This window comes from Anser anser (genome assembly GCF_964211835.1).
Source record: "Anser anser genome assembly, chromosome: 14".
Taxonomy (NCBI): Eukaryota; Metazoa; Chordata; class Aves; order Anseriformes; family Anatidae; genus Anser; species Anser anser.
In genome coordinates, this window is record NC_139735.1 from 9,954,561 (window position 1) to 10,205,446 (window position 250,886).

Consider the following 250,886-nt stretch of genomic DNA (forward strand, 5'->3'; position numbering starts at 1 on the left):
ACAGTGTCCTTAATGCTGGGAGGGGTATATGTCTTTTTACACATACATAAGACCTTAGTGACGCACGGTGGTTTCTCACAGTGGTATACTCAGGTCACTGGGAAAACTAATTAAACAGAATACATTTGACTTTGATCAGCTACTTACAACTATATTGCAATGATAAGATCAAACGAAGCTCTGCTACTATCATAATGCATTCTAAAACGTAGAAGGGTGTGGGTGGGTATTATAAGCAATATGACCTAATGGTTTAAATCCTGGACTAAGTCTTGCAAGGCATAGATCTAAGTCAGAGAAATCAGTCTAGATATCCAAACACAAAATGAAGGCCATGATTTGGCAAAGGATTTTAGCAGATGCATAGGTTACCCTTAGAAAAGCACATATGCGAGTGGTTGACTTGAGCCAGATGGGATGTAAACTGGTACTTAAGGGTAAGCATATGCTTACATGCTTATTAAATGAGAACAGGTTGCTGAACCAAAACCTAAGAAGGAGATGGGATGATTCACAAATCCTGGAAGATTTTTAGTAAAATAAAAAAGCAATTGCACTGCTCTTCTCTCTATCCTTGTTCTTGCAGTTCAATACTCTGCTCCCATCTTCCAGTAACTTTTGAAACAGCCGATTAATTTTTACCAAATCTACCAGAGACACAGAAATCTCAGAGAGAGTTAAATTCCTACAAGGTAGGTGTATATAGATGTCTGGGTTAAAAGAAGAAGCCAGATTGGACTCCTGTACCCCCCAAACTGCCTTTTGAATATATTAGGAGGAAGGAACAGATCACTCATGAATCTCCAAATGATTAGGAATGCAGCAGTGCTAAATACACACCAAGGCACAGGCTAAAATTGGGTCAGTATTAATGAAAGGCCAATATATGGCATACTTGGAAGGACCAATACTTAGAGGTACATTCCTAAGCTCCAGTCCATTACCACAGAGCTATAATCAAACCCAGTTTTATCCAACTCTGAGTAAATTATTAGTACTCTATTTATCCAAAAATCCACCAGAGGCCACTGTTGTTAAATATATGTGGGGATTTTAGGGTGTGCAATGCACAGATCATTCACTCTGGTTAGCAAATACAATATTGATTTCCTGAGTTTTTAGGGCTTTCTTTCTCCACCTTCCCATTTTAAAAACCCAGGTAGACTGTTTCTGAAATATGCATATATTTCTCCTTCCTTTTAAGACAGGAGATATTAATGATCATCATTTTTCAGAGAACACAACATGTACTGGAAAACTACTGTCCCTCAGTACAGGAGCTTACAGAAAATACAGGGATACATGAATATAATATGGTAAAGAACAAGAAGGAAAGGAGGTACTCGACACCTATATTTTTTACTGATTTAATCAATTCTTATTTGAACAGATGGCCTAAAATAGGAAGGTGTCATACACAGCATGATCTTACTCAAACAGCTTTCTTGTATTCCTTCTTTATGATTCTGTAATATTGGACATAAAAATCTCATAATAATTTGGTTTTGTAAAAATCCTGATGAACTCAGAATGCTTCATGATATAGAATTATGATTAAAATAAAATTACCTTCATGAAAATTTATTTGCTACCTTTGAGGAGGATGGTCTTCTAGGGATGACTGTAGGGGTGCAGTTATTCTGTCAAGATTCACATCTTCATATGAATGTCATTCACATAGACCTGCTTCACCTGTTTAAGTACAAGGGCTGGAATAAACAAGGTTTCAATGAGTTATTTAATTCCTGACTGGAAAGAATATTTTCACAAGAAAAGTAGGACTGATGTTCCAAGCACATAATAAGTCTAGAAAGGGGCATGGGGGGAGAGGAGGTTCTCTCCCTAACATGAGACAGTGCTGTGTCTAGCAGTCTTCTTCCAGTTGAAGCTTATTTTACTGGAAATCTTTGGGATCACAAGAAGAAATATCACTCCTATAGCTGGTAGCCTGTAAACAGTTTTGTTTTGCCTATTTGTATTAACTCTGAAGACAAACAATGACAATTTAGACACCAGGATTTATTTAAAGATCCTTCTTCTCTGCTCCCAGCATGCATAACAGAAGGCTGGCTTTGCTATGGGGTATTAAACAATGCAATGTAAATGCCACTGTAGGTGAAGAGAATGAGTTTGGGAGGGAAAGGTATTTAGTTTAACACAAAGTCTGATAAAGACTGTAGCCTGTGTATTTCTATAAGGTAACAAATCGCTGTTGACTGGTCCAACACATTAAAGATCTTTGAATTCTCCAGGATGCAGTATGTTCAGTGCTGCAAATAGCTGGCAGCTCCTTTACAAACTGCCTTAGACAATCTGATGGAATAATCTGCATTACAGAGTTCAATTTCCCATCAGCTGACGATGAAATCTCTCTCTTAAACTGCTTTTCTGCTATTTGACTCAGGATATTGCTTCTTGGCTAGCCTGCAGCTTCCCTCCAGTCATCAATAAGCATTTTAATTAACAAAATAAAAGCCTAAATGTGAATTGAATCTTCTCGGCAGCTCCAAATCCTGTTTGCACAGAAGATCCTGTCCAGGGTGCTGCTCAGCACTAGAGGGCAATCGAGATACACATGACAAATACTCCCTTTTCAGTAACATTTGCTCTGGGGAAAGGTGAAAATCTGAGCGGTGATGTCTGTTTCAGCCCAGTCTCTGCATGCAGAAGAGACAAGGCAGTCTCCCAGTGAGGAAGGCATCACCCAGAGCATAGCCTGGGAGACCAGGGGGGGAAAATGAGCTTTCCGAGGAAGCAACCCCAAGTTGGACAGAGGGAAATCAGGATGGTGCCACTGCTTTATCTCCTTGCTGGCTACACGGAAAAGATGTGAGAAAATCTGGGGTCTTCATGCTCTTTCTCATGTTGAAAATCAGAGAACTGGGCTTTTCTAGGTTATAAACAGTTTGGTGATATGGACAATGTCCAAAGCGATGTCTAGATGCCAATGGCAGATTTATCTCGGAGGGTGGTGCTGCAGGGAGCTGGTGCAGTGTGATGGTTTGGTGTGTGCCAGGTGGGGGTCAGGCAACAGTGTGCCCCCACCCGTCCCATCCCATCAGCCAAATCATGGCTTCAGCAAGCCTGTCTGAGGGGCTCCTCAGTGCAAATGGCCCCCAGACACTGCAATAATAAACACGGATTAGTAACAATGATAGCAATCGCTACATGGTCTTCAGGTCCTAAAATCTGTGAATCTCAGATGAGAGCTGCATTGTAGTAAATCCTCCTGTGCTATTCTCTTGGCCACCTTATTTAAATATTTGCTTAGTACAGCAGATAACCCTCATAAAATGGAGCGATCTGTCAGGATGAAATAAATGTAATTTCCCCCTCCTCCAACCACCCAGCTGTCTGCACTCCCACCCATGCTTTAAGAACAGAAAGTGCTGTGCAGCATTAAGAAATTCTGCATATCATTTGGTTGGGGGTGTTCAGGCCTAGCCCCGTGGTTGTGAATTCACAGCTTCTTTACCCAACACACATCCAGCCCTGATCTCTTGTGACCATTACATCTGCCTGTCAGGGGTTTCTCACTGATAATCACAGAGAATCCTTTTCCGTTCTGTTCTGATCAGAATAAAAATAGTGGCTCTTCACATTTCCTGCAGTGCTTGCTTTGTGCAAGTATTCCAGTCGAATTCATCACCGACAAGCACTTGGGAGGGGACAACACATTTGAATATTCCTGAATATTAATGTAAGTTAGTGGTGCAATGTGAGAAACAAGCAGATTGCCACGGCAAAGATCTGTGCTACTCAGTGAGAATTAATCACCACAGCCCCAAACGAATATCTCATGTAGCTACAACGTCATTCAAGAAAGAAAATGTTAGAAAATCATTCTCAGCTGCTTTTAAAGAGGTTTTACCCTGCTTCAGCAGGAAGCCAGTCTGGAAACCATCTGCCTAGTTTGAGATCTTTCCATCTACCCTGGGATCTAATGCATGTTAGTGTCTCTGGCTGAGTTATCCTATTCACGTGGACCGTACATCTGGCTCTGGCCCAGAGCTCCCAGAAATGACTTCAGCTGATCAGCCAAAGTCATAGTGCTTTAATGATACTGCAACTTAGTGGATGATGCTGAGCATCAGATCTGCACATGTAGCACCATCTCCAGCCAAGGCTTCCTTTCCCTCTTCAGCCCACAGTAAATCTTCAGTTCTGCAGTGAAGCACCATGGCTCAGGCCTTCCAGGGAACAAAGCAACACTGAAAGCTTCAGACAGTCAGAGGAACTCCTTGCCGCTGGCTGTAATCCAGGTGTCTTTAAGGACATCTTTCTAAAAGCATCATGTAAACTGTATGCACACATCACATTCATTAATGATGGTTCATATTCCTTAGCACAGCTGATCGTATCTCTATGCTTGCAGATTGTTTTGTGTAACAGGTTAAAAAGATTAAATACTTACACTGCATTCCTACAAATGGGTCAAACTGCACATGATGTGTTTATAAGTTGGAAGAATCTCACACTGATTGAGTATTAAGGTTATTTTCAGAGTCCTCGTGAAGGATTTGGTGACCAGCACTCTGAAAATAATCAGATTTCCCATTGCATTGGACTAGGAGCACACTTCCAGTCAATTACCATGTCCCTGCTGAGCAATGGAAATCTGTAGTAATGAACAGTACCTCTTCAAACACGCCAAATCCTTCACCTGTGATCATCTGACCATATCCTAAAGCACCTAATTTAAAAGCTATTAGGCCCTCATGTGAAACATAAAGCTCTTAACATGCTACAGCAAACAAAAGCTCCAGTATTCCTTTGCAGCTTCTGACTACACACCTTTGCTTATCAATCTTCCTAACTCCCTTGCTCTCCCCATCAAGCCAAAACCTAAGCCTCCTGTAAACAGTGTCCCAGGATGGGGTGGGAAATGTTGCAGAATGGAGCTGCCTTCGCAGGGCAGCCACAAGCTGATCATCTCTGATGAGCTCCCCGGCCACTTTCCACAGGAGAACAAGTCATTAGTCCCAGTGTCGCAGCCAAATTCCAATCTAGGTCATTACTAGCAGTTTAATTTCCCCCAGTGGCTTCATTTGGACACGGTATTCATCACTCTTCACTGAAACAGCTATGGAAGCATTGCTGTGCATTGGCGACAGGTTTTTTCCCACATTTGGCTGCTCATCAGTGATGGAAAAAGCCTCTCCAGGACAGACAGACAGATGTACTTTGCAGAAATCTTTGGTGTCCCTTCACATCCATGTGGAATAACATTTCTGTACAGTCAGCAATTCCTCCTTTTTGACAGCCCTGTCTGCACTACTAGCTCAATCCACTTTAAAAATGTCTTGCAAGTGGTGTGGACACAAGACACACCTGCACACCATGGACCGCAGGTGGTACCATTTGGAAGGATTGTTGTGTCCAGCCACCTCTTGCTGGGGGGCAGCTGGCCTCACACCTAGGGCAGAGAGCATGGTAAAAGCCCCTGCACCAACTGCGCCCCTTCCTGCAGCTTGTGCTGTCAGTGGCTTTGGTGCTGGGAGGTGTCAGGTGAGCCGTGAGGCTGGTTTTAGTCACTGTGTATATTTCTGGAAATTGAGTAGAATATTTTGCCCTGCTGAACCTTTCTTCCTATCTGCTACAAACTGTTTCTCCACCATCAGCAGCAACCTTTTAGCTCAGACTGCTTAAACAACCTGCAATTTACAGTTCTTTCTGCTGCTTCAGACAAAGAATATGGAAAAACAAAGGAAACCACCATCCCCTTTAAACTATGAGCCCCCAAAGAGATCTCACTTTACTGTGTGTCGTGGGCAAGTTCATAAATAATGAACAGCATTACGTATGCCTAGCTTGACAGAAAGATGTAGTTTTTTGGAGATGTTTATGTTGCCACCATAAAGCACAAGAGACTATACTATCTTAGCTGGAGTGTGGTGGCACAACATATAATTATAGATAAAACACAAAGGGGTGAAGAGAGCCACATTTCAGCTGTGTGTTGCTTCTTCCCTCTCACCTCTCTGACCTGCAATGTCTATACTACGCATGCAGTATGTCTTTACCGGATACTGTGCAGAGACCCAGTCTGAAAGCACTAGACCTTCATAAAGACTGAAATGTTAACTCTTAGCTTTCCCAATCCAAAATAAATTTGAATCTCTCTGTCTAAACCCACACATACTACTGGGTTCCTGGATGCCTGGGAGTCTGAAGTCAAATGGGACCAGATTATCATACTCTGGGGTGTGCAGGCAACATTTTGCTCCTGTGAGCTAATGACTGGAGTCTGTTAAGGGACCTGATAATTCCTACACAACTTAAACAGTAGTTCCTACACAACTTCCCCCTCTAAGCTCTGAGGATTCAGGATTGTCATGCTGCAACCCATTTCTGAGACTACCTAAAGCAGACACATGCTACATAGCAAATATTCTATCCTTGCTTTGTCTGAGATTGCATCCTAGACAAATGTCAGAAAAGCATAGGACATGTGTTAAATATTTCTTTGAGAAACAGCAATGCCAATACCCAAGCCTACAAACAATGGGAGAGCAGCAAGCCTCCTGCTATGTGTATACAGGCCTCTGTAACTACAGCTTCTTGTTAGCAAGCTCTTAGGGCTCCCTCCTCCAAGCAGCCAGCACTACTACAGCTAAAGGTCACCAGATATAAAAGGGAGAAACAGTATCCACAGGGAACAGCAGGTACAGCTGTCTTCCTTTTAGGAGAAGTTCCTTTAAACAACTTCTACATCTGCCCAGAAGATGCCAGAGGCGGTGTCTGTGCCAGTCAGTTCAGTGACAATGCAAAATCACCTGAGCTGTAACCAGCCAAAAGTGTGTGGTTCCCTCAACAGCATTTTCCTTGGCACACACCAGAATTCAAAGCCAGCAAAGAGCTGTGCTGATTAGCTCAGGAGCAGTGCTATGCAGATGTTTTTAAACTCTGTCAAGGATTCAAACACATCATCTGTTCCTGGTGTTGTGCTATGCCCTATAAACATCCCACCTTGTTCAGGGCTGGCTCTGCACAGTACCCTGCAGTGGAGGCAGGGCTGAGCCTCCTCCATCATCACTTGTATGCTTATTTCACCTGCGCACTGAACCATGTTGCTTCTCCCTCCCTTGAGTGGGAAGCATAAATGAGCACAAAACAGCAAGAGATTTGTCCTACAGTCCAACCTCTGAGCTGCTCCAGGCAGGCTGAGAGGCACGCAGTACTGTTGGCATCTCACTTAGCCTGGTGGTATTTTGCAGCCCAGTATTTTGCCTTTTCATAAAGAAAAGCAGTCACTGGGATGGAAAGAACAAATCACCTGACAGGAAAAAAGCTAGAGTTGCTCTATCACACTCCAGTATTTGCATTCAACTTCGGAATAGGCTGTGCTCATTGCTGCATGTAGGGTATGTCCAAGCATCTCTCATTTTTCTTTATTAGCAAAATCTAACTTTGCTAAGACCTGCCCTGCAATTCCAGAAGCAGGCAATGGCTACAAATAGATAGATGTCAAGAGCACGTAGTCACCTCGAAAACAGCCTCTGCGTTTCTGACCCCAGAGACCCCAATCTCATTAAAAACAAAGTGTGTTCCTCAGTGGTGGCTGAGATCACGAGGACAAATAGACAGTGGAGCTCCCCTGGGCCTGGCTGCTGCTCTGTCCCTGTCACCCTCACAGGGTGAAGTCAGAGCTTTTCTGGTGGTTTTGTCCTAAGCTACACCCCTTGAGAAAGTGCTTCTTGTCTCCTTTCTTTGATGGACTTCCGGATCCTGCTGCAGTACCTTCAAGAAAAAAGAAAGAGAACACTTGGGCGAAAGAATTCTTTCTGCTGAACATAAAATCCCATGAAAATAGGTTTACAACACACACACAAAAAAATGAAAATCATTGCTACCTTTTGCTCTTTTGTTGAGGCAAAGCAAGCCAGAAATACAGGTATTTTTTCTGAAATATTCACTGGAGAAATATGGGGTCATTTTCAGCATGGAAATTTCCACTGAGGATGAAATGTTGGTACAATTGTACAATTCACACTTGGAAATGCCATTTCATGGGAACACTTTTGTGCTGCTAGACCTCCTTACAGTTTGATGGTGATTTTTGTTCAAGAAGCATTTGATGCTGCTTTGCAGGAGAGTGGGGAATCAGTTTAAGTCAGATGCAAACTTGCTGATCAAGGCTGCATTGCATGACCATGTTCTCCTTGTGCATGATCTTGTCTCAGCATATAATAGTCTGCATCTACAGGGGATGTCCTGAAGGGTGGATTGTTGAATGTTTCCATCTGCTGGCACAGGAAAGACTGGTTGAGGGCAACAAGCTTGGTTGTATAATGGGGATTTATGCACTGTCATGTGCCATTATTCATGCACAAAAATATGAAGTGAAGACATTTTTGTTCCAGATGATTTCTGCAATGGAGAGGTGTTAACTTTAGGGTGGAGATTAAAATGGGCTGGGTTTGAACCATGGCCACCTCTTGCTCAAGGAAGGACAAGGCCTAAAATACTCTATTTCAAATCTCAAACACGAAAGTAAGTTTGCTGCAGTGATCCAGATTCACACCTCAGGGACATTTCAGGGGATTCAGGGATTCAGGAAAGTGTTTTCACCCCCCTTTGCCCCCCTGCCTCCCCCCCCCCCCCATCTCTGATTTGATCCTGATAAATACCCCTGTCTTTTTCTCCATTTTCCCTAGCTAAATGCTGAGAAAATACTGCTTGGCTGGATGAGAAATGACCATTTTCCAGTGGAAGAAACTGGGACAGACTAATGATGCAGGATGAAAGAGCAGCATCAGTATCAAACAAAACATTGGGCTTTCTTACTCAGCTCCTTCAGGAAGCCATTCCCTAGAGCAGGCACAGAGAGACATCATGTTATTGCACAGCCTATTTTTGGTGCCAGAAGACAAACAGCCCAGTAGTTAACGTCATCTGCACTCTTGAAGGCAAGTTTTGTTGTTCAGAACCACAGAACAAGTAAAACATTATTCTCTCTGAGTTAGCCATAATAATGAAGTAAGAGCATGTCTCAGATATATTTTATGAGCACTCATTTTTCATAGCATGCCCAGTACATTTTTTTCAAAACTATCTTGCTGTTCAGCATCCTATCTGCCTCGGATGAATGAAACAGGGAGAATTGCTGTTCCCTATGTTTGTGAATGGTCTTTGACATTCCCTGTCAGTATCATTAAATGAAGACCTGGTAAGTACTAATACTAGTGAAAGCTATCTATTATTTCCTTCCTTATAAATTATTTTTCTGAAGGATGGGATTGTCTTCACTTGCAGAATAGCAGTGTTGTGATATGGAGTCAAGGTAGTAGAAATTTTAGACTTAAAAGACTTTACATTGCCATCACAGATTTTGTTCATGCATTATTACACTTATTAATGTCTATCATTGGGACATACGGAAGAGCAGTTACACCAGTCCTGTTAGATCATCACTCAGAGATTAGAAGTGAGTAAAAACTGCAAAGCATTCTCCATAAATATTTATTGGAATGGTTTATAATGCAGTTACTCTGAAGACAGCCAGACATCATGGCTGGAGGTACTGTATTGATTTTCTCCTACACATCTCAAGATTAAACCTGCTTAGTGTACAAGTCAGGAGATTTCTTTATGAAAGAAAGTTCATGGAGAGCCAATCAGTGACGTCTCCGATGAACTGAGCTTCTCAGAAAGTGATGAATCACTAAACTAAAACTGTTCTTGGAGATCTACGGATTTTTTTTTAAATCCTTTTTAGCATCGCTCACATGTAGTTTGGAATTTCCTGTCAGACCTAGGTGACGTGCGCACATAGAAATTGCTTGAACTATGGAGATAGAATGTGTGAGATGTGTATTCACATCCTTCACAGGACAGAGATGAAATCAGATCTTCCTCTTCCTACAAGAATGATTCAGTTAGTGATTGAGACAAGCAAATGAACAGGAATCCTTCTCTCTAGTTCTGTTGTTTGGACAATGTCTTTAATAAATGAATTTGTCATTCTCTATATTTATTCATAGCTCAGACAGATCCTTAATTAATTAATTATGATTAATATTTCTTAAGGTAAGAGAAAGACTAAAAAGTCACTCTAGTGATGTAAACTGAATGTGAACATCAGTTTGGCCAGTGATCTCATTTCCCATGCAGTATCTGACCACTCAGAAGTTGTCTTCTAATGCACGATCTAATAACAATGCAATAGGGAATAGCCTGTGAACAGGGTAATGAAAGCAATGAAAATACCAAAGGACACTACAGTATTTTAAACAAGCTATAAGCATTCAATATATTTCTTTCAGCATCACCTAGAAGACAGAGATTCTGCTGGGCAAGGGGCTGTAAGTACAAACACCTAAGTTCATGTATTTAAAAGAGAATGGGTGGGATGGGGGGGCACAAGGTAACAGGGACACAAGATCAATGCAATAAGCAGCAGCAGGCTCTGCATGCCATCTGCCTGGTACTTTCTCCTACCCCCATTAGGGCTCACTTTCACATCACACAGATCAGCCGTCTGTTTTCACCCACCCCCCAAGCGACAGTCTAACTGCATTTGACAGAATATATGTTTTTTTCCCACCTCCTCCACAAGCCCTTTCCTTTGTCCTCTTTTCAGCAGTTCTGGTTTCTGCCAGCAGATTATGCTGACAATTTAGTGTGAAAAGGAAATTAGAAATGCACCAGTGTTCCTCACATGAGCAGAGCCACAGCTTGAATGAAAACATTAATTCAGATTAAAATGGAATCACTCAACAATTCATCTTTTTAGTGCACGCACATATGTGTATGCACTTGTGTGTAAAACAGGGGTGTTATTGTGCTAGGTCTCTGTATATGACCTACCTGATTAATGGAATGACACAGTCTGCTAGTGCAATTCCCACAGCTAAACCAGTGCATCATGCAGCACACACATCCCCAAAGAGAGAAAGCATGGTCTAGAAACACTAAGAAAGAAAAGATGATTTCTAGGCTCTACCTTGTAACTGTGCAAGAGGTATGCTGGAAACAGGTCAGCCTGACTTCCAGACTGCCTACTAATGGTCTCAGGCAAGCTCTGCTCCTTTAGCACCAAATACCGGTAACCTCCCAACGCCTCACCTCTGAGCTGTCCCAGCCAAAGCCAACAAATGAGGTGGAGGTTTGAAGAAGTCCTTGAGGAGGCTACCTGCCCAAAGGAGCTGGCTCTTTTGAAACTTTCCCACATCGCCTCCAACTGCTGCTATTTTCCTTCCATAAAGTGGAACTACAATGAAATTCCTGTAAGAGAATTGTGAAATTTAATTTCTACAATTTTATGTGATCCTGGTGTAGAAAATAGCATATGGAATGAACACCTGCCAACTAAAATCTAGCCCTAAATATAATACTTCCTGGTATGGGTGACAATGAAGTGTCAGAGGTTCTAATTTGTAAGGGCCAGAAGAGTCTAACCCATGAAAACCGCAGAAAAATCTTTTTCTGAGGTCCTTCAGAGAGTGTTTGTTTTTAGGGAGAGAAGTGCTTTCAGGTTCCCAAGGGCTCATGGAACAAACGAGCTATGATCAAGTGAAATGAGAAACAACTCCACAGCAATATATTACATTGTCTGTACTACTCAGCCAGCAGTAAGAGAAATGGAAAGAAACAGCAAAAAGTTGTACAAGATGGTCTTCAAACTGGTTAGTCGGAATGGTGAAATTCCAACATAAGCCTGTGACTCCCTTCAGATTTCTGATCAAGAAAAGTTGTCTTTCCTTAGCCATTGCCATGGGCATCCCACAGAGTTATACCAAAGTCAACAACAACAGCAGAATTACTCTCAGTGTGCGAGATTCATTTTAAAAAGCAGTATAATTAGAAATAAATTAAATATTATCAGTTGGTGGGGCACTTCATGTTGTCCATGCATAATAAAGGAGAGCGATCACATGGTACTGCTGGCAGCAGACAGTCAAATAAAAATGAATAATGGACACAATCAGACCAGGCAGTACTGAGAGGAAGTGCCAAAAAAAATTGTTTGCTTCCTATTGATTCCATATAGAAGTTTTGTTTCTGTAACTTGAGTCTTGGCTTTTTTCTTCTAAATAAATAAAATTTCTCCATACACAAGAGCAGAAGATTAGCTGCAGAGGACAGCACTAAGGTCTCCACTGCCCTGAGTCCTGTCAGTGACAGTTGTTCTTTCCAGATGTTCAAGGCAAAGGTTCAAGAATAGGTGAAATGAAGACTGATCCTTCCCTAGTCCATATTCCTAACTTTCATCATTCTGAATCTTACTGAGCCTGTACTCATCCATGGATTTATCAGCAATTTATCACTGAATAACAAATAGACTTTCCCTATATTAATGTCTACTAGTTTTTAACATGAATGAATATGAAATGCACAATATCCTGCAGCAATGAGTCCCACAGTTTAATGATGCTTTTTACAGGGAAAAAATCCTTTGATTTTTTTTAATATATTTTTTTGCCTTTTTTTTTTTTGAGGCATGCAGACTTTCATATAATGAGAAGGAATGAAGAATTATACCTTGTTTTTTCTCTCCATGAGGAAGCTCTTTTGCAATTTCAGTCACCATCGCGGCCTTTCTGTGTGTCTTTTCTTGTTCTTCTACATCTCAAGGGAACCAAATCTGTACATAGATTTCAAGACAACTGAACAGTGGTTAATTACATTTCCTGGTATGTACTCTATTACTTCCCTAATAATTTCTAAAATTCTCTACACCTTCTGACTCATTCCCACTGAGCCTTAAGCTAATGTTTTCATAGCACTGTTCAAAGTCAGTCCAAAATCTCTTTCCTGAATGCTAATAGCTAATCTACAGTTCATCACTGTGTAGGTTATAATTACTGTTGTTTTTCCCAGTGGTCATTATTCTGCATTTCTTAATATGCAAACTTCATCTTCTATTTTATCACTCGGTCCCTCAATACCATGAGAAGATTCTGCCGGTCCTTACACTCATTTTATCTTTCTCTGCCCTGAACAAACTTGTATCATCAGGAAATGGTATTACCATGCTATTCAGCTCTTTGTATATTGTTTGTGAACACCCTGAATAACACAGCCAGAAGCACAGTTCCCTATGGAAAGGCTTAGAGTAACTTTCCAATGTCAGGGTGGTATTCCTAGCTTTCATCCACTTACTACTTCACCAAAGGACCTTCCCTCTTATCCCATGACAGCCTAATTTGCTTAGAAAAAAATTGGGGAGGGAGCTTGCCAAAACATCTTGAAAACCCTAGTGTATTGTAGTGACTAGATCACGCTTACCTACACACATAATTACTGATTCCTCAAAAATAAATAAAAAATGCTATTGAGGCATGGCTTCTCTCTGCAAAGCCATGCTTGTTCTTTGCTATTTAGTCATCTTCATCCCTGCCTTCTAATTCAATTCTTTAGTTTAATTTTTGTTCTTTGCACCCAGAAGGACTGCTAGCTTTCCAGGCTCCCCTCCCCTGGAGCCTTAAAAAATAACACCAGCACACCAGTTGCAACCTTTACTTCCTCTGTGCTGAAGAGGATGTAAACCACAGATTTACGTCCCCCATTAACAGCTGAGCAATTTCATATCTGAGTTCCTCTAGAACTCATGAGCGAAGCCCATCTGCTCCTGGCAATTTGTTATTATCCATTTTTTTTCATTTATCCCTAGACCCCTTCTACTAGCAGTTTAGTTTGAGGCAGTTCTTCTGCCTTGTCCCCCGCAGAGAAAGGCTCTGGTGAGGTACCTTGCCTGAACTCCTGACCTGTGATGATGCACGTAATTCATCTCTGTGGGCTCCATTGCACTCACCTGCTCTCCAGACTCCTTGGGAGGCTTCTGGCTCCTGATGCACTTGGGGAAGTTGGTATTATTATTTTTATGCTTTCAGCAAGCTGATCCTCAAAAATCTGTCTGAGGTTTACTACATTGTGCTTTCACATTTTGCTTACTCAAAAGTTGTCTTTTTTTCTCTCTTTTTCTCACTGGGACACAGCTTCCAGTTTGCAACCTCCACTTAGGTAATGCAAATATGCAAAATGAATACCACCCACTTCATACCACCTGTGTTTCAGCTGGCCCTGTAACCTGTACTCAGAGCTTGGCTCATATTGTTTTAACAAAGAGCTGTGGCTGCTGAAGATGTGACTGCTGTGATCGGGCTGGGTACCTATGTCTCCAGTAGAGCCTCTTGCTTGTTGCTGCACAGGCCAGTAGTTTGGCAGCTACATGAGGTGGGAACACATCATCCATTCAGTCTGCTCTGCAACAAGAGCAGTACAATGGTACCAACTAATGCACTGAGGATGGGAGTTTTATCTCTGGCTGAGTTGATAGAGACAGTGATGGACAGAGCAAGGGGCTGAAAGAAACTACAGATGAGCAGAGAACAGATGAAAAACTACCAAGGGTGACTTTCTGCATATCCCTAGGGTGATTAAAAGAATTACTGCCTCTATTGCCCCTGTTCAAGGCAAGTCCATAGTATACCATTATGCAGAAATCCTTTAATGTACTATTAAAATGCAGCCATCTCTGAACAGAGCTGTCCTTTAACAGTATCCATCAATACTATAAAAGACAGGAGCTGAAATGAATATCGTTTATAACAGAAATCATTACAATTCTAAACAAAGAAATCTTTTAAAGTACAAAAAGAGCAAGATAGATAGAGAAAAAAAAGAGAGAAAATTCTAATTACATTCATAAAAAAAACTGCTATTAGGGAACTAGTACAGTTAGAGTTCATCTTCTGTCCTTGAATTAAAAAGGCAGGCATGGCTAATCCAAGAAACTAAAGTCTCCTTTACCTTGAGGTTATATAAAATATTCCTTCATATTTCAAGGTACCCTTTTTATTTGTGGGTGGGGGTGGGGAGAGCTTAAAAATAAATAGGGTTCAATCCTCTTCAAGGTCTAACCTTTCAGAATATGTCCAAAAGTGAACAGAATAAGGGCAGTCTGAAACAGGCATGGAAAGCAAGAAGAAAAAAGTACGTCACTTTAACATTGGAACAATACCTGTTATTTCTAACTGTTTTCTTAAATTAATGAAAGAAGGATGATACATTGTTGTTTATAAGAATTAAAGAGTTGGCATTTCTTGAATAATGAGAAACTCCCAGGCGGCAGGAAAATCTGTCCTTACATATTGGAGTCTTTTAAGCCCATTCTGTCATTCTCCTTGTAAATGCCTTGCTCCAGTCTCAGGCCTCCTTTGGGAACACACATCTTTGATCAAGGGTCCATCCTGCCTTCGGAGCTCCTGCTGGCAAACAGTTTCAAAGCAGCTTTGCTCCACTGAAGGGAACAGAGGCAGCATGTCCATCTCCCAGATATGAACATCAGAACCATTGACCTTGGTGTATGCAGGACCAGTTCTTCCACATGTTCCTGTGTCAGGCAAATGTGGAAAAGGGCTTTTTGTGGTCCAGATACAGCCCTAGCTCTAGGTGTTGTCATGATTTTGGTAAAATCCTAAATACCTAAATTTAGTTGAATTAGGGCTATCAAAAATCACCTTTTTTAGCATCTGTGTGCATTTCAGTATATATATGCATCTGAACGACACACACAGACTGATCCACAATCTTCCAACTACAAGCAAACCTACTTCTGTGCAAGCAAAGCAACTGAAACACAGTTGAGAGATAATGTAAAATGTACTTCTGTGACCTGCTGTACTTTTTGTATGTGAATGCTTCCCAGTGCTTAATGTATTTTTAATGAACCTCAGCATCAGGAAAGGAGACAGAAACTTTCAAAATCTATTGGACAGCACTTTTTTCCATGCTCATCTCAGAGGAACTATTCCTGAATGGGGTATTTTGTGATATAAGGTATGATATTAGTCTGGCCTGTTGTCTCCACTTTCATCTGAACGTAGATGTCATTTACTGAGCAGAAGATAGCCAAATTGTGCCATGGCAGAGGAATATAAAAGGTATCTGCTTAATTTTAGTGATAGGTTTTCTGAAGCTAATTTTATTCAAATAAACGTTGTGTTGTGGGTGCGTGACCACGTTATATACATCAGTGGTGCCAGGATCTAAGTGGAGGTTACTGTGTTCCAACTGAAAAACCATCATCATCCACTCAAAACTGTGATCGGATAATGAGCAGCTCTGAAGTGGATAATTTGACTTTATTCAGAGATGGCTCAGCACCAGATAATACCTGACCCAGATCTCTTTCTAATTCATCTAAAACCTACTATTGGTCTGATTTCATGCACTGTTTCTTCATGTAACCTCTAATGGGCCTGGGCAGATGAAATGAAATGAAAGAATGTTGACACTCATTAAATTCGAAGTCCTGACACAAACTTTCATTTTTTCTCTCCATGAGGCTTGTGGGAGCATTTTTCGTAAGGAAAGGGTGATTAAAAAAAAAAAAAAAAAAAGGTATGTGTAAATGGGAAATAAATGTTTTAGCAAAATTTCAGCATATGGTGTATCTTAAAAAGGAAGAAAAGGGAACTCCAGAGCCCATTGTACACAGATGAAATTTATAAACCAATAAGGCTAATTTAATCCAAAAATCAATACTGGGAAACATTACCAAAGAACCACTCCTTGCCTTTCCATTTGTTTGTAGACACGTTTCTGGAATAATAATGGCAAGTTATTACTCAGACATTGGTTGGTAGCTACAGAGGCATTGAAAGCCATGGCTGAGTTTGTTGGTCTACATTCCTCTGCAAGTAAAAAGAATGTTTTTCCACCAGAAATTGCCATCAGGATAAGATCCCCCTAATAATTGAAAACTGTAACCTTTCTGGGTGGGATCTGCAAAACTATTCATAGTGGATGTAACTTTGCTGCCAGTAAAATCAGTAGGAGATACATCAAACACATGAAGGCAGCAAAATCACGCTAACCATGAGGGCTAAGCAGAAACCTTAATTTATTTGTTATTTAAATGAAACTTTAGCAACATGGGAAAGACATAGGTTCCTTCCAGCATCTCCAATGGTATTGATCTTTCAGTGAGGCAGAAAGACTCTGCTCCCTATTTCATGACTGATTTAGTTTAGCAATTCAAAGCAGCCCGTGCCTTGCTGATGGGATCAATGTGCTGTTACTCTCCATAGCTGCTCTGGGAAGGTGGATGCTGCTGCTTCATCCTGCTTACGCAGGTCACTGCCCCCTGGTCACTGCAGGGCACGTACTGGCTCTTGCACTCATCTCCAGAAACATCTCACGAGCTTCTCAATGTCAGGAAGGCAGGGATGGACACATGACTCAGCTTTGGAAGTTTTGCATATCTCTGAAACTCAGCCTGGGATTTGCAAAAAAAAAAAAATAAATAAATAAATAAAATCATTTCCATGTGTGCTCAAGAGCTATCCAAAAGATTTGTTTTTAGGTTGATTTTAGTTTAATAGTAGTTTAGCAAAATTTTATGAAACCCAATCTGGATTGTCTTTAGTATAATTTTCTTTTTTTTTCATTTTTGCTCTTTCTGATGTCCTATTCGACTACCATTATCCTAGTTTTTTGCATTTTCCCAGACATAAAAACCACTCAGCCTACCATATTAGCAATCCTGAATGGCTCTCCTTGCATCTAGTTAAAATTTGAGCTAGGAAAGCTCTTTGTTATGGAAAACAGTATTTACTTATGACTAGCATATTATTATAAATCAAAAACCTGTTCAAGTTTTGCATATTCCTTATTGATGCAAAAAATAAACTGAGGAAAATAAAAGGCTTTGGGGTGTTACCCAAACATCATGTAAATCTCAGTAATAAATGGATCTTCCCTCTGATACCCTTTCTTTCACCAAAATTAAAGTTTTAAGTGCAGTAAGAAAATGAAAATCAATTCAGTGAAGCATTTAAGCACATGCTTATCTTTAAGCAACCAAGTAGTTCATCAACTTCAGCTGTTATTCACTGACTTCAATAAGACCAGTCAGTCAAAATTCCCTGCGCCTGGCAGCTTGCTCCATGCAACCACAGCAAGGAGAGCACAAATATTCTTGACCAGAGAAAGCACCTCGCATCCATTTTAAAGGAAGATTGCAATCACATCTGCTGCCAGGTTGAGAGGGCTCTGCGATGGGCAATGGCTTCTTTCTGAAGTACGCTTGTCACCTAACGGCTCTGTTGCGAAGACGGGTGTTGGGAGCTCTCTGCTTCCTGATGCAAGAGGGGATCATTCCTCATGAAACCCACATATCACCATATGCATCTCAGGACCAGAGAGCAACAGGGGAGAGTTATATTGCTGACAAATAATTGCAATGTGTCTGTTTAACATTTACAACAAATCATCAGCAGCATTTAGAAGGGCTGCCTGGAGGCCTGAAGCTGTCAAGCCAGATAACGGCCCAAACCACTGCTGGCTAATAATAATACTGGACTCCACTGCACCGTGTGTAAGTGTAAACTCGAGAGGGCCTTTTTTCCTGTTTCCCCCGCCCCCTGCAGCTGTTGACATTACATTTTGCAAGGGATATCTAGAGCAGATCCAGGCAGTGACCTTCAGAAGACAAAACCCAGCGTTCCCAGTAGCCACACATTGCGGCTCAGCCAGGGTGAGTCACGGCTGTCATGGGGGCACCGGGAAAACCAACACAACCAAAAGCTGACCTGGCCACGCTGGCAAGTGGCTGCCTGCTCTGTGGGTGACACCACAAATGCAAGGCAAGGCTCTCAGGCACCACAGGGACAAGAACAACCCCACTACATCAGGATGAAGTAGCTCTTCCTGTGCATGCTTGTGTGCTCTGAGTGGTGGTGAGCAAGGAGACGATGGAGAAAATATTTGGTGAAGGCACCCCATTCTACTTTATTTACAGGTTTGTTTCTTCAGCCAAATGCAGAAAAGGCATAAGGCTCAGTGCTATGAAGCAAACAGCCCTACCTCCCTTGCACACAGTGAGGAAACAATCTTATGCTGCTGTGAACAGCTGTCTTTTGGCATTAACCAAGCTGCAGTGTACTTCAGGGGTGAATGTGGCATCTGTATTTATATTTAAAGACAGCTTCAATGCCGGAGAAGAAAGGGTGTAAAAGCCATAAAGCACCGTGCCCAATTAAAACCATTTTCAAAGCCTCAGCAAAATATAAACATGCTCAGCACTGCAAATTCAGAGAAAAAAAAAATGCTTATTTTTCAAAACTACTATTTTTAGCTCCACTCACCTTGATCCAAACACAGTCAGCAAGCATGAGGATTTTATTATACCTTAACCATGTCTGAAAGCATGGAAAATTACAATTCAGACGCTACTTACATCCCATAGTTAAAAAATCAGGGAGAAGTGAGTGAAGTAGCAGAGAGAACCCAAGCGCACAGGCATAAAGGAGATAAATCAACTCAAGGACCTGTGTTCAAACTGCTGTGAAGTATAATGGGTTTCATCTCTATCTGAATGCTCAGACTATAAAGGTACAGCAAGGAGGTAATAGCAGCGCTGAGTGTAAAACATCACATCACCTGTAACTGCAAGATGGCAGCATTGTGGGAAACAACTGGCTTGGGGGAACTAAAGGTGAGCAACGCACCTCATCATTCATCTGATAAAGTGCCTGGGTTTATGCCAGTGCAGTGTGGGTATAATTTATAGCAAATTGGGACATACCTAGAGTCCGCTAGATCCAAACGTTGTTTCATTTGAGAACTGGAGGATTTAATGGAAATATAACGTCTTTTTCCCTCTGGCCAGCCTCTGAAGGGGAGGAGATGTGTGATAAATGTCCCCATACAGCAGCGTCATGGGGACACCAGAAGTGTCTCGGATCAGTTTTATTCTCCATCTATTTTTTCCTAAATAGAGAGGCCAAGGAATGATGCGTCTGAGATCTTCTGCTGTCTTCAGGCTCAGCCAAAGGGCACAGGGAACTGAGCAAAGCCTCACATACTTCTGAAGTGCCTCCAGAACTGGGGGATATGGTACCAAAACCAACTGGGCTTCTCTGTATCAATCTCCCAGAAAGCTGAAGTAGAAGATTATGCTGCAAGATGTTTTGGCATTTACAGTAAGGCTGTCCAGGAGCATGGTAACTGAAGAACGCAATAGTGGCAGATAAGCCAAGAGTTAATAGTTGGTGAATTCTGTCCCATGTGTCTGTGTTCTCTCACTGTACAGACTTTGCCATTGCAGCTGGGAAACCTACAGTGCTGGTGCCATATGCCCTGCGAAGCATACCCCTCAGTTTTCTGTTTCCATTTGTGTATTTCCGATAAAACTAACCTTTCAATTAAAGTAATAATCACTCTCCACCCAAATCCCCAAATATTTCCCATCAATACAAGTCTACTGAAATCAACTAATCTATTCCAATGACAGATGTGGTTACTTTAGTTTAAAAAATGCAATTAGGTTGAAAAATGCCTCCACCTATCTAAGCAAGCTTTCTGCAAACGCACATCCTTTACTCATCTACATTTTTTTTGTTGTATAGATCATCCTATTAGCCATCTGTGACTAAAAATGGACAGGCAAAATTAATACTGCTGTTTATATGTTCTCAGTAAATTTGTACAAAAGCTAGCATGAACAATTAGCAGTGTTAGTCCTGAACTTGTCAAACTTTGAGTATTTTATTAACACATTTCTACAGTCTGAAAAACTCTATTCCTTTATTTTCACAAGCACGGGGCTTAATTTATGCCCAAGACTTCATGTTTGATTTTGGTCAAGTCACTTAACTCCTCAGGAGGGAAATTCATCTGACCTAACTTCAGCTATCTAAAATTTGGTGTCTAGTCCAAGTTTTTTGCATAGACTCCTGCTGTTGGCAAGGAGAGACAGAGTCCCCCAGAGGGTGCTTCATCTTCTCCTGGTGGAGTGGCCTAGGTCTCTGCTTTGGTGATCATTAATCTTCGATCTGTGCTCTGCTGCTTGCCCAGCAGGACACATCTGATCCAGATCAGGAGTGATTTATGCTGGCTTTATGCACAGATAAACTCAGAGCCAGAAGATCAGGGCAGCTGTGAAATGAGGATAATTCTTTCCCTCTCTCATTCTTTTGCCTGCTTGTTTCAATCTGGCAAATATTTATCCGTGTTTAATTTTAGGCAGATTAGTGAAAATAAGCAAGGCACAGAGTTACTGCAGGGCTGGGGCCTGGGACTGTAAAGTCTTCAGATGAAGGTCTGCTTCTCAGTGTGTTTTTGTGCAGTAAGCACCATGTGATTCCAGATGGGACTGCTAGGTCCTGAAGTATTAAATCATTGTCATCACCATCGACCCCAGCTGACAATCAGACATCTTTCTGCTGGAGATAGGAAGAAATAGCTGGTATTTATGAAGCTTCCCATCAGCCTTTCAGCCATTTGCCTCCACAAAGAAAAATGAATTCAGTGCGGTCTTTCCTCAGTGATCCAAAATTGAAATAAAATCATGTTTTTTTTTTTTTTTTTATCAGGGTAATGCTTGCCAAAACACACACCAGCATGCCTCTCTGATCTATCCATGAGAATCGGCCAGATAAAGGGCATGTGACAAGTAGGAGCTTTTCAGAAGCATTACATTGGACTTGGCAAAGCATTAAAAGGCAATTAAAACCTCGCGTGAACCTAAGTTTCGCCTCTGCCTGTTTGCAAAGTTGAAATATTTCCTAAAGAGAAAACAAAAATAAGTAGGTCTCTGCAGCTTAATGAGAATTTTATTATCCTACTTCTTATTTAATGGCATGGAAATGCTCAGATTGTTCTATATAAATATCATTTTATTTCTTTTTCTATTTTTTTAACTAATCAGTCTGAAAATGCACTTGTCGTTAATCTGATAACCACTGTTTCCTTTAGCAATGATCAAACCCTGGCCTTCAGATTAACATTATTTGAAGATAAGATCTGATTCATTTAATGTATCTTTTTAATTACAAAATACAATTTAAGTATAATTATCGCATTTACTGAGCTTAAGGTGAGTTCACTCTTCACGCTGGTCAACATTCAGGCCAGCACTCCATACAAATCTCTTTCTAATTTAGATAGTAAGGTGACCATTTTGCTTTGGGCTTTTATTTTATTGTTTCTTTCAAGGAAAACCAAGAATCCTCAAGAATTATAATGACCCCGACACACACATACAGACTCGTGCTCACGGCAGATAGATGTCAACTAGAGGGATCCTGTGTTTGATTCTTCTCACCTCCAGCACAGACATCCACTTCTGTGCTACCTATTCAAGCTCTTTTTCTCCAGGGGGAAGAAATAAGTACTCCCACATTGAGGTTTATCAATGTTTAATGACTGCTGTAGGATGAGACGGCGAGTACTCTAAGTGGTCTAGCTCTTTTTGCAGTCTACAAAAGGAGCCTTGACAAAGGGTTTCTATTACTCTTCCTCTACATGAGGATGGATACATCCCATTCTGTGTGTAAAGGCTGAGAACAGCCTAAGAAGCCCAGGCTTCCCAGCAGAAGGCTGATCCTTTTGAAAATAATGTAGTATTATGACTTTTAATATACCTGTGGCCCAGCCACAGTGCAAGTATGGTATTCACATGTATTGGGCAAGAAAAGCTATGGGAAGACAGTGACCCACACACCCCAGTGGACATTATATGGAGGAAGGGTGTAAAAGTGTCAGAAGGCATTTTGTTGGCAAAACATTCAGAATTGTCTACTTGTCATTATCTGACATATCCTATCATTATCTCTGAGCATGTCATTATCTGAGAATACTTTTTAAAATTCTCACAAGGATATTTAGGTGCTTGTGCTGCTTTTGTAAGCTGAGTGGAAATATATCCACCTGTGAGCAGGGTGCAGTGCTGAGCTCTGCTTTGGTAACGCCATTTACCACAGCTGCCTGGTTTCTGGGAATGAAGGGTCTCTGGCTGAAAGTCCAGACAGCTGCTTTTTTGGTTCAACAGGAACTGGAATGTAGGAGTATTTCCAAGCCTCAAAACTGGGAAGAGAAAAGCAAGTCAAGATGCACATCATCCCACTTAAAGTAATTCCTGATGAATGGTTTCCAAGGAGCATCTCAGCCAAAAAGAATCCCAGATTGTATGCTCTACAAACTCTGGAAAAAAAGGGATTTAAGACTTTCTGGCGTTCAGGGCTGTCTTCCCCACATCAACACAACAGATATGGATGCCATAATTTTCTAGTGAATACAGCTTTTTTTTTTTTCCAGTGAACTTGGCACTCAAATTGACACTACTGGATGCCCAAAGAGAAAAAAATAAAGCAAAAATCTCGAGCGCACCCAACTGGGTTGAATTGTTGCACTACCCACTTATAGGCATTGCGTTCCTCCAAGCTTTTGTTACGTGTTCTCCTCATATCCCACTTGTGGTGACAGAATTAAAACCCAACTATAAAGCAATGTGGGAATGACAGAAAAAGTGTTGGCCTGTGTAACTGTGAATGTCTCTGCTGCTATAGCAGGCTGGTGAAATGGCAGTTAAAATACTGTACTTAAAAAAAAATCCAGTCTGCATCATATCCTACATATTTAATGGTATCTGCAGTGATGTCATTAGCCCACTCTTGAAAAAGCAAGCTTTCTTCTTCAGCTACTATGACCCTGGAAAATTCACCAGCACAGCTGGACTCTGAGAAGGCATCAAATCACATAATATATGGGGATAGTCAGCTTACTCTTACCTGCATTTAAAAGCAATTTTCTTGTCCTTAAATAATCTACACATGTTAATTAGAAGCTAGTAAAGTAGCTTAAATGGTGTGAAATTAGAATGAATTATTCATGTCATTTCTTGGCTTCATCAGTTGCAGATAGTGTTTTTGTTTTTGGGAAAAAAGGACTTAAATAATGAGAAGAAGAGAATTCTTATTAATTTGTTTTCCTAGGAACAAAAGCCTTTTCTGTTGATCAGGGCTTCAGTTTAGAAGAGTACTTCAGATGAGAAAAAACCAGCCACTCATTTAGCCAGTACATACTGACTGATCTTTAATCACTGACCAGCCCCAGTGTACATTCAGAGATATCAACAAGGCAAAAATAGCTTTTTGCAGGCTATATAGCCCATGTTCTCTGCCCATGGCGAAATGTTTCCTATACTAGGAAAAGGAATTTAGAGGTTGCTGATTCCGGGTGGAATATTACAAGTTTATCATTGTCTAAGAAACCTTTCTGCATGGAGCAGAGCAGATAGGTCCATTTCATCTTGGGAGCAGAGGCCAACTTTGGTGATGCTCTTTGAACACAAACCAGTATAAATGGCCCATGTTTCACTAATTCTATCTGAAAAGAGCTAAAGGCTTAGATCTATCTCTTCCAACCAGGGGCTGAATAAAGAATACAGATAGAGATGAAAGGCAGAATTTAGAAATACTAATTTAGCAGGTTTTGTCTTTGAGCCACTTTGCTAAAGCAAAGTAAGACTTAGATAGAAAGATAATTAGCAGAAACACAATTAAGCTATCCCAACAGGAACCATCTTCAGCGTCTCAGCTGGAACATGCTGTTCCTATCACACCAGGTAGAGCAGCTCCAGTGTCATCCAAAGTCTTCAGATAAAGAAAGCACATCCTCATTTGTCTGTTTGAAAACAAATTTAAATCCAACAGGGAAAATGCCACAGGAAAGCGAACACAGAGGAGTAAAAATTCAAGAATAAGAGCTAAGGAAAAGCAGTAATGATGCTACATTTGCATCTGTCTATATTGGTCCAATATTAATGCTTTATGGTACATTAAGATGCTGTAATTTTTTTATTTTTTTTTTTTTTACTTGATCACCAGAAAGTGTCTCTCTTTTAAAAGTCAGAGATGTCATTCACTGTTCTTGTAATTGATATATGGCTGCACTCAGGACCCCTGGTAGAGCCTGCACCCTCCCTGTCCTAATTCCTTTCCTTTGCCCCAAATCTTTATACACAGTGAGAAATTTTAAACTGGCAAAAGGGTTAGCAGTACAAATACAAGAGACAGAAAGAAACGAGATGCACAGAGATGCAAATATCTTGTCCAAAGAGCAGAGAAATGCAATAGCCACAGAAACAAGCTACATCCAGGGATGCAAAACTCCCAGCAATGACCAGCCAGGACTGTAACTCAGCTGATGGGCAACTGTGGTACCTCACAATGAACAATGAGCAGTAGTTCTTGTTTTTCATTAAAGGGCTGAATTATTTTGCTTTTCTGTAGGATAGAAGTTTATTTGGGGGCCATTACTCTAGAGTAGATGGCATATGGGTAGTCCACAGCAAAGTGTACCCCATAATAATGTGTTCATGTTCCTACTCCCAAAGTCAATGGCAGATATAGGAACAGACCCAGTTTCAACTCCCAGTTCAGTGCCCTGCTCACTAGACTACAAAATTGTTTTTTTATATAGACAGACATATAAAGATGTGGATGGATGGCTCAAAGACTGATTTTATTGCCATATGGACACCTAAAAATTAGCATTTTAAAATGCGAAGGATTTTAGCTCCTGCATATTAATGAGTCCCGTCTTTTACAATGAGGCAATAATGAAATGACCTATAAAAGCAGTTAGAATCAGTACATGTGAGATCTAAGATAGCTTCAGTTATAAAAAAACCTTCCTATGACTACAGAGGCAAGCACTCTTTCTCATCATAATTTGCCTGCCCTATACAGCACAGCCATGTCAAATACTACAGAACTACTGCTTGGTCAAATATCACACACATTGCTGTCCATTAACCTAAAATCCTGACCTGCTTTACATTATCTCCTCTTGCAAAATTCCTGCACCTTAAGGGGAAACCTCACAGCTCTGTCAGAAACAGTTTCAGATCTGGTACTTCTGTGTGCAGACTGACACCCCCAGTGATGCATTTAAAATATCTGTAGACGACATTTTTTCCTCACCCTGCTAAGATTTGTGATTTCCCATTGGGTTTTGGTGTTCTCGCACACATGCTTACACTGTAACAAAGTGCACTTTCTAAGCTATTGTAGATATTCCTTGTGACAGCAAGCAAAAGAGGGAAATGATGCAAAGCCACACCACACCATCGAGCTCACACCAGAAGAAGTGAAACATATGTCTCCAACAACATGAAACGCACTGGGTCAAATTCGCAGCAGTGGGACTCCCACAGATTTCCAGGAACCGCAAACACGATCTTTGTATCTTGCCAAGCTCCCCAGATATGTGATCCATCTGGGGGAATGTAACTCTAGAATTGCCAGCCATGAAGGCCCTAATTCTGTCTTCTCTCCATTAATTTTATCTGCTGTGGTGAGATAAAATGCAGCAGAGAATGTCCCTGACGCTACTACATTTTGAGTCTTTATGCAAAGACATGAAGACAGTTCAATAAACCTGTTGGGAAGCTGGCAGAAGTGACAGCACAGAAAACATGGTTGTCACTCGCATTTGCAGATGAAGTCCTTTGATGCCTGGAACCAATAAGGATGGAGCAACCACAAGTGGAGTAAGTTACAGTAAGTTACGAGAGCAACTTGAAACTTTGAATATCTATTTTCCTGGAAGTTTTGGTATGTCAGCATTTCCAGTGAAATTGAAAGTCCATAAAATTGTACTTAAAAAAAGAACGCAGGCTAATCCACAGACACTGACAAGTTTTTCTTTTCTCTAATTAATATACTTCTTTTCTTCTTCAAAGTGTTAGCCTATTTCATTACAAACTCAAATAGGGGACACTTTGATCTAAAAAAAAAAAGGTGTTTTAGATCTGTGCTAATTAGCAGCTGTCCTTAAATATTTTTACAATAATTTTGATGAAAAAATGTTATAATCTGTCATGCTTACTGTATGTTTAAAATGGGAAGATCATACATGAAGATAATATGATATGACATATAAACATATAATTCATGCATCATTGTATTGGACATACTGAAACAAAAAAATTAGAGACATGAAAGTGAAAATACAACAAATACAGTCTAAAACAACCGGTTAAGAAAGCCAGAAATGAGACATTGCTATGACCATGAATGATCGTTTTCAAAGCACAATACAACTTCCATTTAAAAATAAAAGGAATGGAGAATGTAATCAAATTCTATATAATTTGATTTAAATGTTTTGTTTTGGTTTTAAATCAATCACTTTTTTTTTTTTTGCCAGTAGCAAAATATTTTTGGTAGGTTCTCATTGCAAGGACCCATGTGCCGGCTGACACAAAGGTCTTCCACAGTGCAACAGGCCCTCGAAGGGAATTGCCTGCCCTCCAGCTCCACCCTGCAGCCAGTATATAAGTCAGGAAGGTGACCCAGGGCAATTGATGAAAGTCTGAGCTACTGCAGGAGGTACTTTGGATTAATAAGCTGCTGCACTACAAAGACTGCTCAGCTGTATGGAGGCAGTCATCAAGGCAAAGGTACTTCTGGGGGCATCTGGGTGAGGAGATGATGGGTGGTTGAAACACTTTGGCTTTTGGATGCTTTGAAATGTAGTATATATTTAAGAAAGGAGTTGGTGACCCACTACTGTCTTGGTGGAGGAAGGTGAGAAGTGGGTGGCTGGAGTGGTTGTGACCTGTTTGCTTTTAAAGCTTAGGCTTTGTCTGCTGAAATAATCATGCTTTGTGTTCCTGTAGTGTTTGATCTTAAAATTCTCTGGAAGTGTTGCCTGGTATTTTCTGTCTTTAGGGTGCTATGAGGTAGCATGTGGCTGCTTCTCCTATGCAGGAGCGAGACTGAGGTTTACCAAGTAGCTGGCATCAGTCAGAAAGCAGATCTGAAATACAGGATTTTTTTTTTATAGCTCTGACTAGAGAATTGTAGTCCTCTCTTTTCAGTCTGTAGAAGAAATATATCGTAGAATATTACTTTGCACATTAAAAATGTGCTTTAAATGCCTTGCACTAATTCTAGCATTTTTCTGCAGTACTTTTGTTTTAAGATGCTTAAAGTATGAATAATCAGGACAGAAGGAGTAGGCCAAGGGATCAGGCATTACATATCCAGAAAAAACAGGAGGGAATAACATTTGGAAAACAAAATTATTTCCTTGAATGAACTCTTGACATGGATGAGAATTAACTTTGCCAAACCCAGATGGTGCTGCAAGAAACAGGGAAGTTAATTCTTCCCATTGCTGAAGTGCAGTGTAACCTATTTGTCCTTTATCTGTCCTCGTTACGTGGTGATGAGATCAAAGCTGACATCTGGCTGCAGTTTTGCTGAAACTGGGCAAGTGATACTCTCTGCTGAATTCATAAAGAGAAAATACATTTGGAAAGCAAAGCTAATGGGGTTGCCTCACAAAAGTTTTAGCTTTTGGAAAGTATTTTATTTTACATACCATAGTAACTGCTTCTGCTTATGATACTGAGTTATCCTAAAAGCTAATGGATTAAACATGATTAATGGTCTAAAACATATTCATCATATCAGCCTCATTGGTATATTAAACTATGGTCAATTTTCATGACAGTCTGGTATTTACATCTGTGAAAAGAGATTACAAAGTGTAATTGTACTTCAGTGTTGTGCAGCCCATGTTATGCTCCAATTGCAGAGGAGAGAGGCTCCTCTAATTCCAGCTCATTCTCATTCTACAGTGCAAGCTGTCATGATGCACACACTTAATTCTTGAGGGCTGCAGTTCAATGTCAGTGTGTTGCTCTTGATAGATGAATTGAACTCAGCCTGGTATAGCTGTGCTAAACACTTTAGATATAAGTAATAGAAAAGGTAGAGAATCAGGTCCATAGTGTACCAGAACAACTTTTAAAATGTGCTTTTCTTGTTAAAGATGATTCTTGGCTGCATCCTCCAGGTGAAGCTGAAGGGTCTTGCGCCAGAGCAGAGCCAAGTACTGCAAGAACTGGGAGTGCTGGCAAAGGCTGACTTCTTGCTTCTCCACGGGCTGTGTACAGAGCGAGGCCCTTATCTGGCCTTTAGGTTGCATTTAATCTTTGTAGCTGCACTTCTAAATCTTGAATGTCTGAATACAAGGTGACAGTGCCTCCCAGAAAGTGTAGTAAACAGCTTAGTTCTGAATTTTAAGTAATACTGTTTTCTGTAACCACTTCTAGGATGTGGCATGTCCTTAGTAGGCATGCATTTATAGCTGTGGAATTTGTTTTTCAGGTTTCAAACAGTGTCTTTTGTATTTTCTCATCACTGTAATGGCTGTGGTTACTTGTAGTAAGGGTTTTGGCACCTACAAATGCCAGTATGTCTCTAGCTGATAAGTAAGCACCTGAACCACCATAGGTATTTGAGTATTTCATGGCCATGGATTTAAGTAGGGCTGAGTGTGGGCATGTCTGAGCATCCAGCTGGTGAGCATGGTGCAAGGCAGCACGTGGTGGCCAACAGATGGGCTTCCTCTGTCAACCACCTGTTGAGCTTATCAGCCGTTTTGTTTTGAGGTTCTTGGACCTCTGAAAAATGACAGGAAAAGCCTTCACCTTTTTTCTTGTCCTGTTAAGGCTGAAGTGTGCTTTTTAAATCAGTTACATGCTACAAGCAGGTGTGTAAAAGCTGCCTTTGGAAAAGACCCCTGTGACTGGTGTGGGGTGAAAAATAAAATGTGAATGTCAGGTTTTTGTGGGAGCGTGGCCATGGGGGTCGACAAGCCCCATATTTGGTGATAACATTGGACTCTTAACGATGATGCCATGAGGAATGTAAAGAGTTTAGAAGGAACAAAAAAGAGTGATTCAGGCGACGCCTTGTTGTCTCGGGCTGCTTGTTCTCCAGCCGTTGAGACATGGAAGTTGCTGGGTGTTTGCTGTTGCCGGGCAAAGTTGTTGACCAATGAATAGTTAGTGGAAAAGTACTGCTGTGGGGCAAATGGTATAAGAAGGGAGCCTGTCCTCAATAAGAGAGTTAAGTTATTGTCATCAATAAAGTAGTAGCAGTTACTGAGCCTAAAAGATCCCTGGTGTCCGTGTGGTCTTTATGCCACAGGTTTTCTCTAGGCACATGACTTTTCTTCAGGCTCTTCTAACATTGCCTGGGGCTGTAATTTGGAAAGGGTGATGTTTTGGCCCTCCTATGTCACTTAAGATGGCTGTGAAATAATATATAGTTGCAAAAGACAGGGTTAGTATTCTCAACTTCTATGCAAATATCATTTTTTAAGGAAAAAGTGATACTGCATAGCTAGCTTCAGATGTGCAGATATTGTATGTCCTGAGTATGTAAATAGGGTCTTAAATGATCATTTTAGAACTGATTAAATGGTTCTCTCCCATCACAGTGAAGTCGTTCATAGGTCTGAAGGTGGTATTAATGTACTAAAATGAATTGTGGAGAGCACTTAGTTCTCATAATACAGGACTATGTTGCTTGATCTCACAGAAGGTAATTCCTGGAAAGCAGATGGACTACTAAAAATGCCTACCACTTTTTTTCTGCTTTGTGAAAGCGGGATGCAATGGTGGTGGCTATACAATTGCAAAGCTTGTGACTGTCCTTTATCTTTAGGGACAAATTAAGTTAGTGGGTGTGTAGAGGGCATATTCCTCTACTAATATGGGCCAAATTCCTTCTTGGTATATCCCAATGAAGCACATTCTTTGTTACGCTCCCCTAGCAACAAGAAATAGCAGTAAGAGAAACAATCTATCCCAGGCATGCTTCATGGGGAGATCTAATATACCTTATTAGATCAACACAGTAATGTGTGTACTATTATTTACATGATATGTTTGTGTGGAACTTATGCCACTTCCCAAGATAAAGTTTTCCAAGTTTGGGAAATTGGAGACCATAAGGTTATTTCTCTGTTGCCTTTCCCTCTTTAGACCTGAATTCAGAGCTTTAATCTGTACGCAAAAGATTGCTGTTCTCTGAAGGATTTCAAATATTTTGTGAAATAAATCTTAGCTCACTGAAGTTTGTCAGCTTCCTCAGAGTATCTGCAGATGATACCAGACAAATGTCTACTGTTAGCCTGTAGCTGAATTTAACTTTTAATCTATGTCTGCAGTTTGTGAAATGTCCATCTTTCAAATGAGACTGGATCTCAAAAACCAGGTTCTAAATATTTCTGAGGTTTGGATGAACTTAAAGCTGGAGCCATACTCAGGCTTTAAGCTCTCCCTCTAATACTGACATGAAATTATCTTGGGAGGAACACAGAGTGGTCTAAGGAATTTAGAAAGGTCTTTGTTCCTTAGCACTCAGACACATTGAAAGCCTTTCTGGCTCTCTTCCTTCTCTTTGCTTGGCTTTCATAAGATCTTATGATCCATTTCAAAGAAAAAGCACTTCTTCAGTCCTTAAAAAACATTCGAAGAAATAAAAGCAAAGAGCTTAAAAGTTCTGTTTACTCAGTTTTCCATGTTAGGAAAAAAAATCAATCATGTTTGGCTCAGTTGTCAAGTGGAAGATGTCAGAGATTTGCCTCGTGTGGTTTGAGACCTTTGTAGTAGAGGATGGAGATCTGCTGTGGGTCAGAGGCTGGTGTCAGAGTAAAGCTGACAGTCCATATATTGGATGCTATATGTGGGGACACTTCCATTCTAGTGTTAATAGGCTTCTGGAAGCAGCATAAGAGGGGTATTCAGGGCTGGAGCTTTCTCAGACAAATGTAAATAAAATATGAAATGTTTTTGTGCAAAACTGTTTTGTGAGAACTCGTGAAGGTCAACTGTTCTTCTACACTGCTGCTGGGCTTAGGTGTGTTTACCCTAAGCAGTCTCTGCAAGTATTTTGTTTACTGTCTATTCATTGCCAATTAATCTGGAACCACAATACTGCCTTATTAATTATGAATAGACACCCTACCTCCCCAAACCATGTCTGGGTCTGGTTCAAGTCCTGCTTTTCCTTCCAGCATTGAGGTAACCCCACTGACTCAGGTGCTTCTCTTGTCTCTCATTTGGTTAAGTGAGATCAGAAACAAGCCCTCAAAACCCAGTGTCTGAGTATCACTTGAAAAACAGTTTGCTGTTTTTTACTTATATTCAGGTTCGGCCAAAACAACTCAGTAGCTTTTAGAGGCTGTAGGATGTGGGATCAACATTTAAATTACACAGGTATTTCAAATAGCTGCTTTGCATTGTTCAGTGGTAAGAGAATATTGGAGAAGAAATTCTCACTACATTTCTTACAGCTATTTTATTGCAGAGAGCAAAACTTTCCATCAGGCACATAGGATACACATGATCATTTAAGAACAAAGGGTAAATAAAAAATAATAACCAAAAATAACTATAAGAACATGCCATGTTGTTAATTGTCCTTTAATGTTTTCAAAGCATTTGCACTTCAAAACACACTAATCTGTCCACTTTGATTTATTTTTATTGAAATACAAATCAAACTCAAAGCCCACGGGAAGGGGGATTTTTTTTTAGCCTGTGGCAGAGAAATAATTTTAATTTCTTTTAAATCTGTTCTCTGCTTCTTTGTTCTTGTTCAGTCAAAACATATATGGATTTCAATGGGTTTTGTTCTACCATGGAATAACAGGACCGCAAAAGTTCTTTGACTGTAGCTCAGTAAATCCCTTCAAGTGTTGAGACAAAGTCAAGAAACTGCCCTACTTCCATGATTATATGGAAGACTACATGTTTGTGGAAAATGAGGAAGCCTAAGGGGAGAAGTGCTTTGATAATTACATGACAAGTTGAGGATGCTAGTGACTGACTGGGCCACTTGCTCCAGGGAAATGCAGAAGTTCAAGCAGTTTACTTCAGGGTATTTTCAGCATCTGCATTGAGTACAAAGGCAGCCTGTGTCAAGTGCCCAGGTTCGTTATAGGTGAAGTGTCTGCAGTTAGACGCTTAACATCAAACCATAAATTCCCCCACAGTTCTCGTGAAAGGAGTTGTCAAAAATAAGGGGGGGGGGGGGGGGGGCTGGGAAATGACGAGACAGACACTTGAATTCCTTATCAGTTCAGTTGACCTAGCTGGATGTTAGACAAGACCCTAGGAGCCCAAGGGCTGGCAACCAAACTGGAACCCTTCATCCCTCTCTTCCTCTCCCCAGTGAAAAGAAAGCACTGGGAGGCTGCTGTAGGAGGTGGGAAAATCATTTGCATGCACTTTGCCTGCTGTGGTTAGTAGTTCAGAAGGAAACTGTCCCAATTTGTTACATATCCCTGGGATTTGATATTGTTCAATGCCTTCCAAAAGGCACCTCTCCAGTATAAAAAAAAAGAAAGTTTTACAATGGAAGACTCCTGAAAACCTTCAAGTAAATATTACTTGAGTGTTGCCAGGTCCTAGCTCTAGGCAGGATTGCACTGTGATAAAAGGGGTGACATGAAAAATGGCAGAAGACTCCATGTATGAGGCAAAAAAACTGCAATGTCTTTTACATATCTTTTCCCCTCAGTGCTTTTTTTTTTCCTGTGAGCTAAAAGCTTACCTTAAATCACATTTGACTTAATAGACAGATATCATCATGGTGTTCATGGTCACTGCCTGTATTTCTTATTCCTGTAGATCACTTCCACCAACAGGTCAGAATCATAAGACTGAGTATATCAGAAACAATTTATGCACCTCTGCCAGGAGAGGCATTTTCCTAAATTGCTAATTCCCACCCCCATTTTCTCTCTACCTCTCTCCACCTGCCTTGCCTGGATACATATGTGAGTTGACAAACATCTCCCCACTACCACCACATTCTCTGCATGTGGAGAACATTGAACACTTTTCAGATCAATTAGTATTTTCAGCACAAAGGCAAATGATAGTTCTGTCCTCTTTAGCTATGGATGGAATGGGAATTAGTTAATTGCTTAATTAGGAATTAGGGCATGGGAATTTAGGGAATTAGCTTAAAGACTCTATTTTTCTGTTGGAAGTCTGGTGTTTTTTGTTGCCATCCTTAATTCTTTTCTAATGTGTTGTCCCATGACAAAACACCTGTTAACTGAAAAAATTTCCAGAGCAGGAGAGTATTGTCTTCAGTAATGTCTACGGTTGAGTGTAGAGGTGTTAATTCTTACATGCACAAATCGGTGATTACTGTCTCTCCCTTCCCTTTGCTCCCAAAGGGAATATGCAAGTGCAACAGGCTTTGTGGTGGTGTGAAACTCTTTACTTGCATGTGCACTGGTATGTTGCAGTATGTTGTAAATGCAAAAGGGCTTGTGCTTTTTTACATGTGCCTCTGGAAGCAGGTGTTGTGCCTGTGTACTGTGGGCAGTACATAAGGGGGAATGTGCAGGGAAGATTAGCAGCCAGAGCATGTAATTTTGAGAAAGAGGAATGGCAGAAAACCGGAGTGGAAATTTACAGCTGCAGCTGGAGACACTTGAACTATATCAGAGTAACTTCAATAATTCTGCTCTCTGGAAGATACAGCAAAGGACTAGCCCATTTTTTTCTTTCTAATGAATAATGGAAAAGGCACTCCAACATTACTAATTAGGGAAGATTTTATTCTGGAAGACTTTAATAGGGAGTATTAATAAGCATCAACTTGAACAAAATTACAGGAGCATAGAGATGTGCAGAGAAGCTTAAAGTGCAAGGCTCTGGCAAAAGCTGACAATGAAGGAAGTTGAAAAGCTGTCCAAAGACAGCACAGAAAAGAAGATTCTTGCCCAATTCTCAGCCTCATGAGAGGTACTGAGATCATTTTCAGAACAACTAATCAAATACATGCAGAAGGGACTTTTGCACCTGATTTCCTGGGAAGGAATGGATTTCCCAGCACTGAATGTTTATGGAACTTCAGTTGCATAGCACATTCTGGGACTGGTGCATGGGCAGACAGTTTAGTAAGATCTGTGTCCCAGGTACAATAAAAGGACGAGACCACACTCTTCATACAGGGTGTAATGGATATTAAAGAACCAGTAGTAAGATGTGGGACCTGTTTAATCAATGGACTTATACATGGAGAGCCATGTGCAGTGCTGGTAGCTTTTGCCACTTACATTAAGATCAGAACTTTGTTCTTTACTGTTGTACATGTACTCTTCCTTTACCACTGCTACTTCATGTAAAGGAAGTGTAATATAATCCAATTCATATTAGGTATTATCTTGTAGACTGTGGTAGCTATGCTGATCTCTTGCAGTTTATCCAGGGAACATTCCTATTATTAAAACAGGTTCAAACTAAGGTTTTATGGTAAAACATGGCCTATTGAAATGGTCCTGCAGACAGCACAGCTATCCTAATGACTTTGCCCCTGAGTGACTCACTTGGGAAGTGTGGTATGAACAGGAGTTCAGCCTTTTTTTTGAAATACTAACTACTTTTGATTGTCTTCTAGTGGGCCTGGGTCTAGCCCAGGTTTTATCCCTGGGAGATATTTGTGCATCTGCATAGGTGTTTGGGTGTCATGCAACTCCAGAGATGTGAGGAGTTGGATGTGTCAAAGCATGGCAGATAGGTCAGCACTGAAATTTATGGACCTCCTAGTTATTGGCTGGGTTATTACAACAGGCTTTTCTGTTTTGCAAGAGTCATTCTAGAACCTGTATGTGAGGCCTGGACAGAAGTAATCTGGGTATGACTTACACTCTGCATTTTGAGCTAGTCACTTTTAATTGTACCCATAAGCAACAGTGGACAGACCACTTGTCTCAAGAGTCTCAAGCATTAAGTTTTCTGGTTGCTTTCATTGTTATTGGTGAGCTAAGAAAGTGGTGTTTTGACTAAACGTCACAACATAAGTAACAGTGAACGCTTACAGCTAGCACACTGCTGTTGGTTGAAGGACAGAATATACTCAGAAACCGGTATGTCTTTGAAAAATTTTATCTGCCACTAAATATTGCAAATAAGACATGTTTCAAAGCTAGAATAAGCCAGATTTGTCATATTCACCACTGGCTATACCTCCCTGTTTTTGGTTGTCTCAAGCACATGCACAACCATATCATTTGGAATAGATCAAATGCAATGTATCACAGCAGATTGGAGTCCTAACGCAAACACTGAAGATGAATTTTCCCTCTTCTAGATGCTTATATGCTGTATTTCTCACAGGCCTTGTGTCTGCACTTGCACATTAGATGACCAAGGTACAGGAAGAAGACTGGATTCTCCTCTGTTTAAAGATGAACTTTGACAAAATGGACAGTTCTGACTTCTGACTCAGAGTTAATCAGTTGCTGACAACTGTGCCCTGCTGCTTTGTCAGTGTCCATCATCAGTCTTCAGCTAATGAATTCCTCTGGGGTGGAGTGTTCTACCTTCTGCTGTATTTTCAGTGGCAGCAGTATACCCAGCACAGGAAAATTCCACTAGAACTTAATATTGAGAACTTAATATTGAAGTGAAAATCATGCTAAAATTTGAGGACAGACAAATTCTAGATCTACAGAGCAAGCAACTCTCTTTACTAATTATGCTGACTGAGGTTTCAGATAATAAAGCTCTTTAGAAGAGGTAGTGTGATTCCAGAGAGGTCCAGTTGTGCTGACTGATGCTCCAACACAATTTGGAGGCAATGTCTTTGGACAAGGTGACAATGGGATGAATTGGTCCTGTACTAAACAGCTAAATTCAATGCAGTTGGGACTCTAGGTGAGAACCCTGATGAATTTGTCCTTTCTTCTAGGATATTTGCAACAACATTGTCCATATCATGTGCACCTTCATGCCCTAAGGAATTTGCAATGAAGTTGTTCAGGCACCTTCTTTTATTTAGCTTTGTGGTGCCACTGCAGTTGATTGCTTCAGCTGCTATGACTGAAGCAGAAAGACTTAATAAAAAGTGAGATGAAGTACTCAGTGAAACTTCCCTGGAGTGGGTGGGGAGGTGAACTGTGACTGTACTGCAAGGGGTTTGTCCTCCCTTTAGGAAATTGTATTTTCACAAAGAAAGTCTAACAGGAATGTACCTGCTGCTGCACATCTTTAAGGTCTGTATTGGAAGATCTTTTTTGGACAGAGCTTTTCATTTAAAGAGGTAGATTCATCCCTGGTATGAAAGTTCTCTAGACCTGATACTGAGCCTCCTTACAGCTATCATTGGAGAAGACTCCCATGGAATAGTTCACCTTAATCAAATACAGACCTCTAAAGCAGACCAGATGTGTATGCCCTCCCCAGACAACTTGGTAGATTAATAAAATTAGGCAAATTAGTCCCTACACTATGTACATCTATGCTGCCTCACAGTTGCTACATCAATAACTTGCCAGCAAGGTGCCCTTGATCCTAGTTATTCTGCATTTATAAATATTTGGTGCATCAGTGACTCAAACCCACTAATTGAGGCAGTTATCTGAAGTTTGAATTGATTTCTTATCCCTGACCAGTGAATGTTTTTCTAAGACTTGTCAACTGAGTACTGCTTAGGAAGCTCATCAAAATGTCAGGCTTACTTTGAGTCGCAGCCAGAATGTGAGCAGTTATGTCCAGTCCCATATTCTGAATAAGACCTAGGGAGATGCTGTCATGAAAATCTCTGGAAATTCATTTAGGTTTCAAAGATATCCCACTTGATAAAGTAAACTACTGTGAATGCCTGCTTTTTGTTTACAGGTCCTCATGGCAGGAATCTTCCCTGAACCTGAACAACTTGAGATAATAGATAATAATTTACAATTAAATACTGTAAATGGGCTAGAGATTTTTTTTTGCCATTGGAGATCACATTTCCATGCATTGCTGCTGTTCACTTGCTGTAAACTGAACCAAAATATGTTTATATAACGAAAGGGAGGAGGAAGGTACTGTGGTCATTGTCGGTTTTCTTTCTGCTGCAAGCCTTAATCTTATTGAATAGCTGCCTATCACTGAGCTATCAAGTTTAATGATGAAGAAAGGAACAGAAATGTGCTTTTGGCTGGGCTCCTTATCTAAAGGCTGTGATCTTTGTCAGGAAGATTGACAAAGCTTGTATTCATGGGATTTACTTATGCATGCTCATATGTGCATTCTGGGGACAGGTTTCTTCTAATGCTGCTTTCTTGAAGATAATGTCAATGCTGTTCATAGAAAGGTGCTGTTGTGGACTGCAGTGCTCTGACATGCTGTCCATCTTGTCATCTTGAATATTCCTCTCCTGAATTAGCTTTGTACAAGGTACAGACAGGGAGCTACACAATAGTATGTCTGCATATGGGCTGCATTGTGGTCACTCAAAGTGAAGAGGTGACCACTTCCAAGCAGAAGCTGGTGATGAAGCCACTGACCTAACAGTGTTTTAAAACCTGATGTCATTTCAAGCTGGCCATCAGAACCCAGGAGTCAAAGGCTAGAAGGAGTTGACATTAACATCATCCTGACAACTTGCTTCAGGATCACTGGATACAAAAAATAAGGAGAGGACCAGGAAACTAGAGGGAGCATATATCAAACAAGTGCAGCCCTGGAAAACTCACTCCCACTGAACAAAGAGCAGTACATTTGAAATGATTGAATTTCAAACTATCTCTAATCAGTTATTTCCTGTCTTACTGCCTACTGAGGAGCATCACTGAATGACAGCTTGGTCTGCCTCTAAAAATCCTTGGGAATGGCAGCTGTCCATGGTTACTTCCAAAATAGTTTAGTCCTATCCAGAACTTAAGCAGTGTCCCTCTCTTTATAGGACAGGATTGGCTGGTGCTGGCTAGCTGACAAACAGATGGCAGTCTGCAGGCTATGGGGCAGACTGACTAAAGAAAAGTCATATTCTTTGAGAAGGGATGCTTTGGGACTAAAGCAAAAGGAATTTTCTGGTTAACTTAGTCAAGTGACTTCCACATTAAGAGTTTGACGTTTGCTCAATGTCACCGAAGTCTGTAACAATTTGTATCCACCCTAATATGCAAGAATAAGCGCATATTGTAGGAAGGTATCTCCATATAGTGTAACAAGAGCTTAGTGTCTTCATTTTATTATTAATGTAAATACGAGACTAATCTCACGTCTTTCCTATGATTTCCTTTTCCCTCAAGGTATCTATTAGCAATGGTTGTAGATAAGGTAATGGAAGCCACTAGCAGAAGCTCCAAACCAAGTCACCCACAATAAACTACCCTGTGATATTTCAAAGCTCTTTAATACTCCCCTGCTCAATATGTATGGAGGCTTCTTGCAAGAGCTGCCATCAGGAGTAAGTTATAGCTGAGATGGAATTCATTAGTTCAAGCCCATAATGATTTGACTGCAGACCAATGCCACAGCCATGCATAATGCTATCAGCTTTCAGTCTGGCCATAAGGAGTGACTTGGCTCCATGTTGGTAAGGTACTGTGGTTTCTGGAACAGCCACCATGACATACCACAAAATATAAATTCATTGACCTAAATTAGTTAGATACTCAAATTGAGTAGTTCAAAACAGGAGCATGAAGGCAGATAAGAGTTTTATTATGGCCCTATAGAAGCAAACTGAATTCCATCTCAGCAGGTACCACTGGATGCAATGGTCTGGTTTGTTTTGCTGGAGGGAAGTGCTTTAGCCTCACTGGTCATTAATCAGGTTTAAAGAGACCATTTTATTAGTTGCTCTGCGCAGATTTTCCCTTTGCAAGATATTTTATATAATATGAATCAGCATTCTACTTGAAAACATTAAAGACTTGGCAGGGAAATTTCAAATAAGTGCATGAAAGGATATAAAAAGTGGGATCAATTTAACTGGAAAATGCATTACCCGTGTAAGTCCTAAATAACTGCTGAGTGTGGAAAGGCCGATAAAAACAAACAAATCAATAGAATTAATTAACTGGGAGGCAGTGTGGTCTGGCAGAAAGACCACAAGTATGGGAACAAATCCCCTTGTGATTTCAGCTTGTACTCCAGTACTGAATAATTGGGTATTTAGGCTTTGGATTCTTTTTAAAGCTGTCTGAAGGATTTAGGTGTTCACATCAGTAGGACTTAGAGCCTTAGATGCATTCCCTTTGTCTGGACCAGAGATAAGAGTATCATTTAATCATTGTGCTTCTAAAGTATGCTCAAGGCAGGTAGTGAAAAATCAAAGACTTCAGGGGCTGAAGATTTGGACTATGCTCTGGTGAAAGTGATGTCAACTCTTAACCCCATTAAACAGGCTCAGGATGAAGTTCTGTCTTCAGCTCTGCAAAATTAACGATCTTCAAAGATACTACCTTGCCTCACCATTTTCACCAAGGAATGCAGGTAGTTGCAGGGAAATGCTGGCATGCTTTAGGGCTTACTGTATATATCTCTTGTAAAAAAAAAAAAAAAAAAAAAAAACAAACAAACAAACAAAAAAAAAATCTTTCTAGACAAAGCCTGCTCTTCATTTCATCTCCCTGAAAGTGTCTTGTTTCTAGGTTGGCATGATAGTGAATTCATCAAAATCCCTCCCTGACGAAGCCTGTGCAGCTAACAACAGAACTTGTTGCATCCTAGCCACGAGACTGTGCTTTTGTAGTGTGCACAGATATTCAGCAGAAATGGCATCACAGCTGAACTAAAAGCTACCAGAGACTGCCTATTATATTGACTTCTTGCTGCTTTTTCATGAGTTTGACAGAATTTTCATCTGGATTTTAAAGCCTTTGCAGCTTTAGGCATAAGCTTCCAGGGAGTATAGAAGCATGACCTGCAGTAGTGGCACACTTGAGAACCAGGCTAGTGAAAGATCTCATCTACTGAGCACTGTCCTATATATCTATCCTTCTTCCAATCCAATCTTTTAAAGCAGTCCTGTTTCCTTGCCACCAGTAAGTCCCTTTACAAACTGTTATATGGTGCTGTGTTTATTCAGCTTGACATGAAATGCAATTTCTCCAGGGCTGGGATCGCAGCTTAATGTCTAACTGCTGGGCAAATCTACAGTGCTATAATAACCTTCCAATGCATCTGCAAGTGTGTATATGGAGCCAAGGTCTGGCAGGGGCTGTAAGTGATTGAACCTATAAAGGAGCAGACAATTTGAAAGCCTGGCAGCAGATTACTCCTTCATTAATCACCAGCTACCTCATCTACAATACAAGTTCTGTGAATGTGACAGTTGTTTGATATCCTGGGTGGTTTTTAGTTGCCAGCCCTTTGCACTTCAATAAAATAATCCATAATCATATCTGTAGCTCCTCTAGCTTGACCCCAGTGGGCTGACTTCTGCAAAGAAGCTTTACAATTCAACTTTCTTGTCCAGCCTTCTTGCCTGAAAATAAGCACAGACATTTTTCCTCCACAAGACAGCAGGGCAGACCTAGAGCTGGAAGGGCTGAGAAGACAAAACCTTTCCCCTCTGCATAGTTATCATTAGTACAATTCCTTCTCCTGCTTCTTCCAGCACTCCTGCAAATCCAAACTGCACTTCAGGATGAACGAAGTTGATACCAATGCTTTTAAATGACAGTTCTTTCCTAAGCCAACCCAGGCCTAAATGGGCAGCCATATACCTGCCTAGTCACAGTGTTATTATCTTGGGTCATGCATTGTGTGATCTGATGTGGTGGATTTTTTTTCCCCTCTATTGATGATTTTTATACTAAACTTCAAATGTCAGAAGCCTTCATTGACTGTTCAAAACATATTTCCACAAAAAAAAAAGGAAAAAAACCACTTAGGAGCAGTGAATGATATTGCTCACCCTCACGTGATATGTTTGTGGCTGTACCATATAGCAAGTCACAAAGAACTTACTACGTTTCGGAAGTTGACTTTATGGTCAAGATCTTGCCAAGATAAACTTTAAGTTAAGTCAGCTGGTGCATTACAGTTTCTTGGCACTGCTAAAGTGTAAGAAGCTGGCTGTAAATGCCATAGAAGCAGACTTATGACTGCTGAAGGTGACAAGAAAAAGGGATTATATTGTACATTGAGCCAATTCTTGGACCTGTCTAAAATGCTAGCAAATGCTTATGACTTCTGTTTGTAGCACTTAAATTGCTGATTTTCTACATGGGATTAGAGCTTGCCTTGCAGGTGATAATTTAGAAATTCATTGGTATTTTGAGACCTTAGACTGTAAAATTCACTATCTCAAAACCCAGAGATGTCACAGAAGGTTCTGCTTTCTGACAGTGTAGACTCATCTTTGTATAATGATTTATCTCACAAGCAGTTAACACTGGTTTTATTCCCTGCCTTTAAGTTTATGCATATCAAATTATCTATAGTCTCATTGGCCTCAGGGTTCACCAAAACATCCAAAATTCCAGCAATGGAGGCTCACCACTATATCTGGTGTCTGTACAGTATCTGGTTGCCAGATACAGTACAACAGACCCATTATTCTGTTCCACTATCATAAACTGTGCATAATTTCTGTGCTAGCTAGTAATTCACATACCAATATGATTTTTTTGCATACATAAATGAGTGCTGATTAGTGTGATTAAGACTGCAAGAAGCTAGATGAAATAAATGGATGGCTTTCTACAAAGCTCTATACAGTATTCCTTACTCTGGCAGTCATTAAACCTAAACAGGGATAGTACTGGTGTTCAGAAAGCCTAATCACAATTGAACACTATTGATGTGTTAAGGCCTGTTCTGACAACTATAACTGTGTTACTTCCTTCAAAACAGGCACTAGTTTTTCAAGTCTTGTGCTGTGCAAAAGTAAAGGAAAAACACTGTCCTTTCATGCTGAGCTGGTCTTATAGCTGACACTGAAAGATATCAGCTGGGTCTTGAAATGAGTTTCTGAAAAGGAGTATCTGGTGTAAAAGAAAGGGGTTCAAGCACATTTCCAAGTCTAAACACAACAGTGGCTGCAGAGATATTTATAGGATGTTGTGACATCCTTTGGGAGCACCCTTAGTACTGGTCACGCATATGGTGTTTGTCCTAGTGCTACTGGATGCAGACACCGGTGCTCTACAGCATACCTGGGGACACCACATACCTGGCAGCTTAGTGATACTAGCTTGTTAAGCAGTATATTGGTGGGCTGCCAGGTAGGCTGGGACATGTCCTCAGCCACCCTCAAAGTACCTGGCTCTGGGTTGTGCACAGATCGGGGAGTGCACCAAGCTCAGGGCAGTACAGGCTTGCACATCTTCATTTGAAGATTGCAGGCATTGTACAAAGCTCTGGTTTAGTTACGAATAGCTATTGTGAGTCACTGTGAAGAAAAGAAGCTGAGAGTAGTTAGGGCAGCTGGCACCTTATCAAAAGGATTTGTTGTTCTGTATAGTTTACGTGACCTAAAGTTTAACCTGTTTTTATTAGTGTTTCTGTGAAGAGTTAGACTAGTGTTGGACACAAAGATGGGAAAATGTTTGTGTTCTTGGCTTTTCCTAAGCATTTGCTAATAGTCACAGTCCCCCCAGCCTGCATCTTTTTACTGTCTGCTCCCCTCTTCCTGATGAGCCTTGTGCTCTTCAGCCAGGCTGCCCAGCATGACAAAGCTGTTCCTCGATTTCCAGGGGAAAGTGACACCTGCCAGCTTGTGACCAAAGGCCTTAGTGAATTTGAGGATGTCACCAGACTATTTCTGGGTTCATTGTCGTTTTTTTTTGTAGAACTGATGAGCAAGGGCTGCTCAAGGTTTGCATTGGCTAAAGGTGAACAGAAACCCGCAGAGATTCAAGCTGATGCTCTGTCATTTATTTTTATGGTAGCTGGTGGAACAAGCTGACCTGTTAATTGGGAGTTTTTGTATCTTGCTCACGGGGTTAATCCTATTTGGAGGGGATAAGTGAAAGAGGAAGAATCTTTTAATCAGAAGTAGTAGAGCAAGGTGAGCATGGCAATGGGAGAAGCCTTCAGGGGCTGACAAAATTGCAAGCTGCACGTTGTTTAGTGGACTCTCTTCCTTTCTGGTCTCTGTGCAGCTATTTTGGAGCAGGGCAAGAGCCACAAAAGCCACAATGGGCTCAGCTCCCTCCGCTGATGGCCAGACCCTCCAGTTCCCTTTTTCCAGTGCAATGGTGACAAACCACATGTCCACTTGCCCTGCCCCAGTCCACACGTGAGCTGAGGGCAGTCAAATGCATTTGACAAACTTTAGTCATCTTCTCCGAGCTAAAGATCAAAGGTAAATTTTCTTGGAGCACTAAATTGCAAGTCTTGACAAAGAACTATATTAGCATCAACAATGGGATTAATTAGTCTCCCCTTGAAGCCTTTCAAACACATACAGCCAGTTCACTGTAATGTCAGCTTTCTTTTTCTTCCCAATGCCTTACCAGTCCTGCACCCCCTTCTGAAAAAAAGTATGCTCTTTTCATATCAATTTGAGCTATTGAAAGAGGGGAGGAAAAGGTAAGCAGGCTGAGCAACCAGACTGTGTAAAGCACAGATAACAAAACAAGCTTTCAACAGTCTCTTTCAAGCTTTTGTGGAAATGAGAGATAACAGCTGAGCAAACTCTTTGTAGGAAATTTGTAGCATGTAGGGATGGAGTGTGCTGGTTCTCTGTGGTGGGATGTCAGGAGAGGTGCTCCCTGGGTGAGTGTGTCCATAACAGACAGGGCTGTTCTGCCAGCTTTGCCTGTTTATATTCTTTCCCCATAGATGTTTCCTAAACCAAATTTCTCCAAAAACCTCATTTACGCATCTCCATCATCAGGCTGTAGCAGTCCTTTAAAAATAGCTATTGAACTATAAATTAACTGTTTTGAAGACAAAATGTCAATCTGTGTGTAAAGCCACCTAATTTTCCACATTTTTCTAGGTTCTGTGATGAAAACTTGCATTTTTTTAGTTGAACATTCACTCCTGTGAGGTTTCTCCAATACGGTATGCTCACAGGCATGAAAGAGTAGTTTGACACCCAGGTTTTACGCATTGCCACGTAGAAGAATGGTGTGAACTGCAAAATGCACACAACTGTGTGAAGAATTGGCCCAGCTTTGCCAACAGTGAAATACAGAAGTCGGGTTAAGGTCTGAATCTGTGGTGTGACAAGTAACATTTCCAGTTAACTTTATCCAGGCAATGAAAGGGGGAGGGGGCTCAAGGTTCTTGGCAGAAGTGGTGGGGAGAGGGAAGTGATATAGAAGATGACTGTCCTATCTATTAAAAAAAAAAAAGATTGACTTCCCACTCAAAATGAATCTTCCAGGGAGACCAATGTAATATGCAAAGGAATAGCACAATGGATGCTCATCTCCAGAGACATCTGTTCAAATCCTAACTTCAAATCGCAAATTAAAAAAAAATCTTGTTCGTGTTATCCTAGTACCCATGTGTGCTTCATAAAAACAGCAGACGACTTGCAGTCTGTTCAAGCCACCCTTGTGCCTGCAACGAGGTAGGGCAGAATTAGGGCAGATATGATAAGATTTGCTAGTATGCTGGCAGAACTAGTGCTATTTACTTGCTGATAGACCCTTGACATGAATAAATAGTTTTCTATTGCTTGCTTTTGTAGGCTAACACTGAAGCTCTTCCTTTAGCCTTTTTTTTTCATGCAATCTGAAAGACCTTGATATCTTTAAGACCTCTTTTCCTTTGTTTTGGGGGGACTTTATCTGAGTATAGTGGCATAAGTCTTGTTTTCAGAGAAATCAGGTAAGAAAAAAGGAAATAAACTTAGCAGTTAAATATAGATAAATAAAGACATCCAAAATCTTGGAGCCTCAGAGAGACAGCAGGGGATGGAAATGCATTTTTAGGGGTTATACTAGGTGTATTAAAGGGAATGCAAGTTGACTACTTCCAAATATTACTTTTCCACTTGACATCAAACATTCTATATTGGAAATTCAATAAGTAACATCAGTGTCCATATTCAGCATAATTGTCATGACTGAGGCTTTTACTCATTGTACTTGGAAGCTTCAGCATTTGCAAGTAGCTTTCATATAAAATAACTACATTCATTGTCTCTCCCTACTTCCATTTAAGCTCCAAAACACTCACTGATGGTGAGTACGCAGCTGAAATTTCTGTCAACTGAGGATTTACATTCTGGGCTTAGGCCAGCTTTGACTTGGAGGGGAGGTTCGTCTTATTCATGAGAATAAAGAAAATACTGAAGAATACCATGCAGTGGCGAGGCTGTCAAATGTGAACTGCTTTCTTTGTCTTGCTCTGTTCAAAGGTTCCTTCCACATCACTGACCTTTGCCATGTCTCAGAGGGTAGCACTGACGCTCAATTTGGTGTTGCAACCCTTTAATATTAATGTTTTTATACTTAAGGGTGAAGGGAGAGAAATCTGGCACTTCTGGCAAGGTAACTGTAAGCACAAACACGTTTATCCCTATTAGAATAAATCTCTTAAGTTCATTCTCAAGTGTTTTGTTTAATGAGCCCTAATCACTTTGCAAAAGCTTTCTGTGTATATTTGGGTGAGCCAAAAATAAATCTGTCTTCACTCTTAACTGTCCCCCAACAGATACTGCCTTTTCTTTAGTTTGCATTGAAGCTGTTGCTTTGAGAGCACTGTATTTCTCAATACTGACTCTCTGCTAGTTTTAGTATGTTTGTTTAATAACAGACCATAGAATTAGATGTCATCAGTTCAGCAAATTGTTCTGCATCTCATAAAATATCAGCCTCCTGTTTAAAGTATTTTATGCAAAACACTTTGTATGGCAGTAGTACTATTGTAACCCTGAATGCTGAAGAAATCAAAGGAAATGGAGGCAGTAAAATATATGCAACAAAACATCCCTATAAGTATATGCCCTTTGCTCAGATGCACACAAGCTGGTTGAGAACAGGCATTGTTCGTGTCAGAATTTGGCCTTGGTTTAAAGGTATGTCCCAGAGATGTCATATGCATGGTATAAAGATTTATAAGGATTTTCTTATATTGCATTTTAAATACTGAATGTGCAGAGGTCATATGTAAGCATGACAGAGATTAAACTTGAGAAAAATGTCTTGTACTTACCAGCTGAGTTACTGATGCAAGCCGTGTAGAGAAGATACTGTATCTGAGCTCTGGAACCTGAGGAACATCTTGGTTCCTCTGCAAAAAGGAGTATGCCTGTTAACTTCTGCTCTGAACTTGCCTGGTACCAGGGAAGCCTTTTTTTTTTTTTTTTTACCATGCCAGTATTTCAAAGTCACTTAATGTGAAAGGCAGGCAGATCTAAGAGGAGGAAGAAGCAAATGAAGTGATATAAAAAAATACAGGTGATGTGATTCAAAGGGCAGTTTAAGAGCACTTGCAGTAGGGTTTGAGATGGATATGAACTGAGCAGGACTGCTTGTATTAGTGCAACAGTCTTTTATCCTGACCTGACTTGATGAGATTTTCACCTGTGAGCATGGAGAAGAAAGAATATCATAAATACCATACAGATTTAAATTAAATTTGGTGGGAAGGGTCAAGTGATCCCTGCTGAGAAGGTGACCACGCTTGGGTCCTGAATGATGGGCAGAATGGGGGTATCTCAGCAATGACTAAGGAAAGTGGGCTTCTGGTCAGTCTCTGCTAATGATGCATCACTGGCATCAGCTTCTGCATCCTGATGGCTGCCTGGAAGAGCTATGCCAAGTCAAATCTGTGAGGAAGACTCCTACTGATTTCAGGGACCTCAAAGGTGTTTCTAAAATCTGTTTAGAAGCCTGTTGGTGCCATGGAAACACTTGTGTACTTGTAGCTACTGCAAAGGGGGATGAAGGACATCCAATTTTTCTTTCATTATTGCAATGCTGATTCAATCTGCAGACTGTGCTGTAAGATATTTAGTCCAGGCAACAGCTCCTGAAGCCCATGGTGGTTGCGTGCTAAGAGCTGGCCAAAACACACTTGGCACCTGGTCCTGTGTAGACATGGCTGCCCCATCTAACTGGTTTAGAAAGCACTTGTATTTGCATATCAAAAAATAATCATGGTTAATAGGAGTGACAGATACTTATTACTTCTCATTTCAAACACAGGACTAATTGTCTTCTGTCCCTAGTAAGCAATTTGAAGAAATGCTGGTGCAGGAAGAATTAGATAATGAAGCTCTTTTCATCTGACACTTACGTGTAATTTACTTCTAAATCAACTCCCCTGGGAGGTGGCACAAGCTGTGACAGTGCAAAGAATATTTTAATGGTTTTGGCAAGAAGTCAAAGCAGAAAAATTTCCATGTTTTGATTCTGGACCCCTAGTGGCTAATATTTCAAAACAGAGGTTCTTGGGGTGGTGTGTTAAATGCAACATGGGTAACTGTTATAAGAAAACCCATGGAGGAGATATAGGAAGAACTATATCAGTTGACTTATGCTCTTAACTCCAGAAGAAAACAACTTCAGCATATCAATGCATAATTTATTGCTTTGCTATACTCTTTATATGAACATGTGTTCTTATAGAATGCCATTATAGAGTCAGCAGTCTTTTGCATGGCTGCTTAGCCTAGGTCAGGATTTAAGGAGAGTGGAGCTAAACAGTATGGGATGAGTCAGTTTAGCTCTCTACAACTGGATTAAATATTTTCACCATATTAAGACATTTGAGTGTTGTCCAGATGAACTAGAGTAACAATTGTTACTTCCCAAGGTGAAACAATGCTTAGAAGAATAGTCTTGTCTTCAGACCTTCTTAAAAAATGCCCTTCAATTGAAGGGGCACACCCCCCTTGAAGGAGTGTGGAAGAGATGGGCCTGGTCCTAGTGAAGGCTTTGAAGAGAGAATGCATTCTCTGCATATGAAAGGCACTTGGGTGTTTTCTGTGCCCAAGGATATTTCGCCAAGGAATGGTTGGTCAGTTCTAGCCATTTAATTCCTGGTAGTAAAGCACAAGGAAGGGGAATTAATCTCTAAAATTGTACTATGCCGTCTCCCTTTGTTACAGAGCTCCATGTGGGCTCTTAAATCAGCCTAATTTCATTCAAGTCTTACTCTGCAGCTGCTGTTAAATTGAATCCCCGAAGAGAATATAAGTTTGGAGGCATAAGAGGGCAGAACAGAGAATGTTTCTTTAATTGTTATTATCCACCACTCGGAGTCACTAGTGTAGAGGAGTAATTAGGGAATTGTGGTATATTTCAGTAAAAGCACCATTTCCCTCCCTTCCCTCTCCTTTTCCGTGGAAACCATATTTCAGGGTTTGTCACATTTATAAGCCTGAGCAAGAATCTCATATGCAATAATCCCAACCTAATCATATCTTAACTAAGCCCTTTCTGCTGAGATTTATGGTGACTGAAAGAAGGCAATTGTAAATAACCATAATAGCAGGCACAGCGAGACATTGGGCCTGTACTTCGTGACTTTTTTAGTTTGCACCCCTTTTGCATCTGGCCGGGGAACAATTGATTCCTTCTTTGTTGCCACCCAGGAGGTGAAGTTCCCAGTGCACTGCAGTAAACAGAATTGCTTTGGGATCCCCAAAACATATGTGCTGCTTTTAACACGGCAGGGAACAGTGCCAGCATCACCCAGAAAGAACAGCCAGTACAAAAAAGCTGAAGGCTACAGATTAACAGGCCGTTCCCCAAAGGCAGAAACTGCAGAGGGAACCAAAGGGACTAAGATTCAGGCAGCCTGACAAATACAGTATATAATCATTTGGGCTCAAAGCATGGAGCTGATATAACCACTTTTTGATGTGGTATGATCACACGTGATGCAGAAGAAAAATACCTACATGAGTCTGTAGTTTCCAGCCAGTTTGACCTGGGTAATTATGTGAGAATTATACTGCACTGACCTCAGCCTAAACTATTTTAACTTGACCCTCTATTCTCTGTCCAATTACCTCTGAGATTCTGGCTGCAGGTTTACCAGCAGAGAAGAGGGAATGTCTTTGGGACAGAAAACCAAGGGGGAATGCAGCACATAAGGCAGTTTCAGTGACCAAGAGTTTCCCAGGGTGAGAAGAAGGAATATAGCTATAAATAGATTTTAATACGAATTCTGGCATTATGTAGTTCTACCTGTAAACTTCAGCATGTGGTTGTTGAGATGTCTATGGTGCACATTAGAAGGGAATATAGAACATCTGAGATCAGCATGTAAGCTGCAATCTTACATGGGATGATGACAGTTGCTCACCTGCCAGCAAGTATGTCAAACAATATGAAGGGAATGGTCAAGAGGACTGGGCTATGTCCACTTACAGGTATTGCCTAGCCATATTCCTGAACTTTGGCTATTTTTTGCTATTTCACAGAGCAAGGAAAGGAAAATAAACTACTTCTTTTTTTCTATCAAGTCTGAGAAATATCAGTTATGTTAATAAATAGAGCCCTTGCATAACCACTTAATTTGTAGAAAACGGCACATTTCAGAAGCAAACTGTAAAGATTTTATTGGCAAAACTTAATCAGCCTCAGTTTCCCTTACTGTTGTTTCCAGCAACAAGCAGATTAGGCAGAGCTACTCATACAAATGCCTTTTATCTTGCTAAGCATTGCTCTTTGCATTTGCCTCCTGGACCCATGCTGTTGAAAACTGAACTTTTTATCTTCTGGTTGGTAAGAATTACTGGTTTTCTGCTCTCAGGCTGCACAAGAACTATTTCCTTCAAGCTACCTTAGAAAGACTGAACTTCCATAGGATCAGTGTGTAGCACTGATAAAGCCACTATCTCTGGCTTCCCATCTGTTAACTGCTCCTCAGTCTGGATATCCAGCTCACTGTTTGAAATTCATTGGATAGACTTCTGTAGTGAGCAGACTTCAAATCGCTGCTGCTTTGCTTCTTGAATTTGCTACAAGAAATAAGGACAGCTCAAGAAATACAGATAGCCTTATGTTAAAGCATTTTTACAACTGAAGACCAATAAACATGTCCCACAGCATGAGGCTTGATTCTTCTTTGATTATATCAGTCTAATGTTAATGTAAAGCTGTTCATCTAAGTAAGGGTATATCAGATACAGCAAGTACTTTAAATAAAGTATATGTTAGTCTGGTACTTCCCTGAGGAGTCCTTTTCAGGTCTCTCTTGCAGGGAAGGATGGCAACAGCATCAGAAGTGAGAGCAGAACAAGAAGAAAAGTAAACATCCTTCAGTGAAACCCACTGTCCTTCCAGGATCAGTGACATCCCAGGGACTGTCAGACTTGCACATTCATAAGCCTAGAGCTGGACTGTGGGATATGGATGTTCATTAAAGCTTCTTGGTGTGTTTACTCACCCTGGGAGTCCAAACCAGCTTGAGGTTGCTCCAGTTTTATCTGTTGGAGGAGAGCTGGGAGTTCTGAGTCTGCAGGAAAGACTTCAGCTGCTGGACATGGACAGTCCCTGAGTGCTTCTTGGGGATGAGTTCAAAGCAGCTTGGATTCATCAGGACCTTAAATAGTGGGGAAAAGATCCTGTCAAAGCAGCGTTGAACCCCAGCATTGTTGGAGAGACGTTGCTTTGGGAAGTGTTTAGCTGCTGTGGTATTAGCGAAGTGTTGTCTGAAGTGCTGAAGTGGGAGAACCTTGTAAAGGTTATACCTTTTTTTTTTCCCAGCAGAGATGAAACAGCTTGTATGTATCAGGTGGGGTAATGCTCCAGGGGCCAAATGAGAAAGTGGCTTGAACAGAAAGAATAGCTGTTTTCAAAACCTGCAGGATTTCACTCTGAAACCCTGCTATGTTTTAGAGATGGTTCTGTTGCTGTTCATCCTTCCTTTGTAGCTTTTCAAAGATCTGGTAGGAAGTCAGTGGCAATTTTCCTGTTGATTCCAGTGGGGCTTTATCTCAACATTTTACTATCTCTTTTTCTGAAGCAGCTACACATAGATATTATCAAATACAACTGTTATTTAATGACATCCTCAGATCACCACATCTAGATTGCTCAAGATCTGAAGGACACCATGCATGAAGTACAAGGTTTCACCTGTTGCAGTCTCCACCAGCCTGGAAGATGCCATTTCCTTGCCACAATAATTGAATATTGACTGCGTGGTTTTGCCAGTTTTGGCCTGCTTTTATCTGCTGAAGGCAGCAACTTTAGTTATATCAATCATGAAACATGTAGATTAACAAAATGAGAGGATAAAACATGCACTGGCTTTAATGTTTGTCTGTCCAGACAGCATAGTTGGCTTCATGAAGATTCGTTTCCTGTGACATCTTTATAATTTCATGTATTTATCACAAAAGCAAAACTCTGCAATATTTTCATTGTATATCAGTGTCTCCTTTCACTTCTGCTCCTAAAAACATTAAATCAGCACCAGTTTTCTATAACTCTTACTTGTTTACTCTCTCTTCTCCCTAAATCAATAAGCTTTTGCAGCAAAGTCTTATTTCAGATAAGCAGGCAGTAGCTGCAAAGCTCTTGTATTCAGTGATGCTTAGGAGTTCTGATAAGGTGGTACATTTTTTTTTTGAGGGAGAGATGGTGAAATCCGGAAAACCCTGCGGTGATTTCTTTCTGTCAAGCAATATTTCAGATTCAAGATCTTATAGCAGAACCAAGAGGTTTTGCTGAATATTTGAAACACTAGGTACTTTTACGCAGAAAAGGATCTGTGCAAGTCCTCACTGATTAATTGCAAAAGACCTCATAATATTAGGCTGCATCCTTAATGGGATAAGAGAATACAACATTTCTGTATTTTAAACCTTTTTAATGGTGGTTGAATTCTTCAGTCTTTGATTCAATGAGTGTCTGTTATCTTAAAATAAATAAATAAATAAATAAAAAACCCTCATGGAAAAGGAGAGGAGAAGAGAAAAAAGGGTCAGGGGAAAAGGAGAAATGTCAGGATAGTGTAAGAAATGCCCTGGGGAGGTGGCAAACACTTCTGCAATTAGCAGTGTGAAAATGGCAGATTTGTTAGTGATCTCCATGCATTATTAAAAGCAGCAGAAAGAAGAGCTGCCCACTGTTCTCTCTCCTGATAGAGAAAGTTTCCTTATTTTTCCCTGTTTTTCTTCCCAGCTGGTCACTTTACTGCCACTCTGGCTTTGTTTCAAGCCTGGCTGGGAAAATTGTCCTGGGCACTGGCTCTGAGCATCAACATTTTTTTTCCTCCCCAGTCAACTGCTTGGCAGCCACATCCAAGATGTGATCACCTCTGTCCCAGCCCAGATAAGCTAATCCTTGCTTGCCTGGCAGGGCTAGAGCTTGGTGATGGAGCAGCTTCAGGCCCTGTGGGAGATGGTCATCCCACACCTTTTCTCTTTTCAGTGTATTACCTTAATCCTTAACAAGCTTGCCCTCAGCAAACTCATGCAGAGACAGGAGATGTGGGTGAGCAATAATCTTCCCTCCTGCTCTTGTTGCTGGCTTGGTCTGACCACATTATCTCCCTGCTACAGACAGGGCTATTAATATATACCTTCATCCTCCTTAGAAACAGAGCTGTCTCCATCGCTTCTTTCCCTGTGCCAGAGCTGTACCTGCTCTGAATACATTCTCAGCTCCCCTCTTCCCCTGGTGCCAGCCAAACCCCAGCCTCTCTGCACTTGCAAACTCCCAGCACTTTCTGCTACAAATCACTGCGCTCAGTTTTCAGTCCTCTGCACAAGGGATCCAGCATCATACCTGCTGCGCTCTACATTGCAGCTTCCCTTCAGTCTGGAGTGCTTTGAAGCACAGCTAATGAGAACTTAATAATGACACCATCTGGACACTAAACTACATCTTTTCACACAATTTGTACCACTGACGGTGCTGGTAAAAGGAAGTGATACACGCACAAATGTCATGAAACAAAATTGTTGTATTGCTGGAACTTGTTAGGCTGGTACAAAGAACATCCTACTTCACAGCTAACTGCTCTCACACCAGGTTTTGTACTGTTATGCTGGTAAATAAGCTACACAAAGCACAGACATTTTAAGCAGTAGGGAGTAACTGGCTAGGAAAGGCGTCGCTGAATTTCCAGAAGGCAATAGCAAGGAGCTGTCTCCAGGCTGTTTCAGTAATGAAGACTCTCAACAGCAGTCATCTGTAGAGAAAACTGCTTAAGCACAGTCCTTCCTCTGGAAAATACCACTTGGTGCAGCGTGAGGATCCTCTCCAGCCTCGCACTTCAGCTCCCCTGTGTAGTTTTGCAGGGCAGGTCCCAGATGTCCCTGGATGAATTGAAAGATGGTGTGAAATTCAGGTTTACCAAAAGATGGGGCTAGAGACCTCCTTCCCCTGGACAAACTGTCCAGCTGGCGCCCTTGGTGCCCTGGCCCCAGAGCAGCTCCAGAGTCCTGTTTACCAATGCATAGCGCTCGGAAGTGTTATAATTTTAAGCTGCCAGGCTTCAAGGAGCAATTCTGTTAACAGGCAACTGTAGAACCATCATATTTGTACTTTAGGGATTTAAGCCTTTTGAGGTTGGTGAGACAGGACAAGACACATTGGGCCCCCTGGATATATATGTTAAATTCTGATTCTTTCTTGCAAGGGTGGAAAGCATCCTTTGTGCATGCTTATTCAGTAGCAGCACAAACCAGAAACTAATTAGGTCAGTTCAGCTCAAAGAGGAGCTGTAATTTGTTAGCAGCTCAGCTGTTAAAGTGAAAAGTTGTTTATTATGATAGACAAAAACATGTTACTATGGAATCACCCTATACAATTAGACTTATATGGCTGCCAAACAATGTTTTTTTCATTAGTCCCACAAATGCCCAAATGCAGGTGTTTTCTCAGAGGTCCTTTGCAGCTCTTCTAAGTTGGGTTCAGAGATGTATGCGAGAACAGACTAGTGGCTCCTTGTCTTCCTGTATTCACAAGAACTCTTGCATACCATTGATTTTTTTGAGAGGAAAAAGTGTTGCTTGTCACAATCCAGCTCCTCCATCTTCAAAGCACTTTGGCAATCTTGAAAACCTAGCTGGATTTTTTTCTGAAGTTGGCTGGATTTGCCTTTTCTCTGCAGAGTATGATTTATCTGCCCAGAGTAGAGATGGATTGACAAAACCGCTGTGTGGAAGAGGGAAGCTTTCTTTATCATTGCTTTTGCAATATAGATTTTACAAATTGACAACAGGGCTTAATCTCTGAATAAGTGAAGTTAAGTTCCAAACAATTGCAGCTCCTCTTAGTTGACAGGCTTGTACTCAGATGTTGTAGAGGGAGGCTGCATTATAACAAACTACTTCTGTTGCTTGGATTTTCAGCGCTGTCTGGATGTGATAGTTCAAAATACTCTAATACATTGGTAAGTTGTTGCTCTGTATGTATCTGCTTGCCTTTAAGGGCTGCATAAGCCCTTGCAAGATCAGAGTTTAAGAATTAGGCCTCCAAGCTCCAGTTGTGATGGGAATTGTGTGCCTACTGTGTAAGCTGCTTTCAAAATCCTATCATCTTCACTATTCTCTATTAACCTGCTGGGACAAAACTGATCGTGAGATATATTTGCACTGAACTTCTTTCATGATGTATACATTTGTTGCATTCAAAGCAGTCAAGTCATCCTTAATACAGGCACTGTGTTCTTATTCAGCTAGGTGCAAATATCATCACTGTACTGTCACAGGCAAAGATGGAAAGAAAAGTTGGTGTCAGCCTTAATTCTGTATTTCCTGGAGGCTTAAATTGGTTTAAGATAGACCTTTCACACCAATGGGATGACTTTTGGATTTCTGCCTTTGGGGAGAAGAGGTCAACATGAGTTTTACAACAAGTAATTTATTTGAAAAAATGTTGTCAGGGTTCATAGACCAAGAACTGGAAATATTCTGCTGTTTGCAAAGTTCACATTCTTTCTGTGCTGTTTCTAAGCAAATCTATCAGAGCTCATCTTCCTAAAAATAAACCAGCAGATGCAGCCCAATATGTCTGAGCCCCTCTAAAATATACACTGAGTACACAGTATCTGAGACATGTTACTATGAAGAGCTGGGAAATCATACCCTATAAATGTTTGTAGGTATCTAAACATATAAAATCTGGCAGTCAGTGAACCTTCACATTGAGGGCTTGATTCAAGATGAGCCTCTATTGATGCTGATGGAGATTGAATCATAATTGTCTATATAAACAATGGGTGGATTGTTTGCAGAAGTGCTCACTGACTATGAAAAGATCTCACACAGTTTGGAAGGGTATTCACTCTTCCTTTTAATTCTTAGCTGGTAGGCTTTGTCATGTTCATTTGCAGATAACCGAGGAAAAGAACTTACATGCTATTAAGTTTCAGCAAAGACAACGTGAACAGTCTGTGACTGATCCCAGACAGCATTAAATGAGGGCTGGCCACTGCTCAGATAAACAGGTTAACAAACCACATGGCAAATGTGATCTGAACTACCCCAGAAAGGGGAATGGCAAAGAATTACATTCAGAGTATAGACAGTAAAAGTAGGAGCAATTTAAGGATGGAATGTGAGGCAGCCTGAGCAACCTCACTGCCTAAGGCAACCAGGAAAAAAGGTACTCCACAAAAGGAAGTTGTGCAGTCATGGGAAGAAGGGTGTTTCCACCTGGGCAGGGATGTGATGAGTTTCTACATGGACTCTGCAAGAGATGAACAAAAATAATAAAGGAGGATGAACATTTCTTAAAGGGGGAAAAATATGTTAAATACTTTAAGAGCATCTGTTGATAGCAACAGCACCACTTCTAGTCAAGATGTAACAAACTACAAGAATAAATGTGCATGTTTGCACCATGAAACAGGCTGAGATTTCCTAGGTACAGTGGAGAGATTTGCACAGCCACATGAATAAAAGCAATCCTGTTTAGGTTTCAAGCTCAATCTCTGATATTCAGATATATAAAATTATCTAAACACTATCTTGCAATTGACAGGTACCAGGCCAAGGTCAGTTAATCACAACAAAATGGAGGAGGAAGGGTAGGGTTATTCTGATATACATGGTTCAGAAATGAGCATGTTTGCCAGGGTTTCTGCTGGTTATTGCTTCTCCTATCTTGCAGTGTTAAAAGCAGCTCTGTGGGTGTCATGGTGTGGGAGGCAAGCATGAAGAGATGGAGCTTTTGCTTGGCTAGGCTGCCAGGCAGAGGGCCATCAGGAGGTTGAGTAAGAATTTGCTTTGCTTGTAGGGAGTGGAAGAATTACTGTGACCAACTGCATGGCCCTGGACTGCAATATAGACTTGAGCAGTATTAAAGAAGCTAAATTATCCTAAGAGGAGGACAGTGATCAACCAGTTTGGGCAGAGAATTTTAAAAAGGAAGAAAGGTCAGAGAAAGATGAAGAGCTCTGGAAGGATGCAAAAGCCCCAGGGAAAGAAAAAATCAGATACTGGAAATATGTATTTACCTAAAATTTGCATTTTTTAAATCTGACAATCATACAGTTAAGGTATAAAGACTCTGAAGTGATCACATAATCCATCTTCCTGTCTCAGAGGAGGATCGATTACTCCTCTGTTGCTTCTGGAAGATTTCTGTTAGCCTGTTGTTGAAGGCTGTTCAGCAATGAATCCCTCACAGCCTGCAGGAAGTCTTCTCCATGACTTAACTACTTATTGAAAGCTTTTCCTGATGCCTAACCTATAACATCCTATAAAGTAATCTGAGCCAGTTCTTGTCTTAGCTCGCACAAATGCAAGTAGACTTCCTGCCACTGCAGCTCTCTTCAATATTCAGTGTGCAACATTCTCTCAAACTTTTTTATGCATATTAGTTTTGTTAGAGATGAGATTTTCTATGCTTTAGGCTGCAATTCTTTGTCTCTGCACTTGATCCATTTCTTTTATCTTAAGTGTAACATCCATGCACAGATGACTCCAGCCATAAGTTTTCCAGGACTGAACAGTAATAGTTTGAGGTTCTCTCAGTCTTGTGGTTTGACTTGCTTGATGCTTGTCTTTCCTGCCATGGTGCAATGTTATCGTTTTCTTGTGGTGTGCTATTGCTCCCCTTTTTTTCTCTCAGCAGACAAGTTCTCTGATCTACTGTGCATATCAAACAATATGCTGTAGGAAGAAAAAAAATTTGTCACCCTGTGGTAAAGTTGAAGCATCTCATCTGGGTCTGCAGACACATTTTTTCCTGTAAAGTATAGAGGTGGTAAAAACTTAGCCCTCCTAGGAAGCATCCTGTGTAAGAGTGACAGAGTTAACACAGGCTGTCTGATCGAGTGGCAAACTCTGGATGTGCTGCCTGTGGCAGATAGTGTTCTCCTGCAAGCCTGTGTGCAGGGAAGGTGTATGAGGGTTCCATAAGATAAAGCCCCTCCAATTTCAAATGCCTCGTCAGCCTTTCCCCCGCCACAAGCAATCCCTCCTTAGGATGAAGCAGACCTTTCCCTCTTCTCTCCTGATTTCCAGTCCTTCTCCATGCTGTGTGTCCCAGAGCAGTCTCTCACCTTGAGCTGGGCACAGACCTGCTGCTGAATTGCAGCTGGAAAAATTGATCATTTCTGGGGACAGAAATCACTTCTGCCTTTACAAAAACATTTTGATTGTGACAATATCTTGTATAGAGTATCCCAGTAGGATTATCCCAGGGCATCTAACACTGTAAATATGGGTCTTGAGTGTATCAGTAATGGTGTTTGGGGAACAGGCCATCCATCCTCTTGTGCTGGTGACACAGTGCTAGTCATAAGCGTGGAATCAGCTTAGTCCCCTTCCCTCAAACTTTTACAGCATCACTTATAATATCTCTAGTGGCTAATTTAAATAAGTTCTGCAAGAAATACATAACTTTAAAGCTTAGAAATAGGCCTTCCACTGATTAGCTGAGTTTTGTGATGGAAGCTGTTATCCCAGCCGGATGCAATTAAAGCTGTCCCCATGAGTATGTGCTGCAGTGGGATGGGATGAGTATTCATGATTCATCTCACGCAGCTGCGGTCATTGGGAACTGGAGGCTGGGTGCAGAAGACCCCAGCTTCCTCTTTAGCCAATAGGGAGAAAAATCCTTCTATGGAGGCTTATCCATCCTGACTAATTTTAGGAAAGGTGGAGACAATTAGGCCAGACAACTTAGACAAACTGAGCTGGCTAAGGGGATAAGCAGCATTCCCCATTACTGCTGATGTAGAAGCCTTGTTTAATGATTAGTCTCCACATTGAATCATTTTCAAATTACCCAACTCACTATAAAATTCCTGAAGCGTCTGGAAGATATACACAGGAGCATGTGGCTACGCATGCTGCTTGCAGGGTACAAAGGATCAGAGGCCTGTACAGTCCCTCCCATATCCGCGTCTGCCTCATGGCAGAAGCTTCTGGGGACAAAGCCCCACACAGTGCATTATTTGGTGTCTGCTAGACAAAAGAAATAACATTTTGGTCTTGTACAGCGTTATTCTTCCTTCTCCCCTGCAGGTGCTTGCCTGTCTCTGGCCCAAAGCATGAAGGTCAAGAACTGCTGCTTTTTTTATCCTTGTCTGTGACTTGCTGCAGGTGCTAATCCAAGTCATATAAATGCCTAATCCTATTTTGAGTCTGACTTGTTAGCCCTGTAAAATGTAACAGTTCACAGGTGTTCGGAGGAATAGTTTAGCACATTAGCACACTTTTTTGGTGATTATTTTCATGGAGCTCTTTAAATAACCATTAAGTTTTGACAGCACCAAGCAGAGGCAGCAGCTATTTAAAAACAGAATGAGGAGAGGGAAAAAAGCAGTTAAGTTGTAAAAGTAAGCAGCAGGGCCCTGGACAATCCACCTCTCCTTTGTGATCAGGCTGTCTTTGGGGAAACCAGTGCTTGCTTGGCTGCTGCAGATCTAGGGCAGGTTTACTGTTGATTTCCATGTCATTTCTCTGCCCTGGTGATACTGCTGTTCTCCCTTCTGTGCAAATGTATGATAGGACTTCCTGACCCAAAACTGTGAGTTCAGGATAAATCTAAACCCACTCTTAATCTTAGCTTCTTTCCACAGCTTTCACATGTTAATGTACAGCTGGGCTGGATTTGGGCTGGACACTAGAGCTTGCTGGAGGCTGTGGCTGTGTCCAGCTGTGGCTGCCTCTGCAGCACCCACCAGGCTCTGGGACTGGTGAAGGATCAGGTGTAGCTACCATCCCATGTCACAGCCTCATTATGTGGCTAACACTTAGCACTGCCAGCTGCAGCATCATCCTGTTTTCCTTTCAACTTTTTCCATGTTTACAGCAAAGCTGGCCAAGGGATTTCTATCATGGCAAAGAAACATCTTTAATTTAAGGCCTGGCTGCTATATAGACATGCTTGTGTAACTGAGGAACCATGATGCACAAAAAAAAATCCCTTGCTTTTTATTTAAGGGCCTTGTCTGACCTAAATCCTCAGAGATCCACAAGGAGGGCATGTTCTGTTTATCTTGTCCTCCTGCCCTTCCCTTCTGCAGTAGTGCCCTGCATTTCAGGTGATGGCATCACTCTTTTCAGCCCTCTCCACCTGCAACACAAACATGAAATATGTAGTCTTGAGGCTGATTTGGTTAAGATTGCCTTCAAAAAGTAACGGGCTAAGTGTTGTTATGAATAACTGACAGTGCAAGCAGGTGCACATTGTAGGAGTTGCAAACATATAAGTGGACTTTGACCTATTAGCTGCCTCAAACATTTTTCACTTAAATGCTGGCAATTTATCCTGTGCTTTCTCCTGTCTTCTCTGAAATCAAGGTAAATGATGGCTGTGCCACTGACTCACGATGCATCTATGGAGGTAGGCAGAGCTGCCAGGCATCCCAGGTGCCCTGCTCCAGCTGCAGGGAGTTTCTGAGCAGTGCTGTGTGGGCTGATGGCACATATCTTTCACCATCTGAAAGGAACACAACAGTAATTGGATGGGACAGAAGTTAAGTGGTTGGGATATTTGCAAAAGACTCTTAATACTGCAATTCCGAGAAACAAAGATGCTTGCAAAGGTAAAAGGGCAAAACCAGCTCGTGCTGCAAAGCAAACAGTTAGGGTTAAATACCTGCCACCTGGACAGATGAGTGGAATGAGTGAGTAACAGGAAGGAAGTACTAAGGGTTAAGAAAGGAAAGGGGAAAGGGGGGGGGGGGGCCTTTATCTTGGTATTAAAGGTTTAACCCAGTAAATCTCCCTCTTTCTCTTATTTCTGGGATAAAAATAAGAGCACTTGGAAAGCTTAAGGGCTATATGTGAGAGGCCAGACATGAGTGTAAAGAAGCTCAGACACAACTGGGGACTTTAGAAATCCCTAAGCTGCTTTTTCTGTGGGTGGGGATGAGGAGAATCATCATTTGAAGAGAGAAAAAAAACACCTCATGATGTGACTGCATTTTTAGATGACTGCAGTTCTTAAAAGCAGCCTTACAGTGGGGTTCATTTGCTTAACTACAGCCAGATATGTCATTGGCAGGAACCAAACTTGAGGCAACACGTCTGCATTCATCATGCAGCTGCTTCCTGGGGTCACCAGAAGTATGTGGAGAAAATGCTCCTTTCTAGGCTAAAGTAGGTGTCCATAGGAACCTTCTGGAAGCGCCTACCTCTCTTCATAAACATTGTGTAGGATTTATCCCACTAGATATGAAGAAATACTACGTTTCAGATAGGGTACTCACATAACAGTATTCATTTTTACCTAAATTTATTTGTATGTCAGCTCTGCTGAAGTTTTGTTCTGCAAAACCCCTCTTGGAAAGGACAGCTTCCAGGTTTGAAGCGGATGGGGGCTTAAAAAAGATTATCAAACGTGAATCCCTTCAAACTGCAAGAAAATCCAGACAGCATGTCCCAGACTCCTAAATGGAATCATTGATAGCTTTATAATGGCTTAGCCCTGAATTTAAAATTCTTAAAAACTTGATGAGGGGTCACAAATAGTGTTCTTTGTTGCTATCCCAAGCAGATTCTGTAAAGAATCTGCTTTTCTATGAAACTTGCTCATTTTTTGTGAAGGTCAAATATGAGTAGAACAAGCAGTGTGGGGTCTACAAAACCTTGACAAGCCTTGTTTTCCTGTGCTGGTCACAGAGGGCTCCCATCCTCTGTGATGTGAGGTAGCAGCTAAAATGCAAAGACAACTGAAGATAAAGTGCAAAGCACCCTTGGCTTTGTAAAAATATTTTCCCTTCTCCTGAAGAATGGTCTTGGATTGGGATCTCTGCCTTCCTTCAGCAACTTTCCCACCAGACTTACCCAGCTGATGAGAGCAAGCAAAGGTGCTCGTGTGGCTGGTGCTGCATTCCCCACCTTGGAGCTGGGAAGTCATGCTCTGCTCTCTGCTTCTCGTACATAATTTTCAACAGAAATGATCCTGGAACCAGACCCTGCTCAGCAGGGCTCACTGATTTTGCATGAGGCAGGCTGGAATATTGCTTTGCAGCTGTATTAGATGCCCTTAACACTTTCCCTTTAAAGTGAGGAAATGGAGCTGCTGAAGGAACATGAGCAAGAGTGTATACCAGGGAGCTGTTCTCAGAGACAATTTTATGGCCAGAATCACATTTGAAGCAGGTTCCTGTTAAGACAGGAAATACTGTGCTTACAGCAAAAAAACAGGCCTGTTCCAAATGTACTTGGGGTTATTTGCATTTTATGCCAGCAATAAAACACAGCAGATTTACAGGAAATCTGCCAACCTGTTTATTGGGCTTAAAATCTGACTTCCCCCTGCTGCTTTGTAATAAGCAATAAATGAACAAACATTGTTCCCCAAGCTGCGCTCATTCCAGCTGATAATACCCAGGATGCTTCTCTGTAGGGAGAGGCTGAGTAAGAGGCTGCTTTTTGGTGCTTAGATCAGGCACATTTGCTGTTCCTGCAGTGTGGATTGGGCACGTCAAAGAAATATAGTAAGAGATGGGGATGGGGACAGTTGTTTCTTATCCAGATGGAAGGAGAAAATGGTTTGGGGTATTTGTGTAGACCAATCTGGCAGTTCGTTTCTTGGCAGTGTCATATCACGAAATGTGGGTCCGACAAGGTGGGTGAGTGTCCTATGGGGTTGGGCTGAGGCCACCAGGTATTCAGACAAGTTATTCAACAGGTAAACTTTTGGTCACTGTTGATGCAGTTGTGGGGGTACCTTTGCTCTGGGTGATTTCCAGAGCAGTGTGTTGGTGCCTGGGTTGGTTGGTTGTTTGGAAATGTGTGTAGTCACAGGTGCTTTGGCTGGAAACAGTGGATTGCAGAAGAAGTGGAGAACAATGAGTACTAAGGTAATTGAAACTAGGAAAGTTTGAGAAGATAGGGCTGCACATTGACCTTGAGCTCAGGCAGATTGTGGCTATTGCTCCCAGGTGTTATTTTCCTGATGAACACATGGCATACTGGTTAATCACATTGGGCAGAGTATTAGTTGGTACTAAGGACAGCTTCAGTGTCCTCCACCTGAGGAGGTTCTGTTGTGCTCAGAATGGCTGAGTTGATACCATGAGAGAGACAGGTCAGTCACAGCATCTGATGGGTTGGTTTGGTTCATAGCCTAGTAAAATGCTGGGGATCTGCAAAATGCTCTGAATCTGTGTGCTTAGGAAAGAAAACCTTCTCTTTTGGAACGTGTTTTATTTTTTTTAGATACAATGTAATGTTATGAGCAGTCCAAATCTAAATGTTTCTGAACTATTTTTGTTACTGCAATTAAGAGCAGCACTATGGGTCATTAGCATTAATAATTTTGTTACTCAACATTTAGTGTTGTAAACACAAAAAGAGCCTTCTTTTCAGCAAGAGGACTGATCTTGATCTTGAAAACAATTTTGAAAAGAGTGGGGAGACTAAGGGAGGACACAAAGTAGGATTTACTATCGAAATCTGTGCAGTACCATTTCCATATACAATGCTATTGTAAGGGTCTGTTAAATAGAAATTGGATCATAAAGTAATCATAAGAGGCCACATTGCAAAAGCATAACCTTGATCAAAAAAGACTCCTCGCACCAATATTTTTGTAAACAGAATCTGCTTAAAATTTAAATCTTAGTATACTCTATGCATATAAGTCTGCACCTGTGAGTAAATCCAGACAGACAGAACGACTACATTTAACAATATCTGCACATACCTGTATCTTACACTGCTTTGGGTCTTGATCATCTTTCTTCCAGCTTAGCTCTGTTCCTTATTGCTGTGCAACCATCGCACTGCCTGCCATCTAACGACTTGTGAACTGTAATCCAGTCCTCCATTTTCTCTCTGGTTAGTGAAACCAAATGGGGAATGACACCCTGGAGGCACTCGGTTTGGACACCTACCCTAATGAGATAAGTCATGCTCAACTTTATATTTCTGAAAGTGGGGAGAGGATATATGTGCTGTGATAGGGAGACCTTCCTTTTAATTATAGGCATTTTGGTGGTGCTTGAATGGTCACCACACAGACACATGAAATGGTGATTCCTCCTTCAAAGCAGAGAAGAAGGGAACCAAGAATCTGCTTCCAGCAGGTCAATGGCAGGACAGCCTCTGCCTCGCAGGTCCTGCTCCTTCTATCCATACCTGATGCAGCCCTATTTCTCTTCCCATCCTTTCACCTCTCCCTCACTTCCAGATAGGCTTTTATCTCTGCTAGTTTCAGGCCATCAGATCACCTCTGTTTCCGCTCTGAAAACAGGTGGACAAAAATGATTTTATCTCTGTGGAGCTAAATATCTTTGTGGTTCAGTGAGCTCCTTAAGAGAAACACAAGGAGAAGTGAAGTTCTAGCATCAGTGAGATTACTACGGCTTAGTGGCTTAAACCAGCAGCTGGTAACGGCAGCTGTGGAGCATAGCCTGGTTCAAAAGAAATTCTGTAGTCTGGTGTCCCCTCAAAGGAGAAGGATAGGACGTGACCTACGTTAACTAGATCTTAGTTTCAACCATTGACAAAGTTGGAGAAGAAATGAGAAATTGGATAAAGGGCTAAATATATAGGAAGGGACAGCACTGAAGTGGCAAGACCACCATTCAATCCATTAAGCAAGGAACAGAGAACACAAGGGTATTAGCAATACGAAGATACCAGGAAAAGAGCATATAACTAGGGGAAAAAAAAAAAAGGAATTTTGAGATAAGGAACCTAACAAATAACAGGAAAAAAAAAAGTTAAAACATTTAATACACTTTTATAGATATTACTAAACTGTCACTAAAAATCTAACTGGTAAATAGTGTGTTTCAGTGTTTGGTACAAAGGTAGAAATGCAAAGTAAAGGCAGTGTGCATAGCATGTGCTCCTTATAACACTTCAGTGGGATCTGAAGTAAGAAAAGTAGTAGTTCTACAGTGCATCATGCTGCACAGTTAGTGTTTCACCAGCCTGTGATACATCCTGGTGGATTTTTGAGGTAAAGTCCCTGTTTATCCTCAACACTATCCAATAAAGTGGTTCCTTACCGGCACAGGTAGTCTAATTATGCTGCCTTTGAAGCGGCAATGCAAAGCAAAAGTAGGGGATGACGTTCTCAGCAGCACTTATAAAACCACTGTGCATAATTTTAATGATTTGCCTGCACAGGTGAAATGTTCACTTCTTCTATTAGCATTCATGGGGAGTGGATGCTTTGGGTTTCTAGACACCAGTCAGAAACAAAACAGTTATTGTTTAGGCCAGATACTGGGGATCTCAGGGAAAGCAGAGCATATAAGTTTTTTCCTAGTAGTAGCTGAGTATGGGAAATAGTCTTTCATGGAAGCTGTTTGTGGGGGCTAGGAATTAATGTTAAATTAACTTTTATCACTAATGTACTCTAGACTTTCTTCTCATCCTGATGAAGTTTGAAATAAACCAGGAGGGCAATTTTTGAGGTTAGAGAGCACATATTTATTCCAAAAATCTGCAGAGAAGGCTACTTTTATGTCAAGTCTGGATGCTAGATATTCTGAGATGTCAGCTTAAATGCCTTTATCATGAAATGAGAACACAGTAAACAATTTCAACTTAAACAACATATGCACAGGTGTGTCCTGTCTCTTCAGTATGGCCATCCAGCAACAAGGAGCAAATCTTATTGCAGCTTTGCTCCCAAACCATCCCTTAGCCTCACTAGGAGTTACTCCTGCAGGGTCTGAGAAAAGGCAAAAAGTTTGCTCACTTCAGTCTCTAAAGATGATAAACAGGGCTCCTGCTGTCCTTCCCTTTTCCTTTTTAGAGATTTACTTTGATAGCATATTGGGCAATCATCGTTAGAGGCCTGTGCTTCCCCTGCAATGAGCCATTCCTCAAGCCAGTAAATCAACCTGCAGGTAGCTTCTGTCACCAAAGGTAGGTGACAAAGATATGCACATGATAAAACTTCAGGTTATGAAAGCAAGATGGGAACTAAATTAGCCTGAAAATCTGTCAGGCACAAGGCACAAATATATAAGTTTATATCCCAGTAACTAAAATTTCCTGATAAAAGCTGCATGCTGTTTAGGTCAGAATGAGTGCAAGCAATGAGGTTCATTTGCGCATACTGAATAAAAGGGAGCTCAGACTTTCCCTGCAGTCTGAGTCAGGGGAACAAGTAATTGAACTAAAAATAGTTCAATAAGTCTGCAAAAGGTAGTCTGCAGTTGCTATGCAGCTGAATGGCAAGTATAAGTGAATGGGACATTTTAATAGCAGCTGCTCTTATGTCCTGCAAGAACTACTGAAAATGAATGCAATATTAGTGTAAGTATCACAGCTTGGTGTCCCATCTTTCTACATCCTAGTGCTGAGCATCACATAAAAGCACAGATAAATCAGTGTAAATACCAGCAAAACGATTGCTTTCATGAAATTTCTAATGTGTTGTTAGGACAGGATGTTCTGTGCTTATTCTAGCAAGAAGGGACATCAATGTGGTATGGCCTCAGGAACATGAAACAGTACACAAAGAGGGAGAAAATGAATTGGAGTAGATGCTGTACTTGCATCAGACGGAGAAAGAATTAAGAAATGTGTAGAGATGAGCCTGAGAGATAGGTGAGTCCAGATAGATTGGAGTCAGATACTAAATGAGCAACAAAATTAATTCTCCAGCAATAAAGAGGATAAATAAAGATGGATTGAAGAAGGGTGAGTGACAAATGAAAGTGGGAAATGAACCCTGAAAACAAAACAAAGATTGAGTCAGAATGTGGGTGTATATGCAGGTATCTGTTTGCAAGTACAAATATAGAACAGGAAGATGTTGATCAAATAAAAAGGAAAGATTTAAAATCTGCAAAACATTCTGAAGCTGGAAGGATAAAAAAATGATTGGAATAAGAATGTAAGTGGAGAAAACTAAATTAAAGGATAACTGAGGGGGGGATAGCAAATGAAAGATTAAAGCAATTTTATCATTTATGAACTCCAATGATAAGAAAAAGCTCTAAAATCTGAATACCTGGAGGAATGGGGCAACACGTGGAAGATGTTTTATCTTAAGGAGGCGCAGATGGGCTGTAAAACCTTTGTTTCTCCTGATGTAACAGCACCTATGTGATTCGTGTGGGATACGTCTCTCAGGGCTCTTCCAAGCAGCTCTGGGGTGTCCTCTTTGTCCTTTCTTCCCCTTGTTACCTGTTGACAAGCTTAGCCACTGGCCTGCTAAGCTACTGCAACAGTGTGACTAGAGAGCTAACCCTCACTTGGCAAACAGATCAGACTCCTGTGTGCCCTTCAGATCGCTTGCAAGGCTATAGCAAGCCATAAAGATCATATACATCCATGGCCCAGTGAGTGGTTGGGGTAAATTGAGGAAGACAGCCCAGTCCTTCAGGGATGGTCTTCTAACTGCTGCCTCTGTGGTCAGGTGGCACAGCGCATCACAGTGAGCTGCTCAGCCTCTCTGGTCCCTCTGTAGACTAGTTGTGTGTAATGCAGCCTGAAAAGGGGCTGTGCCGCACTGGGATCTGTGCAAGAAATAGAGTAAGCAACTGTATGGATGTCTCTGCTTTCCTGAGCATGTTATCTTCAGGTTGGATGACCCGTCAGGAACTGCTCAGTACCAGCTTGGCCTAATTCATCTGTTTAGGCTGTTGATATGAGTTAGAGATTGGATCTGGTACATGACTCAACTCTTCAGGAACTGACAGGCACAGCAGTTCCCTAACTCCCTGAATTATTTTCAGATGCCTTAGCAGTGTTTAAGCACAATACAAATTGTGACACAGGAGATCTCTTTGCAAAACATTGAACTCAACCTCCTCCTAGTCTGTTATACATCATGTCTCCACAGAATACCCTTTGAGACAGCATAAATCATCCCAGGAAGCTTAGTCATGTGCCCATCTCTGGTTCAGGAGAGCAGCCTGAACACCTAAATGAACACAACCTTATTGTCGTCATCTCAGTGCTTTTCACTGTGCCAGGTCTCTCTAAGCAGAACTGGAGGTGATCCGTGTCTAAGAGAAGGGTATGTACATCTGAGCAGAAAAGGAGGATGCTGTTCAGCAAAATGCTCACCTGTTCCCCCTTCTGTGCTGCATCTCACCACCACCTTGCTTTTGGCAGCACAGCCTTATGTTGGGCTAAGCTGTAAGGCAGGTCACTGAACTGATCTAGGAAAAACATAACCCGCCAAGAAAAAGAAGAAATTGCACTTCCTTGGATCATTTTCAGCAATGTGGTCCCCTAAGAAGCAACTTCTTGATAGGGTCAGGCATGCAGGAGAGAAGCTCTGAGGCCTGCTTGTTCCCAAATTGAGCCTCCCGCATGACTGCACTTGGAGCAACCACTGCTTAGTGTGCAGTAATCCCATCTGCAGGACCTTTCTGTCACTGTGTTGTTAATTAAATGACCTTCTGAAGCTCCACAGGATGTGAAAGGATGACTCATCCCTAGTCTCACTAATTTCAGTTCAGACCGATCCAGATAATAACTGCCCCAGTTCCCATAGCACTGGAAAATCAGTGTCACCTCACATTCTTTCACCTTTTTCCCTGGGTTTGCTCATGAAGCTAAGGTCCTGTCAAAGCAGGGTCATTAAGTCTCCCATGGCATGGCTCACAATGATGGAGATGTCCCAGTCAGCCTGCATTCTGCATTGTTACAGTCTACCTGTAATTTCAATGGTTTATGGAATTCGTCTTTATTTCTATTCACAAAATGCCCTGAAAGAAAATCTATATCCTGCCTTCCATCCAGCAGATACTGAATTTCAATGGAGAATGAAGTGATTCATGTCATCTCTACTGAGTATAAAACACTGGGGATCTGTCTGACACAATATAATCAAACTGTGGACCATCAGTAAGATGTCCAGAGGGATTTCTTAAACATTAGACATCCTTTGGCACTTCTATTCCTCAGGTATCTCTGATCATCCTAGCAAGCAGTCTTGCAGCATTAAGCACATAAACAACTTAGAAATTGGATGTCTGTTTTTCTGTGGATACAAATCACTAGTTTTGTTCGTTTCTAGCATTTTCTGATACTTATTGCTGTTGTGGGGTTTGCTGAAGGAGCATCCAGAGAAAAAAGGAGAGCCCAGCCCTATGCACTAAGCAATACTGTAGTTTAAATACATGCTTACCTAACAGTGCAAAATGTAGAAAAGCTAGGTAATGAAGTACTTGCTGCAGTTGGATAATTGTACTCATCTCAAAAACAAAGCAAAAAAATAAGCATACATGATGGATGGCTCAGTGCAATGAATGCAAATACCAGGCTATTATGTATTGAAGTTAATAGCAACCAAATGTTAGTAAGATGGCTCGAAAGGAACAAGAGTAGGAATGTCTGATAAAGTTTAGATATTCATCAAACAAATGTGAGTCGTTAGGGGAAAGTGTCATGGAAGAAGAATGGGTGGTATAATGCAAGGTGTAAGGTAGAAGTCATCATCAGCCTCTGATTTAGTACACATGCAAAGCACACCCCCCCTCCCCTGGCAGTTATAAAACAATATATGTTGTCATCTTTCAAAGCTGCATCCTACAGCCTGTTTTGGGTGCAACTTGCACATTTAACAGGCCAGGCTGAATACCATCCCCACACAAACGTAAGGTGATGTTTTTATACTGTGCCAGAATGGCAGAAACCTCAGGAAAGTGGTATTTAGGGAGTCCCCTTCACAGTCCTTGCCTTGTCCCTTCTCCAGCATTGCCTGTCCCTCTCTTCATGCTGCCACACTCACCCATCTGCTTGTTATTTGCAGTGAGGAGCTTTTGTGATTTGTCCCACTGTACCCACTGTATGACCTGGGTTCACGCACCCGCCCCTCTGTAGGGGTGGGTATCTTGACAGTTCCTATTTTAGGGACCTCTGGAGATCCCTATAGGACTAGGGGAGAAAACTAAAACCCATCAATTCTCAATGGAGTGGAGGCTTTAGGGTGTTAACAGTCGCCTGCAGTTGCTTTCTGCTGAGCAGTAGCTCAGATATCTGGAAAATATGTGGGTCTAGACAAGTTTACAGGTCTAGTTGGGATGCAGCAGAGCTAACAGCAGAGAACGGCTGCTGCTCTCCATGGCGTTTTTGAAGGGTGTTCTCCCTTTCCCAGAACAAGCTGCCTTAGTTTTCTTACCAACACAGCTTGTCCTGTTTGCCTTTTCAACACCAGACCAGTCCTGGGAACTCTGTTGTAAACCTGACACTGCCTGTGGACATGAAGAAGCTTTGCTGGGCATTTTCCTGGTGGCTTACAAAGCCAGAGGAAAATCTTTGCTTTTTCATTGTGAATTGATGAGCACACTTTTGAGATGGTCCTAAGGGCTAGAGTTTAGATACAGATAGAGAACTTCAGACATTTATCTGAACTGACTTTAACTTGACTATTATTCATTTTCCTTCCTGCAAGCAATGAAGAGATACATGGGAGGGGGGTGGGGGTGGTAAGGGTGGAGAAATCATGTGGCCTGGTAAAAGTTTTCCTAAGGTCAGAAATTATTAAATTTGACTAGTTCTCATTCTTTACCTCCCACTTGAAACTCTTTGAGGGAGGGCAGCTGGTGTCAGCCAGCTCCTTTCAGACTTCACATCGTGCTGTAACTAAGCAGCCATCCACTTCAATGGTAAGGGATGATAATTGCAGGTCCTAAGCTGCAGGCTGACGTCAGCTCTTCAGAGGAGGATGCTGACTGCTTAATGAATATCAGTAGACACTGTTTAGCTTCTGCTTGGAAAGGAAAACTCAAAAAATGGCTTTTAGGGAGCAGTCAGCATCCATTATCTTCTTTCTGATGATAATTTATAGATGTTTCTCTTTTCATTTGAGAAAAAAGAGGCCTTGGTAAGAGTTCACTTCCAGAGCAGCAACTTCAAGCATGATTATATGGCAAACAGAACAAGGTGACATAAAGGTCTAATTACAGGGTCCTTTTCCAGGGGAAAATTAATTTCTATTACATGCTCAGCATGGTACAGATAGTTTCATACTAATTTCATGCAGAGCCTCTTTATTTCCTTTAAGCTGCCCCTCCTTCATATTGGAAGGAGGGGAGAGATCCTCCTTTCCCTTCGTTTAAGGGTTTTGGAGTGTTGGGCTGCTCAGGCAGGCTGGGGGTAGGAGGCTTTTTCCTTTTAATAACATGAGGAGGTGAAATTGCTGTGAGACCCATCTCTGTGTGTGTTTTTAAGATCCTGCTGTGGCACCTTGTTACTGGAGGGTGTCCGCCTGTTCAATGTATTGTACATGCAAATCTGGAATTAACCCAATTTTTGATAAAATCCCTGAAGCAGAGGAATCAGGTCTTGTAGGGTCATTGGGTATCTTCTGAAGGCCAAGGCAATGAACTGTGCTTCACTTAAGCTCTTTGCTTGTCCTGGCATTGCACCACTCCTGTATTCTTGACCTTTCCACTACTGAGTCACCTCAGAGAGGTCATAAAGAAGCCAGCTGAAGTAAATCTTTTAGTGGGGGTTGTCTTCATCTCAGGGGGCTGGCTCCTGTCTCTTTTAAGTCCACTTGTGATGTCAATGAAGTATGGAGCACAGAAAATTAAGAAGTGTGCATCTCCCAAATTTGGGCATCATCATGCAGCTCTGCAGAACTCAGGTATTACACCTGGGGATGAATTTGGCCCATTAACTTTTTCTGAATGGCCAGCTTCTAGCAAGGATGTACTTGCTTTGAGGTCTTGGTGGAGGAATTAATTTAAATTGCATCCCTGACAGAGGGGAAGGGAATTTGGATACCAGAAAAGACTAGAAAAAATAAAGGGCTGAAATAAGAGAGCTAATAAGCGTTATGGAATTTAGCTTTGTTTTCATTATTGTGGTATGCAGCAAAATTCATTTCCCAGAGTTCTTCAAAGCATTCCAGTAATTCATCTTAATTAGCATGATTTAGGTGGTTGTTTCTAGCCTTTGGAATTTAGCACAAGGTTAATGTACATAAATGTATGATGACATATAAAGAAACTATAATTGTCTTTAAGATGAAGTGTTCTAGCAGCATGGAATAAGTAAGAAATTGGCTGAGTAGGTGGAGTTATTTCTATCGCCAAGACAAAATATAATATACTGTATTTCAGGACTGCAGATATGCTATTCACAGGAGGTTCAGAAGCAGGAAAGGAGGGGTCAGAAGTCCTTCTGAAAATGCTTTTGCTGCTGCATTTGAATGAAGGCTGGCTTATTTTTATGATTGTGGTTCTTAAAAACCTAATGTTTGATATCCAGTAGGGTTACCTGTGTCTTAGTGCATGTGATTGTATGGAGCTGGGTGTTCAGTTTAAACCTGCCTTTGAGAACAAAACTCTTGTCTGTAATGGAAAGGTGGTAGAGAGTTGTAAAAATGTGCAGACTTACCTATTGGAGGTTTGTAAGGTATTTGGCTCTTAGGAGGCAGAGAGTTGTTGCTCTTTCTGCCTGTCAGGTACATGTGCATGCAAATGCCCCTTCCCTTTCACTCTGGCACAGCTCTAGTAGCCCTTTGAACTGAAATCCAATCTTTGTCCTTGAAGTATTCTAGTCTCCATCCTTAGGGGTCTCAGCTTTCATTGCCAGCCCCAAGCAGAGGGGTGTGAGATCCCTCCTTGCCCTCTCTCCTCCAGCAGCATCTGGAGGAGCATGGAGATTTATGAGCTGCTGCACACTATTTTGCTTTGTAATGCACGGGGGTGGGACTGACTCTAGCCATTCAAAAGGAAGTCTTAGGGCAAACAGCCCTGTTCTCTGGATGGTTTTGTCCTTCTTTCATTCTTTCCCTTTTTTAATGGTGGTACATGTTTATACACAGCACACATGCACAACAAACACAGTGCTCAGGGTTATTTCACCCAAAAAGCTAGAGGGAGTAAGAAGCCAATTATCTTCTGTGCCCAACACAAGGTGACCACACTGATGGAGGAATATCTCCAGCAAACACGTTAGGATTGTAGCAGTCATGCTAAAATTTCTGAACTGCTTACCTTTGGTAGCTATATAGTAGTGTTTCAAGCAACTTAACAGCTTTAAATCCACACACAGCCACAGACACATCAGACTGTAATTTCACTCCTGCTAAAGCAAGATCATGGCATGCTCAAAAGGAGGTGGGGGCGCCTGTAAAACTTGGCTTGGCTTTTTGTGTGTGTGTGTGTGATGTAAGTGAAGTCAGTCTTCTCTCTGTGGCACCCCCAAAATCCTCTGACTAGCTTCTGGTTTGCATTGACATGGATGGTTTTCCAGTTTTCCTTCAAGGGGTGACAGTGTTGGTTGTGTGTTGTTGTTTCCATGAGAAGCACTACTGTTACCATAGCTGCTCCAGCTCTGAGATAACGTGAGAGGTGTCAGCCCCCACAAACTCCACACACAATTTGCTTGGTAGTGGGAAAGAAACAGCACTGCTGTCTTCCATTGCAAATGGCTGGAAAGTCTCCATGAAATATTTGTTGTTCCACAGCATCATTTCTTTGGGCTATCTTCCTTTTGTTCTGATCCTCTGGCAGGTGATTTGTGGATTCTCTGTGATTTCCTGATGCCTGGAGCTGAATGGATGGGTTACATGGCAAAGCAGTCCAAAGCAACGTATCTAGTGTTTCAGTAGTCCCTTCAAGGGGCAAAGCACCAGTGGGCATCTTTTCCCCTTAAGTTCTGTTGCAGCCATCTAAGCTGTGGCCAAGTGTTGCAGCAGCATCTCATATTCATGAGATGTTGGGGGAGGAAGAGAAAAATAAAAACACAAATCCTGTATTTGTTGGCGTCTACTCAGATTAATTTTTTCTCAAGGTCTTTCCTTTCCCTAGGTCTTTCAAGGTCTCCATTGTCTTAGATGGAGACTTGAAAGTACATTCTGTGAAGGGTGAAAGAAAGCTTGTTTCCTCCTAAATCCCCACACCTGCCCTGTTGAAAGAGCTGCAGCATTGAGCAAAGAGAGATCTAGGAGGTGAACACACTGGGCTCGCTTCATGCAAATCACTGCCATCACTATTAACGAGCACAGGCGGAGGGAGGGGATGGGCAGAGCAGTACAGAGAGAGGAATCCTCAAAGTGCGGGTGTGGGCTGCGCACCCTCTGCATTGTCTGTTTGCTGGGGGAGGCAGGCAGGGCTGGGATGGAAATGTCAGCCTGCAAGCGTGCGTTAACCTACTTCCACCAGAGAGGCTGGGAATAACCCGGGTGTGCGCTCCTTGATCTCTCCTTGCATTTGTAAGCCATAGCTGAAAAGATTTATTTTCTGTGGGTTTGAAAGTGCAACTGAATGCTCATAGGGAAGGTTGTTTTGTGTTTTGAGGCTGCAGCTCCCCTGCTGTATTTCATGTTTACAGTTTATGATACACTGAATCCTTTGGTGCCTTGTTCTCAACCCTGCAATAGAAATGTCACGAAATCCATTACAGTGTGTGCCGTCTTTTGATTTTTTCCAACCACTTGCTAATGCTTTCAATAAGGTCTAAATCACAGCTCTCCTGAAGAATGCTTACTGTTGAGCTCTGTCATATGTGGCCATGGGTTTTCTTCCCTCATGCTAAGCTGCCCAAATATCAGCCTTTGCCTTGGGTTTGGGTTCCACCAAAGCTTGCACACCCAGCAGCAAGCACTGGCAAGGCAAGGGCATGGGTTTTGGTTAAGGTATGTTCCCCTGTTCACCTCCCCCAGATTCCTCATGAGCATATTGTGTTTTTGTATGAGCTATTGTCTTTTCCAGGCTAGCACGTCCTAGTCCTTTCAGTTGTTCTTAACCCCTTGGTCTTAAAGACAAATAAGGAGCATGTGGTAGTTTTGTATATCTAATAGGTACTTATCTATTCCTTAGGCTATACAAATACCTTTATAAATTGAGCCTTCTGATAATGCAGTGAAAGACTTAGCTAAGCAATGGATTTATTCCATCACATGAACATGTAATGCTGACCTTCCTTTTCTACATAGCAAGGGAGACTCCATCAAAATTAGAGAGATCTGTGTCTAATGAACAGCAAGAGAACTGAAAGGCTCCAAATCTCTCCAGAAAATAGCCTAATCAAGGAACTAATAATCCTGATGCAGACTTTCCCTGCAGCAGTCTAGCCATGTTCTGGTTTCTTAATTGTCTGCTATTCCAGGGGTCATTTTCTTGTGTTTCTCCACAGAACAGACTTGTTCAGGATCCAGGGAAAATAAATTTTAATTTGAAAGATATGGAAATCTACCTGGGAAAGAGTGGAGGAAAACTGTGAGCCGTCTCCTGTATCTTTACTGGTTTATGGCACTGCCTGGGAGTTTCTTCTGCAGCAGTATGTCATTGGAATAATGAGGCAGCATGTCGCTTAACTGTGCAGTGGCCAGATCAGTGGGGATTTCAAGAGATAAGTAATTCTATTTGATTTTGTATCCAGGAATGATAATTTACATTCTCTTCCACCTTAGAGAGAGAAAGGGAGCCTGGTCTATAATTAGTTTTTTTTTTTCTCCTGTCTACTTTAGTCCTCTGTTCCTCTTATTGTTGGGAAACGGTGGCAGCAGCAGCCTTAAAAGCAGGGAGTCATGACAACTGACTCTTCCTGGAGCAATTTGGGTTGTTAGAAGGAAAAAAGAAATATCCCTAAAACACAAGTGCCTGAAAAAGCAATTAGATCACAAAACTGTATGAAGCAGAAAAATGACAGCAAATGGCTGGGAACCACCCACGAGTTGGGAGTTTATCTTTATGCTCGGCTTCTGGGCTTGGTCTTCCAGTGGTAAAAAAGCAAGTCGGATTCATTTATGTCATCCGAGGATCTGGTTTCATGTCTGTAGATAAAATAAATGCCCACACAAATAGCTAATTAATTGCAGGAGGAGTGTCTTACATAACAGCACACTAATGAAATTGGAGCAAATGCCCCAGTGAAATTCACAGGGCAAGATCTCCATCAATTAACAGTTTAGAAGAGTCCATCCTGAAGCAATATGTCTACATAACACCATACAGGAGTGTTCAGTGCCTGCTCTTATTGCAGGCTTGATTGGATGAATTCAAGCTTCCAATTTGTAAAGTTACCTCTGGCAGTGAAACATTAGACCCAAGTGTTAGCTTGCAAACGAAGAAAGAGTCAGTTTTATTGAGGCAGGGAGTCTTCTGAATTGCTGTGATTGGATTTCTGCTTAGCATGGCAGGGGATATTTTATTAATCTCCATCTTTGCTCTTGTTATCTCCCACACCAATAACAAAACTTTGTAGTTCTCCCTAGCTCTTTACAGGGGGGCTTCTTGTTGTTTTCACATGTTGATTAGGTGAATCTTTCAAGTCCCACAAGAGATGACAGCTGCGTGGTTTTGACAACTCACTGGCACACATTCTGGTGTTGAGAAAAAGCCTGGATCTGTCTGTGGTTTTTGGGCCACTACCTTCCAGCTAGGTTCCAAATCTTCAATTTCAGCAGAGTATAAGCACCTTTGTGACTTGCATGTCAACACCACAAATGTGGGAAGCTCCACACTCCTGTTCACCTCCTAACCAGTGGGTGATCCAGCATCGCTGTGCAAATCAGTTGTTGTACCTGTCATTTATATCTTTGATTTAAAGTTTAAGTTAAGGTTTCTGTTTTGCCCCTGTGGTCCTTACTCTTTTGGAATACTACTATTTGGCTGTCAGTGTAAAGGGTGTTATGTGGGAGATCCCATATTAGAAAAAAAAAAACTGTTTTCCATAAACATGCAATTTATATTCTACTAAAAGCAACCAGGAAAAATGTTTCGAGAGTGCCTTTATTTTCAAATAGCTCCAGATGCTAAATGGCTGTATGTCAGGATTGTAGAAAATGAATAGAGCACAGTGAATTAATTTTGCTAATGAGCTTTGCAACCACATGATGCACTTAGGCATCTTCATACAGTTAAACCACAGTACTAGGCAAGCAGATCCCAAGTGCCACCCTTTGTCAGAGCACTTCAGGACCCTTCAAAGTGTTTTGTCTCCCTTTCCTTTAATTTCTTTCCGTCACAAAGAGGAGAAATATATAGATTGGTCATTTCACCAATTGAAAAATGGTGTGCAGTGTTAGTTGCAATAGCACTTTTGTGGTTCTTATTTATCCTGCTACCCAGACAAAGGCAAAGCAGTAGCATTTTATAGAGCAGAGAACATTTTTACTCAGTTCTCTTAAATCTTTTTAGCAGCCTTTGAACAAAATGTTCACAATGTAAACAGAATTTATAAACAATTCACGAGACTTATCATGACAACCTGTCTATCCCTCCTGAACCATTGCCTTTCTGTCCCATTCATTCCTCACATCTACTGTTGATGATCCTTTAGCCCATATTTACCCAGATATAGTACACTATCTGCAGCCTTAAAATACCTTCTGTTGATTTACATCCACTTCTATTGTCTGATTTTGGTTGCTGGATTTTTTTTCTTTTTTGTAAAGAGAAAAAAAAAAAGATGGTAACTGATTTTTGTTTCTCATGACTAAGAACCAGGTAACAATGTGAATAAGCCCTGTACAAATGGCTGTGATCAGATAAAGCTATAAGTAAGGGATGTGCAATGTGCATGCCTCTGCAAAACTCTTCAGCCACCAGCTAACAACCATGCTGAGCTGGTGGGGTGTGACTCCTGTGCATTTGTCCAGCTTCTCCTGACCTTCAGTGCACCAGCTCCTGCTTCCCCATACTGTGCATCACAGCTGTAGCCAGATCTCACTGCATGATGAACATGGTCCTTGAGTTTGCAGGTCTGACAAAGTCCAAGGCAGGTATTCAAGGAGAAGAGCAAGGGTAAAACCGAAGAGCACCCCACTGGGTTGCAAAAGTCAGGCTCCAGCACCAGTTCTCTCAATGTGAAAGGTTTTATATGAACCTTCTATACAGCCAAGCTACTTAAATAACAAAAGAAAATCCACTTTTTTCTTTTTGATAGCACATAGGTAAAAGTAAATCCAAGCTCTGTGGAATTAAACCTCCACCAGAAACAACCTTTGACACTAATCTTCTAGCAGGAACTTACATCTCTTCTTATTTTCATTGTGGTTTTCTTCAATTGAGGTCAGCCATATAGAAGTGAGGTTTTGTAGGCAGAAAAGAGAGCAATTACCAACAGAGTAAAATAGCAACTCAATTTTTTGCAAGCCAAGGAAGTGTTGACAATTGTAAACGACTTCCCCCTTCATCAGCAGCTCTTAAACACCAGACTGGCACTTGGGGAAACCTAGATTCTCAGCTCAGTTCAGATCTCCTTGGTGAATCTGGGCAAGCCAGAAATGAGGAGCCACAGGCCCATGCCTCAGTTTCTAGCTCCAAGTAGTGGAGCAAGGCAGATTCCTAGTCCCAGAGTTCCTACATAACAGGATATCTGCTTTGGAGGCAAGCCAGGAAAACTCTGTAACAATACCCTTAGTGCTTAGAGTCCCAGAGCACTATCTGCTGGACAGATTTATATCCTCCCAAGGTTTGCCTCCTATAAAAACAAGCCTGCCACTCTGTTTAGTCCTTCTCCTGTCTTTACCAGCTGGTTAAGTGGTCAGCTAATTTATTTCATGTTGCTTTCCATTAAGAGGGGAGGACTGATGCCTGGAAACATTTTAATGGCACTGTTGACCTTGATAATAAAGCTGTCCATTCTAGTTTGTAGTGGTAATGACATCCAATACCCCCTGACGCTAGTGGAGAGGTCCATTTTCAGTTCTGTCTCCCTTATATCAGGCCCGTCAGCACTGTATGCCACTCGCCTGTCCATTAGCAGATACTTGTGACTGCAGTGATGCCCAGAACCATTTCTGCATTCTCTCCTGCATCTTGCTGGGTGCTCAGCGCCGTATGACTCTGACAGCTGCAACTGCTACTAGCTGCTATCTCAGGGCTGTGTGTAATTTGGAGAACAATTTGCATAATTCTGAAACCTAAAAATACTGCTACACAAATGAAATGCATTAATACGCGCTATTCTAACAGACATGAAAATGGTTGCTGCTTTCCCAGTGCATTCTGAAACAGGGATTCTCAATGCCTCTGCTTCATCTGACAGGGCTGACATTTTGTGAGGGACATTTAAGGACAACAGAACAAGTGATAATTATCCTCAACGTGCATCACAGGCATTTTGTCAAATACTTGGAGAGGTGCCTTCCAGAATAATTAGCTTTCTGAAATGGCTAAGCCCCTGCCCGTTACATGCTGACTAAAATGGACATGAAGTCTAAAGATTAAGCAAGAAAATGGCAGGTTCCCACCCCAGGGCTCACCTGTCCACCCACTTCCATCCTCAGCCTGCTGATAACATTCTCAAGCATGCAGTGCTGCCCACCCCACTTTGCTCCGTTAAATGGCACTTGCTTTTCATGTCTCCTTGGTGAAGCAAGGGGAATAATCATGACCTTTTTAGTGCTTCCATGTAACAAGCACCCTTACAGGTGATGGCAGAAGAGCCTGTAACAAAACAAGCTTCCCTGTGCTACCAAGTCAGCAGCATGAGCAGCAAATGCTGCTTGGACTGCTGCTAAAACATGTAAGTTAATTACATTCAGCCACCCTATGAGCACATATCCCAGAGGGATTTGCTGGAGGTCATGGCTATGAAAGATATGGCCAAAGAGTCACAGCAAATCACATGAACTTCTGCTCTTTAAAGAAGCATCAAGATACACGTACTGGCTGCGGATATGGGCTGTATGCCTCAGATGTTGAAGCTGCCTTTTACATATGTAGCAATTCCCTAGGATGACAAGGTACGTGAGAAACCTCTGCACCATTTTGGTAGGATTGTTGTACCAAGCTGTAAATGGTGGCTGAAATAATGAAGAAGAAAAAGGGACCGTCCAAAACACAGGGTGAAGATGGCTCAGGCATTGCACTACTTGCTGTGATGTCCTACCTGTAGAAATGCAAGTGGATTACTCTGACAAAAAGCATGGCAAATCCCCAGCCACTAACCTCACTGTAAATAGAGATACTCAAATGAAAATCTGCTCCAAGCAGCCATGAATTTGAATGCATTTCAAAGCTGTCTCTAACCTTCACTTAGCTGAGGCTTTCTCAAGGGGTGGTTGTGATAGGACAGTAGTGAAGTGGTTTTGTCAACTAGAAAATGCCTAGACCGCAGCTGCTGAACATTGCGGGGCTGTCCAATTACAGTACATGGGCTTAATTATCACTCTTTCCCCCATACGTTCACAAAGAAAGTCCTCAGATAGTATTTGCTTGGCTAGGCTGCAAAATTTCCCAAGTAGGCTCATCAAGAATGTACTTCTGGCTCCAAAACTGCCACAGGCATGCAGCCATGCAGTTTCGTCAACTTAAGAGAGCTGCAGTCATGTCAAAACAGAAAGTGATGTTTCTGCCATGCTGGTGAAACTTTCAGGAATACCCTAATCATAAAATTGATTTCAGTGGAAGTCAGCAGCTCAGAATATTCATAAAACTTTCTGAGCCAAAATCAGTCCAAATGTCAGTAGGTACCAACTCTATTTATTGATTGATTTGGGCTAGAGATGTCTCTCCTGCTTCAATTAGGCAGAGTCCAACAAAACAGGCACTCAGCTCAGTGTGCTCCCACAAATGGGAAAAAATATTTTCTTTTCGCTGTGTCCCAGTGACTATGGCAATTTTACCCAGGATAAATTGTTTACCTTCTTCTCAGAGTTGGCAGATATATTTTATTCAGAATAGCAAATATTTGACTTAGGACAAAATCATATTCATCATCTTCACTCTGTTTAACACTCCCTACTTTTCTTTGTTCCCAGTTTCCTTATCCTTTCCTAAGTCATTCATTTGGCTAGATCAGAAATTCATTCACCCCAGTGACAGGACATGATATTATGGAGTCTGTTGGTGTATAAGAGAAATGCAAGTGAAACTGGTGTCATATTGAGCTGACCTAGGAAAAACAGGGAGTTTAAGTTCTGTTGGATTCATCTGTTTTGCTCTTTATACTAATAACTTTCATTTCCTGGTTCTCAGGTCATAACATTTTTTTCTTCCATTCTTAGTTGCCTTAGGTAACTCTGTTGAAGTCAGTGGGTTTACACAGATGTCAAAAAAAAAAGAAAAAAACAATCATGCATTTCAATGATTGCCCTTCACGCCCCTGTTTTGTTTACTACACACTTCTGCCTGTGGTGTGTAAGTTACATTCATTTTGTACTGTTACTGGAAGCCACAACAGTCAAAGTTGCACTTTATTACAAACATTTGTTTTCTTTCTTGCTAGCACAGTCAGGCTGATTCTCTTCCCGCTTACACTGGTTTTACAGCACGTAATGACAGTGATAACAATAATTGTTCCTCGTTTACTGGTTTGACATTAGACTCAGACCAGTACAATATCATTGACTTGACTACACTGGTGGCCTGAAAAGTGTTTGACTTTGTGTATTTAAGATAAAGTTTGATGTGTTCTCCTATTTTTTTCCCTTTATAAAGACAGAGATGCCTGGGATGAAATAGTCCAAGCTGGCTATTTTTTTTTTCAGTTTCCAATTATTCATGGACAAACCAAATTGGCATGCCCTAAAAGAGCATAAGACCAATAGGTTTCACACAGACTTGCTGTGCAGGCACAATTGGTCTAAGCATTTGCAGCACATCTGTGGTACTGAGGATGGATTGAACTCCATGTGTATGCGCAGATTGTTTCTAAAAGCAATACTGGACCATATAAAGCCATAGGGTTGGGATGTCTGCATGCACCCTCTACAAGAAATATGTATTTTTACTGCCCTTCAGTTTTGGATCAGGACTGTTGGATGCCAGTTCCCCAGCTCTAGCAGCAATGACAAGAGAAGTATTTGCACAAAGACTTGCTGGGGACAGACAATGGTGAGGCTAATTGCAAGCCTCTTGGCTACCCTTCGTTCTCAAACATAAAATAAAAATCTACCACTTCTGAAGGGTTATGAAAGGAAACCTACAGTGTTATTTTAAAATCCAGAGAAAATAACTGTAGAAATATGGACACATGTCTGGTCTGTGTGCTTTCAACCCCATTTAGAAAAGAACTGGTCCTAGGTGGTTGCTTTGCTGTGCTTGTTACAAGTCAGTGCTCTCCCTAGGCACGTGGTATTCACTGAAAGGGTAAACAGCTGTCAGTCCAGGGTTGCCAAAATTTCCATTGTGGAGTAAGACTTCTACAGTTATTCCAAGGTATTTTTCCCAGGAGTAAACATTACATCTCAAATAAGGAGTAAATACACCAAAGGAAAAGGGGAATGTCAGAATCTGATTTTACCTGGGCAGGTAATGATTTCACATCGTTCTCATATATTGTCTAAAGGAATATACATTTTTTCTCTGTTTTCCCATCTAGAAAAGACTGAGAAGGCTAGAAAGGATACATTCAAATGAAAAAGTTTTTCTATAAGCACAGACACTATTATAAACAGCCTTGGGCTTTGCCAGTTAATGGGTGAGGACCACAGTATACTGAAGACCATTCAAGACGATTAATATATGCTCAGAATGCCTTCTGGAAAACTGTATTTCTCCTTATTAGATTGTTTTTTCTGTCTCAAAAACCCTCTATGAATCAAGCAAACAAGGCAACATTTGGCTCAATCCTGCAGACTCTTCCTGCCACATACCCAGCTGTCACATTACTGAGCAACCAGCTCAGTTGATGCAAACAGGAGAAGGGCATTACCCAACTGTCAGGTGGTTATTCCAGATAACGTGGGCTTTAGGCTAAATATGCCAAACACTTGAACACACACTTAACTCGCAGCTTGTCCTTAAGTGCAACTTCAGCACCAAGGAACATGGCTGAGTAAGAGCGGACATGTGTTGCAAGTTAAGAACGTGACCAAGTGAAGAATTTCTGCTCAGTCCCATGATGCTGAGATTAATGAGAGTACAGCCAGTGGCTCCCCTGGGAGGTGGACTGGGTTCTTTGGGCCAAAGTCAGAAAGTATAATAGGCTCATTGGGTGGACAATTCTGTTTTGCAAAGAGATGTAGAGATGGTAGGATTTGATAGAGGACCTCAGACAAAGAACTTATAAAGAATGAGGACAAATGAACATTTATAATGAGTTCTAACAAAAGTCTATTGAATAGTTTGTTCAATTTAGTTGTGTTTTGATTAATTCCATTGTCCCTTGTTTCCTGTATGTGGTTGTGATGCATCCAGGAAAAAATCACGAACATTTGCATTGAGAGTCATCCAGAATTTCCATTTAAAATGATCTACTTTGTTACAGTAATTAGCCTTGTAAGTGGAACAAAGCACACAACATTGACAATAGTTGCTAGTGATCACTTCACTTCCTAATCAAGCTGCTCCTTCAAGCATTCTAATTTATTTTACTAATGATTATAGGGCAGATGCTGCACTGATTTACACCTCTAGGAAATCCAGAGAAATAGGGAAGTGCAAGATCTTGCCCAGTATGCCTAGCTGTGAAGTATCCTGAGCCCTGTGAGGGCCCCATGCTAAAGGCTTACACCTGGTATTCAAGTGTTTGTAAATAAAACCTACTTTTCATAGGTTTATTGACTTCAGATTTGAATTCATGGACTTACACTAATTGCTGTGAAGTAGATATAGCTCTTTGCTACTGAAGTACTTCTGGAAGAGCTCCCAGAGTGGCCAGCACAAGTAGCAAAGCCAATGGGGATGGCAGGTGCTAAGCCCTTCTCAGGATGGCAGTGACATCCTCTGAAGATGTTGACTGCTCACACCCACTTGCCTTGTGTTCTCTGAGTTTTTCATAAGAACAAATAGCTTCCAGGTTCATTGTGCAAATTTTAATCAAAGCATCCACTAATCTCAGGGAGAAAAAAAAAAAACACACAACACCTATCTTTTTGGAGAAGAATGAAACTAAAGAGAGACTGGTGGGGGGCTTGAATTGTTAATTCTGTGGCAGAAATTCACATGTTTGTGGGGTTGGAACTAGATCTTTATAAGGTCCCTTCCAACCCAACTCATTCTATGTTTTTTTATTAAAAAAAACATGGGTCTAGTTATAGCAGTGTAACCCTCCACAGTTAAAATCCCAACTGAGTGTAAATATCTTCTACCCTTCGTAAATCAAAGCCAGTTCAGTTAGTCCCTTTACTGTGGTCTTTTTCCCTACCTGTGCTAGGGATCCATTAGACAGACTTCAGCAGTTTGTCTGTGAAAAGGCAGAATAATTTCTGTAGGTACAACGAAGTAGTGTATGTGTAAGCAAGCACAAGCATATACAAGCATATTTGGGTGCTGTAGTGAACACTGGGGGGTGCCTCTTATCCGTGTCGTTGGCATGACCCTTACCACTTTCAGATTCTTCTGCAACTCACTGAATTGTTGAGATATCTGCAGTAAACTAGCACCTGGCTGGACTTGAGATAGGAGCAGGGTCTTTGGCTGCTTTTTATTGTATCTGAGAACCATGAGCTGAGTCAGTTTACCAGATAAACTGCTCCATTGCCCTGCTTTGCTCCTTTCTTCATCCATGTGTTGTTTAGCTGGCTGATGTGTTGTTTTGGAATCTACACCATGCGAAAAATAAAATTTCCTCATTCATTAAGTAGAAAATGAATTTGAGCTCATCATGCTTGAACCAGAACACTTCAAAAGATTGATTTCTTTGATGCAGTCCATGAGATGCTATCAGTAGAGAAGCCAAAGGTTCAACTGCTGAGTGATTTGGCCAAGCAAGTCTCTGCATTGCCTCATGGTGGTGCGGAACTTCTGACATGCAGTTGAGCAACTCTGCTTACAGATTTATGTTGATTGGTTCATTCGTGTCTGGGGGGCAGAAAAAACATGGCTTGAGACTTTGTGCCCAAGAACCGTAAGCAGCCTAAGCTGTAACAGCAGATGTCACGACAAAAAGATTTCTCCCTTCTAACCCCTTAGGAGTTGTCCACTACTGACCATTTCCCCTTTTGCAGCTATAATCCTATTTGTGGTGTCACATCTTCATTTGGAAGAGCTGTGTGAAAATAAGCATGTGATATTCGAGGGGAAAAGGAATAGAGAGAGAATTTTCATGTCTTGTGATCAGAGCTGATTCCCACAACAAAAGTAAAGCCCAAGGGGGACAAATACAGACAGGAGTAACACGCATGGGACTCAGTCATAGAGAGATCTTAAATACCAACCCCAGTTCTGCTCTGCTGGGATGGACTTGGAGTTGATGTTTGTATGGCACATTCATCTGTCCTCCCCCCCATCAGTTTCCCTGTCATCAGGCAGGTAAGGGGATATATGTTTATTTACCCAACAGGGCAAGATTGCATCCATCAGTAATTGCAAAATGTACATTAATGAGAACACAAAATATATTGTGTGTTACCAGAGGGTTAAGACCCTTCGTAAGCTAAGATACCTCTGAGTAGAAGAATCATTTCCCTGCCAAGCTCATCAGAGAGGCTTTAAAAAGAAAAAGAGGACTGATTTCCTGCAATTGCTGTTCAGGCCTGTGTCTGCTGTGACTAGCAATGAGAGCATCCCTGCAGCAGCCAGCAGCAAGGGGATTCAGCCCTCCCTGAGCATAAAGCGGAGCTGCCCATGGTGCAGTGCCCAAGGATGACCGAGGAATTTAGCCCAGCAATGCAGAGTTTGGTGTTTCCTTCTGCTCAATGGTTCTGCAAAAAGCTGCAAGATCTCGATGAGACCAAAATATTAATTCTGTGTTATTGCATCAAGTTTAACTAACAAGCTGTGTGAATAAATCTGCAGTCTTAGTTTCTGCCAGCACCAAGTTTCTATGGCAACAACAGCCCATCTCATCTTTAGGAATTTCATTAGCAGGGGAGGGGAACGGAATAAAAAACAAACAAACAAAAAAAACCCAGCCCAAATCAAAAAAGACTTGTCAAATTAAGAACAGCATCTCCCTCCCCCACCTCTTTCTTTAGGAAATGTCCACTTTTTTTATTGTTTGTAAAGATGTTTTATTAAATTCTACTCATTGTCTTAGACAATACAAACAAAAAAGCCCTGAACAAACAGCAATGCTTTTGTCCATCCAAATCAGAGAGGGAGAGAGATCATAAACACGCAGACCGGAGATGCATTGGAGGAGTGAACATGGCTGTTGCAGTGCATCCAGCATCCAGATGAGCCCTTTGTGTATGCACACACACAGCTCAGCACTGACACCTCTCCTGACATTTGGCAATGGGAAAGAGAGCTGGGAATGAGGCACCTCTTGCTTTGATCGTACTGGAGGGGCCAGGTGGATATAAACGCTATGGGAGGGAGAGATGATGTTTGGGAAGTTATAAAGGAGCATTATCTGTTTGTCTATGTGTATGTTTCTGCTTACAGAGCCTTAGTGTTCAATATTCCTGACGTGAGAATCGAGTTTGGATTTATAAAGCATGGCTGTGCCTTCCCCTCCTCTCACCTTGGGTTGCCCTATACTCTTGTGACAAATAAAATAAACACAATTAAAAAAGACAATTGAATCAAATTGTTTTAGAAAAAAATGCCATGTGAACACAAACAAAAGAAAAAAAGGAAGGAAAAAAGGAAGGAAGCAATGCATAGCCTCTGCAGGGGAAACCTCTGCTGTGCAAACTAGATTGGTGTTTACATTGTCCCACCAACCTCTCCTTTATTGCCACCTGTAAGCAACAGGAGGGAGGACTGCAGAGCTCTTGCAATGCTCATGTTGGCTCACTTAAGAGGCTAAAAAGCCCTGCCCTTAATACAGAGAACATCAGGGGCTCAGCTTATCCCTGGTCCCTCTGGAGCCACACTGCAATGAGATGTGGTGAGCCCCAGCCCCACATGCAGCACAGGAAAGATGCTGATTGCTGGCACATCTGGTTGCTTGTACCTCATCTGCAGAGGCTGGAGGGGACACGAATGGGAAATGATGGACTGGAGGGAAGAGTTAGCTAACGGCAGAGTGGGGAGGGTGCAGAAAAAGGGGATTATGCTGAGAGCTTGAGGAAAGATTTCAGGGCAGGGAGGACATGGTCTAGGCCAATGTTTGTTCTTATTGCTCACCTGGAGTAGGCATCGCCACAGGAGCAAAATGTGCTGCTACAGCCTGTACTGCTACAAAGCAAGCAGCAGCTAGAGAAGCCTTTATGAACCCTTTCTCTTGACTCACATGTACACCAAATTCAATGGGAAAAATCCCATACAAATGAAATGAAAAAAAGGATTTAAAGTGTTCTGCTTCTCCTGTCATTTTCACCTGTGACCAGATGCCAGTCAGGAAACCCCCGAAGACTCCATTATCTCAGAAATACTGACTGTAATGCCTTTTTTACCTCAGTTTTACAACCAGCATTTCTGCTGACATCAGTGAAGCAATCTCTCAATTATGTCAGTGTAAGTGGATGGAGAAACATGCCTGCCATTAACAAGCATCCACACTTACATTATTTTTCCCACTTTGCCTAGAAATGGCCAATCAAGACTTTTACAATCACAATTCACTCCACACTCCCTGGTGAGCTATATAATTCATCCAGTCAGAGACGGTATCACAAAACATTGCTAACATATCAAATCACAACATGAATTTTGTATAGTGAATTACAACTATTCACAAAAGGCTGTTAGTGAACAATCTCCAGCCCAATTTCATTATTCATGGAAGAATTTTATAAGCAACTCTGAATAACAAATAAATCTGAGAGTTTTGTGAACCATCCAGAACCAATTCAGGAGCTAGGAAGGGAAGCAATATTTGTGGAATAAATTATTTGCTGTGAAATTGGTTGGATGGTTCTTTCCAGCTTACCCTTGGGGGCTACTAGCTTGATACTTAAAAATCAACTAATGCATATTCCAAAAAAAGGGAACAACTGTATTTATTCAACTGTATCAGTTAAGAATGCAGAGTGATAGAAGTAAGCCAGCTCTTTACTCAGAACTTGCCCACCAGTAAAGAGATGAGTTCTGGGGAAAGGCATTTTCTTTTTGATTTGTTTGCTAGCTGTCCTTCTGGATGATTTATGTTTTCTCATGTCCACAGCAAAATCCAGGTAGTTTTGAACAGAATGTCTGCCTTCCAGCTTTTATCATAACCATCAATTCCTGCACCCTTTTTCCCCCTCTGTACTCTTTCCTGAGAGTCTGCAGAAAGGCACTCTACAGTGGAAGAACCAGCAGGGAATAAGTATTGAAAGTGCCTTACTTTTCCAGCCGTACTCTAACATACTAAACTGAAAACATCCTCTCCTTTACCAAGGAGGATACTCATTGTGTTACTTGCCTTGGACAGAAGTTGCTGGTGCAAAGAAGGTGTCACACCATTTGGATGAGAGAGTGTTATTTGATGAGCCTTTCTAAAAGAACTTATGCATGGCTCTATTATTAAAAATAAGAAAGACTTCCATGGCCATAGCTACAGCGTTAGGCTAAAGAACAGAAAAATACTTTATTGAAGCGCATTCCGGTCAAACCATTCTTGCTCTGAAAGGGATGTAGTGGGTGGTTTTAGTTTTAGATTTCTGTTGAGCAGCCAGATCCCCTTTGTACCCTTGATTCATCCTTGTTACGTGATTCATCCTAATTGCATTCGTTAGTATTGTTGCAGATACTGTACAAAATGTTCAAAGAGAGCTGGCTGGGGAGCTGGAGTGGCTGGCATCCTTAATGCAGGAAGACTAGTGCCTCTTTTCTCTTGGTGCTGTAAGACAGAATCCTAGTGCTATTTTAATGTTGTTTTTCATTACACAAGTTTCCTGTGCCCACCAACGAGAAAAACATTAGCAGCAATTAGATAACTTGGATCAGCTGCACTCAGGGTTTTGGATCCACCCTACATTTCAACACCCGAAGAACCACATAGCGCAAGGATATGTTATGAATGATGAGGATGTTTCCCATTAGGGAAAGTGCTTTCCATTGTTATTGCAGACACTCCCCTATTGTCTACATGTCCACCAGGCATTTTGCAGAATTCTTTTCTGAAGACCAGTCCCGCATTCAAGCAATTTTCATAAAACCACCCACTCTTGCACTAGCTTTCTGGGAGAAAGCTCATGCTGCAGGACTTCCATGTGCTTTTGAAGGATTTGGTACTCAGGTTGCTGACCCTGTTTGAACACCTTTCTTTGGAGACAGACTGAGAATTCAGGTACACAGAAACAAACAACAACAGCAAACAACAACAAATCAGGGAACTTCACATGCTTTGGTACTTTCTTTGGAACACTTAAAGCTGCACTAGTACTTCAACCTTGTTCAAAAAGGAGGATGAAGCTAAGTCACTCCTCTGATTCTTGTATGAACTCACAACATAGGTCAAAGTCGCGTATGCTGACCTCCATCTTCTCCGTGGTCTCTGCCATCTGCTGTGCTCATCCTCAGGGGAAAAAATCCATAGAACAAGATAGGGATGAAACCTGAAAAGGTGGTACAAATATGGCTCATACGTAAACATATGTATATGTTTGGTATGTGAACTGGTAGTGACATAGCCCACAGCCTTAACAGGAAGCAAGGTTGTAAAAAAAAAAAAAAAAAAGAATTTCATCTGTTTTACAAAGCAGTTTTTAAAAAAATTAGAAGACAAACCATTGTATAGGCTTTTTCTGTTAAGGCCTAGTTACAACATGGCAACTTCTCCCATATTGCCACCATTTCACCATGTAGCTCTCAACCAAGATGTCTTCTCTTCTTCTTTGTCCATGGACACATGCCTGCATGTTTTCTCTATTCCTTGTATGCCCTTTGCCTGGCTGTATGTATGTGTTTACAGGGTTCAGCATCTCTAATAAACATCTCTGAAGCCTGCTTTTACTGAGAGAAAAAATGACGTGATCAGGCAACAGATTTAGCTGAGCTCAGAACAGTACTAAACTAAAAAACTAAACACCATTTTATAGCTCTCTTTGAAACATTATAAGGCAAGTAGGAAAAAAAAAGAAAAAGAAAAAGAAATGACAATGCATAGATGCTGCTGGATAAATCTTGCCCATTTGCTGTGTTTTCTCCCTTCCCCCATGGATTTCACACATCACTCCATTGCGAGCTGTTATTATTACGTAAAACTGTCTCTGATACTTTGGAAGGCAGTTTCCCTCCTGTCTGTAAGAAAAGAGAGAATACGGTAGGAATCTAATTATGAACACTCAAAAAAAAAAAAAAAAGACTAGTTGATTTGCACTTAGCCCTTTTGACAGAAAACAACTGAAAAGTATTCTTGAGATGTAATTATTATTATCAGTCACTCTTCATGGTGACAACAAATGATTATTTTAAAAAAGCGTAGAAACAGAATTAACTCTTTCCTTAGACATTGTCTCTTTGGAGTGGCAGTCAGCTATTGTCGCAGATCAGAATATCAGTTGTGGAGCTCCTGACTTTTGATTATTCTATTTTTTTTCTTTTTTCTCTGCCATTAGAGTATCCTGCACCGAACTGAGCGTGTGGTTTTCAACAGTGACTAGTGATTTGGAATCCCTTCACTTCTGCAGGTTAGCTTGGTGGCTTCCAGATTCCAGAATGAGGTTGCTCAGGTGTTCTTTTTTGTTTGTTTGTTTTAAGCAATCAGGCCTTTTATAGATACTTCAGAAACAGGTGCCAACTTCTGGCAAGACCCTTGGCTTCAAAGTAAAATACTTCACTGAAATTTTGACACAGATGTGTGTTTCTGGCATTAAACATGCCATGTCCTGGAGTCAGCCAGTCTCACCTTAGGTAAGTGCTGTGGCAGTCACGTCAGGACCTTGGCCACTTCAGGCTTTTAGTAGGGCCAGAGATTCAGCACTGCTCCACTACCAGTCAGGGACTACTGTTACCTCCTCTGTACCCCATGAGCCCAAGTCCCATCCTGACCTGCAATGTCTACCCTGGTATTTGTGGTGTCCCTCAGCCCTAGAAGGTCCCAGATTCCCTGGGGCTGAGACCTGATTCAATATCCATGCCTGGAAGGAAACGTTGCATTCAGGAAATGGTGAAACAACACAGAGAGGAAATATTTCATGAGAGAAAACAAACAAACAAACAAACAAACAAAACCACCACCAAACCAAGTAGGCCAAACCAACAGGAGTCTGATCATTACCTTCCAGGCCCTCAATGGATGAAGCCTTGGCTGGTGCTTGTTGCTCTCCTGGGATGCTGATCCAGCTGTAGGACAGTGAAAGCAAGTGAGGGTGGAAGGAGAGGCCAGAGGTGGAAGACCACTCACCCCCTGGTATTTAACACTCATTCCTGTAGGCAGCGAGAAAGACTGAAGTGTGAATGTTAAAACGTGGCCTAGGGCACTGGTATAATATATGGCTTTCCTTGCATGTCTGTGTTTTAAGACAGGCACAGATTTAGCTGGATGGTAGGGGGGGCTGTAGCCCCTCTTTTGGGACTTCTCGCTGCAGCATTCAGCTAGCTCATCCCCTTCAGTGCTGTGGCTCTGAGCAGCCCTGTAACCATGTGATGGGTGAGGTGTACTTCAGCACTGTTAACCCAGAGTTGCCCACGTAAGTATTTCTTTAAGCACCAAGGCAAACGTGTGCAATTGAGCACACATATTTGTTCCATATTTAAGAGCTCACAACTTTTGATAATAGGGAAAAAATCTTCCAAGGACATTTGAATGGAGAAGGAAACGGAGCATGGAGGAACCAAGTGCTTCATCTTCATCCCTACCCCAGCCAGGCCAGTAGCAAGCTGGGAACAAAACCCCAGTCCCCTCATCTTCCCCACAGCCCCTGGACCAACCCTTTTGGGATGGCAGTGCAGCCTGGGCAGGTATTCCCCATGGCCACATGCTGGCACAAGGCATCACCCTCAGCAGTGCACAGGGATGTGGTGGCCACTGGGAGGAAATGCAGCAGCGTGGGGAAAGAATGTGGCAATCAATAAGCACATGATTCTTAATCAGTTCAATACGTGGCCAGTGTCTGTAGGAAATCTGTTTGCAATCATTCCGTATTAAAGACGAATGACAGGCTGTTTTCCAGGCATAAACCTCTGTCCTTCTTCTCTAGAATGCCAAGACAATTATGTGTGGCATTATTATTTTTTCCCTCACTTTTTCCTTTTCTCAAAGGATTCTCCCACACACATGGAAACTCCTCATTTCTAACTCATTTACAGTGGCAGGAGTTAATAAATAGAGTGTTGCACTACTAAATAACAAAAAACTCAAATGCAGGGAGGAGAGGAGCGCCTCCCCACTGCTCAGCAATGCTTTGATTGAGGCCAAAAAGAAAAGGCAGGGAAAATTGCAGTTTCAAAGCAGACTTGTCTGTCATTATCTTGCCCCTTTTTCCTTAGTGTTATGGCAAAGCGCATTATGCATCTATAGAGCTTCCCAGGCCCTGCACATGGTGTGAGGTGGGGAGCAGAGAGCACTAAAGGTGACATATTTAGCACCAAAAGATGAGCAAGAAAGGAAGAAATGCCATAGGTATTTCATTTGTTTAAGGGGTTGCTCTGAGGCTGGCTTGAAATACTTCTGAGAAGTCAGGAGTACACTGGCTTGTCCCGTTGGCAAGTACATGTTAGATCCTTGTCAATAGATCCCTGTCACCTATTGGAGTCACTATCAGTCATGGAGACTTTGAACACTCAGATCTGTGAATTTAGCTTCCATTTGCAGCCCCTGGAGGGTCCTCAGACTGCTCAGAAATTCCTGTTTTTCACTGTCCTCTCTTCAAGGCAAAGCAGTGTAAAAATCTGTGAATCCAGAAAGTTAACATGCCGAAAAAGGACCAGATGCTTCCCCCAAGGCCCAAAAGGATACCACAACCAAAGGCAGCCATCTCCTGCTAAAGGAAAAGGATGTTAAGAGATGGGTCTTGATACCTGCTGGGTCTCAGCTGTACTAAGGGTTTGGCACACTAGCTTAGAAAGTGGACAGAAGGACCCTCACACCTCTGATTTTCTTACGCTTTCTGTCTTCGCCAATCTCCACAGCAGCTCTGTCCCTCCTAAGGAGGATGTTTTCAAAGTTCTTGATTCCTAGGGAGATAATCTAGACAAGCGGCACAGGGCACCAAAGATGGCATTAAGAGGATTGCCACATAAACAGCACTTCTTGTGTCCCTGAGATACGCTATCACAACTCTCAGGCAAAGGCCAGATTCTGGTCTTTCCACTTGGAAGAGAAAAAGACTTCACCAAAGCTCCTGTTATAGGCACTGAAACAGTTAAAAACAAATGTCTAACACCCTATCCCAAATGCCGATTATGCTTGTTGGCACTAAGCTGAGCTGCATTGGCCATTATGTAATTGGTCAGAACAAGAGCTTTGCCCAGGAATAAACACTTGTTTGCTTAATTCCCATTCTTAGACTCAGGGGACCCTCCTGGTGGGTGCTTAAGAGGCTATTTATTGTTGGGGCTGAATAGAGCCATCAGGACTTGGCCCTAGACAAAACAATCTATGGTAATCACACCTGGCTTTGCAGAGTAAATTTGAGACTGAAATGAACCATGATTGTATGAGTAATTGAGAAATGGGCAGATAGACTTTTGATAGGAGGTATTATTTTTCTCTTGTTTTAAGAGTGGGAAGGACACATCATCTCAACCAGATTATATTTATGTCCTGAGAAATGTACATATATAATTGCACTACAGCCACAACAGATTCTTTCTACCTCCAGCAATTTCATTGCAGACCTTTTTTTTTCTTTTTTTTTTTTTTTCCTCCTGGTTTTGGTAATTGTTCCTCTTGTTTTACTTTCCTTATGCCAAATGGTGCTCTGGAAACCATTTCATAACCACTACAGATTTCTAGTGGGGGTGAGCACACCTACAGGGACGCACACCCACGGCAACCAGCAAGCACTGATCTACAAATTAGCACATAAGGGAAGATCAGCCTGAGTGTAGCAGTCTCTACTTTAGTTTCTAACGACAGTGTCCAGGAGAAATGAGCTTTTCTGGGGAGGAGTACTATCAGCATTATCCTAATTCCACTGAGGGACAACCTCTGCTATGGAAGTAAATGGTTTTGGTGTATTTTTAAGAGCTGAAACCTGCACAGGGGCCTCTGAGAGACAAAAAGTTTGGGGAGAGCAAGAGGGGCAGGACCACTGTAAACCCACCTCCCAAATACCCTTGAGTGATATGCATCAAAGACCTGGCCAAAAGAGAAATAGAGCACACTTCCTAGGGCTTCCTGAAGAATGGGTGCTCTTGTAGCCATTTCAGACTGTGCTGAGAGCAGGCAGCAGCCATTTCTTGCCTGCTCCCTCTCTTTGCTACCCCTGATACATCTGTACCCACCTGTGCAGGACAGGGAGTGTAAATCAAGTGCTGAAGCAGTGCAACAGCTCTGTATCTTCAGGGTTAGTGTTTTTTCTTTGAACAGTGCTATACACAAGGGCTGAGATTAAAGACGGGGTAACTGCATCACTCACTTCTAGCCTCCTTTTTTCCTTTAGATGTTCATTTAAATAGAGACAGAGAGCATGCGCACACAGGAAGACAAAAGCTTTTAACTTGTAATATCCTGATAGTGACAGTTATCAACATTGCTCAGGAAAAAAAAAATAATAATATGGAAATGCTACACCTGACAATACTATCATGAGCTATGAAAACAACGCTCAAATGATGGGACATGAATAATAAAGTAAAATAAAGCAGATGGATGGAGGAATAGACACACAGATAAACAGATAAATGAGGGTCTGTATCTCCAGATACAGTTAGGTAAGTAGCTCACAAAGAAACCAAAAGAAGTAAATCAAATTAATACCTTGCAGGATCCAAGTTTATATTACAAAGACCTAAAGTGAGATTTGGCACGAATTCTTCACCCTACAAAAGGTAATAAGGTCCACGTCACTCCAAGAGACATGGTTTCATTCTTCCTTCCAAGATGCATATCTTGGTACTTTCTGGGCATTATAGGCTTTTCCAGAATTGATTGGCATTGACCATCTGGGCCAGATTTTCAAAGGAATTTTGTCTCCTTTGAGACAGGGAGCAGATTGCATGTCACAGCGCTCCTGGAGGGTATTGAGATAGTTTGAAAATCTGGCCACAAGTGACTCAAGAGAAGCAGCTGGTTGCTGAGCACTTACAAATGTGATTCTAAGCCCTTGCAAAAACCTGGATCAGGCATTTGGGGGTGCATGCAATCCAGCATCATCTTTTGATTTTGTTTCCTTAGCAAACAGTCTTTTGTTGCTGCAACTGAGAAATATCTTCATTGTGTTAAGTTTTTGACATCAGTGTCTGCATGCCTACCTCTCTGTGTGTCTGTCTGGCCAGCAGCCTACTCACTGATTGCAGTCTAAGGGTCTTTTCATGCAAGATCACCCTCTACTCTCATTTCTCACCTTCATTCCAGTACAAATAATAGTGCTAATTGCAAGAAAAGCCTTTGAACTAAGTGATTTCATTCATTTATGATTCAGGGAACCTGTGCGTAGCTTAGAGTAAGGTCTAACCCCAAATAAGTTAGACTGTGTCTTTCCCCAAATCACTGGTTTACTGAAGAAGAGGGAAAATTTATATCCAGAGGGAAAATAGGAGAAGGTTATTGGAGGAGGGAGGGAGAAAGGAAGGCAAGCTAGGCACAGAACGGGCCAGCTATTTTTCCTCTTTTATTTCAAGAATCCCTGCCAATATACTAGCTGTGCCATCTGGCATCTGTGATAAATTTGACTATGTGTAATTGCAAGCTGCAGAGAATTTTAGAGAGACTGGAAATTTCTCTGTCTAGGTTCTTATGTGACCATTATCACTGTAATCGTTGAATACAGGAAAGCAAAATTTTCTTTTTTTAATACTCTCCTGGAATGAAAAGCTCTTTAGTCACTTGCTGTCTTTTTCACTTCAGTTTGTTTCATTTGAACAGCAAAGCAAAGGTGATGTTAGTTCTCTCCCCATCCTCCATGAATATTTCATGTAATTTTAAAACTATAATTTTAGAGAGAGAGAGAACATAAAATTAATCTATTTCTAAACAAATTCCCAGCATAGATTTGTAAATGAGGGGAGAATTTTAAACTTCTAATTTACATTTTAGCTTTTCTCCATTTCTTCTGCTTCATGTTTTCTTTTCACATTTCATTTTGAGAGATGAACCTCCATCAGTCATTTTCAATTCCATTTCTAGCTATTTAAGCTACTTTCTGATTTTCCTGTATTATTTTTACATTTTTTGGAGTACAAAACTTCACTCTGTCAGTGAAGTAAGGCTGAAGCAGAGAACAAGTATTCAAAAGAGGCCTCGCCAAGTCCTTTTCTATATGTACCCATCTCATTGGCTGACATTTTTTCCTTCCTAGAATTTGTGTTTAACCAGACAAAAGGGAAAGACTTCATTTATCATTAGGTCAGGAGGCAGATGGGGTACCATCTAGGGATTCCTGTGCCTTAGAGAAGACCTGGTCCTCAGACAGCTCTTGCACTCTTTCCAGCTACTGGCGGATGCTAAAATTTATGTTGTTTGGCCATGACACCTATGGGATCATGCACCAGCTCTGTGCACTTAGAGCACACTCTGCTCAGGTCATGCCTCTCCCCATCCCAACACACCTCTCTGCACTGGAGTTAAGCGGATAGCAGTGAGCATATTAGTTCTGCACCACCGGCCAGTCTCTGCCGTGCCAGAAAATTTATCATCAAATCAGCTCTGGATGCCTTCCAGGTCTTGCGGGCAAAGGGGCAGGACACCAGGGAGGCTGTGGCATCCCAGGACACAACACACAGACAAGTGGGGTGTGCTGCTTGATGAGCAAAGAGAAAGCATTTGTACTGTTCTGCCGACCCCTTTCCCTTTACAATTCCCTCCCCGAATTACAGAAACTCAGGGAGGTGGGGGCGTTGCTGTGTCACACAGTCCATTTGCTTCTTCTGAGCAAAACTAACTGTGGTCTCTAGCCTGCAAGTGCATTTGCTCATGTTTAGCTGTACAGCCCTCGGGGTTCCCACCGACCTCAGCACAGAGCAGGATTCTGAGGCTACAGCGTAGGCATGGACCAGAGACATTAGAAAATAGAAAATTTAGTCTGAACATCCAGAGGGATACCCATGAGTGAAACTAAGAGTGAGAGACGCAGAAGCTGAGTGTAGACTGAAGTAACAGCGGGGAAAGAACAAGTAAACATACGTACTGCAAATAATAAGATATCCAGGGAGGAGGAGTGGGGTAGCAACAGGTCCCTAACCTTCTGGCTGTAGCTGTGCCAGAATTATTATTGTGCCAGCAGATCACAGCCGAGCACTCACCTCTGCCTGCTAAGCATTCATCTGGTTGCTCTTTGGCTTTTTTTCAGTGAAGGGAGCTGAGGTGCTTTAAATAGTAGATTGCTGCTAGCTTAATTTGTTTTGATTGAGGGTCATTAAGGAGTGACCACACCAGAAGCTCAGCCATAGCCAAAGGCCAGCGAGGACCAGGTGGCAGATGGTGGGGACACTTTCCTTTCCAGCCTTCACAGTTGGTGCAGGCAGACCTGCATCCACGTCAGTCTCAACCGCTCAGTGAGGTGGTTCAGGTCCAGGGCCCCAGATACTCAAACCCTTCACTTAATATCTTAATAGATCATCCCTTCTCTGTTTCCTCAGTGTTAACATGCAGAGAAATAAAAAACAAACATCTTACTATAAAAATAATTTGTGTGATAGAGAGAGAAAACCCTGCGCAGGAGGGAGGGATACATTTTCCAGGGATGCGAAGGCTGTGTTGTGAGCAGTGAAGAAGGTGAACGAGGAAGGAAACTCGATGGGGTGTGCCAGGCAGGGTGGAGTAAGCAAAGCAGCAGCTTTGCACGTGCACATACCAGGTTTGACTTTGATTCCGGTGCTGCAACTGACTGTGGATGCCAGCACGGCTGGGTAATGCGAAAGCAGCTGCCACCTTCAGCTGTGCACACCAGCCTTTTCCAGTGAGCCAAAGAAAATGGGCAGTAATTGTGCAGAGCTCACCACAAACTGGTGGGTGAGGTCTGCAGCTGTACCTGCTGCTCCCTCAAAGGCCAGTGGACACAGGCAACACAGGAATCACCCAGGTCTGGGGCTGCATTTGTGAAGGCCTGTGCTAAATGTGAGCATAGCCCCTTCCTGAAGTCTCACAGCAAACCCTTAGCCTTGGGAAACACACTCAGAAATCATCGCATAACTTCAGTGAGGGAAAAGTCAGTATCTAGTTCAAACAATGTCACTGTCTCCCCACTGATAAAGGAGGCAGAAGTCAGGACTGGTTTAACAACCTCCTCTCTCAGAAGTTCCCAACCATCACATTTCAAGGGTTGCTCCTTTGATCTTGGTAGAACTAGAAAATATGTTTTTCCTTTTTCTTTCCCTTTTCTTCTTTTATTTTAATTCTACTGGCATGCCCTGGCACAATACCTAACCCTGCCTAGCTCAAAAGGCTTCTGCTACTCTGAATTGTTTTTGTTTCTAGCTAGTCTCTAATAATTCAGGTCTTACAGGAGGAGGAAGGGAAGGAGAGGAAGTGAAAGTCATCGGTTTGGGCATCTCAGTAAGTGAAAATGAGAAACCTGAGAGGGAAAAAGAAATTGGTGCAGTTTGTAATTGTTTCTGTTCTTCAGTCACTCAGGAAATAAATTGCTGTAGGAAAAGAAAATGGGTCTTTGAACATCCAAAGCAGAAGAGAGCCAATAAATGCACTGCATCTCCTTGAAACCCAGCCCCTTTTTCGCAACCCATTTCCACTCCTCATTAGTTCAGATAACTCTTGTAACGCTAATTCATTAGGCTCTTCCAGGATTATTTCCCTTCAAACAGCTGCTGAGAAAATAGAAATAATCTTCTTGTCGCTGATTGAGCCTGTGATTGCGAGTGCCAACAACGCGTCTGCTGCAGGCGCCGTGGGGAGGTGCCAGGTCTCAGCCCAGGGTGGCTGCTTGATATTCAGGAGAACAGAGGGAATGAGGGCAGGAGACCTGATCTGAGCGGAGTTTTATGGATTGTATTTATTCCATCTGTAATTGGCAGCTGTGATCGAAGGGGGAATCCATCTTTGACTGAAAGCAGAGTCTCTCCTGACAGTAATGGGAATTTGGTTCTCTTGGAGTGAGGTTCGAATGGGTCCTAGGCAGTGGGGATTTTTTCTTCCCCCTCCCCTCCTTCGCCATTGTCTCACACCTGAAATAACTGTGGGTATCATTTTGCTGCCTGGATGATGGCTATTTCCCAATGGCAATTTCAGTCCCTCTGTGTCCCAAGGGAGGTTTTGGTCCGAGGCAGGCATCTCATCTGCAGTCAGGGTGAGCTTGGTGTTCTCCATCCATCCACCTTCAAACTGGTGACCTTGGTTAATGCAAATGGGGAGGGGAGAAAGGATTGAAGATGACGCTTTTAAAGCCTTTTTCTTTCTTCTTTTTCCAAAGACTTGAAAGCAGAATCAAAAGCCTTTCCTGTAATCATAGAATCATAGGATGGTTTGGGTCAGAAGGGACATTAAAGATCATCTAATTCCGACCCCCCTGCCATGGGGGTAATCCAGCATCTAGCAGTGATAGTGGTCTGAGCTGCACTAGGTTCCTTACCCAGAAAAGGGGGTAGAGAAAAACCTAACTACTTTTTGCTGCAGTCTATCCCTGGCCCATACAGAAAGCCCCCAGTCCTAGAAGCAACACAGAAGAAATGAAGTGACATTTATACATATAAAGGTCCTTTTGAATTCGATGTAGCACGGACCATGATGGGATCCAGCCCTCAGTGGACAGTTGATGGCTAGTCTCCCCATCTGTGAAAAGTAATAATAATAATAACAATAATAATAAAGCAAAGAAGAATACAAAATCCTGTACATTAGTAGCAGTATAAATAGGTTCTTTGTACCTACAAGGTAGTGCATAAGATCCTGCCTGCTCACAAATTTCCTATTATATCTGCTGTAGAGCGCAGCCCCCAAAGGCTGCTCCATGCAGCAGCCCAGGAACTACCCTGCCTCGCTCAGGGCTGGGTCTCACAGGTGTCTAAGGACAAGGGACTTCAGCCCTTTTTCTGGGGGAAAATCATTTATCTGCAACCATTTTTCACTTTCCTACCCATCTTCTTGCCTTCTTTTTGATGAGATCATCTGAATCCAAGCAACATGTAAGATCTTGTGTCTGTGTAAATGCCAGGAGCTTTTTATTCCACACTTGCCAGCCCTTCACCGTTTTTCCGATGCATCAGTGCATTTTGTGAGAGCTGTTTCCAGCCCCTTTCTGGATTTTGCAGGACACAAGACAAATTATCAAGGATTCAAAATAGCACAAAAGGTGTCATTGGGTATTCATTAGTCAGCCAGATATTTCATTATGGTCCAGCATATCTTCTACCCATTTAAGGAATCAGAAACACACGCTCATGTTTACAACCTTTTTTCAGACACACACCAAACAACCCAATGACCGGAGGATCTTAGCCCTTGAATAAGAACCGTCCGTCCCCCATGTCCCCAGAAAGGCTAAAAATAGCCCAACGTGTGAGCTGCAATTTGATGCGAGGTTACCAGCAGCTGTGGGGATTTGCAGGAGGCAGCCGGGTAGCCTAGCAACAGGGTGCAGCTTTTTGAGGCTGGTCCAGGCAAAACGCAGAGCGGGACTCACTTTCCTTGTGCAGGGGCAGTAGCAGGATGCCCGCAAGTTCTGCCTCAATGCCCAAAGAGCAGGCTGTATCCAGGGTCATTTATACCTCCATCCTGCTGCCGGTTGTTCTCCAGGACAGAAGGACGTGCAGCTCATTCACGTGAATATGGGGGTGCTAGCAGCCCACTTCCATCTGTGGGATGGAAAGCAAGACCTGAAAGGTGTTAGGACATGGGGAGAGGGGGTTACACCTGAAGAAAAATGCCTCTGTTGTCAGAGGATCTTATAATGGTCCCTATATACTCTGTGTTAACAGGAGAGTTTGTCTCTAAGCACATCCTTCATGCACACAGAGACAAGATTCACATGATAACTAGAGGGAATCTTCTGCAATTTATGGTCTCAGCCTGCATCCTCACAGCCCGCAGGGCTTTTGCTGGAAGCTTCAGCGGTGCTTCATCAAGCCCTCGTGTCACATCCTGACAGGGCTGCCCTTTCAAACTGACTGCATGGCAACGATTCAGTGCCCCTTAAATAACATCTGGCCCTTCTTTTAAATGATCAGCTCTTCAAGCCTGCAGCAGAGGTAGCATCGCGTACCGCCTCGGCCATAAAACTGGGCAACAACAGGTGAGGTCTGCAGCCTTTTCTCTGCCACGGGCTCATGGGTGACCTTGAGTCAGCTCTTTGATCTCTCTGGCTTCCAGTTTTGCCATTTGTGAAGGAGGAACAATGATATTTACCTCCCTTCATGAGGTATTCTGCGAGTGAGGCATGAAAAACACCTATAAAAATGCAGAGCATGACTATGATTTATTTAATAGCTTTTCCACCCCTGTCCTCAGCCTCTTCATTATGAGGATTGACAACTGTGCTGAATGCAGGAGCAGACAACCCGTGGGTTTCCTGAAACGAGCCTGAGCTCCTCCTCACAGGGTGGCTTGGAGGATGCAGGGAAGAGGTCTCGGCTGGAGGGGAGTTTTCGCACGTTGGCAAAGGGATGGTTTTGATGAGGGACCTTCGTTCCCGGGTGTAATTCTGCATGCAGGAAGGCGCTGGTGGGAATGAAAAGATGTGCTGGAGCAGCTCTTGGGACTGCAAGGCACAACGCAGCACAAACCACAGCACAACTGTGCTGCAGAAGCAGGGTGGGGACATGGCCAGAGCAGCAGCGTGAGAGCGGGATGAGCCGTGACACAGCACGGGATTTCAAACCGCAGAGAGGGGTCCCTTTTCTAGGAAGATTAGACAATTTATCATTTTCACTGCCAATTAAAATAGCCTGCTGAGGAGAAGGCTTTGCTGTCAGGATCAATAAGCGGCCATCTTCCATTTCCATCCTTACTGTGATCAGTTTTAACTTCATCTAAATGCAAATCTTTTACCAGCCCAAAGTTTCAAATGAAATGCACAAGAGAAGTCCATGGACAATGTACAGGGGACTGATTCCCTGATGCCGACACTTTTAATAACACCCTACATCAGCCAATGCACTTTGGAGCTGAGTCCTAGTGAACAGGATAAGAGGTCTTTTAAACAATCTATACGCTCCTCACCAGGGACTCCCCTGCATTGATCTGTAAAGATGGGCATTTCATTTCCATAATTTGTCTCTGATAGGTTTCTCTCTGAGTTCTCCAGATGTCTTTGCAGTCAGCTGTCATCTGTATTTAATTTCTTCAACCCAGGCAGGAGAATTTGTAAAAGGCTTATATGTATGTGTGTTGTGAGGGGCTTCAGCAAGAATCTTTCAATGCAGGCTGATATTTTACTGTAAGCATTGGGTTACTTCTGGATGGACTCCTTTTCTTCACTTTGCTGATAATACACAAAACCAGGCTCTCTTGGACACATGAAATCCCCCAAGAGAAGAGCAGTGGATGCCTCCAAGTGACATGTTGTTCTTCCATTCCCACTGAGACCTCAGCTCATCTTCTCTTCTCTTGTCTCTCCTTCCTCCCCAGTTCCTCTCTTCTACTGCCATGGGATAAAACCAATACAGTTCTCCATGCAAATGGCCCATCCTGTGCCCTTCTCTTGAGAGCAGCTGTGACTTTCTGAAAAAGCAAGCTCACCTCTTCTGACCTGTGGAATGACCGCATATATTTCATGAAAAGAGCCCAAAAAGCACTGAAGCAGACAGTTCTGCAGTGTGCTTCACCCTGATTTAACATCAGATTTTAGGTCTGAAATGTCATCAAGTTAAGCATATAATGACAAAGCTAGGTCCCTACGGCAGCATAGCATTTAATCGTGCACTTTAAGCATATGAATAATCTCACTGAGTGTGTATGGAAACATCATTTTGGTGGAAAAAGTTCTTTGTCAGACTGCAGAGTTAGCAGCCTAAAATGTTAATGTGTAAACAGGAAAGTGTATACAAAATTCATCATCTTTAAGCTCTAATTGGGGAAATTACTCAAGTATAGATGCAATTGTGGCAACTCTATGGGCACTTTGGTCCTGTGAATGGGTCTGACAGGTGCTCAAAATCCAGGTGAACCTTTCACTTCTTACACCTTAAGAGATGTCTTCTGCACATCCCTCGTACTTGCTGGCCATTTGATTCTGCTGCAGGAAATCCTGAAGTCTTAAGTAAAAGTGCTGTTTCTTTCCCAGGGGATAAAGACTGAAATGCATTTCAGTAGTTTGCCTTTTCCATATTTATTACTTCAGTGATCTGTCTGGCAAGGCTCTGCATGCTTGGAGCTGCAGTTTGGTTCAGTTAAGTGAGGTCTGGAAGCTCTCTGCCTCATCCCCTTCCCGAAAGGAGGACCAGAGTTGCCTGATGGATCTCATCTAGCACACTGGATGGCACAGGGGGGATTTTCCTGATCCTTTCCACATCAGCAGCGTCATCTGGATCAGCCCTTTTGCTGACCCTCTGAGAGCTGCCCTATATTTCAATGCTGCTCCAACCTGCATCAACCCCAAGCCCCACCAAGGACCCTGCTCTTGTCCTGAGCTCATCCTCAGCCAGTGCCAGTGTGCACGGAGTTAACCTGCAGGGTTTTACCATCCCCGTTCCCAACCTCCATCATGCCAGCTTTGCTCTCTAGCTTTGTTTTCTAAGCCCTTGTTTAGCAGCATTGCTTCTGCCTCCTTCAGTTACAGCCCTTCAGTTCCTGGCCTGATAAAGCTGCCCCAAGCCCCGTCGTCCGCTCAGTTCCCTGACACACAGATTAGCCAACAGCTACAAATAAAGGCACCAGCTTTGCTTTTCTGGAAGGGATTAGTGTGCTTCCAGAAGAATATCAAATCCACAAGCCAGTCCTTTTATTCTGCTCCACTTCATACACGTGTTTTTGTTGAGGTTTATAAAAAAAGAAATGAAAAAAATAAATAAATGGGGTGGGGGGATGGGGGGAAGAGACAGATTGCTTTGCTGTTGCCTGGCATTCTCTCTCCTCGACTTTATCGGGGTGGAGAGGAGGCAGCGGTGTCAAAGCAACAGTGGATTCTCTGGATGGTGCAGCAGCTCACCGTGCTGCAAGTCAGATGTTAATAATTATTTTGCAGTTGAGTGTGCAGAGAGGGGTGGGTGGGAATTGAATTTACATGCATCACTACAGTGGCCTTTAAGAGTCTTAGCATGAAAAATGCATGACTGCCCATGCATTATTTATTCAGCAATGAATAGATTTTCCCGAAGATCAGACTTGCAGGTCAAAACTGACAAATTTAGCAGAATTAAGCATCATGTCTATCAGCACAATAACAGATATGAAGGGGAGTGGTGCTTCAACATGTAAGGGTTGCTGCTCGGTTGCATAAATCTGGCTTTAGAAGGACGTGCAGGGTTTACCCCAACCAGCACTCCCTTGCTAGCTTGTTTTTAGCATAAGAGAGTCTTGTTTTTCCATTCATCATGGATTCAGATTGGTCCCACTCCCTCTTTTCACAATGAAAACCTTTTTAATGCTAAGTATCTGTGGCAGAATCTCGTCTTTTTGATCCTTGAAGCACCATTTGTTTCAGGTTTTCCTGTGTTTATTCTGTCATCAACAAGGCAGCTTGAATGCAACCTTGAGGCTCTCAGCTGACAAATGCCCCCAAAATTCTCTCTGTCTCTCTCTTTTTGCCTTTCCAATTGTAATTCTTGTTTGAAAATAATTTCGTGCAGTCTCTAGCCCAGCTGCCTTCAGAATACCAATGAAGTACATCTGAGACAGCAACTCTATTTTCACTAGCTGGTCTGATCCAGTATTAGGCAGTATGCAGACCCCGCCGGTTCTGTGTTTCCCTCACTGTACACACAGGGAATCACTGCTCCCTGCACACCAATCCCCCTGCAGCCCAGACTGCCAAGCAAAACCAGGGCTGCCTGGTGCATCCCTGCCGTGGGGAAGAGATGGACCACGCAACGTGCCCAGCTCCAAGTTCCAGCCCAGCATTACCAAAGATCGCTAGCTAATGAACATCTGGTCACTCTGTGAGCTCTTATTCTGGAGAGATAAATCAGAAATACTTGGAATTCTCTCCCGGTCATGACCAGAAACCTGTGTAGACAGGCACACATCAGGGGTTTTTGCACAGCTTCGCAGCTTAATAAAAAGGAGCCTGTTTAACTTGTGTGAGGGTCTCCTCACCCAGACATTTGTTAACAGAGCCTTTGAGCTCTGCTGGGGAGATCCTTGATGTAGGATGTGAGCTAAAGTATAATAGATACCTACCCATTGCTTAGTGGTGGGAGCAGGACTGTAATCCCTGTATTTTCCTTGCCTGTATTGCAGCAGGTTTGACTGAGAGGTGTCCCTCCAGTGTGGCTGTTCAGGGAGCAAACAGGACAGACAGACACTGGCCACCCCTGCAGGACCCATGGAGGCAAATGGCCTGGGAGCGTGAGGGAGGGAGGATGTGTAGAAAGGAATAAGTTTGATGGAAATCATGATTTCCATGGCAAGAGCCATGTGAGGAGATGAGAAAAAAGCCATGTGGGGAGTGAAAATGAAGCAAAGCAATTTGGGGGAAGGAGAGCCAAATGGTGCTGAGCATTGCTGAGCGCAGACTGGAATTGTCCAACCCGGTCCTTCCTTGTTTTGGCTCGCTCCCATCATGGGAGACTTCTCCTGACTGCCCACACTTCTGTCTGTAGGGGGTTGGGAAATGCTGCTTGGGGTGAATCAATGCTGCTGCCCTCCAGGCTGGGCCTGTCCCACAGGGACAGGGACCTCTGTGAGTAGATATGTCACAGGAAGGGACAGACATGCAAGCAGCAAACATCTTCTGTCCCTGCACCGTGCTCCCTTCTTTGTGTAGAGGGGTCTGTATCAGCAGCCCTATCTCTAGTTCTGCACTCAGAAAGGAAATGAAGAATAAGGTTGTGTGAAACGGGCACAAACCTGCAGACACTGAGGAAACTATAGGGTTTATCAGCTTGGTGCACTGTTGTTCCTGTATAAGGTCAGTAAGAGCTTCCCCATTGCTGTCCTCCTCACAAATGCCATAAATGCATAATGCACATCCTACAAATACAGAACATCTCAGGAGCAATCTACTCTGGAGCTTGCTTGAAAATTGCTGTTTGCGGTAATGGTACCCAAGGGAGCACTGCTCTCTAATATTTGTTTAAAGCAGACTGGTAAAAGTGATGTAATGCCCTTGCTCACTCGCTGACTGCAGATTGTTCCCCACAAGATTGGGTAAAATTGGATCTGAACAGAACAGCAACAAATTGCAACAAAGCTCTGGAGTGAGGGGTCCTAACCCAATCTGAACATACAGGTAGAGGGGTGAAGCCGATGTAAAAGACAGTCTCTACTGTTGGCATCTTGTATGATGCCCACAGCAGTTTTGCCCCCCTACATATGAGCTGGTTTGGGGCTTGTTTGTCTGCCCAGTTAGATTTTTTTTATTATTATTTTATTTTTATTTTTAAACAGATACATGATCTTATCATAAACCTGGAAGAAGGAGAAGGCACCCGCAGTGACAGGGTGTGACTTTGCCTCTTGCCAAAGCCAAGATGAGCAGAAGCACTAGTGAAGACTAAATTTCTTTAGGAAAGAGCCCGTAGGGAAAATGCTGTCAGGGTGATACCACCTGACGTGCACGGACTTCTGTAATGAAGCCATGGGAGAAGGAGGAATACAGAGCTGCCTGAGAACAGCTAGAGGCACTGAGTATCTGCCTGCCTCAAGGCACGGAGTTGTGTTCCTGTATGGTGCTGGTTTAGTAAGCAGATGGGGAGCTGGGAGGGCTGTGCACACCCATTCACACCCACCAGGGAAGTGTTAGGGCAGCCTTTGCTGTCCCCCTTCCACTCACAGCTGTGTCCAGGAAATAGCCATCACCCATGCCCAGAATATCTCCGGCCATGCTGAGGCTGCTGCTTCTCACTGCCCTTGCTGTGCTTCCTATTCGTTAGTCTGATGGAGGCATAGCTCACAGGTAGAAGTGTGGTTTGTTTGGTTTTTTTCCCCCTTCCTGTTGAAATTGCCCAGTGTCAGTTTCTCCTTTTACACAGCCACACGCTTTGTCAGTCTCACTTCGGGCTGATCGTGCCTACCCTTGCTGACACGCAGTGGTCACACAAGGCGCCTATTTCACTGGCACCCAGCCCTGCTCTGCCTTAATAACAGCAGCAAAACTCAGTCCTGGAAATTACCTATGCAAGTTAATAACCGTGTGTGAATCGTAGCATTAATGTTTGTGAAGTGCTCTGAGACCCCAGCAGGGAAATTGCTTTACAGTGAAATATTAAAGTACACAGTTCCCTACAACCTTGCAGGCAGTCGCCAAGTGACCTGTGAGGCTTTTTGTTCTTCCCCAGCCTCTTCGTTTCTCTGAACAAACTATGGTTCGCTAGGAACAAGATCATCTGCTGTTCAGTTGTAAGGAATATCTTCATGCTGTTTCCAGGCAGGAAGGGGGGCAGATAATAGAGTGTAATGCAGAGCCCTTTGTTGCTTGAGTCATATTTATCATTAATTCAGCTACCATTTACAGCCACAAAGAGAGAGCTAAAGTGATGGTCCTTAAAAAATATATTGGTAGAAATAATTCTAGGTATTGTTATTCCTATTGCATGCTGTCGTGTTCATTGTTATCAGAATGGCTCTGTGAAATTGCCATGGATGTACAAGGCTATTTTCATAATTCACTTTTGACACACATTCTGAGCTTCTGCTTTTATAGTGGACTTCTGCTTCTTGCCTTTAATCATTTGGGTTGTATATTGCTTTTTCTGTATTCTCATCGCAACAAGCAATCATCCCAGAACAGGTATATATCTCTACTAAATGCAGTACTTGTGTATTTTTCAGGCAGGTGTGGGCTCGTGAATTCTCATCAAGCCTCGATTTATCCTCATGGACTGGAGCCGTTTGAGAAACAATCAGTGTCACACCCAGACCTTGCCAGTTTTTTTGTTTGGTTGGTTTGTTTTTAGCTGTGTTTCATTAGGTTATTTTTGATCACAAAATCCTGAAAAGCAACCTCTTTTGAAAGATTCCTTACAGCACTTTGTAATTACTGTAATAACTTCCATATGATGATCTCCAAAGGTACATTACCAAATGAGGTTTGTGGCAGTCCTTGGAAATATATCAATATTATTATTCCCACTTTACAGGTAGGGAATTTGAGTAACAAGGAGGCAAGGTGACATACCTAAGGTCATGATGGAACTGTGTTGGGGAGAATAGGATAGCATAAAATCAAATATAGCTCTGTCCTTGTAAATCTCACTTCGTTAATTTAAAATGTAAGTGGTGCATCCTTCTTATTCAGAGGACTGTATACTGATGTGCTACCACTGGAGATTTTTTTCTGTGACATATGAGGATCAAAATGACTATGAACCCTCATGAAGAGCTTGGTTGGATTTCTGTGTCTTGACTACAAGCTCCATGGATGGAAATGCAGAAAGGAGTTTTCTTTATTTGAAAGCGTACTTACTAACATAAAGAAAACTTAGTCATACTAAAAGGGATTCTTTCATCCATTTAGTGAGATGGGCACGCTGTGTCTCTGCTGCCATGAAGATCTCTGGCAGTGGAAAACTGGGGCTACCTGTGTAGATGCCTTTTTGAACTCTGCAGAGGTGAAGGCTTGTTTATGTCCCTGTAACCAGAGTGAATTAGTGGAGTTTAATTTCAGAGCTACTCCTTTTGTGTCCACCTCTTACTAACCTTTAATTATGCCTTCATGCTCACTCTTGCAGGCTCTGTAATTGACCACAAATTTAGTTCTATGGCCCAAATCAAAGGCAAAGGCACATAACTGTATTAAGGTCAATTATCTTGTGCTACAGTTCTCCTGCAAAGTGAGCTGCTTCTGGTAAACCCTATTATTAAAAAGGCGGTTATTCAATGCGAAAGTTGCTTTAGTTGCGCTTTTTCTTCAAAGCAGCACTAACAGGTCATCGGCATCACAGAGGACTGCAGCATTGGAGACAAACAATAAGGCAACCAAATCTCTTTGCATGTCTGTGATCAGGGTCTGAAGTTCATTAAAAAGGAACCATTGATGGTGGACTATGGTTTTATCTGCCTTATTGCCAGCTCTTCTGCAGGGTCTAACATCTGAACCTATCAAGCTTTACCATATTAATTAAGCCATCCAATACCCTGTTGAATTAGTAGGCATTAAAAAAAATTAAATGGAACCTTCAGAGTTCAGTTTGTCTAAAGCCAGTCTGAACATCAGTGGCAAAAGATCATAACACTCCGAGAGGGGAAAACCTATGAGAACATTGGGTCACTTCCCTCTTAATGCAGGATTATTCTTAAAGAATAACAGGCTGAATTGAATGCAGCAGAGGTTTTAAAATCTCATTTTAAAAGAAATTAAGACTGTTAGGGTGATTTTAGCATGGTGCTAACTGGGAAATCAATCTGTACCCTTGTTTTATATCTAGAAAACGCCAGAGAAATAAAACATCTATATAAACGTGGGGAACCGTGTCGGGTAGAGTAATTAGGGAACTTCTTGATCTGTGAAAGACAAATTCTACCTTCTGTATAACAGTACAGATTTCAACAGCTAGCAGGGGACTTCTGAGTTGCACGATGTTTTCACAGCTGAATTTCACAAGGAATAGCCAAGCTGAAATAGATCCCTGTATTGAAAAAAAAAGATCAAAACCCTCAGAGCTGATGTTTTCATCCCCAATAACAAAAGCCACAATCAGCAGGAAGTTTTGTACACACCTGACTTTGGGTGAACGCATGGTCAGGTACGCACTCGAGTCAGGCACGAGCTGGTGTTCCCAGCTGAATTGGGATCAATTACCATTTCACACCTGTTACAGATATTCTTCATCTCTGCTGTCTTTTCAAACAGGTAACTGGTACTGGAGTTACAGATGCTTCCGCTGTTTGTTAAAAGTCATTGCTGTGTGTGGCCAAGCAGCGCTGATTATATATCAGCTAGAAGCACCTGCAAGGTACAACTGCATTTCCCATCGCACAACGTATTGCTAGGCTATGAAATATCACTTTGATTTTTTTAATAAAGATCACACATATGGAAAAACATACACATGGAAAATGTCGCTGTTTTCATTTACACGGTATAATGCAGTGACTTTTAAGAGAGAGATAAGGAAATTGTTCCACTGTGTCAAAACTGAACTTAGTAATGGAATCAGAAAATAATCGCAGTTTAAGAGAGAAATGCTTCAAATTCCAGGAATAAAGGGCACCTTATTCTGAGCGGAAGGTCTATGAATAATCCATTATCTGGAATCTGCAGAGGATTCAATAGGAAAGCCATTGTTATATTTCTGTTATACTAGCTGGAATTCAATTTCATTTTGTATTCTTCTTTGACGTTAAAATATTGATGTTTACATCACGACTACACCTAGATGCCAAAACTGGTAATGGGAAGACAGTGGAATGCAGCTAACACGAAAATTAGGAGAAAAATAAGCTCTCTTCTGGGAGTTTTATGGCTCTCAGTTGTTTTGTGGTGTGAGGTGGCTTGTACTGCTTTGAAGAGGAATCTTATATTTTTACAGCTCATGTTGGAAAGTATTTTAGGATTTCAGACCCTGACTAAAAAGGCTTGGCACATTCTTTTTAATTTCCTTACAGTCAGTGTTTTTGGCCAGGACAGTCTTTTAATCTACAGTGCTAGAAAGTGTTATCTTTCTGCCAAACCTGGAATAATCCAATTTCTGTATGATGTGCATCAAACCTCCCAGCCTGCCAGCTGTGGCTGGGAGGCTGAGGCGCACCACAGGCAGGATGCAGCCCCTCGTTACCAGCATTGTCCCCAGGCACATCACCCAGCAAAGAGGAAAAAGCCCCAGAGGACCTACTGCACTTCATGGGCACACAGCACCCGGGTGGACACTTCATAACCCCAGACCTAAGCAGTGGTGGGAATATTGAATATCAATTTGTCTCATCTTGATTTAAAGCCAGATTTTCTTGACTCTTTTGATCACTTGTTCCAATGATGAAGTGCCCTTGCCATTGAAAAAAATATATACATCATTTTATTTCTGATTTAATCTTTGTTGAATTCAACTTCCAGCAATTTAATGTCTTTGTCTGTTAGAATAAAGAACCCTCTTGTATCAAATATTCTCCCTGCGTAGGTACTCACAAACTGTGGTTAAATTGTCTCTTAATCTTCTTTTCAATAAGTCTAATTGAACACCATAGCATCAGTTGAATCTCCCCAAAAGGACCACCTCTTGGTAACTGATTTTCCAAAGCCACAGGAACCACTGAAGTGCCCCAGTTCCTTGCTCCCCTTTTTCTTCTATGTCTATTTAAAAAAAAAAAAAAATGTGGCAAAGAATCAGTCTTCTGCCTTCTTAGATAAAGCTCATTTCCAAAGCGGGCTGATGACATGACAAATCAAAATATTAAAAGTCTTCCATGGTGACAAGGTGCTTTTGGCACTGAATTCAAAATGAATCTGAGCAATAAAAGAAATGGAATAAATTCTGAGATACATGGAGAGAGGAGATATCCTCCATGATATCTTAGAAGAGCTATTAAATGGTACCTGGTTATCTATTATAACCTTCACAAATTACAATTGCTTTTCCCTCTTTATGGCCATTTTAAGGGCTGCTGTTTCCCTCAGCCAGCAGCAGGTAAGTTCCCTGCCAGGTGCTCCCTGTCCCCACCACCAACCGATGCTCCAAAACCAGGCAGGGGATCCCACGGGGGATGTTCCCACGCCTGCCCTGGCTGTTCACCCTGTCCCCACTGTCCCCACCGCCACTGGGATCCCTTCATGTGTCTGTGTTGCAAGAAGGATTTGTGTTCTCCAGCAAATGTAAGGGGCCAGGATCTGGAAAGCTGAAAAGCTTTTTTAACAAATTAAATCAACAACTATGCTCATGAGGAAAAATTAAGAGCCCTGTTAGGGAACATGTGGCAGGGAGGGCTAGGGTGTGATGTCAGCCACCACAGCTGCAAGGAGCGAGGGGCAGCAGAGCACCCAAGAGCATGGGACCTGCTTTCTCCTGCCTGCACCCACTTGCCGCCCTGTGACTTCATTACCCGAAGGCAGGCAAAGCACCTGGGCACCAACAGGTGAGGAACATGGCAGAAAGGAGCGATACCCCACAGGACACCCCCTCCCGGGGTGCTGCTGGTGTACATTGCAGCCGGAGCCCACACCCAGTGCTGTAGCTCCGAGCTTTGTGATGTGACAGGAGCTAAGAGCTGGGGATTTGTGTTCCCTTTCCTTGTACAGAGTCAAGGACAAGGAGATGCTTTCTTCTTTTCCCCTGTGAGATCTTCACAAAACTCTTTCCTTTTCTGTTCTCACCGTAAGCAGTGCCAGACCATCAAACACCAGATATTTCTGCCTCTGTGTAATCCCAGGTTAAGTGCACAATACGATCTAAGGGTACATACACAGCTATTCCTCACAATGCAGCGAGAGCTCTTATTCCCAAGACAGCTAACAAAGCCCAGCATACTACAGTTTCCAAAATAATCTAAACCTGTCAGACATTTTGTTGGCACCTTAAAAACAGGGGAGTCTGACCAGCAGCCTGCTGACCTGTTCCACTGATAATCAACCCCACATCCTGCTGCTAATAAAGCTTGCAGGAATCAATCAATGCCACGGGAAAGTCCCCAGCACAGCTCAAGGGCCACAAGCTCACCATGCATGAATTTGGCTGGTGCAGATGCCCTCCTCTTGGATATTAAGAAGAACTTCTTTACTGAAAAGGTTGTTAGGCGTTGGAATGGGCTGCCCAGGGAAATGGTTGAGTCACCGTCCCTGGAGGTCTTTAAAAGATGTTTAGATTTAGAGCTTAGTGATATGGTTTAGTGGAGGACTTGTTAGTGTTAGGTCAGAGGTTGGACTCATTGATCTTAGAGGTCTCTTCCAACCTAGATGATTCTGTGATTCTGTGATTCTGTAAGTTTTAATTTTAAGAACTCTTACCCGAGCCCAGTGCCATACAAGAGATCCTTTAACAAGGAAACTGGGGGTGTCCCTCCGATGTTGCCTTGTGCCATGATCAGCAATGCTGTGAAACACCACCAGCGACAAACACATGAGAAACAGAAAATGAGCAATGGTGAGCTAAAGCCTGGATGTCAGTTTTGCCATTTCTTACACTCCCTTTGTCTGTCATCTTGGCAAGGCGTCAAAAGCTGCAAGTTAATGTATATGCAGAATTGCACCCTCTCTTACGTGCCGTTCGCATATATGTTTGATCCGAACATGTTCAGCTGGAAATCTGCTTCTCTGCAAGTCTGTGCTCATATATCCTCCTGCTTTAACCATGGGCAGGATCTGAAATAGGATCTGTGTGACAGTTCCGAACAGATGGAAAATGTGAATGTCAATGTCTCAATTATTAAGCTTCTGTGTTTTCCCAGTGATTGCTGCTATGCTCTAAAGAGCTAAGTACACACAGTAAGCCTCTTGCTTAGACTTTCAGGTGTTGCTGGGTTTTTAGCTCTGCAGAGCATTTCTGAGAGCAGCCAAGCCATTATAGTTAGTGGTGGCGTCTCTTTGACATCTTAACTCCTTCCTAAATCTCTGACATAAACACATCCCCAAACAAATGTCTCTTGCTCTTCCACTACCGTTTTTATGTACTGCCAGAGGGCATGCTATGGGTCACTGCCAAAACAAAACATTAATTGTGAGTAGATGTTTTCAGTGCAAAAGCTTCAATGGAAAAAGAATGTACACTTGGTTAGCAGTGGGAGTCCGTGGAACTGCAAGTCTCTGGGTCTTGAGTCCATGCTGCCCTAGGTGGCTCCAGGGGGAAAATTCACAGCTGTGCACATACAGAGCAGGGAAGGTAATCTTATAAGCTGGTTATATCTGGGGCTTAGGTGGTAAGGAAGTGCTTGCATTACTGCAGTTGCCATGTCAATGAAACTCTGGAATCCTTGGTGCATATGTACAGCAAACCCAGACAACGGCAGTGAAACTCCTCTTTAAAGTTAGGCATGTGTTTAACTGGGGTTACACTGGAAGAACATCCATAAACATTCAAAAAATCAAATGTGCATTGTTCTGAATAGCTTAGGAATGTTAAGAATAAATTTCAGGACCATATGGTCACTGCAGAGTGGTTTCTTTTTTTTCTTCTTTTTTTTTTCTTCTTTTTTTTTTTTCTGGCTAATATGTTTCTGTTTTCCCATTCGTCTTATAATTAACAAACCTAGTGGAATCAATCACTGTTTCCAGCAGCTTACTGTATAGTTCCTTGGACAATGGACTAGAAACAGTACACTACCATATATCAGCTATTTCCCATATTCCGGCAGCCTAAAAAAGACCTTGCAAAGTGTTGCTGTTGATGGCCAGTAAAATTGTTAGCAGCTTCTTGGTGTGTTATAACCTCTGAACTGGCCATGCTGTGCCTCACTGGGCTGTTGGACCTGGCAAGAGGCTGTTATGGCCCCACCACTCAGCCTCAGCTATGGGGATATTGATTATTTATTCCCTAGCTGCCTAACAGAGAGAAGAGCAGCATTCCCAGGAACACGGCTGAAGCAGGTCCAGCTCACGGTTGTTTCACACAGTGATTCTCCTTCAGGAAATGAGTATTTGAATCTGTTGTTCTTAGGGGAAGTACTTAATCACAAGCTTAGCTCTAAACAAGCTTACATGGTTTGGTGGATTTTTGGACTGAGGAATAAAGAATGTGGGAGGAAAGAAAACAAAGTAGTCCAATAGAATAGAAGAGAAAGGAAAGAGAAAATTAAAGTGAGATATATACAAGAAATACAGAGCTGCAAAACATACTGGGAGAAATAGAGGAATTAAAATTAGATATTAAATTGGGAGACAGAAAGGGAGAAATCATAAGTAGCTGAAAGAAAATCAGAGCGGCACAGACCAAAAACAAACCATCCCTCAAAAAATTTGGAAGTAAAAATCAAAGCCCCTATACCTGTCTTAAAAATGAGTTAATATTCCAGTGAGTCAGAATAAATTATTTGTATTCTACAGACTAATTTATGTTTTCCTGATATGCAATTGGAATTGTTCATTGTTATTAATATTATTTGGAGTAGCTGGCTTGGGGAGGAGTACTAACAAACCAGATCTGACATGGAGCCCCAGCCCCAGCTGTCACACCATCGCAGTGTGGTGTGGGGAGGTGCTCAGCCAGCCTGGGCGTTTGCAGCAGCAGCAGGTGAGGTGCTGATGCTCGGTGCTTCTCGATGCTGCATTCAGAGAGAGCCGAGCAGCCTCTCTGCTGCTCCTGCTTGTGCAGCCCTTGCTTGGCGAACTGAAGATGGGTGTCAGAAATCCGGCCCGAGAGCAGGAAAGCATGCGCTGTAACATGCTGCTGTGTTCTGAGCTAGAGCTTATGCTGTGCTGCAAAGCAATAGTATACATCCTATGTGCAAACCCAGAGTGAACTGTAAATATAGTAACAGTGTTCTTATGCAATATGTTAAAATACATTTCCAGGGTGGTGTGTGCTGTGGGGTAGTGGAAGTCTCACAGATGGGATATTCAGGGCTGTATCAAAGGAGGAGCAGAGGCAGACACCTATCACCTGCGAGAGACAGCAGCTCCGTGCACGTAGTGGGACCCCAAATTGCCTTAGCAGCAGCATCTCACCTCATCAAGATACCCTTCTGGTGGCAAACTCAAGAGCAGGGAGAGAAGAGCTGCCTTTGCCCCTGCTGACTGCAGATAGTGCAGGAGGGAAGAAGGCAGTTATCCTAGGACAACAAAGTGCCTTATTATGGTCTTAAATGTATTCTGCTCTATCACACACCTTGCTGCTCAGCGATGCTTCACTGCAGGGAACTGCTGAGCTTTAGGACTCAAATCCTCACCCGCAGCAAGTGCACCTGCTATTGATGCTTATTTGTAAGTCATGATGCCAGAAAGAGTTACTGAAGTTAGGAGGAAAGTAAACTCTCAAATCCTTTGCCATTCCCTGCCCTGCTGGGTCTCCTAAATACATTTGGGCCTCCAAGGCTGGCTTCATGCTGGGTTTGTCTCCTCAGGCGAACAAGAAAACAGAGAAGGCAGCAGCTTTGGTTGCAAGGGACTGAGCCCAGGCTGATTGGCACATCCCCCATTACCCAGAGCAGAAGGCAGTTCTGCAGGAAACTGCAGGTAAAACCAAAACGTGCTGCGTAGCGTGAGCCACCTGCTGAGGAGGAGCTGAACGTGGCGAGGGGATGTGCAAACCCCCAGGAGCAGAAAGAGGATCCTGCTTTGGGAGCAAACCTCCAGCTAGCAGCAGCAGGAGCGTGAGCAAGGACAGCTCCCTGCAGACAGGGGGTTATGGATGATCCCCCAGGTGCCAGGCTGAAGGCTGGAGAATGCAGGTGGGGGAACAGCAGGGGAGCTGAATATCTCCAGTTATCAGGCAGGGAGCCTTGGCAGGCTGCGATGCCGTGGAGAGCGAGCTGCCCACAACAGTGGAGGGAGAAGGGGAGCAGGGACCTAGCGAGGAGCCCAAGAGCATGGTGCAGAGCCAGATACCTTTGTTTCTGTATGCCCCCTAATCTTCCAGTGCCGTGCATGGTCTAAGCACTAAAACACAGCCAGGAAAGCAGCAAATCCAAGGAATGAGGAGTTGTCTCCCAAAAGATCTTTCTGGAACAGACCCCACTCTCCCACTCTCAGCACCAGCCAAGGCAGACAAACTCCTATGCAGGCTGTTTGCCCCAGGGAAGGAGCACAGAAGGACAAACCTGCCTCTAAACCTTGCCAGCCCATGGCCAAGAATTTAATTTTGTGCCATCTTTTTTTCGTCTAGCCCATACCTTTCTCCCTCAGGAGACTGCTGATTTCTTTCCTCGTTGAGAATAATCCCAATCAACTTGTCTGGATGGTTCAACCCCTTGGCTGGCCCAGATGCCTTATTGCTTCTGCCAAAATACTGTTGTAGTCTAAAATTCACAGTTTCATGACAGAAGACTCCCGATGATACAGAAGATTTTGCTCAGTGAGCAAGAGCAATAAGGAAATAAGGAAAGGCCTGCCCACAGGAAAGTGTCAGGTGGCTTTCAAGCCAAAGGATCACCTGTCATTGGATGTCTCTTTTTTTTTTTTTTTTTTTTTTAAATCCCAGAGAACCTGTACTGTGAAGATTATGTTCTCCAGGTAAAATGGAAAGTCATGTCCAGGGTCATCTCCTTTCCAGTCCTGGGGCTTTGGAGTCATCCTTCCACAGCTGCTGAGAAACAGAATCATGGAATCATAGAACAGCTCTGTTTGGAAGGGACCTTAAAGATCACCCAGTTCCAACCTCTCTGCCATGGGCAGGGATGCCATGCACTAGATCAGGTTGCCCAGGGTCTCATCCAGCCTGGTCTTGAACACCTCCAGAGATGGGGCATCCACAACCTCTCTGGTCAACCTGTTCCTGTGCCTCAGCACCCTTTACGTTACCATTAACATTACCATTCTGACTCGGGCTTCAGGTTTTGCTGGAATTTGGGAAAGCAAAGGGATACACCAAAACTTGATATCTGTGGGCCAGGGAACATGTGTGACCTTTGCATTTGTCACAGCAGCTTAGAGAAGAGGGTTCTCGCTTTGCTTCATAACCGCTGCAATACCCTTCAGAAGTGGTTAATGCATTCCACCAGCACATGAAAGAATAATTGGATAGCTACTTTTTTAAGCTGTATGTAACCAACCATATCAAGTTTATCACTAAATGTCACAGTTTATCATAATCTAATCACCAGTGAGCAAGAAAAATGAGCATACTTGTCTCCATCAATAAACAAGTGATTATTCAGACAATAACTGGGTTTATTTTCTTTATTTCTGTAAATGTTTGAAGTCTTATGAAGATGCTCTGGAGAAAGGATTATTTATGTTGGCATCTGGACAGTACAGTGGTAGGAGGTTTAGAAAAGCTATAGAGAGATGTTCAGTTAGGAATGATCCTAAAAGACTTAATGATTTTCATTCTGCAGAAGGAAATTGGGACAGCAGATTATTTGTCAGATTAAAAATGCATGGCCTGTTCCACCTTGTAGCATGCAGGCTCGTTGCACAACAGCATCACTGGAAAGCCAATAACAAAGAAAGAGCCAACATTTCTGCTTTGGTTTTTATTTTTAAGGTAACACTGTTGTTCTCCTGCCAATTGGCCCTTCTTCCACATCCCATTTTTGGAAGTTATGCAGCTTCAGATGCTGACATGTTACCAAAGAAAACCAGTCCACTGACAGCAGTAAAAGCTGTTTTGATCAGCATCAGCAAAATAAAAAATAGAAATGCAAAATCTAGCCCTAAGTCTCTAGTATGTTCTAACATGAAGGAAGTTACAACTTGTCCCCAGGGGGATGACAAAGTGCATCTCTGATGGCTGAGCAAATCTAACACCACATGACACCTGCGCACCCACGCCTGCCAGGAGACAGGTGTGTGCTGTAGTATTTCATACAAACAGATGTCCTCAGTGAATGCACCGAGTTGCCTGAGCCTCGTATGAGAAAATAGAGATGTCAGGAAGGGAAAACAATTTCCTCCATGATCCATTTGCCCTTGGGCCTATTCCTCATGCCTCCAGACTTGAGAGCAAACATCTGACCACCTCTCCGGCAGAAGCAGTGGCTATGGGGCTGCAAGGAGGATGTGCATGAAGAAGAGCTGGAAAATATTTTTGTGACAAAAAATGCAATACATCAGCTTGAGTGGATGGTAAGAGAGAAGGGCTTTTTTCTCCTCGCTCAAGTGGGAATATCAGTGGCAGCAGTCTAGGGAAGCTTCACCCAATTTGGCTACCAGAGCCCGATGGGTGCCTGCAGCAGTCCTGGTTAATGACCTCCCTGCAGACAGCTGCAAGTTTGAGTGAATCCCTCCTTGGTCTCCTTAAAACATGAGGGAGATCCCATGAGACAGGAATTTCTGTGTGAGCACCTCACCTACCTCAGGAGCGCATTCAGGCAGAAATCCCCGAGCAGGGACCCAGGAGACCTTCACAAATTCTTCTCACTCTTGCCCTGACCTTTAAAGCTGCCGCATCTCTTCAGACGTGAGTTGCCCAGGCTTAATGATGGGAAAGAGCCAAAACGCCTTTTCTCTGTCCCTGCTCCGTTTTATCACGTTGCACAAGACTGAAGTACCTAGCAGCAATAAATCTGGATCTTTTCAATGCTGCTGTAACATGAACAGCAAGAAGTTAGCCTGATGTATTTCCTCCTAAGGTCTCCAGTGACTTTCTATGACTCTGGGGCCAGCCTGGCTCTACTGGAGGCACTGAGCAAGAGCTTGTGCTGGAAAAAAAAGCAGGAACAGTGCTCCTTGTAAAACGGTTAAATGAGAACTAAGGAAAATTGAAATCTGGGCCTTGATCAAGATTGGCACATCATGACTTGGGTCTATAGCTGCTAGAGTTTTCCTTTGAAAATGTCCTTTAACCCCTTTAAAACATTCATTTTAAGGCTTCTTTTGACCTGACACTTCTGTAATACATCACTGCAAAATATTGTATTAACAGATGCTGGCAGTTCTTGGCATCCTGGTGACCCAAATGCTGCTTTGTGTGACTGTGGATGTGGATGTGTGACTTTGTGGATGTCAAATGGCAAGAGCTCTGGGTGACTTCGCCCTGCTGTTGGGAAGGGGGAAATAGGGACAGCAGGAGGCACTGAAGCAGGGGACTGGAGGCAGAGGACGAGCATCTGGAGGTGCCATTTTGAGGAAGTGAGAGTTGAATTCCAGTCAGTGGAATTCAATTTGGGTGACAAATGGACATCAGAAACACTGTTAGGTGAGTGCCCTTGCTGCCTATTGCTGCAGCTGCATGGGGCCCCTCAGCATCCCTCAAACACCTCCAGCAGAACCACACTTTCCAACCCATGGTCGTTCTTCCACAAGCTGAGCTCTCAGCCAGCTACTTTTCCACTTATTTAACTGAAATGGTGGTGACTAGCCCAAGAATGCCAAGTAGAGCTCCACTCTGCTCAGCCCTCTACGTGCTTGTAACAAGCAGCAGAGGCAGCATCATGGGGCGTCTGACCTGGACAGGCAGCCCACAGACCGAGAGGATCTCCCCAACTTCCTAAGTCCTTCATGCAAAATTATCTGAATATACATTTGAGCTGCCTAGTGAGCAATGCTTTTTAAAAAAGCCAGGCGGTGCTTTCTTCTTACCTTTTTCAATTACTGTTTACAACTATTTTCCTCCACATTTACAAACTACTTCAAAAGCTTTCTTGGAAGTTATACACCCCAGGGTCTCTTGGATGTGATACAAACCGAGCAATCAAAAAGGGAGGGTGGGAGGGGATGTAAAAAAATAGAAAAATCACTCATAGGTTAATAAGGTTTCAGATGGCAGAAAAAACAATAGCTCAGAGCTGCTATGTGAGAAACTCTAAACCTACTCATTTCTAGTCTCTCACTTCATATTTTAAAGAATCACAGTTGAATTAGCCTTGGCAGAATTTACGGCCCTTTGGTCTGCTGGGTTCTCTGAGTCTTTAATGTCCCAAGTGGTCCTATGATCTGTTAATTACCTTATTGCATGCAGAGCTCTGTAGGGCTATTTCTCTACAAGAATTTGTTGTAAGGATTAAATTAGTTCTGGGGACCCTTCCCTGTGTGATGTTGAGTGTCCTCAGTGCCGCACAGGGACTGTAAGGTCCTCTGCTCCTAGCAGGAGTTGTTCAGCCCTGTGCAGGATGAGACGGTGTGTGAAGTAAATAATCAAAGTGGCCCAGCAATAAATCCATGCTCTCATCGTTAACTGTCCTGAAAGTTGCAGGGGAATGGTTTACATTTTTCATTTTGTATTCCAAGCACTGTGACGAATTTTGACGTTCCCTCTCTTTATAAGGACCATTCTGGTGCTTGGCTCGGAAGGGGTGAAAAGCAGGCACCAACTGAATTGAGGTGGTAAAAGATCATCCGTCTTCTTCCTCATCCAGAGGAGTCATCGTGAGCAAGAGGAGGTTTTGAATGAATGATATTTCAGTAATGGATGACACAATTCAAAGACAATGGGTGAAAAGGCATTGCAACAAATATTTTACTGAGGTCTGAGTTTTCCTCTTTCATCCCTGCCTCACAGAAATACCAGTTGATTGGAGGCACTCACTTTCCCATCCCCTGAACCCAATGCCACAGTTTTCTTCAGCCCAAGCTATTTCCCATTACCTTCTAAAATAGCAAGTTTCTGCTTCTGCAAGAAGCCAAGACCCCCAGGCTGAAATCAGCAGCCTCAGGCTGCAAGTCCAGCAACCATCAGTGCACAGCTGACAGGCAAACTGAAACAGATCTTGCACGAAAACCACACTTACAGGCAGTTGAGTACAGCCATGCATTAGGAGACACTGTTATTTCATGACCAGGACATTGTCCTATAGGGACGAGGTAGGGAGACCTTCCACCAGCTCTCATTTCTGCTTGATGCCAAGCCTGCCTCCTCTCGTAGCCTTACATCTCTTCCCCTCCTTTGAACATGGCTGGAGCTGTCTCTTGCTGTGGGGTGCCTTGCTGCACGAAACACTTGATGGGATGCTCCCACAGTCCCCACTGCATCCTCCACCCAGAGCATCTTCCTCCCCAGTCCCTTCCAAAGCAAAGAAACCAGGACTCCTTCTGGCATCTGTCAGAGGCAGAGGACAGTAATGGGCTCCCCTCCAGCCCTGAGGGCGATGATGTGGTGCCTCGCAGCTTGTCCCACTCTGCTTTCCAGACTGCAGAGCAGGACCCCAGGTTCTCTGCCGGGGGATGCTCCACCCCGCACAGCACAGGGCAGCAACTTGGCACTTCACTCTGCTGCAGACATCATGCCCTGTCCTTGGCTTCCCCAGCTAGCCAGCAGCTGCAGCAGCCCCAGCTCCTCTTCTGGGTTAGGAATCTGCTTCAGCGCTGGATTAAGTGTGTGTTCAGTTCAGGCACAGGGATGAGTATGCACTGTGAGGTTTTGCTGAGCCTGAAAGAGGAGGTCTTTAAAAAGCTGCAGTATTTAGGCCACAGGAAAAAAAACAAACAAACTAACAAACAAACAAACAAACAAAACCAACAACCTATAAATCAGAGGGAAAAAGGGACTATAAATAGGAATCAAACTAAGCTATCATTTCTTCACATGTTTTACTCCTTCAACAAGCCATCCCTGAAACCTCCCTGGCTAACTGTGCTGGACAGCTCAGTTTGACTGTTTTCACACTATTATTTTAGGGGGGTCTGGCACAACATCTGGGTGCGGTGAGATAGGGACATTACAAAGCAGTGGGGCTGGTTTTCTGCACCACTGAGCAAACACCACTGTCACCAGTAGGGCAGTGCCTGGGTGTACCCTTGATAAGCAGAACTCGTTCATCCTGTCCCCAGCAAGCAGCAGTCATTACCAATCACAATTATTAAGCTAATTCAGTTTCCAGAGAGACGTCCATCTAAAGAGAGCAGCTTCTTAAAGCTGTGCAAATTGTCCCTCAGTGCCCGCAGATGGGGAAATGCGGTGCCCACATTGCTGCTCACCACCTTTCCCAAGGCAGCTGGGTCAGAGCAAGCTGCTCCGGTGGGGCCATGCCTTTTCCCCTCCATGTTGTCTCCTTGCCATAGCACATCACTCCCGGTGCCATTACCATAGTGATGGGCTCTCACTGAAAGGGAGGTAAATTATACCAAGAATAGAAATGGGTAGGATTTTTTCTTGACTTTCCTTGTGGGAAATAACAACCACAGCAGCATTCATAATAGCAATATTTGTGCAAAGTTAAATACGAGATTCAGTGCTGCTACATGCAAAGGAAGAGTATTTAATTCTAAAAGGGCCTATTTTGCATTTCTTTTAATAGTGAATCGGGAATTACAGGGCTGATGTGAGTTTTATGGCTAAAATGGCAGACACTTTCTTTTTATTTTCTAAAATATAGAGAAAGAGTATTGAGATGAAGCAAGTGGGGGTATTCTGAGGTATTAAGAAGACCTTCACCAATGTGATGGAGGATAGGACCAATTAACAAGGTATTAAGAGACAGTGAGAGAATTGATTTATGTAATAATTTAGAAGCTCTTCAAAAGGAAAACAACTGTGAAGTAAAATAAAATGTAGTATTAAAGAAGAAAAATGTTGGGGTTAAAACATTAGTTAAACTCAGTTCAGCTTCACATACACATTTACAAGGGAAGAAGCATATATATGATATTCAAATGCAATAGTAAACTGGACAGGGTAAACAGAGGGATTAGGAAGAAATTAGCAATGTTTAAAATCACAGCTGTGAAGTTATACAAAGATATGTTTTATGCTGATGGGAAGGTCAGGGGAAAGCGTCTGCAGGTGTTGCAGAATAGGACCATATAATGTGACGGTAAGCTATGCAAGAGACTGGCATGAGACTGACTGGTTCTCTAATATCACAACTAAATGAAGACTACATTGTAATTGAGGCAGTCATTAGACAGATAATGGCAAGAAATACATAATTAAAGAATGGGGGGAAAAAACGGTGGTGATAGTTGTCTTTGAAAAGATCATGTTAGAAAAGAATGTGGCAAATGAGAGTCTTGTCAAAGCTGGATTAAAAGGAGATACTACAAGTATAGTCATGTCGGCACCAACATGCAAAAGAAAAGATAAAAGGTAGAGAGATGTAATCCTGAATGTGCAGCCATGCTGCAGGGCATATCAGTTGTATTACAGGAGGATGTACAAGGGAAGCCAGAGGTAGGGATGAAGCACAATGTGACAATAGCAGCACTGAACAGTGGACACTCTGCCACTATGAGATACATATTCCACTGCGAGCCTGACAAAATGATAGAGGAATAAGAAGATAAGAATAATGGAATTTCTTGTTCATTGCTTTTCTTAAAGTATTTCCTAAAGGTCTGGCAAGTTTAGCTTAAGCATAAGTATGATCATGCTTCACTGTGGTCTTTGCCACTCAGTGTGCGTATTTCACTGGAAACAGAATATATATATATAAATCTGCAGCTATGAGTGTAACCTGGTAAGGACTGTAAAAAAGATGAGAAGTCTAAAAATTGTCCTGCTTATTCACAGAGGCCTGGGATCTCCAGGAGGAGGTATCACACAACTGAGAAACTGGATCTACCAAGCCCTTCTGTGAACTATATTGATGGCAGTGTCTGAAATTTGGAGGAAAAACATTTGAAGGGATCTTGTGGCTTGCCCTATCCTTGTGCATCCCGTAAAAATCAATGACTGATGATGACCATGTCCTCATGGTTATGTCATGGTAATGTCACAAACTGGAAAGGGAATGTCAGGACCAGCATCACTGGAGGATCTCGCATCCAAAGCATGTTGCCACGGTATATATTTGCAGTCATTCCTTTTGCCCCTAGCCAAGCTGTTAGACTCGTGCTTCAATACCATGAGAATCCATGCTCAGCAATTTGTATTTTGCTGGCTGGTACAATTTACTGCAGCCTTATCCTCAAAGACACATTTAGCATCCTATGTGAGGTGCACTAACGTCTGATTTGTAAACAAAAGGGCAGTGATGGTGCATCCTTTGTTTGGATTATAAATATCAGCCAAGTGCTTTGGGGGTCAGGGCTTCCCATTGCACACTCTATTTTGAAAGGGACTCTGTTAAATTATAGATGTGCTTGTACAAAAATGGCAGGCTTTTGCTGCAAGCTGGGTTAATAAAGAGGTATATCGTGCACTCCAGAAAGAGCACGTCACCTTGTCTTGCAGAGTCACCAAAAGCCAAAGGCAGGACTGCATGGGTCAGGATTCTTCCTGGGGATGGGAACACTTCTTGTGCTCCCACAGCCACACATGACAGAGGCACTTGGTTCCCTATAGCAAACCTCTGCATTTGACTCACTACATTTGAAGGATGAAAAGCAGGATCTGGCATATTTTCCCTTCCATCCTCCCTAATCAAGCGCAATATCACTGTAGCCCAGTGTGCCTTTTGGGGGAGGATCCCACCAGATGCCAACATGCTGGGGCACAACCTCCCCAGACAAGGTCAGCTCCCCCAAAGGGACAGGCAGAGCAGGGCAGGAAGCTTCATGCTGTCCTAGGCAAGCCATCGAGGTGACCTCTGCCAGCTCTGTCTCGCACCCTGGTCAGAGCAGCGTGTCCCTGTGCCCCCACCAGCTGCTGGGAGCTGCTGCGGAGCATAACTGGGAGATACAGCGGTCCGAAGGTGTGGGGAGCCTCCCACAGTGACAAGCAGCACAAATGCTTTTTAATATCCTGTGTATCGCCCTGATTAACAGCTGGGGGACATTAACACTGATAAGGTCTGCATGGCAGAGTTGGCTGGAACAAAGGCATCAACAAAATCTTTCTCTCATTCGTAAGGCCCCTACCCAGGGGTGGAAGTGCCAAACTTACCTGTACCAGGAAAGAGGGGAATTATTATATGAAAAGGAGTGTTACCAAAACATCCTCCATTTCCAGCTCCTCCTCTGACTTTGTCCTTCCCAGCACCGCCTCCTCCCCACACACACTCCCCACCATAATCTTCAGAAGGAAAAAAACAGATGTTCTTACAAAAGCAGTGACTCTTGGGCTAATACTGCACAACCTGACTTGCCATGGTACCAAAGCTTGGGAAGAGAAGACTCTGTATGCTGGGAAATCTTCTCTGGGGAGCAGAGATGACGGTTGGTTTGACACTCCCATGGTTGTAGCAAGCAGACCAAGGTCAAAGGAAACATGTCATGAATCAGGTCTCATCAGCAGTCTTTTAACCACGCCTCCCTTCCACAGTGCCAGAGATTCAATCTTGAACATTAGTACAATTAAGGTGGGATAAAAGTGTTTACTCTGGTACCTTGTACGTTTTGACAAAATGTAGGTGCTGAGAGTGAAGAATAAAATACTTTAATGAACAGCTGAAATAGTTGTTCTTTATTCTGTGCCTCCCTAAATTAAATCATTTCTTTCAGTTTGCTTAGCTCCTGAGTAGGAAAATTGCTGAAAATGGACAAGACTATTAAAGAGAGTTATAGCTGGCATAAACAGACCATTGAGGAGAGAAATGATAGAACTGTATTGGAAAAATAGATCTTGGTGCAGCCCAGCAAAGCAACTGCCTGGGTTTACGTCGTAATTTCCAAAACCTGCAGGTGACTGCAGGAATACAGACGGGGTAAAAAGTCAGGGGTGTGAATTATTAAAAAACAGAGGGACAGACCTTCCATTAATAACTGGTGTGGTTCTTAGCTTCTCTGGAGTATATAGAGAACTGTAAGTGCGTTTAGCTAGACAATTTCGAAGGTAGTAAAACGATGAAACAAAAAGCTCTCTCATTCTAATTTGGGATGAGTATAGTATTCAGTAGTGGTAAAGCTGGGATTAAATCATTCTGACTGATAAAAGAACAAGCTGAAAATTCCCTTAAGCCACTCTGCTCTACCATATATATTGTTTGTTGTACCAAAGGCAGTTTGAGAACTATTTTAGAAGGCTAAAAATATATTGTTGGTGCTGTTTACTGCTAAACCCTAAAGCAAGGTTTCTTGGCATTATACAGGACTCAGAGAAAAGCATTTGAAACACCTGAATTACTTTAAAATAGCTGTTCTATATCTGCAAGTTACCTAAGTAAACATCTGGGTCTTTCCAGTCAATGGGAGATGTGTTGCCAGCCTCAGCACAGCCAGGAAAATGCTCAGAGGCAGCAGCCCTGGCAGGGTGGACGTGGCAGGGCAGGAGGTGGCTGACAGCTCCTCAGGGAGCTGAGACCTTCCCCCAGTGATGGAGCCACAGGGAGGCTTTCTCCAAAGAGTCCAGTTACCATGTGGCATCAGGTCTAAACGTGGTGGTTCAAGTTTTCAAAAAATGTGGACACCCACTTTGAAACTGAGAATAGATGTGAGATAATTGCCTGTAAATGTAGTGTCATGTCTTGAAGAAAACACCATTTCACTGGTTATCAGTTCATGGTTATCACCCCAGTGATACTACCCAGAAGAGTCCTGGCCACAGCAGAGGGGATGCACACCTTCCCCAGCCAGCCCAGGGACTCAGGGTTGCCATCGATGATCCCACAGGCACAAGGCAGCAAGCTGCTGCCAACGGGGCTTGCCTTTTACACATCGGAAAGGAAACCCTGGGAACTGCCAGCCTGAATTCAAATTAGGAGCTGACTGATGGACACTGTAAGGGCTTACACCAAAAATCCCCGGGCATCAGCACTTCTCTCTTTCCTACATGCCTTGGCAGTCTGCACCCACCCGTTTTCCATTATGACAATTTGGAGGCAGGGTTAGTTTAGGATACATTTGCTAGCTTGGGCACGCTCTGTGTTCCGGGGGATCAGACAGTTACATCCTCTTATTTCTCCGTAGAGCCATTTGTCAGCAGGTGCTTGCACTCATCCTGGGTTATATAGTATCAGGTCTTTTTTTATAGTGCAGACCCATTACAATGATAATTAATCCGATAATGCCTATATGTCTGCTGTTATCTCAGAGGAACATGCAGCCAGAGCAGCAAGCCATTAGCATACCTCACCATTCATTGTCTTACAGCAGTGATGAAACTCCCCTAAACTTTACTAACTCCTTCCAGCCAGACTTCACAGGTGGCATAAGATTATAGCCAGAATTTTATTTTTTTTAATGTGGTTTTTCAATTGTGGAATCTAACCTAATTCTTATGGCTGGTGGTAGCATTCCTAGTGCAAGCGGACTGGGCCGTGGGCTGGAAGATAAGTGAGAGAGAGTTCGGCTTTTTACTGAAAGCAGAGAGTGCAGGTGCAGAGAGTGGGGTCTCCAGCCCTTACCAAGTGCCTGAACCGAAGCAAAGCATCAGGCAGCCTGCCTGGGCAGGGGGACGCGGGGAAACACATCACAATTTATGTGGTCTCAACCTACAGCCTCACAGACTAATTTCACATCTCACAGAAGTAAAAATGTGAAGTTGGACCTTAAAGGCAGCCTTAGGTGAGATCCTTCACCAGATCATGCCTTGTCTTCAGCAGGGAAGAGCAGTGTGCCTGTGCCTGGCAGCACAAAAGCCCCAGGGCAGCTCAGCCTGCAGGAACCAGCCGTGGGGTGTGAGCTTGTGTTTTCTCATTCCCCTGTGTCTGAAGGAGTTGGTGACTGGGAGGCCTTCTGTTTGGGTTTGAAACATACTGTTCAACTTGCTTTCTTTGTGCCATTACAAAACCCTTAATAGAGGGAAAGAAAATAAAGAACAGACTTTAGAACAGAAGCTAGGGGATGGCAATGCCAAAGTGGTTTCTGCTGAAGCCCATGAAGCTAGGCTGTACAGGGAGGGGAAAAAAAAATCAGAGCAGCAGTTCATCTCAATGACAATGCTCTTCTTTCCAGCGGAAGCTGAATCTAATGACTTTCAGACAGTCCAGAGAAATAAAATAGAGATTTTGTATCTCCTGCTCACAGCACACTACCAGCGCAGTGTGGGGATGCTCTGCAGCCCACTGGCTCCTGCACCTTACAAAGGGGTCCCAGGAGTGAGGAGCAGCAGCCTCTCATGGCCCCACAAGCTTCTCACCTTGAGGCATCATTTCTCCATCAACCAACAAGGAACGTGGCATCAGGCGCCGTCCCCAAAATGACGGTGACCGTTTCCATTTCTTGCAGCAGGCAGCTCCCAGCACAAAGTGCGTTACAGGCAGAGATAATCAGGGATCCCAGACCCACAGCCAAACCACTCTGACTTTCTCTCATCTTTCTGCCCAGCTATGTGATGCAAAATGCTCTCTCTAAAAGTAATTAGGTTGTCTTGTTTAGTCCCTGCACGAGTGATTACAGAGAGGATCTTGCTGCTGCGAGTGCTGGAATTACTCACAGCAGACACAGCCCAGATAAAAGCTACCTTGCTGGGGCCTCAAGATCTTGTTTGTCCTCTTCAGTTTTGGGCACGCACCAAAGCCTGGGACTAGCAGCCCTCGGGTGCGCTGCACTGCCCACTCTGCAGGGCACCGCTCTGCCTCGGCAGCTCCGAACGAGCAGAAGACAACTGCCATTTGGTAACAAAAAGGGGAAAAAACACCCAAGGGGCTATCACTTAAATGCCTATATTCTCATGGGGGCAAGTGATTCTGATTTAAAGAGCCACATGGACAAAGGTGGTCAGATCACCAGCACTGCTGGCATGGCTCAGGTGCTGCTTCCTCGCTCTGGGTCACATTTTGGGTCTGTGCCTTTTTGTCTCTGCTGTGGTTCCACCTCCGATGCCTGGCTCTGGACTCAGGTGTTTGTACCCAGTCCATGCAGAAGGTGAGCCCTTCCTACAGGCAGAAGTGAGCAAGGGAGGGCTGGGAGAAGACCTATAGGTAAATTTAAGCCCAGACAGTCCTGATGGGCAGGGGGAACCAAGCCATGCCCCCAGCCCAAGGATCCATCCCCGCTGGCAGCCAGCAGGGCCCTTAGACTGCATCTCTTGCACAAGGCTGTGCACGCTCTGCTCTATAGCATTGCTGGCACCTCACTTACTGACATCTATAACGCTGAAATGTAAAGCTCCATAATGCCAGGTCTGCTCTCCAGCCATTCTCCTATTCTCTCCCTATTCCCAAAATTTCATTCACTCTCCTTCATTTCTACATCCTCTGCCAATTTTAAAGAGTTCCCAAAGGAACAGTTTTATTACCATGGCAGCATAGATGCAGATTTAAATGCTCTCAGCTGAGGTTGTCATTCAGATTCCCAGAACAGGCCCTTTTCCACCATGGGGCTGTGCGTTTTGCTCGCGTGGCTCTCCCAGAGGGCCTGATTGCAGGGAGCCAGCGCAGGGTTTTGGGACTGAATTTGGTGCCTTTCCTTCATAGACACACAGACTTTAAAGGGAAGGAGGGGAAAATCTATTTAATGAGCTGGATGATACATGGCAGGCTGTGATGCTTGGTGGTGACGCAGGAATGTGTGCTCAGCCCCACGTATTTCCATAGGGGTCGGGGATGCCATGGGACTTTCAGCATTTCTCAACTCCTGCACCACTGAAACCGGCAGCAAAGCTCAGCAAATGTTGCGTGCACGGTGCCCTAGCTGCTGGCGACACATCTCTAATAAAGACTTCTCTCACGGAGACTGGGACAGAAAGGATTTAATAACCCAAGGAACAAATGGGAAGTCAATAGATACTGGAAGTACAGAGGAGCTGCCGAGTGCTCCTGACTTCCAGCTGGGAGATGAAAAGCTCCAGGAGCCTCTGATGTTCTTTGAAGGACTTTTCTCTGTGTGCAGTTTGGGCATGGCTCCCAGCTGCTGCTGCTTTTTGGGGTAACACGTGTGGCCTGGCCATGCATGAGATCTGGGGATGTCCCCACCAGTAGTGCTGGAGCCCCGGCATGACCCACGGGGGCTGGCCCCATGTCTTGCCTCTGCCCGGCCCGTGTGCTGCTGGCAGGAGCCCTCACTGGTGCGGGGATACAGCAGCTCGGGTGTAGAGGAACCTGCAGAAATAAAGTGAAAACTTCCTGATGGACACATTCAGTATTCAGAAGAAACCAGTCTGGGGGAAATAAGCTATCTATTCTACCCTGTGTTTGTGCAAAAGCCTAGAAAAAAGGTGTTTGATCTTAGCTTATGGAGGACTTTGCTGTCTCTTTGTAGGCTACACGGTGCTTCCTAAAAACCTGCAGCTCCTTAATTCCTTGTTACTTCCCACAGGCACACACTGACATTACACAAAGCCCACAGCAATGTCTTCCAGAGTTTCAGTCCTCTACATATGGCTCACCACCATGAACAAATCCTCCTTCCAAAGCCCAGCGCAGTTCATCCATTTCCGTCACGCCACAGTGAAACTGTCCCCATCACAGCCAGCACTGTGTGGTGGGCATGCAGCCTGCCCCCATTTCAGAAACAACCCAGCATTTCCCCCTCCCCCCCCCCAAAAAAAAAGGAAGAAGAAGGATAAATAAATTCATTGCTCCATTTAGCATCTCGCTCTCTTTGACCTGGTGAGAGGAGGAGGAAATATTTCCAATTTATTTATCTTTTGTTTTTAAAACCCATTTGTTTTTTAGCTTGCTTTGCACCAGAATCAATGTGGTCTGTGGCTGAATTATTTCTAGTCTTGGTGTTTAAAATGTGTCATCAGGCTGCTTACTGTTCCCTGCAACCCCAACCAGTTACCAGGCGGCTCTGTCTCATCCAGTGCCGTTCATTTATTTATTTTAATAAACAAGAGCAAATTGTTACAGATAACTGTGGTCTGTGATTTTAATTGGGTGGAAGATGAGCCAGTGCTGGTGGGGTGATAAGCAAGGAGAACAGTCCTGGATACTCTTTACTTCCTAAGCTGACATTTCAGTTCACTGCTTGGCCACAGACACGTCTGAAGTCAGGTATTCAGGGCTTTTTGTGCCTGCACAGTTTATTTTTTCTTTGTAGTACTTGACCACGAGAATGACCCCTGTGCAGAATAGGACTCACACAGATGAACCCTTGCTGAGGCTCCCTGGATAAGGCAGGAATTGAAGGCGCTGGGTGCAGCTTGCAGCGCACCTCTGCTGGCTGGTGGTGGGGTCCCTCGGACAGCTGCAAGACCCCAAGCTAGCCTAGGACTTCCAGGTCTCATTTTGTGAAGCAATAATGCATATGTGGGGCCCTCAGAAAGCAGCACAGGGCCCATTTCTTGAAGGGTGATGGCATTTTAATCATAGTAAATCCCCCTTGAATCAGAATTAGTTGTAGCAGGTGGATTATGGCGGTATGTATGTCCCTTAAAAGGGTAATAATAGTAATGGCAGGAGATGTTTTCCTGAATGATTTAAACTTATGGGTTATCAGAGTTTAATCTTCTTGCTCGTATGTGGATTTCTGTGGGGAGTACTTGTACATATCCAGCTAGACAGCGAGGCAGAGAGACATAGATAGGTGTACGCATGCCATTCACACACGTCGGCAGAGACGCCGGGTAGCAGCCTGGGTATGCCCTTTCATACTTCATTTCCTCCTGTCAGACTCTGACGGCATGCTTGAACCCTTCCAGTCCTGCTGCATTTTTAATGGGCCTCATAATAACTTTTCACACAAGCAACCAGTGATACCTCCTAAATGTCAGCTGTTGCAGGAACCTGAATGTTTTATTTCCTTCTACTCTCTGTACTCTCCTGCCCTTTCTTGTGCTCCCTCTGTCAGGCAGGTTATTAATATGGGTTTGTGCAAAAATCAACAGCTTTTCCATCATACACATGCCAAAATATTACTGGAAATAGAAGGGCTGAAGAGGGGGCCAGGCATCCCTTCTTTATAGACAGACAGCACTCTGCCACGCAGACTGAATGCAGCGGGGGAAAAGCAGTAAAACTGTTGTGCTGCATGAGAAAAAGAATAGATTTTTCTCCCTTTCTTTGTTTATTTAGTTTGAGAAGGTTAAAGTGACAAGCCTCACTCATTATTTAAAATAAATAAATAAATAAAAATCCTTTGGTGACAGTTTTTTTAAGCAAGATCAAGACACAGAAGTAAGCAGATAATGGGGTATGCAGCAAGCTGGGGTCACAGCCCAGACATGGCGCATGCACAGATTGATATCGTTTGTACTTTAATGTGTTAATTCCTCATCTTAAAGTCTCAGTGACTATGCCAATTGATCAAAACCACCAGCAAAATACCTTCTCAGGGGATAAGGTGGAGCGAAGAGGGATGCTGCATCCTCTAAGAGGAGGTGACCACGACACCTCCCCGTGCTGAGGCTGGGCCAGCTCCTGCTGAGCAGTGCCGGAGCCCGCAGGAGCCCACTGCTGCTGCTGCCTCTTCTTCAACAGAAATCACAAACCCACTGCTCTTGCCCCGTTATTCTCTTCTAGACCTTCAGCCTGAGGATCAGATTGAGAAAATGGCTCCTGTGAAAAAAATACTTACTTGCAGCATCAAACCAAAACTTGACTCAAATGAGCAACCTGCGACCTCTTCTTAGGCATTCTGCTTGATCTCCTGACAGCTCATGAGCTTCTGTTTGAAACACTGGTCCTGCTTAAATGCATGGAGCCGTCTCTATCTCCCCATCATGCTGTGAGTGTTTCCTTGCATCCTCCTTTTGTTATAGGATCACAGAAACAACCACGGATCCTCTACAGTAACAGCTGAGACTCTGCAAACCAAACTGGCACCTACAATACATTGTGTCTTGTGGGGGGGTGGCCACAAGCTGGTATGATGTGGGCTCAGTCACATCCCTCTATGTCGGAGGGAGCTGGAGAATATTGGTGAGCCACGGAGAAGTTCAGCTTCCCCTTCATTTATGAATTTCTGAAAAGAAATCTTAAAAAAAGGGGGGTGGGGGTCACCCTTTAGGTATTTTCATTCCTATCTCTTATCATTTCAAAATTCCCTTCACCTTTCTTTTTATTTTTTGATCCTATTCCACCACCACAAAACAATTTATTTTCTTCTTTCTGGCAGGGAGGAGTTGTCTTTCCAGTGAGGCAAAACTCCATAATTCACACAGTAATTCTGCTCGCTGCTATTAAAATAGCCACATCTTCCCAGTGGATTAAGCTGTCTTACTCACCAGACTAGCCAGTCCGGACCTCTGCCAAATGCTATATTTACATTTCCAAACTAGAATCTGTTTCTAATACATTTTTATGGGGAGTTTTGACCCCGTATATTTATTGTTAATGAGCTTTCATCTCTATAATAGCCTTTCATCCCAAAGGATCCCGAAGAGTAATTGTAATAACCTGGCATACAAAATATACACAGAAATCAATTTACCCGCCATTGAAATGTAGCCACGGCTGGAGGGGTTGAGAGCAAGCGAGTGTTCAGCAGAAACCCGCGCAGCGCTGCGGAGCTGCTTCCATCTGAGTGACAGGGTGAGCTAATTACCTGCTCTGGCTGTTGGCCAGCCGAGCAGGGTTCACCCCTAGGCTTGCAAAGCAGCTTGCTGAGAAGGTATCTGGTGACTGCGAGGTCTCAGGAGCTTGGTTTTGGGGTTATCCGAAGGCCACCTCTAGGAGTGCACTCATCCAGCAGGGAGAAGGGTACTGGTGAAGCCCCCAGCACCAGAACACGCAGAGACCCGGTGCCACCAGAGCTTTCAAGCAGTGTCCGGCAAGCCGCTGGCATTGCTGCTGGGCATCCCTCCTTTTGCCACAGCACACAGTACCTCCTGTGGCTGGGACCCTGCCGCTGCTCAAAGCACACTCCTGCACGGCTGCACGTGGTGCTGTACAAACAGAGCTTAGCACTGAGGATGTGCTGCCCCGGGGCACAACCACCAGCCCGGGAGAGCTTCCACGAAGCTGAAGGCCATCCAAAAAGCAAGCTCAGAACCTGCTGACTCTAAGGGAGACCTGGGCCTCCTGTGACTTTCCTCCCCATGCAGCATGAGCTATGCTCTTCTTAACCCTCAGGACTGTTGGACTGTCCTTTACGATTTGCAAATGTTGGTCTACAACAAGCACACTGATGGAAAAGGGCAGTGGAGAGGTAAATAAAGTCATCAATTCCCTTGGGGAAGCCTCAGCACAAGATTCATCTAAAACACCATTGCCCCTGAGGTGTAAATACTTTATTAATGGCTAGCTCAGCTTTCAGCATTTTTGTTACTACTCACACTCTGTGCTATCAGCAAGGGACACTACGGGGTGTCTCGTTTCCCACCCGTGCCCCTGCGCTCATGGGGGCTGTCGGCAGCAGCGAGGGAGGTGATGCACAGCCACAGCAGCCGGCTCCTGCCGCAGGCTCAGGCAATTCCGTCAGGTCAGAGCATAGCAGGGCACCAGCCGTGCCAGGATCAACTGTGTAACCTGCTGCTAAGAGGCTTTTCCATTTCCTCCTGCTACGCTTTTAGCATCCATAGTCTGCCTACTGCGGGACAAAAGCCTCTTCAGCACTGATCCTGCTCAGCCTTTCCTGGTGAAGAGTGGTTCAGGCATAATGCCACTGCGTTTGTCACCTTCCGGTACTTCAGCTTGCCATAGATTATTTTCCATGATGGAGCAACCCCAAATTCATCAAATGACTTGCCAGGCACCCTCCTGAGTAAAGTAATAGTCTCAATCAAAAGGATTTTTACCTTTTTTTTTTTTTTTGCCCCAGAAGGGCACCAGCCCAGGTCAGAAGGGTACCTGAGAGATCCCTGACTTTGCTGGGCAGTCACCCAGTGCTCCCAGTGGGATTCCAGTGACATCCCAGTACAGCATTTTTTTTTAAAGAATACAAGGCAAAAGAGATGGCAGGAAAGAGCCTCCCTTCCCCCATCCTCTCCCGTAAGTCATCCTCTTGGCCTATTTTACAGGAACTGGAAATCTATTAGAGCAATAGCTTAATCCGGTTTGACTGTAATAATTAGGGTGCTTTAAAAAAACCCTGACTAATCGTATAAAATGTGATTGTAGACAGTTCAGTGCACGACCCTTACACTTATCACTTGAGGTATTATTACAAACCAGAAACAGCTGGCAAGCACAGAGGAGGAGGATAAAGTGGAAAAAAATGCACACGCGTAGGGACACGAACTGTTCCTTTTCTGATCTCAGAGCGAGGCACTGCCAGCACCTTGGGCTGGCTGTCTAACGCAGATCCACAGCATGAAGTCACCTCCAAGACCCTTGATAGATGCTTGTGTTTTTTGGAAGGGGCGCCCCCATCAGCCAGCAGGGTCCTGCGCCCGCCCCTCTCTTTGTGACACTGTTTTTCCAGGCAGTCCAAGAGGATTTGCTGTAGTGGTGGAATTATTCCCCGCAGGGCATGCTGCAGTCAGCAGATGTTCATAGCAACAATGGGCAGCTTTTCCAAAACAAGACAATCTGTATTAGTCAAGCAGGATATAGTGCTTTAGGGTCATCAGGTTACAATAGAAAAGCAATGCTGACTTCCATGTCTTGGCTGGTAGCAATCCCTTTTTCTCTTGCTCTCAACCTTTCTCAGGCTCAAACAGCCACAATTTCTTCCTTCCCCTCCTGAGCATGGGCTGAGAGCAGCTGAATTCCCATCGTGGCATCCCCACACCTTTAGTTATGCTATTTTTTCCCATATGTTGTGCCAGTAATTCTACAGGATGAGTGCCTGCTCAGGATGCCCTTGTCCCTCCAGAGGAGCTCACTCATGTGCTGACACATCTTGTTCATCTCTTCCTACCACTCTGGTTACGACAAACAGAGTCCCAGCACCCATCTCCTCTCTCAGAAGAGAAATCAACTCTCCCACTCCCACTGGCCCAAACACATATTTTGGTGAAGAATTCAAAATGTCTCCATTAAAGAAAAAAAGAAAAAAAAAAAAAAAAAAAAAAAGGAGCCTCCCGCAAGCCAGAGACAACCAGGGAACATCTATAGAGAAGACTCTATAAGATATTTTGAGGAGCTGAGTTCACTGCAGCAATCTGGTATAAGGGAGGGGATTGCCCAAAGGAATTAGGATTTGACTTGTCTTGGCCACCACATAAATGCTGGGAGAAGCACAGGAAAGTCTCTCTTTAGTCCGCTCCATTAAGAGCTGAGATGGAGCCCCAGCCCAGACAGTAGCTTGCAAAAATGTGGCTCTGTAGAGTCAGTCTGGAGCTTCAGACTTCACAGAGAGATGACAGCCATATGAGACTGCACTATCACCAACACGAAACTTTAATCAGCACTGAAAACACACGATCAACCTTGAAGGAGGCTTTTAAAGACTGAAATAAGTAAAAGATGTGCTACGATTTCAATTTAGCATCTCCCTCTCTCTGTTACTGTGATTAAAATCCACGGTTGATCTTGGAAGCTCTACAGCAGATTGTACAAAAACCATAATAACATTTGCAGTCATGGAACTTGCAGCTGGAGTTGAGTTGTTTGTTTTCTTTCGCTCTCCCATGAGTCTTCCTCAGTCTTTTTTTTTTTTTTTCACTTTGCTCCACATAGATTTTGATCTTTCCTTTATTAAATAGAAATAGCTATTCCCACTGACTCACTTATCTAATAATAGCTAGACCCTTTTAATTCAAATGATTTGAATCCTTTGAGGTTTTTTTTTATTATTTTTTTTAAAGTAAACATACGGTTAGGGTATTACTGGGAGAGTGGCAGTAGAAATACCATGGTCAAATTATCTTGTGACTCAATTCTGCAGAGCACACTGAATCCTTTTTAACACATTTCACAAGTACTCAGTAGTGACCTCTAACACCAGAGTGGTTTCTTTCCTGCAGTAGCTCAGTTTCACAACTCTGAACACACTTTTTTTTTTTTTTTTAAGGAAAACCATCCAAAGATTTTTATAAAACATTCTTTAGCCTTTGGGAATGAGCCAATTTAATGCCAGGGTATCATTCCATTTCAAAGAGCTGAAGGATTTGAGGAAACACAATCTGCTTTCTGAACAATGTGAGATGAATACAGTTGTGGTTTCATTAGAAGCCAGACTGCAGAGTTTGGATACAGAGCTCAACTTTTCCAAAGTTCAGCAGCAGCTCTTGGTTTGTCAGCTGTACTTTCCTGCAGCGCTCTTTCTGTGTCAGCCCTCCTTTCTAAGCCTGCTCCAGCAGGACAGGACACTTGCCTCAGGAGTAGATGACAAAGGAGACATTGCTGCTAGCCAAAATTTCTATCAGTCAGTCATTGGCCTTAAAACAGGGGAGGAGGGGAGGTCCCTCCATAAAGTCAGGAATCACCAATCAAAAGCATTAGCCCTTATTTTCAGCTATTTTATCACTGTGTTTGAGAGGATGCTGGAGAAAAGATTAAAGTTGCTCTTAAGACAAGATGATGCCTTGGCTACATCCTTACTCTGAGGCCATCAGAACCCATCTGGTCTTTTCTCAAGGTTACAGGACAGTCCAGAAATGTGCCCTGCTCCACAAGGACCCACGGAGAATCATTTTTGCACCCATTACATTTCTTCTCCATCACCCCTCCTGCACTGCCACATTTCCAAGCGAGTGCTGACATTCTGATAGGAATACCACAAAGTAGCACATCATGGTGCAAGCTGAAGAAAAGTATTTTTGCCTAGTTTTCATGTTAAAATTTTAGGGAAAAGCAAAATAGGCTTCTAAGAGAGTCATGGATCCAGGAGTTGTGGTTAGGCAACACGCTCTGTGCTCTGCCTGCTTTGAAGATCAGCTTGGTTTTAAGTGCAATTTTTCTGTTTTCAATTAAAAAATGGGCAGGGGTGTAGAGAATAACCCCCCAGTGATTAAAGCAGAAAACAGAAAGCTCTGAAGATGCCTCCTGAAAGCCAGAGCCATCTCATGCCCCACACAACGGCGCAGTCTCTGCTGCAGCCACGTTCTGCAGCTCCAGACACTCACCCGCCACCGCCACCACTGCCACGTCCCGGCACGTCACCAAAGAAACCTGCCCAAGCCACAGAGACACTCGGTCACATCTAGCTTTATTTTAATCCCGTCAGAAAAGTTCAAGAATTACACCAAAAAATACTTCAGTCTCTGCTACCTACTGACAAAAAATACACCACAAAATTATAAACTGTTCAGTGGTTTGCTGGAGTTCTGATTTTTGCTGGAGGGAGTGGTTTGTACATTTTGGGTAAGAAATGAATTTACAGGTGGAAGGAGAAGGAAGGATAGGAAATCAGACAATGGCATTTGGCACTACATTTTTAGCTATGCTATACAGTTATTTATCATGATGCCTGTAAGGACTGAGGAGTTCTGCCCTCATTTACACCCTCTAGTGTCTATGTATGCAAAATGAAGGACAAAACTGCCCAATGCGGGGGAAGAAGGGGTCAGTTCCTAATTTCCATCCCAGTCTAGCCACAAATCTGAAAAAGCAGCCTTAGTACAATGTGAATCTTGCCCTCCATGTGTGCTCTGATCCTGCTGCTCAGCCTCTCCCTGCCTGCACTACTGAGCAGCAGAACCACCTTGCAGAAATGGGCCAAGCAAAGGCTCTAAAAAACAGAGAATCCTTTTTTTAAATTTTTTAATCCCATCAGTCTGTTCTAGTTGTACATGCCATTTGTGAGGAGAGGATGTTTCACACTGGCCAGGATTGGACTAAGGTTGGGGTCTGGTCTGTGTATGCAAGCAGAGATTTGATGGGACGCTTGTAATCTGAGAGTACACTATGGCCACCCCTCTCTGATTATCTGGAATGAAACTCTATGCTGACATATCTGAAGCTGAAGGAGGGAAGCTGGAGCATCCCATTTCATGGGTGAGAGGAAAATTAGGGGCTGAGAAGTTAGAGGTTTAATGCTGTTTTATACTATCACCACTCTTGAAAGGCTCCACATGTTACAATGGCATTTCTTTGTCTCATGGTGACCCTCTGGAGGGAAGCCTCATGTAACTTACCAAAGGTCATGCAGGAAAGCCAAGCCAGAAGCAGAAACGAAGTCATCTCCTAACTCCTACCTCTAAGCTCAGAAGTATACCCATGATTTCTCTACAGCAGTTTTCATCCTGCTCCATATCCACACTCCAGCCAGGATTTCAGCCTCAGATCCCAGCCAAGATCACCAGCACAGTGCAGCTCTCTACAAATACCGAGATCTGCCTGGATTTGCTTAGGCCACTGTGCAGGGGTGTGTGCCTATGTCTTTGCATGTGTGTATGTGTGAGGGAGGAGGGGGGGATGCTTGCATTTATCAGCAAATGCACACTGATACTAGATTGGATTTGACAGCAAAATATCCCCCCTTTGGCAAGCTAAACAACACTGCAGTGTCTAACAGGTTCTCTCTACCCTGTCTCTCAAAAGGATTTCAGCTTATTTTTCAGCATCTTAAGTCTGTGCCACAGCTCTCCAGCAATGATGAAACTTTGCAGGATTCTCTTTGCTGCTTTTATCCTCTCTGGCTGTTTATCTAATTTGCTTTTTTTGTTTTTTAATTTCTTTTTCTAACAAATAGTTAAGCAATGATTTAAAAATATTTTTACATCGTAAGGTACAGTCAACATCAAACATGCCTTTGTACAAGAGCTCGACTCGGTTACAAATCAACGAGAACAATGCACGAAAAGAAATATCCATTAAGATGACTCCTGCACTTGGGTTCTATTTATTCCCACCGTGCCGTTAGCACAGCACCCTCTCTCAACTAGAGCAATGCAGTATAGACATGGTGTTGTCCCCCCACCCTCCCACTTTGCCCATCACCACTCGTTAACTTTAATGACCTTCTGTCTTGGCAGCCTTGGCTTCATGGTTTACCGACCCTGAAGACAGCCAAGGCGATACAGCCCGGGAGCTGGTCTGCTTGGCCATGCTGTAGTGGCTGATGACAGTGTAGAACCTGCCCCGGGAGTTGGAATCCTGTGCGGAGTAGTACGCGTCCAGCGAGGCCGGGATGCACCGCTTATGCTGGAAAAGGGGAGAAAGCAAGAGAAGTAAAGCAGAGTCCCACCAGCCTGAGGTTCTCCCTTTAAAAATCTCTGGGTTAGGTGTTTGCATGTATGATGTTTGACTCATATGCCTCAGCGAGAGCATCTGCTGCGCAGCCCCTACTGCCTTCCACTAGCCACGTGGGAATGCACAAAGTTTAGACTCGGGCAGCAGCCTTCCAAACCTGTTGCTATTGGCAACCCTGATTGCAGGCTGATTTCATTGCTGGATTGGAAACGAAGACTGTAAAATAAAGATCTGAGGGGTTTGGTATGTTACTGGCACATACAGAGATCAAGGCCCCTTGCTGGTGTCCTAGTGGAGTACATGGGGCAGCTCCTTCCCTGTGCTGGACTGAAAGCTCCATAGAGTGAAGTCCAGAATTAATCCCCAACCAGGCAGAGGACTGACAGAGGCTGCTCTGTTACTGTGTGTTATCCCTGACCTGTAGGACGACCACCTTGGATGGGGATGGTAGGAAGCACAGACCAACTGGCCAGCCCTTGTCAGAGCTTCTCATCTGTGCAGACACTGCCAATGTATCTCCTCTGCGCTACTGTGGGCACTTGTGTGCTAAGAACTGCACAGAGAAAATAATTCATTTTGCAACAGCTGTAAAAGAGCAATGAAATAGTAAAAATGCTGGACAGGTTGGTATTCACCAGATTCAAAGTAGCACCAATGACATAAAGGGCCTCAGGTATGATTATTATTAAATGATGAGGCTCCTCAACTCCCACATCAATGTGACTAGCTGAAATCTGAGTTCAAAGCCTTTTATCTTTTTAGAAGTTCAGGTTTGGATCTGTTTCTGAAATTCATGTCTGAGTCCCAACTTCGCTTTTATATAACCTAAGAGAATATTTCACAACGACTAACACACAAACATGCTTACTCTATTTTCCAGCTCGCAGAATAACCTCGGTGTGGTCAAGACTCCTACGTGTTTATGACTTTATTTGCAGCAAAGAGTCATTGAACTGTTTTGCAAAAGTTTTTTTAGTGTTTTTTTTGTTGTTGTTTTTTAAATCTCAACAGAGTAGACAAATAGTTCTCTGCAAATATTTGATATAAAACCACTGGGCAGCGGGTTTTTAGCAATTAGGTTACATGGTTTTGTTCTTGATGGACCTCAAAAGCACATCAAAAAATGAACCCCATAGGCAAATTTGGATTTCTTTGACAAAGGACACATGTGCCAGCACTCTGGGAGTTTGCTTTGCATTAAAATGTACAACAGTAAACCTCAGTCGCTTAAATGTGTGGGAAGAAAGCACAGGATTCCATCTGCAATAAATCCATTCACAAATATGAAGGATTGTTCCTGAACATCTGTCTGTAGTGTTCACCAAATGCTAATCCCAACAATTACAGTGTAACAGTAGCTGATGGAGGCAGATGCAAGTCCAAATTTCCCATAACACTTTTCCCATTTCAACACATTCTTGCCAAATGTTCTGTTTGGCCTGGTCAAAAAAGCAGACTAGACTGTAACCATGTAGTCAATTAGAGTATATCATTATCTCAGGCAATTCATCCATCTGAAGTTTCTTACCTTATAAACAAATCCATCTGGGCAACTGTGGTCGTAAGTAAAGGCTTTGTATACCACAAGAAACACTATGCAGGCAAGGAATGCAAGAGCCAGACTTATGAGAATAGTGACCTACAAAAGAGGGATAATGTTACTCTACATATGTTAAAATGGCATATGAGCAACCTCGTAATTAAATGACTTATAGTAACATCCATCCTAACAGACTGCAGTCTTCACTCCACTGTGCAGTACTTAACTAAGCATGGTAATTGAATGAATGCTAGATCTAATAGCCCCAAATTGTCACATCATTTCTATCCCCCTACAGACCTTCAGGAGTGCACGTTCCTGTGTTTAACCCACTGCAATAGATTCTCCTACGGCATTTGGTCTTCTCAGAGACTTTGTGTTCCCATGCTCTCAACTGAGATCTCTGCTGGCTCAGCAGGATTCACCAGCAGCCAGAGACTCCACATTTAGGGCCTGATCTGTGTGATAAGCTGCTTTACAGCCATGGCAAGAAATGCTTTTCTGATAGCAGATGGAGGTAGGAAGAAGGAAGCCTCTGTAGAACATGTCCCTTTGTGCTACCTGGGTGACGCTTCAAGGCTAAATTGCACCTCGAGTAGCTTACAGAAGGGAATCCTTCTCAATCTATCAAAGCTGTAAAAGGAGAACAGCCAACCACTGACAAAGGCCAGCATGTATGTCCCACCGCGTGTCCAAGAGCAGGCACGCAGGCATTGTGGCCGCTGTCTCTGTAAGCATTCCAGATCTCAGTGCTGGAGTTACCGGACACAAACAGGCCCAAGTACTCCCTCTCCTCACTCCCAAGCAGGCTGCACCATTCTGTTTCTTTGTTGCAGCTCCCTTCTTCCAGTTCTTCCAGGTCCCTCATGGATTGTTCACTTAACAGCTAGTTTGCTGTCCCCATTCGGATGTCTGGATTGAAGCCCTGACCCTTGGTTGTAGCTGAGCTAAAACTTGTGTCCTCCCTCAGGACTGAGTAAGAGTCCCAAATGCACTCTTGTTCATCTAGGAAGAGGTTCAAGTTCATAATCATCCCATCAGGGAAGTTGCACTTGGGTGTATATTTTGGTTTGAACACCTGGATGAGTACCAGCCCCATCTCCATTCTTTCCTTCCTCAAAGCTTTCTTGGTTCCAGCTGGTAATTCAGCAAATGCCATGTAAAAGGCTCTGGACTTTTACTGCTTAAATTACAGCAACCCATCCTGTTGAGACTGCTGTCTCACACTGATCCGGATTGACATGAAAAAATCATAATCCCTGGGGCTTCAGTGTTACCATGCAAACTGGGGCTCATAATCAAATGAACTCACTTACTGAGATGATGAGGGTGGGAACAGCAATAGAGGATCATTTAAGACTGCTGCACAGCCAGCAGCGTGGGCAGTGAGCAGAGGCAGCTCAGCAGCTTCCCCCGGCTCGCAGGCACTGCACACCAGCAGCCAGGATCGTACAGGAGGTTTGCCTGCACGGAGAAGGTGCCGCAATGTCCCCGTGTCTATGAGCCTGTGTGGGAGCTTTCGCTCAGGAAATTGCTACAGCAAAATACTGAGGCATGGATTTACAGGAGGGACGGGGATTAATGAGGCTTTTGCCTACCCCTAGCTTCAATCTGTGTGCCCCTGAACCCCACTTTTGCACCACAGCACCAGCAGCTGAGCCGAGGGCTGCAAATTCTCCTTCGTCACATCAAAACCGGTCCACTTGGAGAACCACAACGGTAGGACCAGGAAGGGACTGCCTGCTTACCACTGGCTAACACCCCTGCCTGCAGGCACGTTCCCACCGTACCATGCATCTGCTTATCCTCATAACCAAAACAGACCTCCAAAGTATGCCCTCTCCTCAATATCATGGCTGCCTCCACCTGTATGAAAGACAATCATTATCTCTTACTGCCCTAGCAAGGAAAAGCAATGCTTTTTTCATTTCTATCTAGTTATTCAGCTATTGTTCCACCCTACCTCTTTTTGTTGTTAAAATTATGTCACAATTATCTTTATTTTCTTGTACAGGTGTCCAAGGAAATTCAATAGTAGGTACAGGCAGAAATTGTATAGGAGATTGATTGGCCATGGTAGAAAGTGGGGAAATTCAGAGATAATTCCTGTAGTATAGTGATTAAGCTTGTCAGGAACAGCAGGTAATAAAGAATAAGCTGGACACATCTCAGAATTCATCAGTATAGTAGTACTAATATAACAACAATATTATATATCAATAAAATATATTAATTGCTTAATATTAGTTCACACTGAATTTTGCTCAAATTCTCTCCTTTGGTCATTAACATAGCTGTAATTCTGAGAACCTGTAAGATATGCAGTCCCTGCACAGACTCAAAGGGGCCACCGTAATTGCTTGCAGTGCAGGAAGGGACTTCTCTCCCTCATCCATCCTGCACTGCCTGGTGAGATGTATTCCTACGCACGTAGCACATTGGGACTATTTCTTAGAGAAGCTAAATCAACCCTAGCCAATGCTGGAAGATCCAGAACCACAATCTTGGTGTCTCTTTTAAGACCAAAAAAAAATAAAAATAAAAAGAGTGAATTTAAATCTTCACGTATGATGTCAAATCTGACCCAACACATACAGTTCAAAACTCAGGAGAGAGAGGTATGAAGATTATATCTAGCAAGAGAAATTCATAAATTCATTGTTAAGTCAGAATATCTTAGAATAAAAGTGTAAAAGGGTACGATGATTGGGTAAGACTGGGGCTAATGGGCTGTTCCAGTGGTGACCAGTTCACTGCAGCCCTGACTCTCCTTTTAGGATGACTGCCCAAATTAACCTCCTCCTTGGGGCCTAATCTGCTGCAAAATGGGTCAATTAAGCATAAGGCAGCCGTAGGAGGAGAAGCACTTACTGCTGGATCTCATCAGAAAACACGTGTAAGAGAGTCCTGGTGTGCTGAAGAGGTAGCTGGTAAAAAAGTACAGTTGTATGAATTTCAGTAGTCTGACCAAAAAAATATGGGCTCTACCTCCTCTCCAGCAAGGCACATTTGCCTGCAAGTTTGAATGGAAATATTTCAGACCAGTTTTATTGTAGCCCATGGGTTCCCAACCCAGGGAAGCCATGTCCCTTTTCATAGGAGTGAAGAGGTAGAAGCCTCAGTTGGATTCAAAGGAGGTGGAAATAGAATTTTCCATGATTTCTGCCCCCAAGAGAAGTCATACTACACCTGAAAGAAATGAAAAAATGTCACTTTGAAGAAGTATAGTCAAAAGGAGAGAATTCCTGGATTATGTATGACAACACTCAACCTTATCCAACAGCAGAGCTGCAAAAAAGATCCTTCTCCTGAAAGACCCAGCTCTGGCAGGCCAATGTGGAAGAGCATTTCCCTCTGTAAAATAAATGTCCATCAACTCTTCTCCATTTAAAAGAGGAGCATAGTAGGCCTAGTACCTCCTCTCGTAACAGTTTAAGTAGTAATGCAAAGATGACAATGACACAGGTCTCCTTTGAGGTTAGTTTGAAGGCACTAAAGCAAGACATACACCTTGGTCTACCAAATCCAGTGTTTAGAGGGCAGTCCTGGCTACAAATTCAGCAAGTAAGAAATGCTCAGCTCTCCAGTTTGGTTTGCTGTAATTACAATGTACAGTGAATGAAGAAATCTTGCTTGGGTTAACCTGGAGAAAAAAACTTGGGCTCACATCAAAGGAAGAGACAAAGTGAGCTGAAATTACACCAAATACCACCCAGGAATGCATAGGGCATAACTCAGTGAGGAAGTACCTCTCGTTTCTGAGAAATATGAAGGTGTTCATCCTCTAGCTTTCTTTAGCAAATACAGCCTTCATCACAAGGGCTAGCAAGAGATGCACACCTGCAGGTTGCACACCCTGTGCACACAATTCCTCCTGCCCTAATGTCTGCATGGCACCTTCCTCCTCCTCCTCTTCATCACAGTTTCCTCCAAATGGGGCTGACTGCACCTAAAGAGGATGTGAAAGGGGAATGTCCCGTTGGCTGTGGGATGTCTCCCTCACCCAGAACAAATCTGTCTGCCTTCCCCATGAGCTGCCACGAAAGTGGCTTTAAATGCTTCTCATTCTGAGCCAGATAAAATGGCCACGTTTTTCCTTTAGCCTTGAAAAATGGAAAGAACTGAGCTGTCTGGAGCAAGAACGAATGTCCCTTTTTTTGTTAAATCCCCTGTACACGCACAGCCTATGGAAATGACCATTAGTAATGTGATTTGACTGGTTCCTTTCATCTTGTCTGCCCACTGAGCACCTAAAAATAATAAATGCCCCTCTGCTCTGGCGCTCTGTTCCAGCAAAGTGCTGACACCCAATTCATTACCTCCTGGGAGCAGGTCCCTTCCGCTGAGCTTTCCCCTCCCTCCCGGGTGTAATTGAGCCCATTCTCACCTCCCTCCTGCCGCTTCACGCACTTGCAAAATTACAGTGTGACACAATATTACACATGATGATACATAGTGTAAAATTGCTCTAGGATGAAATGTCATGTAAGATGTTAAAACCCAGAGGAAAGGGAAGGGAAAAAAAACCACCCCCAGATATTTCGCCAAGCCAGAGCTAAGATCCACCTCTATTCCAGGGAATACTTCATTAGCATTCAAACACCAAAGAATCACAGGGCTGCAATACCTAATAAACCTCCACTTTTTTTTTTTTTTTATGAATAACATGAACCTTGGCAGTCCCTAAGCAATATAAACACTCACAGAGGGGAAATAAAATTTAGTGAGCAGATAAAACCTCGAAGTGCCGCAGGCATGAATCTGTCACGTGTGACTGCTCGAGTGGGTAGCTGGAGGGCAGGATTTGCCCACCCCTTCCCCAAAGTCATATACAGCTCCCAAAGGCTCCCTTAGGAAGGGAGTGCTGCAGAGAGAACATCACTACCACACTGAGGAACTCCCCATCCACCAGAAAACATGGAAAAAGGCTTGATCTAAGGCCCCTGACTTCGATGAAGGCTGATTTCATTTGCTCATCAAGAAGAGCGCACTTAGCTCAGTTCTTCCCCATCCTTCCATAGATGAAGCACATACTGCATTTTCACAACAGCACAGATTAAAAAATAAATAAAAAAAAACCCACTCTCATCAAGCAACAGGACATGTTTGCCACTAGGTTTTGCTCCAGTGAGATGATAAATTGTAATGGTGTTAGCAGTGTTCCTGTCAACCTGGCTTTTCGTACTGCCCGTTGAAGTATCTCTCCTGTTCTCTTTGATTTCAGCGACTGCCCATTATTATTTTTTGCCTCAAAAATTTCCTTTTTTCCACTCTAGCTGCAGTGAAAAAGCCTCATTTAAAAGCAAACCAGAGAACAATGCCACATCCAAACAGCAGGGCATTCCTTAATAGCCACTTCCCTTCTACATTTTTATTCCATATTGTCTTCCAAATTTGTATTATTCTTAGCCAAAAAAAATATCCATTCTGTGGCCTTAGTTTGCAGAGAGGATACGCACCCTTCATTCCCTATGGGAATCAACAAGATCAAAGAGCAGCAGGTCCCTCCAAAACCCAAGCCTTAAGGGCTTTGACTTGCACAGGGGGGTTTGCCAGCCCTACTGGTGACCTGCTGAGCCACCGAGCCCGCAGAGAGCCACACACTGGCATTGGGCTGGTACTGACTGCCACGCAGAGCAGTGAAGAGCCTTAAGAGTCCTGGGAAATCTACATCCTCTGGACATACCGGGGAAAAATAAAAAAAAAAAAAGGAAGCAGAGAAAGGCAGATCCTGAGCTGAGGCTGATGGGGTTACTACTGCATAGAGCAAATATTCATAAGGAACATTTTTCAGGCAGTGCAGGTGGGGGAAGGGGCTGTCAGCAGATGGCAGCTCCCTCAAATTTATGCACTGTTTGAACTGAGTTGACAAATATTTTTTTTCCCAGTGGGGACTGGATGCAGACTGCTCTCTGTTAGTATTCAGCATCCAACCTGTGCTGGTGAGTTGCGGGGGTGTGGGTTTTTTTTCCACATAAGCCACATATTACTTGCATTACCAGCTAGAGGAATATAACTTATAATCATGGCTCTGGTGTCAGGGCTTCTCATTCCACCTTTTTTTTTTTTTTTTTCCCCACAGGCTCTGCTGATGATGTCACACCCTGTGAGGACTCAGCATAAAGGTAGTAAAAAAAAATAAAATAAAAAATAAAAAAATGGTTAGGGAGAGAAAAGAACATGAGCATTCAAATGCAAGCCATCTCACAATGAGACACAGAAAACTATGTTCTACAAAACTGTCCTACTGAGGAAAGAAAGGTCTGTTTTTTCTAATTCAAAACACAGTCATAATTAATCTAAAAGATTTGCTCTGTACAATATGGTCAGCAGAGGGAGCTCAGTAAGATTCGAGAAAGATTAGGCATTTATATGGAGATCCTCCACATGGCTTAAGCTAGGGCTCAATAAAACAAAAGGAACAGCCCCACCAAGTTCCCAAATTTGATAAATTGAACCAGTCAGTCAGATCTAGACCCACAAAAGCAGCTGAATGTCTAAATCTCCTTTATTTTCCTACACTGCAGTAGTAATTCAGCACCATCTGTAGGTGTCTTCAGAGGGGTAAGAAATGGTCCATTCTGGGCTTTCCTACATTGCTCTGACATTTCTGGTTCTGGGTCACTAAACTGGGTTTCCAACTCAGAAGGGCAGCTCGTCTAGTACAGCCCTGCAATTCCAGTGCTCCAACACTAAGGCTCAGTCCTATCACAGCCCGTGCTCAGGCAGCAGCCTTGTCATCTGCTGCCTGAAATCCATTCTGAAGATCACTGTGCTGCCATTTCTCTGGGGGGAAAACAGCTGCACCGAGTCCAGCTTTGGAGGAACTCAGCAAGAACCTCCTGCTGTTTGCACAAGCCTCAGGTGTCCAGGTGTTTAAATCCATCCTCCATTTGTCACAAAAATGGAGCAGCTCTCAGAATGCAAACAGACAACATGATCTCTATCAATCTGTCTGAAGAAAGCTGCAGAAAATCTCTCCAGTGCTCATGCAATTGGTGTATGAGGTTAGAGAGCACAGCTTTTCATCCACTTGGATAGGACTTGGATATCATCAAACATGATATCTGTTTTTTTCTAAACCTGGCACATAGCTGTTTGACTCTGGATACCTTTCCCACTGCCCAGAGCACTCAAAATATATGCTTATATATGCTTAAGACAGCAGCCAGGAAGAAGCCACAGCCAGGAAAAGCACTGCTATCTACAGAACTGTCCAGACAAGCAGCACCCAGAGAAGAGTTAATGCTCTCAGAGTGCACAGAGTGGTGTGCTACTGTCAAGAAGATCTGAGCTTAATTCCTGGGTAAAGATTATTTACCATGGAAAAATCCCTGGAAATTCTCCACTGTTTTCCTAATCTTATCAGCTGTGATGGAAATAGGGGACCTTGGGAGCCAGATGCCTCCGTCCATTCCTGCACTGCAGTCTCACTGTCTTTGCAGTCAAGTTTGTCCGGAAACAATGCCACTGCAGATGCCATGTCTGGCTCTCCAGGATACACTCAGTGTTGCTGGGTATTGGGAAATTTCATGACCTTTAATAGGCAATTCAGCTGAAGAAATTCTGTTGTTTTTAGTTTTTTTCTTTGTAAAGTAATTTTGCCTCCGAATGAGGCAAAATTTGTTGTAAACAAAAATGGCAGAAATTCCATCAAGATTATTTTCATACGAGGGTGTAAGAGCTATGCTTGGAAAAGCTACAAGGCTCTTTCAGTAGTTTATGCTAATGCCATCCCACCTGGAAATCTCTCAACCCATTGACAACCTAGTTAACAACCTAGAATAAAATCGCAAAATCATCAATCAATTTGCCAGTGAGCCAGTCCCAGAGCTCCTGCTGCTCAGTAGAAATTTTTGAGCTCCAAGGGCATCTCACTACACTATCATATGCTCATGATCTCGTTATAACAATTTATGCCTGACAGTGAAAAATTTAGGAGAGCAACTTTTTTCCCTTCATTCCATAACTTCTTTTATCCGATAATTAGATGTAAGATTGACAACATTAAATCTTGACATGAAAGCTACACCTAAAGTGAAAGACTCTGGAGCACGTCCCAGCTCCAGATTCAGATGTCTATCCTGGCTGCCTCCCACCTGTAAGTCTAGATGAAATTCAAATATGAACCATCCCAAAATCTGAATCCTGTAAGAAAAAACAAACATAGGCACAGAGGGAGCCACTAGGTGACAGGTTACTCAGATGGACCCCAAGAAGAGTTTCTCCACTGTCTAGACTCAGCCAAGGCAGTGTAGGGCACTGCACCCCATTACACAGACTGATCTGCTCCGCCAGTAAAACTCATTTGGCTACACTTCTTCGAAAACGGCATTTCAGTCTTGATTTATAACAACCTTTTTGTAATAAGTTGCTGGTTTTGCTGATTTTCTGAGAACAGCTTAACCTCTGAATTTTGAAAGGCTAAGAGGAAAAAAATGTGGCACAATTGGGTCTTTATTTTCCTGGTGCTGTTCAAGAAGATGTAGGATTTGTCCTTCATTATAACAGCACAGCTTTATTCCGGATGGTGTCCAGATTCTCAAGTAGCCTTTAAGAGATGCTTTGTCAAAACTATGGGAAAATACTCCTTCATGCTACATGGCTTTTTACATGAAGCTTTGGGGTTTGGATTTTTACACCTGTATCTTAGAATCCATAACCATAAAACAACTTGGCCCCAATTCTCCTAAGACCACTGAACACCAGCCAGGAGGATGTTATAATCTTGGGGTGCAAAACCATCTCACATCTGTTCCATTATTTTATGGGTTTCCTTCAGTCCACACAGCCCAACAATCAAAATACAAAGGATTTACAGGGAAAGGACATAGAAAAGAGAGGGTCATCTCTCCAACTACCCTAAGCTCCAAAGGCATCCACTTGAAAAATCATTAGTTATCTCCAAGCCAGTTTGCTATCTCCACCATGTCCTTTTTGGCTCTACCCATTTTTCCATACACCACTCCACCACATCCCCTCCTGTGAACCTCTTCATGTTTGCAAATCTTTAAAAGAAGCATCTATCTGCTGAGATGGCTAGGTACCCACCAGCAATTCCTCTGCTCTGTGCCTTGTAAAGCTGTGAGTGCAGCACGAGTGTGGAACAAGAACACCATGTTTCTAAGCAATTTGTCAAATAATTAAATTATGTGCACAATAACTAGCTGGCTCAATTATATTAGCCAGTCTCCATCATGTAATATAATTTCTAGTGGCTGTTTAGGCACTAATAGCCTCAGATCTTTTTAACTGTGCCTGGTGCCAGCTGCGGTCTGCATGATGCCTTTCTGTGCCAAGTTAAACCCCTTGAATGGAAAATTCATGGCTCAGTTTACAAGCCCCTGTTCCTTATGGAAGCTCTGAAATGCCATTTTCAATGAGGATGCTTCAACTGTTGAATATTAGTGAATTTCCACTTAGGTAAATAAAAAGCTCCATTTGTTTTGCTTTTTCTTTTCTGCCATTTACTGCCATTAAAAATGTTTCATCTGTTACCTTAATATAAGTTTATTGGAAGACAAACCAAACAGGGTTTTTTGCCTGCTAACAACAAGAACTTTCCAACATGTCCCATGTTACACATGACACACAGATTTTTAGCATTCAAACCATGTTATGTGTGCAGAAGACTGGATGACTTCTTCATGAGCCGCAGTGGTGCAAACAAAGTCATATTTTGAGCTCTTTCTGTTAAAATGTAAAGCCCTTCTCCTTACAGCAGGAGAAGCACAGTCCTTTATGCTCGGAATAGACTGGTATATTGAGATGCTATACAATTGCTTTTGGGAACACCAAATAAATACATGGTCTTTTGGGCAGAACATAAAGGTGTTAAAATGTCTTTTTCCCCTCCTCCTACAAGATTTTTTTTCCCTTTTTCAACCACATGAGCCTTCCCTTCTCATTTGTATTACTCTGATCCCTTCAGAAGAACATAACAGAGAAGCAAACACACAAAAATAAAAAAGTGGGCTGAACCACTGCTTGTAATGGTGCTTTTCTTCCCAAGCCCATGGTCCTATTCACAAAATGGTACGCCATTTCATGGAAACACGATCTGAGCAATTCTGGAAGAGGCTTCCTTTCAGATTAATAGTTTGAGATTTTATTTTTTTTTCCCATTTTTAATCCAATTAATGGGATTGTAGTAGACAGCCACATCATCTCCACAGCTAGCCCCTCCACAGTGACGTACTGCAATTTCCCATTGCATTGTGCAAAGTCCTGGATGTGACATTTCCTCCGGTCATTGCAAGCAGAACATGACAATGGATGCCTCAGCTCATCAAGAACCCTTTTTAAATGCATTAACAGGAATACAAAATAAATCAAGTCATCAATAAAATGTCTCCTTGCCTACCCTTTGCCTGCCAAGACTCAACCTCTGAAGAGTCTCACGCATGCAAAATCTTCCCTTCTCCCTGCTTCCCTCCACTGGATTTGGCACAGGGAAAGTACTAGGAGCTCGAGTAAGAACAGGTCCAGGGATTAGCACATGGCAACAGATTTGGGAAAAGCTGGTTTTGTTCCTTGTTCCACTACCAGCTTTCTGTGAGACCTGGCACTCACTCAGGTCCAGCTCCATCGCTTGCTGGAGTACCGCTGGTACTCACAGACCCTCTACAAGATCCACCCAAAGCTGCAAGCATCTTTGTCTCCAAAACCTTGGCCTTCTCTGGGCCCCCGTCTGCAAAACCACCCAAGCACTGACACCATCCCACAGCTGAGAATTGGGCAGGCTCTAATGAAAATCTGAGGTCTGTTTCCTTTACAAAATATCCCTTTTGGGCAGGACATACAGGACAATTCTTGAAGCAAACCTTTCAGTATTGACGTATTAAGGCTAAGGCACAAAATGGTATTCCTCCAGGCACATTTTCCTGTGTATTTGCCTCTCCAATCTTTTTTCTGTATTTTGATTTTACGTGTGACACTACCATTTTCCACATTAGCCACCACAACGGGAGACTGGATTTAAAAATGCCTGGAACAGTTTAAGCTCTTTATACATCAGGGAACAAGATAACTTTCCCCTTCCACTCCCCAGTCCCACAGAAGGTCAAGCTTGCACATATTGAAACATATTCATTCAGTGCACCCTTGTGGTTAAAAAAAATCAATTGAAAGTTTGTTCCTTCAAAAAGGTCAAAATAATCACATGCACTTCAGCATCTATGTCTATCATCATGGGTCAGGAAATAAAGCTAATAATATGGCAGCATTCATGGTCCAGTACACCCATTTATCTTAAAAAACTTATTCCTATTATGTGGGTGCTTCAGACAAGGACAGAGTGAGGACTTGGAGAGCTAAGTGTTCCCTAGGTAACTTATGAATTAAAAGCCTTTCTATTTTAAATTAGAAATGTGAAGCTTTATTGCTGCAAATGACTTATAAAAGCTACTCTTTTAAAAACAAACAACAAAAATGAATAATCTTGCTGATTATGATCCCTTCAAAGGCATGAGGCCAGTTCCATTAACTGTGGATGTGGCCCAACAGGCTTAATACATCTGCAAGTACTAACAAGAGGGAGCTCAGGTCTGTTTAACATTCAATCAGCAGCCCATGCTGCTTTATAAATAGAGAGTATTAAAACATTACATGGAAAAAATATATATGAGTGAAGCATTTCACTTCCCTGATTATTTTTTTTTTAGCATTCTGTGGTTTGGCTGCAATATTCCAAATGCACTTCACAACAGTCAATAAACTTTGCCTTGGATTCAGTCAGCTGAAATCTCTTCCCTCTCCATTCCATCCTCTTTTGCTACAATAGCCAAACTAGCGTTAAGCATCTTTCATTCCATCTCAAATGCTGACAAGAAAATCACACAACAAATAGGGTTTACTGTGGGGCAGCAGAGATACCAGAAGGTACCATGGCATTGTGTTGTTGAAGACAAAGATGCAATGTAAGAAATCATTTGAATTAAATGGAAGCTGCGATTTCTTTTTGTAATTAGCAGAATTACTCCCTGCAGTCCCTTATGAAAATCTTTGTCATGCATTTTGTTCCAAAGAAAAGGGTCAGCTGAGGTTTCTCTTTCTTTTGCTCTGTAACTCCTTTTTTCCTCCAATACAACACAGTTTAGAAAATCCAGATTCAGCAGGTCTACCTCACAAGCTTTTAGTCATGTGAATACTCTCTGTGACTTCCATTTTTAGACAGTTTCTGCATAGCAATTAGCTTTTTTTTCCTCTCCAAAAAATCAATTAAAGAAAAAAAATAACCCTGAAAAATTCTCTTCAGCTGATTATTCTGTCAGTGCTCACAGGTGGCAAAAAATATATATTTCAGGTGTTTTTTCTAACTTTGCAAAAGAGTGAGTGTGTGTGTCTAACAAAGAATACAAAACAATAACATATGTTAAGGAATGATCCATTTCATACAAAAGCCATATCTTTTTCTTTTTTTTTTTTTCTTTATTTTGTAGGTAGTTCTCAGCCTGGTCTTACAGAGCATCCTAGTTAAATCAAAATATACTTGTCTTTTGTGTGTTTCAGACATGGAAACTCTTTCTAGCTTTCTTCGGATCTAACCTCTACCAGAAAGCAAGGTCTTAGCTAGAAACTTTCATAAAAATCTCAGACTTTTACCCAGACAGGAGAATGGAAAACTTGCAGGGTTTATAGTACCATACCTAGAATGTGATCAGAAATACCTGTTTTCTACCAGCAGAGCCACAAATCCACACTCAGCTCATCCTCACAGCTCTGAATTGTCACTGATGATCACAAATGGCTCCATCAATCTATCTCCATGCAAGCTGTGAGGCTAGCTAGGACAGATATGACCTAGCCTCTTCTATTCCTATTACAGCCAGAGGAGGAGAAGAATGATTGCTGAGCTGAGGCAGAAAGATGATGAGCCACATTTCTCATTTCCTTTTATACACACCACAAGTGAGGGTCTGAATCCATGCAGGTGCTGGTTTGCATCAGATATAAGTAGACACAAGGCCAGGCAGTGGATTTGTGAATAAGGAGAAACCATGAGCCTCTGCACTGCAGTGAAAAATATTCAACCTCCAAAGCCACCCCAAAGCTCAGGCTCCAGAGATAAGTCACTCCATCACTGTCTGGAGAAGACAGGTGAAGTCTTCCACAAGCCCCTCTTTGAATACAAGGCTCAACAGGAACCCACAGAGCATCCCCTGTGCTGGTGCCAGTGCAATAAGACCCCCAAATGCTATTGTCAGTGCTCACGTGCTCTTCCGTAACTGCCCCCTTTCCAATTTTCCTCCACTTTGTCCCTTGCTCTCCAGGATCACACAGCCCATCCGAGAGCTGCGCAGCCTGGAAACATCTCAGCCACATTAGCAATTACCACTAAAGTGAGAAAAATCTCTGTGTGTTAGAGCGTGTTCCCTCCCTCAAGCACCACTCGCATTAGTCAGTGTAATGGGATCTTTCAGCAGCCACTCTGCATCTTCCTGATTACTGATGTGATGTGGCAGTCACCATGGTAACATTGTTTTGTTAGTATTAAAAAGCAGTAAGGAAAATTGTCCTGCTCGCATTCAGAGAAGCCCTTTCTCCATGAGTTATTCCTGCCCTGTGGTAACTTAACAATTGAAGGAACCTTTAATTTTATTTAGCTATTGAATGGGCACGATGAAATGCCCCATGCTATTTTCCTGGGATTCATTCCTTTGCAGGTTAGAGGAAGAACCATGAGCATAAAGCAGTAGCCTACAGGTGGAAGCAGAACATCCTGTGGAGAAATTTGCAGGATCAGGCTGGAAAGTGAGTTTGGGAAATGGGGGGGGGGGGAGCAGAAAAAGAGGAATGCAACATTTTCAGAAGGAGCAGCAGAGCAAGGAAGAATTATCATCTACCCATCTGCAATGATGATATGCCCTTTAAAACTAAGGGCAGGATGGACAGGTAGATAAATATATGCATTCAGGGAAATGATGCATTTCTCAAAGCGATGCTCAAGGTGAAGTCATTTGGCAGAACATCTGCAGAGGCCACACAGCAATGCCCTGCACCACACTGTAAAAGACATGTAGTGCTCATGGCTCAGCAGATCCTACCTACAAAAATAGTGATCGAGACCTTCTCCTGCTCAGGAGTAAAACTCATCATCTTCCTCCACAGGCATACAAGCCCAGGACCTTCCTTTCCCTCTGAATTTCAGTGCTTGCCACATGAGGATCCTCCAGCTACAAGATGCAGCTGAATACCCTGGGGATTCAATGGGTCACATTCTAGTGGTGCAAGCACAGAAAGCATCTTCCATTCCAGCAGAGCTGTTACCAACAGGAAATCAAGCCCTGGCCCTGGCCCAGAAAAATCTTTCTTAATTAAGAGCCAAGTGTTTCAGATACTGGCTTGTTTTTGATAATGAACAGTTCTTGCATCATAGTCAGTTTTGTAGGGTGTGGCTGGAGACAAACAGATTTTGTTCTACATCTTTCACATTAGGTCAGAGGAAAATAATTGCTTCAGTATGAGTATTTCAGTAACAGAAACATTTGAATGAGTTCCACTATATTTTAAGAACCTGATGAAAAGTCTGTTGAATCATTACATCCACTGGATATTGGATCTGTACGTTAGAGCAGTTTCAGGGTGGAGGGAGGGGAGAGGGTTGATCTAGAGATAAGAAATATATTGTCATTGCATACTCAACAGGAACAGATTACACAGCCAGTGACTCTGAAAATGAATCTTGCCAACTTGCGGCAAAAAGAGTGAAGTTTCCAGTCTTCTTCAGTGAAGCAGGGATCAATATTTGCAGGGGATTTTTCCCATGTAAATAAGTTGCTCACAAGAAAATATCTTCTTAAATATCTCAATTTCTCCCCCATACACCCACTACCAACTTGATCTGCCGAAGAAAGTACATGATTTAATTATTCCAGCTCTGAGGGACTGATAACTTCAGTTTTCTTTAAAAAAAAAAAATCCATAAAAAGGAAAGAATTGTGGAAGACTTGATAAGTCATAAAACTATGGCAGGTAACTATCACCCAGCTAATGGTCATTAAAGCACCGTCTTCCTGGAAGGGCAGTATTGGATAACTTGGTGGCATTTAGCAATAACAGAGGTCAAACTGGTTACACATGAACTTCATAAGTGCCATTTGCACAAGCAAGCAGCTGGCAAGCAGTTACATGTGTCAGCCCAGTTCTCTGTGTTGTAAACTTTAATAACCCTGTGCTGAAAGACCCCTCGAGCCCAGACCTCGGTACTACTAGGAGACAGATACATCTGGGCAAACCCTGGGCTAGCACAGGCCTACTGACACTCTGGAGGTCTGAGTAAGTGAAGTGCAAAGACCCATTAGCAACCATTCTCCAGCTTGTTTCCTCTTAAGCAGGATGCTGATGTCCTGAACCCAAGAACCACCTAAGTGACAGTCAAGACAGTAGGTAAAAACCCCCTCCTCACATCAATGCTTCTGACTGGTTTCTGTGTTATTCTGAGTAGTTGGAAGACAAAGGGAGTGACTGGAAACCTTGTCCTCCAGAAGTAACAAGACTTTAGATTCAATGGATAATCTGCTTGAAAAGCAAAGGTGCATTTATTCTCATTTCAACACTGATAAAAAGAAATAAGGGCAGAAACTCACTGAAATAATGTTACCTGCATGTAACCTAATGTTACCTGCATGTTGTTCTCAAAACTGTAATGTAGGGTATCATTGGCAAAAAAGAAGCAGTAAGACCTACCTCAACTTGTGCAGACCTAGATGCATTGCTCCACAAAGGAACACAAGAGAGTCATCACATTTGCAGATCCTTTCTAGTCCATCTTGGTGTCGCTACTGGATGGTAAAGCATGGCAACATGCACTGCCTTGAAAACATGCAAAATGGAAGGCAAACACCAGAAACTATTCCCCTTCAGACCGAGAAACCCTGGTATGCATTATAACTGCAAAAAAAGATCTTTGCAGTTCAAACACTTCCTAGAGGGACACACTCCAAAAGTATAAACAGTCTGGAGGAGGTAACATCTACAAATCGCTGCCAGTCAGCTTAGAAAAGCTGTTGTCATTGCTTCTCTGTGGAGGAGTCAAATGATAAAAGAAATGTCTTTTATGTATGGATGGCTCAACCACAACCCTATTTTAACATCGTTTTCTTGTAACCCATCTACACACAACTATTTAAACATTTGTTATAAAGTATGTATGGGGTGACTCATCCAGCTGAAGAATAAGCCTAATTGGTCAAACTTCCAGGACACTCTGTGCTGAGCTACAGAGAATCATACTCTCATCTATTAGGAGATGTGACAAGTTGCAGAAGCTATCTAAAATTCTTGGAAGAGGTAGTGTGAAATAAGAACCGTTGCCTAGGGACAGTCTCTTCTTTACAATAATTAAAGATCTCAGATCTGTACTGTTCTGGATGGATGAAAAATATGCACGCATAAGCTTAGATTCTGGCTTTGGCTTGCTCATGCTAGAAAGTTGTCTAATAATTTATTAGCGTCTTCAATAAAAGATATCCAAAAAGCAGAATAAAGGGCATCTGTGGATTTCACTGCCATGTTCATAAGGTCCCTTACTTTCCAAAGAGATCTAGCTCTTCTTTGTCATGCAGCTACAGCTCACAAAAAAAAAACAAACTTGGGAAAAGTTCCCTGGGAATGTTCCCATACCAAGTGACCAGAAGAGTGAGAAGAAAAGTACTTCATAGATTGAAACTGGAAAGATGTTAAAAATTGCTCCAGAGGGATACTGGTGAGTGGGGAGCACAGGTCATACATATGGAGTCCTAGCAGCACTTTTCTACACACACTCTTTAATGACAGAGATTTACTTTACCACATTTTTGTTTGAATTGATGACAATTTTACTCTTTGGGTGAAAATTAAAGTACAAGACATCTCACTTTGTATTCTCCAAGATGCCAAAGCAGTGTAATGGCAGATAGAAGAGGATCTCTTGGCTATTTCTTCACACTCTCATACTGTCCTGTCTGTTTCCCCAGCATACAGGTACCAGGCTGCTGAGACACTCACTCCTCATACACAGGTCAGTAGAACTGTAGTATCAAAATGGTTCCCGATCAGAACCCTTGAATTTAAGCATTACTGCGGACTAACACTAGCTGTACATTGTGTGGAAGAACATTCATGCCCATACACGTTACTGGATACAGAACTCACATATTCGGAGTGCACTAAGCCAATAGCCTGGCTCAAGTATAGATGAATACTTTAATCAGGTCATTAGCAAGAAAGTGTGGATGATATTTCCAACACACCATATACTGGAAAGCTATACAAAGCAACAAGCCAGCAACAGGAAATACGATGATCTCATTTATATTATTTTTTAAGCTTGTAAAATTGTATCAAAACTGAGATAATAAAAGTTAAGTATTTACTGTGATTTCCTCTTACAAAAAACAAATGTATAATGATTTCATCAGTACCAGATAACAGCCCTGCTTATAACCAGAGGGCAGTATTTTTAATAATTTCACTAAAAATATGCACTGGTATAAAAATGTGGTGCAATAAAAAAAAGTACAAAAGGTAATGAAATATTACCTATTATCTCAGCTCATTTTTGTCAGGAAATAATACTACAAACTTAATATGATACATGGAAGCCTTATGAAAAGCAGGCAGGGAGAGGCTTATCGTCTTATCCAGCATTAGGCTAGAGGCTGAGTGATTAATAAGTTGACATTGAAGAGCACAGAATGGAAATCGTATGGACTTTAGGGAAAGGAAATAGCTTAAAAACGAAACTGTCATGCTGCCAGGCTGTATTAGAAGAGGCACAGCTTCCACAGCCATCCCCACCATGCAGCAAAGGGGCTGGCAGTGCTTAAACCTCCAAATTTGTGCCAGTGCAGTGCATGCTGCTGGAGCCCCCCACTCTCCTGTGCCTGCTGCTGTGTCAGTCCTCACATGGACAAAAGCAATGGCAGAACAGTACAGAAAATAGGAGGGGAAGAGGGAAAAATATATCAAAAAGAGCAGTTTGAATGCAAGAGCAAGTTGGGGGGGGGGGGTGGTTGAAGAATGGGAAAAATAAGAAACCTCACAGAAGGAGCTAATTAAAGGAAATTTATCCTTTGCAATAGATGAGCTACACCTCTAACTTCTGTGCCTCCACAGTACACAGTGTGTAAGGATGAGATTGCAGGGCTAGAACTTTTAAATACCTAATGATGCACTGTCACTTGCAATATCAACAATAATGTCATTTATTGCAGGTCACCACCCAACACATCACTTCCTGGAGACTCCACATTTTACTGTTTTTTCTCAGGCACATTGTGTCTGGTTCTGATTTGTAAGTTGTTTGTACTAGAAAATGTCTGTTGTGGTTTCCAAGACCAGGGATTTAAATGTGGCTAATTAGCTGTTTACTTTACTAGTGGTACAAGTAAAGCTTCACTATTAATGGTAAATAGGTACTATGCACGCAATAAGATCAGTGAAGAAGTTAAAACAAAATCAGCATCATGTAAGCTCCTGATAAGTGATTTAGATCAAAATACATGATATGCATTAAAAAAAGAAAAAGGCTACAAACATTTATTTACAGACATCTTAAGAATAAATCATGGCTTTAAATATCCTGGTTAAAAGCAACAGAATTGTCTTTGTGAAATATATTAACGAGTTTCCGGAAAAAAAACAGAAACAGTACTATTCTGTAGTATTTCAGAAAAGAGTAGCTGAAAATTTCTCCTTTCAATAGGTTGAACAAGACTCATCTTGAAGTTTGGGTCTTGAAGATTTGGGTCTTAAAGACTCATCTTCCAAGAAATAAAGAATGGTAACAATTTTTCCTGGATCACATTACAATTTTGAAAGTACTAGTTTTCTTCTAAGTTGTCAGAAACTAATTATAATAAACTTTTCTACGTCTTGCAAGATTAAGAACTGGGCCAAATGGAAGTTACTTGAGTCAATTATTCAGTTACTTGGGTCAATTCCTGGTAATTCTTGAGGATGATACCCTTCTGTAAAAATTTATAAACCCAATCTCAGCTTTTCAAGTAGCAGGGCTATTAATTAGGCACTGCCTAGTCTCTACCTTTTCTACTTACATCGTTGATATTTCCTCTGACTTTGGAAATGTGAAATCAGACCTTGCATTTTTTCAACTTACATGCTCTGTGGTTTAGTAAAAGTATCATCTTTTCAATGAAAAGGGAGAAAATACTAGCTGCTACATGTTTGGAGTCTAATTTTAGGAGGAACTGAGCCATTCTAATTTGCTGCAGTCAACAGGAACTGAGAGCACTCAATAATTCATGAGTTTCTTTCCATGTTTCAGTAGAGCCTGTTGAAAATTTCTCAAGGAACCACTTTTCATCAGAAAATTTCAATTCCTGTGAACCAAAACTGCTTACAGAACAGGATATGCTTGGACACGTTCTAATATAACTTCTTTTATCCATTTTGAAATGACTTTTCATCTATAATAAAATAATTACATAACAATAAAATATTTTAAATATTAAAAGGGTTGCCTGACTACACACACACACACAAAAAGAATTTTTGAAAGATGACAAACTGTTTCCATCAATTTTCACTGCTTTTTTTTTTTTTTCTGTTAAACACAAATGTTTGAGGGGAAAAAACGAGATTCAAACTTTTTTCACTTCCATTTTGGGCTGGAAAACATTTTCATAACTTTTCCTGGGAGAAGAAAATCATTTCCTACTGTATATCTTGTTATGAATGTATTTTCATATCTGTTCAAAACAAAAAACAAACAACATAAAAGAGCTTCATACTCATGCAGATAAATATCTCTTTGACCTTAGTGATGACTGGAGTGTTAAATTTGGTGTGTCTTTACCATCCCTTTGATTCAGTTATTTTAAAATGAATGGCATTTGCATCAGGAGGCACCAAAAAAAAACATTTCTTACCTTTAGTCTTTCTGTTACACCATCAGTGAAACTGACTGTGAATTCAGCAATTTTGGGCACTCTGAGTTTTCCTTTGTTCTTCTGGTCAGGCTGATACTCTGTTCTTGTTTTCACAATTACCTGGAAAACATCAACACTTTTAAGGTTCCTGCACATAGCATGCACTTTTTTTGTTATCTAAGCCCCTGCTTTTTCTATTCTAACCTTCCCCTGAACCTACAGAAGTATCTTATAACCATAAATTAACACAAACTCATCATACCTTCAGGAACTAAAAGAGACAGATAAATAGCTGTATTAGAAGATAAATAGGCAAGCAGATAATACAGACCTAGGATAAATTCTTTATCACATTGACTCTTAAAGTAGCTGACAGCAAAATGTTTAACACCCACTTTTAAGGCCAGGCACGTAATTTTTTGTATCACATTCAATGGGCAAAACATGTAGAATAACAAACAGTCCATCCATCAGAAGATCCTCACTTATTAAAAGCCCCATCCTAAAAAGTTCCACTGAAGCCAATTTAAATTTAGGCCATTTGGCCTCTCATTTATTCAGGCTCCAGTTTATTAATATTAATCTCATACTATCACCTTGGGTTTTTCTCAGGAGATCTCATCGCCATTTGCTAACTAATCCAGCTCCTACTGATCTTGTAAAAGTGAGGTGGCTTACACCAACAGAAAAGCCTGTAAGTGGCTTTTAAAGGGTTTGGACAAATTACCAAAAATGCATTTTCAATCTATATTGAATATATATGTAAACTATTTTGGGTAAAAGCCACCCACTATAAGCATGGAAAATATAACACTTAATACCAACTCCCAGATGGGACTAGCAAAAGGAATGTGTTCTGAAACTAATAGTCCTTCTGAGGTGTGAGCGTGTCCATCCCATTACACATGAGAATCCTAAAGGACTGCCCATCCATGAGCCTATACAGGTAAACAGTGTGAGAGCATGCCAGTATAGCTGCACTGTCCAAATCTAGCTCGGAAATGCCAGAGAAGGCAAAATGGCCCTGTCCTCAGCCCTGGCAAGGAACTGGAGCTCATCCCTGATGAGTTGGGGTTGTGGCTGTGATTCCCAAATCAGCCAACGTCCTCAAGACATACAACTGTTTGGTGTGACTTTCAAGGTTCAGAGAGGTTAAGCACAAAAGAACAGAAAGCACATTGAAAATCTCCATCCCAGGGCCAACACTTCCACTTTTTGGCCTCCCATTCTGAACTGCACGACTATGCAGTTGTCAGCCTTGCCAAGGTGAAAATAAAACACTCCAGGAGTTCACATGGGTGTGGCAAGACTGATCCTAAAGACCTTTGTTAGAAACAAAGTTTTGAAGGTCTGTAGGAAGATTATAAAGTGATACACAAGATTGAGTTATTGGCTAATGAAGAATTTATATACAAATGAAGACAGTAAAGTCTGGTTTGGAGCAGAGAAAACCCTAGGTATTTAATTCTCCTGCACTTAATACCATGTGAAAATCAGAGTGAGAGAAAATCAGCATGGAGTCATAAGCCAATTTTCTGGATTCAAATGCAAATCATTAAAGACTGATGAATATTTACATCCTTCAGTGAATCCCTCTCAATAACATTTATTACAGTAGTATTTGCAACATTAAGACTTGGGAAGAACAAGATAAAAAAGCACTCAAATGTATTCATGTTAGCATTTTGGAACCTGGGATTTCTGATGACACAACACAGATGTTTGTATATGACACATGACCAAGCTTTCTTCAGCAGGTTTGGGATGAACCCTAACACTACTAATACCCTACTAATGAACTGACCTCTATCATGCTCTAAAATGCAGCACACTTTGGACCAAATGAAACAAAGTTCTCTCTACAGTCAGGACAAGCTCATCCAAGTTAGTGCTGACTTGTGAACAAATAACAACGTCGCTCTCTTGCTCAAAAGAAACCAGGTGTGCTAGGACTACACACAGCTGGGCCCTAGCATTCCAGTCTCCTTGCTGGCCTCTTGTAAACCCAGTACAGTAAGTTATAGTGTAAGCCATCAACACCTGCCAACCACAGTTCAGAAACTGCACTCATTTTGGTTTTAAACTTACCAGCCACAATATCCAATTGTCACAAATCCATACTTCTTGCTTGATACACAAAGTTGTCACCAATTAAATCTTTAAATATATATAAAGAGGGTTTTCCCGTGAGCACTAGCATTAGGTCTTAATGAAGGACCATGAAACCAGAAAACAAGAGAAAAAAAAAATTAAGTCTTACTTGTTTCTATATATAGTTGACGTTTTCTTCCACTCTTTGTCATTAACCCCAGCTTTCTTACTGGTATTTTTTAACTGTCATTACATTCAGTCAATATCCTGTAAGTAGGACATTTGAAATATGTGTCTCCATACATACATGAGACTGAAAATAAACCCACCCAACCGTGCACAAGGCATCGCCTTCAAGTCCAGTAGCAATGTCTATCATGTCTGTGAATAAATAAATAAGATCAGTCCCCAGCCAGAGCAGAGGCCACTTGAAACCCAATTCGCTGACTGTGCCAGCAGTGAAATGTGTGTGTGTAGAGCCACAGCCATCCTGCCGGTCAGTGTTTTGCAGAAAAATTTGCAGGCTTTAGTAGAGGAGCTAAGACATACCTTTGCTAAATGCCTTTTGGCATCGCAAAAACTAAATAGCTGCTCTCTAAAAGTATCTTTGCCAGACACCTGCTGGAATTACTCAGCAGAAGAAAGACAGGGCAGTCAGTAAGGTCTCCTCTTTAAAGCAGAGCACGGAAATAAAATGACAAAGGACAAACAGAAAACTGAAAACCTGTAGTGTGGGGGTATCACTCAATATTGTGGCAGTAAGGATAAAAATGCAATTTTGCTGAGGGCACTGGGTGCACATTTAGAAGAAAAGACCTACCTCTTGTTCAGTCGCCTACAGTCTAAATAAATAAGCCTGAGTACAGATCCCACTTTTGCAGCAACATTCACCCCCTCCATCCAACAAGCTGCCATCAGGAAGCCCACGCAAAGGCTTTTAGAAATTGAGTTGCATTCATCAAACTGTTTGTGCCTCCTGCACTAGTGAGAACACCCCAGCCAGGGCTACCTCGGCAGCATCCGGAAAGAGGAGCGAACACTGTCAGATGATACCCACACACAGACACACACACACACACACAAAGAATAACAAATCTCATAAAGAAATCTTTGCTACATTTTTAGCATCATTGTTTGTTGCTGTTTTGGTTATTTCTGTTTTTGCTTTCCAGCTTTCTGATTGGGGTTGTTAGGGTGGGCAAGATTTGCCTTGCCCCTGTTCCCTGCCTTCGCTGCTTTTTCACCTTTTCTTTCCATTTTGTTACCAAGAAAAAAATAGGGGTAGTTCAGTCTTCCAGAAATTCTAACCAAATTACTGTTGGATGTACAGTAACAAAAACCCCACTGCCTCCACAGCCAGCACAATGATCAGAGCTCATTTATCACCAGCTGCCCAAGAGCAGTTCCTTCAGAGACCAGGATCCTACTGTTCCTGTGCAAACAGGGCACATTCATCTCGCTCCGTGGCAGGTTTCTTCAGAGAGGTACTGGCGTTTATTACAAACCATAGCAATCACAATGATCCTGATTCCCTCTTCTTATACGTTTTGCAGCTTTGCTGGCTCCAGTACGGTTGTTCTTGATTGAAACCGGTGAAAGGGAGTATGAAACTGGGGTCCTGTGTAGGTTGCAATTCAAAGCAAACTGAAGTGGGAGAAATGGCAATCTCCACATTCCCTTCTCTGCAATGCTGTTACAGTGGAAATGGACTGCAGTAAGGGGGTAAATACCAGAGTTGGCAGCATGGCTTGGCTGTGCTCTGGCCTCATGAGTACAGACCATATAAGCAAACAATCAAATCAGTGCTTAAATGGACAAGAAGTCTCTTGAACAATCTCAAAATACACAATTAGCCCCCTTGCCATCCCTAACACAGCAATATCGCTCTACCTATTCTCTCCCCTTGCCTCCTTGAGCTCTCATCTCCTTCTGCACACTCCCTAAGCCTTGCCTTAACTCACAGTGAGGAGGGTCTGGCTGTTTTGGGTCAACGTCCCTAACTCTGTGAGCTTGCTGGGGCAGTGAATTATTATTTTTATTCATGTCACGAAACAACCTGCACACCTGCAAATGAATATTAAAAAGCAAGAACAGTCCCATCAATCAGCTTTTTGGATTAACTGAGACTTTGTGATTGCTGGATGAATACCCTTTGAACTTTTTTGGACACCTGTCAGCCTTTCCATTCCTTTATCTAGGCCCTGATCCAGCACCAGCTTATGTCTATGCCTCACTTAGTGGCTTGTGATCGTCCACCAGAGAGCAGACTCCCTGCCAGCTCAGTATAGCCCAGCTGCAGACCTTTAAAGCCTGTACTGTGGATGGAGTTTAGATGAATACCATCTCAGGGGATCTCCCTGCAAATTAGGTTGCTGCTATAACCTGTTCTTAAAGTTTTCACACTGTTTCCCAGAGACACTCCACCTTTAACTGCAGAGACACCATGTTGTTTATGAGAGGGAAAATAAAGAGGACACAAATAAATGACGTGGGACTTTCTTCATTTTACACCTGAGATAAAACTGTTCTTTGAAAGTTGCTTCTCAGATGAAGTTTGCAGATTACAAGAACACAAGATGAGAGTAAAGGGCTTTCATGGAGTAGCTCCATGACTCCTAGTAGCTGCATGACTCCTAGTCTTTGCAGCTTCCTCCGAAACTAAGTTTATCTAGCAGCTGAACTTATCAAATTCCAATTCAGTGAAGTTTTTAAGCTTGGAAGTCATCTTATTAACATCAGCAGGATTAGTTGGATATTTCAAGTTAAGTGTGCATTTAAGTGCTTTGGCCAGATCAGAGCTTAAGCCTGCTTCAGTCACCTTCCCACAGCCAGTTATAATAACAAGGCTTAGGGCTGCTCTGGCATTCTTCAGCAAGACCACTCAAAGCAGCATGGGCCCAGTATCCCCATATTAGAGAAGAAAGAGCAAGGAAAAATAAATAAATAAAAGCTGAGTAATGTGCTGAGTCACACCAGCAACTGGTGGCTGCTACTTACACTGCACCCTCTTTGCTCAGGTTTTCATCAACTGAGCAGTAGTAGTAGCTCCCTATAAATAAAACATTCTTGGGATTAGGGGCTGGCAAGTGATATGGCTGGGCTGGGTAGGAAGTCCGATGCAGCTCTCTGCAGAATTGTTGTCCTCAATCACTCTAGGTTAGCAGATGCAATTACACACTCCATATCTTGAAAGGTTTTCACTTTCTATCTACTTTCTTGCATCTTCTTCATTCCAGTCCCTCAAATGCCCTTCTACAAGACCTCAGTAGCAGTCTACACAGAAGCCTGTAAAAGTTATAAAAACCCAAACATAACAGGACAACAAGACATATCTATCATGCTGGTCCACACAAGCAAAATTTTTCTAATGATGCTGTTTGCTAATACATTTATTGAGTACTAAACTTAAATGTACTACTATTCTAGGTTTAACACTAGTGACCACTGGAGCTAACAGGAAACCTTTCCTTTGTCTGTAATGAATGCAGGACCAGGCACCTTCTCTGTAGTGATGCTTTGGAAAATTATAGGTATGCTGAGCTGAGAAACAACAGCTCAGAGGCTGCATATACCAGCAGGAAATCCATCATTGACAACCCTGAGAAAGTAAACAGTAGGAGAGTGCTGGGAAATCTAGAGATTTTTGGATGCTGACAGAAAGAAAGGCAACTTCTCACCAAATGGACTATATTGAAAGCATTTGCTTTCAGGGAGAAGGAGCAGCACAGACATGAAATGTGACAAATGGAAAAATATCACATTAAGCATGGAAACTTAAAAAGGATTTTCCTGCAATGGGATGAAGTAAGTGTTTCAGAAAATGAACTGATATGAATTCTGAGTCTTGTCTCAGCCTGGCTAAATGTAACATCATTTATTGCCACTTTATATTTGCGTTTGAGCTCAATGGTTTTCCCTGAAGAAATGAGTAATAATATTTAACATAACTGGCATTGTGAAAACTTTAAATTATTCATCTGGAAAAGGACATGCAGCCCTGCTGTAATTCCCACTTCACTGCCACAGTGCATGTAATATATTGTGGTTCAGGTGCTGCAAAGTGCAGACCATAAAAATTTAAAATACTACTTCCCAGGATTATTAATAATGAACAGTCTCTCACTCAGAGTGGCTTTCAGATTGACAGAAGAGATAAACAAAATGTGCTTCTCCTACCAAGGAGAAAGGTTTCTTCCAGGTTCAAAGCTGGCCTTTGTAGTCCCACAAAATGGTTGTAACACACCCATCACTTTCCGTTTGGATTAGTCATGCTCACTTTTAAGTGAAAATGAGACTCTCAGCTTCCAAAGACAAGCCTTTCTTCATTCCTTGCAAAGAGAGAAGAGAAAATAAAGCTTCGCACTGGCGTTGACATCGTGGTTTCTTTTGCCATCATTACCCAACAGACCATCAGTATCTGAGAAAGACCTTTGACCAAGTCCCAGCTGCAGCATGCTGTCCAGGTTACTGATGATAGCAAAATGGTGACCCCCAGCCTTGGCACTAAATCTGCTGTGACTGAGGCTGTTTCTATGCTTATGCGATACATGCCAAGGAATGGCTAAAATTCACCACCTGCTCCCACACAAAAATCTCCAGTGACCTCCGAGCTCTAATCCTCACACACAGCCAGCCTCAAAGGGCAAATGAGCTGTGCGCATTGCCAAGAGCAGCTGAAGTTAAAATATTTAGCAGTAAAAGAGTGTAGGAAAAGAGATGGAAAAATCAAGTTCCAGAGCTTAGAACAATCTCTTTCTTTACAGGCTTAGGATGAAACATTCATGGACCAGAGCAGTTCCTTGTCTACTGCCTGTACCTCCTTCTGAGTCTTGCACTGGCTCTTGCTAGAAACAGGACACATCAGACTGGACAGATCAGTAATCTGAGGCTACCTAGTAATCACCATGTGGCAGATTCCCAGATTTTCAGACAATTCGGTCTTTAAAAACTTTCCCAAATAATTAAAACTACGTCACATCCCATGGAGAGGTGGCAGTGCTTCCAAATCTACAGGATGAACATATCTCAGCAGGCAGACTTCCCAGAGATTAAGAAGAAAATTGGCATTTAGGATGTATGTAGTGGTAGTCCCCAGGACACCCTACTCATTATTGGAATACATGAAATGCCTGAAATATCAATCAACAAAAGGAGAAAAAAGAAAGAAAGGAAAAAAAAAAGGAAAGAAAAAAAAAAGAAAAAAAAAAAAGGAAAAGGATGTCCTGGGATCAAATCCATAGTCTCCATAGTCAATGGAGAAAGCCCCAGTCAGTGGAAACAGTCTGCTTTTTGTATTTTTCCTGTATCAGCTCATCTAATGGGTGTTGTACTGGAAATGAGCTTCACAGAGGGTGGTAGAAAAAAGTGGTCTCTTGAATCAGTGCCAGGAGGATATTCCAGGCATAAGGAAAATCACAAAAGGACAAAGACAGCAAATATAATCAGCCCTGGCACCACCGATGAAAGGCAGCACAGAATGCAGAAGCTGCATTGGGAGCTGAAAGCAGCTGAGAAGGGAAAAGCGTAGCTCACAAACACAAAGACAGCTTGAAAATTATTCAGTTAAGTCGCACTACAAATCTCCAGGTGCCCGTAACCAGCAGGAGCCCATGGGAGGCTGTGAAGGGGTGTAAAAACTGATTTCAGTAGGTTCAGCCAGGGAAGGGTACAGCAAAGCAGACAAAAGAATCAATCACACAGCAATAGTGATGGTAAATTGGCCAGGGTAAATTAGCAGAGCTCCATTGATTTCATCCAAATGACACAGATTTACACTAGTTAAGAATCCTTCCCAGTCTTACTTCACAGACCAGTAAGCAACTGGGATGTGGGGTTCAATCCACGGTCTTGCTGAAATAACTTCCACCTGCAGCAATGGCATTTCATGTTGAAATAAAGAACGGATTTCAACAGGCTTAGCCAAACAGCCATACCCTAACACATTTCTCCTGTGTCTATTTCTGCTGTTTCTGCAGAATGTAGCTCTAAGAAACAGAGGGCAGACATAACTGGGTTTAAGAGAGGCAATGGAGCTCACATGAACAGGCATGAGCTAGCTTTAAACCACCTAATTCAGGCACCCGTAGCACTGCAGTTAAGGAGAGAAATTTCTGCACAGGCTACACGAATCCCGAGCTGTTCCATACTCTAGAGCTGCAGCGGCAGCAGCAGCGTGTTATCTGTATGCAAGCGAGGTAGCTGAATGCTACCCCGGGTGTCTGCGCAGGCTGCGAGCACACGCTCAGATTGCAGCACAGCCCTGCCAGGAGCGGACACGGGCAACCAGAGTTGTTTGGTATGTTAGGCGAGGGCAAGGCCAACAGAAGCGCATCCGAAGAAGAGAAGCACAAACTGCCAAGAACCTCCAGCAAGGCTGTCCGAGACACACAAACAAAATCAGGAAGGTTACCCCAAAAACACTGCAGCATCAGGGTGAGCGTTGCTGCAAATATTTATTGTGGCTTAATGAGCAGAGGTGGTGTTTACATCCAAACACGCATTTAGAGGACAAATGTCACCGGAGAGGAAGGCTCAGACTTGGTATTTGTGGGGATTAGGCAGCATTTCCGAGGTGAAGAAAGGAAAGGATGGGGCAGGACAGCTTGCCCATTCCTTCATAGTTGCAATAAAAGAAAGAAAATTTCTTTTATTCATGCTTTCTTTTCCTTTTGTACCCTGCTGCTCCCCCAAAACCAGCTCCGGGCTGCCCTGTCTGCGTGCATTGAGGCTGCCCAGAGCTGCAGCACACTACTAGGGCAGAGGGCAGGCTGACAGCGGTGTTTCAGGACAGAGCTGCAAGTAGTCCCCTAGGTACCAGGGCACTCATCCAGCGTACTATTAATTATGCCTACTCAGCTGGCCAGGACAAAACATTATTTTCTACTAAACCAAGAGGGACAGGCTGTGAGCTCAAGGGACACTCCTGATTTTCAGGATTTCTTGATTACACTGTATAAAAAAGCATGGTCTGAGGCACTCAGAGCAGGGTGCGGCCACAGAGTATAAGGAGGATGGGGTGGGAAAAGTATTTGAAGAGAGCACTTATATCTATTTTTTTTCTTTCTTCAGTTGACGGCAGGAATTTGTCACCAGAGAAATTATTTCTTGAGCCTCCAGATGCATTCAAAATAAAGAACAATGGGCCACATGATAAGCCCTCTGCAGCTTTCCCCACAAAAGACATGCCGGATGTTTTTTTCAGCCCTGACAATAGCTTTCATGCACTTGTGTATTATGTAAAATTAAGATTTTTACTGCCAGAACAGAGGCATTTCCTGCTGGATTTTGCTGAAGCGAGCCTATGAGACCAAGGGGTCCCCAGCTGTTGGTCTCATTTAAAATTTCAGTGAAACAGTATGGTCTGTGAAAAGTTGCGTATTTTTTAGCATTATTATTGCAGACGCACATAACAATTACAGCTAAAGCACTTTGTCTACGCCTAGGAAAACAAGTGAACAGCTAGCCTTTTCTCCCCTGCTCCTGAAAGAAAAATACTTTTTTTTTTTCTTTTTGAATACAAAAGAAATTAAATTCAGAAACATAAAAAGCCAGGTCAAGGGCCTGTCACCAGTGATTGTTATTATTCCTGCTGCATGGGTGGATTTCAGCAAAACAGCCACGCAAAAATGATTTAAGAGCATCTGTCTCTGCCTTCCCTGCCTTCTGCAAATGCTCCCCATCAAGAGAAGGGAACCGAGGCGGGGGGGGGAACAGGACCAAGGGAAAAAAGCTTGAAGCTTGAAGATAGTCAATAAATATAAATACACAGCGGGCTTAACACCCTAGGGGAGAAATTACCATCCTGGGTACATTTCTCCCCTTGCAGCCGTACAATCGCTAAGAGAACAACCAGAATGTTGATGCTGCAGGAGGAATAACATGAGCCTTTGCAGGAGACATCCTCACTTCCAGCAGTATCAAGGTGGATGTCAGAGGGAACTGCTAAGCTCACAGAACTTCGAAAAGCAAACCTATTAGTAAAGCATCCCCAAAAGGACAGCCATTAAGATTATGAATTTAAGAATTTCTCTCCCTCACCCCATAATTTCTTATAATCAAGGAACTGTCTGAAAAGAGATGGGCTTCAGGAATTACATCACATGAGCAAAAGCCTCATTTTGATAGTCTTTCTATGTATCTTTTCTCTGAAAGTGGAGCTAAACAAAAAACACTTTGAAAGAGATCAGCTATGGTGAAACACCTATAGAGGTCAATGTTGAGAGTCACTTAGAGGTATTCTCTAGTGTCCCAGTTAAAATAATAACCTTAAAACAAAGAAAAAAAAAAGGATAGTTAAAGCCATTAAAAATTATTTTCAGTCTGCAGATTCCATGGGCTTTGTGGGTGGCTTTCAAGGAGATGCAAAGGCAAGTATGCAAATGCAAACCATACAACAGGTTTGGTTTTCTTTGACATGCATGCAGGTGTCTAAGACTCAACTGGAAAAAAAACATAGGTGCCTATAAACGGACAGTGCTTGCAAACCTTTGCCATGCAAGATACATGCACCAAGTGAAGGCATTATTGCACACTGAGAACAACAGCAGTTGGGTTGCCCAGCACAGACCTAGCCTCCTCTTGGATCACGAGCCAAAGCCTGTACCACTCCAAATTACTAGACAAACTGATGCTAGAGCAAATACACATAGCCTTGCTCTCAGTTTGATGCATGTTGGATTGCCCCTGGACAATCCAGGTTAGATCTGGGTTAAGAGCTCACAGTGTCTTGAATGAAGATACCCTCTAATGGTCAAGATAAACCCAGAAAAGGGAGCATTAAGCAGGTTTTCTTTTCTTCTCCCTCCCCCATTTTTTTTTTTCTAGATTTCAATCACAGGAAAATGCCAGGGTGCACCAGCTCTTTGTTGCAGTGGCATAGGCGTTATGATTCCCTGATGGGAGTGTGGAGGCTGGGAGCATTGCCTCCTTGTGGTTAAAAGCAAGCAGCAGTGGATTTGCATTTAGGAAAAAGAGAGCAAAGCCCTTGAGCTCATACACACAGACCCCCATACCAAACCGGTTTGGGCTCTGGGGATTTATGCAACATCCCATGTAAGACGCACAGAAAGTGCCCTGGCTTTTGTTTCGACTCTTACAAGCTAAAATCTACTGCTGGCAGGGTCGGGGAATACACAGAAAAAAAGTAAAATTGATTTTAGATTATTTTTTTTTTTAACGCTGCCTCCTGACATGAAGGCAAGTCCAAACAAAAACCCACCCTGAAAGACTTGAAATCTATGTTTATTCTTCCTCAGGCTCACAGTCTTGCTGGATTCAGTTGCAGCTTTGCTTTACCAAGTACAAAGCTGATGTTTCCCCCACCACTTAACCTTTACCCAAGCTCTTCACCTGAGGCCCCTCTCCTTATTAGCAGGTCTTTACTCTGCCCCAGGGTGAACTCAGCCCAACAGAATCTGTTCTACAAAGAGCAAAAGAAACAGATTGTGAATTATTTTGCTTTTATCGTAAATAACCTCTCCTTGTAACAAACCTTCTGTCGCCGTTAACTCCAGGCCTACTGCACACAGGAGCTGAACCACAGCCTGCAGAAATCAATACCATTGACTCTAATGAGTTCTGAATCACGCTTTGCACTCCTGGAGAAACATCCCACTCTTCCAGCAAAGAGAGATATGGATGTCAGTAGATGCATTGACAGAAATGTATGTTAATGAAGGTAATGTAACCTAACAACATGTGAATTATTGATGCAGGCATGTTTAAACAGGAAAATCAGCAAGGAATCACACTAGACCAATACACTCCAATGTTTGTTCACCAACAGGCAATTGGAACGTGGTGGTCTTGAGAACACTCATTACCACCTTATTAGCTTGAAAGGATTTTTGTTAGGTTTTCCATGTCTCACCTGATACACGAGCCAGTTAAATTTCACATGATGTGTCAATGTCTGTGTGTGATATCAATAAGCCATTTGTCTAGCATCATATGAGTTATTTTCACACATCCGTACTTTCCTTTGAGCTTCTCAGACGTGTCATAAATCATATTGCTTTGCTCAAGGTATTTTGCTTAACCTTATTTATCAGTCATAGATACGGACCAGTTTATCCTCTCATTCACAACGGTTCATGGAAGTGTAACTCTCCTGAATGCAGTGAAGTTGCTCCTGATTGCCATGAGGCCCATGGGGAATGAACCTAGGTCCTTTGTCTGGCACGGCTGGTTCCCAGGATGTCAAGGCAGTTGACTCAGCTCTATCTATCATAAAATAAACTTAGTTTGTCTATCTTGACAGTTTTATCACATCCATCATCATGTTCTCCTAATGTATTTAGAGAAACTTCATTTTGTACTACAGTAAAAACAGGATGTATGTTTAATAATCATCAGTGTTAATTTTACTATTATTCCATTATCCTGTGAGATCTAATCATTCCGTCTTGTACTTTCGGGTGAGTTGGCTCCATCTCTGTGGTATCTGGGAACTACACTGCAGACAGGCTTTGTTTTTGTAAGGACTGTTGGGGCATACAGATTTTCACGATCTCATCATGTCCTCACCAGGTTATTTTGATATGCACCGTCACTGCACCGCTATAGACAAAAGATTTCCAACCGTATCCCGCATCTAAAAAACCCCAACCACCAAACCTCAGCCAATCACTGAGGCACATTTCTGGACATCTTAGTGCTGCATTCAGCGCTGAGAGTGGGCAGGGGAGAAAGCTGTCCCCTGGCAGGAGCCCATCGGGGAAACAAAACCCAGGCTTGCTCCATCACCACCCAGTGCATGGGGGAATTCAGTCGCTCTCTTCAGAGAAGCCAGCATCGTGAATGCCCAAATGAGCTTTGCATAGCCACAGAGAAGAAAATAAACCTTAAGTGAGATAATTAAAATAGCCGCTTATTTCGGAAGAGTTCTCACATTACTCTCAATGCAGGCAACTTATCTTACTGATAATAATTATGCATTGTAAACTGCTCCTTGATTTCTCCAGCATTTATAAGAGAAACACACTAAGCCTTTTCCAGTTGTATACATGAAGGAATATTTAGGTATTTTTTTGAGGAGGGAAGGAGCTGGGGGGACAGTTGTGTGCTCATTTGCTGCGTACAAGCAGATAAATACACTAAGAAAGACATCCCCTTCTTATTTATTGTATAGACACTATGCCACAGCCCATATCATCAAAGACCACTACTTGACAAGGGCAGGAAAACCAAGAGGCATGTACGTGTGCACAAGCATGCAGGGGTGCTGTTGGATTTTGTTTTACCTTTTCCGGAGCCGGGAACTGCAGGTGATTTACTTCCAAAGGCGTGATCAAAGGAACTGTCTGAAAACCATCTTCGCCGGATGGTGGCTTGCTGTTCTTGTCGTTCAAATTACTCCCCAGCTTCACCATTCTCGGACCTTGCTTTCCAGACCTAAAACCAGCAAGACGATCGTTGTCACAAGGGTAGTGGGAAGAGGACTTCTGCCCTGTCTGGCTCACTTTGCCTTGGCGTATTGGTTTCCTGGGTTTTACACCCAGGTTTCTAGCCACACAGCATGCCACGCCAAGGCTGACTTCACACATGCATTTCTCCTCGCCTTACACCGACACCCCACAAACACTCCTTAACCCCCCCCCATCTGCTGCAAGCCCCAGCACAGCACCACAACCGGCAGCAGCACCACAAACAGCATCACCCACCAGTACCAGCACCACCACCAGCATCACCTACTGGCACCAGCACCACAAACAGCATCCCCCACAGGCACCAGCACCACTACCAGCAACACAACCGGCACCAGCACCCCGACCAGCGTCACCCACCAGCACCCACCACCCCGGGGACCGGGCGCATCTCCCGGCCCCAGGTGCATTTCACACCCTCCCTCCCCCCCCCCCCCAAATTTTTTGCGGCCGCTTTGAGGGGTTCCCGCGGGGGTCTCCCCGCGGTGCGGGGGTGCTGAGGGGGGGTGGGCTGCGGGCACCCCGCGCCCCTCCGGCCGCCCCCCAGCCCTTACTTACTGCAAACCACGCGGTCACTGGCGGCGGCTCGGCCCGGGCGCTGCTGCGGGGTCCGGGGAGGGGAGGGGGGGGGGGAAACTCGGCGGGGAGGCGGGGCGGGCGGAAATTTTCGGTTAATTTATTCGATTCGCTGTAATTAAGGGCGGCCGCCGCGTGCCGGCGGTGCTGAAGGGACAGCGCTGCGCGGCGCTCGGCTCCGCAACGGCGACTGAGGGCGGGGCGGCTCCCCCCCCCCCCCCCCCACACCTCCCTCCCTTCCCTCAGCCCCTGCTTCTCCTCCCCTCAGCCCCCCCTCTCCTCCCCTCAGCCCCCCGCTTCTCCTCCCTTCCTCACTCCCACCCTCCTCCTCCCTTCTTCGCCCCCCCCTTCTCCTCCCCTCAGCCCCCCCCCGCCGGGCGCGCACCCGCTGCGCGGCCTCGGGCACCCCCTGGCGTCCCCGCCGCGCACGGCCGCGCGCCCCGGCGCCCCCTGCGGGCACCAAAAAGGGGTCGGGAAGGGTTTTTGGGGGGTCGCTGAGCCCAAGGGGGGGGTCCCCCGCTCCATCCCCCTTCCCCGGTGAGACCCAGCCCCTTGCAGGGCGAGGCTGGAGCCTGATGTGTTTGTAACTAGAGCGTTTGCCCCCCGGGCTGGCAGTTTGGCATCTTTTCGAGCCCTAAATATACCCCTAAAAGGCGTGAGCTGTTCCCGTAATAAAATGGTGAAAATGCGTTTAAAGCCAGACTTGGCAGAGCAAGGCCTAGTGCTCGAGGCGCTGGCAGGAGCTCGCTCGTGGTGCTGCAGTTCCAGGGCGAGAAGGGTCCCAGGCAGGTAGGAGGGGTGGGACAGCTGAAAATATCCGCTGCTACCATCACCTGGCACGGTCCTTTCAAGAATCTGTCTTCCGTAGCTTTGCCAGCTTTTAATGCTTGGGTTGGAATTTACTGTGCCGCTTTCCTGCATAAGGCCGAACTTCCACAGAAAATCCCATCCGAAGGAGTTAAGAAAGGTTCTGCCATGCATAAACCTTCACTTCAAGTAACTCTTACTCAGTGTGTTAAAATTTGTCGGCAGGTAGCTTTTCGATGTGCTCGGAATCATCTGCTAAATTTGACCACAGCGCAAGGTTTGGGGAGTTCATATCCATGCTGCTCTGAAAAAAATATCTTAAGCTCAGTAGCAGAATCCTCCCCAGATCCATCCGTTAGGCATGTTCAGCTCGACTCGACAAGATTTTCCCTGTAACTACAACTCCAGGTTGCTGCAGTCTGCCCAGGAACAGATACCTACAAAGAAAGCCAGCAGACTGCATCCCTAAGAGATGGGAGAATGTGCCTCTTAAGAGGAGCATAAACCCACTCACTAAAGACAATTGATTAAATTAGTACAAGTAATAACTTAATATTGCAGTGTTACCAGAAATCAACCATCAATGCCCATCTGGACTAGGATCTGTGCAAATATATAGCAAGTAATAAACCCTGCAAAACCTGCCTTCTCATGCTCTGCTCAGAGATGAATGCTATGTTGATAGTTTGGCTCAGGCTTGAGGACCTTCAAAATGCAGAGTTTGTAAGGAAATCTAAAAGCACAAAGTCCAAAAAGCAAAAAAAGTTTTGTTTTTTTTTTAAAGAAATTTCCCCTGTTTCAGCTTGTGCTCATTGCCCCTTGGCCTGCCCGCAGTGAGAAGAGGCTGGCTCAAATCTGAGCCATCTCCAGGCTGAACAATCTTGACTCTCTCAGCCTCTCCCCATATGGCAAATGCTCCAAGTGAAAAAAAAAAAAAAAAAAGCAATTGCAGCAACTCTTCCCCCAACTTTCAGTATACTACAGGTTATATCATATGATTTGACTATCCAAAGAGACTAACAGACTCCATCATTATCTTTTCCTGAACATACACTTTTGAACTACTCTAGCTCCTCTCTCAGCAAAATGGCTATTTTCAGTTGAGGAACTGGGAAATATTATTTAAAAAATCCAAAGGAAACAACTGCATTGAAACTCCATAGAAATGGCGTAATGGTCTTCTACCTTCATCTGGCAATTACAAGGGGACATGAGAGTGCTTTGTTAAAAAGCAAAGCTTGCAAATACATTGTGTGATAATTAAACCAAATCACTTTCATGCACATCAACATCAGTAATGCATATTCTGCTAGCCAAAATATGATCTTAGCAATAAGTAGATAGATCCTCTTACTTAAGAGAATGTCTTAAGCAGCACTTTCCACAAGGTCATGTTAAATCTCCAGAATCACTTGTGCAAATCCACGGTTACAGCATGAAAAATAAAGTTGCAAACATGGCACCTGCTTGTTCAGTATGTCTACTCACATAAATACACTGACATGCTTGCAGAGTTTAATATATTAACCTTCGTTGGCTATAGCTGAATGGTCTTCACAGTAACATAGCTAAGGAGCAATGAGGTGAATCCCATACCTTCTTGTGCATTACTTCTGCTGTTAAATACAAATCTGTGAATCTACCGATAACTAAACAGAACTAAATCCTGCTGGGGATATTCTGTATAACCCAGAGAGCACAGAGCAATGCTGCCAGCACTCGAGCACTGGCAGTTAGAGCCACTTTGTCACTGGAAGGCTTTTAGTTGCGAGTACTAGCAGCGAGAACCTGCGATAAGTGAGCAGATGCGGCTTTTACCTTACGACTTTTTAGAACAGAAGCACATTTTAAGCAACGTCTCAACGGCACCATCTGAGAATTCTGGCAGCATGGCAGATGGAGATGTGCAGAGAGATACTGTCTCCCTCTAAGCTGTCATTGGCATTCCATCCAGTAACTTTCCTTTATTTCCTCCATGAGACCGAACTAGCCCTGTAACTGTTTCAGGTCATATGCTCCACTTCAGTTTGAAAATACCTCTTTGCAAAATACCAGTTTCACAGACACACACAAACTAGCAGCAGTGAGTTTACAGAGCAGAATGCTTTATGGAAAAAAACGGATGCTTAAAGTTGCCAGCAAGATCCTAAAAGCAATCCTTCTCTAGAGACAGCATTAAAGCAAACCCAAGTGAATACAACAAATCAAAGAGTATCGTACAGCTTTTCTTATGGAGCGAATACAAACTCTGACATTTCCACCCACACAGAGCAGATCAGTGACTGGCAATAAGACAAAGCAGCAGTACGAGCAACATGAGACTCCAGAGGAATAAACAATGTATTTCTCCTGTCAACAAAAATATATGCCTTCCCTTCTTCATTTAATAAGACTCACATGATGTATTATTTTCTATTTCCAGTTAAACAAATCAGAGTAGAATTACTTTTTTCATTATCAGTTTACACTGAAGATTATTGGCTGTCTTTAAGAGGCTTGATATTTGTAACAAGGCTTGGGTATAACATTTCACTGTATTGTAAATTCTGCAACTCGTAAACAAAATGTCACTCAAAATAGTCCAACTTTTACCCACTCCATGCCTGAACATATAAATCAACTGCACTTCATTGTTCATGAATATTATTTTCCTCACTTGCTCCATGATCTACAAATTTCTTATGCCCATTACATCTCTTCATAAAACATATTTCCTGCACATCATGCACTTTCCCTTTAGTGTTCTTGTATATTATTGTAAGTATCATATTATTTTTATCTCTTCTCACACATTGAAAAACTGACATTGGGCTCTCAATAAAAGTATTTGAAAGCATCTGGACAGGTGGTAGAAATTACTAAGAGGAGAAACTGCAGAACTTGAAAGCACACAATGAGGACAAAGTCTCAGGAAATCAGACCAGTCAAGGCAGGGCAAGCCTAGAAAGAACATCAGCCACCTCAGACTCTTCTCATGAAAGATCAGGTTTGTCTCTCAGACATTCCCATTAATTCATTTCAAAATGAGTCCAATAGAACAGTGACAAGCAGTGAGGAGCACAGTTCAGGTGACAGTTCAAGCCAAACCCAGCCCTGATCTGAGTCCTGTAACTTAATAAATACGGTATGTCACAAATTCACATCTGTCTTTTCCTGTAAAAGACACCATGATGTGATAGAAAGTAACATTTAGATGGAGCACATCAATACAGGAAGGAATCTCACCACATCCTCAACCTAAACCGAGTACGGAACTGTTCCCACTAAAATGCCTGCCTGCACGAACCACAGACTTGCGGATGTTATAAAAGGGCAAGTCCCTGTGCCCAGCCCATGCTCCGAACTGCTCCTCACTGCACATCCCCTGTTGGTTTGCTCAGTCTGGGATGACAGAGCTGAGCGAGGAGTGCATTTCTGTTCTTTGCCTTTGGAGATCACTCCACAGATAAATTGCTATCATAGCCAAGAATCTTTATCCTACATGGAGTTAAAGAAATTTAAAATACCAAGGGGTGTAAAAACTGATCATGTATATTTTAAGTTGGGGTTAACTTGTAGCCTTTGCTATGGAGGAGATCATCCATTATGTGAAATTACATCAGCACTGCTGACGTCCTGTCACACACACATTAGGAACAATAAAATAAGCATATAGTAGAACAGGAGGAGAAAAAAGAAAAAAGAAAAAAGAAAAAAAAAGCCATGTTAATCTAGTATTCATTTCAAAATACAAGAGTTTACAAAGCTTCTGGAGGAGAAGAAGCATTTGTCAGTGCCTTAGAGAACCTTCCTGCACAGCTCTTTTAATCTGCCTCCATTCCTCATCTGTGCAGGAATGCCAGGCATGCAATAAATTTCACACATTCACAGCATGAACATGTTCTTGTCGTGATCTCTGGGAAGACTACACAAATCAGACATATACTTGTAAGCAGCCCAGCAACGTTTGCAATTCAGCAAAATCTCTCAGATGAGACACACCTGTGAGTTCACAATTTAGAACAAGAAGAAGAGATGCTCTCATTAACATGCCCTGTACATAGAGCACGGAAGATGGGATGCAGCCTGTTCTAAGAGGGGCCACAGACAACGGGAGGTGAAAGTATGCAGCATCCTCCAGTAGGTATTCGGCCTCTCTCTGTCTGCATCAAGGCATACTCTCTTCTTGCTCAGGGGCCTCCATATATTTTGCTTCTAACAAAATGAAACTGCAGCTACACACCTCGATTTTCACCAGCTACAAAGCAAGCAGAAAAACTTTCAAACATGATTTTTTTTCCCATCAGATCAGATGTCTGTGATGTCACTAACAAGAGGGTAGCTTCCTATAAATGTTTATTAAAATTCATTGTGTCCTTAATACGTTTAATATGATAGGTTCCCCTGCTACTTCCATTTACAGAAAAGCCTATACTATTAAACTCATTGAAGTATGGACGCTTTGGGTTTTATGGAAATTCCTGTTGTTGTACTTATATAAGTGCTTATGCAATGAAAATATACATATTACACAAACCTGCCCAAGTCGCCAAGATTTACAAGAGCTATAAATCAAAGTTGCATCATGTTTTGTTTCATACATAAAGACCTATTGCACACAGACATAAAATGTCACATATGCCCAAAATTTGCTTTAAGTCATTTCCCAAAAGATAAAAAAAATAGAATTGAACTGCCTGCTGAAGGCTATCCTTTAGTCAGAGGCCATGCAAAATTTTATTAGGAGCTTTGAAGTTAAAACATGAACATTGACTACTAGCAAGGGCCCTAAAGACAAAGACATTTACTGGATGTAAACATCCAGTGAAGACAAAGATCACCTTATACTTTCCTGAAATCCGATCATGGTAGAAACTCCGCATCCTGCTCCCAAGTTTTCTTAAAAGCTGAATTTTTTTTTATGGAATGAATCAACGGAGAAACATTATTAGCTTTGGTGATTGTAATGGCCAAGTTATAACCTCGCAGGCCACAGGATTAGGGCAGAGGAATCTGATTCATCTCAACACCAGAGCAGATGGGTCATGAGCTGAAGAGCTAGCTGCCTGGCAAGCCAAGCCACCAGTTTGCAGGAAATGGGGTTTTATCTGAATCCATGGCTTTGGTCCAAATCAGGCAGGAAACAACCGCTTTTGAAAATGCCTGCAAAGTGGAAATTCCCAGAAAGGTCACTTCAGAAACATCAAAATACTTCCAGAAAACAATTCCCTGAGTTACCAAGCCTCAGCTGATCAGTGGCACTGTGTCTGGCAGTAGGGCAGCATCTGCAAACGCCAGCTCAGCGCAGTAGCTGGGGGAGCTCCGAGGACCCTCTGGCTCTGGTGCAGCCTTGTTGCTGAGGTCTGCCCCGGGAAGCCTGCCCAAAGTCACAGCTCCGCGTCAGAGCGCGCAGGAGCTCCAGCAGTCCTGCCTCCAGCCAAGCCTCTTAGCTCTTCCAGACATGGAAATCAAAGTGGAGTTCAAGCCCCCAGGATTTTCATGCTTTTTACAGCTTTACAGCAGTTTGGAAGTGGTAGCCTAACACCAAGGGCTGGAGTTTCCAGCCCCCAAGCTCTGGACACTCCTTGGTGTCACTGGGCAGACAGAAGAGGCTGTGTATCCTGGGCTGACCTGCCAAGAAGTGCTCCAGGAGCCAGGGGACCTCATTTGGCAAGAATTCACCATCTGGGAAAACGTTCAATCAAAACATTTCAGACCCAGCAGATGTGTTATTTCCAGTTAAACTTTGTTTTACCAGCAAATTGCTAACTGAAGGCCTTACTCTGCATTACTTAGCTTCCTATAGAGTCATCTGTATTTATAAAAATGTGCTACAAAAGAATACTTATTCAGACCAACTCTAAGAACTTGAGGCAAGTGGCTGACACTAGCATTTACTGATCAGAGGAATTCAGCAGCAGCGCCTTCAGCTACTCTGCAAGTCCTGGCTGCTCCCTCCCACCTCTGTACCGCAACGTACCTCCTCAGATCTCCTGCAATATGTTCTCAGGGTTGAGCTTAAAAATTGTTCTTGAACTTTTAGAATTCACTAGAATTTTTGTACTGCAAAAGGTAATTTATGTACTGGGAAAAAAGGCTGCAAAGCAAAGACAAATCATGACCTCTATATTTGCACATCTGCTTCAGTTCACACTCCAAGTGAGATTTGTTATTAAAAACTTCAGGTAACTGATACGCGTTTTGAAGAATGTGAAAGAACACCATCACTACCCAGGAACCACAGCAGGACAGTATGACCCTTGGTTTTGCTTCTGCAGTGATGATTAAGGACTTCAGAGGAGGGTCAGTTGTTTTCTGAATCTCAAGTGTTTGATCTAGTGCCCTGAGGCTCCCCTATTTATTTCTGATTTCTTTTAACAAAGAGGGTTTAAATAAAGTTCTTCCTGTATAAACAATTCCCTTTTTTCGTGTTGAAGATGCTACTTACTTGGATTGTATATGCATATTTTAATGCAACACAACAATTACTTTGTCTTCTGCAGTTTATATTTAACTGGTCTTATGAAGGAAAAAGAATTGCAGCAGGGATTTGAGTGGATGATGATAGTGTACGTGTCAGCTGGGCTACTTTGTACATCCTGAGCTAGATCTTCTTCAAAAATTTTTTTTTTTTTTCCCAGTAGCTTAACTGCTCTAACTACCCTTGTTTATAACAGTACCTTTGAAATCTGGTCACTAAAGTAGAAAGCTAGACAAAGAGTTGGAAACCAAACCTAGAAAAGTAGGAAATTACTCAAGGAGTTAGAAGTTGAACTTAAATCACCATCTATCTTTTTGCCCTGATGCATTAGCTGATCTAACCCAAAGTGATTTCAAATTTAAGATCTCTTTCAGAGTACTGCCAATCAGAGGTTCTTTTCTATTAGTGGATCGCAACCATTTAATTATATAGCCACCACCACAGGGTTTCTGGGGGAAGGGGCTGCTGGCCCCTTGCTTGCACTTTCACACACCTCACAGGCTGAGAAGGACTGATGCTCACCACCTTCTGCTCTGGGCATGAGCTGCATTCTTGATTGAGGTGGAAGCGAGACGAAGGCAGAACACAGGCATGTTGGACGAGGGCTAAGACAAGCAGGTAAGAACACGGATTGCTGGGATTAATAAGGAAGGCAGTAGACATTTCTTTCTCTTGATCAGCAGCATGTTAACAAGTATAAAGTCATATGGCAAGGTTGATGCTGCATGGGCCCTCCCCTCAAATCACCATTGCACCTGGATGAAAAAGTAGCAGCACAGCAGAAGCACACAAGTTTCATTTCCAGGGCCACTTAAGTCTGTGCTAATACAGGTACCAACTGCAGCTGCAGTTTACAAGAAAAGAAACATTAGAGCAGTAGCTCTACAATTTACAATCTGAGATTATAAAATAACTACTCTTCATGCCAACAATTCATTAATACAACTGTGGGGGACCAGGAAGACTATCTCCTTTATTAAAAATAAATAAATAAATGTGTGACTCCAAACATGAATTTGAAAATACCAAAGAACTATGACATTTTTCTTCTGCCAGAAAAATGATCACATCTTGACTGAATACTTTTCTTTCTCACTTCCTTTTCCAAGCTGAAATGTCAACTATTTCAAGTAAAATCAGAATATTACTCAGCCACAAATCAGAAAAAAACCTTGATGCCCAAACTGTCATCAGAAGGGCACATTCCAGTTCCATATTTGCAGTTTTACTATTAAGTAAACAAAGATTAAACCCTTCCAAATGCTTTGCTGCTTAATGACACAATCACTGGCATACTATTAAAGCTCAACACTCTGACATTCCAGTCATTATATCTGCAAACACTAAGACATTATGCAATGAGAAAACCATCCTTTTATTGAAACCAAAGATGTCTAATTGTGACAGGTGAATGTTTTAGCTATAGAGATGAAATCTGTATACATACTATTTTTATGCAGTCTTCGTGTTCCATTTACACAATTTGCTAGTTTAAAAGGTTTTAACAGTCAATCAAGGTTCCAACTATAAAACTCCATAACAGAAGAAAATTATATTGTGTTATTGAAGTCAGCTAGATAAACAGCACTTTCTGATTATGATGATATTATTACGTGCTTCGTGATGAACAGTAAGACAGAAAATATTCACCTGGTTTCATATTCAAAATACTTGCTGAGGTTCATGTATAAATGGATGAATGAACAGAAGGGTAATTGTGTGTTATTTTACTATAATAAAATCAAAATTATTCAAATCACTAGGAACAAAAGTGTTTTGATATATATTGTGTGGAGTTCTGCTTTACTGAATTTATGTTTGTTTATGATTCTGACAAGCTACAAAAAAAAACACTCAATAAAAATACACAGTCAACACTAAATGTGTATCTCTATTCTTTTGCAAGCAAACTGTCACAATATTATGCTCATTAAAAAGCTTTCAAATCTAATAACTAAGTGAAACACTAGACTTAATGACTTCAAATAAATATTTCACAACAGAGCTGTTTAAGCCACTCTAAAAACAAACCTCTTGAACAGTAGAAACACATATGCCAAACAAACAACAGAAAAACAGCGTTCACTGAAATCACTTGTAGTTTTGCCACCAATTTCATTAAGAACTAGATCTTAACAAACAATTTCACTACTTTTATATTTCCTTTTGGATTGAATCTTCCTTTATTTTCTTGCTATACCCAACCGAAGATGGACTCTTCCTAGAGAAAAAGAGACAACAAAAGTGAAGTGGTACATTCCATTTAACAGAAAAAAAGTCATATACGAAGCGTAACAAATAGACTCTCTTTAGATTGTACTTCATCACATGAAGATTTTGTTCATTAAGGCACACATTGCACATGTAGGCAGCCTGGACATAGGCCATTTCCCTATGTGCATGCAACTTCTTTAAGTGGCTAGTCAGAGCTCATGGGAAGCTTCCATAGTATCTAAGTATAAAGGTAGCCTTAAGCTTTGCTATTTCTCCAAGCTGCTATGCTCTCACTTCCAGAACAGACCTACATGTATTTCTGGTGATAAAGTAGTGTTCTTAACGCCAACAACCAGCACTGCTCACTGGATCATAAAAGAATGTTTTACACCCATAGAGCTAAAAAATGAGAGCACGTGACCATACAGCTTACAAATTAAACCATTTCTAACTGCTGTACTTTTCTGTCCTCTACGGACTGAGTATCTCCCCTCTAATATTTACTGAGGAGAGACGTAAAACCTGTGGAAAGCAATATAAGTTGACAGCACACTTCAGTATATTTTTATGTACATTGATCCAAGTTTTTAGACATACTATGAGTAATCTTTTGGGGTTAAAGGAGGGAAAGTATGTGATGAAACATTCCCTGTTCCAGTGAGAAAGCCATTAATGAGCTACAGAGATCAGGGGACCAGCCCTAGGGTAGAATTGGGTCAGAACAGGTGAGAACAGTCATTACTACTCACGCACAAAGAATTGAAGTGCAGGAACAGGGACCGTGCCTTTCTGAGGGCAAAACCCCTTGCTGCTGAGGACAGACCCCTTCTGCTTCCTAAACATGACCAAAATCTTGAAAAATATTTGAGCCCAACATCAGTAATACTGAAGTGTAAGACTGGAACATATTAATAACATTAAACGAAATCAGTATATCTCTTTAATTTTTTTGTTTACCATTTTAAGCTTGCTTGCCAATTAATGGACTATATACATACCCTGTCCAGGGAGAATGTCTCATTCTGTGAACTTTGCTTCATGCCATTGCCTGTGGGAGAATCATCACCATTTTCAGTCACACTGAATCTAATCATGCAGCATTTCAAGGATTAAATAGGTAGCATTAGAATTCACGTACATTTTTTTTTCTCTCAATAGAACTATTTATAGAGGCAATAAAATGCAGCATTAATTTTCTAGCTCTATTAATGTACTAAAAATTAAAAAATGAAGCCAGTTTATTCAGATTTGTTGATCCATATCTAAATGTCTTCCAGAATTATTCCATTTGCTTCTTGTTTAATGAAAAATTCAGATCAATAGCAGACTTATCTCCTTGATTTGGTGTTGTGTAAAATCTGCTAATTAACGAGAAGGTATTAGAATTGATGGTTTTCAGCTAAATAGGGCTTAATAGTAGATTCTCAATTAAAGCTCCTGAAAAATGAGGTACAATTACAGTTAAAGATAGAATAGGTATTTGGCTGCTTTTTGTTGGTGGTGGTTGTATGGTTGGCTGCTTTTTGTTTGTTTGCTTTCTTTTTTGTTTCTTTTTTAAGAAATGAATCAGTGGAAATTGCATATATAGCTAATGATTTCTCTCCTGATGACAAAAAGAGGTAAGTATCTGAAAAGGGAATGGGCCTTGTCTATTCAATCCCAAGATAAATACATGCTAGACAAACCAGTACTTTGCATATCCATAACAAGCAGAAAAGCAGATTAGCAACCATTATGTTGAGATGGTAAATCCACCTAGGAGTTCTTGTATCAGCAGAAATCTTGACTTTTTTTTACAATATCTTGAAATTTCGGAGGCAATCACGCATTATATGGTTTCGTTTCTAGTTTCTTTCTAAATGATTTCTAGTCCTTTATCCTTGTCTCCCACTCTTCTTTTTCTTAAAAGCAGGCAAACAAAAATCCTAGAAGACATTTTTTTCTTCACTGACTGCTAAGTGTCACATAGACATTAATGACTACACTGAAACTTTTGCAATGATCTAAGCCATACGAGAAAATATATGGAAGCTGCTAGATCAAAACCTTTAAGTTAGGTAGTAAAGCACAGTTCTACAATGGCTTCTGCAACAGGTTTATGGAGAGAAAAAGTCCTAAGACACTTCTGATGTGAAAGACACCCACCTTGCCCAGGAACATCTCTTCTGGCTAGCAGGAATGGTTGAGTTCAGGAGGAAGGGTACCTATTCCCAACTCTGTGGAGTTCTTAGATATCACAGGTATTTACTTGTACAGGCAAAAGTCAGATACAGTGTTAGGCTTGCCAATAATTGCTGTCTCTTATCACCACAAACAAATGAGCAATATGGATGAACTACGCAGAATGTAAAGAAGCAGAGAGAAATCATTTCAACTGATGACCAAGATAAGAGAGTAAAGATTATCAGAGCTAAGAAAAAGTTTCCATATGAGGAGAGATTTAGTAGTCTTGACTTTCTCAGCTTGAGAGAGAGCTATGTAGAAATATGGCAAAGGCCAATGGAATCATGATTGGTATAAAGAATATAAATACCATATAATTAATGTTCAGCATCTTGTTATACCAAAATTAATCAGAAAATGATTTTAAATTAAACAGCAGTGCTTTTCCACATAATGCAGAATATTTACAGAACAATCACAGAATATGTTGTTGTGACATGCTGTCAAATTTCTTCTACTGTTTCAATTACATACACTGTAGGTTGCAGAGAACAGGTCACTGGGGTATATGTATTTCTATTCTGAACCAAAATTGCACTTCTTTTGTTCTCACGAAGAAAAATTTTGAAGGAGTATTTTCTTATTATGTATGTGTAAATTTAATCAGTCCACAACATAACACGTTATGAACATAAAATATTGGCAACAATGGACATACATTTTGATACATAACTTAATACGTGTGTGAGGAAAACTTCTGTCAACATGCGTGTAAACTAAGCAGAAGCACTGCACATGAATATGCTATTTTTAACTTACCTGGTAACTCTTCACAGATTAGTATATTCTCTTTCCTAAAAACTCATCAGACTGTGAGGCCAGATATTCCAATTACATTTGTAAGCATACACTGCATTATCTCAAATTGTGCAGCAACTACAATGTCTCTAATTGAAGATGTCTCAGTACAGAGCACCACTTTTAATTCTCTAGTCATTTTCCAGTAATGAAATAGCTGCATTGAGGGCACAGTGTGAGGACATGTTTGATGGTTATGTTAAACTGTATTACAGTTACCTTTGGGGAGCATCTAATTTATTTATTGTCAATATGAAACCAACCACTACTTTCCAATTTTCCAGTGTGAAGAAATAAATTATTATTCATCCAAGTACTGCCTTAGACATGTCTGTGAATAACAGTTTAATTATATACTTAACATGTTCAGGAAAACTTGCACATATTTTATGTTCATATTTTTAATGTTAAAGACTGCAGAAAACACTTCTGATGTCCTTCCTCCCAAGTAATACAGTTTTTATAAGGCCCTCAATGAAAAATAAGAGTTGTTCAAATATGGCTAGAAGTGTATAAAGTATGCAATGAATTCTGTAATTTGTGAGTTGTAAAGCATATTACCCAAAACAAACAGCTTAGTGGACCTTACACCTCGAGATCTTAAACCTTAAAGGACTTGCATTATTAACTTGTTTTCTCTAGGACAGCAAATACACTCAGTTCATTACCTACCTTCTCCATTAAGCCGACTACAAGTCAACAGTCGACTTCTGAACTTTTCATTTTCTTCAAGCATTTTTGAAATTACTTTCCAGACTTTAAGCCAGACTTTGGACTGAAAGATAAAATTGAATTTTTCTCGATGAAGCACATAAAAAGTTTTTGTCAAAACATCTCTTGTATGGCAGACTTCTCCAGCATGACTATGAAGTCAGAGGACCGGAAGTGCGGATGTCAAGGAGGAAAAGTGGAGGAAGGCTATATACATGGGATATACTGGAAGTCATCTCTTATTTAAAAGTCAAAAAACTTTGAATTACACCATAATTTTCCACATGAGATATCGCCCTACTTTCTGGCCTAGCACTCTTTATCCAGGACTTGTGGACTTCTAGATAAGAAGAACTTATGAAAACTCGCACGGAGTCATTAAATTATCTTCAAAGTCATCCAAAATGGGGGAAAAAATGAGAATAAGACAAGATTGTTCATTTTTACCAGGAGAAAAAGCTTTTCTGCTTAATCCCTCAGCAACAGCATAATTCAGACCCCATGCCACATCCCAGCATAGCAATGGCCTGGACTATTTGATATCAAGTCGGTATTTATCTGTTTTATAGATGTTGATGACCTTTATTTTAGAGGCATAAAACTCCAGCTATAGTGGGCATATTTCAAATGTGCATTAAAAATATTAAATTGGAACTGTTGACAACGGCATTCAGAAAGAGAAACAGACTAAGAAATATAAACGGCTGTTAACATGCTAACGTTATGACTTTTGCTGGACCCCATCCGTGAAACTAGTTTAAATCTAAAGATAATTCCTTTCTCATGGACGTTTATTGCTAAAACATAATACATTTTCCTCATTCTTTTTGAAGACTATTTAATGTACTAGAAGAGTGATATTATAGTATGTTATTAGCTGTTCCTCTGAAGTCAGTAGTATTTTTCTGGTTTTAAATCAAGTATCTGTGACATTACTATATTACAGTCTAGCTGATTACTTGTACCTCACACATTACAAAATCTCATAATGGGTTACTGTTTTAATAAATGTGCCTTTTTAGATTTCAAGCATTTGTGGAACTACTGAACAGGAACAGAAATACATCTGTGAAACAGAAAGTAATTTCATATTGCTACTATTATAGTATTAGTACCTATTGTTCTCGACTTCATTGTTTTTTTTGTAACCTGTGGAATTTCTTTGCTTAAAACAAAAGAGGAAGAGAAGGTGCAGAAGTTTTTTCCTGCCAGGTTTCACCAAGCAAGGTGTGCAGCACCTTGGCCCCAATCCAAGAAAGCATTTCAGTACATGCTTCAAGTCAACAGAATACTCTCATTCTTCAAGGTAAGCACATACTTAAGTGCTTTATTGAATGAGAGCCAGAATTTTAAAGCCCCCAAAGAGGGAAAATAATTCCATTTTTCTTTTCTGTGAGTAAGGCTTTCAGAAACAGACTACCACTTCAATCTTTTAATCTCCCTTATGCTCTCACATAGACATATATGGAACAAGCAGGAAGCTATTTTCTCAAATGCAAAAGCAGCTAATCAGCTCCCACATTTCATACCTTTTTCTTCTTTCGTTTAATTACTTTTTCAACATTTCTTGATGGGCAGGGAAAGTCAAAGGTGTCAGGCTTCTCCTTTTGAAGGTCATCTAAGAAGAGAGTTTAGAAAGCATATCCTGAGTGTTTACAACAAATTCTTGAGGAAGCTGCAGCATCCCATCCTTCCAGAGATGCTTATTTCTGGTCCCAGCAGGTTACAGAACATCAGTCCTCACATCATGCCATCATCTTGCCCATTTCTGCATTATAACCATGTGGCAAGTGGGTGTCTCACAAACTTCACAAAACAGATTTCAAAACAGTACAGCAACCACAAATGAAGACAACATGTTTCTGGGCAATACAACTAGCTTTTAATTCCCTTTTTATCCCCTCAGTATGGCAGCTACAAAAATTTCAGCTGAAAGAGGAAATGGTGAGTACACTGAGGCAAGAAATCACAATAATCGCCTCTGCTAGTGCTAAAAAACAGAAGCAAGGAGAGCAGGCTGAGCTTTTGGAGTTGAGACACACAGCCACAAGGAGGAAGGACTGGGACGAGTTCCCAGCAGGGTGAGGACAGGAGGCTTCCCAGGAGCTGCTGGACAGGCAGGCGAGGCGTGCAGATGAGTGAAAGGGTGAACGCACATGGGGATGTTGAACTCAGTCACAGCTGTGGGCTCATCCCCTCCTGCAGCACAGCTTTAGGCAAACCAGCGTTCTCCAGGCCACCACAGCCCCATTGCCAGTCACATCGTGGCAGCAGAACTTCCAATTACCAGTAGTTACAGGCTGTCTCTGAGCCACTGGTTGGCATCACCCAGTTATAAAAAACAGCAGAACTGGTGCTATTAATTACAGCCTAATATAGCATCTCCCTTTGTCATCTTCAGAAAAATGTCTTTTAAAAGAAGAAAAATACAAAAATAAATAAATAAATAAATCTGAAGATCAACAAGTTAGCAACACTCAGGACCACCCTCTCTCTGTCACCCAGCATTTCCAACCCCCCAGCCCTGGATTCTTCTCCAGAAGCCAGGTCACGCTCTCCATTTTCTCTCCATTTCATCTTGAGCAGCAGAGCTCTGTTTCATAACAGACTGCAAACAGTAGGAAACTGCCTAATCTTTCTTCTGTGCTTTAAATAAACAAAAGGCACCCACACCCATGCCCATCCCAACTTTCTTTGGTCCCAGCCACAAAGAAAGAAATTTAAGAAACATCTTTGGGCTGTTACAGCAAGGAAGGAGAAAGCAGCACAGTGACACGTTGGTTAGATGGGAATCTCTTGAGAAAAGGCAGAAAGGGCGCAGAACTACGATGTGTAACAGAGCAGCTCCACAGATGTTGGTTATTTTTGGCCTCATCCCAGGAAAGGACAAGGTAGGCTGTGCTGCATTGCAGCCACCTCACCTTGCAGGCTGGAGACATTGCAGCTCAACAAAGTAAGAGTTTGGGGCAAAAAGACTGAATTTTTTCACTCACGTGAGTTTAACACCACGATCCAACCCCTCCCTAATACCCAGTCTGACTGTACACAGCACATTAAAAAAACTTTTGTGCCACATTCACCTCGCAACATCCGCAGTCTGACTGGGACAAAGTGCCAGCCCAAAGCACCACACAGAAATGGTGTCCCCTGAGAAGAGGAGGGCATGGCAGGGGCCTGACCTCAGCCCCATGCTCTCCCAAGGCATGGAGGTCCCCAGTCCCAGCAACACGTACCATGGCACAGGCTGGTATCCTTCACCCCACCACAGCTCTCCACCTCCTGGGTCCTGCCAGCAGCGGCCGATGGCTTGAGGTCAGCCTTGTCCCCACGCGCCTTGGCTGCCCTCTGCCCCCTGCTCCTGTCCACGGGGCTCTGCTGGGAAAGCAGGGTCCTAGACTGGCCCACCTCAGCCCACTTGTAGCCCCTGCCACAGCGGATGAGGGAACCGCAGCGGTGGGAGCCGAAGCTGTTGACATAAATGTGTGGCACAAGCGGCCTCCCCTGGCTGCAGCCAGGCTCCATCTTTGGCGGACAGGCCGGCTGTGAGGGCGCTGAGGAGAGCCTGGGGAGGCGGGGGCTGAGGGAGTGGGCGCCCAGCTGCTGCGCTGTGGGGTACGTGGGCATGGCGTGGGGGCCCTGCAGAGCACCCCGCCTGCCCCATCCCGTCTGCTCACCACTGACCCATTTCAGTGTTCTGGCTTGGTGAGGGAAAAAAGGAAAAGTAACTATTTTCTGAGCAGGAAGGAACAATAAGCTTAGTGAAGGGTGGGCCTTGTACCACCCAGTCACGCACACAGAAAAAGGGTTTCTCACAAAATTCCAGCAGTTCAGGAAGCATCCCCCTGGTTTGATGAGCCCACTACCAGCTGGTTATAACTCACTCCTCAGATGAGATAGCAACCTATTCTGCAAGGATGCCTTTGGCCAGCATTATAGAATCACAGAGTGGTTTGGATTGATAGAAACCTGAAGGATTATCTTGTCCAACCCTCCTGCCATGGGCAGGGTCACCTTCCACTAGATCAGGTTGCCCAGGGCCCCATCCAACCTGGACCTGAACTCTTTTAGGGATGGGGCATCCACAGCTTCTCTGGGCAACCCGGTCCGCTGCCTCACCACTCTCATAGCAGAGAATTTCTTTATGTCTAATCTCAATCTACCCTCTTTCAGTAAAGGTTTAGCACAAAAGACACAGCCTGAAGTCATATATTGACGTATTTGATGCAAATTATTGATAAAGTGATAGTGATATACGGGGCTCCAGGCTGAAGGCAGTGATGTACTATCCATCTTTGCTGCGATTTCCAGAAGAGGATCAAGTGGCACCTCTTTCATGTGGGCCCTTCTACAGTTCCTGTGTTGATACAATGAGTTCACACCAGTATACCCCAAAATAACAGCCTACCTGCCAGTGCATGGGTCACAGGTGGGTGGGTTTCCAGCCACCAGCATTTATGGAATCTTAATTAACTGTTGTCATTTTGTCCTTCTAGCAACAGCTGGTAAGCGTGAGTGCCATGTGACACCACTACAGCAAGGCATTCTTTGGACAGGCCAGCACTGGGGTTAGGACATATTGTCAGTGACAAGCAGGATTTCTCAAACAACTTAAGAGCGCACCTCTCATTGATTTTTGCTTTGGCATTGAAATACTGATCTGTATTATTTCTCAGCATTTCAGCACCCTTAGCTCTCAGGAGGGAAAGCATTACAAATTAAAGTCTGTGAGAAGACTTTTTCTGACTCATCAACAGGAGCATATGAATGGTACCGGCAACTTGTCACCCTGGAATCTTCCCCAGCTTTCAGAGACCATACGAGTGAGAGCCCTCAAGGTCTCCAGAGCTGCTGTCCCCTTGTCCCCTTGGCAAGGCAGGGTGCTGTGCAGAAGGACCCCACGAGATGGCAGCCTTACCTACCAAACAAGAGCGCTCCCGTGTCCCCGCAGGAACCTGAGATGTAGGCAGGGGAGCCAAGGGGAAGGAAAAACCCACAGCACTCTTCTGCGAAGTATCCCAGGATTTTCAGTTATTTTATACACTGTCAGAAAAAGGCATCTTGTGTATGCAGTTGAAAAAGAGGGAAATAACTTCCAGAGGCTCAGCCTGACAGTTTGCCAGAGTAATTTGTTATGTCCCAATGATAAAAGGACATCTACTGCAGGATCCAAAGCACATGGAATGAAAAGGAGGTCGTAGTTATATAATATAACCACTGAGACTGTGCCCTCCCCGCCACCCCCTCCACACACACACACAAAAAGAAAAAAAAAAAAAAAAAGAGATTGAGAGAGAGAGAGAGAAAGAAGGCACCAGGGACTCACTCCGTCTTTTTCAAAGACCTGAGCGGACAGCTTGGCCTAGAGAGGTAGCCAGTGTGTTCAGCTTGAGGGAATGAAGCTCAGAGGGAGGCAAACAAATAGCTTCATTAAAAACTGATCCGGAGTACAAACTTTGTCATGTCCATTAATCACAAAGCCTTGCTTAAGAAAGTGCTTCTTTTGCTGAAATACACAGGTCTCAGTCCACAACCACCCAGAGAACATAAATGCACGCACATAAATCTAAACAGCACCCATTTTCAGTACATGACTCTTCACACGTTGCATGACCACTTGCTGCTGCATGATCCCGACCAGGAGTTCGCTTTGCCACCTGGCTGCTCCTGTCCTGTGGCCCTTTCAGGGCATCAGGGCTGCCACATCAGTGGGTTTTCTCAGCACCTGTATTTATGGCATATTCTTCCACACAATTTGTGATTTACAATACAAATACGCATCCCTTGTGTGACGCATTTTGTCTACGTTCCTCAACAGCACATTGCCAGGATTTCAAAAGCAAATTCAGCTCAGATCCCTTGTAGAATCTGTTACTGCTGACAAAAACCAATGCTCCCTGAAGTCTTTGAGAAATCTGCAGAACTGGACACTGTTCACGCTCCTTTCCACATGTGAACTGACTACCAGCTACTTCTGTGTTTGTTACTTTGAACAAACCTCTCAGCTTTTCACCACATCTTCAACTGTCTAGTTAAAAATATACCCAATTGTAGCTTTCAGTTTGCACCTTGTCACAGTTTGTTTTGTATTCAGAGGTCAGCTTCTCCAGCTCAGAATGTGCATTGTTTCCTGCATTCTGTTGTTTCAGTTTTACTTGGTAAACTATGCATCATCTTCTATTAACCTCAAATACCGTTTTAAAACGAGACAGGTTTGGTGGTAGCCTGCCCACAATTTATGCCAAGAAGGAAGGAAAGAGCCAACAGGCCACTGCTGCATGCACACTTAGTGATTTATCTCATGTTACTCCTCAGCAAAAAGGAAACCCATTCTCATTTGAGATTTGTTTCTCTGTGAGGATTATTTGCTGTGGACTGCAAAGAATTACTCAACATAATACTGGCAAGGCAGATTGCTGATTAAATACTACATTATCATGTTCAAATTGTGAATCCATCTAAAATATGAATTTTAACACTGTAAACCAAGATTTTAATGTAGAAAATATGCTAATTCTGAGAACAGCTACAGACAAACCTTGTTAATTATATCCTCACCAGTAGAACAAACAATTACTGTATCTGTCGTTCTCACAGAAGACTGAGTAAGAGTCACTGGAGTGAGGTATTTTATTAGAACGTGGTTACTTTACAGAACACACTGGAGACCATTTATTAGTATAACTAGGAATCATTATGAAAACAAAACTCACCACTTCTGGTAAATCTAAGCAATGCATTATGCCTTCAGTTTTTGCTTACTTGTAACATTTCATAATTTACAATAGATCTCAGTTAATTATGTAAGCAACAACACAGTGCAGCAGAGGCATAAAATGGCCAGCTGCCATTTTAACACACCTGCATTTCATATTAATGAACCTGCATATCTCAGATTGCCTTACAAACCATGCATGTGGGAATCACTTCATCCTCACCACTCATAAGGAGAGGCATATTTTCCCATTTATCCATGCTGCACATAAAAATATTTAGCACATTATAAACTAAGTTTGTTACACAAAAGCCTGAGTACCCCCTTGAGAGATTTTCAAGTCACTGAGAAGAACCATGGACTTTATAAATAAAAACCCAAGTCAATGAGACTGAAACACTTGGTTTGGAAGAACTTCATGTTAGGGTATTTAAATAAAGATTCCCAATCTGAAATATAAACTATAGAGTGACTCAAAAAAGGCAAAATGATTGCTGCAGTAACACCAGAATACAACAGCCTTCTTACTGGAAAAAACTCGTTGTCATGGGAATATCACAAAAGGCAGGTAAGGACTTCAGTTTTCTGATGTATCTTTTCCATGTCAATGTGCAAACTAGTTTTATTTAATGATGACACCCTTTGTTTCCAATTCAGTGATAAGAATACTTTACCTTGGCTCTTTCAAATGTTAGGCTGCAGGAATTATAATACTGAATATTACTACTGTAATTCTGGGAAATGTGTACTCAGACCTTCCATGAACAAGCAGATGGGGAAGGTCAGGCCTACCTGAGATAAAACTCCAGATTGTCTTCTCAAACTGTGGAAGAATACGTAATCACCAATGCACCTGTCTAAGAGAGACAATTCTGTGTAACTGCAGTATAAATACCACTGAACATACTCATTCCTCAGCAGCGGGTGCACTCTGTAATGGTACTGGGGCCTTAGCACAACTGTTCCAGTCCCTGAACATTCACTCCCTTCCCTAGCTCCAGAGACGTAAGGATGCTGCCAGGAGAGGAACAGAGCAGGGCTTCTGTCTCCAGGGATTGCCAGTTCTGCAGAGAAAATTGAAGCAGTCCCTGCTTTGTTCTGCCATTAAATTCCTCCAAACACATCCTCCTGTGAAAGCAACCCTTGAGCAAATTTCCTCACTACTGACTGAAGAACTGAGTTGATTTTGCCAGTGTGTACAGAGCAGCATCTGCCTGTGAACAGCTGGCCTGCTGAAGCAAAGCTGGGGGCTACTGCCTGCTGCTTACGATGAGAATGTTCTTCAAAAACCTAAAAATCACATTTAGCTCACTGAAAGAAAATTCAGAATGTACTCCATACACAAACCAATACCGGGCAAGTGCTTAAAGCAACAAGCACTGTCTTGAAAAATGGCACTTTGCTAAACTGACAACTTAATGCTTTCACATGCATAGCAAGGCAAAAACAATCACTAAGCAAACTGATCTTGGTTCATGAGTCAGCAGCAGTGTGAGATGGCGATTTAGATCAAGCAAACAATTTCTCAAACATTAGGTTGGAGAAGGTTGGCAGACTTTTTTTTTTTTTTTTTTAAATGTTTTGCTCTATGTGTGAATTGATATCCCCCACAGATTACAAAATTGTGTTAGAGTTACTAGGGCACACAGCATGTGTGAACTGCATCTACACCATCAGTCTGCCATTTAAGTAAAACCAATGTTCTTCACTCACATGAAAAGCAAACCAACTCACTCTGCTATGCAGATTTGGAATCAAAAAAATGCCACATCACCAAGAGCAACAAAACTAAGTCCATTTTAAACATCAACATTCATGCAAAATCAAAAACCTGTTCTCACAGTTCCCCAGTACCTGTGTTGTATTCAGAGGATTTACTCTCAGCTTTCATGACTCACTAAAATTAAATTTCAGGAAGAAAAAAACAAACACAAACCTTATATATTTCCATATTTTATATACACAAGGAGAACTGAGAATTTTTGACTAGCAAATTTTTGGAAAGGAACCTGAACAGAGTAGTAATACACTATGGTTTCCCAAGCTCAGTAAACAAGATGAGTGAGGGGGCTTTCCTTAATAATGGCTACATTCAAATAAATTAATATTTACAATTCAAAAGCCTCTCTCCAACAAGCCCTACAAAAAGTCAGCGAATTATAGTTTGGGTGGCATGAAAGCAGGTGATATCTGATAGCACTAACGAGAGCATCACGTTTCGGAAAGACTCTCTCTCCATCTTAAACAGGGAGTTCAGTAACGTATTTAGAGCACCGATTCAGCCCCTCTACCCCCTTCAATTTCTATGACTGGGAAGACAGCTGCAAGTATATTCTTATCCCAGAGGCTGTTTTTCATGCTGGCAGACTGAATCAGCTTATTTTACACAGAGGAAGAGATGTCAGTGTTTTTTCCTCATCTGTCCTTTCTGAGGCTATTATTTGTCTTAGATTTCCTGTAGGCAAGCAATGTGCATTTTGGACTGTGCCTGAGCAGGCTTTCATAGCACTGAATAAACAGCAGCTGGAGAATCAGGACAGACAGTAGAAACTGTCCAACAACAACTTGACAGCTAAGAGACTCTCTTTAAAATATACCTTAGCCTTTTACTCTGTACTAGATGGGTTTTATCCATCTCCACCCAAACTGAGTTTCTTCACTGATGTGGAATGTAGCAGTTCATTTAGTGAAAGCAGCACCCAAGAGAAAGCTGGTGGCTGACTGTGCTCAGCGAGCAGTTTGTGCTGAAAGAAAATAGTTGAGATTCATGTACTGTGGAAATTCTGAAATTCTACCCCGCAGGCATATCTCCACCTTCTGGAGTCTGCCCCTAGCATTTATTTATAGTTTCTGGACAAACTGAAACCCAAAAGGGATTCGATATATCAGCTTTCCTAGAAAGTTACTCCTCAGCAATTCAGAACTGGCCAAAGCCCTCACTACGAAGAGTGGTTATTTTCAGTTTTGAACACTCCAGACTTGTGGTATTTCACCTTTTCTGAGGTGAATTTTTTAGACTCTGCCTGTGTAATGAGATTTCATTTATTAAACATTCACAAAGTATTTTGCAGTCTTCAGATGGGAAAAAGTTTAGCATTAATTTACACACCCCCAGATGTAAATCAGATGCTTTATCCTGATAAACACCTCTAAGTTTATATCATTTGTGAACTGAAATCAGTCTGGGAGTGCCTTGTTTGTGGAAGACATCACTGTGCCACCATCATGGAAAAGCCCATACCGATGGGCCAAATTTCAGGCCTATCGTACTTGTTAGAAACCATTATCAGATAAAACACTGATAAGCACATGCTTTCTGAGAGACCACTATGCACTTGAAAGTAATATCAAGAACTTGTTATCACTTTGGGAGAGGCCAAACTACAACTATTTCCTAACAGTGCTGACACAGAGAATAGAGAGAGAAGACTTGCATTACCAGCCAAATAACTGGTCAATATTGTCTATATATTATCATTATTTGCTACGCAGACATCCCATATCTAGCCTCTACTTTTGATCCAAAGCTTACCAGCATTTTACGATTATTTTTAAATAACCATTTCAAGGGACTGAAAATACATGCATGGAGTCACCAGCAGTTTTTTTATTCTTGTTAAAAAGGCATTACCTTCGAAGTTTACATCATCTGAAGCCAATGGTAATTCAAGTGATTAGCATCTTGCAGAACTAATCCCATTACAGCTCAATTCTGTAAGATCTGCATTTCCTGAAACACCCATGGAAAAGAATTATACTCAACATCTATCAAACATTTACAACACCATTCCTCAGATGATGGCACAAGAAATTAGTAGCTCAGATGCCAATAACAAAGTGCTGGCCACTGCAGCAATATACCAATTTTGACTCCAGTATTGTATTTTGGGCAAGAGTTTGTCTCACAAGGTACACGTGCATGTTTCAACTCACAGTTCCACTCGGAGCAGCTACCAGACCAATCAAAATTACGCTACGCTGAAGCTTAGCTATTTGTATCAAAATATGGAAACCGAAAAAAAAGTTTGGGGAACTGGCAGCCACTGAGGATGAAAAACTCTTTTGAATAGTCCCCGAAGGGCAGATCCATAAGGTGGCAACACTTCACAAGGCCCTTCAGACATATCAAGTTGAGATACTTTAAATGAAAGGCTGACACCAGCAAGCTCATCTAAGAACATTCTTGAAAATTCCAGACTTTTTCCTTCTGGGAGTATCAGATTACAACTGTGAGACAAGTAAAAAAGAATCCTTGTCTGTCCGTGCCATGTTTGGCCTTCACGGGCCCTGGCTTAGTTATCTTTTTGTCCCAGCTGCACAATGGTTTCTGACTTACGTCAAGTCATGCATTGCATGTGCCTCAGCGGTATTCTTCTCATTAAATATGTCACCTGCCCAGGTAGCTTGATGTCTTCGCTGTGTAGTGGTTTTCATCTTTGTCCCTATGAATTAGCAGCAGACAGCACAGAGTAGAAGAAATTGATCAAACCGTAATTCTTGGCTAGGCCGGTACACTTAAGAGGCAGCAGAAAAAAACAGAAACAGCAGTGCTGAAACTGCTGGAAGGCTTTTCCAGAGCTACACAAAGATTTCTCAACAAGCACCAAATACTCAACAAGCACCAAATTCACAAAATTAAGTAGATAGTGTTCAACATTCCCTAAAGACATCTGGACCTAAGCAGTAAAAATGGTTCTTCTTACAGCCTGATTCAACAGACAGCAGTTCTACAGCCCCCTTGACATTGCCCTTTCCAGTTCTGCAGCACCGCACATTTATTTTGCAGCAATTTAATGCAGTGTACAGGGCACTCAACATCTCTCAAGTGGTTACAACCTCCCTCACACGTCCCCTACAAAACCATGCCCTAGGTTTTGACCAGAACAGGGCCACGGAACTCAGCCTTAAGCACTTTACACATCACATAGTCAGACGTGAGCCATACACTTCATCAAAATCACTTCCCAAGGCCCATGAGCTTCAGCCACAAAGGAACATGTATCTACAGGAAGCTTAAAATAAAAAAGGTTAAGAAGAAGCATTGAGTTAAAAGTTTTATTCATTCAACATCTCACATTACAAATATTTAAAAATTATATGCATACTGGTATAAATAGTCATTTGCAAACTATTTAATAACATTAATTTTTCACTAGCACTTCAACAAATGAACTCTTTAAAAAAAGTAACTTGTGTTATATAACTTAGAGTAGAACATACAAAAATATGAACTTAAACGTGAAAATGACTTTAATAAAAAATGAATTACCCTTATTTAAAATGCTATAATAAATACTACAACCTCCCCATACACAGTAAAAACTATATGGAAATTCAGCCAAGTAGTACAATTAACTGACATACTTAAATAACTTTTCCTTCTGATAATATGAGCAATACATTGGGGGAAAAACATATTAGGGATTAGTAAAAACTAGACACCCACTTGCTAAAAGTTTCACTTCCAAAAAATATAACAAAAAAATCTGATGAAAATTATAAAAACTAATTATACTTTAAAATTTAAAAATATAAAAAATAAAACAGTTGAATACAATATTGTCCCAATTCTTACAATGCTATCACAGTAGCTTTAAAATAAGATAATAAAATAAAGCAAATGACCAAAACCTTTTATTCCATTTTTTTTAAAAATAATCTCAAATTTACATTAGTAGAAAGATTGATTTCTGATTCTTTTCTTTAGAAACACCAGCAAGAAAGAGGATTTACTAGAACAGTAGAAAATGACATTTTTAAATGTCTGCAATTAAAAACAAAGAATTACACTGCAAAGATCTTCCAGAAGTCTGAAATAGGTATTGCACATAACTTGAAGTTAACTTGCCACAATTCATCACATTCAAGTTTTAAATCACCTTATAACAGAAGGTTTTAACTCTTCTAAAAACAAAAGGGGTGAATTATCAAGTCTTTCCAACAGCATCCTTATAAAACGCTAAATTCATTCACTGCAAGTTTTAAATTTGCATTCTGCAGAGGTCTGTGTATGGAGAAGTATATACTATACCAAAAAGCACGGGGCAGTGGGGTTCCTTTACATATAAAATAATCAGAAACACTTTATTTTACATTGCAAAAATAACCATGTAATTACTCTGTAACTACATTGTAAATACATGGCCAGTGCCATGCTAGTGTGATAAAACTACATGCTTATTAACCCCTTTGCAAATTGAAGTGATACCCTAAGACTGGTAAACTAATTACATGTTAATTATGTTTGGAGCTACATGGTAACCCCAACTACAAATCCCATGTAATCAGAAGGACATGTAATCACTATTTAAGTACAGAGTAATGTATATAATTGTTTATGCCCTGTAAATCGAAGTGTAACCAAATAATCTGTAAACACGCTTGTCACACAATCACAAGTGAATATTAGTAGAATAACAATTTCTTACATTAGTCATGCATACTAACATTACATGCCTGCCACCTAGCAGGCTCTCTTTTATTCTTTAAATATAATTTAAAAGAGCAGACACATTTCTGCATCAAACACCTAACATCAATTTTTTATTAATATTAAAAATGGCTAAACATTCACCAAAAACGTCTGCATTTGTGTATAATTTTTAAAAACTTAGTAAGAAGCGGTAGACAATTCTGATGTTTCTTTACTTTTAAATTCTACACTATATTTATGCATTTAAATTTCAGGGTCTAAAGACAGTGTCATTTGTCACTTTCATGCTTTTCTTCTTTAATTCTCAACTTTACATATACTATTTCTTAAATTATATGTACACCAAATACCTGGTGCTGGGCTAAGATGTTTAAGCAACATGCTTTCTTTTCTCTGCAGATTCTAAAATAGCATTGCCAGTGCACAACATCCATAATTCAAAATGTATGCAGAGCACTGAAATGTATAAAAAGCAGAATATAAGAAAATAAAATTTATTAAAATTATTTATATTAAAAAATGAAGTATATGAAGATCTCTCAGTAATAAAAGTACAAAAAGCTACTCTTTGCAATATGAAAAATTGAGGTATTGCATAAAGAGATATCCCGTCAGTGAAAAGTGTGCCTAAAAATGCTCACTGTTGGAAAAACAAGATATACAAAAGTAGTGCATAACAAATATACATTATGTGCATGACAAAATAAGTTAGCTACAAAAACACTGTACCGAAATTCAGCAGGTCATGTACAAAGGGAAAATTATTATTCAAAGCTAGTTCTCAAACAGTGTTATTTCTTGTAATGGTAACCCATCTCACCTGTTTACTGGGTAGGATCGGCACAATAGCACACCCCAAGCCACCTACAAGCATTAAAAAAATTAAAGGAACATTCCAACTATAATTATGTACTTCAGAGAAAAAAAAGTCCCTGACAATCTACACAAGAGCACTCTGCATTTGCATTACTGTTGTCAATATTTTCAGGGATTTCATTAAAAGCAGCTCCCTTTCTATACTTGACTAGTAGACAGCAAATGTCTCCATTTTGACCTTTGGAACTCGATAAGGTATAGTTCATTAAAGCCTGTATTGAAAATAAAAACTACTTCTCATAAAGATAATCTGGGCTGGGGGAACAGGATGAGGGGGCTGACAAAGGCTTTCAACGGAGCAGATGTTTTCCGAGCAGTGCTGAGGCAAGTCTTTGGTCTGAGAGAATCTAGGATGGTACCATGCCGGTCAGGCAGTTTAGAAGATTGCCACTGAATTTGTTTGCACACTGCTAAATAATCAGTTCAGAAGTTGGCCAGGGCATTAGTTCAAAAGTAACAAAAATAATTTTCAGAACTACTCCTTCATTCAACTATTTCAAACTAAACCCCTGCACCCACTCTTTATCATTCAATTAACATGTACTGTGTTAATGCTTCTCAAGGTAGAACTTATTTATAATAAAGCAGGCATTAACTTAGCAATCTTGGCACTTCAAATACCTGTGTTTCTTTATTTCTCCATATTAAGTTCTGAAGAGGAGGAACCTTAGCTGGAATTCTTTCTACAGGAAGAGTAAGAAAGGCATATGCATGCTCGCACCGTTTCATGCAAAAATTCAGAAAACAGTGCAAAACAAGACTTGGAAACTACTTAGGTTCATGCCTTCTGTTACAACTAAGTTAGAGGGTATTTAAAACTAACTTTACATCCAAGATGGGAAACCAATAAGCAGCCAATTTGCTTTGCGTGACACATCTGAATATCAAAACTTCAGTAAAAATCAGCGATATCCTTGAGGTATCTTTAGGTTTTCTACTTTTTCATGTCAAAATGGAGAGCAAAGGCTGGCCCCTGATGAATGTTAGTATATTAGGATATAGAGTTATATATAGCCATCAAAAATAAAATCTATATATTTATCCTTCAGGAGAGGAAATGCCAGTTAACTAGTTGTCATTACTCTAGCTTTGGTAGGATTTCTAGGGCTGTAACCAGACAATTGAATTTCTTAAAGGAAATAAAAAGTGCACTCCCCCCCCCCTCAGTAGTAACTTTACTCAACTTTTACATTCAGGAATTCTTAAAATGTAATAATTTTGATGAAAATATAATAAGCTCTGCCTATCTCATTACTAATTTGGATGTGGGTGGTAGTCAGAGGCAAGGTCGGATATATACCGAGCAAAAATTTCAGCCTCAAAACCCTTAAAAGATTAACAAAAAAAAAAAAAAAGAGAGAGAAAAAGAAGGAAAAAGAGAAATAAAGGAAGAAAGAAAAAAAAACATTACTATAATGCTGCTTCAACTTTGCTCATGCATTTTTGTTGCTTTAAACATGCTCTTTCCTGTTGATAGGTAAATGTTAACTTCATCTGTTGCTGGAAAAATGTGAAGTCAAAACAAAAAGAGAGGCAAAAACAGGCTTCCCTGGGGGAAAGTGTCAGAACAGACTGATAGTGTTATTGTTACACGGTTATTTTAATAAAAGTATTCTTATGTTCTTTATTAATAATAATTTAATTAAAAAAACAAAATACTCTATTGTTTCAATTCTCTTTTCTTAATATTTTTCTCTCCTCTAAGAAAATGTTGCATGAAATTAAGTGTTCTCTCCGTAGTAAAGACAAGAGAATGCAACTCACTTGCAACATGTTATCAATACGAAAAGGAGTTCCCAATACAGTTTTCAATGACAAGATTCTACAAAATACCCATATTATAGGTCATTCTTTCATTATACTATTGTTAAATTACAGACTACTACAAAAGGACATGCTATCTTGAATAAGAGAAAGGGCAGGGTGGGGTAGGGATAATCAGGATAACAGAAGAGTGCACTTAATTTGAGGCCTGCATATGAGCACTGCAGTGATCATTTAGTTCCAGCGGAATGAAATATGTCTTGGGCGATCTCCTCCCTCCTTCACCAGGGGCTTGTGGAATTCCCTGCCAGCGCGTGAATGGATAGCAGCCCAGCAATATTCACAGTAATACTGCAGACAGGTAACATTAGCACAGAAAAATGGAGCAAATTTTCCACCGCAACGGGCCCCCTGACATTCATCACAAAGCTGATCATCCAAGACATATGGCTTAACTTCCACCTGTATACAGAAAATGAGAAGAAAGTTTTACAATTCTTAATTACAATGTAGATGATGACAGTTCCACAATACATACTGTCTGTATTCTAGCAGGATTGCTATCACAGTTCTCTCGTGGGGAACAACACAGACGAGAATTATCCTCCTCATTACATTTGATCATAGCCCTTAATCACCAAAAACCCTGGGCACTTAACTTGAGAATGATTCTGCTCCCACCATCTTCCTTGACGAAAAAGAAAAAAAAACAGAAACCAATGCTCAGCATCAGTTTCACACATGTTGTCATTTATTTACAGAAAGGAACAATGAACGTGTTGTTACAAAGCTGATATACACAGATTCACATCAAACTACTGGAAAATTCTGGGGGTTTATTGCTAAGTATGGTGATGCACAGTTAAGCTCCTCCCATTCAGGTAGGAATGTAAACTGTTTACACAACACTGTAACTGCAGATTAAATATGCATATAGTCTGCAAATTGCAATGCCTGAATTCTCAACTTAAAAAAAATAAATCATTACCTTTAACATACATTTCTGTTTTCTTTTTTTCTGTGGCTTAGTCCACTCAGCAAAAAGAGACCCATCTAATCTTGCTGGTGTCAAATATGAAGCTTAAAATGGGACTGATGACTACCTAATGCAGTTGGCATTAAGAGCCAGATGAGCAGAAGTAATTCAACACAGCAAAAGAGAAAGGAGAAGAAAAATTTCTTCAAGTTCTTAACTGATAATGACTCACAGGAACTTACCAGCTGGTGCTCCAAGGATACATCCACCCTGAAACATCTGCAGGCTACTAGCTTTTAATCTAGACATTTGCATACCAAAAACAAGCCTGCTGTACTGTGGGCTACAAAACCCTGCCCACAGCACTCCAGAATGCTTACTGTGTGACAGGAAGGCAATGCTTGCTACCCTCGGTATACAAGCTGGCTAGAGCACAGCTCGTTTAGACATGCCTACGTGTTTAAATCACAGCTGCAGCACTGCCATCCCCTAAAGGCTCCGTTGCACCTCATAACCAGTAATCACCTCCACTCCCACTCCTCTGCTCCCTAGGACTATGAGAGGTCTATGCGACGTTTCAGAAGCGCAACACAAAACCTCCCCTTAAAAAAGCATACATACAAGTTCCTCTCCTAGAAGCGTTTGTGAGCCTTCTCTGAAGCTTGTGCCATTAGGTATTTTCACAACCATGTCCAAATATACAGACTGTGACTGGTGTCTCTATGTTATCCTGCTATTTCTGCATCTGGCTTAGGAATGGGCCCTTCTACATCTCACAGATCTCAGTGATGTGCCAGCTCATTCAAATAAGGGCATTCACAAGTTCCCGTATTTTTAAACTTACCCAGTTTTATCACAGTCCAGGCAGGGCACTGCAGTAGTTTGATGCCATTTGTGCTAACAGTACAAACAAGCTGCTTGGAGACAATACAGCAGCCTTTTTCCCCCTCTTCCATTGCCAGAATTCTGTTTCTCAAACACCCCTCCGTGCCAGCTCAGGAGAATGAATATGTAAAAGAGCAAAGGCAAATATTCCTAACATCTTATCACTTTCTCTCTTCATCACCTAGTTTACTAAGCAGTCTGAGGTCAGGTACTCAATGACGAGCATCTTCTGCAAGTGCTAAGAGGAGAAACTACAGCTATGCTGCACAGGCATCCTTAACGTGGCAACTCTATTACATCTGCGCCTATGTATTCAGAAGCTGGTCTAGGCTGCAACCTAAAGGCCAAACTACAGCACAGGTAATTAAATTACGTATCTGCTTGCTTTAGCCTGTTACTACTCCACTGTTTTCTGTGCAAGTTTACAAAGCATAGGTATTAGCCAGAGTCCTCAGCACATTCATTCGGTATGTGCTGAAGTGCATATGCCCAACATGTCCTGCAACTGTTACCTGTGCTACCTATATGGAGTCTTCCCAAGGAGTAGCTTAAATTACAGCAACTTCATCAGGCACTCTCTAGGATGGTGGCATGCATCAGAAGCTCTGTAGTGGTGGGTGCTGCAGGCCACTGAGCGTTTAGCTTGCATTACCTCTTTGAAGAGCATACCCTTTAGCAGCATTTCCTTGCCTAATTTTACAGGAAATCCTTCTTGTTACTACTTTCATTTTTATTTCTACAAAAAAAAATTTATTAGAAAATAATAATAATAAATAGCATCTTATTAGTAAAAAGTAGTATTGCAACTGTTGCATTTTTATGCTTCATGCGACCAACTACTCTTATAATGAATCCTCTGAGCACTTATCTCCCCACATTTCTTCTGAACTACAAACAGAATGGGGAAATAAGGAGTGGGAGGAGAGAAGGAAGAGGAAACAGATTGCAAAATCTTTGCCGGAGTTCACAAGTACTTACTTCAATTTCTAGTCCCAACAGCTTCAATGGACCTATTCACCCAAGTGTCTTCTTATGCAAGCAGAAGTTGCACAAGGGCAGCGCAAATTATTTGTTCAAAGCCATACAGAACTTATTTCAGAGCCAAGACTGGAACAAAGACATTCCAATTCGCAGGCCCTGAGTCAAACTGTTGTTATAATTCTTCTACCCAAGCTTTATAGCCAAAGGAGAAGTGAAATGATAATCAGATCATCAGCCAAGTGTGCGTGTGGGGGGTTCCTTTGTAGTAATAATCAAATTAAAATCAATAATGAGTCAGGTAAGGAAAATCCAGAGACAAAGAATGTGAGTTAGAAAGAACACTAGATGTAAGGATCCCAGTTTCTCAAAACTGTGGCCCAAAGATCGCTGTAATTGGCATAGTCACATTTTATATAGATGAGAGGGCAGACGCAAGCAAATGGCAGATATATTTGGCATATTCCATTAATTTATATTAACAAATTAATAAAAGCTAGCAAGAAATAATTATAGTAGATTATCATTGAAACAATTAACTGAGCACAGTCTTTACATAAGCTGTGCAGGATGACTGTGAGGCTGTAATGCACTAAGGAGTTCACAATGCATTACCATGGTGTTCTTTAGGAACACTCAGCACACAATGTGTAACGCTAGGGTTAGATTCTGTCCACTCTCTAAAAAGATGCAGAACAGGAGTAAGAATTGCTCCACCCTTGGCAGATACTTTCCTCCCTGACGTTCTGCAAATACTACAAGTGCAAAAACTTGCAGTGGGAGCATATGACGAATGCAATATTCTTATAAAAGGGGAAGGCAGCTGACATGCTTCCCATTATGCTAAGCAATTTGAGAAAGTCTGCTTCACAGTTGCCTCCCACGTTCCAGAAGCAATAGCTTTGCACCACTCCTTCATTTTTATTCTGTGTTGTATCTAAGTGGCACAATCTAGCCCTAAATATGCAATGAATCTGATATAACATTTACAGTCTTCACAATGACACACATTTACATGGAAAACCATTTCTAGAGAAGGCACTGAACAAAAATAGAATATGCTTGAAGACCTTACCCGTTTATCTATCTCTCCATGCTGCAGCTGAACAAAGCGAGCACTGATAGCAGCTATGTAACTCTGTTGATTAGAAAACGCAACCCGCCCAGCTCCTTTTGGGTACTTCAGCTCAGGGTCTGTGTCAATTCCAGCATAGCACACCCCTCCATAGAGCCGATCCATTATCATTGCAAGTTCCACTAAACCAGAAAGGAAAACGAAACAGTGTAGACTTGGTAAATTTTTCTCCACTTTAAAAGGCATCAAATGCGACAGTCCATTTGTATTCATGTTCCCCACTGTGAGCATCAAGAACACGTAATAGTTCCTTTGCCGAACCAACTTCTCTCCCCCCTTGCTCCCCATATCAGACTGCATATTCAACATGCCCAGTGCTGCAGAACACGCAGTGTACCTGCTCGTAAAGGCCGAGGAACACCACCAACAAAAATGGTTTTTCGTGGGTCAAGAGGCTGTGAACCATCCATAACAAAATCACTATCACTAAGGTTCCAAGGCCGGATCTGAACCTATGGACAAAAAGCCTTTTTTTTTTAACCATTCACAATTCAAAGTATCTCAGTAATATAAATTAGAACAGTATCCTACACAGAAGAAAACCTCTTAATTGACACTATTTTTTAACTTGCTTTCTACTTGTTCAGCAATCGTTTCTCAGAATGAAATGGTAATAAGCTCTGTTAAAGACAGACTACTTAATCGTACCAAATTTCACCACTTCCCTGTTACCCAAATTTCTGGGAAGAAACTCACCCTCTACTTACGCACTTACTTAATCATGACTGAACTGTGCTGTATGAACCACACTACCGCATACGTATCTACAGAATTTGTGTTGTTCTAGCCAAGTGTGAGCACTAGACTACCGTTATCTCAATGGAACAGGCTCCAATGTGCAAAGTTGTATGTTTATTTACTATGCAAAACTAGCTGCTTTACATTTGCTTACAGCTGGCCAAATTTGAAGTACAGGAATATAGCAGAAGTCTCTCCAACTATTAACAAACTTGCATTGGCCACAAGACTGTTTGTACTAACAACTTGTACTTCCATGCCAAATTATGTTTTTTGGATTTGTCTCTGTAAAAACAAGTTACATACAACACTATAGACAATATGAACTCTACATTTTATTAAATAAGCATAGAACACCTGTCTGACAATATATTTATTATATCAAAGATGAAATTTAGCAAACCTTTTACTAACAGAAGTGTGAATTGTAACTAGACAAAAACTTGCTGATGTCTACTTTAAAAATATGTAACTTGATGTTCTTTTGGAGAACTTAATTTGATTTAAGGAAATTTAAACATTAGCACTCTGAAGACCGAAAAATAGGCATCTGAAGAGAATGATTTCTGGTTATCACACAGGAATTGTGCGGGCCCTGAAAATTCTACCTACCGGTTTGTCTTTGATAGTGGGGCTGGAAACACAAAGATAGAGCTTTCCATCTTCTTCAATACATGCATCAATCAGTGCCTGTACAGAGCTTTCATCTTGGAACAGCAAAAATGCATATCCTACAAAAGGGAAAACAAACACAGTTTCTTTCTTCTATTCACCTATAGCACAGTAATTTAACCCAAAATTATGCTTGGCACCATGTCATCATGCTACCATACAGTAAGGGACAAACTTTAAGATGCTCTCACACATTCCCAACCAAGCTTTCTGCAAGCCCTCTGCAGTCATGACGGAAAGCAGGGAGATTGCTGATCAGCATATCCTCTCCCCATTTCCTTTGAGAAGGATAAGCCAGTAGTAAGAACTGAACAAAAGCCACAGCTGTGGAGGCACACTTCCCACAACAGTTGTTAATACAAAGTATAAGTCTTCCCTGGCTTCTGTGGACAGCATTTAGCCCCTTTACAGAGGACTAGCTTTGTCTATTATTATAAACATGAGTAAAGCAGAACAAGTAACAACAGGAAAAAAAAAAAAAGAAAACCAAATAAAGTAAAAACAGGAAGTTACAGAAGAATCATTTTAGTGCAGAATAATTACAAAGCCACATTCTAAAATCCATCAGTTTATAAACCCCCAGGATTCAACTGTTTTTCCCCTAAACACTGGGTCATCATCACAAAAAAGAAATAAAATGCTTAAAATGGAGCCTTATTAAGAAAAATGAATTCTAGAATTCTCATATGGTATTAATTATCAGATATTTACCCTTAGGAGGAAAATAAGATTTGCTTTCTGCCTTGTGTGGCCAGTCTACAATCAAAGGTCCGAAGCGACGAAAACTAGCAGTGATCTCATCTATAATGAGAGTATAAAAAAAGCATGAACTGAAATTAAAATCAATTGAATGCAAGACACTTGAAGAACACAGACTTCATGTAGCTTCATCCTACAAATAAATATTCTGTGACTCTTTAACAGTTCACCAATTCACAGCAACATTTTCTTGCTGATGGGAAATCTTTAAGACAAGTCAGAATAAATGCTAGAAAACAAGACAGTTCAAAGATCAAGCTTTTGTTTACTGATGATTATAAACAAAAGTTTGTAACCCACTAATGGGGTTACAGAAATTGAGTCACTGCATCTTCACAGCTATCATAACCCCCGTTCACCTATTCTCCCCCAGAAAGCAGAAAGACAACTTGCTGACTTGCTAGTAAGCAATCAGCTCTGCCAATGTGTCTTATAATTGACTGGAGAAAAACGAAGGGATTATCACAGGACCCAGCCACGCCTGTTCATATCACATGCCAGTGCCACATCAGCAAATACTATCTGAGGTTGACCTCCAACTAACACAGAGTAAACTTACATGACATCGTTATGTAATGCTATAGGAGACATAGCAAGTAATGTATTACTATTTCAAGAAGCAATTTTTGCTTCCATTTCAAATCTGCCTTTCACCTAAAATTGCTGGTAAAAATTTTTATATGCTAGTCCCACAGAAGTCCACTAGTTACAATTCTGTTCTTGTTGAAATTAAGTGATTATTCCCTTCTCCACAAAAACATTTCAACCACCACTAGTTAAAAGTTCTATTAACAAGAATTTTTCATTAAATATGGAAACAAAATGAACAAACTTCCCCTTGCTGTAGCATCATCTGAATTGAACACTGCTTAGCTGCGTTCAGCTTAAGGTACTACAGGGCCTTCTACAATGGGGGTTCCTAATAAACAATTTAGAGAATTTTTCCATCCTCAGACTCAGTTAGAAGTTTGAAAAGGTGCTACTGGTTATGTTCTTTTCAGTCTGTTTACACTCTCTGATGACATCACTAATGAAACAGCAACTGACGAGCCACTGTACTGACAGCCACTTTGTGCACTACAGATCATCAGGAATGTATCCAGCAATGGCGGTGTGTCAAGGTTACACGCTGATGAGGATCTAAAGCAAGGAAAACAATACTTAACTACACACCTCTTAAAATAAACCTTCATTTAGAACAGCACTTAAAACAAATTTCATGTTAAAACACATACATAAAATGCTTCCTAGAAATACTCTCAGAAAAACCTTATTACGTAGCCCTAATAAGTGATTCACACTTGTGCATTTAACAAAAGTGCTGACAGAAGCAACTCTGAAAAATTCAAGCTACCCTCCTAGCACAGGTTTAGCAATGTTATGTTTATGAAGTCTTATGTTTCAATGTTTATGAAGTTTATGAAGTCTTATGTTTCATTAACTACAGTTCACACAGACAAAACTACTCTTGTGCTCATCCGCTGTTGAAAGAACAAAGGTGATAAACAAAAACAACCACCACCACCCAAAAAAATGTAATAAGATTTTCCTTCTTGTAAACACTGTGTTATATTTGACCTTTTAAGTGCTGAAAGCATAAGCTATGGTAAACAGGATAAAAGTAGTGCTTATGTTTGACATGAAAGTCAGGCTGTCATGCTGCAGGAATACACACTGCAGCGTATCACAGTCACTCTCCCTGACGTAAAAAGTGGGTATTAAAACAATTCTGTAATCAAGGAAATGCAGCTTTGCAGATTTACAGTTGTTGTAGTTCTTTTAACCATTATCCCACCATCCTTGACACATGCAAAATACAGAAATTTCTGGTGAAAAGAAGCTTCACAATTGTGGCCTTCACCATGCATCCATTAGAAACTACCACAGGATGTGATCACTGCTAAAAATCACATCTAAGAAACTATACATAAACCTACAAATATGAATTACTGATTTATATAAACTTTATAAATCTACTAGCAATACTTTTCCTACTACTAGCTTCTGGTCACTATAAAATGACTGCAATGTATTGTGTGTATTTGTGAGTTTCAATGGGAGATATTTACTTGTTTATTTTTGCACCTCCTTTTTGTAACATTTATACTGTAAAAGTCAGATAAATGTGTGATAACAAGTACTTTTGTTCTTCAGCAGCGAAATATTGCTATAGCCAAAACTAGTTTGAATTATCTCACATTTGCCATGAACTGAAAGTGGTGGTATACAAAGATCCATTTACACATCAAAGCTTTTCTGTAGAGTTTGAAAAACAACCATTCAGTAGTTAACAGACAAAAGTTTTCACACCACATTTTTGTCATTAAGCCAAAAGGAGCTTTTCTGAATAAGACTTTCTGAGCATACCTTCATCAATATCTGGTGGCAGTCCACCGACAAAGACTTTACGGGAATACCGTTCCACTCTCTCTCCATTCTGATGGGAGAAGCAGTGAGGTGATCCTAAACCACTGTGAAGAGTCTGATCCCCACGTCCATCATCCAAGAACCCATCTTCCATTGGAAACAGTGAAGACTGACCTGAATGGGGGGGGGTAAAAAAAAAAAAAAAAGAAGGAAAAAAACATACTAACAGAACAAAGCACGCACTGTTTAAATTAAAAAATAAATATGCACTACTTGCTGCGTTGGCAGTAGAACTGTTTGCAGTCTTCCCTTTTAATTAGCAGTTATGTTCTCAATTTTACATGACCCTTATAGTTTTCAGTATCGTTTAGTAACTCAAATGTACTATTTCAGAGAAAAAGGTCACTACCTTCTTCATAACTGCACTATAACTAATGAAAAATTGAAACAAAAAGGTATTTTGAATGGATGCTCAGATGGACTATTTTCCATAAATTCCACATTCCTAATTAGATTTCTTTTAAAAAGATTTCAAAACAGAAGAGAATATAAGCCCTTTGTAGGGAGTTTCCCAACAGCAGACGCTAAAACCTAAGCCGTATATATAATTTCCCAATGAACAGCTTCTTACAAGGAACAGATAAAATTTCATGGTGCAGATGGGAAAACAAGACTTCTACCAGCTAGACATATTCCACATTTAAATCACCTGATATCAAAACATATCCTAAGCCACCCACTTGTAAATAACTAAAATATCCTGATAAGAACAGGAAGACCCGCTGTAATTTACCGCAAGTGAAGACTGAAAACTAGGCAATACTGTGCCATTCCTAGAAGCGAGTTTACTTAGATGTTACAAAAGAGTTTCGTTAATGGACTCACTCTAAGAGAAAATGATGTAAGCATGCTTCCCCTCCAATATTCTTCTGTGATAATCCTTGATCATAGATTTCATTAATAATATTACTTTTAAATAAGATACTCTAATTTATAAATGCAACTATATAATACCATAAATAGAGCATACAAACTGATCTCATCCATGAATTCTCTCTTCAGTTACACTATTCAATAGCTAGCCAACAAATTGAACAGATTTTTACTCATTTAATGAGTTTTTTAGGAATAAATATACACAAACTAAGCAATAAATGAGGTGTGCTACGTTTTAGGATAGATTTTCTTATATAGCCTATGCTATGCTATAGTATGTCTGCTTTTTCAGAGTTCATTACAATCTATCACAGTAGTGTATCGCTAAGGTTAATTTATACTGCTCTGTTTCCTTTCTTTGAAAATAAATTACTGTCATTTACTTCATTTTAAAAAATGAAAAAACATCTTGAAAACTGAAAATTTGACCGGTTCCAATATCCAGACATTTTCCATGCAAAAATCAAACAGCTCACAGGTTGAAAGGAAAAATAAAATCAACAGTACACAGAATTTATATGAATAAAAATACGGAAGACTTGGTCAGCTTTCTTTATTTGAAATTTCAGGAATCTTTTTACACCTTTGATTAAAATAGCAATCATCTATAAGGCCTACTAGTGTAACTAGGCAAACCAGGTTTCGTGTTAAGATAACAATGTTGGAGTATAGACTTCAATGTTATTTTGTTTTCCCCTAATGAACTGATGCATATGCCGTTTGTTTCATCTCTTAAGACCCCAGTCCTGCAGGCAGTGTTGGAAGGGAGCAATTCTCCATACCTAAACATATCTTTTTTTAGGTTCATTAGCATTCCCACTGCTGTGAGATAAGTTAACATGCATGCTTGCAGCATCTGGTTCTTCAAGCTAACAGGCCAGGACAAATATTCACTATAGTCTATGCTGTGTCGAGAAAACCATCAGCACCCAAAGAACCAAAATAAGCTTCTCCAGCATTCATTACATACACACAAACAGCAACATAGCTCTGCAGTATAACAAATCATATGGATGATGTCCACTGAAAGGACTGTGATCATTTCAGCCCCCATAGCGCTATTGTGGAGTACTACCTAATTCAGTAAAAATGTTTATTTACGGCATGCAAGCTACATAAACTTATGTGAAACTGATGTTTTATAATCTTATATTTTGGAGTTTGCCTTCTAGTTACAACTTAAATGTTTTTCTCCCATGAGACATTGTCAACATTAGAAAATTAAATAGGAATATTGTTACCTCGCCTTCTCCCATATGTCCTTGCTGCATGTTAAATGAGAAAGAAAACAGCCTTTCAAACATTGTTATAAGGACCAAAAGACCTCGTTTTATACTAACTCAGTGATTCTAAACCTGGTCATTTCAGATGGTGCTCACAAGCTGGCCTCCCCTCCCACCCACGATACCATGCCTTCCTTGCACCACCTCTCTTACTTCTTGGGGAAGCATGTTGATTTGAAGCTGACAAAATACACTCAAGGAGACTTTCTGAAAACAATTTTAGTTCTTAATTTGCACATTTCTTGTAGTATCTATTCCTTCCTCCTCTGCTGGATGTATGCCTGTAAGTAAACCGATCTTTCCTCATGCACCAGGTCCGCTGACACTCATCCTACAATGCCCCATGCTCTGCTCCTCGCCAAGATCAAGCATATTCTAACACTGATCTTCATCTGAACTCCAGGAAAAGCCCTAACACAAGGAAGGTGGAAGACAGTTGTGTTTATTTCTGTTTTGAAAGTCAGTTGCAACAAATGTTTTGTACAACCCATAGAATCCTTGGCTGAAATTATTACTGGCAGCTGAAAAACCTAAAGTCAAGGAGAAAACGTCCGGGCCACTAAAGCTGCCTGTCAGACCTCCCGCAGCCCATGCACAACAGCACAGAATCTCCCCTACTAACTTTGTACTTCACTGGAATTATGCAACAGCTCCCCCCTGCTTCCTACTTTTCATTTTCCAAAACAAATCAATTCTACCACCAGTAAATACAGCATTTTTCTATGCTGGCTTCCAGTACCTGTTGTCAGAGCATGGTTAAACTTTGTCATCAAACTTGCACATTCTTTCTGTTTCAATCTCATTAAAATCTGTATCTGAAAGGAGGCCAACTGTTTTCAGAACTTGTATTCTTCTGGCAAGTACTACGAGAAACTCTGAGCGCATCGCACATTTTATTTTGCTTCCTCATTCAAAATTGAGGCTGACGATTAGTTTAAGCATTTAAATATTTGTAAACCACAACAAAACACAAGCAGTTTCCTCTTTCAAAATAAAAATCATATCAATCTAATTTACTTCATGATTATTTAGCATCTTTAAGATCATTTACGTCTCTGATGTCTTGCTGATAAGCTCGCAATTAACATCAAGAATCAAAAATAACGAAGCCTTAGTCTTCAGACTGGAGCATACCCTCGAGTGTTCACACAGATAGATACTAGCTTCGTGGAGGAAGTTTAAAGGGCTTTACAAGTATAGTTTTTCCACAGTAGTTATAAATTTAGAAATCCAAGACACTCATTCAGTCCTCAAAGTAGAAAGTTTGAAGAAATTTGTCTTTCGTGGAAAGCAATCAGCAACCTTCCAGCTTTTCTGATAGAGCTCAGAAGCATTTGCACGTTTTAGAAAACGTCAAGCACTTTCAAAAACAGCCCTGCCTATAAAGCCATAAAAATCTTGCCTGTGGTTTCTAAATTACTAACAAAACCGCACATCTCCTTCACTTGGAACACCCATTCGTGGCAGCAAAGCGTTCGGCACAGACACGATTCTCGCTGCAGATCTGTGACCACAATTTAGGTCAGCGGGCTCCTCACTGCTTTGCCACCTGTGTCACTCAAGACAATAGGATTTTGTTCTCCTTTCCCAGCATGGAAAACAGCAACAACAACAAAAAAAAGCTCTTCACCAGCTATGAAGTATTTCCACTGCCAAATACTACTGAAGAGATTTTGAGAACTAAGTACTAAGGTTTGGTTGTTTTTTTTTTTCTTAATTTCCTTATTTTCTGCATTTGCTTCATCTAGCCCACAAATCCCAACATCTGACATTTCAAAGCATCTCTCAGGAGCCACAGCTTACAAACTACCCCAGTGCACTACAGATACAAACTTTCTCTGCTCATTGAATTCAGAGCTCATCACATGCCACTAATTTTGCACAATGTAATACAGCACTGAAAGAAAAGAATGCTCTCTTGGCAGCGCAGGGAGGCAGCAAACTGTGATTTACCAGTTCTGTTTCTGGCTTTCATAATTTCATATTAAGAGACATCTTACCCCAGCTAGCTCCAACACAAATGAAGCCTTAAGGTAACTTTACCAACAGGAGAAAAAGATTTAATGTTCAGCAACCCATGCTGAGAAATGAGACAACTGCAATGCTGGATTCCTCAAATCTATTTTTTTTCTCCATTTATTTAGTATTTCAGATAAATGCATCAAGGGCCTAAGACAGATTTATTAAACTCACAGGATATTTGAGCAAGAATTATTTTTACAAAACCTGAAAAATATAAAGTGTTTATGCAACCAGTTCAACTGTTTATTAATAACGTATGGAGTAAAATCAGTCCAAAATTTGAAATGCTATTAGCAGCTGCTTCATATATTCTGCCACCTCAGCACTCCTTGCCACACTCCTTTCTGTGTAAGAAAAAAAGCCTCTGATATTTTTGCAAGAATCTGTTGCTTTTAGTCTTTTATTTAACAAACCTAATGAACAAGCAACCCTCTCAAATTTTTGTCTCTTCACCTGAGACACTTAATGGGTTCCTGACCATCTCCCTCTCCCTCTCTCTTAAAATAACATTTTTTTGTACCTCACAAACGTGCCTAATAAACGTGTTCAGCTTTTTCTCTCTATAGGAAGCACCAAAAAGACTGCCAGCATGTTGTGCGTAACCACAGGGGCAATTCTGCATGAAGTACACCATTCCTGGTGACAAAGACATCCTGCTGAGGAAGCATGGATGCATGCAGGAGCCCTAACTCACTTGAACTCCCAACTTACTACAAGCTTGTCCTGCAATGTTTGTGCCCAGGCTGGGCACCTAGCGCTCTACTGGCTCCTGCTGCCTTCCACTCTGCAGACTGGGAGCCCTTGCAGGTGTATTTTGTGCCATTAACTGTGGGAGATTTACATAAAAAGGCCAGCTCAAGAGGCAGACTGCTTTAAGCAAAGGGACCAGCAAGCAGGAGGCTCTGGATCTTCTGTCTCATCCCAGCTTGCTAAAGCCACACCACGACTATGAGAACCAAGCAAGCATCCAAACAAAGCATCCCTAATTAGTATTAATAAACATAACAATACCCTGGAATGAACAGCCCAACTGAATGCTCAAAGCTAAATTATGCCTGTATCGTTTTTGACATTTCGACAGCGCAGACTTATTTCTAAAACATTCTGTACTGAACTATATTTTGAAATTGTAGCAAGCTTGACAGTGCTACGAACAAGACCGTTAAATACAAACTAGGGTAGTTTATTATCTTTTTTCCCTACTACTCCCTGTGGGCAGCCGGGGTTGATCACAGTTCAACAGAAAGTGGATAGTGTCATAAAGTGCTGCATGTGACTGTCAAGTCAAGTAAAAGTACTGCTTGTTATGCAGTCCTTGATTTTAGTTCTAAAACGTTAAGGAAAAAATAATTAGGCCATGCTTCCATGACATAAGACGTGCATATGAGCAAAAAATTTTTACTCAGTTCAAGCACATAATCTCACTTCTGTCAAATCATCCAGAGGACATGATATAGTTTACGTTGACTGTAGAACAAAACAGATGATGGATGCATGGTCTAAGCTCTGTCAATGCAGAATATAATGAGCAGGTTTTTTTTTAGCAAGTCTAAACTGACAGCAAATTTGTTCAGTATCAGAATTTTGCATCTTACAGTCACAGACATCTTTATCATATTGTCAAATATGATCACTGTTTTAAAAACTTTTGTCACAAGCAAGGTACTAAAAAGGGATATAAGAGAGATTACGATAACCTTAGAAAAATTAAAACACCCCTATATGTCTGGAGAATGCATATTTGTCACACTTTTAGCAGGGTCAAAGTCAGCATGAGAACAGAAAAGCAGATTACATTTGGGTGCACTGTAAAAATCACAGAAGTGCTTTGGGTGTAGATCCTGCAAAATTAAGCAACAGAGATGCCAAAAAATAGAAGAAAAAATGCTATTTACTTTTAAACAAACACTATATATTAAAAAAAAAAATGCATGTGATGAGAAATATAGCTTTACTTTATATCCAAACTGTCCAAGCAAATGCTGAAAAACAAGAGTACTATAGTAGAGGCAAGTATTGTGCTTTATTTCAAGTAAAACCAGATGCTTGAAGACAAATATTTACCCATTACTTCTGCCGAGACCACTAATGAAATGAAGTCGCTGGTGTTTGGTAGCATTAGCATACAGGTCTGACTAGAATCCTTCGTTTTCAGTTCCAGGTCCCTGACACAAAACACAGCCAACACACAAAAGCTGAACAAGTTTCGTTTATTCCCAAACCCTAAAGAGAAGCCACCTATAAAACCTTCTAGTGCTGGCTCTTCTGATCGTAACAACGATTCACCTGTGATAATGTTGAATCAACTGGGTTTACAAAGCAAAAAGGCAGCACCTGGCTGTAGAGCACAGAGTATCAGCGTAATAACTTTGAATGGGTTGGTTGTAGACAACTTTATGCAACAAATAACTGGGAGGGCAGCAGGGGAAGAAGCTGAGAATGACCAGAGTCAAAGCTACTGTTCCCAAGACCTGTCCCATATGCTCCAAGTGTTCGGGGCTTTAACCTGCCTACAGAACTGCCTTCCCAAGGGGCTTGTGCGGTTACGTTTTGGGACAAAAGCTGCAGCGGTACCAGGACTCACTGCCACTGCACCAGGCAGGACCAGAGGCTTCCCCAGCAGCCAGCCTAGCCCAGCACGCATGCAAATCCACCTCTGGGAGAAGCTCAAGCTAATTCCCAGGCTGGGCAACTGGGAGAGAAAGTCCTAGACGTGGTTCAAAAAGAAAAAGGGAAAAAAGAAAAAAGGTAACTATTAAAACACCAGGATTAAGGTTTGTGTGAGAGCTTTAAAAACCACCACCATTATTATCCTTTTACAGCTGATGCTCTCAGGTAGTCTGCCAGACTAACACAGTGCCATGCGGGCTGAACCTCAAAAGATGATCTTTCACACATTTCAACAACAACTTAACTCCACAACAACTTAACTCCGCGTGAAAGGTGACAAACCGAGTCTCACTCATCTCAAAAATACAGAAGCTTCAAAGGTAACTTTGAGGTTTTTTTTGCCACCAAACGGAATAATACAGAGACATCTTTTCCAAAACAGACTTGCTTTAAATCCTGCACGTAGCTACAACTTTGTCTATAAGGTACCGATATTTCTTCATAATTCCTATTATACTACACTGGGTTATAGCAAATCAATCCAAATGGAACCCATAAATACCACTCATATTTGAATGTATTTCTTCCCTTCCCTCCAGGAACCCCCACAGGGTCAGAGATAAAAAATCAAAAGCAGAAAAGCAAATCATGAGGCAGAACCCCCTGCTGCAAAATGGATGTTAGTTTGAATTATACGTGTATTTCAGAAAAACAGCCGCCCTACTGCTGCTGACACTAAGCTTTATTTTATATTCATGTATGACTTCTAGGGAATAGATAAGAAGTTACAAAAACATCCAATCTTCTCCCTCACTACCTCTCCCCATTTATGATATGGAATAATTGGCAGCATTTATCTTTTGAACATGTAAGCTATTACTATACTCATTTCAAAAATAACAAGTTAAAGGTAGAGTTTACAGCTGGGAGAAGGAAAGGCATTGCACAACTTCGCCAGTAAAGAGCAAATCAAGTTCTCTGCTACAGAACTACTTCAAATGTGACTTCCAGCAGGGTCCAAAATATATACTAATGATGGACTTTCTGACAGCAGGAAGGAAACAATAGGATGCCATATGCTAAAAACTGGTAGGCAGGATTTATTTACTAAGTGACAATAACAAACGATTGGTAGCCTCTAACAACTTATTACTGAATTTATTGAAACACAGAAAAGATGCAAAAACTTCACAAACCTTCCATTTGTGGCCGTGGTTCACAGGCACTGTTCCTGGATGCTTTATATATAGCATACCCTCCAGAGATGCTGGTATCTGCCTATACCATCAGCCTAACAATTTATGTAAAAGAACAGGCTGAATTATGCCCAGGCTTTAATGAATAACTTGAAATGCGATTCCTGCATGTGACTCTCAAGAGCTCAATTTACATTGGCATATACTAACATGCTGCAAGATTTAAAACCAGCGTTCCTTAAGTACAATAAGAAGTTCAAAGCAACTTATTTTTGTCTGTGGAAGGAATGATCACAAGGCAGCCTGGAATGCAACGTGACAGCTTTGTTCCTTTTTTAAGCATCCTCTTACTTCACTCCCAAACAATAAGGAAACAGTAGCACAAGCAAGTCACCATCATGCACGCTCAAGGCTCCGCAACAAAACATTTCCCCAGTTTTTGTTTTTACAATAACAATGTAAACAAGACACTGATTTTTCCAGGAACATATTTGAAAAAAACCTTTACTACATACTTCCCCACCCCCACTCCAAAGGGGAAAATTAACAGAAAACTGCATTTTGAAAAGTGTCGGCACTTTATTTCCTCCATCTAGATTCAAAGTGGTATACAGGACCGGACAGCAACACTATTTATTGCGACAATTTAAAATCACACGTGAACAACCAAGGCATTTTTAGAATGCTTTCAGAAAGTTGACTCCATCTCCCCAGCCATTTGTGCACTAACACTAGTGCCAAGATAAATATTATTATGTAACAGTACTATAAAAAACTGGAAATTAATTAATTTATTATGAATAGTATCGTACACTTTGTCTACCACAAGTGTCCCCACATTCCACAGGCCAAATTCATCCTTTTCTCCCACCTATGCAATCTGACTGCAGAGCTGGATCCCTGTTGACAGAATTCCTAAGAAAGTAAAAGTGAAAGAACTCGGCTCTGTGTGCCTCTGAGGACACTCAACTCTTGCTTATCTAGAAATACGCAAATGACTGAACCACTCATCTGAAAATCCAACTGTTTAATATACTGAAAGCAAACCCCAAACCTCCTGGCATCACAGCTAGCCAATCTGCGCTCCAACAAATAATAAATTAAGCCAAGTAAGGATAAAACTACTGTAAGATGTATGTTCAGATTTCCCTCTCCAGAAGTTCTTATCGTTATACCTAATGCTTAAGTACTAAAGTAAATAAAGAATACACAAATCTATATATATCACAATTGTCTCTCAAAATATCTTAAGTAACTAGATTTCAGTCTGCTGCATAGTCATTCAGGTATATGCAGAGACTGCCCACTAGGAAAAAATGCTCCTGGATTACTTGATTTAGTGTGATATTCCTAGGAGGCTACTAAAATTAACTGAAATATTTTGAATTTATTTTTTAGGTAGAGCAGCTGGTGGTTTTAGGACACACAATATAAATCCTAAAAGAATTAAATAATTTGTTTTGAATTCCAAACAAAAATGGGAAAAAAAAGTCTTAAGGGCTCTTAATATCTCTTCAGAAAGCAAAATCTAGACACAAAAGTTAAGCATGGACTTATCTGAATCACTATTTCTATTCCCAGCAAAATAAACAGCATTTAAAACTTAGTTTTACCTTTTCCTCTTTAATCCTCCAATAAAAAGCATTTCAGAATGCTTAAGAAACACAACCAGACGTCTCAAATGTGGGAAATGCTGTACTTGTTTGCATGTGCACTTTTAATTTGCTCCTCCTAGGCAAGAACACCCCACTATCGCAGCCAGTATTTCAGGCAAGCTAAAGTCTTCTGTGTTACAGGTCCTTGAAACAACAAGCATTCAAGAATCAGCTCCCTTATTTTCGCACCCAGGCTTTCAAGACAAAGAAACCAAATTTTATTTGTTGCAGGTATGCAGAACCCTAGCCAGAAAACCACTAACAGAAAACCACTGACATACTAGTGGCTACGAGGAAGAAGCTGTATTACAGAAATTTTGCTGCTTTGCAAATAAAAATATGCCACAGAAATTGCAAGCCTTTAAGAGGTAATCCAAGTGATCTCACATGCTCTGTAATAGCAAAGGTACTTTCAGAAGAGCCTGTCCCAAACAACAACCATACATCTAACTGGTGTTACCTGACTTTCTTCTCTAGAAGAGTGCATGTAACAGACCACAGAAATTGAAGTGTGGTGCTGTTACAGTCTTGTTCCCATTTATACTTATGCCTCATTTGTTGCTTGCTTTCTTTAAAACCCATCCCCGTTTTCATTATGTCTCCCTTTTCTTCTTTATTTCACATTTAGGGAAAGCACATCAGGCTTTTCATTCTGCTGCTTTCATGCCATTTCTAACTTGATAAACATGATGGTAGAGAGTATGCAAAACGTGGCTAACAAAGGATTCAAAGAGCTAACAATTCAACATCAAGGAAAAAAAGTGAACAAAGAAGAAAGACCAAAGACAGGTAGTTGCAGCAGTTTGGGAAGGGAGGCAGGGCGAGCTCTCTATCTTCTAAAGCAAGGCACAGAAACTACTCATGGAATACAGTTCCGTAGTAAAGGCTTCTTTGAAGATGATCCAGAATGGCCAGAGATTATCAAAGAATTCAGAAATGAAAAAGAAAAAAAGATAAAGCATTTGGTGGACAGTAATATTGTACAAGGCAGAAGACTAAAGACTAAAAAAAAAAAAAAAAAAAAAAGACAAATATGAAAAAGAAACCAAGAAAAGATTTTACTCAGAATAGCAAGGCTGCTGCCACGGTATTCAGCACAACTCTGCTGGCTTTAACGCTTTTCAAGATGAAATCACTGATTTAGATATTGGAACTTCTAGCAGTATTTTTGATGTTCTGTAGTGTTTTAAAAATCAGTATCTGCCTCATCACTTGCAGGACATATATTTCTAGGAAACATCTTGTTTAAGGAATATGAAAGGTGTTTAATTTTCCATGCAGACCCCAGAGGTGGGATGGCATGGCAAGGGGCCTATGAGAAATGTTTTTCAAGACTGGATAAAAACAACATAGGCCTCATACTCTAATGAAGTTAACAGGAATCTTCACATTGATTTCAAAGTTGGACCAGGATCAGAAAACCCTGGGATATTTGTACTGCTCTGTGGTGGCAGGGGAAGGAATTTCCTGGCCTCAAAGGGTGGTTACATTAATACCCTCTAGTTCATTGCTCAATGCCTCACTTTTTGACAGCATAAATCGAGGTGTTACTCTCGCCTAGCTGAATTAATACCTTACCCCAAAATCCTGAAGGACTGACGTATAAACATCTAATTCTTTGACACCTGCGTCATCAAGAGCTATACTTCTATAGAAATGCAGATGTTATCACTAGCAAATAAATTCTGGAAAAATCCCCAAGCTCTGAGTAGCACCATAAGCTACATACTACTTTTGAGATACATACAATTGAGAGTGTCAATAAATCCAGGGGAATTAATTTATTATAAACAGTAATTCACCTCTTCCAACAGTTATGTTCTGTAACTGAAAACAAATATTAATCCCACACATTTCAGTACATTTCCCAAATAATTCTGGATGATTGCAAAGACATTTATTATAACATCTTAAATACTGCATCCCTGTCCTGGGATTTTGCAGTATTCATAGTAGGATGAAGATTTATAGCAGACAGAAAGGAAAGCAGCAGTAACCTGCCTACTGCTTTATTCCTTAAATCATATGCATCATGGCACATGGATATGGTTTAAATTATTTATTAGGCAATGTACGGTATTTTCTGAGAGAGTAGAATAGTGTTGGCTTTTCGCAGTTGATAGCAGAGAATTAAGGTGTGCCAGAGCCAAGGAATAATCAAGGAAAAATCCTGAACGCCTTGACCTCAACGACACCGTGCGGTCTCGGGGCAGGCTGCGATGCTGGCACGGGGCTGCCAAGGGAAGGGCAGGCTGGGACTGCATTACCATCAGCCTCAACACTGCCAATTTCAGAGTACCATAAATTAGAAACCCTACAGGCACTGCCCCATTGGCTCACTGCAGACACCGAACCCGGTGCCCGCTCCCATTCGAGAGCCATTTCGAGGCTTCAGCAGAGGGGCCAAAGCACCCAGCACCCCCCACCTCGCTCCCCCTCGCCAATCTGGGACTCGGCCACCTCAGGAGTCCTCCAGAAGGGGGCTGCCAGAAGGGGGCTGCCAGAAGCCACCCAGGCCCCAGCCAGCGGAGGCCCCCAGCCCGCAGGCCGATTGCTAAGCCCAGGGCCCTGCTGAGGGCTGCCTCTGGGCCTGCAGCCTGCCTGGGTTTGGCAGCTTGAAGCACTGCTCTGCCTCCCAAATCAAGTTTTCCCTTCGTAGGCCCACCAGATTCAGCCTCTCTTACAGAGGGGCATTTGGTTCAGGGCACAAAAACAAATCTCGTAAATGAGAAAGCTGGAAGATCGGGAATAGGCAGCAAATGTAAAACCAGAGCCTTACGGACATCGTGATCGCTGCTGCGTAAGGTTAGAGGCCAACCTATGGCCTGACCTCAATATTTACTAATGGAAGATTTCTGCTAATTCCGGCTGCCCAGGGGATTTCGCCTCCCTACCGCCTTGCTGGCTGTTTTTAAGTGAAGGCTCTGGTAAAGTCCCATCGTTGGAAAGGCTGGCCTAAATCAACATACACTTCAGCTACCAGCAGAGGAACTGGAAAAAGAAAGCATAGCGAAAGACTAAAAAATGAAAATATTGAATATTGCCCCAAAATTATGAGTATTGGGTATATGTGGAAAGAAAGCACGCCCCTATTTAATAGCAATGCTAGTGCTTCCATTCTAACCCAAGTGAAAATAGTGGATTATAACATGACTGGGAGCTGCTGATTACAAATAAAACTCACCTAGACTGTTTCCCCCACCACAGCCCCATTAGCTAGGGATGGAGGTTATTGCTGCCAGATCCAGTTCAGCAGCACTCTGAAATAATGTTGCAACTGGTTTTACTCTTAATTAATATGCACTCCAGTCTGAATACCCCATTGGCCTTTCCTGGTTACTAATGTAGCCAGCAAAATTCAGGAAGACCCCGAGCAAGAAACACCCAATACAGTAAGTCATCCCAAAGACAATTGCAGCAAACCCTGTTGGCGTTCAGTGCTGCCGAGTGAAAGTTTCTGCACATTTTACAGTAAGGTGGATATGTCCAAGTTGCAAGTGAGTAATCCGTGGCTAAGACTGTTGAGGCAAGGCACACAAACGAGACCAACTGTGATCCTGTTGGTGTGGTCTGAGGTGAGGCCACCACAAGTCCCATGTGGAACCCGCTCCCATACAAGGGGCAGCAGAAGCCATAAAGACGCCTGCAGCGTTGGGCCACGGATGCACAAATCTGCCAGAGGCCTCTGCCTTCCAGGACTCAATAAACAGATGGCGTACCTCTTCGCACAGAACAACAGTAGGGAAGAAACATTCATCTTAGCTGCCAACTTAAAGCTTTCCTCATTGCTATGAAAACATAAAGATGGTTTGGAAACAAAACAAAACCTCAAAATGTATTGTTTTAACTTTTAAAATAGCTCAGAGTTTGTCCTGTGCGAGCGTAAAGGACCACTTACCTAAAAAGAATCGTAGCCATTGTTACTTAGCCCTTGGCAAAAATTGGGCCATATTCTCACCAGAGTCTCACTGGTTTTCTGGGTCATTTAGGAAACCGAATGGCCCATTTTACTCAATTAATACAAACATGTTGCATAATCCATACAACGAGAAAAGAAACAACTAGTTCTCTTTCTTCTCCAACACCCTGAAAATGCTGTCAAAACAGTTTTCATCCCTTTGATCAAAGAACACTTCATAAGGTTCATTGTGGAATCCTCACCTACTTTCTTCACATCTGAAAAACTTTTCAAATCAACTTTAAGGGGCTGACGATTGCTTAAAATATACAGTTAGGTATATGTCGTGTCACTCAGAAAAATCCTGAAGGGTGTCAGTTCTCATCGTTCTGGCTTTCTCATCTCTAAAATGTAGAGCTGCTGTTTGACTTGCTCTACCAGTGTCTGCATGTATATTCTGACCTTATGCTACCTCTAAAGCCTTTCTTTTTGTGCATAAGAATCTCTAGTCTCATTTTTCACCACACAGCTTTCAGACAGATACTGAGCTATTCACACCCCAATTTTAGAGTGCTTCACAGTGCTAGAAGCGGATTTGCTGGTCTGATTCAACCTATTTCATTTTGCACAATTTCCAGGCAACAACCTTATATCCTGAACTGCACTATAGGATACTTCAGTAATAAAGCAGTCTGCTGCCATAAAGTATTTAAAGACATTTCAGTGTCATTTAACAAGGAAATATTTAGTCAACCTACTACTATTACAGTAATGCTCAAATTGCCATCTGGAAGGCCCAGATTCAAAAATCAGTCTCTGGATCCCGAGCTCAGCTCACGAAGGCCGAATACATTGTGAAGAAGATGCAATTAGTCTCCAGGGAAGGGCTTCTGCAGATTGTCATTGGCTATGCAGAATGCAGCACACTTGCTCGTGTGGATAAAAATAACATATTGAAATGGCAGCTGCTCCGCAAAGGAAAAGGATTCGCACAGGGGTAAAAATACAGATTAGAATGAGGAAAAAAAATGGTAAAACGCCTATTGAAAGTGCTAAATGGTAATATTGAATATAGTACATCAATGGTACTTAATATTTACCTTTGAACCTCAAGCAGGAAACACTATTTCACATAGCAAGACAACACAAGAACATAATTATTAGGCTCCTATAAACCCAAGGCCAGGACAGCTAATCACCTCAGTCAAGAAGTACACATTGTGAATGGAATTTTTAAGAATTCCTACTTATAATTTTTACAGGATCCAAAACCTGCTACTATGAACATAGCATTTAAAGATAAAAAGAATTTCTTTAAAGTTCCAAAAGCCAGTGGGTTCCAAACTGTGACCTTGTCCATACTCTTGTTCTGAAGGTGTATTTTAACACAGTACCTTTTTCTCTTGAAGTCCACTACAGCATGAAAGGGATGGTATTAGTGTTATATACGAAACTCATGTTAAGCCAATATTAAAGCCTCTCAAGGACTTAAAAGATAGCAGTGAGACCTATTAGATCATCTAAATTATTTCCATGCCATTCTGAGATTGCTCTCTACAGCATGCTTTATTAGTGTCTTGCCCAGGCTATTTTTAAAGTCTCAAACCCAGCAGCTTTTCCCTTATGAGAGTAGCCAACTTCAGTTTAAAAGCATTATATGCACAGGTTAACCTAGTTAAAACACAGAACAAAAAACTTCATATGAATCTGCTTATCTAACTCTAGGTGTTTGAAATGGAAAGTAAGATTTTGAACTGACAACCATAATTTGTGATATTTTAAGAGTTTTAGATCCAAAGTTTCAAAAGATTCCTTTCAAACAGTTTAAATAAAGGTGATACAAGACAAAGAGAGAAAACAGAAGAGAGAGAGTCTGTTAAGACATAATCTTACACCAACTGATATTGATGGGGAAAAAAAGCAACACAAAAGGTTTGTGGTCACATGAGCCCTTCTTCAGACTTGACTTGAAATATGTTTTGTACCAGCAAGTTGCAATTTTCTCCCAGCTGTATCAGTTGGTTTAACTAAAGGTATTTCTTCTCCTTGCAAATCCTGCCCTACCTACAAATGATCACTGCAGCATTACCACAACACAGGAGATGCGAGCTTGAATAAAGATCCATTCCTAACTGCATTACAGCAAATACGTTACTGCATTAAGTCTGCCATGCCAGATAAGCAGCAGTCCAATTCAGCGTACTGCATGTTTCACCACAAGCAAACTTAATGCTTTTGCTGAGGAGACCCTTGAAAAATGAAGAGACTTCTCAACAATGAAGTACTTCACGTAAGCACTTAAAATTTTCATCTTAGTGTTTTATAACAATTAAGCAAGAAACAGAGAGATGTATAAAGCACTCAAGAAATAATACCAATAACAAAACCAGCCTGATATCTCTGTGTTCTGATCGGTACGATGCGATGCCCACAAAACCCGAGCGAGACAAAGCACAGATGACTCTGCAGAGGGGATTAACAACCAAGCTCAAGCAGGAAATTAACATCTATCAGAACTATGTGTGTTCTTTGCTGATATACTTATTCCATCATTCCTAAAACACTGAAAGCACTCAAAAAAAATAAAAGACTGCAATTGCAAAGAATCTTTTCAAAGCATTTAATCTAAAAATCACACTACCCTGGTTTAGTTGCTGAATATAAATACGTATCAATCTGACTTTGTTAAATTCAAATTTAAAGGGAGACTTTATTTGTCACCTTGGGTTGCTACCTTGCCAGATTTGAGTAGCTAAAACCTGGGTTGGGCCTGTGCGACAGTTGAACAGGTCTCAGAGCAAATCCCAGGTGCTGCAATCAAGGAAGGGCACCTGACATTTGGTTCAGTGTACAGTGCTGGGGCATAGGATATTGCCATTTCCAGGCAGAACATAAAACAGACAAAAGCCTTTACTACTTGTCATTAATGAAAGCCTGACCCCAACCACATAAGTAGGGAGTTTCTTTTTTTTTCTTTTTTTTTTAATTCATCCAGCATTACTTTCTGTCCACATCGAGCTCCCCTTGTCATTTCCATAGCAAAGTATTTCTTGGTATTTCTCATCACCCTGGATTACTGCACAGTACTGGGGATGTGAAATGCAAACTGCATTTCAGACCAAAGAGAATGCAACAAACAAGTTACTGCCAATTAATCAAAGGTCGGTCTTCTGAGTAAAAATCACTATTAGAACAAGCCAGATTTCATTAACACCACAGGCCTTGATATCAAAAGAAATTTACTTTTAGAAACCACAAGTCCAGCTTTGTTTTTTAGTGGTCTCATGACTGGTAACAAAACTAAATCCTTGGAGTACAAATGAGTAGAAATATGAGTTTGACTACTTTCACTTACACAATTAACCCTCAAACTGATGTAAATTATTCATTTTACAGAATAAGAAACTAAACTTCTGAATTTTAACCCATAAATAGTTTCTACTCAGGTTTAGATAAGGATGTAGACAATGCTTTGAGTATTTTCTAAGTTGAGGTATTTTCAAAGAAATTTACATTTGACAAAAAAAAAAAAAAGGTAAGTCCCAACTGCAAGTCATTTCAACATATCCCCCTTCCTTTCCCAATGGCAAAAGAATTCTGAATTCAAAGTGGCAAAAATGAAAAGAAAGGTAAAGGGATTAAAAAGTCAGAAATATTCGGTGTTCTTCTCAAAATGACATACTTAAAACTCCCTCTTCCCCAGGACTGAAAGAACTATGACTTCAAGCAGGAAAGCACTACAAAGCAGAAAGTTATGTCTCACTGATCTGCTCAAGATTCCTGAAGCTGATCATTTTTACAGGCTGCACACATTGTATCTATTAAAAACAACACTGGCAACTTACACAAAAGATCAGCTTATGTTTGTGTTTCGCATTGTTTTACATAAAGACAAAACACACTCCAGTGCTCATGTGCTGCAATCGCTTCATCTAGGGACAACTGCAAAAGGAGGCCTACCCGAGCTGACCCACATGCACTTGGTGCACATTATAACTTTACTTTTCCTAACCAAAACTGAAGTTTCTTATCCTAAGTAAGCATGTCTTCCCAATTATTTACTGCAGGAAATAGTCTCTTGCTAAATTTACCTTTCAGTGAATCATTTTCAGCTCTCATTATGTCAATTAGTGAATTCTCCAGTGAATGCATGTCGAAAGTCCTTGTACGATCCTGCAAGCAAATAAAAACAAACACAGTTTAGGAAACACAGTGTTTTAAAAAAGAAAAAAAAAAAACCTACCCAAAGCATAAAAACTTCATGTTTTTTCTATATCACTACAACAGACTTAAGCTAAAGCACATGCTGATATGCCCCTGAAGTCAAATACAGAAAATTAGAATATTCTGAATATAAATCCAACCCATATTTATCATAACTAATGATTTCTTTAATAAACCCCAATTCAATATTTAATTTTGTTTCTTTGCTCTACAGTTAAACAATAATTTAAGTTCACGTTTAGGAGGTGAAGATAGATCCTAGGAGAGAGAGTTGCAAAGAGAAGTCATAAAACAGGCACGTCAGCCTGAACTAGAGAAAATCTGAATTCCAGAAACACACAGCTTTTCCTTCACCTAAACTACTACCCAATAAAATTAAATAATCTAATTCCGCACAGTCAAATCAAATTCTGCATAAAGTATTTCACACAAGGAGTAGTGCCACCTAGTAAACCGGACTACTTGAACAAGTTACCTCTGGTTTTTAATTCCCTGAATTCACAGGTTTGATATTCCAAGCATTACTCAAATTAAAGGATTCAGAAAATATGAGGCAAGATGTCTCATGCACCTAACCATTTCATTACATCAATCCATTTGAAGTGTATTTACCACATTTCTTCTTCATGCTAACCAAAGACACAGATATGTCTCAGGCTTTCCCAACTAAAACAACACATTCCACATCTTGAAAATTTGATGTTATATTAATGTAACACAAAATATCCTGGTATTTCATTTTAATTAGTAAATTCAGGATAACCAAACTTTGAAATCTTTACGGTATCACGAAAGGTCACTAATGGAAGCAAAAAATCTCCCATTCACAGAATTATTCACCTATCCCTGTTATCCATTTATTTATTGATTTGGAGATCTGTAGAAACATCTACATGGAATTTTATAAATCAATCAATCTCACATTTAATTTTTCTGAGTCCAAGAACTCTAATATTGTTTCCAAAGGTTTTATTTCATGCATGTTTTATGAGATTCATCTCTGAACTGAGATCAAGCATGGAAAGTATCTGTTGACATAAGAAGGCAGGAGATTACAACATTATTTGGTCTAACCTGCTTCTCTGCAACTACCATTATTAATGCAGTGAAAATGCATTTTTTGTCCTTAACTCTAGCTGTGAAGCTGAAACTTCTCCAAAGCAAACAGATCCAGATTTGATCATGTTTCAAACCAGTGAATTCAGAAAGGTAATGCCCCTCTGATACACAGCTGAACGCCACGATGTCCCCTACCGCCAGTAATGGAGTGCTAAAGCAGTATCAATGGCAGTGCTGCAAGAGGCATTCTTTGTATCAGACAACGATCAGTCATCTTGGACTTTAACCACTTAATACTATTTTAAGAGCAGGAATCCACTAGCTCATAGAGTCCTGATCCATTTCCAAGTTTGTAAGTTACATTCCGACTGCTAAAAAATCCTGTTTTCTAACTAAATTTTCTGACAGTTTTCCCTTCCTTGGAACAGTGTATTACTGACACAGAACTGGCGAAGTATTTCTACCCGGATGTGCTGCATTTCAAATAGCATCAGAAAGATCAGAGTTGGGAACCGTTTACTTTATTAGTCTAGACCAAAATGAAATTTGCTACGAAAAGCATAGCGCGGCCCTGTGGCCCACAGCATTTATTTCCTTGGCCATCTATATTACATTGATGCATCTTAGAGAAACTATTGCAAGCATTTGGATTATTTAGTTTCACAAGTTTCCTGCTGGTTTCTTAGTAATATGGCGATATTCTGGGAATACTTAGTTTATTGTTTTGGTTTATACATTGCTAGTCCCTGAATTTTTCAAACTTCAGTTACACTAAAATACCTGAGGAAAACTGAGTCCTGTGGTCTGCATGCTGGACCCACTGGGATCCAGCAGCTGTATAACTGAGGAATGGATACTGGAAGAGTCTCTACATTTTCAGCAGTCTTCCTAAAGTGACAAAAATAGCCTAAGACACAGATGGGAACATTTTCTGAAACCCCAACATGCTTCAGAAGGTACTCTTTTTTTCCATTCTGCCTTTCGGATCGCATTGTGTTCCTTTGTGTGGGATTAACCTCAACTCCAACATATAAACAGCTGTAAAATCCTTACAGGGTGCAGAAACTGAGCAGTTTCAGGTGTCTGCTGAATTTGTGGCACTTAGCATTTCAGTTGTCTGAGACAAACAAAGGGCGAAACCAAAGCTAAATGACTTCTGATGTACTGTGCTGTGAATGTGCCACACTGAATGAGCACTAGGAAAGTCTCCTATCTCTAAAATATCCACGTTATGCTGGATAGAGCTATAGTAACGAACAGAGGGTTTTGCTGCAATGGGTAGTATTTAACATTGAGAACAGAGCTTAAACGTCTGAGGAGGAAAAAGAAAAATGGAATTGAAGTGGTTAGCTGATAGGAACACCATTTTCTCCAACGGAAGCAGTGTGGTGAGGAGTTTACAGTTTTCCCCTTCTTTTAGCGTAAGGCCCATAAGCTTCTAACCACACTGCAGACACTTTAAAACACGGCGCTGTGCACCACCACAAAGATTAATTGGTTGTATTCCTACCTTTAGCCATTAACAATGACATAAAAAGAAGGACTGTCTACAGAACACGCCTGAAATACGGCCTGCATTCATATTCCTGCTCTCCAGTGGTTCCAGTAACCTGTCACAGTGACCAACAAGGCTGTCATAGGCTAGAGAGCTCTCAAAATGCCGATCCGGTACTATTTCTTGGGAAGATGAGTCTCGTTCCTCAGCTGTTTGAAACAGTTTGCTCCTCCATGTCTCCGCTCACTGATTAGAAGACAGCAAACCACATTAAACACAACACTAGGAACCACTACCAACTGTTAAACTGAGTTTGGGTATGTTCCTGAAATGAATGCAGCACTCCACCTCTCTGGGAAGGCAGAGTAAACTCAAGAACTTGGCATATAAGTAAACCTGTATACATCTATCGCATGCAAAGATGTCTCTCTTATAAATGACCTAAATAAAAACTAGCCGAAATGAAATCAGCAGTTTGCACGCTGCTTATTGTAAAAGAACTCCACTAATTTAGCTGACTACCTATCGTGCTACTGAAAGGATCCACGCTACTAGGGAAAGTCAGTATTGGTAGTTTTTAGATGTTCTGTAAAATTTAAAGACCTTTTATTCTGAGACTGCTTTGAAAACAGTAGCGTGAGTTTTGCCAGTCTTAACTTCCAAGATGATCAGCACATTCTATCAGGAACACATATCCAAAATATGCGTGTAACTTAAATACATAATATATCTAACATATCTGAAAATAAGGACTGAAGCCATGGTAGCAGTGGTGGCCGTATTGCTGGATACATGTATAACTCTGCATTTAACTCCATGACATCAAAAAGCTGTAACAATCAAAATATTGATCACTGGCTGGTATCTAAATCTGGGAAAGAGCTATTCGCAGATACATATTAATTACAAGTTATAAAGCAAGTGAGTCACGCTGTGCTCAGTAGAAAAAAGTGACGTTTTCTTCAAGAGACTTCTTGTAAAGAAAATTAATAACAGTGTAGTGATGTTATTAATGGATTGATTCACAAAGTTACAATGCAGTTACAATGCTTTCCTTGGAGCTGGACTGCTTATTGTACTCTTATTTACTTATTTAGTTATGAGGAAAAGATATAGGGGTAATGAATACCCTTGAATAAAGCGAAGTGTATACACCCCAGTAAAAAGTAAGTTAACCACAACCTGATATTATTTACACAGGGTGATCACAAAACCTTAGCTTTACATGAGTGTGTTTTAGTATATCTAAAAATCTGCTTTATCAGAGAGCTCAAAGGGCACACAGATTTACCCTTGGGAAACTGGAAGAGAGGTAGAAAGACACCAGGTTGAACGCAAGACCATGAAAAAACAAACAACAAAAAAACCCTGCAGTCTTAATACACGACTACATTTAAAATGCCATCCAATATTTTAGAAAAAGTGGCATTGTTTTCACAAAATACACGAGGTGGCAGCTAACAGAGCTGGTTGAGGGAGAACATCGAGATGGTCAATATTCTACGGCAGCAAACGTGCCAATTTTGAACTAACCCCTGTCCAGCTCTGTCTACAGAAAAATAAAAAATATTCAGATTCTCCTGCTGTCTAGAAAGCATTTATAAGTAGTAAAGTGCTCACAACAATGCAATCTCCTTGTTAAAGCATAGTTGGTAGAACCCGGGACTTTGGAGTCACAACTCCATCATGGGATTCATGCAGCACGGGCAAACCACTCCGCCTCTCTGACCACAGGGCTTTCCCCACTGACATCCAGACAGGTTATTTTACATTTAGAGGTCTTATGAAAAATGGAACCACTTGTAAATAGGAATTTTAAGTGCTATTCCGTTATTATTTTTCAAAGTCCAAAGACATTTCGTTCCAAAAAAAGGCAGATGCTACCAAGCACGTACAAGTGTATAGGATGTGCTCCTATACAAAAGAAATTAAAAATGAATTTTTGATGAACAGGAAGATCACGCTTGGCACTCAGAAATCCCATATTTAAGGTCTCTTACACATCAGAAATAACATAGGTCTAAGTTTAATAATTACAGACCTATTATATTTAATCCGCACCCATGGCATTATTATCACCTGAACAATTAAGATTCAAGAAGTTCAGAGTTTCTATTTAGTGCTTCCCAAGATGAGCTCACCAATGCTAAAACTCCAAACTGTACAAAAAGTAAAGCCTGGTGAGGTATGAGCACCTGCTGGTAGCTAAGGCTGTACCTAATCTTAGAAAATCTGATTTCTCTGAAGACTGAGGAATCAATAATAACGCAAAGTCTGCCACTGAGTTAGGCAATTTATTGAAGGTGATTAAGCAGGATTTACGAAGCAGGTGTAATTATAAAACTGGGGCTTGCTTTATTTATTTAAATCTTTGTCAAACCAGAATACCTGTGAAAATTAGAAAACTGACAGCTGCATTTGCTACCCTTATTATAGCACAGGAAGCCTGAAACTTTCAGAAACCTCGTACCTATTTCCCACAATTAAAGAGCCTGATGTCTCAGGCAAAGTACAGTGTGTTGGGAGAGGCAGATTGTAGGCACTAACATAAGTTTGACATCTTTCTATTAATTGCAAAGCAAATTTGGACTTGATTATACTTCTGGGTAGGCTTCTCCTCCTTCCCACCGCCTTGCAAAGGCCCTGTTCCAGCTTCCCATCCAGTCTGCAGTGAATTAAAGGCTTGGAGTAAACAGGTTTTTCCTGAAAGGATGTTGCTGGATGCTGCCCTGAGCATCTCTTACAGCTTCACCAGGGAACAATATGAAGAAGCTGGAAAAGTTAAGTGGTGGATGACACAGGAGCTTTTTTGGGAGGGAGCACTTCTGGTTTTGTCAAACTTGAACTTTTTTTAAGCGTTAGAAATTACAGACCTCCATAAAAATTTCCAGTAACATGCCTGATTCTATTTTAGCCACATATTAAGTTTTTTTATGTACCTTCTATAAATTATTTTCCACAATATCTTGTGTTCTTGGTCTTTGTGCTGGGCTGCTAAGTATGCAATTCATTCTCAAAGCAAAATGCTTAATAAGAGTACTCCTTTTAATCTTTGGAAAATACAAACATAATTCAAATAGCTTTTCACAAAAGCTCTCTTTAAAAAGAAACCCTGAGGTCAAAAACGCACAGGAGGGCCAAAGCCGGAGTATTAACGTCAGTAGTAAGTTTATAAAACAAGAACAGTGTTAACTTCCACAGTACTTAACTTGTGCATGTCATGCCACATTAGAGTGCTCCTAATTCCACAGGCCAATAGCTGTGGGGAACAGCACACAAAACACTAATTACTGCACAGCTGATGGAGTCATAGAAAAATGGGTGAACAGACATTTAAAAATCCAGCTTCGAGTATTTACTCTAAAATGATAGCTTGAAATTCCTCAGCATAGTTGCTGCTGCTAGAAAAGAGAATAAAAGCCTGCAAAACTTTCTGCAAAAGCAGCAGCCTCGCTTTCTGCAACCAGCCTTACGGAAAGGCTCCTCGACAACAAAGAACAGATATTAAAATAAAAAGGCATGGTAAAGAAATTTCCTTGCAAAATTCCTCCAAGAGGAAAGCTTGGCAAATGCATTCAAGAGGGCTTTTTTTAATTCCAAATTCATGGGAATTTGTTTGTTTTAACGTGCTTATTAAATCAGCCCATTTCTATGGGCAAACAAATCATGACGTATAGCTCAGAATTAAAACACAGTCTGTAATCACGGATGTGTTTTCTCAAACCTTCCATATCTGCCTGAGGGAGAGAAAGTCCCTCTGGCACAGCCCCTCAGTGAATTTGGAAGGGGTTATATACCTGGAAACTAGCCACTGAAGAAGAAAGGAAAAAACATTTTTGAACAAGTGGATATAATGAACTGCTCTCCAGTACAAAATTCTTTGAAATGAGCAGTTATCGTCAAGCTTGATTCCAGGAAGAAACGCAAATTATTTTGAATTATTTTTACAGAAAGCTGAACTCTATTGCTTAATCTGCTAGTGCCTTCAAAGACCGATTTAAAAAACAGCACCACACATGTGAAGATGAGATCTGGAAACCTGGAAATGCCTATCAAAGCAAGATTTATGCATTGCATAACAGGCAGGATGTTCCACTCTCATGAGGAAGTGCAAGTACATAGCAAAAGGAAAGCCAAAACAATCTTGAGGGCAGTGCTGCAGTAAAATGCAATTACTGAACACACAGTTTGCCAGTGCTGCAAGGAGGGAAATAGAAGAAATAATTTTAAAAATCTGTAGCTTTGTAAGATGCAACAGTCACAGTCAAGATATTTTCTTTTATTAACTCCCAGGGAAGGCTGTTGTATCCAAAAACACATTATTATTTTTTTTAATTTTTATTCAGGAACCATTCTTTCATTTGGAGACCATTTCCTTTTAAAATGAATACACAAAGAACAATGGCTTTTCTCTTTTCAAAATATCTTTGAAGGGGGAAGGCTGCCCAGTGGTTAAAACACAGTATCGAAACTTAATTTCATTAACAGATTTGGTAATAGTCTTCCCTGACCTCGCCGCAAGTTCCATCTCTGCAACATGAGGATCCTACAGACGTGCTGCTTCTGAAGTGTTACGAGACAGAATTCCAAATGAAAAATAGTTGTGACAAACACCACAATGTTTTGCATGCAACTCTCAAATACCAACCAGGCCACCACCAAATTGCGAGATTATCAAGCATCTCAAGGCAGCATTTTCCTTTTATCTGTGCCGTTTGGAATGCCCATTTCGTCTCAAGCGTCCCAGGGCCAGGGGCAGAAGTATTTGAAGTGAGCAGCAGTTCCCATTAGTGGCTCATGGGGACATTATGCAATGTTGTCCTCTCCAAAGAGGAAATTAGCACTTACGCTTGGTTACCCTAAGATTTCCATCAAAACACAGACTTCTGTTTCACCAAGCTTTAGAGTAAAGATAACTTTTTTTGGGGGGGGGCGGGGAAAGCGATCCCCAAATATCTGCAACTGCTAGTTTACATCTTGCTTTATAAAGATACTAATTTTCAGTAGACTGCAGCAACACTTGTTAATGATTTAAGCAGCAAAACATAAATATTGAATGAAAGGGATAGTTGTATCAAATTACCCCATTATGTTGCTGCAGCAAAGACAGCTTTCAGTTATTTCCTAAATAGGAATCTAAGAAGATTCCAGTAACAAAATAGCCTTGTCCAGCACATGATTGCATCAAGGAGGATAGTACATGTAATATATACATATATATGCATAAGCACAAATATACAGTAAGCAAAACTCCTTATCTCTGCTTTGAGTCAGGCATATAATCAGCATAATCAAGAAAAAATAAAAAATACATCAATGGTTGAATTTCACATCATTTGTTTCCAGTGATTCAAAAATCCAGTATGCTTTCAAAATACAAAGGACCAAGTAACCAAAGGAGATGAAGATTCTGCACCAAAAAAAAAAAGTTATAAAAAGCAGTCGTCCAAGATGGCTTCAAAATTAATCAGCATCTTTCTAGGTCTGCAGTGCTGAAGTCCTGTTTTGCTGCCCTGCCCTTTTCTTCACAGAAGTGATAGTAACAGACTGGAAAGCACTTCACTCCAACACTTTCCTTTTCTTGGCATGAAGAAGTGTCAGACTTGGTCTTGACATGTACAGCTTCATCTCAGCGTTTAAGTAAACAGATACCAACATGCTACACAAAAATTATTTCTTTACCACGACCAAAATAAGCGTGTCTGATATTTTATGTTTGGAACATAACCCAAAAGCCAAGGTTGATTTTGTCAATTTCCTGAAATTTCCTTGATATCAGACCAAGCGTGTTTCTATTGGTGCACATACATTTGGGCCTTACACACAGCAGCAAGGACATGCTCGATCTCATTCTGTCACTCTGTACATCAGCTACGTGTCAGGGTACAGAATGAATTAAACTGCGAGCCAAGTATTGCTGCAGTGAGGCTGAAAAAAGACTGACTCCAGCTGTGTCCCTTTTTCGATTGGTTTCAGTGTATAAATTTGGTTTGCTGGACACAGGTTCATTATATTAATTAGAAATCCCGATATTAACATCAATTACTGCTATGCATTGTGAATTTGCATAGGCTTTACCTGATACCGAACCAGCTTGCAGCTCTGCAGTAGGAAAAAAAAGGTCTCTAATGGAAAGTTAGTGCCAGCAGCTGCCCTGGTGTCTGAAGGCTGCATAGGCTGGCCCTGCAAACCCAGCAGAAACTGAACAGGTTACTAAGGAGAACCGAACCCTTCCTATGTCTGAATCCACCGTGCCATTATTACATATATTTATATTTCTCTAGGGTGGTTGATAACATGAGACATATTGCACAGTTCTTATCTACTGATCTCTCAAATTATTTTAAAGTGGGTCACCCTGCTTCTTACACCATGGCTAGAAATACTGCAGTCGTTTTGAAATTTTCACTTTTGCCCTCATTTGAAGTCAAAGAATTCTTGGGCTTATGAATCCACGTTAAAGGACTTCACAAAAGGCATACACACACACACAAAAAAACCAAGTTTTAACTAATGGTCAGGTGAAGAGTTTTGATTTTTACTGCAAGTGAGGTTCAGCAGTATACAGTTCTTTTCAGATTCCTAAAAAGTTAGCCTAGAAGGAGAGAGTGAAATGTCAGACAAGCTATCTCCTATCAGGATGAGGCCATATGAAAACACAGGAGACCACCATCTGACATTCGTCCAGATCTATTTTTGGTTGTGATTTAATGGCCTGTACCCAGAATTTGCTGCCATCGCTAAGGAAAGCAAAATGTTTTGATTACCACCACATAAAAAAATCAGTTTCCAAAAAATGCTACAAAAATTCTGTTGCACTACAAGTCCATATGGTACTGTAAAGCAAAATACAATCGCTTAATACTTTTCTCAGATGTGGTATGTTTTCAAATACTTCAGAAGGCCTCAGATCTCTCACACTTCATCAGGCAGCACTTTTTTCCTTATTCCTTTTTGTAGATGTACTTGCTACTTGCAACTACATTTGTTCTTTGGTTATTTCTTCGTGTGTATAAATATTAAGCCGAAGGAAACTGGCTAATTATAGACGCCTGGTGGGATATAGACATTTATATGACCACTACTATTAAAAAAACAAGAAACACATGATTCACAGCTCCGAGTGTAATTACTGTGACATTTCAAGTTAGCCGTGTGGCTTTTTTTAGTTGCAAACACAGAAGTCATACAATCACACCGGGCTTTCAAATCCCCATCCCACCCCCTCTATGGTATTTTAATGCACTCATGTTACTTTTATTACGGATGTTAACAGAGAATACTCACCTGAAAAGGAAAAATGTTGTCAGCTCTATTCAGGCTGTCTTCCATCCATGATTTCGGAGCAAAGGTCGAGCTGGGTCGAGCATATTTCTGCAACTGGATATGGTTACTTGCAAAATTCTTCTTTAAGGGCGAGATGGAGTTCAGGGGCGTTATCCCTCCGTTCAGTCCCCGGCGGTGGTCTCGACCCTGGGACCCACCCCACCCACCATATCCACCGCCCCCGGGGCTCCATGAAGATGGTGTCGGCGATGGACTTTGGTAGCTGCTCCATGGAGAAGGCGGCTTGTTTAGATTATTAGCCAAATGAGGCAACTGATTAAAAGCAGCATTTCTATGTGTAAATGGAGGCGGATGAGGGCTTGCAGGAGACCTCCTCTGTTGCTGATGCTGATTGTGATGATGCTGAAAATGGGGGTGATGAGGGTGGTGCTGAGAGAGGGGTCCAATTTGAGGGGAAAAGCTACCACCAAAGCCAGGGCTGACGTGATGTGGAAAATTCTGAAACAGCAGAGCACCATTATTAGCCGAGGCAGTAGGGACCCCTCCCTGGTGAAAAAAACTTGCATCTTCATTGATTATTGTAGAGGAAGAAGGAGCGATAGCTGCAGACCAGTTACTAAAACCAGTCAGAGAAGATGCAGTGGATGTCAAGGGCTGTGTCGAAGTGCCCAGCCCCGAAGCCTCTTGATAATCAAATCCTGTTAACACCGGCGACTCTATTCTTATTTTCTCCTTTCCATTGCCGTTCTCCGAAGAATTATCACCCTGATTTTCTTCAGTTTTAGCTTTCTCAGGTTCAGAGAGCATGCCTGCTTCCTGACTTTGACTAGGGGAAAGCTGCTGTTTTTCTAGGGACTCTTGCTTTTCCTGTTGCTGAGTTTTAGATTTTTCTGACCCCAGAATCTCATCCTGAATATTATGGGCAGCTGGAGCAGGAAAGAGCCAAGCTGACCCAGCACTACTGCCATTGGCAGCTGTGTTATTATTTATAAAAGCAGCAGGGCTGGGGGTTGCATTTTGATGATGGTGTGGAGGCTGCAGATGTGGATGAAATCTGACTGGAAAAGCTGACTTATTTCCAGTGTTGTTTTGCACTAACACTCCAAACCCGTAATCCCCCATTTATTATATTTAGGGTTTGAATCCTCTATGTAAGAACAAGTCGATGTTTAGTGTTTACCTCTTCCTCTTCTGAGGAGAGATTATTAAGTATCCTGTTTCTAGCTAGATATTCCAGTTTCTCCCTCCACGCTATTTATTTCAGATTTGGATATAGACTTTTGTTTTTGCAAAAGATAGATTTCTTCAACTATTTAAATGTGTCAATTGGTGCCCGTTTCCTCCCTTCAGCCAGTAGAAAGGGAAAAATAAATCTTTGGTTCACAAAATAAGAGGTTTCCTTTTTCTAAACGAAACGCACAGCAACGAGAGAAAAAGCTTCTGGGGAATAAGGATAAAGAGATTCTAACTATCCTGTTTTTTTCCTCCTCAGCAGCCTTGACTCGCCCATAAATGAGTTAAGAGGAAAAAAAAATATACAATGACGTCTGGTCCCCCGACCCCTTGGCAGCAAAAAAATAGATTTAAATCTCGAATAATTTAATACATCTCTATAATCTAATATATATTTGTCCTGTTCAAAAAGAGTCTTTGCTGTGGGTAAGAAAAAAATTTACCTCAGGATTTCAGCATTCAGAGGGGTGAAAAAGAGGCGTGAGTTGCAGAGGAGGCTTTTTACCGTGCTGCTGTGTTTAACCTATTATGTGTAGCAATAATATACACTCCGTGTGTGTGCGTGTGCGCGTGTGGTTGTTTAGAAGGGGTAAGATCTTATCTCAGGAAATTAGTATTCTGTGTGTGTTGGGTGGGGAGTGAGTTGTGCAGGAGAAGGGTGGATTCTTGATGCTGCTCCTTTTGGGCTGGGTTTCTGAGCTCGCCAGACTCGCTTCTTATTTATGATCCAATATTTGCGTGTCCTTCACATGAGCCCTGGCTGTCCGCGGAGGAAGATTTTCATCTCAGAAATCAGCATTCAGCGTTCGGGAAAAGGGAAGGGAGGGGACAGCGAGCTGTGCGGGAGGAAGGGGAAGGCGATTTTCTTGCTCTCTCTCTGCAGCTGGGAGGGTGCTCCTGGTGCCGGGCTCGCCTCCTTCCCCCCGGATCCGTGGGTTCCCTCCGGGCAGGCTGGATGTGCGTGGACGTGGTGATTATTTTTTTTTTTTTCCCCCTCAGGGTCTCCGCATCCAGCCGGGCAGGCTGGGCTGGGTGCAGGCAGGCTGGGCTCGCCAGGCCCCGGCTCGCTGTGGGGTGCCCCCCGCGGTGTCCCCCCACCCTCACGAGTGTCCTGCTGTCGGGGTAGGCAGCGGGGGTAGGCTTTTTTTTTTTCTTTGCCTTTTTTTTTTTTTTCTTTTACCTCAGGAGAGGAGCAGCCTCCGGCGAGGAGGGGAAGGTGCAGGCGGCGGGGGGCCGGGCTCCTCTCTCCCCCATGGAAGGTGTTTAAGCGGATCTCCCGCAGGTTTCGGGGCAGGGACTCGGCCGCCGGGTGCCGCGGAGGGGGGAGCCGTGCGGACTAACCGGGGCTCGGGGGCCGGAGGCGGCGGCGGCGGCTCCTCGGAGCAGTCCTTCCCCTGCTGCGCGTCTTCTGGGCTCCAGGCGGGCTTCCTTCCCCCTCATGTAAACCAGCCGGGCGCCGGGCGGGGGGACGCTGCCTCCGGGGGGGGACGGCGACGGCAGAAGGGCAGCGCCACACGCACCCACGGCTCCGGGCGGGCGGGAGGAGCTCCAGCAGCCGGCGAGCCTGGCCGCGACGGGTCCTCGGCTGCCGCTCGCCCCGTCGTGCCGCTTATTATGATTTTTCCTTTAACCCCCTCTACCTCCCCTTTTCTCCTTCCCTTCCCCTCCCTCCCCCCCCCCAGCCGCTTCCTGCCTCGGTGCCGCAGCCGGTGCCTCCCTCCTCCTTTCTCCTCCTCCTCCTTCTCCTGCTGCTGCTGCTGCCGCCGCCGCTCCCCGCCCGGCCGCCGCCGAGCCCGGTCTCCTCAGGAGCGAGCCGCCGCACGAAATGACAACCAGCTGGAGGAGGCACCGCGCCACTTCCGCTCCGCCGCCGGGCGCGCCCCCGCCCCGCCCCCGGCCCCGCCTCCCCGCCCCAACCCCGGCCGCCCCGCCCCGCCCCGCCGGCTTCGCGGCGCCATTTTGGGTAAGGGCGCTCCCCCCCCACACACACACACCTCCGCCCACTCCACGGGACGAGCAGCCATCTTCGGTGTGGGCACGTTGATCCCGTGGGTGGCGGCGCGGCGGCCATCTTGGGCTGAGCGAGGTTCCCGTCCCCGAGCGGCCATCTTTGTGGAGGGCAGGGTGTCCTCCCTGCTGCAGGACTGGCGGCGGAGAGGGCCCGGCCGGGCCGTTCCGATATCTGCTGACGCTGTTTCCTCCTCTGTTATCGTGTCTAATATCTAAGCATTAAATTACATCCGAAATGTAGCCTGTTTTTTACAATTAAGATATGAGTCCCCTCAACTGGCCCTTGCCCTCTCCAGACTGCCCTGCCCTAGGCTGCAGCCTCCAAGCTGTCTCCCAGGTGGAAGGGAAAGTCAGTAAAATAATGTAACAGCATTCAGAGAGCTGCTGACCTGGAGAAAGTACCACAGAACCTGACTTCTACTTGTTATTTTAGTTTTTGAAACATGGAAATGGGATACGAAGACAAAGTTACGTTAAAAATACGTTAAAAAAAAAAAATCTGAGATGGTCATTCTAAAAGTCTGTTTTCAAACTCTATCTCACATATTGTAAAGGATTTCCCAAGAAAGTTGCATTTTAAAATAGGCAAAAAACTAATTAGTAAAAGATATGTACAGAAGCAAATAAATATGCAATAAATTGGAGTTATCACTGAACAAGCGTATATCGAATGTAGATAGATAGCTTTTAAATCTTCACTATTCTCACTGAAGGCAAGTGCCTTACAGACCGACAACAACACCGTGCCAGAAGGAAGCCAAAGGAAGACATGTCAGTGTAAGGCAGGCGAGAAGGCATGGCATGGGGCCTACAGAGAAGCCCCTTTGTCACACTCCTCAACACTGGGCTGAGTATGATATACTTTAAGAGGTTCTGGACTGAAAGTCAATGTGTATTCATAGAATCACAGAATCATTTAGGCTGGAAAAGACCTTCAAATCATCATGTCCACCCATCAACCTGACCTATCGAGTCCCATCACAAAACCACATCCCTGAGTGCCATGGCCACACATCTCTTAAATACCCCCAGGGATGAGGACCGTACTACTTCCCTAGGCCACCTTTTCCAGTGCTTGAAAAACATTACAGCAAGCTGTGCAGTCTGAAATATCAATTTGGCATGTATTTTATACAGCTATGGTATTTACTAAATATTCAATGATTATTACTTCACCTTGCTTAGCAAATCTGTATAAAACCAATGGTCTTGATTGTTTCTGCCTGCCAAGAATACATAGTGAAATTCCAGTTTTCAACTGCGGTTACCATAGGGATAACACCATCCATTGCACATCTGATTGGCTTCTATGGGCACAATCGTAGGTCCAAAACTGACATGCACTTGTTTTCTTTAAAATTAATTCTTGCACAGGAATGGCGATTATTCAAGCGCAGCCATCAAAACTTTTGTCTACTACATATCAGTTCTGTAAAATAGTTCATTTCTAGAGATGGGTGCCCTTTTCGCACATCTACAAATTAAAATAGCTAAATGTAGAGATACCATTAGAAGAATCAACATAGAATAGAAACAGTCCTGAAATTTTTTCATTTAGTAGTGGGATGCTCACTACTACTTTCTCCAAGACTCCTTCCAACTTGCTCAGTCACCTGCTCGTGAGTTTGGATGATACAGACATTTTTACCAAACCCAGTACATCTCAAGCATTTTATTAAATGCTAAATTTTTTCTTTGCCTTTTTATACCTTGTTTCCACATGTGAAAATGGACTTTACATATCATGAAAATATCATTGTTTGTTGACTTGTAATTACTGGGTTATAACTTCCCCTTTTGTTTACTGTTTGCAACCTACGTGAGCCCATCTAATAATAAGTACTAGTTTCTTCTGTACTTTTCTAGTCATACTGTTATTATTATCATCATCATCAGGTTGAGACTTAACAAGCACTTCTGTCAAGAAGCTATGAACCTGGCTCCAGCAGTATATTGCTATTACATGAGTAGTTTGGGAAAGACTGAGTGGATGGCCTTAATTTCAGGCACACCCTTGCAATGCATTAGGGTAGATGCAGATCGGTTGGAGAGATAGGAGCAGAACTTCCAAAATCTGACTTTAATCACTTTGCTTGATAAACACGGTTTGCTGAAAACATGGGAGGTTTCTTAACAGCTGACATTTTGATGGTATCAGCTGCCAGCAGGATGTGTCATTTTATTCAACCTCTTTGACGAAAAAATGCCAACAAAATGAACAATATAAAGGGATTGCAGTCACCACATTTAGTTGCAAAGAATAAATCACTAAAGAAAATGAGTAGTGTCTATAAATAACTGCATTTAACAACCTGTGAGAAAGTTGCCACTTTGATGAATTGATGATGTAATGAGAGTCTCAAATAATGCGTCTGAGCTTTTTTTGGAATGCATGAAAACCAAAAGGTCTTTTTTGAATTGCCACATAAGTTTTGCAGAAGCTAATCATCAAGTCAGCTACATGATTAGCTTACAAAATTGTCAAACATTTTTAGATTCTTTATTATTAATAGCATCAGAATTTCATTTGCCACCTTCTTTTAGAGGGGAGTCTTTCACAGCTGCCTAACTGCAAAACCGATCTAGTTTCCATGGAGTAATGGAGATATTATTATTGTTGTTTTTTGTTATAGACATGCTAAAATAGTGGCAAGCATTCCTAAAAACTTCCTTCTTGCTGTACTTCAATATATAGCTAAAAGCGTAAGCTGTTGTTTATGGTTTTTTGTGTTTTTTTTTTTTTTAAATCACAAACCACACACTCAAATTTTGCAGTCAGATGGATGCTTTTTCATGTAGTAGGTGACATACTGATTTTCCTGTAGCTTATCATAGAATCTTTTAGGTTAGAAAAGGCCTTCAACATCATCAAGTCCAACCATCAACCTGACCTACCGAGTCCCATCACTAAACTCCACCACTTCCCTGGGCAGCCTGTTCCAATGCTTGACCACCTTCTTCATGAAGAAATTGTTCCTAAAATCCAATCTAAACCCCCTCTAGCATATCTTGGAACCATTTCCTTGTATTCTATCACTTGCTACCTAAGAAAAGAGACTGACGCTCTCCACACTAAAACCTCCTTTCAGGGAGCTGCGAGAGCAGTGAAGTCTCCTCTCTACCTCTTCTTCTCCAGAGTAAAGAGCTTCGTTGCTCTCCTCTGCCTAACTTCTGGGTGAAATTTTAAACATAAGACCCATAATTAAAAAATAAAAAACAAAATTCTTGGCCATCTAACTAATGTGAATCAAAAAAAAAAATTAATTTTAAATTTTCCTTTACCTCTACAATAAAAATGTTCTCAATAGAAAGGAAGGGGTAAAGTTTTTCTAGCAGCCATTGCTCATGTACAACTAAAATTCAGTATCCAGATTTACTGCTACATCTACCAAGTAGACCCCTGCAGTTTGGCTGTCGTGTATCATACACTTTTCACCTCAAAGGGTTTTCAAACTGACTTCCCTTTGAAGTACTTTTAGTCATTATGGTAACTCACACTAATCTCAAACAACACGTAATGGATTCATTTCTGGAAGCAACGCAACTCTTCCAGTGACCTTACAGCAGAGGATTCCCAGGCCACTGTGGCATCATCAGGCATTTGTGGCTGATGATTGCTATAGGGGCACCACGCAAGCTCCCCCCACAACCAATCTCCAGGATCCCAAAGCCCTTGGGAGACTACCTTACAAGTGGGAACATACAGGTCTCTGCCAAGGATTATATTTCTTTGCCCACTTTTATTCTGATATTAACACATCACCTGATAAACATTCAATTGGGATTTAGGTCTCAGCAAAAACTGAGGATGGCAGAACTGGTGTAGAAAAATCTATTTGTTCACTTTTACTCAGAAACAATAATGGTATCTATCGTTTGTCTGGATCTAATGTAGTGCCCATTTGAATTTTCAGCGTTATACACTTAATAAAACACAGCAAAGGGTAAATATCTTCAGTGCGCAACAGAAAAACTTTGTCAGCTGGGCCACACAGCCTTGGAAAAATCATATGACCCGTAACAAGTGGAATCATTAACGATAATTTCATAGAATTAGCTCAAAGATAAACTAAACCTGAAAGAGAGGCTTCCCCAACAAGAATGCTCGCCGTGGGAGACTCCGGGAGAGCAGATGTGCGGTGTGTGATACACCCCAGTGTTAGCAAATCAGGGCTCTATTGAGCTAAGAGAAATGAGTTGCAGAGCTTAGAAGGAACTCCTTATGGAAAACGCCTTGCCAGCAAAGCTCTTTTTTTTTTTAAAATCAAAGGAGTGTCAACTCTCATGCATCTGCTGATTGCAGCTGTCATGGTGTCATCTGGAAAGAAAGGTGAACCCGCAGTGACTCAACATGTGAACTTCAGGCGTTCGCACTGCACACACTGCCCATTACAGAAACATCAGGCTGAGGCACCTATTTAACACTGCTGATGAGGAAACAGAACTCAAGTCTCAGTGCCGTAAATTTAATTTAAAGTCATCTTCTACATTAAAAAAGGAGCAGAAAGAGAAAGAAAGAAAGAATCCCTTTTCTAGAAACAGAATTATCAGCTGGATCTTGTGCAGCAAAAGCTGTAGCAAGGCCTGATGTTTTCTTGAATGCCAGAAGCCCTCTCAGGATGTCCAGATCTCCAGTTCTGTATTAATATACATTGGTCTGTCTTGTCCATACAACACTACATCACAAGGACACAATTTACTAAATTAAATCAAAAGTCAAAATTAACACTACACTTACAGAATAAAGACTTTAGGGTAAGTGCACTGTGCTGTAATAAAATGTAGAGGAATCATTTATGGTATTATTAGTCACGCAGGTGTTCCTCCACATTACCTTAGATCTAATGTATCACACAAGACACAGAACTTGCTCGTGTTCAATGGTAATAAAGATAACCAACAGACCCAAAAAGCTGCATCAACATTTTATCCTCAACAATCGCTCCAGAAAGGCTGAGCTAAAAACTCCAAGCAGGCTGTCAGTAGCTAATATTAGCCTGCACATAAAAAAATTTTTTTTTTCAGGGCAATTTTCAAAGACTGAGGAAAGTGTTCTCTAGGCCTCAGAGAAAATCCAACTGCTCATTTTTGTGCTGATGCAGCTGCAACTGCTGTTTGCTAGATCATATCTCAGCTTGGTCACTGCGATATCAAAGTATGATTTTATAAACCCAGTAAACCATTTAAGTCTTGTGTAAAACACATTATACATGCTAATAGCTTCATTTGGCTAAGCTGGCTTTGTCATATTTCTGCATCTGGATGAAGGTACCACGTATACTACTGATATACCCTCATATGTTAAGCAACCCCTTAATGGCATACATTGCCTTGGAGTCTTTATTCTTTATGAAGAAAATCCTTATCACTGCCCAGAGAACTATTCTGTGTGGTAATTATGTAATATTAATGAACAATATTATGTACAACTGTACTTTCCAGCCCTATTCTTTGTATGGAATGTACTTTAGAATGACCTGACTCTGCAAACATGCCTCTAGCCTCCACGACTCATGTAAAATACAATAAATACATAAATAATTTAAAAGAGGAAATAGTGTTGTGACAGCAGTGGTGTTCTTATTGCTGTACTTCAGCATCTGGTGATGTGGCCTTTGAAAATTCTTTTTTTTTTTCACTTGAGAACACTACTCCCTTAAGCTGGACAAAAAGTTTGCTACAGAAAGAGAGGTTTAAAATGCATATCTGAAAGCTAATTGTCCTTCTGAAATTCTAGGAGGAAAAAAGGAGACAAGGAGGGTATCTGTCTGCCCACCATGGGCTTTTGCAGAGCACTTTGATATCATGGAGCTAAAATGGGATTTGTGAAGCTGAAAGTTCCTAAATGTTAATCACAACTGCATCCCGGCATTGAGCCCAGGGGGAAGCAAGAGGCAGGCACCTCTCTGGTGCCTGGTCTGCATGCCGAGGGCTGCCCCAAGCCCCTTTCAAGACCGGCTGGTGTGACACAACCACCTCCGACCCACAGGCAGGGCCCCGGGCACAGCCGGGGTGCCCTCTCCCAAATTTACGGGAGCAGGAGAGGTGTCTGGTGGCAGGAGCAGAGCAGTAGCTTTACTGGGAAAGGAGCTGCTTATATGAAGGAGACTTAGCTTCTAATCTCTTTGTTGTTTTTCTTTTTTCTTTTTTCACTTCTAAAATAAAATAACTGGCTACTTAATTCCTATTAATAAAGGAGGAATGCATTAGGGTAGTTGCAAGGGCCAATTAGTCAGGGCTTACAAAGTGCACTGGTGCTGAGTATAATTTTTACAGCAACTCTGTGACACCTTCATTTCTCAAAATAAGATTTCATAGCCTATTCATTTACAAAGTGGGCTAGTGCCTTTGGGTATTTGGGAAGGGCAAAAAGACAAATTGAAAAGCACCAAATCATTTAATTTCAAAGTGCATTAAGCACACACTTTCCAATTTTCTGACTAAAATGTTCATCAGCTTTTTCCAAAGAGGTTTGTATTCAGGGCACAGAAATAGTTTGTGGATTTCTGATTCCTGAAATACTTAACAATGCTATTCAGGGAAAAAAGAAAAAAAAAAGCGTCTTTTTGTCCTAAAAAGCACAGATTCACGTGTGAAGTGGTAATGATTGCAAGTGACAGCTTAAGGATAAAAATAGCACTAATAATACAAATGGTAACTAATCAAACACTTTCAAGAACAGAATTTTCCCCCACTTCTGAAAAGTGGGGGCTATTGTAATAAAAAGAGTAAGGAAAACAATTTTAAGAGTCCAACCCGGAGTGACCCAAATGCAAGGGGTCTCTTTTCCCCCCTGGAGCCACCGCACACCGTAAGGCAGCCCCGCAGGACCCAGCCCGGCCGCCCAGCTCTCTGTGCAGTGCTGCTGGCTGAAATCTGGAGTCTCCAGGCTGCAGCTCCATTATTACAAAGGAGAGCAGTGGTAATCTGCTCCATTTTAGGCAAATTAAGTGCAGCTCTTCGGCTCCTGGCACATTCCCAGTACAGCTCTGAGATGAGCATAATTCCACAAAATCCATAAAATTCAGAGTTTAAGGCCGCTACTGTCCCTCCTTCCCCTCGCAGATGGAGTCCTCTGCTGGGGTACTTCACAGGGGAGAGACGGATTCTGCATGTATCTAATGAATGCTGGTGCTATGTGCGAGGGCGATGAGTTAAGAGGAGAGTTTCAGTCTCACCTTTGAGTTCTCTATCTTATGGGTTTCATGTTATATTCTCCTGGCAAGGGAGGGGGGACGTTGCATATGCAGTGTTCCCCTCCTTCTGCCTTGCAGGGGAAAGAGGGTGTGTTTCCACCGACAGCAGAATGAACTCATGCTTTCCAGTCTTTCCCCATGTTAGGAAATAGGTCCTGTCTCATTACTGGTGACAGCACATATTGGTAGGTCATAGAGCAAAGGGAGAGCCTTGCGTAGAACAGCTGGGGCCCAGAGCCAGAAATCT

The 250,886-nt window shown here is 41.9% G+C and overlaps 3 protein-coding genes and 3 long non-coding RNA genes across 8 annotated transcripts; 1 reads left to right on the top strand and 5 right to left on the bottom strand.

Moving 5' to 3' along the window:
* The first annotated feature begins 27,030 nt into the window (after window positions 1-27,030).
* On the top strand, window positions 27,031-160,874 carry LOC310881402. Its single transcript, XR_014572353.1, has 4 exons — window positions 27,031-27,196; window positions 147,149-147,191; window positions 158,022-158,065; window positions 159,261-160,874. It is a non-coding gene; the product is annotated as an uncharacterized lncRNA (long non-coding RNA).
* Window positions 59,308-61,926, bottom strand: LOC310881159. Its single transcript, XR_014572146.1, has 3 exons — window positions 61,455-61,926; window positions 59,995-60,105; window positions 59,308-59,739 (listed from the first exon to the last, which is right to left on the bottom strand). It is a non-coding gene; the product is annotated as an uncharacterized lncRNA (long non-coding RNA).
* On the bottom strand, window positions 85,701-97,205 carry LOC310881636. Its single transcript, XR_014572481.1, has 4 exons — window positions 96,608-97,205; window positions 94,125-94,186; window positions 90,480-90,544; window positions 85,701-88,815 (listed from the first exon to the last, which is right to left on the bottom strand). It is a non-coding gene; the product is annotated as an uncharacterized lncRNA (long non-coding RNA).
* NSG2 (neuronal vesicle trafficking associated 2) lies at window positions 137,525-175,353 on the bottom strand. Its single transcript, XM_083798715.1, has 5 exons — window positions 175,010-175,353; window positions 174,269-174,419; window positions 160,938-161,057; window positions 141,055-141,165; window positions 137,525-139,478 (listed from the first exon to the last, which is right to left on the bottom strand). Exons 2-5 carry the CDS (start codon window positions 174,395-174,397, stop codon window positions 139,287-139,289), a joined length of 552 nt encoding a protein of 183 aa, XP_083654841.1. The 5' UTR covers window positions 174,398-174,419; window positions 175,010-175,353; the 3' UTR covers window positions 137,525-139,286.
* An 8,297-nt stretch (window positions 175,354-183,650) lies between these two features.
* LOC310881407 (uncharacterized protein C5orf47) lies at window positions 183,651-199,873 on the bottom strand. Of its 2 annotated transcripts, XM_083798722.1 has the most exons (6): window positions 191,474-199,873; window positions 189,770-189,858; window positions 188,202-188,304; window positions 185,507-185,556; window positions 185,262-185,360; window positions 183,651-184,515 (listed from the first exon to the last, which is right to left on the bottom strand). In XM_083798722.1, exons 1-6 carry the CDS (start codon window positions 191,862-191,864, stop codon window positions 184,489-184,491), a joined length of 759 nt encoding a protein of 252 aa, XP_083654848.1. In that variant the 5' UTR covers window positions 191,865-199,873; the 3' UTR covers window positions 183,651-184,488. The 2 variants fall into 2 exon arrangements, with proteins under 2 accessions (XP_083654848.1, XP_083654849.1); XM_083798723.1 differs by lacking the exon at window positions 185,262-185,360.
* A 120-nt stretch (window positions 199,874-199,993) lies between these two features.
* On the bottom strand, window positions 199,994-243,338 carry CPEB4 (cytoplasmic polyadenylation element binding protein 4). Of its 2 annotated transcripts, XM_083798716.1 has the most exons (9): window positions 240,201-243,338; window positions 230,227-230,308; window positions 214,713-214,736; window positions 212,536-212,709; window positions 210,121-210,210; window positions 209,350-209,468; window positions 208,337-208,451; window positions 207,940-208,121; window positions 199,994-204,487 (listed from the first exon to the last, which is right to left on the bottom strand). In XM_083798716.1, exons 1-9 carry the CDS (start codon window positions 241,320-241,322, stop codon window positions 204,260-204,262), a joined length of 2,136 nt encoding a protein of 711 aa, XP_083654842.1. In that variant the 5' UTR covers window positions 241,323-243,338; the 3' UTR covers window positions 199,994-204,259. The 2 variants fall into 2 exon arrangements, with proteins under 2 accessions (XP_083654842.1, XP_083654843.1); XM_083798717.1 differs by lacking the exon at window positions 214,713-214,736 and having other exon boundaries at window positions 240,201-243,332.
* Window positions 243,339-250,886: the final 7,548 nt, after the last annotated feature.

Excerpts from the sequence above, each read along its gene's own strand:
- CPEB4 (XM_083798716.1), bottom strand. The coding sequence starts at position 241,322 with ATGGGGGATTACGGGTTTGGAGTGTTAGTGCAAAACAACACTGGAAAT. Across the intron at positions 212,710-214,712 it reads GACATATGGGAGAAGGCGAG|GTCAGTCTTCACTGTTTCCA; the intron begins GTAACAATATTC and ends CCCCCCATTCAG. Across the intron at positions 204,488-207,939 it reads ATGGAGAGATAGATAAACGG|GTGGAAGTTAAGCCATATGT; the intron begins GTAAGGTCTTCA and ends TTCTGTATACAG.
- NSG2 (XM_083798715.1), bottom strand. The coding sequence starts at position 174,397 with ATGGTGAAGCTGGGGAGTAATTTGAACGACAAGAACAGCAAGCCACCA. Across the intron at positions 161,058-174,268 it reads AGTTCCCGGCTCCGGAAAAG|GTAATTGTGAAAACAAGAAC; the intron begins GTAAAACAAAAT and ends GATGTTTTCCAG. Across the intron at positions 139,479-141,054 it reads CAGATGGATTTGTTTATAAG|CATAAGCGGTGCATCCCGGC; the intron begins GTAAGAAACTTC and ends CCCCTTTTCCAG.
- LOC310881407 (XM_083798722.1), bottom strand. The coding sequence starts at position 191,864 with ATGCCCACGTACCCCACAGCGCAGCAGCTGGGCGCCCACTCCCTCAGC. Across the intron at positions 188,305-189,769 it reads TTAAACGAAAGAAGAAAAAG|TCCAAAGTCTGGCTTAAAGT; the intron begins GTATGAAATGTG and ends TTTATCTTTCAG. Across the intron at positions 185,361-185,506 it reads AGACATTCTCCCTGGACAGG|ATTTTGGTCATGTTTAGGAA; the intron begins GTATGTATATAG and ends ATATTTTTCAAG.